Genomic DNA, 248,219 nt, shown 5'->3' with positions numbered 1-248,219 from the left:
CCCTCACCCCTTCAGTCACCCTCACACACACAAATGGTATGAGACGACCAGAGTATTGGCATCAGAATAACTCAAATGAGCTTCTGCTGTAAAAGGAAGTAAAGTTTTATCTCACGGTACAAGACCGGAAGATAACTGCCAATGACAGTGAAGTATCCAGTAGCAGTACGGGGATAGTGTTTCCCTAAGGCTGTCTGCCACTAGAGGGAATGTGTTTGAGTACTCTTACCTTGGCTTATCCTTTTCTGTGGCAGTTTGGGGAATACGGAAAGACATTTTCTGTGTTCCCATGTTGATGCACTTAAGAGTAGTGAGAGAGAAATGGGACGGATCCTGAGGTAACATGTCTACGCATCAGCTTCTGTTATCAGGGAAACTCTTGACTGTTCATACCAAGCTGGAGCCTTCTACTCAAAAGTAATGATTAGTTGTTTCCTCAGCTGTGTGTCTGTAGTTCTTACGTCTTTTGGCTAGCTGATGTGGTTCAGCCTTCTTCAGCTCATTGTCCTGTACTTTGGACAACTATGCAGTGTATTTTATTAATGAGCTTTGCTGAATTCCTTGCTGTATGGTTCAGGTTCCCATGTGCTAGTGGCTGCCAAAGAGTAGTCCTGAACCGAAAGTGCCAGGAGCTTTTTTCCCTACAGTAGGTGGGATTATTCAGCTGCATGCTGCAATTGGCAGTCTGTGTTTGTAGGCAGCAAAACTACTGAGATCTCTTCATTCTTAATGATCACTACAGTACGGAAAAATCGTAAAGATCCTTTTCCCCAAGGGACCAGCCCAGCAGAAAAAGGACCAGTGCTCAATTCTGTAAAAGCAAAGAAGCTAACATCCTATCGAACCAGTCATAACCAGTGCATGGTTTCCATCTGACACAGATTTTACAGCATATAGCATAGCAGTTTCAGTGAGATGCTGCCTGCATGTATAAAGAATATTTTTTGGCTGCTTGTTGATGCATGAACTGATTTACTGACAACTTGAGCTTTCCAACCAGCAGCAGTTCATCCCGGAGTATTTGCTTAGCTTCTTCAACCAGATAACCAAACTGCCATGGATTTGGGGATTAAAATTTTATCAAAAACACTCTGCAGCATGTGGCAGTAGCGTGAATGGAAACCTTGTGACTTCCTCATTGAAGTTAAAATTTCTCTTTTAAGAACCGTGAATAGCTAGTTTCACAAGACAGTGTTTTAAAATGTAGGTACTTAAATCTGTGACTGAGTATTTAGATAAATGTGGCCTAATTTATGAGAAGTGTAGAGTGCTCTTACCTGCTGTTGAGGTCTTGGAGACCTGTGGATGCTTGGTATCTCTGCAAAGAATGCCACTGTTAGCTGGATGCCTATACCCAGCGTGATAGTAGGTCACTGGCAGTGCACAGCTATGAATAGTGATAGTCTTTATGTTTGGACCAACAGAAAGTTGTCTGTGCAAATTAAGAAATAGCAATTTGTGCACCATTGCTACTAGTATATCAGCAGTGTTAGTAAGAGGGTGAGGGTACAGCTGCTCGCACCACAGAGCATAGTTTTGTGAAAGTGTTGTCCTTTGCACTTATCAGAGTCAAAATTAAGTGGGATCAGCAAGCTGGGAGTGTGGGTGCTAGCCTGAAAAGGGATTTGCCCTTGCTGTTCCATCTTCGTGATGAATTAACTTAAAAAAAGTTTTTTAATAGCCTGCTGTGGACTGCAGCACAAGGAAAGGATTTGGGTCATTCATGCTGAGGTTCTGCCTTAATTCTGTAATTCTGTTTATTTCTTTTCCTAATTAGAAACTTGCTCATGGCAGTGCTTTTCGTCTAAATCCACTTACAGAACATCAGAAAAACATAAGCAAGCCAAGCAGTTAAGGACGTGTTTCTCATAGGCTGGTGAAAAATACTCTGGGAATTAGAGCACGACTGCTCAGCACCCATGTTTTCTCCTGTTAGGAATGGCTTGTACGTAGGCATGGCTGCTGGATCCTGCAAAGCGAATTCACCTCTGCATCTGCACTGAGCTGGGAACAGCTGGGTCGAGTCAGCTTGGGTTCGGGAAGGAGGACAGAGGAGGTCTGCCAGGACGCAGCAGAGGTGAGGCCATTCAAGAAGAGAATTTTCTTCTGTGATTGAGGAGCAGTCTCTGTTTCTTCCTTCTTGTTTTTGTGTCCCTTTCTTTTATAGGGAAAGCTGCTAGGCTATTAATTAACGAGACAAGTTGCTTAGCTTCAGTAACTCTTAAGCCAAGGGAGAAGGCTTTGTGGAGCTGCTGGATCCATGCGCTGGGTTACTTGCCCTTCTGCAAGGCCTGAGCTCCCCTTCAGTTACGGTTGCTTTGGGCGCCTGCTCTGTAGGCAGAGGGCAGAAGACAGGCTTCTCTGACGTTTCCCTGGATCTGCACCTGCAGCACAGAAGGGATGGGAAACGGCTAGGACTTGCTCAGATCATATCCAAATGTCTCCCCTGCACAAAGGCGTCATCCTATCTTTATGAACACCAAATATTTGCAGGAGAAATGATGGCTAAGAAAGCCGAGAGTTTATATGGTAGTTTTAAGCAAGACATTGTAATCAGAAGGGTCCAGCAAACTAGCTGAACACAGCCAAATGCAGTATATGCTTCCAGTTGTGGTTAGCTTTAAAGTGGGTTTATCTCATTGCCTTTACTGATATGGCTCTGCATTCTCTTATAGTTCTCTGCTGGGAAAGTTTTCCTGGTATTCACCCCAACTTTCTTGCTGTACAGCTTATACTGTAGCAGGCTATACCTCCTTCATCCACCAATCTTAAGTAGCGCTCTCATTCCTCCCAAACTCATCTACCTTTCCAGCTTGATTCAGTTGCTCTCGAAGGACCATTTGGAAGAGTGAAGTGACAGGTAGCTTGCAATCACACAGCTCACTCTTTCCTATCTGCCCTTCACTTTTTTGATGTTGCCATGAATGATACTGGCAACTGTGCTGAATTTTTTAATGTGAGTTCCTGTGCTTTGGGACACATCCTGAGATCAGCAAACTCAGTACAAGTAACAGAGCCGGTACGTGTCTTCTGTTCCCCAGGATGAATGTGGGTGAGTAACCTCTTCCCTGTTTGTCACTAATCCCTCGCATCTCCCTGTTCCCTTGTAAAGCCGAAGCCAGATTTTCTGGCCCATTCCCCTGTGGCAGCACAGATGGAGCGGAAAGTAGTCATATTTCTCCACTGGGTATTTCCCTAAGATGGCATACTTCCCACAGGCACAGAGCCGTGGTAACCATCTCATAATGTCCACTCCTTTGCACGCAGAGAGAAAATCTGTCCAGTTTCTCTGATGCATTTTCGTTCTGGTCTGGCTAACATACAGGTTAGAATAGTTATTGCAAACTAATTGGTGGTACCGTAGAGACAGCCTGCAAAGTTGAGGGTAGTGCCTAAGCAGTCCTATTCTCTGCTGAAACGGAAGCTGGAGCTTTTGTAGAACTGGCCCTGAAGAAAAAAGTTACAGCTTTTTCCATAGCTGCACATGTGGAAGTTGTGTCCAGCTTCTGCATAGCCAAGGATGGTCCCTTCTAACTCCAGTGGAGTTAAAGAAAAAGAAAACCCCAAAATGTATTTAAGCCTCCCTCTACTGGGGCACACTTCTTCTTTTCGTTTTGGTCATGTCTAGTGGTACGATATACACATTTCTGTTTCCTGGTGATATGTCCTGGTTGCACACTTTTCTGCTCTTGCCAGGCATCAAATAGCAGCTCAAGAAGAGCTTTCAAATTAACTTAGCTTGTTTTGCAATTTTTGCATGAATAAATTATATGGATCTTTCAGTGCTGTAGCTTCTTTCCTTAAAAGGCCATATGCTTCATCTAAAACAAAAAATCTAATTGCATTTCCAGATGTTAGGAGGAAGAAGAGGTTTCGTGTCAGTGCTCCTGCCTGAGAATACTGGATGTGTAACGAACAAGTGCAATCAGGGAGAAAACCACATGGCAGAGCTTTGTTTTGATATTAAAAAGGAGAGGTCTGTAGGGGAAAAGATGGGCTGGTCTCAAATGCTCCTTTTCCTGGGATGCTCCACATCTTTCAAAGTGAATGAGCTATGCTTTGCAAAGGCATTTCACTACTGTCAAAACACTTCAGTTTCAATTTCAAAAATCAAGTGCTTGATTGATGTGTTTACCAAAGTGCTGTAACATGGATGAAAGTGAGTAATAGCTCATTAAAAATTACGTGTTCGGATGAAAAATGTCTGACCAGTTTCCCCGTAATGTTGGTTTTTAACCATCAGTCTTGGCAAGCTTGTGCCTTGCAAGGGCAGACAGTGGGAAAAGAGGCTCCCACCGCTCCCTGCCTTTGCCGACACTGGGCACGTTTGTGCCGTGCATTAGCTCAGGCTGTGCATCGAGCTGGGGAGTCAGCAGAGGCTCTGCAGGGCGGGAGGAAGGCCAGGGCATGAGCGATCTTTCCAGCCATACAGCACACAGCGCTATCCCCCCCCTTGCCCACGTGACAGCATATGCTTCAGTCTGGTGTAAAAGTGACTTGCTGATACCTATTGAGGTTAACGCGACAAACGTGGTGAGCCGCCCCTTTGATGAGTGAACAAGATTGCTGGTTGTAGTGTCTGGCATGGTGGGGCCTTCCGTAGCTGAATTTAAGGGGTTGCCCTGATTTAGAGGCAGAAGACCACCGCTGGTTAGAGTCCGGGCAAAGATGTATTGGCTTATGTAAATGGAGGAGGGGAGGATGGGGGGCGGGGTTTCCTTGTTTCTCGTGAGAAAGGAAGTGGAGTCAAGCTAAAGGATGGGAAGGGGTTAACAGTGAGGGCTGTTGGTGATCAAGTTCAATCAACAAGCAAGAGCCTAAAGACAGCTGATGCCAATGGAGTTGAGTTGCAGCAGAGACCTAGGTATAAGAGTGGGCAAGGGTCCCTCCTAAGAGAGAAGGGTGTTTATGCTTCAGGGCAGTTGAGAGGCAGGAGGAGCTGCAGACAAGGTGAGATACTGAATCCTTGTCTGTGTCATGAGTCTATTCAGGGTTGGTTTGAAGGGTTGTGAAACTTCAACCTGCAGGATGGTGGAGTCCAGGTTGAGAAGAGGAGGAAAGGCATCATACTATATTGAGTGTGTTGTGTTATTAATGCATACTAGGAAAAGGTGCTTCTAGGAGGGGCTTTGAGGAAATTAAATGGGTTGAGTTGCTGGGCTGGATTTGTGGTTTTCACTTTGCAGACTGAGAGCAAGGACAGGTAAAATTAGGCCCATATAAAAGAAGGATAGGAGAGCTAAGAGCTTGGCAGATATTTCTGTGCCCAGGGTGTGCAAAGTAGCACTTTTCTTTGGCCTTATCAGAAAGACACACCTAACTCTGGAGGGCTAGGACTTCCCCCAGGGGGTTTATTGTTTGCCTCTCTTCCTCTTGACAAGAGACAAATAGCTGCCAAAAAAAAAAAAAAGACTGAAGTTCCTAGTAGATTAAGTTGCTATAACTTTGCATTGATTTTTTTTTTTTTTTTTTTTTAACACTGTGAGGAAAAATATGTCAACCTGCTTTTTGGTATATGAAAAAGGCAGACTAAGTAACCTCCCAGAGTACTAGAGAGATACCAAACAAAAGCTCTTACATGTATAAATAGATAGTCAGCAGACTTTCTTTTCTTTTTTTTTTTTTTCTTCTTTTCCCCTTGAAACTCCACTGTAGAATGAAAAATGTGCTCTGCTAGCTTAGATGTTCTTGGTATGTTATATGGGGCTGCCACTTATCTTAAATGAAGTCTTTTTTTAAAGAGAGCTGTAATTACTGAGCCCTATATCTCATGGCTTTTATCCTAGCTTTGCCTGCTTTGTTTATGAGGGACCAAATATTGCCTGTAGCTGTGCACAGCACACTTCTTTAATGTCACACTGATACACTGTGCCAAACACCATAACAGTTGCTGCGAGCAGCCCCAGTCATGGTGTCACATGGATAATTAGCGCTTTGTTACCCACTGCCCATGTGCCTTTGGCATGCAGCCGGAAGTGATCTGGCCTTGCAAAGTCTCTATTTCTGTTTGGAAGGAGGACTGAGGTTTTAGTTCTCTGAGCTGCAAAGATTACCTTGAAATTGTGTCTTCAGTGTAATCGATGCAGCTGTATGCCTTAACCTGCAGGTAGCTCTAAACCATTTCTTACAGTGCAAATTAATATCTGATTGAAGAATCTATTTTAAAGCCCCAAAGGACTGTTGGCAATAATTGCACACAGAATTTGATCCTCTCCTGCTGTTAGCTATCGCACATACAAAGGAGCTGGGAAGAGTGGAGGTCGTTGTTGTCTTTGTTTAAGCAAAAGGGAAAGATTCTCTTTGCTTTGATTGTAAGCGAGGCGAATCTGTCTGTTCTTTATTTCATTCCTAACTTTTAATGAGCTGTCAAAGCTTGATTTAAAAATGAGAGGAAACAGCTGATCTTGGCAGGACTCTTGCATTGCAAGGCTAATTGCCCGGAAAGAGTGACCATTCTTATACAGCTATGTGACACGTGATTGCCAAGTCTGCATCCTCCTTAATAAACTATTTCAGTAAACTACTGACTAAACTGTACTTAAAGCCCAGAGGAACCAGAAGTGTCATATAATGCACAGCTTGCATGTTACAAACAGCAAAATATCACATCCTTTTAAAGGTGCTTAAAGCCAAGGAAATGTCCTCACACTTCTGAGTTCCTGCTGCCATTACTCAGAGCTAGGAGACTTAATGTCCAGGTTCCCCCTCATCCCAAGACATCTTCTCCAAAAGTTTTGCAAGTAGGTCACTCTATAATTAGGAAACCACTGAAACCCCAAAGCAGCACCAGCTGAGCATGACTTAGCTCATAGCAATGCGGTGCTTGAATACAGCCCCTTGCTCATAAGAAGGACAACTTTGCAGTAAGAGGGGCATCTTTCTTACTTAGAAGAGTCAAGCATGTATGTGTTGGTCCAGGGCTTACCCCTAACGTGCCTCGCTTCAGTGACACCCCCCACTGCCCCAGTAGTGCTCTGTGTGTCTACTGAACCAGAATGGGAATGGTTAGTCTTGGGACCACAGTCTTTCCTCAGTCTATCGCTTTATATAAACCAAGATAGCTGACAGAGGATAGCCCCACTCACTACTTCTTTTCTGCTGAAATTGCCATCAGAATGGCTAACTTGGCAATTGCAGAGGAAATCTTTTGTTCTTATCTACTTAGACACAGCTTTTAATATAGGTTATCCCAAAGCCATCAGGCAATAGGAAATTTTAGCCACTGCTGAATAGGTAGGTTTCAACATGTGAGCTGGACACCATGGGCTCTGTATCCTAGCACTGGGCTTCTAAGTCTTGGCCTTAATGTCTGAGAAAGGCTCTTTAATCTTATTACATACGATACATGCAATACAGTCTTTCCTTCTATGTCACTTGAACAAATATCTGCAACCTCTGTTATCTCAAGTCAAAGAGAACATTTTTCTCTATGATGCTCTGATAACAGATGAGCCAGAAAATGCCGAAGTTGCACAGAAATCACACTGCACAACATATTACATCTCTGCTGAGCCCAAGCATTTTAACCGTTTCCCTCAATGTGTGAAGTAGTCAGATACGGGTTTTGGTTTTTTGTTTTTTTTCTGAAGCCACTCAGCTGTTGATCAAAATCATGGCCTAGGCAGGATATGATGCATGAAGTCACAGCAAGACAAATCTGGGCTGGACATAAAGACCGCATACTGAACAGTGTCAGCACCAATGTCTAGGAATGTGATACCACTAAATTGTTTGGGCAGATTTCTCTGGCTTGTGTTAGGCAGATAGTTTGTTTGGGTGACCACTATGATCCCTCCTCATGATAAAACTTGCAGAAGACTTGTTCTTCACTGGAGTTTTCCATGCCTCAAAGGGTACAGCCTTGCAGAAAATGGTCCTCCCAGAAACTGAGCTCACTCATCTCCTGAGGCTTAATAGGCCCCAAGGCAAAGGCCTCTGGGCTGGGTCCCAAGTGAATGGAGGTAGGCAGACCTTGCATCCCTTTGCTATGCAGCCTCAATGAGCGGGGACCTTCTGCCAATTAAATGCTTTTAATAATGATGATGCTTCCTGGAAGAACTTTCTTAAAAAAAAAAAAAAAAAAAAAAAAAAAAGGGGGGGGGGGGGAAGGAGGTGGTCAGAGCTTTTCTTGGAGGAAGGCAGGGTTGCAGCAAGCCCACTGGATCTGGTCTTCACCAACTTCATGTTGCTTTGGGTCATGCTGTCCTTGTGCAAGGTGGAAACAGCCTGGCTGCTGAGCAGGAGCCGGCTCTGCCTGGGCCTGTCACCTCACCCAAGAAACCCCAGCTCCCTCCCTCTTGGGCCATGAGGGATGTTACATTAATGCTGTCTGTTTCTTAGAGTCACATGTGGGGATTGTGGAGCACAGATTTCCTTTCAGCTGAATCCCAACTATACTGTACCTTTTCGATAAAACTCCCCTCTGGAAGGGAGACTCCTTATCCTCTTCCATGAGTAGATGATCAGTTTAAAGAAATTCCTAAACTTTGGGAATGCCAGGAGACTCTCTGGCACTGGAGCATGGTAGTGCTGTTCAGCTGGGAAATTCTCACCCGGAAACAAAATGAAGTGCTTTAATTTCTTTCTGAAAGATGGAGGGGATGTGCTTCCTGCAATCACCTATTCCCCAGAATCCTGTTTGTCTCTTAGTTCAGCCGGCCCCTGCACCTCAGTCACCAGCCCTGAGCGTTGCAGTTGACTCAGACGACTGCTCTGTAATGTAGTGAGTGCAACCTATAAAGAATAATGCTACGCGTTATAGCCCTCAGCTGCACTGCGTTCTTCCTTATATGTAAGGACAGCGACTCTGCTTTATATAGCTTGCTCTAAAGAGACATACTGGGTTTGACTGGTGTTAGATTTGAAAACAGAAAACACGGCTGTTAAACATACAGGAAAAAATTGCCTCTTTCTTCCTGAGGTTGGGTGTATTGTGTTCTTATCAATGGGCTGTCCACAGATACATCTGCAGCTTCTCATGTTGCTGTTTAGTTGATTAAAGCTGTGTGTCTGAATCAACCCCCCTGGGCCAGATTATCAGCTGGTGTTAATGAACATAGCGCTGTCGACTGCAACAAAGCCATCAGTCACTTTATAGTGGCTGATGAATTGACTTTGATTCTGAATAACTCCACACACTAGTGCACTTCAGACCTGAATCTGTATTGCACAGCTGCTGTCCTATAGATAGTGCATGCTTTGGGGGTGGTTAGATTTATTACACTGCTTAAGATAACTGAGGCATTGCTGGAAAGTCTGTGTTCAAAGTCAGTGGAGCCCAGCTTATTCTCTGGTTTTTTACTTCCCTGTCCTGAATAGTTTTGTTCCACTGTTCTGTTTTGTCCTAATCCTTGACTGTAGACCTTCAGAGGCAGGCAAAACCCCTGCAGGGACTGTACAGCTCCTAGCATAAAGGGACTCTGTTTCTTGAGCAAGCTGCTTGCTGTTACTTGAACACAGAGAAGCTGGCTATTTCTCAGAAGCTGTTAGTGTTATCCATAGGGACATAATAGACACTGTCCCTCCACTCAAGTGCCTCTTCCTTTAATTAGTTATCCATTTGTCATAATGTTTCTATTGGGGAGTGATGGGGGAATTGTTTGCCGTAACTGTTTGAACATCTGGATGTGTCCTTCCAACCTGCAGCAGGAAGAACTGGCAGACCCAGAGCCTGGCCTCTGATCTTCCTCTGGTTCCTGAGGCCTCCTGGGGATTTCCTTCCCCCTGCGTGCAGGGCCCTGAAACGTTGCTGCAGCCACGTAGACGTGCTTTGCGGGCCTGTGCTCTCTCTGTTTTGAGGAAATGCTGCAGTCCCATTCACCTTACGGAATTTCTTGTACATAAAACTTACCTACCCACTGGGCTGACCATGATTTCATACCTAGTTAACGTATGCTGTCCTTCACGTAAGCCCAGCCCGTCGTTGTGGTCTCTGCCAGGAAGCCATAAGAAAGATCTCATGGCTCTTACACGTGGGGTTTCCAGCAACAGTAAACAGGAGGTCTGATGCAGTGCTGATCACCATTAAATGACCCTTTATTCCTATTCCTTCGCATGTGTATTAGCTGAATTTTTCAGGTGGCAGCGTGCAGCTATTGATGAGCACATTGCACCTCCAGCAATGCTGCAGGAGCAGCTTGGTCTCTTCGTTGTGTGTCGTCAGGTGGTTTACATGTGCCGCTGTAGTGAGAGTCAATGGCAATGAGCCATGTGGCATTCCAGATCTTATGGGTCCAGTCAGGCAGAGACAGTTTGGGAAGCAGAGAACACCTGCAAATTCAGGTTTCTCTCTGAAGATGCACTTGAGATAATGGTGATTAATAGCATTACAAGTAATAACAGCTTGAGGCAGCTGGACTGATAAGAACCAGCCCCATTGTGGAGGTGGAGCTGATGGAGTCTTTATAATCCCATGAGGTAGATGGGGAAATAGAGGAGTATTCAGTTTACATCACTGTGACTTGTGTTTATGTGCAGGTATCATGATCAGGAGATGCTGTGGCTCTGGTCTTGTCTCCTAGGTACTTTCTACACCCAAACTGCTGTGATAGGGAATAGCAGGACTCTGGTCTGTAACGCAGTCCTAAGTCCTCAGAAGATGAGACATCAAGATCTGTGTTTCAGCAATCAATATTTTTGTACGGGGAAGCAAGAGGTGCTAAAGCACTCAAAAAACAGGCTAAGTTGTACTTACTCCAAGGGCAAGTGTTCCTTTGGCGATACTTTCAGTATCTCCTACTTGCTGTCTATAGCGCATTCATATCTAAGGCAACGTAGAATGCTTAGATGAATGAACGTCCTTTATTTTAAAGCATTAATAGTGTATGATTAATTCCTTTGGTGTATCCAGACTCAGAGAAGAGTGATGACAATAGCAGGAAATTCAGTGGGTCTTCTCAGCTCACTGTGATTTCCTTTCAAAAATGGACAAGCTGTTGTTACTCTTTGGGCTTGAACATAAGCTCTGAGAGTCTCCTCTGCACCATTCCACACGGTGGATTAATGAAGTTAACCCAGTGCTTTAATATTCAGTCAGATCCTCATTTGCTGAATCTTTATAAAGAGTAATTGTCTTGCAGCGAATTTGTAGTATTGAAATACTGCAATTGAAATACTAAAGTATTGAAAACATTGAAATACTAAAGTAACAGCAAGCCCATCATTTTGCCAAGGCAGAATTTCGCTATGTTGTAACAAAAGTTGAAGGCCCAAGCAATCGTCTTTAGATTAATTTGTAGTATCATTGCTTCTGGTATATGGGTTTGGGAAGGAATGGGAAAGGATGCAAAGGAGGGTTGACCTGAAGTTTTTGCTTGGTAGCAATGTTTACATCCTTGGAGCACTGCAAAATCCTGGCCTTTTTGAAGTCACTGGCAAGATGCTCACTGATAACCAAAGAGAGAGGTTTTTTCCTTGGGGAGCGTGCTATCTTTCCATGTGAATTTCTGACAAAAAAGTCAGTAACAAGTTTGTGGCAGTTTAAAGCTCAGACGAAAGCGAGAGCGAGAGTCTTCAGGTTTCTGTCCTGTTGTGTCTGCAGGATGTACCTGTGGGTCGCAACACATTAATGTGGGTAACATGTTTCTCCAGCAGGAAGGTGACCCGCTGGCAGCCTTAGGCTCAAGTTTAAAATAACACTTGGGATCCAGAGCAAAAAACCATAACTGCAGTCCCCGACAGGCTCTCAGACAGCTCCCCCTCCGCCACAGAGCTCGCGGTGGAGCGAGAGCCCTGGTGACAACTAACAGATTCCTCGGGCAGCTGGATATGTTGCGAAGCGCTGGCCATAGATGTGCAACGCGGGCTTCTTGCTGCTGGCACGTTGCAGACCTTTGTGACTCAAAAAGGTCATCTGGTTTTCACTTCATTTTTCTTGACTGCAGTGCCCAGGATAACACCTGACAGATCCCGGTGAATTTTCCCTCCTTCACGTTAATGGCTTATAAGCATATTTTTAAAAACTGGGTATTTAGATGCCAGCTTTCATGCAGTATTTCTGATGAAGTAAGTGAATGGCATGCCAGGTTGATAACTATAGGGCTAAGCGAGCTGGGGCCAATATTTATGGGCTAGCCCTAAATTCAGCCTTGCCCCTTCATGCCTTCCCTGGCAGACATGCCTGTATACATCATTTCAATGGGGAGAGCATCCTTCCCATCATACAGATCTCCTTTCTGTTTGGTAAAACTTCTGTGGAGCAGTGAAAGAAGCTGTGTCTATGGGATATAAATAGACAACCATTCTGCATGAAAACGTGTTCTGTCATCTTTAAAACAGCAGCAGCAAGAAACAGCCCAGGGATATTTGTGACAGATGCCCTGTGATAGATGCTACAGGAGCCATCTATCAGCACATGTCAGTGGCTGTCCACTCCTGTATCCAGGGTGCCTTTGTAAAAAGATCAATTATTTTACTCTGATAAAGGAACCCAGAGAAAAAATAATTAAAAATCTCTTATCATCTGGATCAGATACATTTTGATCCCAGAGAGAGCTCAGACCTCATTTCATGATTGCAATATCTGACTCTTCACTGCTTCTTGACAGTTTCTCTTGCAGGTTTTTTTTGTGTGTGTGTTTTTGTTTTTTCTCCATTGACAGTGCTTTCCTTAATATTCCCATCAGTTTCCAGGTCTGGCTTCAGGAAGGATTTAAGAGCATAGCTCTAATGTTAATGCCAAGGTAGGCTCTGTAATCTGTTGATCCTTGGAGGTGCACTTGAGTGTATACCAGACAGTGAGCATGCGCTTGTGTGGTTTTGAAATTGAAATTCCTGTTTTGCTAATCTCGTCAAAACTGTTGTTCTCCGCAGGAACGCTTCTCTTTAGGGATCATCTTTCAAAAAGAATACAAAAGACACAAAAATTGAGGAAACACATTTGGATAGAATATGTGCTGCAATGTGTGTTATTAACTCATACTTTCAAAAATAGATCGTGTTAGCTACCCTCCTCTACTTTAACATCAAAGGACAACTTTAAAACATTGTCATCATCTTAGAAGCTGCAGGTGGCATGAAACCATTATGGTCAGCAATGTCCTGATGAATCGTTTTACTTCCGTTTGAATTAAACCATATACTTTGGCAATAGCATCGCTTACGTAAACTAACTAGAAATTTCTTGGTTTCTTACTGGAAAAAGAAGGAGGCATGATTTGGCTAGAGAGCACAAATGCCACCAAAGCAGTGAGTCCAGGAAAATGATGAACAGCTAGTAAGCGTTTAAAGACTTAGTTCTAGCAACAGACAAACGTGTCATGGAAATGATATCAAGAACTGCTAAAATTCTGTAGATGTAGCCCCTTGTCATGCTTCAATTTTGTCTCCACTCATGCGAATAAGAGCTGTGCTATTTCAGCAGCATTTTGAGACAACATTTTCACTTCATTAAGTGCTGTCACTTCTTGCATGTGAATTTTAAGAGCTTTTATACTTGGCCTCTTCTTAGTTACCGTGCTACAGAGGCACTGGTGGCAGTGGACTCCGAGTGTAAACATCTTTTTTTATTTTCAGACATTTGATATTTAAAGTTTTGCAGTGACTGCAAAACCTCTACGAGGTCATTGAGGCTTTGTGTACTCCCCACACGTTGTCTAGTTCCCAAATGACACCAATACCTGACCACAGCAGTCCTGCCGTGGGAGGTCAGTGTCACTGTCCAAACTTGGTGTTTTGGGGATGTTCCCCTTGGCTGCGGAAGAGAAACAAACTACTGTGATATATTGTTTGGTTGTCGCTGTGTGCACATAAAAGCAAAGCTTCAGCGAATCAGCACTGATGAGAAAAAGCAGCTGTGTAGAGATCAACTTCATGGTTATGGGAAAGTGTCTCCAATAGGTATCTCGAGTAATAACCTTAATTATTCCTGTATTGTTTTCCACTGAATTACTTTGGGTCAGTACTCTCCACCCCAAGTCCTTAAAATCAGAAAATTTTGTAACATCTTCATGACAAGTGCAGATGAATGTTTTTTCTCTGTGTTCTAATTTTTGTGCCTCTAGGATTTGTATTTTCAAGATTTTTGCCTATAACTAAGTGATCCAGAAACTTGTAATTGGGAGGAGGCATTGGCAAAAAAGCTGGAATATGGGCCTCATGCTTTGAATACTGTTAAGTAGTGGTTCATGTTCTGTGAAGGGGCAATATTTGTCCTCTGTAATGCTTCTCTGAATCCGCCTTCTTTGGGTGTAGCAAACTGCTGGTCCTACTCTTCCTTCTGTAAAAGCCAGCAGCTGAAACTGAAGCAAAAAGTTTCTAAAACAAACTTTAACATGGGAAAGCAAACTCTGAACTTGCTTTTCATAGTGAGGAGAAACATAGCTGGTTTCATATCATTAGCTTCAGTGGCACTGCATTCATTCAGTGCCTGGAAGGTACTCTTTTCAGACTGCTGACTCAAATGTAGAGTTAGAAACTGGGATTTATTTTGCTGATCTGACTCCACATATGCCTATTACACAGAACCCAGGCTCTCTTCAGCTCAGCTGTGGACAGCAGAGTTGAGCTACAACACATTTGGTTAATCAGCATGTCCATGTGCTAACTGCAAGCGCAGTGGTTTGAGCAAGGCTCAGCCTAGCCCTTCCTTTGCTCTGGGTTGCTTCTTCTCTGTTCTCAGCGTAGACAGTGATAGAATGATTTGGCAGAAGCTGTCTCTAATTTTCACCCCTCTTCTGAACTAAATGGAAAATGGGGGCAGTGTTCAGCAGTCTTCATGAATATAAATATCCTTTAAAATGAAGAGTGACCTAAAACTGCAGGCCAAAATTTGACCTGTAAACTCCAGGCCTTGAGAAAGCCAAGTTTACTGACTTGCTTCTTAACAGTGTTTGAGGCTGTCAAATGAGGAAAAGGTTGGTGCTGGTGCCAGTAGAGGGAGCTTTCTTACTGACCAAATAAAATCTCCTTGTGCTTATTTTAGTAAGATCATCTGCATAGCAAAGGAATGAATGTTGCTGTTTGCAGCATCCAGTTTCTGTGCTGGTAGTATAGCAAAATCATGAGCAACTTCACGGTAAGTATTGGTGGGGCATCCCTGTGTTAGGTCCCGATGTAAAAATGAAGATCAGCTTGAAGGCTGCTTGTCTGGTTACCTCATGATTGGCCTTTCTGTAGGCCCGTTAGCCACGTTTCCTAGTATTCCTTTGCCTGCAGAAGATCCTACATTTGATTCCTATAGAACTTAATCTAGCTGCAAATGTAGCTGTTTGTTGCTAACACAGGATTCGATGATTCTGTTGCTGGAGGTTTGGGGTGAACTTCAGCATTCATGAAAATAGCGTATATGCACACTTTGTGTTCTGGAGATGTTAGAATTATGGACTAAACTGGACTGGTCCTGGGTATGAGTGGCATATATCTGAAATGACAGATTTGATGGCTACCCTCAAACTCAAATAGTAACACTCAGTTTTTTTCCGTAGCAGCTTTCCTTTCTTTCTCTACTGAGATTCGGGGCAGCTCCACCAGTTTAACCCTTCCTCTGGATGGCAAGTGATACTAGGGAATCCCCTAGGACTTCAGAAACTCAATGATTAGCCAGCCCTGGAGAACTAAGTTTTTGATCCACCAACGGAGACAGTATTTCTGAGTGTGTTTCAGGCTTCCCAGCATTTTGGTTCTAATATGACTCAGCCTATAGTGGGGGGACCAAAAGTACTCCAGGAGTTTCACTGGTGTTTCCTGCAAGTTTAAAATGCATCTGCTGCCTTTGTGACAAGAGGAAGCTGCAGAGCAGCTGCCTGTAGTGCAGTTGTCAAGAGAAGGGACTTTTGCACAAGAGCAGGTGTGCTTTTGAAGGATCCCCTTAACTTAGCAGACAGAAGCTAAAGGGAAAAGAAATTGGATGTGACTGGGTTGTGTTGGGTTGTAACTTTCTGACAGATAACTTTAAAACTGGATTTTCTGTCCCATGTGCAAAGTGAAAATAGTTACTGTCCATTTAGATAGCAATACAAGCACAGTAGCACTGGCTGCAGTGGAGAAGAAAATGATAGTAACTCGTGGGTGCATGTGCCACTTGTGGGATATTTGGTTTTTAGTGGCTTCAGCTTGAGTGTAATGCAATGACTATTAGTTCATGGCTGAGCTAAATTAAGTAGTTATACTGCTATGCTTTAAAAATTATACTTTTCCCTCTAGGAAAAGTAATGTGAAAATGCTTATTGTAAATCTGAATTCAGCATGGGATATGTGGCAGCTGCTTTTGGAGTAACTGGTGATAACAAATGGTATTAGGCACCCCTGGTCAAAATGGTGATTTATCACAAGGTTCAAAATCACTTGGCAATGGGGAGATTTATTTGCGTGGATCTGTCTTTTACCCTGTCAGAACCAACAAACAATACAAAATAGGGCTATCAGAATTTTATCTCTTTTTGTATATATGATTAAGAATGAACTTTAGAAATAGTGGAGGCTGAAATTAGGCAAATCTCTTTCATTTTAGTAAGGCTGCCTCCCAACTCTTATGAGTTGCTCAGTCAATCATAATCAAATACTTTATCTAATTTTATTAAAGAGCTTCCTGTTCATACTTAGTGAGAATGATTTCTTCTCGACAGATGCAGTTCACAGGTGCACAGAATGGCTGAGGTTGGAAGGTACCTCTGGAGATGATGTAGTCCAACCCCCCAGCTCAAAAGAGGGTCAGCTAGAGCAGGTTCCCCAGGGTTGTGTCCAGACAGATTTTGAATATCTCGAAGAATGGAGACTCTGCATCCTCTCTGGGCAACCTGTTCCAGCACTGGATCACCCTTAGAGTTAGAAAAACAAACAAAAAAAAAATTCTTATGATTAGATGGGATTTCTTGTATTTTGGTTTGGGCCCATTGCCTTGTCCTTTCAGTGGGCACCAGTGAGAAGACTCTGGCTCTCTTTTCTTTACTCCTCCCCATCAAGTATTTATGCACATTAATAAGATCCCCTTGAGCCTGCTGCTCTTGATGCTGAACAGTGCCAGCTCTCTCAGCCTCTCCTCGAATGAGAGACGCTCCAATCCCGTAATCATCTTCATGGCCCTTCACTGGACTTGTTCTACTATGTCGATGTCTCCCTTGTGCTGGGATGCCCAGAGCTGGGCATGTTCCCCCAGATGTGGCCTCACCAGTGCTGAGCCAAGGGAAAGGATCACCTCCCCCAGTGTGCTGGCGACTCTCTGCTTCATGCAGCCCAGGAGGCTGTTGGCCTTCTTTGCCGTAAAGGCACGTTGCTGGCTTGTGATCAGCTTGTTGTCCACAAAGACATGCGTGGCCTTCTTTGCAAAGCTACTTTCCAGCTTTTTGGTCTCCAGCCTGTGCTGGTGCATGAGATTGTTCCTCCCCAGGGCCAGGACTTTGCATTTCCCTTTGTTGAACTTCATGAGGTTCTTTTCTATCTGGAAATGGTTTCCAGGATTATTTGCTCCATCGCTTTCCCAGGGATCGAGATGAGACTGACTAGTTTGTTCCCCAGATCTTCATGAAGATAAAGGTGACACTTGCTTTCTTCCAGTCCTCAGGAACCTGTCCTGATCACCAAGAACTTTGAAAGGTAATTGAAAGTGTCCTCCCCATGACCTCAGCTGGCTTCTTCACCACTTGTGTGCATCCCATCAGGTCCCACGGACTTATTTATCTCCATGTTTGTTCAAATGTTCCCTAACCTGATCTTCCTCCACTGAGGGTGAGTCTTTTCTGCTTCAGACTTCCCGTCTGGTCTGAGAGGCCTGGGGTTCGTGAAGGCCGGTCTTCACAGTAAAGACCAAGGCAAAGGACATTGAGTACCTCAGTGTTTTCTGTGTCCTTTGTCACCAAGTCTCCTGCACCTTGATTTGAAAAGAGCGTGCCCAACCGATATCCCTCCTGTAGATTTATCTTTAAGAAAATATATAGAATAACCCCATGAATCTCACTTAAGCAAGTTGTATTGTCTGTACAGCTGTTATGCAGCAGTACAGCAAAGCACATGAATTATCCGTTTGTCGTCAGTAGCATTACTCATGTGCCCAAAGTTAAGCACATACTTAAAAGCTTTGGGAAATGGGCCTTTAATTTCCATCACTGTGAAATGCTTGAAACACAATCTGCTGCTATTTAAATCTTGTTCTGAGACATCTACAGAGTACAAAATTGTCCGCATTCAAAGATCGATTTAAAGAATTGCTGGCTGGAAAAGGAAAATGATAGAAAATAAGAGAAGAACAGCTAAGTGGTGATTTTTAGGGAGGATTCTAGGAGCTGGACCAAACTGACCAGCTCATGCTTCGTTTACAGTTTGCAATGTGAAAAGGAGCTGTATGAAGCCTGAGACCTTAATTTAAAAGGCAGCGGGTATGCAGATAAACTTAGACTCAACTCAGGTGCCACTTTCCTTCCGATAAGGAGTTGCCTTGTCTGTGTATGCATTTTCAGCTAGTGAAAATGGAATCTCAGTTTTATGAGGCCTCCAGTGTTTTCCTGTAAGCCCGATAGCATGAAATGCATTGGCGAGTGTCTTGGTGCTTTCTGTGCCAGCTCCAGGGCCCTCAGGGGCATGTCTCTGTGTGCATCTTGCCCCATTCCTTCGTTAGCCTCTCTGCTAGAACACAGTTCTTGATTGCAATGGCAATTGCGGACAGGGTAGAGAGCGACTTCAGCTGGTTACTGCAAAAAGTTTCAAGCTGGAAGTCAGAAATGAGTGTTTTTAGCTTTGCGATGCTTTTGGTGTCCTTTCACTTCTCGGTTCTTTTTTTGCCTTTGTAAATTGTTTCCGGCAAAAGCTGTGTCTTTGCACAGTCCCTGCCCCTCTGGAGACCTGCTCCCAACCAAGACTTTTGCATACTCTGCAAGTAATAATCATCAATTATTGTGATGGCACCAAGACCACAAATCTCATTCTTGAAATGCAGCAGAGCAGTTATCATGTGGCAGCAGTGTAATCAGTGCTGTCTTCTGAGAATGGCACTTCGCGGGAGATTATGGAGACGATATCCTGACCTCAAGTCTTTAAGGGCTCTCGTAAAACTGAGAGATTAGTTTTGCTTAGATTAACCCTGCCAGATTCCGATTTGGCTATTTGCATCCTGCTTACTGAAATTATCCTTGAAGCCTCAGCAAGACTCAGGGTTACAAGGCTCTCTGCTGCTTAGCATCAGTCTGGTATCTTCCACCATTTTCTCTGTGGAACAGGTCTGCGGGGACATGCACGATAGCAGCTGCACCAAGGTTGAATATGACCTGGTACAAAAATGCAGTTTTTTTAATTTGTGCAAGTACCCTGAGGTTCCTTGGGATGAAAGATACCAGGAAAATGTGAGCATTTAGTGTTGTTCATCTAGGTATACTTTAATTCAATTACTATATGCATTAATAGTGCTATCAATAGCACCATCTACTGACTCCAGGAGAGTGGCATGCAAGCTCTGCACTGTGATGGTGGAGCTGACTAATGACAGTGATAAGAGGGCAGCTGAAGGGGCTGTCCCTCCTCACCCTGCACCTCTCCTCTGGGCGATGGGAACCAGTCAGCCTGCTGGGAGCTGGGATGGCAGGTCTCTGTCAGTGCTCCCAAATCCCATTTCCAAGCTGTTGTGACCCTCCTCTCATATACGTGTCACTAAATAATCCCATCTGAAATCGGTAACAAATGCTGGGAATATTATTTTCTTCAGCACTTAGGCCAGTCTTCTCCATTTGCCCGTGTCCTCGCTGCGGTCTGCCACGTCTGCCTGTCTGCGAGGCCATCACAACAGGATGTCCTCTCTGCCCACCCCAAGATGTGAGCTGTGGATGCTCTTGTACCTTTGTTCAGAAGCTGAGCAAGCCAGGCAAGGCGATACAGATAACAAAACGTATAGCTGTGGCCCTGTCCAAGTTAAATCATGAGTGCAGGATCTCTGCAGTCAGCTGATACAAGCCATTGCATGTTTTAGTAACTGTACAAAGCACTTTTTTGAAAAGGAGACCATGATGTAGGATGCCATCTGAACAGCTGCCTGAGCGTCGGGGTGACACAGTCCCCATTCTTTGCCTTTACATTGGAGTAAAAGTGATGCATATGTGATGCCATCTTTCATTCCTTTTTCCCCATGATCCCATGAGGGCTCAGACCTCCCTCTACTCTGCAGAGCCATAATCCCTTCTCTAATACCTTTGGGGAGCTCTACCCCAAAGCAAGTGCTACAGAGCTTTCCAGATCCTCCAGCCCAGCACCTGGGATTTGTTCATGGGAAGCAACCATCTTACTATTTGCTCCAAATTTATCCCATTGTCAAAAGATACAAACTCTGTCCTTTTTTTTTTTTTTTTGTTGTTGTTCCAGGACAGGATGTATCACTTAGAAATCTAATTTTTCAAAGAGGAATTCAGTTTCTCACACTGCTGCCATGTGCTTTCTAGCATTCACAGAGCCATTGCTCTGCCCCAGGGAACTGAAAGAAAAAAAATTATAGACAAGGAAACAAAATAATCAAGAGGAGATGGCCTCAATGTGGGAATGAGGAGTACCAGGAAAGAAGCGTGTGTTTCCAGCGCTGCAGAGCCAATGACCCTGGGGCTACAGACGTGGCTTTTCCAGGGGCAGTCTCTAATGTCTGAGAAGGGGTGAGCACACATGCTTGCTGTTCCCTCAGGGGGGCATTGAAAATACCCTTTTTCCCCTCCCCAGCCAACTGCAGGAACCTAATTTCTTTAATCGAGACCTCTGATCATCTCCGGACTCTCGTATAAACCAACAAAAGGGTTCAGAAGTGACTGCGGCTGGGGGCGAGGGCAGGGATGGGACAAACAGAGAGGTGTCCCCTCAGGCTCCTCCGACTGAAACCTGCGCAGCAAAGAAGTCAGTCTGATTGCCCGAGGTAAGGCTCTGGGTCAGACGCGCAGTAACGAGAATGGAAACAGTCCTCCTTGTGTGGTAAATTACCCAGGGGCTCTCTGGAGAAAAGTAGTATGTGATCATGTCATTAAGGGCTGTATAATGAAGCTTCTGCCTTTGGGGGCAAGTTCAAGCTGTACAGAGAGCCCTTATTATAGCTCCTCCTCACTTCTGAGTGTTTGGCTATGCAGATTAAATAGTACTCTTTGGCTGCAGGGTTTGAGGACGTTGTATGCCATGAGAAAGTCAATAAATGATAGCAGTTTAAAGATCTCCTCAACAGAAAGGTTAAAAAAGAATTCAGCTGAAAAACACACGAGTCCTGTCTGTATTGAAAGATTAAATAGCTCCACAGCTAACATCAAACAGGAGAAAAAAGTCCAAGTGCTTACAAGACACTTAATCCTATGTCTGAATGTTAATTATGAAGCTGAGTTAAAAATTGAGAACGCTGGGCCAGCCCTGATAAATTGGCGTTGCTCATTTGACTTTAGTGTGGCTATGGTGATTTGTATGAGGTAGAGATGTGATTTCTCTTACAGTGAGATTTGTGTAGGTCAGCAGCACAAATCAGCTGTGTCCAGCTATGTACTTATTTCTTATCGCACCGATTTTTGGGTTTACCTCAGTACAGCACCTCTCTGTTCACAGTAAGAGACTGTCTGTATTTATTTAGTATTTCCTAGTGGCTTTGGGGTTTGTTTTTTGCAGATGTGTCTAGAGGTGTGAACTTCACATCAGACAGTTCAATGCTGAAAAGTCACCAACTGTCTGCCGCATTGCGTGATCATTGCTGTCTGAGCAAAATGGGCTTCTTGTACCGGGCTGGCTGTGCTTGCAGCTCCAACAGTTCACCCAGCGGCAAAGGCAAAGCGTGAGTCAATGGGAGAGCTGGGCCGTTCTTGGCAATTTCCATATGGGGAAAGCTTCAGTTTTGTTGCATGCGATAGCTGTGGAAAAGATTGTAACCGTCTCCTCTGTGAGCAGAGAGACAAAATAATTGCAAGTTTTGAGAACAAAAGAGCACCTTGGAGAGCCACTTCTTTGCAAGCATGCTTGCAGCTGTGTGGTGCCCCAGCCCTGATAAATGTTGCACTAAGACAAAAGCAATCGGGAAAGTTTCTAAGTTTCAATAATTACATGCTCCATACTGCTGAATCATGGCAAAACATTGCCAACCCGGTATTTTAGAGGCTCAGATGTGATTTCTTCTTCTATTTTTTCATCCACTTCAATTAGAAAGGAAGGCTTTTTGTGTATGTAGAACCTATTCTTTGAGATGCTTTACCTTTCTGTTTTATTGTCAGTTAGCAGTTATGGAGATACCTGAGGAAACTACGTGCTTATTAGATGAGGAGGTTCACCACACAAAGTAGTGGTTTTGAGCAGCTGTGAAGCAGTGGAGTGGAGGATTCAGGAATTAGTCAGTGTCCTGGCTCTGAGTGCGAGCAGCGAGTCACGGTGCGCTTCACAGAAATGTGTTTTGGGAAGGCAAGTGCACTCGTTTAAATAGAAAGGGCCAAACCATTTTCTGTCATTAAGCAATGTAGCTCTACATTTTTTTTAAATTAAGGAGGGCCTCATAGTTAAATCTACAAAGATATCACTTATTGAATGGCTGTAATAAATATTTCTACATAGAATTTCTCCCCAGAAGTTGCATAAATAAAGACTTGGGAAAGAAAAATCTCTTTGCTTTCCTGCCTTTTAGGTGGGAGAGGCTTCTGTTTGCTTAAATTGGAGTAATAATCTCATGGGGCAGCAGAGATGCTGCAGATGAGTGCATTAATTTCCAGGAAGGTCAGGGTCCCTATTTGTACTAGTCAATTAATTGGCTAACTTATGCTTTGACTCCTCTAAAACACTGGAAAGTGCTCGTGGAGCATTTCAGCATTGCCAATCACTGCTGAAGCACTCGGGCATTCACTGCAGGCAACAGGAGGCAATTTTACCATTGAGTAATTCCTGGGCTTGATGAGACATTGCCTCCCCTGCCCCCATGCTGCACCTCCCTTTCCTCCCTGTCTGCGTTCACAGCAGATCTTTCAGCTTGGTGCCTTTCTTCAGCCCCCCTACTGCTGTCTTGCCAAGTGGTTAATCACAAACGCATTTAATTGGAGTTCTCCTGGCAGGCATTAGCCCTTATGCCATTAATTTGGCTAGCCATGAATCAGAGTGACTTTAAATGAGGGATTCCCCCCCTGCAGCCCTCAGCTGGCAGAGGCAGGCCCAGGACCCCACTTCTCAAAAGAGGGTTTACGCTCAGTGCCCTGATGCTACGGCGAATTTCTGTCCATTGCCAATCTTGGGGTTTTTTGGTTTTTTTGTTTTTTGTTTTTGTTTTTTTTTTTTTAAAAAAGCAATTGCCTGCAAAGACCAACCTGATTTCTCCAAGGCAAACTCTAGGCCCCTTCTCCATACACTTGGTCTTCAACCCATTGGTAATGATCAGTAAATTTTCTCGGAGAGTCTCTGTGCTGCCTGTAAGGCAGGATCATTTCTCCATACCATTCTGAATAGGGGAAAGAAAAGAAGCTGCGTGGGGAGGGAGAGAGTATAGAGCAGGTTGGGGAAACCTGTGAGGTGAATAGATGAGAAGGGCATGAGCTGTTATGTGTTGGGTTCTTTAATCCAGCAGGGAAACAGTTATTAGCAAGCACACTTAGCAGGCAGCAGGCCACAGAGACCTATCAAGATGACCCTGTTTATGCTTTTTCCTCTTCTGAACCCTGGCCTTGCTCTAAAAGCACTCATGGAGACAGGACCTGGGGAGCTGAGTACACAGTCATGAGTATAGCTTGTAAGTGCCACAGCTGTGGGCTGGTTAATGCATACCTCTGCATGTGCTGCTGACTTTTTGGTGTTGGCTTAGCATTCACAATGCCAGAGCTGTCGTGTTACTGTATGCATCTGTGGGGTACTTGAATTCATGTCTGAGACAGGCCTGGGAGGCAGCAGGGTACCCTCACTGGAAGGATATTGCAGGACCAGTCTATACCTTCACCGTACAGTGGGGATTATGCTGCTTACCCATCATGGTGAATATGTCGAGATCTAGTTGAAGAAAGTGGGCTTTATAATTGTGGTGCCATGGGGCACCGATTGTCTGGTGCCTGTGTGACCTTCAGCATCCCTGTGGGCTGTGAAACATAAGCAGGATTATCTGTGCCTGGAGATTTCCCTGTCTCTGCTGAGGACAGGCACAGCAAGTGTCAATGATTCCCACTGCTTTATGTTCCCTTTTAAAGGCAAGGGTGCTGCAATTCCAAATCATCAGGCGCTGTGTGGGAGAGATACAGTAAAAATGACCTTATAGCCTCTCTGAACCAGCACGGACCACTAAATCAGCTGGCAGCCACAGCAGGAAAGGAAGGCTGTGGGGAAAAAAAAAAAAAGAGGGTGAATGAGAGCAATCAATCACGTATGTGTCAGATCTGCCCGTGGCCTTTCCATTCAGCCAGGCTCTGACAAGTGGGGACACGCTGGAGGAGACTTGCTGCCTCCGCTGCTTCTCCCAGAAGCTCCCAGGTGTGAAGAATCCTGTTTCTGTTCTTGGAAGGAAGCTCATTGTTTGTGTGTGCGTATGCACATGTGCATGCTTTTTTAGACTAGCTGATGTTATATAGAAGCTGGGTTGCAATTCAAAATAGCATATTTGGAACAATTCCTGAGCTGTGAGCAGCATGACATGATGAATGGAATTTGAATTTTGTGGTCAGCTCCCTACCCCCACCCCAGTACCCAGTGTTTTAAAAAGTTGCATGAAAAAGCAAAGCCAAATTATTTGCTAACTCAGGTCTGTTGAACTACATTACACTTCTGGGTGGCAAAAATGTGGAAGATTTGTCAAAGAATGCATTTTATCCAGGGAGAAAATGTGTTATTCCAGATGCATGAGATGTGCAGAGCTCGGTCTGACTCAGAGGATGAGTGAGCAGGGGTTGGGAGGGGGGTAGGAAAGAATGAATATACTGGGGTGGATAAAACTACTTTTTTTTTTTTTTTTTTTTAATATTCCTGAAACAACACTTTGGTAATGGAGATAATGGAAAGACAGTAGAAACAGGCCCTTTGACCCTATTTTGACCCTATTTCCCTCTTCTTGGGGTAGGATTACTTTTCAAATAATTACTTGCTTTTCACTGCAGCTTCAAGACCTGAAATACCTCCCATCTGGTCTGATGTGACCTTTGGCTAATCTGTCAAAAATGCACACAATAATCTATTGAACTGCTCTTCTTTTACCCTTTCCTTCAGCCTTGTTCCTTTAAGAGTTTGCAGGTTACAAAATCCTTTTGGTCAGGTTGAGTGTGTAGTTTTCTTTGCTGCAGACTTCCCCTCTCCAGCCCTGGCCACTGTCGGAGTGAGTAGGGCTCTCTCTCTTGCTGTCCTCTCCCCTCACAGACAGACCATGGGAAGGAGAGCTCGCCCAAGTTGGATGGACTCTCTGCTTCCCTCTCCCAGTCATCCTTTAGTCGTCTGTCTCAACGAGGGTGTTTTGTGCTGAAGAAACAAGGAGACGAGGTCATCGCCCGAGGGGTTTGCAGCCCAAACAGATGTTAGCACTAGGAGTGCTCGAAAAATTCCCATATGAACTACTTTTCAGTGGAAAACAGTTTCTTGACTAAATGAGCGTGTTCATGGAAAGTGTCTGCATCCCATGGAAAATTCCACTTTTGCTGAAAAAGAGAAAGTCCCAAACTCAAAAATTTTCAATCTAGAAACTCCATTCCCATAAAGGACTGTGACCTGGGGCTGCCACACCATGTGGCTTCCCCTACAGAGCCTCCCCTTGGACCTGGGACAGGAAGAAATCTGCTGGGTCCCCAGGGCTGCTTCCCTGCTGTTACAGCAACCCCATCACATAATCCACCTTCCAAGCAATTAAGTTTCTTGCCTTTACTCCTCCATGCAGAAAGCTGCTCCAGAGCTTTGCTTTTCTAATAGTTTAAAATCTTTTTACTGTTTCTTGTCTAAATTTATTCATGAGCCACGTGCTCCAGTTTAATTTTTTGTTAGTGTTGTTCTGTACATTACAGGTCTCTCTTCTCTCTGATGTTTACCTCCATTATGTTGTGACAGTGAGAAATCATACTTCTTTTCATTTTGCAATGTCAAATTGGGCTCTCTCCTCTCCATTTCATCTTGCTAGTTCTTTTCTGCACTTGCTGCACTTTAAATTAATCTTTTGTACGCAGTATTGCAGATGCAGTTGGGCCAGTATCTCAAACACTAGAATCAGTATTTCTTACATTCTGCTGGAAGCATGTCACATCACACATCTCAGGTTTTTTAGCATGGTTCATTATCATGCTGCAGCCAAAGCAGGTCTTGGACTTCAGTCTAAAGCAAAGAATAGGAGCATGAGTTGTCTGGGCAGAATGCCAATAAGACATGGTGGGGGAATTTCAGAGTGAAATAATCAATTTTCAGCCACAATAATATGTCATTTCACTATTAACATTTTACCCCCCAAAAAATCCCACATTTTCTTCTAGGAAAAAGTCTTTTCCCCTTACCACCTTTGCTCAGCTCCAGATTTCTCCTTGGTTCTCACCTTCAGGGCAGTGAGCAAGCCCAGTAAAGAAGTCTGTAAATCTTGGTCAAAATCAGGGTTACAAAGCCTGCCTCTGGCATGTCTCTGAGTTTTGCTTGACTCTAGGGAGCAGAATTTCTGACCTGATCAGTTAATCGATGGTTTTGTTACAGGTGCTGTTTTGAAGGCCATTTGAGTTGTTTTCAGCTGGGACACTGACTTTTATAGTACGTTAGCTTGTCAAATGCTATTCACGATCAAAGTGCTAATTTGACACACCTGGTAAATGCCTAAAAATGATAAACTCCTAGGGCAGTGACAGCCAAGGGAAGATCATCTTCCTTCTTATCCTGGGAATATCTCTGTGGAGCAGCTGTGTGCCCACAATAGAGGCCTCTGGCTTTACCAGGAAGGAAATTGACCGATTAACTGATTTTTGCTGTCTTTGTGGGCAGTGACAAACTCCTACCAGGCACCATGATACAAACCTATAACCCTTGCATTAAATCTGACCTTATTTTAGGAATCTTTGATCCAAGTCTAAATGCCCTAAAGAGTAGTTTCCATTTCTGATGCCCATATGGCTTGTGGGCCTCTCTGTTCATACAGGTTAATGGATAAGGTGCTTCTTTATCAGTGTTGGATGTGGCTGTCTCTACAGTCTGGTACTCGGGGACCCTTTTGTTATTCTATAGCATGGACTTGTAATTTCAACACAACGGCAGAAACCACAAAGCATGTACAAGTTTGATTATAGGCTCAATCGACGCGTTTCTCTCCCACTGATCATACTTCAGTTGGCCCTGTGGCAAGGGACATGTGATTTCTGTTGCCTCTTTGGCTTGGCCCTGTGATTCACAGCCTCTTCTGAGGCAGCAGCCGCTGGTGACATACCTTTTGTAATGCTCAAGGCCAGAGAAAAGAATCTTTTTTTTCTGACAAGCTAATGTGGGCTCATCATCACAGTCCACCTTGTGGGAACCACTTGCAGGTGCTTTTCCCCCCGGTTGCCCTCGGAAGGGGCCGGATGGCTCGGATCATAAGCCGCCAGCTGTTGCCTCGTCTCCAAAGTCACCATGTTCCACGAGGACAGTCGGGGCGACGGACTGGGTTTCGTGGCTCCCTCCTCTGCATTGCAACATCCTCCCCCCCAAAAAATGAACAATTCCAGTCGCTTCAGAGGGTTTTTGGAGTGCTGGCTGTGTCAGCAAAATCAGGCAAGTCTGCAAGGATGCTGGGGAATAGCTGCTCTGGAGGGAGCATTTGCAGTGCACAGAAGTGCAGTGCACAACGAAGAACAGAAAGCTGCTGAAGAGCAGGGAATCTGGAGTGCGGGTGAGCGGCCAGCCCTGCCACCTTGTGTCGCCTTTGCTACTAGGGAAGGCAGCAGCAAGGACACAGCTGCCGGCTTTGCCTGAGGAAGGACTGTGAGATTAAGCTCTTGCACATCAAGAATGCAATTTCTAGGCAAAGGAACTAACTTTGTCTGTTGCATGTAACTAGTCGCTAAAAGAGGAATGTTTTTTACATGATATGTTGAAGGTATTTCCCTTATCATCTTCGCCTTGTTTAGAGGCATATAGGCCAAAATATGATAGCAAAAGCATTTTTTTTGCTCTCCTGTTTTTCTTCCCTTCCTGTTCATCTCCCTGGGTATTCTTGGAAACTCCTCCCCTCCTTTCTGACATTTGCTTGGAGTGATTGCTGCTCTCTAATTATCAGCAGCCCACACAAGGGAGTGTGTTGCAACTTTTTCACAAAGTCCAGTCCTGATACGAAGGCTCTGACTCTCCTTTCGGTTAACTTAAGTTTCAGTCTTCACTTATGACTAAGGCTACGTCTACACCAAGGTAGAGCCTGAGCTAACAAGATATTGCCTAATTCACAGCTGGACTCTAGTGAAATCTTCATCCCTCTAAACCAGGCCTCCTCCCCTGTACCAGTCACGGAGGTGTAGCCAGACATAGACACTGGGTTATGCTGGGTTTCCAGGTCAGGAAATAGAGGGTGAATTTCTTGAGGGTTTTGGAATAAGGTCAGCATCCCTGTTAATATCCCCAGAGTGTATCTCAAGAGCAGTACAAGCTCCTATGTTCACCACCATTCCCACTTTCCCACATGGGTCCTATAAGTCTTTAAGCATGCTACAGTCCTGCCAGGTGTTGCCTGGATGTGCCTGGTTTTAAAAACGAGTGTAAGCTTCATTTTTATATCAAGCAACATTTTTAGGGCCATGTAGTTTGTTGCAGGTTAGGACAGTAATGCCACACTCTGCCCTTGTATGTCTGCTGATCTTGAGCAGGCCAGTTGCTAAGGTTGACCTTCAGGGGCTGAGGAGAGGGGACAGACATTGTTCATCTCAGCATGGGTTTCTAGCAAAGTATTATTATCCTGCTGTAGGCTTGTTACATTATTTGATGCTCTAATCTCCTCCTGCCTTCATATTTCTATCACTTTCATTGCTCCTTGGTTCTTTATGCCATGTCCTGGCAGCTGACGAAGGGTAAAAAGCATACAACTCTCTGTAACGCTTGAGACACAACATACTGCATTTCCCTGCTCTGGGGAGGCATGACCACCTGTATCACCTGGTGCAATCACTACGCACTCTAAAATCATAGCTGTCATTGCTGCTCTCCTGGAGGTGGAACAAATCCGTGCCGTGGGGTGTTAAAATGTGTATGCTGGAAATGAGACACCCAGAAACAAAGGGTGCGTTCAGACCACTGTGGCAGTGGTGTCCCTATGACTGTTGGCAGTGCTTGGCTGGTTTCTTGATCTTTTTTTCAGCCCCATCTGAGATTTGCCTGTCCCTTCCCCAACAGACAGGTACATTTAAAGGTCTGTCTTACAGATCAGACTTGGAAAAAACAGGAGGAGAGAACTTTGGCAAAAGCAAGTGAAAAAAAGTGTATGACTGCAGACAGAAAATAGCTTCCCTAAAAGCCAAGGACAAAAGAAGGATGGGAACAGCTAAGTAGCCCTGCATCCGAAGTAATGCTGGATGCTTTTGATGTTACTGTGCACTAGGCAAATGTGACAGCATAATCGCCAGTGCTGGTTCTCAGCATTACTTCTAATAACTAGTAACTGTCTTAAGAGAGAGTTAGAGAGCGTGCACAGAAACTTCTTGATGAGAGTATTTGTGCGGCCAGAGCATGCAGGCCCAAGACAAGATGGCTTTGCTATGCAAACATATAGCGCCAGCCTGTCAGGAAAGTGCCTTCTGGAAAAAAATGGACCAATTCCCTCTTCTAACCTTCACGGCAGTCCACACCTTTCACCTCCTGTTTTCCTTGTAGGTTTGATCCAAAACTTACCAATGTCAGCAGAGTCTATGAAATTACTGGGCTGTAGATCAGGTCTCCCTTGCAGAGATAGGATTGGGAAGGGGATGTTGTCCTTATGGTGCGGTGAATAGATTTCCCAGATCATTTGGGACAGTGCTGGTGTAGAGACCCTTCCTCCATCATCCCGGAGAAAGTCTTCGGAATGCAATTTTCTTGAGATTTTGGAAACAAGTAATTTTTTTTTCTTTGGGTTCTTCTGTCATGACACAGCTGCGGGAGCTTATGCACTGCTGTTACTGTGGCAGGAGAACTGGAGACAGGGGACCTAGTGAGATTACACACACTGTGTCACAGCAGATTACTCAGCCCAGAGGACATGTCTTATGCATCCCTGTCGGTTGGTTGCCACACCACAGTCACCCTGTAACGCAGAGTCTAAACTTTTTGCTGCCTTGTAACTACTTCCTTTGCCACAAGATGGGGATGTGAGCAGCAGTTTAGTCCCAGCTGCTATGATCTGTGCTCCAAACTTGGGACACGCTGCTTGACAATTGTACAGCATGAGTGGATTGGTATGATGCTCAAAAAGTGTCTCAATGGTCTTGTGTAGATTAACCGATCTTGGCACAGAAGGGTTTGTGGTACACATTAAGTTAGTTGGCTAGATTGGCCTATGAGAAAACTGAAACAAAGTTGCCTTGGTGGTAATTGATGAAATGACGTGGTTACTGTGTTAGTGTTTTGTTTCCTCATTCTGCCAGGCAGGCTGTTTAGAAAGGATAGGCAAATATTATTCTCAGTTCTACCTTTTGTATTTTGAACAATCCCTGTAAAAATGAGGCACCAAGCAGTGTTTTGATTTATCGTATTGCTTCTCACAGAGGTTTGAAAATACAGCTTAATGTGTGGACTGCTTCCATGGCATAAGGCCTCCAATGAAGTATGCTGTCTCTGTGAACTAGTTGGCCAGGATAAACATGTAGCCTTAATTCAAAATTCTATATCAAGACCCTACTTTTTTTGTTGTTTTCTGACAGTGAAAAAACCTTGGGAAAGACCAGACTTGATGGGAGATAGGAAGTCTATTCAAAACACCATTAGCAGAAGGATAGAACTGCAAAATTGCAGTACACTCTTGAATATTATCCTCCTGATTAAGTTATTTATCAGTATAGGGAAATACATCAACTTTGCCTTTTCTGCAAGAAGGACAAGATAACAGGGTGAAGTTAAATGAAGAAGAGCTGGTGAATTTGGCCTTGCTTCAAAGCTTTCATGGAATTGCTTATAAAGCTCTTACAGTCTATAAATTCCATCACTGGAAATTGTTTGTCTTAATACAGTGATATTATTGCCCAGGTGCAGGCATGGTCAGCACTGCTTTGGAAGTGGAAAGTGTGAAAAAAGTTGCCTGATGGGAATGTGGAAATACTATTATTCTTGTTTGCGAGCTGGATTTGCTCATTCAGGCTGGCAGGTTATGTAAAGAGGACAGCCAGATGAGGTCCAGAAGTTTCTTATTGTTGATCTACTGCTGCGGTACAAATGGGATGTGTAAAGAACTGTATTGTGCATGGTTGGAGTTATTTCTGGAACACCTACCATTGTACAAGTACAGCTCTGTTTGTGTAGTTTGGCATATCCAGCTTCATGGCCGTATTTTTTTCGGGGACATCAGAATAGGTGCCGTAATAATACCCTTCGAGTTGACCAAGGACAAACTGGACTTCCTGTATTTAAATGAACACGTTTTTCCACATCACTTAGAATCAGGGGCATTATTTCTGAAAAACTTTGGCCAAGCACCTGCATAAATTTGGCAAACTTGCAGAAGCACTGAACATGAAAACTCCTTAGAGTCACTCATTTCTTGACACAATATCCTTTCTTTGGGCCTATGCTTACTCTTTCCATGGAGATGACATAGCCGAGGTATTTCATAGCTGTTTGATGAAAATCCAGTTGCTGTGTATCTTTTCTTGGCAAATATGGTTGAGCTACTGTAGAAGACCTTCACAACAGATGAAGATGGAAATTCCTTAAAATTGTATCAACTAGTCAGTTATGTATTTTTATGTTTCATTGGTTATGTATATATTTAAATGAGTGAGATAATGCTTTCATTTCTCTATAGAGAAAGTGAATTAGCCAAAATCCAAATACCATAAACCCTGGGTATGGAAAGGTTTCTTCCCCTGCAGAAATGAATTTCCATGGTCCTTGCCCACTCAGGAGCTCCATTTTGTAGCCATTATTTCGAGTGTGCATACTGGCAAGACACACACATTCATAAATAGCAGCTGGTTGTCTGCTTTGTTATTATTTAGGGATGCTTACATCTGAAACAATTCCTTTTCTTACCTTTGTCAAAGTTAAAACATCTGTGTGATGTGATGAGCCATACACCGTTTGAGCTCATTGCAACTCAATGTCAAATTTAAAACCATTGCAGCAGTGGCAAGAGACAGTCCTCTCTGAAAAATATGTATCATCTTAGGTCACTGAGTGGAGATTAACATCCTCCTTACAATCAGCTAAATAAATTCTAGACTTACATGAGCTGCTTTATTTTCTGTTTCCAACTTCAAGAGGCAGCATACACCCACAACTGCTCTGTCCAGTGGCCAAGGTGAGCAATCCAGGCTAAACCCTGGATGAGACAGATCCTTATCCCACAGATCTGATGTTTAAAGGATAGCGCTCTGCAGAGGATCTTTTTGCTGTCTTACTAAAATGATAATTTCTTGTTATCAGCAAGAAATTCAGGAAGTGCATAAAACAGAGAAGCTGGAAGTGGCTGGCAGCTGGGCTGGAATGAGTAACTAGCATAGTTTCATAACATGCCTGTGGGCAGTCCCTAATAGCTTTTGGCTGAAATCTTTTCCAGTGTATGTATTTCTTTTTTTTTTAATGTTTCTATAATGAATGCTCCCATTCCTGCTAGGTAAAGGCAGGTGTTTAGCATACTCAGCCATTCGTTTGGTCAGCATTTTGGTAGGTCTTACCACCACTTACATGCATGCAAAGGGCTAAAAGTGGATGTGAGCACCTGGCAATCCCATTTTGCATCATCTATTTTATGAGGTGATACATCCTCCCTTCACCGGTTTGTAGCCACTAATATCTTCGTTAATGGCTTTAATCACTCCTGTAGGTCTGCTCCAGGATGTGTAAATCTCAGTGAGAGCCCTACAGAGATAATTCATAGTAGCACATCAATAAAAGTGTGTATAGTTATGGGGGAGTGGGAGGAGGGAGGGCGGGAGGGAAGAAAACTTCAAATTTGCCAGAAGTTCTAAACTGTAAGAAATCTGCCCCTAAACAAACACTATATTGGTGTATTTGTATTGGATACTCCTCACTGTTTATCTGCAAGCAAAAATAGTCTTATTTATAAATGCTTTTCCTATCTACCACCACTGATTGGATCTATGTTTTCTTTTACTTTCCTCTGTGTTTTCCATTTATCTGATGAAGTGTTAGGGTTATTCAGTTTTGCATGGAGAGTAGCGACATGCAGTAATGTCTGCCTCCAACAAATATTAACCTTAGCTAAAGGCATTCTATGAAAAGTCAAGTGGGATATCATAGATAAAAAGGAAATGTTGAACTGCAGAACAACATTATTCAGGGTTGATTAAACTGTAAATTGTGTTTCAAGAACAAGAACTTGGTTTTTACATTATGATCATAGCTTTAATACCAGATTTCTCCTTCTCCCTGTACTTTCCCCTGTCTCGAAGAGATTGTGAAGGCATGCAAAATTCATCCTGCTGGTTTTGTGGGATTTACATTGGAAATGAACTGCAGAACAAAGCCATGCATCTTCTTTTGGTGAAAGAGTTCTCAAAATCTTTTTTTTTTTTTTCCTCCCTCCTAAGACGCACAGCAGCTTTCTGCATTTCTCAGTTTGGACAATGAAATAAGTTCACCAATGTCCATTGCAACCTAAAAACGAGGTAATTTCTATTCCCCTTCATCTTCTGGTTTTCATACAGAATGAAAAGTTAACACTGTGTATTTGGTATTAAAAACAACAACAACAACAAAAAAGCATTTACATTAGTTTTAGATATTTTAAAATATCTATTTTGTTTACAAGAACAACATTGGGGGAAAGTCATCCTTAATTTGACTCTCAAATCCAGTATATCTTGATCTATGGAGTGTTAAGGGCATATGCTTACATTAACAAGTGAAGATATGTTGAAGGCTGATTAAACTGGATCGGGGTGGGGGGGGTAGGCAGTGTTTTGCCAGGCTTCTCGGAGAACTTTATTTTTCCTTTAATTTGCGCCTATGCTGACGCTGTCCCAGGCAGAGCATGAAGGGTCAAGGGGGACGCCAGGCCTTGCCAGCATGGGTGGCAAGGCAGGCCACAGGCACAGACGCCAGCTGACAGCGTCACCGACCTCTGCCGTTTTGTTTTTTGTTTTTTTAAATACAGAGGCACGCACTTCAAAATCTGTGGTTGAAAAATCCTCTCTCATGATGGGCTGGGCGGGGGACAGCGTTTTTCTTTCTTTCTTTTTTTTTTTCTTCAAATTTTTGCTTCTGAATTTTGACCTCTTCCAAGAAAAACCAACCGAACAAACAAAAAACAAACCAAAAAAAACAAGCCCTGGGGCGCCCTGCTGCCGCTGCGATAATGGCCGCCAGGGGGCGCCGCCGCCGCCGCCATGTGAGGAGAAACGCGAGGACGGCGCGCGCGCGGAGCCGTTAACGGCCGCGGCGCGCGCGGAGCCGTTAACGGCCGCGGCGCGCGCGGAGCCGTTAACGGCCGCGGCGCGCGCGGAGCCGTTAACGGCCGCGGCGCGCGCGGAGCCGTTAACGGCCGCGGCGCGCGCGGAGCCGTTAACGGCCGCGGCGCGCGCGGAGCCGTTAACGGCCGCGGCGCGCGGCTCCGCCATGTACAGGACGGGGGACTGTGGCCGCCTTCCCTTCAGTTTGCCTAAAAGCCTCTAATGGAGACCGGGCTGAGAGGGGGGTTTCAAATTCATATTTGTTCTGCTGCTGAAGCTGGACTTTATTCTCTGGAGGAGCTAGTGCCAATTGGTGTGAGCAGCTGGCTGTGCCCACGGGTGGGTTGGTTTGTCAGTGGAAACCGCCCTCACCCGCGGTGTGCCGGCACCTGGGATCCCCGGAGGGGACAGCCTTTGGAGACCCCAGCGTGCACCCCTGCCGAGGTCGGTGCTACGTGGGGCCCCTCATGTTTAGCAGGGTCAGTATAAGTCCTCTTGCTGGCCTGGGCTATGTGCACCCCTTCCTGCAGCAGGGAAGGGGGAAAAGGCATATGCTCCATATACCATGCTCAGCAGTTAATATTGAGGCTGATTACCTAACCCCCACTCTGGTCAGGACTGCAAGGAATGAATGTGAACACCAACAGCTGTGGGTTTGGTCTGCGCTCGTACCTGCTGCCATCATGAGGAGTAAGGCAGCTTTTGGCAGGCAAGTAAGGTAGGTCTCTGTGGGATGTGACCTTTTGAAACCACCCCTGCTAAATCTCACAGAGCCCATCTGCCATGAGTCTGGGGAAATGGCTGCCCTCATAGGCTCTCAGGCCTGTGGTTGCTTCAGGCAGACTTTAACTTAGCAGCTTTTCTAGGTGATTTGTTTTTTTCCTCTTGGCTATTGCTTAAGAGTTGGATTCCTGGGAAGACAGTTAGGCTACAGGGTAACTTGTGCAGCATTTAGGTGGGAATTGTGCAATGTGCTTCATGCTTTTGGTCCCCTGTATTCTTCTACAGCTGCCTTAATTTTAGCATGACTTCAAACAGGTATAGTGATTTGTCCAGGCAAAACCCCTTGCTGTGATATGGTTTCAGTTGGAGGAGGTGGGAGGTGGTTCTTTTATATTGAAGTAGTCATCACTTACTGTAACAAAAGGCAAGTGCAACAGCCTGATTGGTTTTGTATTTTTTCATGTTTTGGTTTGGTGGTTGTGATACTGATTGAGACCAGTGTATCCAGATAAAGTTACTAGGGTTTTATATGTGTACATTTTCAGTGTGTTTTTTTTCTGTGGAAGACTTGCTGTTTGAGATACACATGTGATCTGTGCAACAGCTGTTGTAAATGATGGCACTGAACTTCAAACAAACATCCAAAAGTTTTCGTTCGTTTGCTTCTTTTCTACCATGACCCTTGCAGTTTAGCCCATGTTAATGTGTTATGAACCTGGAGCTAATGTGGTACTAGCAGCACTCTTGCGGTTGGCATTGTGTTACTGTTTTAAAACCCTATCTTTTGATCGTAACCTAAATTATGGTAGTTCTGCAATGATAGTGTTCCTTTGCACAGGAAAATTATTTGGATTACCAAATCCTCAGATGCCAAGCAATTTTGCACTGACATGTTTAACTTTGACACTTATTCAGGCTTACCTAACTACATATTGTTTTTAATAATTTGTAATTATTATTTATGTCTCTGTTTCATTGATTTGGTAGGCTGGTAACCCAGCTGCTTAAGTGTACATTAATTTTGTGCATAGTTATTTGATATCTATGTTCTTGCTTAGCTCGTTATCCTTAGACTTAATACGTTATTGAGCCAGACTATGTCAGTAATACTTTATACAGCTGTCTTGAGATGGATGATATATATTTTAAGAAAAGCTTTCTTGTTACTGCTGTTTGGATGAGAAGTTCTAGGTAGTTATATGGTTGTAGGGAAACTTGTCAACCAAATGTTGGTGTGGAAATTTCCAGCTGCTCTTGCATGCTTCTTGATCTGTCTCCCTGTCTCTTCTCCAACTGCCAGCTCTTACACAGTGCCAACCGCTCAAGTATGTCCCGTTACATCTTTATGCACAGCCTTGGCGAGGGCACCAAGGGTACACCTCTGTTCCCTTTGGGCCTCTACAGTTGAGTTAGCCATGAAAGGATGGAGTTATGTTCAAGGATACTAGAGCTGCCTGTAGTCATTTATTTCACAGCAGCTTGTTTTTATGCGGGCTGTTATGAAATAAATGCTGAATTCTGATGTCACAGTGGAAACAATGAATAATAGGTTGAAGCAATATATTGCATAGTAGAGATAATGGGGTTTGTTCACAGCAGTGGCATGAGGAAATTTCTTTGAACTTCTAACACTACCCCAGCTGTTCTTCCCCTCTGGGAATGTCGTTTCAACATCTGAGGTTAAACTTCTTATTTGTAAACAAGTGGGAGTGAAAATACGGATTTTTTTCCTTGTTTTATTCATAGCATGATTTATTAGTGCTTTACAGTGTTTTTGCATGAGCTTCTGTCTATTACATGGAATTGGAGAGTAGATGATGTAGGTCTGTATCTCAGCCAGACAAAGTATTCTCTTGGCACTCCTTAAAAGATAGGTATTTTAAAAAGCCATCAAGCATTTCTTGCACACAGATGATAACAGTATAGCTGAGAACTATAGGAAACATCTGTGTTGGCTTGTAAACATCTGTGTGACTGAAGCTAGATAGGCATGATACGTCGTATAAACCTTTGTTAGTGATACTCAACTGGTAGCTCTCACAAGCTTTCAGTTGTCTCTAGCAACATGCATGCTCTGATTTGAGCCCTTGTGGCTCTAGATGCATTTATGATAGTTGCATAAATATTCCGCACGTAGTAGTGCTGTCCATGCAGTACAAAATGTCTTGGAGGTAGCAAATGGAGGAGACAGCAGAAGGCAATGTTGTCTTTGTCAGCAACATGGAAAAACACAAAATTATTCTGGTGGAACTTGCTATTGCTGCTTGAGTGTGGGACTTTGACATGTGGTGGTTTGATATGACACCTGAGCCAGACAACATGAAATAGCATGATGGGAGTCTTTCATACAAAGTTTTTTTGTTGGGTTTTTGGAGATTTTTCCTTCTTAATGATAAGCATGACTGTTTGCTTGGGTTTTTTTGGTTTTTTTTTCTTCCCTCTTTCTTTTTTCTGAGGGCTTTTGTAAATTGCTTACAGGAAAACAGTGAAGGTTCCCTGGATAGGGAGCATCTTGCAGTCAAATACCACAGCATGTCTCACCTCATTTCTGCGGTACCAGAAGTAGTAGTGCTCCCCATGCAACACACCTTTCTTGTAACCACAGTCATGGTGAAAGCTGGTGGTTCAGTGGGAGGAGTGGGAGTGGGGAGAGATCAGGATGTATAGAAACATGCCTCTGCAGGAAGGGTGGAAGGTGCAGGAAAGAATGTGCTTACTTCTAGGCTGATGTTAAGGAAAAGTTTAGGTGAATGTTAGTGTGCCCTATACAAGTGAGACAGGGATTGCATGGTGCCGAGTAGGAAATGCTGGGGGGGGACAAAGGCATTTAGGAAGATTCAGTTCAGTTTTCATTTCTCTTCCACCCAGGACACAAGTATCCTGGCCTTCAGCTCCTTTAAGACTTTAAGCAAGTACGGAAGTTTCTTTATGAACACACAAGTTATGAATATGCCGTATCCCCAAGTATTCCAGTGACTTAACAGAAGCATGGATTTTCTGACTCGGGTAGATAGCATCCTGCAGCTGTGGTAGCAAAAAAACCCCTCTACTTCAGCTGGAATGTCTCCATTTTATGAACCAACACTGCTGCCTGTGGTGCTTTTTTCCTGGTATTGTATTTTATAGAATGAAAATGTGCATTCTGTTTCTGTAACTACATTTATAAAAGCCTTAGCATTGTGGCTGCTCTTCACTATGGATTTGTGTCTGAACTCTTCACTCCCAAAGTCTCCAGAGAATATCAGTTTCTCATAATTCACTGTCCAGATTACAGTTTGAAGCATGTCATTGGGTTTTACTGTGAAACTGCAGTGAGGACTAAGAAGAACTGAGCTCTCTGATTTATGTGAAAAGCACATTAGTGGCTTACAGTAAGAGGGGGATGGAGTAGAAGGATGTTACATCAATTCACCTTGCAAGTCCCATAGTGTACTTGAAATAAGAAACTAAGAAACGTTAGGGCTGTAAACTTACAAAGTGGGAAAGTAATAGTTTTGGATTAGACTGGCTGAAGTGTGCTTAGAGGAAACCAGAAACTGAGTATGGAGAAAGTTCTGATCACAATACCCTATAAAAAAGAAATTATGAATGAAAATTCCAATCTGCATGCAATGTTTTCCCCTTTGATGAATAGCTCAGTCTCTCCTCATCTGCCTCCGGAAGAATGTTCTTTTTGCTCCTTTTTTCTCTAGCTGGATGGACTTTCTTTTGTTCCTGTACCTGATGTACATATTTCTGAGAGACAGACTTTCCAAAGACCTTAACTCCCACTCGGGTGTTAAGGCCCTGGTTTGGAAAAACAGCTCTGTCCAGAATAATGCTGGCATCTGAGTAGATGCAGAAACAAGCCTATATGTATGTGGGGTTTTTTTTTTCCAGAAAAAGGGTCATATTTGAAGCACCATAACTGCACAGTGCTTTTTAGAAACTTGCTTTAAATTTCTAGTACAAACTCTGCTTCTAGCCTGAGATGACAGGGAATGGGGCACTAGGGAAATCTTTGTTTCTCTTCCTAGTGCTGGCTTGCGGACTCTTGTACGTCATGACTGCTGGCAGTCACTAGCAATGTTTTTTTTTTTTTCTTTTTTTTCACCCCTTTTTGCTTTAGCCACTCTGTCCTTTCCATTATTTCACTAATGTATCACTAGATGGAAAATCACAGGGTGACTATTTATACCATTTAACACTTTTTAAATTCAGGCCAAATACTGTACCACATAGTGCTGTGCTCTTCCCCGGGCACTTCTGTTGCGTTATTAGATTCCTCTGTGGTGAATAATATGTTTTGCATGGCAGATTTAATTCTGCACTGTGCTGGTGAAGCCTGTGGCTTTGTTTTACCTTCAAGTGTGTGAGGACATGGTCATGATTTTCAGTATACACGTACTCTATTGTTGCAAAGGCCTAGGTAACTTTAGTCCACGGAAAAGGGGCTTGTGGCTACTTCTTAGTATCTGCTCAGTTTTTAAGTTGCTGAAAGTTTAAGAAGTGGAAGGGCTGCTCTTCCCGGCCGCCCTGAGCGCGGCTGCAGCGTGCGGGCCAGGCTGCCGGGGGTCGCAGCCGCGGGGCCGCCGTGCGTTGCGAAGCCCCCCTCGCCTCGCACAGCCGCGCCGCCGCGGCCTTTCCGCCCGAGTCTCGCGGGCCACGCTGCCGGCTGCGGAGGGGAGGGGAGGAGAGTGGAGGCAGGCGGCTGTCGGGGGCAGGCCCCGCTCCCGGGGGCGGGCCAGGCTCCCCGCGGTGGGGGGGCTCCTCGCCCGGCGGAGGCGGGTGTCCGCGGCCCGCCGAGCGGCGAGCATGGGGGCCGGGGCGCTGGCCGTCCGCGTGAGTAGGGGCTGCCGCGGGGCCTGCGGGGAGGGGAGCGGAGCGGAGCGACTGCCGCGGGGCTGCGCCGGTTCCCCGGGTGGGGCTGCCCCGGCGCGGCGGCGTGCCTGGCTGCAGGGCGGGTAGCCGGCCGCTGCCTTCCTCTCCGCCGGGTTAGGCTACGTGGGGCTTCTTGTTTTCTTTTCTTTTCTTTTCGTTCTCCTCGTCTCTGGTATCTCTTATTTTTCCTCACTTAAGCGTTTTCTTTCTCTTGTCTCAGCCTTCGCCACTTTGAGGCAGAGTCTAGGAAGGACGAAGTTCAGAAAGGCAATGGGGGGCTTTTGTTAGCCAGTGATACGTAGCGCCGTGGATGGGCGCTATGCATATTTCTGCAGCATTTACTTTTTTTTTACAACTCCCAGTGCTGCTTTTGGTTGCTCTCTATGGCATGGTCGTGCAGAGATGATGAAGTTACTTTTCTAAGTCTTGGTTATCAGAAGCAATTCCAATAATACTACAGTAATAGCTCTTCCTCATATAAAATCAAACCTTCCTTGTATAAGATCATATAAATTGAACTCTTTGTTTTAGAGCTGTCTTGAGGGGATGATCTCATTTTGATTTTTGTTAGGGATGCATTTTAGATAACTGTGAATAAATTTCTGTTTCTAGTTAAAGTATCCTTTCTAGTTTCTGAAACAAGTTTAGCAACTTTCTATTCCTGAGAAAGGACAGGATATGGGAAATTTCTCCTCTTAATTCTGTTAAAAATTTAAATTATGAGATGAATCAAGTAACTTCAGCTCTCCCTGACTTAGTTTTTTGAATGCTAAATTGGAAATGGCCTGGAAACCTATAACCTGGTAACATTGCAAGCCTAATTTGAGGCCTTAATTAGAAAAGTTGTCTGAGCATCAGGACTGCTCAGAAACTGCTCAAAGAATATTTGCTGTACTCTTGTAGTGCCTGAAGCAAAAATTATATAATATTCATTTGATCCTGAATGGAAATATTTCTTTGGAAGTATATTTTAGTAAGTCAAACTTGAGTTCCAACACTGACTTCAGTTACATAATGCTGTTTTTGCTTACATATTATACTGTTGTTTCACAAATAATAGAACATATTTGTAACATTTATACAAGCAGCATTATTTGTAAAGGTCAAATAAGTGTTGCTTAGAATGTAGGACTGTAGAACATAAATGTCCTCCAAGTAGTTGTATTTAGTGAGAAAGATGCAGCAGAGTAAGTGAAATGAACTGCCAGGTCTTTGACTGTCCTTTCTTTCAGATATAAAACAGGCTTAATAGCAGCACCAAGGCACGTGTTCAAGTTGCTTATGAACCAGAATAAGAATACCACCTTGCGAATGAAGTGATTTCAAATGTTTGTTTAAAATAACAAAAAAGGTGTGCACCTTGCTAAAATCTGTCTGTACGCAGTCAAGTGCTGAAGACCTAGGCAATAATCGGAGGACTTCTGTATGTTAAGAGTAGAGAATATTGTAACTTACAGTAAGGTTTCCGCTACCTGTTTGTTAATAAAATACTGTAGCAATCAGCTGATGTTTAAGAAGCCCACAAGTGTGATACTTAGAAAGCAGATTGAAGAATCATAGAACCAGGGGCCCCTGATACCATCAGTGTTGTGCTAGAAATATGAGGAAACTCATCAACAGAAAAACTTCTTTTGAATGAGGTTTACTGAATTTTATTCTGTGCACCTGTATTAGTGAAATGCTTAGGTGTGTATGGATATCATGGTTATGGTGGATTACACTGCTGCTCTATCTTGACCTGTCTTTCCAAACATGCCATACTATATGTAGATTTAGATTTCTGCTTTGAGAAAATAATCCTGTATGATGTTATTTCCTTAGGTTTTACTGGATATGCTGTCACGTGCTCTCTGTCACTACAAATCAAAACTTACAAGATTGTCTACATTTGAATATTATACCTTAAGGAGAAGTTATGGGATGGATGCAGCTTAGGGTTTACTGTGGTGTGGGTTTTCTTTTTCCTGTGTTATATAAAGTTAAAACGGGAGTAAATCATAAAATCTATGTAGCTAAGCTTCAGACTTAGCTGATACTGAACATAACATCAAATCATCCGTATAGGTCCATCTCACCTGACAGTGGCCAAAATGAATCACTAGGGAGTAGTATTTAAAACATGTAGTGAGCCTTCCTCAAAATACTCTCCCAGACTGTGATAGGCATCTGAGGGACATTCTGAGCTGATGGTGCTGTGTTGGATTTTTCTTCTATGTATTTGTCCACTTGCTTTTGTAACACATGTGAACTGAATATAGTCTCTTGCGAGTCCCAGTTACTGTTTACTGTAGTGCTAGTGCTTGCATACAACAGCATGTCTTTCTCTGTTATGTCTTAACTACAGACAGGGTACTGCTTACACTATTTTCCTGTTTGTTACTCTTGTAGTTTTTGCTTTGCTCATTTATATTTTTCTATTTCATGGAGATTTTCCTGCGGATTAAAAGGAAGTAAGACCAAAATCTTATTCCAGATTATAAAAGCCAGTTTTGATGGATATGCTCATGTTGTAACCGTGCAACATCTTGTTGTAAATATCTAATTGTACTTTTTCTCTTATGCTCCTTTAAGCAAAGCAAATCAGCTGTGAGATTGAAAGAAGACATGAAAAAGATAGCTGCACTTCCACTGACCAAGCAGAGGGACTCAACCTGTCCGAAAGTGTTTGGTGTGAGTCTTCTGGAACTCCAGCGGCAGGGGCTTAGCAAGAACGGCATCCCAATAGTTGTGTGTAATATAGTCGAGTATCTGACCCAGCATGGTAAGCTTAATGCGGTCACTTTTGCTTAGTAGCACTATTTATATAAGGCTCTTCAGAGGGAGGGATCCTAGTTTGTTTGTGGTACAGAGACTGAATAAAGTTATAGCACTAACCACATGCAAAGACTATTATTGTATGTGATTTGTTTCCTTTTTTCCCTGCCTTAATGCTGCAGTTACCATTTAATAGGATGTTTATTAAGGTAATCTACTGTGTTAAGAAGCAGCACATTTTCATAAATAAGCTGTTCAGTTAGGGTATGGAATGTATATTTTGTGTAGCTCTATGTCATTTTCTAGTTGCAAAATTTTGGATGTCGATGGCTAGGAGATATTTACATCTATAGAGAGATACTCACGTGTGCACACATGCCATCAGAGTACCATACTGTGTTAGGAATGCATGTTCTTACAGGTTTTTGGTAAGATTCCAGTTATTAATTTAGTCTGGGAGATAGGTCTCCAATTCTTAGCTCTTTTTTGCATTCCTTTAATAAGCTTTAGTGCCTCTGGATGAAATGCATCTTTTTGAAAAAATCTAGAGCATTGTTGGTGCACAAATATACCCTATGGCAGCTGTTCAGCTATGGAAGAGATTTTGAGGAGGTAATTTCTTAAGAAACTGCATCTGTTTTTACTGTAAGGTTATTCTTCTGGCTGCTCAGCAATGATAATCCAATTGCAGAGTCTCAGATTCCACGTCTGTCTTGTCAGACCTTAGAAGCTGCTAAATGCAAGCATGGCTTGAAAGTTAGCTTGGATTAAGGTACGGTGCAAATGTAAAACATGATCCTGCCTTTTCCTTTATCTGTCCTTGTGTGAACACGTACTCCACAGCAAGAGCATCTTTGATTTACTTCAACTCATTTTGATTCATCTGCCAGAACAGTAAAAGAGCAAGGATGGGAAAAATTCTTGCATTGTTTAGGTTTAATCAAAACCAGAAACTGGCAAACACTCCTAATTGCAAGCTGTAGGCTGTGTACTATGTTCCCTAAAAAATCTGAATCCCAAGCGACTGTTTCCCAAATATGAACTAAACAAGCTAAGTCCTCTGCTCTCCTGCAAGATTAGCTGGGCTTCTAAATGCCAAGGTGGATTAGCCAGCTCTGATAAAGATGTAATCCAGTCTCTTTTTCAAAAGTGCAGGCAAGATCTCAAAGATATACCCTCTTACATGAGATCTTGTTGAAACAGGCATTCTGTGCTTGCTTAGGGTTTGTTCTCTGAATTAATGGTGAAGTTAATTGGGAAAACATTTCTAACAGAGGCCCGAGTGTGAATTCAAACTATTTGGAGGCACAGTTTGCTGTCAACCGTGATTACTGTTTTTTCAGTAGTGTCGTACAATTCCTGTTCCACAAAGATGCATTAACAGACCTGGAAGACTTTTTCTTTTTTTTTTTTTTCTTTTTTTTTTTTTTTAAAAGAGCATTTCAGAGTCTCCCTTCTTGCTCATGGGGCACTGACTATTTGAAAAACGTGAGCTGACTATTGGTCAGCTACATCCTTGAACTAGGTTTCTGTGAAGCTGCCAACTTTTCTAATTTATTGTTGACGCCAAGTTTCCTTGTACTGAATTTAGTAATATCCCATTACTTTTTTCTAGCATGTTATAGCCCCTCTTATTTCCATAAATGACTGTTTGGGGAAGGTCAAGAAAGTTTTGTCTATATGGGGAATATGTTCTTTGCCCGACTCATGCTGCATGAATGAAAATCATTACTGAGATGCAGTGTTTTCTATCACCCTGAAGATGGCAGTACAGCATGTCACAGGAATGATTTTTGTTGTGAAAGGGCAAGAACACAAACAAGCAAAGATTTGTAAGCATTATCTTGAAAGTTTGTCCATTTTTTTCTCAGTTTGTATTGTATCAGTTTGTCTAGTGCAGTAAAAGATATTATTTCTCCCTACAAACTGTGCTGCTTCAGTATTGATTTCATGGACTGGAAGTGTTCTGCCAAACTGCTGTTCAGTGACGTCCACTCTGATCTAATGAAAACCATACGTTGTATACTTTGACTCTCTTAATATTATGATTTTAAGGAAGAACAAGCAACTCCATAGATACAGTAGTAAGAAGACAGATTTTTTTTGTTATCGAAGGGTTTTAGAGGGTTTCAATTTATTGACTTCAGTTTAGCAGTTGTTTACTGAAGCTTATGAATCTCATCACATGCCTGGAAAGAGAGGTTTAATACAGTGCGAATCATCTGGCTTCCTTCTGTGGAAATCTCCCTCTTATTGCATCTCCTTCACGGAGAGGGGGGAGGTAATCTGGCCTGAAGTGATTGGTATCCTCTTTTTTTCATTGTGAAATACTATGGGCTTAATGCTGTCCAAAAAATGCATTCACTCATTGAGAATTTCTGCACTGTTGGTTATACAAATGGTGAAGTTTCACATCACACTGACTGCAGCAGTAACTCTGTATATTCAGATGTTTCTGCTTTGTGAAGGCCATAGGTAAGAAACTGTTGTGCTAAAATGTGAAGCAGCTAGTATTTACTTGGCTGAATAGTGTTACTCTTTGGCAGAGTCCCACTGAAGGTAATGAGACTACTTATAAAAGTGAAACTATGTAACTGTTTTGTGGAATCTGGATCCTTTTATGTTGAAATGTACTAATGCAAAAAAACTGATTTTTGCATGGTGTTAGGTATTTTGTAGGTTACAGCAACGTCACTGAACTTCATGGTTTCTTATAGGGTATCATACATCTCAAGATCTGTTTGTTAATATCTGTTAATTATTATAATCCACGTACATGATCAATGGGGTATCTGGGGAAAAATAGGTGTTTTGTTTTGTTCCTTTTTTAACTGTGTTGTATTAATAATGTCCTCTGTGTTATTAATAATACACTAATGTGTATAACTCACACTAGAATATCTGTTTCATCATATGAGCAGGATGTGTTAGTCCAAACCAATCTCATATGTGATATATAATTACAGGCATGAGCCAGGAAGGCCTTTTCAGGGTAAATGGCAGCATGAAAATGGTGGAACAGTTGCGACTGCAATATGAGCGTGGAGAAGAGGTGGAACTTGTTAAAGATGGAGATGTATACTCAGCAGCCAGTCTGCTGAAATTATTTTTGAGAGAGCTGCCAGATGGAATTATCACCTCTGCTTTGCATCCCAGGTTCATTCAGCTTTACCAGGGTAAGTAAGAGGTAAAGATCTCCATCCTTCTTTGTACTTTCTTTCTGGAAAATTGTATGCAGAGAGAGCATAACTCTAAAGAACAGTACTTTTTGTGTCTTAATATACTTGTTTACTCCATTTCCTTTAACATTAGCTCTCACATGATCCCAGAATGCTCACAGATGTGCAATTCTGACAATCTCAGTAGAAATCACAGTGGTGTTACAAGAGATAGCAACTGATTTTCTATGTGTTTGGTAAAATCTGGACTGTATAGGCTTTTCTAATCTGGTTATCTGCTGAATACAAGCTGAAATGATCTGTTGTTTTCTTTGAGCAAGCTTTGTAGGCCATAACCTCACTCTTTAAGAACACAGATTTGCTTCTGTTTTGCTAGGGCAGCTTCTGCCCTAGCAGAATTTCATTCTAGCGGGCTCTTAAAAAGTCCACTGTTAGAAGAATATATATAATTTTATATGTATATTATCAGCTGTTACAGTAATTCAAATTATATATGCTTTGGGCCCAAAGCATGTGTTGTCTAAATATCCATTTAGTGCCAAGTGATTGCCCATCAAAATGAGACACTTTGCAAGTAACTGCAGAGTTTTCACTTTATTCCCAGTCATAGCACACAACTTCCCTCCCACCCTCACCCCCTCAAGTGATGGATCTGCTTAAGAAAGAACATCACTTCTGATTTAGAAAGTTGAGCAACTGAAACTTGCACAACTGTCTGTCAAATGATTTGTTGATCCAGTCCAGCTGTGTTAGACAGTCTGTATTGTTATGCAGAATGGATGATGATTGGCCCTATTCCTCAAGCCTCATGTTTAGCGGCAGCTGTCTTCTCTTGCTGCTGGAGGTTGATGCCTCTTCTTGCTGTCCCTCTAAGAAGAGGCAAAATAAGTGTGTAAATGTTGCTAGAGATGTGCTCTTCACAGTAAAGCAGGCTTGATACACGTAAAGGAGGAATGTGCAGTGTGACACTCCTCCCCAGTGGAACATGTGCAAAGTTCTTATGCTTCTGTCCTTTTTCCTCTCTGGCATTTTTCTTGCCTGCAGGAAAAGTGAAATTTAGCTGTTGCCTTGAGGAGGGAGAACACAGCCCTGAGTGTCTCCTCTTCGTTTCCTGTTTGGGGCTGTACTTTCTCTTCAAGGTGCACTGGAGAAGCATTCTGTGCCTTCCCTTGAGTGCAGGCATTGTAGCTATAACAAGGCCTTGTGCGGGTTGTTTAAAAATCACTTTCCCAATGGGAAAGTTGTTTGAGGTCCAGGGGGACAGGGTAGTAGAAGTGTTGGGTAAGAAGGTGCCATTTTACCAGAAAATCGCTTTTTTCTAGTCATGGCTGTGCTTTCTCTGTTTGGTTTTATTATTTTTCTTTATTTCATCAGATCTGACTGATGAGCTGTATTTAGTTAAGTATGTTCTTTCTCTCAAGTCAATGTTTAAGTGGAAAAAAAATTTTTTTTAAGTCCCACCCTCCCTGTTCTATGTCCCTCTCCCCACAAAGGTCATGCTGGTGTATTTGCACGAGCAACTATTGATGTGCTTAACAAACAGTGCTGGCTCGTTCATGGAAAGCTTCATTCATTTCTGGTAATCTTAATCTGTTTCCTATAGGAAATGGAGAGTTCCTCCAGTGCTTTGTATGGACATGAGATATGTATCCTTACTTAACAGGTTTACCTAATAAGCTTTTCTGTTTTTTTAAAAAAAAGTGCAACTTAAAATCCTATTCTGCAAAAGACAATAAAACTGAGTCAGTACAGAAGTGCCTTTATATTTATCTATATTGCACAATGAGTTCTAGTTATAGTCCCCTTACAATTTTGATTAGGAAACAAAAATCTTGTTTGAAAAATGCTAGATTGATCGTTATGGCAAAGGGGAGGCTTTTAGTAAAATTTGAAGAAAAGTGAGGGTTTTTTTTTCCCGCTCTCTCCACCAAGCTCTAGACGATATAGCATAAATAAGTTGCTCTGAAAGGCACTGATGGCTTTAACAGGGCTCAGATTAGCTTGAGTGGTAGATGGGCCTATGCTTACGGTTAAATGATCAACCAGCTATGCAAGATTAGAGGAATTATCTATTCACTTATCAAAGTATGCACAAGAGTATCTATTGCAAAATGGCACCCAACAGCGAACGTGCCTGAGTGGTTTTTGCAAACTATAAAGTAAGTAGGTCAAGCTGTTCCTGAGCCAACAGGTTATTAAAAAATAACCTTGAACCCAGAGTCACTTCGCTGCTTGTCTGTGGTGAATGGCTGTTACAAGCTCTGTTATAACTGCTGTATTCCCTTCTGTTGAACGTTTGCATGGGAGATGGTGTTTTTGTGCTTGTATTAGAATTCCTTTGGAAAGTTTTCAGGGATTGGTACCAACCGAAAGCTTCGTTTGCAAATAACACAAAATTACTTCTTTTTTTTTTTTTAATAAAAATTGTTAGGGAGTGGTGGTTCTAGTTAAAAATAGCTGGACTGAAAAAATAAAAATTTACCTGTAGCTGTAATCCTTTTTAAGTCAGGATGTAGTCTTTATTACCAACCCAAAAAATAAATGATCCCCCATTTTATTAAAGAGAGAGCCTGATCCATTTGTACTTCATGAAGTCCATTCAGCTGGCCTGGTATGCTATCTGAAGCCTATGCAACAAAATCCGAAACAAGTTCTGCCTGCTGTTCCCGTATCCTGGTGTGTTGCTGTTTATATAAACATTCAGAACAACTCCCAGACTAAGTAGCTCCAGAAAATACCACATAGCATTTTCTGAAGGTGTTTTGGTGTGTCCTGATGTTTTTTCTCTGTCCTCAGAGAAAGGTAGTGACAGTGGGAGTTGAGGGGGGCCTTCCTCAGTAGATGCGTGCAGTGAATGCAGGCAAGGGATATGCTGATTGTGGTTTCTCTGTCGGCTGCTCTCTGCAAGCACCTGACAAACAAAAACGCTGCTCCCTGTAGGGAGTCCTGGAGGGAGAAGTGTCCATCATGGTCTGTCCCGTGACAGGGACTTTGCATGGTTAGGCCCAGCTCCCTGCTCCAGCAGCATGTGCCCTGCTCACAGACTTGCATGCTTGAAAGATAACTTCTCTGAGCAACCTCAGTTGGAAGTGATCAGCAGCTCACGTAAAACAATCCCTGTTTGAGCTTGTTTATTCCGTCTGGCTTTTCATTCCTTATCTTTTGTATCATGATCGCTGCCTCGTAAGACTTTTGTACATACTAGGAACGAGGAGCTCTGTATGCACAGCTCTTATCCCCTTTCACAGGTCGCTAGCCTTTAGCAAGGCAAGTTGTTGTTGTACTTTTCCTTTTTAGCATACATAAAGCTTTTTCCTTTTGTAAATCTCTCTCCCCCCCCCTTCCTCCAGCAGGGGTACAGCAAAATGCAGGCCCCTATCTTTATTTGGCATTCACTCTAATTAAATTGAATGCTGCCTGATCATTTTGCCCTCTTGACGTTGTTCCATCCTAGAGAGTTTACATTTTTGAATATGCGGGAGCAAGATGTGAGTTCGGTCTCATGTACTCCTCCCTCTTGCAGCCTACTGTGGCTGGCAAGTTTTCACAAGGTGCCAGTGAATGACCCCGCTAATTTGAAGGAGAGGGATGGGAGTTGGTGGAAGGGGGAGGTGGAGTTCCACTTTGGATGGGCAGGTCAGTTCAGGGAATGCTTGGTAGCCAGTGCTGTTTGAATTACATGGACAGGCAGAACCAAAAGTACAGCTTGTGCTGGGGGATTTAGGGGTCAAACTTCAACCTGAACAGTAGTTGTGAAAATGAATAAACGGGACCTTTTACCATGATTATTGCAGCAGTGCAGCAAGTGAGATTGGGTAATTGTCTATGGTTCTACAGGCTATTGTGGCATGATTTTAACTTTTTAACTTTGGCTTTTATTGTCATTTTGATGTTATCATGAGTAGTTTCAAACTAGGAGAATAACTTCTGTTCTCCACAGGATCTTCTCTTCTGGGGCAGGGTCTGTCTTAAGCAGATTGCTTACCTGGCAGAGAACGGGAGTCCACTTCCCATAGATTGTGCAGGATGAAAGAAAGGCTTTGATTCCTCCAGCAACTCTCTGGGGGTAGTGGTGACTATAATATACAACCTGTTGCCTGTGTGCTGAAGATTAATTTGTTAGGGTGCATTGATAGCTACAGACAGATGCATGGTCTTCTGTCCCCCTTTCAAGCTGGTAGTATGCAAGGCAGCTGAAAGCTATGTGGACATGATAGCATTACACTGAACCCAAGCCTCTCTTCCTCGCCTGACAGCAGAGGTAATTAGCTAAAGCATGGCACCATGCTAATATGGTTTCAGTGCTTCCAGGCTGGAGATTTTTAGGGTCAGACCATTTGAGACATGAGCAAAGCAAATACACACACCTGTCTGCAGGCATCTGTACCTCTAGTGATGTTCAGATAGCATGCTGTGTAGGGGGAAGGAGCAGTGTGAAAAAGGATTGAATTGGGGAATTAGTGTTTGTAGCATGTCAGAGAAACCCAATATGTACAGAAATAGGCTACACCATTGGAAAATATGTCCCTCTTGTGCTCTCTGGGTGGATACTGAAATTAAATGAGACTAAAAACACCCTTGCAAATGTGTCTGAAGACCTGCCTCCTACACTGCTGAGGCTCCTGTTTCTAGTTAATTAAAATTTTTGTCTTCTCCTTTTGCTGTGAAAGTGCCTGCCCTTTTCAGTTACTTCCTTGACTTTTCCTCTCCCCCTGTAGCCTGTCCCTACCTCAGCTCTGAGGTGCCATGCTGCTTTTGCTGCCTTCCTTGGCCTGCTGCCAGTCACTCTGTGTTCTGCCGTCCTCCAGCTGGTGAGTCTAGACATGGCTTGAGGCTGCCTGTTTTCTTTGAAAGAATTTCCCCCTTCCTCAGCCCAGAACACACTGTCTCATCTCCTGCTTCAAGCCCTTCCTTGTCACTTATCTAGCAGGGCGTATTTTCCTGATTTCTGCTGGGGTGCCATCTGTCTAGTGTGACTGCTGTCAGGCTTCCAAAATAAAAAAGTGAACGCTTTAACTTTGCTTGAGAGCAGCTTTCCCTTTCCTTCAACCTTCATTCTTCTGCTACTCCTTTCTTCTTCTTTCCACCTTACTGGGCAAGACTTTCAAAAGAGTTCAGTGTACTGGATGGAATACTGTGATAGCTAAGTGTATTCGGAAACTGGCTTAAATACAGGTTCCTGAACTGGAGGAGGATGCCTTTGAAAATCTGGCGCTCTGGTGTTTCCATTATGTTGACAAGCTCATTTGTCTCATCTCAAGATGCTGTAGAGGGTAAAGCACGTGCTTAACTTCATGCTACCCTGTTTAACCGTATTTAGTAAGTGAGACTACACAGGGTAGTCCTGACTTCCATGGGACAGCTTGTACCACACAAAATTTGGCATATGCATAAACTTAGGGCTTTGATACACTCAGTGCTTGTCTTTATAATAGCGTCAGCAACATTGGTGCTCTAATGTGTCTCTGATAGTACCAGCTGAGTAATCCTCAGTGATTGACTTTTAACCAAATAGAAAAATTGTCTAGCAGGTGGACAGAAGAATGAGAAATTCTCCAAGCAATTGGTTGTCACGACTCAAGAATATTCATGCTCCCTTGCAAGTTAGAAAGCTGTTTTATTTGAAGTAATATGGTCATGGATAGCTAAGGTACGTTTGCCCTGATAAACATTCAGAGTGCATGGAGTGTTGCATGCACATTACTTTCCTCTAAACTTCCTATGAATCATAGTAAGTGATGGTAAAAATAAAGCTGAAGTCAGTGGAAAAAAGTGTCGGCAGCAGGAAAATTCAGAAATGAATTTTTATTTTTTAGAATTGTATTTGGAGGAAGGTTTGACTTCATTCTCTTGCCTTTCAGCTGGAGAAGGGGGAGAGAAGACATCCATGTTTTTTTGTTCCCCTTTCAGCAGGGCAAGGAATTTCAGGGCTCAGTAAATAGGGTTTTCTGCTTCATGTTATTCAGTGGCTCTGGGCCCTTCAATTAGGGTAATTTCTGAAGACCTTTATTATGATACCTGACTCTGTTCTTAAAAGTACTAGAAATAAAGGCATAACACACCTAATGCTGATGTATTGCTGAGTAAGGAACAAAGATTTGGGTGTGTCCAGTGATAAATGTCTTTGATATTGATCCATACCACATGATACATCATGCTTAATAAACAGGGACATCCAATTCCTTAAATACAACTGATGACATGAAGCCAATAGCTTTGTTTGTAGTCAGAGTGCAAGCCTGTGTTCAGAATGTCTCGTGGTGGTTATTAGCATCTTGCTAATTTTGAGGTGTTGGGAAATCATTCAGTAAATGGAAAAGTACCTGACCATCTAAAGCCTCAGTGGGAGGTGCAGAGAAGCAGTAGTTCTGTAGGGCATTCTGTAATTAGGTGATGGTGATGGTAGAGATGTGTCCTTTTCTGAGTAAAGGCTTTGGCTTTCCTGATCATAACTGCAAACAGTTAATAGTAAAAAACGATGTGTGCTAGTTTGTTTGCTATCTAAAGAGAAGTATGTTACTAGGTGAATTTTAATGTTCTGGCTCTATGGAAATTAGTTGTGTTTTTGACTTTAAGCTTCGTGAAAAGGTAATTAGTAATCAAGTCAGAGACTGTCCTGTCCATTTCGATCAGTTCAGATATAAATCCAATTAAATTCCTTATTGTTATTCAATTTAATACAGCCTTCTGGAAGAGTCCTGAAATTTTGCTGCGGAAATAAAAATAATAAATCAGATTTCTTATTGTTAGTAAGCTGATTCATAGCAGTGAAGTCATGATGTTTTTTCCCTGTATAACTTTTTTTTAAAAAGAAAACAGAAATACTTATCATAAATAAACAAGTATTCTTTCTCGTCTGCTTAATGCATGTTTGATATTTCCTCTTTCTGAAGGAGCTAACTTTTTGACTGTAGAAGAAAATGATACAATAATTAGTTAATTTAAATGTTTGGTCAATCAATTTGGTTTGCATTTAAATTTTGGCCTGCTGTCGTGAAAGAAATTGTGTTAGCCCTGTGGTACCAAAAAGATAGGTTAAAATGAATTCTTCAGTTGAAATCCCAGAAGTTAAGTTGTATGAAGTGATAAGTACAAACATACAAAACTCGTTTGTTTCCCAAGCTATATGCAGGATAAATCTTTTTTTATTAGCCACAAAAAATGTCTGACTGTAAAACAGAAATCATTGCAACTTAATGATTGAGTTCTCAGAAGTAACTCTCAGTTATTCCTACCCAGGCTGCTAATTTACACAGTTAACCACTTAGCGGAGGCCCTACCCCTGGAATGCGATGCAATCCAACCCTGAAAGTTTTCTGGGAAATGGAAAGAAGAAATGGAGATGAAATTTCTGAAGCTTACCTTAAACATATCTCACAACGTATTCACAGCTTTTTTTCAAGCAAAAATTTTGGGGAAATGTAAAATGTCACTTTCTCCAAAGTATTTGTGCCTGACACACAGGGCAGGCACATAGTTTTCCCCCGGCCCAGTCTTCTACTCTGCATGCTCGTACCAGGATGTGCAGCAGAGGCAGTAGCTGGCTGTTGACCTGCTTCAGATACAGCCTGTTTGTTCGTTTGTTTATTTTTTGTCTCCTTGCCTGAAAACAAGTCTTGAAGCCTGACCAAGGTTTGGTTTTTGACTGAATGCTGGGTAAATCTCCTTGCTGAGGATCATAATGTCCTCTGAACTAAAGAATTCCTTATTGCCCTTAAGTTTGTAGAGGAGTTGTATATTCTTATGGCAAGTCAGCAGCTACTTTGGGACAGGGCAGTCTCTTGGAGAGAATGTAGAGGGTCAGCATTTAATGTGAGCTTGCTGTGGCGTTGTGGAGCAAAGACGTCTCTCCAAAACCACTAGAACTGTTGTTAAACTTTGAAGTCCATCTCTACAGAAAAAGCAATTACCCAACAACAGTTTTACAATGTTAAAATTGCCAGTCTGTAAAACTGATAACTTTTTCAAAAACAAACAAACAACCCCCACCCCCCCAACCTAAAACTAGAAATGCACAGCTGCACTCCTGCAGATGGATATTGCTTAAAATAGAGCAGTGAGGAAAACCTTTGATGTCAGCAGTCTTCTATCTGAAAGTCCAGTTACACAAAAACCCCAAAGCTTTGCAATTGTGGGAGTTTGAGAGAACTTTTGTTTTGGTGGGGAGAGGAAATAAATATTTCCAGGCTTTAAGGCATCCTATTTTGGCATAAGAGGAAGGATTTTCCCCCCCCCCCCCCCAAAGCCTTGGATTTCTTTAGATATAAAACTAAGGTTCTGAGGGGTTCAAAATACTTTTGAATTTTTTTTTTTAGGAGGTGGAGGGGGGAAGCAAAAAACTTTCCTTTTTTTGAATTGAATTCCAAAAGCGGAACAAAATTAAGAATTAAGTAGAAACTATGTGTGATCTGTACGTGAACCTTAGAAGATTGTATAGTGTGTCAGTGTTATTTCCCTAACTTTAGACCTAATTTTGGCTCCTTACGCTGTGTAACACTTCTCTAAATAGCCCTTTTGCCTTAAACAATGCCTCTCACATAAGATTTAGTATGGAGTCAGGTATGGAGTTGTCACTGTGAGGAAAGCTCTTCATAAAACAGATCCTCGGAAGGTACTGCAGTGCTATATTGCAACAACATTGCATTTCAGGAGCCTGCATGTGTTACTGTTCTTTATTCTTTTTGGAGTTCTGAAAAGCAGAGTATGAGACAGGGCTTGGGAAGCAGAGACAGCATCTGCAGGAAGCCAGGAAGCAAAAGATCTGGTAGAGCTGGACTTGCAACAAATGTAGCGGTGTACTGGAAAGGAATGAACGTGCTCTAATGCTGTTAGCTGTGACCACTGCTGCTTCTGCTCAGGGAAAGCAGTTGAAACACAAGGGTGAGCGCGAAATGGTGACAAAAGTGGCGAAGGTGAGCCTTGGGAGAAAAGTACAGGTTCCCTGAGGAAAGTTAAGGGGCTTGGAGGATTCTTTATCTTTGAATAGAACTAGACTAAATTTTAGATCCTACTGTTTGCTCGCCTGCATATGTGAACTGGTAGCAATGTAGAAAACCATACATAGATTTTTTTTTTCTCCTCTTGTTTTTCCTAGACACTAGGAATGATATGCAGAAGGAAAATAATTTGAAAGAACTCCTTAAAGAATTGCCTGATGCTCATTATTGCCTGCTGAAGTATCTGTGCCGGTTCCTGACAAGAGTTGCTGAACATCATGTAGAGAACAGGATGAATCTTTGCAATCTTGCCACTGTTTTTGGACCAAACTGCTTTCAGTAAGTTGACAGCGTTTTCACTTTTCCTCTCATGTTGGCTGAGCATATTGTAGAGCAGATCTCCAGAAAGGTAGCTCAGAACCCTAGCTGTTCAGGATAATTAAGCAAAGGCAATGACAGGGCTTTTGTGGTAACTTTTAGGGCTAGGTTTATTGTTTGAGCTGAATGGGAGGTAAGTTGCTCTCCCCTCTCCTCTTTTAATACTGCTAAATGGTTTCTATTGCTGTGTTGATAGCAGAGCAGGAATACACAATGAAGGAGACTGAAACTGTATGAGGGCAAGGAGACTTGTGCTTACATGACTTTCTTCCTTGGCTATCAGATTATATGCATGCTTCTTTACAGAAGGCTTTGAGAAAGGGTTTTGGGGGGCTTAAGGACTAAGGTGCAACACCCAGATGCTGTATAACTTCCAGAGATGATGCTGTATACTCCATGTAGATTCAGCCTCTCATGATCCAAGGCTTGTCCTCAAGATATCAATGATTCTGGGCTTTTTATCTTTCTACCATATTTATAAACTGGTCTGGAGGTTTTGGGGTTCAGTTGGCCTTAGGAGACTTCCTACTAAATTTGTTAGTTTTATTAGCTTTTTTCTTCTGGCCCGGTTCCTTGCTTCTTGTGGTGAAAGAAAACACACTGTTCATGCTGCTGGGTGTTGTAGCAATAGTGAGGAGAGTTAGTTCCGGAAGCAAGAATGCTCTCATGCAAGAATGTTCCTTTTGAGTCAGTTCTGTGAGGCGGTGCACTGTTAGCATCTTCATCCCCATCTTGCCTGTAATTCACCCTCTGGCAAGCGTTCAAGGTGCAAGACAATAATAGGGGAGACATGTAGGGGAGTTTAGCTCACGGTCATCCGTCTTGATAGATACATGCTACCACTAAAAAGAGAGAAGTTAGTTCCTTGTAGCAAATGTCCGATTTGTATTGGTCCTTGTAAAATTTCTCTGTGGAATAATAGTGATTGCTGTGTTGCTTAATGAGACTTAGAGTAGATTAACTGCCTAATGAGACTGTCTCCCTCGGCTTCTTCTACAGCCAGTGGAAAGAAATACGCTTCTTTAAAGAGAGAGAAAACAGAAGCTGAACTTAGCTTCCTTGTAATGCATTGAGCCTGTCCCACATACCTAACTTAGATGCTGCTTGCTCCCTTTCTTAAAGGGGCATATCTTTTTCAATTCATTAAGGAGAGAACATGCAGAGATGAGACATGCAAACCAAAGCTAGTCCTTGTGACTATACCACAGCTTCCTGTTTGGATGTTGCTCATGGATGGTGAAGGTGAATATGTCAAGATGTAAGCATTAAAACATTTGCTGTGTTTATACAAAAACATAAAAAGTACTGTATAGAAAAGTTTTTCTTCCCTTCCAAGAGAAAGAAAACTCAAAAGACAGCAGTATGTGCAGGAGCATGTGAATAAGAGTGTGCAAACACAGTACTGCAAATTCCTGATACAGAAAAGCAAAACAATTTTCAAAGATTACATTTGCGTGAGCAGTATTATTTAAATGGTGAGGTTTTAAAGTTTGGGAGTTGCTGTCTCTTAGTGGAATTGAGAACAAACAAATTAAATTATGGGAATTTGAGATACAATGGCTTAATCTTTGTGTTTCTAACTCCCAAGTGGCTATTTGAATAATTTTAGTTTACTCATCACTTGGTCCAGGAAAGTTTTGGAAGTGAGCTCTGCATATATTTTTGGTGTAGATTGCAGAGGGCTGCAGTTTGGAAATGCAAATGGGATTAAATCAAAGCATAGTCCGCATAGTTGTCTCAACTGATCTCTTCTCATAAGATGGCATAGAAAACAGTTAACAGGTTGTATAACCTATAGGGCCTTTGGGTAAGAGGGGAAGAATCACGTCGTTCCGTCATGGAAGACTAAGAAAGGCTGAGTTCACTGCATATGAAGACGCAAGGCTTCTTGTGGTTGTATATGAATGCAGGTATCCCTGCAGTTGTGACAGACATTTAAAACTTCTTGTAGCAGAAGAGGCAATGAAAGCAAGACTTGATATTTAACAAATGGCTATTTTTTTTTATGAGACCCAAATATGTCCGAGTGATATATGTAGATTTTTGTTTAAGTTAAGTTTCACGCCGTGAGCTTTTCAAGGTAATCTAGGATTATTATCTAGACAAAAAAATTGAGAGCAACAGTTTAAATACCCTTTTCTTCGGTGTAGATGCATGCAGTCTTAAACGGGTGGAACTGTGACTGTGTATATTGGCAAAGATTTGACAGGAGGAGGAAAGAACTTGCAGCACCTACCTTTAGTCATTGGGCTTAGCCAACTGGTTAGCCAAGCAGCCCGAGAAAGATCTTCTTCAGAATGCAATTTGGAACTCCAGAGTAAGGCTGTCTGAAGCCTCCTTTGGCGAGGACTGTCCTTCAGCTGACTACAGGCAGCTCCTAGACCAAACATTTCTCTTGCTTTCCATTGTTAGTTTGGAGCAGCGGATGGAGTGTTGCTCCAGGACAAGGAAAGGAGGCTTAGCAGTCAGCTTGTCAGCAATTATGCTGAAATAGGAAACTCTGAGGGGTTTTTTTCCGTCAAAAATTCACACTGACATCCAAAATCAATGTCTGTGTAATGTGTACAGGGAAAGGAGATAAAGCCCATCCCCTGATACTGAAGGATTGTTTTCTACAAGGTGCTTTTAGTGGCATTTTAGCTATTTAAACATTATCTCCTACTCCATCACTAAAGCTGGTTTAGAATTGAATAAATGTCTCTGGGCAACTTTCCAGACATTTAGACTTAATTTTAATTTTCTTCATCTCATTCCATTTCTCTACCTTCTATTCTCAGTAATTTGTCTCATTTTCCAACCTCTAAACCCTTATTACTTTTATCTTGTCCATTACTTCCCCTACTTCCTTACTTGCTGTTTGTCAAATCACACTGGTGCTCTTCCAGTGAAAGAGGTTACCGTGTGCTTTCTATTTTTATAATGAACAGGAGAGAAGAGAAAAATGGCTGTTTGCACTCCTTGTAATGAAGTGTGATGTGAGATGTAGGAAAACGTACAGGACAAGGGAAAACAGCTCAAAAAAAAAAAAAAGGAAAATATGATGATTTGACATTTGGTGCAGTTTCCTTCCAACTTGGATTTGTTAAGACTTATTGTGATGGAAGCCAAAGGTCAAGTGTACAGAGAAATACAGCCCTTGAGAAACAACAGACTTGGAGTTATCAAATAATGTTTGGCTTTTCTATCAGTGCGCTAATGTGCGTGGAGGATTAACACTTGCTCTATTATTTTTTTTCTTGGAAAAAGTTATTGTCCATTGATCTGAATTTCAGCTTCTGGGGAGCTGTATCCTTAGTCATGGCCTGCTGTGCATCTCCGTTCAGCTCTCAGCTTGTGTTGAAGAGGAAACATAGGACCAGTGTCTTCTCTCTCTCCTCCTTTCTGCTCTCTTGGAGCTGTGTGTCAGAGGGGCTGCTGGTTTCTTCCTGTCCTGGCTGGGATGATAAGAGATGTGAGATCCACCAGTTTCAAAGTAAGCAGAGGATCTCTTTGCACTCTTTTTTTACAGCTCTCTCTCTAAGGTTGATCCGTCTGTGTGTGCCTGCCATGGTTTGAGCCCTCACTAACCTGACTGTGTTTCATTCCAGGGGAGATTAACCGTGTTGTGAGATTTTGTTGTTTACTCCCAAAAGGAGCTGGCAAATATAAGTGTCCAGTTAAAATGCTGCTGTTTGCTGCCCTGCAGTTCCAGTTAAATTAGTGTGAAAAGGCCCAGAAGGCCTTGCTAGTTTGGGATACAAAGAGAGAAGCAGGTTTAACAATCAGAGGGTTTTCCCTGAGCTCTTCCTGTGGAGTTAAATTTTTTTTTTTCTGGCCAGTTGTCCTCCAGGCCCCATGCCCTGATCAGGGAGGGAGGAGGATCACCCAGCACAGCTTGTGGAGCTGCTGCAAGAGTGACAGTGCTGGGGAACAACAGTCCTTTGTGGGGTGCTTCTCTCTGCAGGAGGATTAACGCCAGAGTCTGTGAGGGGAAGAACAAAGGGAAGATCTTTATAAATCTACCTGAGTCTTTTGTGTGCGTCTTACAGGTGTTTACTACAGCCAGCTGCTTTCTGGCCTGGCACAGGTCTTATTTTTATTGTTGGGGGCCATCAAGCTCCTTTGTGCCACTGAGGAACAAATTGCAGTGTAAACAGCAGGTTGCTCACTCTTTTCCAATTCCTGTTTGGGAGCCGCTTTGGAGAAGCGGATGCTGTAGCTGGGATGCTGAAGGCGAGTTGAAGAATAAATCAAGTTTTGCAATGTGGTGGTAATTGAATTTTATCTCCTTGGATGAATAAGGCCAAATTCCTGTTGGTGCCAACCATTGAATGCCTTTTTCTGTATTTAAAAGGTCAGCACTGGTGTGGCTGTGTCCGTGATTGAATAAGGTTGGACCAGGCCTGCAAGTTGTAGCAATGTGGATTTTATTCCCTGATCAGCAGAACTGAAAGGGGAAGCCAGACAGGTAAAGCCAAACAACTCATTAAAATTTAGTATTGCAAAGCAAATATTTAGAAAGGATGTATTTTGAATTAGGGTAATATGGGATTTATTTTAGCAGCACTGATTTGAATGCTCAGCTGTTTGTGATGCATCTTTAAATTTTCACTCATCTCCATATATTTAACTAGTCTCGGAAAATTTGTACAATGCAGCAGTGGCTTGAACTCATTAGGCTTAGCAGACCCAACTCCAGCTTCCTCGAGTGATATAAATAGAAGTGCTAGCTTACAGAAAGTTATTTTCCCAGCCTCTTATGCCTTAAAAACAAAATTTTGTTCTGATACTGCGTGGAAAACCAAAACCAGGAAGAGAATCATGTGATTCTGCAAAACTGCACCAAAGTTCAAGCTGCTTCAGAAAAGTAAAAAAATAAATAGGGATTATGATCATGCAGTTGTTGGATACTGAACATAAGCCTAGCACATGGTTGCTTTACGTGATGGGTAACAATTTCTCCTTCCCATTTCATCGTTGTTGTTGCTACAGTTGAGGCTTGCTGGCTGACATTTTTCATATGTCCTGTTAACTGCTATGCTTGTGATTTTCCAGTATTGGCCAGGATAGAGGTCACTGGTTGCTGAAGTCATTGCTAATGGTATTAATTTTTGTGTGTCAGAACATGTTCATGAATTAATAATGTAAAAACTTGATTGTTTTATGAGTTATTGAATAAAAACAACTCCTGATTGGGTTATGATTGCTTAGAAAGTAAACCCTGATTTAAGAGTCTAGTGAGAATTTCTCCTTCCTCTTTAAACAAAGATATAAAACAATGTTTCAGGCCTCATGTTGACAGCATGACACTTAGTTCGATTTGTGCATTAAATGCTGGCAAAATATTCCATCAGAACAAAGTAACCTGCTCACAGGGCACCCTCTTTCTGTTGCTATGGAGCTAATCACTGTGTGAAGCAGTATAAAATGTTGCACAGTTAGATCACCTGTGGTAGTGGTGCAAAATAAGACCTTAGAAAGGTCTATCTAGCCAAAATAAAGCGGCCTTGCTTAGCAAATGCAGCATTTCTTTCTAAATTGGGAGACAGCTAATAGCAGCATCCTGCCTCACTGCTAGAATCAGTGGCAATTTGGTACCCTGTGCAGTAGTTCAGGACACGAATGGAAGAATAATATTTGAACTAGTTGAAAGTGCTGGAGAAATCCAGAGAAGCAGCCAGGGCCTCATCCAAAATGCTTTGAAGCTGACAGGTGTCTTTGGGAGTGCAGCCCAGTGGGACTGCTGGCAGTGGTGTTTGGCTGAGATGCTGGGATTAACGCTCCTTCCTCTGCAGAAGTTGCCTTAGGATGCATTGTAATCACTTGTGATCATGACTTTGTATTTTCGTGAAAAACTCAGGTTTCTCCTGGAAAAACTCAGGATTGTTGACACCATTGATATATTTTGTTTTTGAAACTTACATGTTAGTCTCCTAAAGACTACTTAATCCAAATGTACCTTAACTAATTATAGGGTGTTTACTGACATCAGAGCAGTAGTAGCTACAAAAGAACTCTCAGTAAAAGGGATACTGCAATATTGCATTAGCCTTGGGTAGAAGTCTCTATTTTGAAGTTGCTTGGTTCTGAGGTGTTTTTCAATATTCACTTCCAGCTGATTTTACCATGTGGGATGTCCAGACTCCAACACTGCAATCAGCATTTGCTGTCACCCCCTTTTTTTTAAACCTCAGTATTTATCTCCCCAAATTTGAATGTGATGGATGGAATTGCAGTTGTCCAGAATGTCAAAATTTTGGCTAGAAGGGCCTGTTACTTCCTCTTGAGCCTGTACAAATGTGGGTATCTGCAGAAACAGTATTGGTTTTTGCATAAATAATGTAATTGGCTTTTTTTAAACAATATAATTTTTTCTTAAAAGTTCCTGGAAATGTGTGCTGGTTTTCTGGCTAAGTTTAGAGTAATACATAGTGGTATTTCTTCTGACCGTAGAATCTGTTTGCTTTTTTCCTGGATCAGAACACTTGTGCTAGATGCTGTACAAACTTGCATGGGTAGTGTGGCATAATAATTCTAAATTTTTTTTTGTACGACTCCTAAGAAATCTTTCTGTAGTTAATATCGTGAAATTTTTTTCGACATAAGCTTTGATTCTTTTTTTAATCTCCTTTTTTCCACCTGAAATTTGGTTCATATGTTCTCCTCTGCCAAGCAAAACATATTTGGAAAGTTTGATGAAAACCACATGCTTCAGAGAACTCATATGCTCAAAACTATCTGTTAACCGTCAAAGTTCCCTACATAGTTTTAGGCTCCAGAATAGCTATTCTGGGTATTATGGAAAGTAACTAAACTGAAGGAACTTATGAATTCAAGTCTTTTAGTTTATAAAGGACTAAATAGTTTTTGCAGAGTTTTTAAAATCTGTGTAGTTTTATAGAGTTAAACATTTTTTCTTTTTTACAGGAAATGATTTTAAGAATTGATAAACTATATTTTACGTAGAACAGTACATTAGTGATAATAAAGACTTTCTTTGGCTGAATTGTACATACTAGTGCTTTGTGCAGTTTAAGCAGCTGCAACTTGCAGATTATCATCTTCTTACAGAAGGCTGCAGGTACGGACTCTGCTGGCAGTGGAAAGCCTTTTCAATGGACTTCTCAATGAGGCAAATTCCACTGCATGAACAAACTAGCCTGGATGTTGACAGATACCTTACTAGGAACAGGGCTGAAGACGTGATAGAACCTTTTAGTTTTTCCTGCCATCTCTTAAAATAAAGGTCTGTACAGAAGTGTACAGAAGCAAAGATACTGCTTGCACACTGGGATTATGAAGGTTTTTTGTGCAGGTGGTTGGATTTAGCCTGAGGTGTGATTTTATGTTTAGATTAATGACACTGATATGTACAGCAAAGTTTTGTCACTAGGGTTTTGCTCATAAAATATTTGTGTCACATCCCTAATGGATGTAATTAACCTGTACAGAATCTGGTTGTGGTCAGGTCTTAGAAATCTATGAATGAAACACTGGAGTGCCAGTCTTAGTAGAGTTAGATGCAATTATGTCTACATGATAACCACATAATAGAAGTTATCTGGGGGTTTTACCAGAGATCAGCCCTGACTTGATAATGCTTCCTGTTTGCACTGCCAACAACAGGCATGCACTCTACATTTTTAACTTACTTGTCTTCAGATTATTCTCATTGTTCTCTGCTTAGAAAACTCAAATGAGGAAAAAAGCCTTTAAGTTTGGAGGGAGACAAGGTAAATCAGCTGTTGGGTAGCTGTAGGCATTTCAGAGATTCAAGGCTTCTATTTCCAATGTGTTGCTGAATTTGTGAGAATTAAAATCTGATCTAAATGTTTGTATGGATGTCTTACCGTGGTTTCTAGCAACCTTGGAACCTGTACAGATTGGGCATGTGGAGCTGAAGTGAAAGCAAAGAGCCTAAACTAGAACTCTTCAGTGAGTAATATTAGCCTTTGAAGCATTATGTGAATGGATTTTGGTTTTGGACAGTGTAGCCCCAATCTTGCATCAGTCTTAAAAACAAGTCCAGGATCAGTGTTCAAAAATGTGTACTCAAAGTTGTTGTTCTAACATTCATTATTGCAAATTGGAGCATGCAACATAACCTTTCTTACAGGGTTTGCATAGATTTAAATACTGCATTTGCCAGCAGAGTGAGAGGATTTGATTTGAATAAGAACACAATATTTTACAGCCTATAATGCAAGTTTAAAAATGTCAAGCCTAATATAGGAAGGCCAGAAATGTTCCTACCTAGAATCATACGAAATATTCATGCGTGTTGGTCTTCACTTTGAAAGTTTATGGATTACTATATTACATGAAAATATTTTACTGAAAATCTAGGCTTTCTTCTGTTCATTTTCTGTTACTCAGTTAGCTTTGTCATCTGGAATCCATTGGATGGCCTATATGTAAAATGGACAATTGCTAAAGATTGTATGGCCTTCTTTATAAACAGAGAGGTGTTCTGGCCAAGTATCAACTTGATTGTTCTGTTCTGCTAACTGAAATCTCCCTTGAAGTTTAAGTTGAGACAGGTTTTTTTTTTTTTTATGATCTGTCCAATGTTAGGTGTTGTGATAATCGCTGTTTGGTCCAACAGATGAAATAGGAGAAGCCATTATTTCCGTTTTATTTTTATGTTTTCCTAAATCTTTTGGTATTTTGTTGCTTGAAAAACCTGCATGAAAATAAATTACTGCTCTGGGTTGAAAATTTTCTTTCTGCAGATCCTGATTCAGGAATGGCAATAAAGCATATGCTCAAAATTTAAGCGGAGGAGCAGTTTCACAGGAGAAGTAACTCCAGTGTTTGTGCACTTTGTCCAGTTGTGGCCTTGGTCTAGTTCCTGTTAAAATTCATGCTGTACTAAGCTGTCTTTATCCCATTCTAGCATGGTTTGTAGTTGGAATTTCTGTACAGAGACAAGTCTGGAAATAAAATTCATGATTTCTCCAGCACTCGTATCTTGGTCTCTTGGAGCGTAGGTAGAGGAGCACATCCACTCATGAGACAGTGGACCATTTCAAAAGCCACTTCTGTCATTCACTGCCAACCTGGCCCTCCATGCAAAACAAAATGATGTTTGAGCTTCAATAACCATGTACAGACATAATCACAAGGCATGTTTTTTAGCAATGGGAGTGAAGTACTTTGCATGGGAGGTAGGCAATGGATTGCCCTTTGCCTCAGTGCAGGGGAACAAAGTTGCCTACTATCAGTGTAATTTCCTGATGGAAAATGGAACTCTTACTGGAACAAAAGACTTTGAAGAAACTTGAAGCCTCTATATAATGAAGACTTTATGTAATAAAGACCTTGCAGCAGCATCACTCTAGCTGTTCTGCATTACCTCCACATCTACTACAGGTAGAATTGCTGAGTTGACTTAGGCTCCGAAGTTACCGGTACAGAAAGTAATCTGGCTCAGATTTTAAACGTTAGTTAGATGCCTTGTGGCGTGCTCCAGTGTCTGAGAAGCTTAGACACTTCTGACAAATCTCAGTAGCAACTTAGGTCATTGTGTTTGGCCTCAAACTGGTGAGATGGCAGTTTGTAAATGACACAGAGCCTGTAGCTGAAACAAATACCTGCCACAGCTTACTCTGTTGCTGTGCTTTTAGCTGCTTGCTGGCCTCTGATGTTGCCGCAGGGTCAACAGAAGCGAATGCACGCCTATTCTCAGCTGCACCAGTTTGTAGCCCAGATTGTTAAAACAGACCACCTTCATCAACCATTATCTTACTAGACTGAAGTATAGGGCTGAGTTGTGTAACATGAGGTCATGTCTGCTACAAGCATAGTAACATTTGTTTAGAGGGACAGATCAGACAGCTAGGAGTTGTAATCTCTTAAACTACTGCAGCTCTGCTTTCAAAAGCTTCAGTCCTGTGTGCTGAAGAGTTCATGGGCCTCTGAGGTACTAATGAAAATGCTACATGAGGGCTGGAGAGACAAAAATCCTTTATAGTGTTCCCTGTCCTTTGAGTCCCTTCATTTCCTGAGAGAGCTCCCAAAAGATGGGTAAGTTTGCTTTGCCATCCTTCTCCACAAAAAGTTCTGTCCAACTAGCAAAAGTAGCAATCAGAGAAGACAGACCCCTCAATGGTTTGCACACTACGAGTACAGTGCCGTCATTCCACACAAGCCACTTCTGCAAAGCCACTTGAGGAAGTAGTAATATGCATTTCTCAGCTCAGACAGGGTGGGATACGACACCTCCAGAAATTCATAATGAGATGGAGCATTTCACATGGAAGTTGCCAGTTCTCAGTTATGACTGGGAGCTGTCAGCAGTTGCTGTCTGGGGAATCAATTCAGTGATCTCAGTCCAGCTCACTACGGACAGATGACTGCATCAGGAATCCTATGGCCCTCCTTTCGACTTCAAGGTTTCTCATGTGTGGTAGGCTTTGACAAAGCCTTCGAGTGATGCCATCTCATGCTGGACTATGTCATACTTGGATGTGTTACTGCAGTCATCTGAGTGAATTCTGGAGATTTACTCTCTCATAAGCCTACTATGCATTTAACGATTTACAGCTTGTTTATGGGAACCCTGAGGTAAATTCATTTAATAACTAAAGGCATGAAATTTAAGTAATTCTTTCACAATGAGTGAGCTGAACAGACTTAAGGTCACTTCAGTTCCGAATAAGAGTTACAATACAGGGCTTTAGTGTGGTTTAACTAATTGAGTTTGAGACTTTCTTGAGTATCCCCGTGAAAACAGACATACTACATTTCTTTGGCTTAAAATGGTCTGGAAGACCTCAAAGAACAAGTGAACACTAGACAGCACGGACATGAGTGTCTTCGAGCCTCGCAGCCTGGGCCAGGTGCCAGGCAGGCTGGCAGGGCATTGTGCAGAAATGTGAAATATTGCTGGCTGTAATACTATGAAATAAAGGGCGAACAACTTGGTCCATTTCCCAAGTAGCATTTTATCTTTGAGAAGTACTGCTTTTTCTGCTTGAAATTGGCTCCACCAATGTTTTTAATCTTCACATGCTGCAACATTTTTGGTACTAATGCAGCTTTGCTATTGACCCTGCTTAACTACATTGCATATTGTTAATGCTAATATCTAGTTTAGATAAAGCAATTCTTTTTTTTCAACTGTTTAATATGGAGCAGCTACACTGTGTGCATAAGAAATTACCCTGAGCATTTCTTTGGGAAATGCAGGATGTTCTAGGACATGGAGAAGGAACGCTGGAGGTTTTGCTTCTGTTGCTGTCTATGCTATGTACCTGTTTTATGACCTTGGGCAAATCACTGGAAGTACTTGGTGGGAGTTTAACAGCTCAAACCTGACAGACAGACATGAATTCATCAACATTTGTGCTTTACAACTGACCACAGAAATTACAGGTTTATGGCTCCCTTCTAGAAAATGTGTTTAACTCATAGTGAAGTAGTTTGTATTTAAATGGCTATGAGTTGATTAAGTCCAGCCATTGATGGTTTTCAAAGCAAATTGAGCTTCTAGCTCTGTAAGCAACAAGGTTATCATATGTAGGTAACACACAAATCAGGCATAAAAGAATTGTGACCGTGAACACTGTTTTGCTAAAATGTTTAACAATGTTTTCACAAAAGAACATGCAAAGAATTTCCAAGGAATAGTGTGTGGATCATGAAAGAGAGAGAATTTCTCATTCGGCTGGGTTTTTCTAGTAATCTGAAGTGCAATTTGTAGGTGTCACAACTTTTCAATCTAGAAAAAAACAAGTAGGATTTTCTTTTTATACATGTATTTTCAGAAAGGTCTAGTCAGGCTGGTTGATCATGCAGTGTGGTGACAGATGGGTTTTAACCTGTGTAAGTATGCAAGGTGATGCGTACTCATAATCTAAACTTCCCAATGCATGCTGAGCTGCACATTTGTTATAAGGAAAAGGTCACTGTGGACCGCTCAAAGAATGTAATAGTCCTTGCTATGATGGAGGTCTAATTGCAGCAATTAAAAGAAGGAAAAAAAGAAACTTCATAGAATATTTAGGTCTGGTCAAGTGGCTGAGAAATGGCAATGGATAATATATGATATGCGCCGTTAAAATAAAACAAAAATCATGCTGCCCAGCTGGGTGCCCTACTGATGACTGCATCATCAGAAGTTCAGAGAGGACTGGTAAAAAGAGACTGAAGCCATGGGCCTAGGTGGCTTTTTATGTTATTTAAAAAAAAAAAAAAAAAAAAGTGTTCTGCATATGACCAAATGTACATTAGATTGTTCAGAATAAGATACTGGACTTTTCACAGCTTTAGTTTAATAGGGTTTAACTGAGGAGGTAATGTGGGGAAAGGAAGTCAAGAAAGCACAGAACTGTGCAGAAATAAAATAGTGTTTGTGTGCTTTGTGGCGACTTTCTGTTCTGGACCGTTTTTCAAACAGGAAGCATTTTTTGGTGTTAGTTGTTGCCAGTAGGCTATAGTTCCCAGCAGGTCTGGTTTAGGTCAAGGTTCTGCTCTAAAACTTTTTCAGAACATCTTAAGTCTTCATTTTGACTTGAAATCACTCTAGCACGTGGTCAGGCCCTTTGCTAGGAATGAGGTTTGTTGGGGTACCAGCTACAATTCAGTGATGCCCTGTTTGGGGGAAATATATTGGGAAGCTGACAGTCAGGAGCTGCCTAAATTAGCAGACAGCTCTACAGTAGGCCTACTCTGGAGCACATCATTTAGCTTGGGAAGAGGAGTTTCCTTATATCAGGATGGTTACACAGGTCCCTTGTATCCATACACTTTCTTTTATTTAGACCAGCCATCATCTTTAGTAAATATGTGACATTCTGTAATGTCAGTGGGCCCCCATTAGACACATACCCAGCAATAAAAATTGTCCCATTTCTGCTGTATTTAGTCTGAAGCTAGGTTTGATACTAGTGAAATCAATTGATTTAAGGTAGCTGAGACCGACCCATTTTACATTTGACAATGTAGAGGTGCTTCTGCAGTGTAAAATAATTTCTTTAACATCAGGTCCTGTGACTCCATAGCATGTATTGAGCATTGAAATGACAGTGTTAAAGATTCTCTTCTTGTGTTTACGCAGCTGCACTCTGCTGTGTTGGGTCCTCTTCCCTCTTGATGGGTAGATGCACTGCAGAGAGCAAAATATTGAAAGAGATCAGTAGTATGCACGTCCTACAGGAAGGCATTTTTTGATGGCAGGTTTCTGGGGGCAGCTGCTTTCAGAGCTGAGTTGTTTAAACTTAGGTCTGGCCCCAATAAACATTAGTCACAACACTTTTACAGTAGCCAGTTATTCGTAAATTGTTTTGCTGTTTGTATTAAACAGTGGTTTATTTTCGAGTTACATCCGTGTAAAATAGCTCAGATAGTACTGATGGGATTTTTTGATTGTGTTGTTTTTTTCTGTTGTACAAACTTAGCCAAAAAATACTTGAATTTTTTTTCTTACTTTTGGTTTTTGCTTCTCTGCTCCCTTTCTTTAAGTCTTTCCCATGTTTTCTGTACGTCCTGATCTGCTGTCTCTACCATTCTTTGTAAGGTCTTTAGAGGATTCGCATCCATGCAGCTACTTTGTGGATGATTTAGATGAGAATGGGTCTACTGGAAATACTGTACTATGTAGGAAAAATATTTTAAATGCTGAAGGAGATTTTCCAGAAAGTCTACTTTTGCATTTAAAACAGGACTTAAGTCACTGTTGGGCACCAAAGTCCAATAATACATGCAGAAAAGCCTACATTCCAAAAAATGTTCCTTAGATGTTTATATTAATTGCGTGTCCTGGTGGGTGTATGTTTATATATATACATATATATGTATGTATATATAAACTTACATATGTGTATATATATGTATATACATACATATTAACCAGATGGCAGCGTGGTGTGAAACATAAGGAATGCAATAGAGCATGGACTGGAACACAGTACTTTTTCCAAATCAATATCTTGCCTTTTCTTCTGTGTGTGCCTTCAAGCTCTGTGACAAGCATTCCTGGCTGCACAGGGGCTCCTTTTAGGAGGGCAAGAAGTTGCATCTTCTCACCCTCTTCTGCAGCCAAGTAGTTGGGCTATCCTCCCAGGAAGTGGACGTTGGAAACCATCTCTCTCTTTTCAGATGAATCTTTTAGGGTGTTCTGCAGAGAGCAGCCTCCATTTCTGTGTTTTGAAAAGCTCTGTAAGTTATAAGCCTACTTTAAAGAGAAAGGCAAACTCACAAAGTAGATGAACAGACGTGGTGTACTGCCTGGGGTCACCTTAAGCTGCAGAGATCTTCCTTAACATTTCCTTTTACTGTCCTGCTCAGCATGCGAGTTTCTTTTGTTGTTGTTGTTGTTCTTTGTTTGTTTTGGTTTTTGACTCATTCTTCTCATGTATTTTTGAGGTCATCATTAATCATTTTTTGGAGGTACCTGACTTTTCCCATTGACTGTTTGGAGAGTTTAAGTGCCTCATGCTGTCTGTACTGCAGTCATGAACCCAACTTTTAGATACATGTATAGGGAAGTTGGTGGTGTCCCATTTGGTAGTTGTCTCAACTGGATCTCTACCTTGATTCTGTGGAGTAGATAGTTTGACTAGCAGATACAATTTTAATATCAGTAGGAAAAACTGCAGAAAACTGCAATAGTTGTAACCAACATAGATATAATCCTTCTTTCCCAGCCAGAGTTTTTCATGTGCCTGCTAGCCAGCCTGTATCTGCACTGAAATGTTACAGGGACTTTATACAGGAACATTCATCTTCTGAGTACTTACAACACTGTGCTTCATGTTCCATCCAATTTCAGTGTGCCTTCCGGATTTGAAGGGATAAAGGAACAAGAGATCTGCAACAAGATAATGACTAAAATGCTGGAAAACTACAGTACTTTGTTTGAATTGGAGGGTTTGAAAAAGGATGAAGAAAAGCCTGCATGCGAAGAGCTAGCAAGAATTATTTTGGTCAAAGTGAGTATCTCTAATATTTCATTTTCTTACAACAAATCAATAAGGCAGGCTCATTCCAGGCTTCAATTCAGAAATCTTTTAGGTAAGTGGGAGGCAGGCTCTGTCGTAATAATGTTCTCTGGTATTGATTGGGATGTTATTTCACAAGTCAGTTCTGTTCATAGGCTAATTTTTTGTCACTAGTCTGGAAGTTGATTCTTTTCAACAACTTTATTTTTTATTAGTTAGGGTGTTCACTGTTATTGATAAAGGAAATACATCTGCTAAAAATTAAACATTTTCAAATGAGGAGGAATGATTCCAGGAGGCATCCAAGCTTTCCCACATAGTGATCATTTATTCTCTGCACATCAGTGATTGATGGACTGTCATACTTTAAGACAGTATGAAGTCTTTAGCTTTTGCCACTCTGATGCCTGCTTGTTTCTCATACCTTCCTGAGTCTAAAAACCACCTGTTCTGACTCAGAACAGCTGATTTTGATGCACTCTAGAAGCCGCCATTTGTGAGTGCACTAGAAGAGAAACATTAATTAGCAATTACTATTTAAAGAAGAAAATATATTGGAGCCATTAAATAAAAAGCACTATGATATAATTAAAATACAGTATCTTTGGTGGGAAGAAGGCATGTACATAATATCAAAGGATGCTAAAGTTCAGAAAAAGTCACCAAAAATAAGTAAGATGGCCAAAATTTTTATAACCAAATTCTGGCTTATGGCATCTCCACTGCAGGAAGCAGCCTCAAGTTTGTGTGGAAAATGGTCAGTGAGGATGGTTTGCAGTAGCCTCATTTCCTCTTGTGTATTAGCTATGCAGATGATTACTGTCTTCCAAGGCACAAACTCCTGTGTTCAAGAAAGTTGTACCCAGCAAGGGGTTTTGCAAACACCCTCACTGGTAAAGTCAGCATAACCTTCACTGGCTAGAATGGAAGTGGTCAGATAATGAAGTGATTATAAAAACCTGGTGTCTTTGACCTTGGCAGAGGTGAGAAGTTTGGTGTGAGCTGGAGTTCTGCCAGTCAAGTGAAAGCATCTGACAGCATCTCTGTCTTTGCAATGACCTATTAGAGGGTTGTTTAATCTGAACTGCAGGGCAATCTGTATGAGTCAGACTAACGTGTCTTGAGAAGGGTTGGTTGTTTAAGTGTTTACTTAAGTAAGTAAAGGAAAACCCTTTAATCTTATAGCTGTTACTAACATTCACCTAAAATTCTTACATGGAAGGAGACAGTACTATTGATGACTCTTTTGCAGGGTCCTCTCTAATCTATATTACTGAAGTCACAGTAACTTCTGGGCAATGGAAGTGACCTATCTGGCAGAGGAGAGTGATGTTTAGCAGCTGGTGGTCACTTATGTATCAAAAACAGATTAAGAAGAACGTAATTTTAAAAAGCCACAGTACTTTAAAGAGCCCAGCAGAAAGTTTTCAGGTATGTCTCCTTCCCCTTCAAGCCTGAGTCAATTGCAAAAGCCAAAATAGTCTTTCACATCTAGGGACTTATATGTGATTGGGAATGCACGAAGATGGGAACCTGGGAGATTTCCCATGTTAGTTTGCAGATCTGAGCTGTCAAAATCCATGGTGACAACCAGAATTACTCCAACAAACTAGCCTGAAAGATTTAGTTACGCAAGTGAGATGAGAAATGTCGTCCATCTCTTCACCTCAGGAGACAGATGACTGCCTGGGAGGAATGAGGTATGCCCAAACAGAAGGGCTCACATTGTCTTTAGGTCTCATTGACAGCTTCCAAATTCTGCTGGCAGTCTGCTACAAACATTTGACCTTGTTCAGTGTTCCTCTAACTTAAGCAAGCCAAATGCTCCAATGCAAGAAATGCAAGCATCTAGCTTTATGTAGCAAAGCTACATAAGAAAAGTGTGTTGCAATTTGCCCGATAGCCCTTTGAAAGAATGCTTTTTGCCATTCCCAAAGGTTACTTTTCTTGTATCCTAGCAGATATCCCCTAACCTAGCCAATTTATATAATAATTTAGAGATGGTGCAGTAAAACGGAAAAACAAATGGTAATAAATGAAGTTCAGCAGAGGAAAGTGATTGCTAGTTTGCAATGCATGAACTGTTGTACACAGTAGGAGCTAGCTGATCCTTGTCATAAAAGAACAAATGCCTCAGAGATTTATTGACGTGACCTGGATTACAGTGTCCAGCAAAGAGCAAGTAATTTGTGAACAAAGTCACTGCTTCTTGAAAAGCCATTGGTGAATTCATATCTGCAGATGGTTAGAGAGAGATTTGTCAAGTACAGGAACTGCTGAAAGGAGTGCAAAACATAGGATGCCCAGGATGACGCTTTTGTAAACTAAGACCCTAGTGATTTTGAGGGTGTTAAATACAAGCATGAACCATGATGGACTGGGGGAGCAGGCACCATGGAAGGGGAAGAAAATGAGGACCTTACACCTGCTTGCCCTTTACTGAAGTCAGGGGAACTTAATGGCTTTTTCAGCCCCATTTTACACTGTGAGGAGGGGAAGGCTAGGAGAGTCTTGGTGATCTTGTTCACTCCCTTCTGACATTTAGACCTGGGGTATTTCTGTTGTCCCCTCCCCCAAGTCACTTGCTGTATTGCTACAGTTTCACTCCATATCACTACACTGCTGCCTTTCCTGTGACAGCCTTCACTCTCCTCCTTCCTCTCTTTTCAGTGTTTACATTTTTCTCCTGTATTCCCACAATCCCTGCCCACTATTTTTCCTGTATTCAAAGCCCATTTGCCCTTCTTTCTTACTCCAAAGAAAAGGCTGGTATAAGGCATTCTAAAGTGAAGTGTAAGAGCTCTAGCACTCGTGATACATGGCCTTTCCTCCGCTCTAGTCTCTGTGCACACATGCTGTAGCTTATTCTTAGTTTGTATTTCTTTGTCATCCTATCTTTCATATTCTTGAAGGTGGAGATAGTTTTTCTTCTAGGTTAGTAAAGCGCTGCTTGTAATGTGATCTGCCTTATGGCTCCTTGTGAATGTGCAGTATGGGGAGCAATATGAGCTTATGCAGTATGGGCTTACTGAGATGCTTTTCTATGACAAGCGTTATTGCCTCCTTTTGTTTGAAATGCTGCTGTTAGTCTTGCCTGAAAAGCTCCCAGAATGAAGGTGGTGGTGTTTAAAGGAAGTTAGTTTTTGCATGGTATTAAGAGCTTAACCTAGTGATGATCAAAGCAGTCAGCGATGTTCCAGGTGCCTCCTTGATTGAGAGTTTGGAAAGAGCAGCTGTAAACTTGAACATTTTTATACAGGGAGAAGAATACCACACATTTACAGAAGGACTGAAATCAAAATATGAAACCCCAAAATAGTGGTTTACAAAGAATAAAGATTAAAAAAATACAACTTCAAACAATCTACTTCTAGTGCTAGAATACACCTTTCCAAGTTGTCCATCACAAACTAGCCCTGCTTTTTCTTATCTTTTGCATGGCTGTAAGCTCTTAATTTGGTGCAGAAATCTCAACTGGAAGAACAGAAGCCTACCTGTGGTTGGTATCTTTGTACTGGGGTAATACTATTTCTCCCTGCAATCTCTGGTCATTCTGGAGTTGGCTTAGGTGCATGTTCTCCTTATGTCATCCACTCATAAGAGTCTTCTTCTGAAGCCAACATCAGCATTACATCATGTGTTTGGAGCAAAAACTCAGAAAGAGGGGAGTAGTGGCTCATGCCATCTCATCATGGTATGGGAATGTACCTCTTCTCATACACCCTGTCATGTTCACCACCTTTCTGAACTCATGTGACTCCTGATGCCTCATGATCTGAGTATCTTAAGATCTTTCTACACTTTGGCAATAAAATTGATGGATTTTTAAAAGGAGGAAATACTGCTCTCTTAAAATGAAAATAAGAACGTGTGGATCATTCAGACAAAGTCATGAAAGCATGACACTTCTCTTTGAGCAATGTTATTGGAGAGGAAAAATTGCTCTTGAGGGGAGCAAGTTGCGTCTCGTCCACCATGTTGGACATAGCTAAGGGAGGCTGCAATGCTGCAGACTTCTAGAAGGAGGAAGAGCATTTCAGTCAGGTACAGATTGCAAGGGCTCAGAGAATCTGTAGTAGGGGAACCAAAAGTAAATTAATTCCAGAGATGGGAAGAAGAGATGTGATTCCACAGGGCTGTTGTTAGATGAATTGTTTTTCTTGCTACACATGTTCAGTGAGGGGGTTTAGGAATACCTTCACCCTGATTATACTTCCTCTTTCAAAGATTACTCAGTCATGGGGAAAGACAACTAAGTTGCTCCAGGCAAAGAGATTTCTTGGCTTGTTTTCTCAATGGGTGATAGTTGGGAAAGTAAAGGAGCAGGAAATCTCTGCAAGCCACATTCCATCTCTGCTTTGTTCCCAATTCTGTAAAGCCTCCTCTTGTTCATTGCTCAGGCGTATCATAAAATTATAGTTGGAAGTGGTGGGGAATTTTTCTCGATAAAACTCTATGTAAAAAAAAAAAAGTGTGATTTTCACAAAATGGAAGCTTTCTCTTTAAAACAGTTTCCATTTCACTGGGGAATTGAGCTTTCAGATCCCTGATGCCTTGCCTAGAAGGTCCTCAGTAGTTTCTCACTCCACCTGATCAAATGAGATACACAAAATCTTCTAGGCAGGTAGCCAGCAGGTGGAAGCATAACACGTGCTTTCTTTGGAAATATAAATTTTTTAGAAATTCCTTTCCATGAAAGAATTAAAAATTTTGACTTTTTGTTCCAAAATAGTTTGGCTTTTTGCTTTTTGATTTTTGTAATGTAAGAGGTTCCATTTGCAGCCAGCTATTATTATAATCCCTAAGACTTTTGTCTAAGCTTTGATTTAATTTCCTGACATTGTGAAGGTCTGGGCAAGCCTTAGTTCTATTGATTGATAGGCTCAGCTAGTTAGAGAGAAATGAGTGGAAGAGCAGGTTGAGTGTTCTGATTAGCTATCAGCTCTGTGTGGTATATTTCAGATTTTGAAGGTTCATAAATAACTATTTCTTTTCTTGTTGGACAGTGTCACTTGTGAACTATTTATCCTCTGGCAGTATATCTGAACTGCTATGCATTTATCACATTGTAAGTATACGTGTGTTATAAGACAATGTTATTTATGTTCTGTTTTGAAGCAGAATTCCCAGTGTGTTAAAGTATAGTCCTGATTGATTTTTGGGGCAATAAGCTCAGTGATAACTCATGTATTTAAAGATTAATCAGTCTGAGTTGCAGTATTGTCAATTTTATGATCTGTCTGAATAAACTGGTTTAAGAAATCTACAGTAATAACAATAATAATGCTTTTGATCTAGGGCCTTTCATGTCCAAAGATCTTAAAAGTGCTATTCACATAGTCCTGTGTTGTACAGTCAGCCACTGCTGTACGGTTACAACAGTAGTGAAATGAGATCTTTGAAAAACAGTGAAGAAGGTGGTTTTTCCAATGATCAAAGATAGGCAGCAAAGAGGATTTTTATTTAGTCTGAATGGCCAGGGGAATCTGGACAGGCAAAATATTATGAGACTTGTCCTTGGAATTAACTCTTTCACTGATTTCAGGTAAACATGTCAACTTCTGTGGTATGATGCTTTTTAGGTTGCTATTGTCTTAGAAGAAAACACACTAAGTATTACATAGCCATGCAAGCTTGTTTTTTGCTTTTGGTTTTTTTTTTCTTTCTTTCACCTTTTTCCTCTAATGCCTTCTTGACAGAGCACTTTTCATTTTAAGCACCAGTCAGCTGAGAGCAGAGAAATGTTTACCCTGGAGTGCAAGCACTGGTGTGATGAGGGTGTAATGCTGCTCCTTGCTTGATTACATATTTTGGAAAGGAATGCAAAAGGCCTTTCCCTTCCTTCCCCTTTAGGTGGTAGAGCAGATAGTCCTGTTCCCCTGATGCAGAAGAGAAAGCAAGCCAAGTTATAAAATTAAAATTATAAAATTAACATTAATTTAAAATTGAAATGAAAAAGTCTAGTAAAAAAAAAAAAGCTCAATTTCAAAGTTCTAAATGTTGTGAAGGTGCATTCTGATGACCTCTGGGCAGGAGGATTTCACTCTCTTAAGAGCTATGGGAACTGGTCTCTTGGTGGCTTTTGCAAAAAAGAATAGTTTCAAAACAACCCATTTATTTTAGATGGTATTAACTTCTTGCAGTTTTTATCTAGTTTATTCCCAGTCCACTAACAAAAGCTGCTACTTCAGTTGGGAGGATTAGCTGGCAAAATAGATTTTTGTACTTAAAATGTCAACAAAAATGTATGTGCTGTGTTCTGCAAGCCTGCAGTTAGATTTTTGAGGGGGAAAACAAGACCATCACATGCAACTGCATCTGTAACCAAGTGGCTGGTGCTTAGTCAATGCCCAACTCAGCTGCACAAGCCCCCAAGTCTGGGTTTTAAATGAAGGAGAATGACTTCAGCAGCACCGTTTTAAAGTTGAGTGTTCGCTTGTGCATTCAGTCAAACACCCAGACCGCATTGTTCAGCTGTTGGCAGAGTTTGAGCCTTTCATCCCTAGAAAGGACTAGGAAAGGTATGATGGTCAGAAGATTCTCCACACTGGCTTAACTTTGCTCACTTTGCAGTCCGTGATAAAACTCTATTACCACAGAGTACTTTTGAAAATCAGAGTGTTTCTGATAACTTCATTAGGTGCAAAAGCAAGATCTTTACTAATAAATGTTTCCTTCCCCTTCCTCAGTTGTTTCAGCTTAGATATCTTAGCATGAGGGTCTAACCCCTTGATAAAACGAAGAAGCTGCTGAGAACTCACTGACTCCACAGTTGAGTGGGCTCCCCTACACTCCTATTCTGAATAGTTAATCTTCTCTGCCACCTCAAGACTCTGGCCCCTCTGATGATACGTGCAAAGGACACAACAGCAATTCCTATTTGCGTCAGGAAAAAAAGCACCCACTTCTAATCCATGTTATGCTGCTCCGGCTAAGCTTGCAGGGTCTGGATAGTTTCCTTTATGCTTCTTTCATGCCTGGGACCATTCTGGCATGGTGTTAATGATTGGGTTTCAGTATTGGATTAATTCTTTCCCCACAGAAGTCAATGGGAACTGATCCCTTTTGAAAATCCTTTCTAAAGGTCTCAACCAGGGTTTCTATTTCATTCAGTATTCCCTCATTTGGGCAGGTCATGCTAGTTCCCTCCCATCTGGGCCAGAGAGCATCAGAGCATAGGAGCAGGTTCAAATAAGAGGAAAATAGGTGGAAAGTTCGGGGGTTGAGAAAGAGCACCTGTGGAAGTCTGTCTCTGGTTTTCTGTTTAATATTTCCGCAGCTAGTATTTACTTCACAGCTGTCCACCAGTGAGCAGATGGGCATGTTTATAATAAGGGTATATAGTGATTCAGCCAGAATGACATTTTAAGATGTGAGCTGACAGGAAATCAGCAATATGAGATTTGTAGGGGAAAGTTTATAAGCCTCCAAACCCTTCACCTATAGTAGACTGTTGAATCTCAAGTAGGGAGGACTGTTATGTTTAGGCTGTGATTCAGGAAGGCAAGAGAAAGATCAGATGAGCCTCAAACAATTCCTTGTATAATTTTGAAAAAGCTTTGTAATGCTCCTAGCTCAGCCGTTTTTGACAACTCCGTATATGTAGTGTTAAAACAGAATACTTCTGCTCTTGAAAGTCAGTAAAGCACTCACTAGATTATAAACTCGTGGTGTTACTAAATACAATCCTGAATATTTACACAGATATGTTAAAGCTGAAGTATATAAACTAAAAAACAGTTTTGGTGATATTTCTTTAGCTAGAATTTCAGTACAGCAGTATTTTCATTTTAGCACATTATGGGAATAAAATAGCTAAGATTTAGCACATTTAAAGGGAATAGAGGCCTATAACAAACTTTACTTTCTATGCTGCTCTCCATATTTCTAGTATGCTATTACTCCTTTGAACACAGTTGGCAAATTTTGCAGTTGAGATGCTTAGTAACTTTGCTTCTACTGTCTGGCAATTTTTTTTATAAAGAAATGACCAGTGGTAATATCATTGCCCATCACCAAGTACCATGAATGTAGAGAAAATAAAATCCATATGTGTCGTTGTGTCCCCATCTGTATTTGCATGTTTCATTCATTGTCAGTTTGTGGTTTTTTGTTTTGTTTTTTATTTTTTTTGGGGGGTCACATCGTGGTTTAGGAACCCACTTGGGAGAAGTCCCTGTCAGTCAGTACGACAACATCTTTAGAAAGGGAAGCATCAAAGTCAGCACCAAGAAACAAGGTACAGTAAAATGAGCATGTAAGCCTCTGCTCTAGCCGGCTCTTTCTTAGCATCCTTGCTGTACCCATGGGGAAGAAAGGGGTTTGGTAGGAGGGTGAAATTTTTCTACTAACACATCTCTCAATTCCTCCTCTTCAGATTTTCCCATGTTTATTCTGTGTCTCATTAATCACTAAATTAATCGAGTTACACAAAATAATAGGCATTGTTCCCAATAAGTTGGCAGTGTCAGTGCTATCTTTGTAACAATGGCATATTGCAAGCAGTCAGAATTGTTTCAAAGTGACAAGGTGTAAGACATTTTTCAGCCTGTGGGGCTTTAATTCATACTGGCCTCTGCCATTAACTTCGTCTGTAATACTTTTAAGGTGCGATCTTCAGAAAGTCTCATCGCTGAATGAATTCTTCTTCCCATTATAACTGAGTAGTGAGGTGCTCATTGACTGCAGTAGAAGTACTATGCATTCTTGAAAAGCCCTCCTTTAAATACTGTTAAGGTCACAGTATGTCCAGTAGTTGTCTGGTTGGTACATTTTGGTGCAACTGTAATAGCCATTGCTTTGCAGAATTTCCAGGTGCCCCAAGGCTTGTAGTAAGCAGGGCTGAGGGCAACTGATGAGCAACAGAGCTTACTGTGCAAGGTACACAAGGGGACAGGCATGCTGTATGTGTCTGACTATGTAGGTTCTTGAAAATCTGATCTATCCTGTAAATCCCAGCACCATTTGACTTTGATTGCCGGCAGTGAACATCTCAGTTTCCATATTAAGAAAGAGTTCTCTTCTCTGTGTGCTGGAAATCTTACAGTGGTAACTAAAACAATATAGCGACACTGAAGACTCTATAATTTACTGCAGCATCATATACTCCTTTTAAAAGTAACGTTGCTGAATTCTGTGTATGAAAAAGTCTTCTCCGTGTGAGTATTTTGATTTTTAGATCAGAAATGCAACCTAGCTATTCCAAGGCTGATTTAGAGCTGTTGTAACATGAGATGCATGTCCAGAGAGGCTGAATTTCTCCCACAGTTAGGTCATGTTTTTCCTTTAGATCATGCTTTTTCTAATTATGGATAACTTTACAGTAAATAGATAAATCAGACTCCTGCTTTCAGAATTGCAGGGAGAATAAAATGTTCCTCTACTACTGATCTCAGCTCTGTTGTCAAAGGGCACACACACACATTATGTGAACCCAGCAAGGAGGACAGTGTTGCTGTGTCACTTCGTCAATGTTTGATTTGTTTTTTTATCTAAAGCTCTGCTTCAGGCTTCTTACTGGTACTTCAGCCATGAGAAGCTGAATTGTGGTCATTAACTGATTATATGGCACATAAGCCCTGCCAGCTGATATATGACAGGTACTTACAAGTTGTGGGGATGGGTTTGGAAGATGAATGTCTTTGCTCACTGAACTCCTCATCAATGTCAGGAGAGGTTACATCCCCTACAGACAGAAAGATACCTGTTACTTGGGTTTTAAGTCCTAGAGGAGAAAACAGCCAATTACCTAAAATATAGTCTTTATAACCTTTTACAAATTGTGGAATTATTTCTGCTCGCAATATCACCTGTTAAACTTTATCAGTATTGAGTAACTGGTCCCCTTGGACTGCTAGAAACATGTTTTTGTTTTTCTCCTGGAAAATACCGTATTACATAGCCATAGTTGCCAACATTCAGGCATACCACAGGGTTATTACTATGTTTGTCATTTCCTTTTTTACACTGCATAATGTTTTTCCACATCTATCTGTTGCTTTTGTATCACAATTCATGACCTTCGTATGTGTTTTGTGGCAATCTCTACAATAATTGGAAGTAGGTTAAGGTTGTACTGAAGTGAAGCAAAGTGACCTTTAGCTGTTTATTAAGAGGTACGGTCTCAGGTAAGAGGTCACATATATAAATAGCCTTGAGAGAACAAAAGCAAATGAAAGGGGAACTGAATAGGTTATTAGTTTAATGGTTGAAAAGCAGTGATGCGTTTTTTGCAAACTTAAGATCTTGCTTTTTATTACTCCTGTCTGGAAGAACTCTGCTGAATTCCGATTACTAAAAGTGTAAATGATAGCAAGGTAGGAGAGCAGATAGGTACCAATTTGGCTTTATTCTTCTGGCTTTATTTCAATAGCAACTGAGGTGAAAATTTCCTACATTAATACTAGATGTTTCATCCTTCATTATGTGGTTTGTTTAGATAAAAGAAAGTTTAATGGCTTTGCTAGCATTGTTTCCCCTTCTAACAAGCATGTTTTCACCGTTTCCTGAGTACAATATACTCAGGGTAGTTAATTAGTTAATTAAGGAAAGGGTAATTAATGCCTACTAAAGAGAGATTTTTTTAAATTTGCATTCATATTAAATCATTGTCTGTATTTTTCCTGAAGACATCCATGTCCCTGAACAACGACGGTATGAACTGACACCTGAATAAAAATGAGTTATTCCATCAGGTTAACATTCATGAAATATACTGTGGCCACATGAATTAGAAAATGCCTTTAAAATTCTACACAATTTTAGTCTTTAAACATAGATTTTTTTGGTATTTTGCGTGGCTTATGGAGTCTTAATCAACCATGAGCTATTTTCCATGCTCACAGAGAGAAAGAGATTCCTTATTTTCTTACATTGTGAGTAGGAGGAAGAGCAGCTCTGTAATTGCTGTTGCCCTTTTGCTTGTGAACAGGCACCCTTGATAGCACTGCAGACTGTCTCATCTGAGCTGCCATGCTCTGGTGGAACCTTGTGCAAGGGGCATCACTGGGATGGGTAATATTCCCTCATCCAACATTAAACAAAGAGAGAGTCAGAAACTCTGAAATTCGTTGTGTTTTCTGGACTGCCACATGGACAACACTGTTATGCACTTTTCTTATAGCTTATGGCAAAATTGCAAATGTGACCCTGCTGACACCTACCTCAATCAAAGGCTGCATAGCTTTGGTCTATGGGATGCTGCTGAGAGAAATAGAATATTGCCACTGTACAGCTGCTAACCCAGTACAGAAGCAGCTGCTACAGGCTGTCCCGGTGTGATCAGCTATTGCATCTGTTTTGTGATCATTTTCAGCACTGAATTCACTGGATGATGCTATTAATAGCAGGTCATCCTACGTAAGAATGCCTGTCCCAGCTCAGATTTGAGATCCATCTAGCCTAGCGTCCTGCTTCCAGCAGTGGCCATAAGCACATGACCAGGAAGGAGTTAAGAGCAGAGCAAGGCATGTCTGATATTTCCTTCAATTGCTCTTCTGACCAGCTTCTGACTAGTCTCGAGGCTTTCCCGGCCTTGATGTGGTTTGTGTATTTAATAATGTCCAAGGTACTTGTCCTATCACCTTTTGCACCCATGTAAACTTTTTGTTTCCACTATGTCATCTGGCAAGGAGTTCCACAAATTACTCCCTGTTATGTTAAGAACTAATTCATTTTGTTTTAAACATGACTTCTACTAGAGTCATTTGAGGACCACTTTTTTTTTTTAATTGAAGGAGACAGAGAGCAGTCCATCCTCTCTCCACCACTCATGATTTTGTAAATCTCTGTTGTATCCTCCCTACAAGCTACCATGACTTTTCCTTTTTAATGAAAGATTAGTACTGACATTTGCAGGTTTAATCTCTACATTGTCAACAACTGGTTCCTCTATCAGGACCCTTGCGTAGGAGTCTGTCATTAAGCAAACAAGCATGTGTAATAACACTTCTATTTTGGGACACAGGGCCAAATGTTCTTATGGTGTATATTGGATGACATTTTGCTGAAGTTCAGGGAGCTGCACTGCACCTTCTTTATATCGGAAGAGAATGTGACTCCATGTTTCTGTGAAAAACTAGTTTGTAGCCCAGTTAACTAAAAGCTTCACAGTGACAGAAGTTTGCATTTTTTTTAAATAAGGCCTTCTTTTATGTGTTAACAGGTTTTAAATTAGACCTGATGCCCTTTCTAGCAGCCTTTAAAGCTTGAACTGAAAATTCAGTGGGTCAGTTCCCTTTGATTGTACAGTTTTTGAGGCCAAAGAGAGATTAATTAACAATCCAAATAGGGAAGAAAGGATGAACACAGTACTGATAATGAGTTTGTTTCAAAGATACCTTGGAATGCCAAGTTATCAGCACAATAAGTTTGTCTGCATCATTAAAATAGAGCACATTGTATAATCATTGTTCTTACTAACTCTTTTTTCCTAATTCCCTCCTAAGCTAATTGTAATCAAATGCATTTAAACTCTTGTGCTCAAATGCTTTTAAATTCTGGTTTTAGAGTGTAGTGGTGTGCTACAAATACAAAAGAATATAAATTCCCTTCATTGTGCAGTTTATCTCTGAGACTGCACTTCACTGAGGTTGAAACTTAACAATTTTTATGTCCATTCAACATTTTGTTGAAAATGGTAAAAGCACGGGTTGTATTTTCTTCAGTTTGAACTCTGCATTCCAGCCAGATAACAGTGCAAGATGCAAATATGCTGTATGTATTCCTCTTAAAAACAGAGGAGCCAGCACAGTTTATTCTGCTTCAAAGAAGAAAAAGTATACTGAATAAACAAAGGCTAGCTATAATAATAGCTATTTTCTCATTCTGTTGTAATTTACCAAGATTTTTTGAAAGGTTCTCATCCTAGAGCCAGTAGTATAATTATTTGTGATGCGGGAGATCAGGTTCTGTTTGTGCCAGGGTGAGCGTTTCTTAGTCTCTTCTGGTGATGTTAGTCATCTCACTAAAATTAATTTAAATACATAATTGTAGGTAGTTGGTCACCATCACCATTCCATCAGTCCTGGTCTGTCTATGTAGGTAAACATAAAGTGGAATAAATGCAGCAGTAGTTGCTGAGAAAGATGCATTGCCAAACAGCTTATAGCCTGGCTGTGATTCCATCTCTCCTTTAAGGATGCCCTTGACCTACTGTGTTTCTTCATTCAGGTGGGTGGAAGGTAGAAGCTGGTGTACTCTACCACCTATCTTTATTAGCATCAGCTAATAAAAGGATTATTCTCTTGAAGAATAAATAGGGCAAAGAGTATTCTAAGGATGCTCTAATCTTTTCTAATCATTCAGATCTCTATAGTTAATTGGTTTAAAGCTTATATTGAGGTGGAGTCTCATGCATTTAAAACCTGCATTTTGTATGACTTGCAAAGAATCTGCCAGAGGGAAAAAATTGTTTTGCTAGTAAGTTATCCTTACGGAGGAAAAGGGCCTACTGCTTGGGTCAGTATAATGTATGTGTTCTGGGTGCAAGAGCTCGGGGCTGGGTTCACTTGAATGAAGTGAGTTCTTTTCCTAGCTTTGGGGTTATGGACAAGTCATCTGTGCTCTATACTGATTCTTGACAATTATTAACATTTATAGCAGTATTACTGAAGAATCTTATTCTCAGGTCAACAGCCACTGCTGTATAAACCCAGAGCTAAAAAATGGTCTCAGGCATGCCTGAGAGAGCTAATGGATTTGTTGAGCTGTTTGAGCAATATAAAGTACTGTGGAGTTTTGGTAATGATAGTAATGCAGCTTGCAAAAAATAACAGTCCATGATCCAGAATGGGCCAATGAAAGCTGTTGTTATATGGTAAGGTTAGGAAGGTATGAAAGCGTCTAAATTCACTAGCAGATGTAGATGACTAGAAGCTTTGCTTTATGCTGATATGTTTCTGACAGGGCCATTTGTCAGCAAACATTGCTTATCAAAGATAGAAAGTCACTTGGATACTCTCTAAGTTTCCCTCAATCTTCTCCCTTCTTGCTTAGAAGAAAAGAGGTTAGAGAAACTTAGTCCAAAACCTTGTTTTTGACAGTGTCCTGTACAGATTCTGACTATTTACTTAGGTTCAAATACTCTTTTTAGTGGAAAGTTTTCCTAAGTAATAGGATGGCATGGTGGGGCTTGATGCTGTGGTCAAAACCTGCCCGAACTAGAGGACTTGCTGGAGAGACTCTGTTGCTTCATTCAGAATTGACAGATGGGAGGTGACGGTTTTCCCAAGTGGGATTGTCTTTTTGGGGTGTGGGGAATAAAGGTGGTTGGTGGCAGCTGCTCAAAGTGAACAGGAATTCAGATTATTTTCCGGATGGCAACAGTTAGGTTACACTGATGAGTGAGCATGCACAGGTGAGCAAAACAGTGAAGGCCTCTACTGCCTTCCAGAAAGAAGAGGCATGAGCTTGGTTAGTGTCACATATGGTGTCCCTGAGGGTTTTTTTTGTTTGTTTGTTTTGTTTTTTTGTTTTTTAACAAGGGAAGGGAAAGGTGGTAACTGAGAATCAGACATACTCTTCATGGCATTCTCTGGAGGTCCCTAATGGTTTCGAAGAATGATGCTCTGGTACTACTTCTGTTTGAGACACAGGCTTGTCATTTTATGGCTCCATGTTGATTTCTCCCAGGTGGATGGTAACTGGGTCATTGCTTTTAAAGGAAATCAGGCTTTAAAGCAGAAAGGATTTCACTCCACAGTTTAACAAATTTCACAAGCTAAAAACGTATGAATAGAAATCTCAGAAATTTCTGAACTGAATTTGCAAATTTAAGTAGTTCAGAGGTGCACAGAAATGTATATAGCTAATTATGTAATAATTATTTTTTATGCAAACACAGAAGTTGATGCAACTGCATAATTTTTATCATCAGAAACCCAGACAGACATCTGTTCTTTAAGTCTTCCCAAATATGACTTAATTTGACTAGCGTTTGACATTTTTAGTACTCCATGTGGATTGCAGGTGCCTAACTTTATATACACATGTTTGAAAGTTATGACTTATGTTTATTATTTGAATCCCAATAGCAGAAAGTGCTCTAAAAGAGGTAGGGTCAGATTTCTAAAGATGTACAGTTTTTTAACCTCTGATAGTAAAGTTAGAAGTGGATGTAGCTATACTCAAATATATCTTAAAAGACTTAATATTTTTGAGCTGCAAGTTTGCAGGAGATTTAAAGACAAAATATCCTCCAAAATGTACTTTGTCACTGAAGTGTGTCATAATATTAGAAATGAGCACATGTTCTTTCTGCCTTCTGGGATTTAAAGGGTAACATCAAACTGACTGCCAGTCACTTAGGAGCTAATATGTAAGAATGAAACATTGCTAACAGCAGGTTCTCAACTTCAGTCATGTTGGAGGTTCTGGTTTTGCTTTGTTTGTTACAAGCTTACACAGTGGTTTGTGAACCTATACAGCCTAAAAATGTGACTTTTAGGCTTGCCTGGTTCCTTCTGGCAGCTTTTATCTTTCACCTTACATCTTTTGTTTTAGCAGTGGAAAGTCCTTCCCCTTCTCTTATTTAATGTATAAATATGTTTTATAGTTCAAATAAGAGAAAACAGCCAGTTTATAGGTGGAGTCATTATAATCCTGGCTAATTATTGCCTTGTAAGAGCCACCATGGGTTGAAGGCTGGTAGGGAGAGGACAGGGAATTTGCAAGTATTGGAATAAACTGTAACTATGATCTTTTTAGAGAACTGTAGGAATATGTTTGTGTACACTCGGTCTAGTACAAATACAGGCTCTTGCCACAGTCAGTATTGAGCAGACTTGTACAGGTTAATGTTTAACATGTTTCTAGCTAGAGCTTCATGCTGAATTTTCAGCATGCATCTCTCCTGTTCCCTTGGAAGCATTTTTTCTGCATAAACAAAATGCATTTTTATACTGAAACACATCTGTCTGTATGTGCTGTTATAGAATCCATGAAAAATTATTTAATCAAAGGATTATCTGCTTTTAGGCTCACACATTCTTGTTCTCATTTTTCATCTCCGTTCAACTTAATTAAAGCAATTATTGTACTGCTTGATTCCTGCAATCACTGACTGCTACGTGCTCATCTTAATAGAGTTCAGCCTGCGATAAGCCTGATTCTACACTATCTGCAGGAATGCTGATTTCTAACTTCTTCTAGAAACACTGAAAGAGGAATTTGATCTAACACACCTACGTGACTCACTTCTCTGTTGAGTCATTTGTCTGCAATGACTTGAAGTTAAAATTAGAGGTCTACTTACAATGAAGACATAGTGACATGAAAATGGGGGGTAGAAAAGACCTATAAAATCACCTTGAAGATCATATTACAGTATAGAAGGTATTTTCTGATTCTTTTTCTAGTTCAGAGGCAAATGTTGCAGGAACAGGCAGCTTACAAGTCTTTCTAGATAGATTATTACACAGTCTAATGGAATTTCTAGTGGAGTCTTAATTCATTTGTTTTATCATTCTGTATGTAATATCGTATAGCTTGCTGCTTTGGCAACAGGAGGAAAAGTATTTTGGAGATCTTTCAGTGAAACGCATACATGTCATGTCACTTTTTAATTGCCTGCTGTTGATTAGAGGGCCATAAGAAAATGTACAAGTTGAGCTCAGGTATATGTAATACCACTTTACTGGTGTGCTTGGAAGTGCTGTTTCCCTCTTCAAAATCTCTAAGGCCTGAGTCTACTCTTTTTACACAGTTTGCAAACAGCATTCTTCATTGCTGGGAAACAAAAGTGCTTGAAGGTTGGGTAGCTGGAGTGAACCTTTGTGGTCATTATTTCAGCTCTTCAGATTCCTTTGTTAGTTAGCTATACAGTATTGTGGAGCAGGAGAAATATATATGTAAAACTAATTTATTTTCCTTGACAGATCTGTCTACACTTCATGGTTTATTGTGCAGTACACCCTACTGCCACTGCTGTCTGTTAGGCAGCAAATTCTTTCATTACTCTGTAATACTTTGTCATGCTGTGAAGAGGAGGAATACCATACATGGAGAAAGACAGGTTTCTCAACAATTCGTTTGAGTCTTTCCGACCTACTTACATGGTCTTCGGTGGAGCAGATCTGAATTTTGGCATAGCTTCACACTTTCTAATGCAGAAATCCTTTGGCAAACACAAATGTGTTTACACCTAAAACTTTTAACCAACAGGAAGGATCGAGGAATGTAGTGGGCACTGTGCTGACTTACCGCTGTTCCCTGGCTTTTGATGGTCTCATTGCTGTTTGCTCTTTAACACCACAACTGATATCTGCAGAGCATTTACTTTAAGATTCCTTTACTGGAGATGGCATTTTTATTCTAAGGATCTATTGAAATATCAAGTGATACCCATTGCAACTACAGTAACCTACTGTAATTTCACTGTTGCTATTGTTCCAAATGGTCTGCTGCATACAGAGATGAGCAGACAGTCTGCCCTGTAAAAAACTGAAAACAGAAATCACCAGTCGTAGTCAGCATAGTAAGTTCATTCCTGTGTCTCTCTTCTTCCTGCGATCACCTGGGCATGTTTGTGCTTCTTACCCTTAATTCTTACTTTTCTTATTTTTGCAGAATATTCTTATTCTTGGTTCTCTTATTTTTCTTTCAAAGTGAGGAGAGTTCAAAGAAACCAAGTAAATGAAAGGCAGAAGTTACAGCCAGAGGAGTACTTGTTTCTTTAGACAGGTGACCATGCTAAGAGTTGGTTTTAAATATTTATATCATCCTTGCTGTCTGTTGGGGATGGGTTGCTCTGAGTCTACATTCAGAGTGGCAACCGAGGTTTGGATTATCTTTCTCTCAAGAGGCCATAAGCTTTGCTGCTGCACAGAGGTACTCTGGCTGTGGGCTAGATATGTCCATGCAAGGAGCTGGTATGGACTAACCGTTTGGTAGCAATTGCTCCGCCTGTATTGCTGTCCCCATCTAAGCGTGCCCTGAAGAGGGTTCAGTTGGTTCTTGACACTTAATAGCATCCATTTGCCTCTGTCTGAGCCAGTGGCAGAATTGCTATTGATGCAAGGTGTCTGCTGTATGAGAGCAATGTTGGGACTGGTCAGCAAAGCTTCAATAGGTAATTTGAGATAGCAGAATGTCTGGTATTTCATCACCATTTCCACTGTGCTTGATGCTACTTAAAAATACTTAAGCTGAAAGGTAGCCACCAGTATGAAGCAAAGGTCATAACAAAGACTGAGTTATCTGCTGTATCCAAGCAATAGTCCATCCATTTTTCCTGTGTCTGTGTGTGAAACACAAGTGCAGGGGAAAAGAAAGCAAAACGTGTTTACAGTCCAGTAACTGCTTTTAGCTCTGGGACCAATTCACCCCTGTTTTGTACTTGATGGTGGTGTTCACACGTGCATAGACTGAATTCCAAAGCTAAGGGAAAACACAGACATCCTGTTGTATTAGTGCTTTGCCTAGGCGTGCAGACACAGCAGTTGTGAGGCAGGGGAATTTGAGGTCTGTGGAGTTCAAAGATGAATCTGTGAGTGAATTTGCAGGAGTATGTGGGGTCATACATGGGGAAGAATTAGGCTGCCACCAGTTAGCGTGCTAAAGCACTTAGATGAATTTAGAAGGGAGGAACTGAAAAAACTGCCAAAGGCTAGAATCTTTTTCAGTGCATTGAGATCATCTGTGACACAAAAATGGTATTTGCCAAATCATTAGCCCATGGAAATCTTTGGGTTGGGAGGAGAGTGCAAGAGAGGATAATTTCATACTGTCTACAAAAACATAAGGAATTCAGTATTATCTCCAGAAGAAGAAGGAGGTATTTTTGTTGTTACATAATTGTACATGTACACTACTTAGAAATAAGCAATATATCTCCCCTAAGGTGAATGCACTCCTGCTTACTTTGCTTTTGAGCTTTTTTTAGTCCACCAGTGAGTCCTCAACATACCTTTCTCTGAGATTCCTGTTTGATGAGAGTGGATCCCAAATTAGAGATTTAGACACTGCATTTCAGTTTGCAGTGGATTGGCTTCATACTCTGCTGTGGGCGGCTATTCTCTGCCCTCCCACAGACCCGTGACTTGTGAGATCTGTAGATCTCGTTCTTTCCTCTCCACGTGAAGGAAAGTCTCTCCACCTAACCCAGGATGTTACCTGTTCTGGGTTTCTCTCTGTAAACAGATCCCACGTGGCAGTCAGTGATCGCTCTGAGCATGTTGTATCTTCTGGCCTGAGACCCATACCTTTTGTAACATTTGGGCCTCAGTCCCATATATGCTGTACACTTGCAGCATTTTGACAGAACTCAGTAGAGCTGCACAGAGTAGAAGGCTGAAAGGGATCCCTTAAGCAACCTAGTCTGGTCTCCTGTATAAAACAGGCTTTAAGTTCTTGCCCGATTCACTCCAACAATTTTCTGTTGCATAATATGGAGAATCCCAGGCTAGGAGATAGCCTTACTGCTACGTTTCTTGGATTTGAACATTTTTAGGACAGCATATCTGTTGTGTTCAAGTTATATCTTTCTGGAGTGTATTATTTTTATGTTTAGTCTTGGAGAGAATTTGGAATTCGTTCATTGAGTCAGGCCCAACAGAAGCGTCTCCAGTGTTGCTTTTTCCACTGTTCACCCAAACTTTACTTGAGCTCGAGTGCCAGTTATTTTTGATAACACATTTAATCAAGAGCTTTGATATTTAGACATGCTAATTGCACAGGGAAAATGGGCAAATTATGGTTTTCTTAAGTATCAGTATTGCGAGTGTTGTCCCAATTCATTGTAAATGGCCACTTTGCTAGTGCAGTCGAAGTATTTTGTATTAAATTTATTTTTCCTACATATCATACAGCAACGTATTTGTAGTAAGAGTCCATTTTTGCTTGAATGGCTTGATAAGTTATGTGATATGGATTAAAGAATAGAGCTAATGGGAAAAAACGGGGTCAGCACTGAAGTCTTACAGTGAGTTTATACTTGTCATTAAGTCTGGCCTTCTCAGTCATATAAGGAACAGTTCAAACCAGGACAATGACTGCCCAAACAAATAAGTATGGGGATACAAGTAGCCTGAGTAAACCCTGGACAGTGAAGATACAATGAGCATGAGGATGGGACTCTCCCTTCCTGTGCCTCACTATATTACGAGTTTCACTCAGTAGGCTGGTTTAACCCAGCTTTTGAGAAGCAAGACTGGGATGAGGATGAATTTGATCAAAGATTTGCCAGTGAATGCAGCTGAAGGCAGGGGCAGCACTGTGTGGCCCACAGGATAAATACCACAACACTGTTGTTTGTTGATGCTTAAAACAGTGCTGGGATTTGAATTATGTAGCCAAAGCATGCAGCTTCCAGGATACCCCATTTCTGTAGACATCTTTACAAATGAGGGTAGCTGTAACTGATTCCTTTATGTATCTCTGTTTTATCTTGCTGTTATGAAGAACAATGAGTAGCAAGCTCAGATACGTTCACTGAGATGTCATCATTTAAAAGCTCTGATAAACCACAGGGGTGGTTTCCTAAAGGAGTATCATGTGTTTTTAGACCAGAATCAGCCTTATTGTACAGATTTCTTTTTTCTTCAGACTGTTCCATTTGCAACATTTCAGAAGCTTTAATGACTTTGTTGTAGTACAGAAGTAACTGAGGAAAATTGTTACTGTATCTAAGAATCTCCTCAGTCTATATTCCAGATGCTGTCTGTTAAATAAGAGAAGTAAGTGTTTACTCTTCTTCATTCAGATTAGTTCTGTGGAGCTGGTGCAGTTCAAGACAGTGATTTACTTTGATTTGCATATCTGCAATACCATTATTAACTAAACTGCTGTTACAATATGAATTTAAAACTTCAGTGAAGATGGACAGAATTTGGTACAGCAGTCACAAGCAGGTAAATGGTCCTAAGTCTGACAGAAGTAATTCCTGTACAGTTTTAAGTACATAGGTTTTGACAGGTGTAACAGAAGCCAATGAGAAAGTTGTTTGAAGCCGAATTGTGGGATTCCCAGCCAGTGACAAGTGAACTAACTGCAGCTAGAAATGTGGTAGCAGCATAGCTGTACCTGTATTTCTTGGGCTTTCTGAGAGTATTTTCTAGCTTCCAGCCTCTACAGTCATGCAATGTTAATAGAGCTCTTAGATGTCTGTTCACTTTTAAGCATTTAAGCAGTTTTGCTGTTAGCAGTTGGGTCTTTCACATACAGAGGCTGTGGTGAGGTGCTTTGAAGGATTAGGCCCCAAAATATTGTACAGCTTTTTGAAACCAGAAAGAGTCTTGTCCTCATTAAGAGTAAGGTGCAGAAATTCACTTAAAACATCAGAAGTTGGTTAAGCTTTCAAGCACTTCAGAATAGTACCAAATTAAAAGCTTTGATATCTGAGTAGGGCAGAGTACAGAGGAGCTGTTCTAGTGTTCTAATGCCTAAAAATACAAGTAGAGTCAAAGAAATCCAAATGTGGCAGCTGCATAGATTGTAAGGATGACTGAATTCAGTGGAACTTTATAATTTCAGTGTGGCAGTTTAAAAAAGGCAGGGTTTGAGTTTTGGTGCTGGGTATGGAAGAGGATTAGTGACTATATCTTGCAAGTATGCATTATTGCTTATGTTATCTGTGCTGACTCTGTGCTAAACCTGGTAGGAATTACAGAGCTATTGATCTTTGTCTCCCATCGCCAGTAATTTAGGTCATGTGGCATTTTTTCTTTGAGAAAGTGGCTTTTATTAGACTTGCCTTGCAGTAGGTTTTTAAAAATAATGTTGTAGATGTTAGGTGATGTGACTCATCAAGGTGTTAATTTTATTGCTTTCTGTATTCAGTCCATGCTTCAAGAAGTATTTGAGTACAAGCCCATTTTTAGTATGTACAGCAGCCTTACTGAAGTCCACTGTTTGCCTGCTTAAAGTTCAGTCCAGGCTTAAGGACTTAAGTTCTGCTATTATGGAAGAAAATGCCTCTGTAGTTCTGGTATATTTAGACGATGTTGTTCCACAGCCAGTCCAGCATCTTTGTCCCTACTAGTGTGATGTGTATGTCATTCAGACTGTGACTTGGCACGTGTTTCCTCATACTCAGAAATTCTGTGCCATGCTCAGTAGTGTAATGAACCAGGCCCTCATTTGGTGTATAGCAACAGAAAGTGAGAGAAGATCATAAGAAGTGTGCGGAGAATGTCACTGAAAAATCTAATTGCACAATTATCCCTGCATTTAAAAACCCTTTGGGCCTGGCAGAGGTACACTTTTTATAGCTGCAGGAGATCCATCCCAACTGCAAACCCCAGTCTAGGCTCTATCTGTGACAAAATGGTGGTAAAGCCGTGTAGTGTGAGGGCTGGCTGTGCTGTGTAGCCTTTGAGAACCATGCAGGTGCAGCAGAAATACTTTACTCTTGGCTGACTGACTTGAAGGGAGTTGGCCAGCCCAGAAGGAATTTCTTCCTGATTCTCTGGGGCAATTAAGGACAACCTAAAGCCTCCAGCAAAAGTCTGCATTTTCAAGCAAGGCCTAATGTAAAATATAATTCATTGTCGCCTTGGGTAACCCTGGTAGAAAGCTTGCAGCTCTGTGTATGTGTGATTAAAAATCTCATTGAAACAGTTGATATTTTAAATAGAGTGAAGATAATATGCTTGGTTCAAGAGATACTGGTGGCCAAATATGAAACATGGCTGTGGCAGATGGCTCGTTCTCTAGTTATTTGACTTGACAGAACTGGGTAAATCTGGTTCAATGGGAGCTAGTTAGCTGTCAGACAAGAGGTACCTCTGGCTGATAGTCTCCATTTCTCTGTTCTTCATGAAGCAGAAGTAATGACAACAAATTAGTAGATTAAAATACAGGGTTTATGCTGATAGCTAGCTATGATGACATAACCAAAATTTAGACTAGAGTGAAAAAGAAAATGCCTAAATATGAAGTCCTTAAAAGGGTGACATAGATCCTCTTGTTTTGGTACAGAACTCTCTTTTTAAGAGTACCATTTATTTAGTAAGAAATCTTTTTGAATGGGGTTTGTCTGTTATGATTTCATAATTATTTACTTAAATTACTTATACATTGCCCTATTTACATGTTCATGTATAGCTTGGTATAGTGGGAAGTTTTTCTTTTTCTTTCTTGAGATGAGTGAGGTACTTGGAAGAAGCTGCTGATCTGCATCTTCACACCATGTCAATGCGCTTGCACCTAGCTCCCCTTACTAATCTTGGTGTGGAGCAGAGTTGGTCCCTACTCTTCAGGAGCAGAGAAAGATTAGAGTCACCATACCAAATCAGATCTTTAGAGTATATGGTGTATTTATCTTTGAACCTAGTAACTCCTGACACCTCACAGGGAGATGAAACAACCATATAATGCACTTAGTCAATTGTGAAAAATATTCCCAGTGGTTTGTGTGCGACGATGCCACCCTGACTGGTCAGTTTATGCCTACAGGGGAGAGGTTTTATCGCACTTTCTTTAACACCCATCATGACAAATATTTATACTGGTCATAAGTAACTAGCCTCTGTTAAAACTGCAAACAGAATTCCTTGCGTCTGAATGTTCTGAGACAGCGAATCTTGAAAATAAAATGTGGAATGTGGGGTGTAATAACCCCTTGTAGTCCTTTGCTGGTTGGTGTTCTGATTGTTTTTTGTTAGGGTGGTCTGCCCCATCCTCTGTAGGATTAAGATGAATTCGAAATGAAGATGTATTTGAAATTACAAAGTAGCAGACTTCAGAATTGGCATATTCCTTGGTTGGCGCCCCCTTGTTAGGCATTAGCCCATCCTTTCAGAGGCCACAGCCTGTAACTATAACGTAACAGGCCATAACGTGTGTGGCTCAGGCTGAATCTGATCTTTGTCAAGTGTAGTCTGAGGTTAAGCTTCACCAGAGAAAAAGTGAATAAATACTAGATGATTTACTTTTCACCCAAATAAAACTGTGTTCTTTAGGATTGTCCTTGGATTTATCAGTGCCATCTTCTAAATTGAAGGGTTTTATTTATTTACAAAGGTTTACAGATTTCTCTTCTGCAAACCAGTTTAATGTGAGGCTTCTCCATCACACTGTGCAGCTCAGTATGCAGCAGCTGATACCTTCAGTTGGTTTCCTGGGCAGATGGAAGTGTAGAAGAGACGATAAGCAACACAGGTTAACTTTGCATAGTGACGCGGTGTTAAATCTGAAGGGAAAAGATGAAGAGCATTATAAACAAAATGTGAAAGGCTGTGAGCAAAAAGAAAAAGCACAATATTGTTTCCAAAAGTCATTCTGAGGAAAGCAAAATATATGCTTTAGAAGATGTAGGCACAAATAGGTAATGGCTTTCTTTTTGTTTATTAATATTTTTAAGAATACGATAAGCTGAAAACAATTGCCATGTAGACAGGGGTAGCTCTTACCTGTGCTGTAGCGGGATTGGGTCCCTCCCCACTCTAACTTGGTAAAACTTGCTCAAATCTTTGTCATTCTGTCATTTGTCTGCCATGGATACAAAATGCAAAAGAGAGTGTGCAGCAAAGACAACTACAAACCTCCTACAAACTTGTTGAAGTGTAACAAGTTAAAACCTGTAATAGTATGTTACAACATGTAACAAGTTTCCAAATTTGTTTTTAAACGAATACATAACATGTTACAGAGTTCTTGTGTGTTTGTTGTGCTTTTGTAGTAGCCCTCATCAGGGATTTCACAGATTATCTCCAACCTCTCCCAGACGGAATGTTGCAACTCAGGCTGATCACAAGAAGGGGTGATTGGAGAAAATTACAAGATCCTTTACAAAGTATTGGTCGTTTTTTCTCTTTCACATCATAACAATGAAATATGCTTGTCTTCCTAATACTATCTTGATAATACTACATACACTGTTGTTGTTTTGTAAGGTATTGTTCTCTCAAACTTTGTTGCATGATATGCATGCATGTGCACGCAAATCTACTGCAAAATTTTCTCTTGAGAACCACGGGAGCCAAAAAGCATTTGAGCTGTCACTGCCTGTAATTCTTTATTTAATCTGCTTTGTAAAGAATTCAAATTACAGGAAATCTTTGTCCAGGGGCAAATCTTCATCTCAGTGGAAATCCAGTGAAGCACTACTATTATTATAATTGTGCAGGTGGCTTTTTCATGGGATCATTAAAAGCTGTAGTGTGAGATAATGAACATTGTTCTTTCCCATTGTTAATATGGATTAAAGAAATACTACTTAAATGGAAAAGTGTATTTATCTCTTAGGTACAAAGGTAGAATAACTGAGTTCAAAGGATACATTTTTACACGCGCACTTTTTTACTGATGCAACTGAAAACAGAGTTTTGCTCAGAAAGTAAGTAAATGTAAGTTTAATTTAGATTTAAGTAGGGTTGCTGTCACTTGTACGTTATATTGCTAGAGAAGTAACTACAATGCTATGATGTTGTGTTCCAAGGCTATCAATATACTAGGTTATAGATCATCTGGAAAAGAGAATGGAGAGCACTTTGTTTCCTTCCACGTCTTGATAATTTTGAAGTGCTCTAAAAATGTAGTAGTAATCCTAAAATTGACCTTTCAAACAGAATTTTCCCACAGAGCTTGTACGTGATTGACATGCCTTTTGTTGGAACCGCCTGCATCCAAGTGATCTTTTATTGCTAGGAAAAGAGAAGAATTGAAGGAACTACCAAAGCTTTTTTTTCTTCTTTTACAGCATGACAATAGTAAAACTTTTTGTGTATGTGTATATGGAATTTCTCAGTATAAGGAGCTTCCGTAAATCACAGTGAACAATTCAAAAGTAGTAAACAATTTGCAAATGAGGAGACTGATGCATATTGTTCTGCAGATGTTACCTGTTTCCTAGCACTTCTGGTTGGGTGAGGCAGATTCTACAGATGCAGTGTCTGGTAACAAGATTATTTAGCTTCATTAACTGTGGTCTTAAATTAGTATGCATACAGTATGTTAACGGTAGAAAGGCTGGCTTCCTGCTACTTGCCAGTCTTAAATCACTGCTGTCATATGTAGTACATCATACAAGTTGTCTATTTTGCCTAGACCTACATGTGTTTATTGCAGTGTACTAACAGGACAGCATAGAATCTGTTTTAGTTTAGAATCAAGCTTTCTGCTGTTTCAGTAGGGAATTGTGTTTACAGACACAGTTGAGCCTTTTATTTTAACCAGAGTTTTAAGTTTGTGCACATATATATTTACCATTTCTTGTTACTCTTTTAGAGAGCTTTTCTGGTGTGAAGGATGTCAGTTCTAGGATGCAGTGGTAACACCAAAAGGCCCCAGTGAGAGTTGTCCCACTGTCCAGTGCTCTGTGCAAACACAAAAATGTTGGCCCCCCTCCAGCTTCAAAAAGCTAAGTGAGTGACGACAAGTTTTCAGTTCAGAAAAGAGGCTTGAAAACCATTTGTCGGACCCTTTGCAGCCCCACTCGCAGTGTGGCACAACCCTCTGTTCTCCAGGGGCTGCTTCTCTTCCCAACCACTGCAATGGGGGATCTCTCCCTGCCCTGCACCCCTGTCCATGCCCCAGCACCCCAGCCACCTTTGTGCTACTGCCTCCCAGTAGCCTGGGACAGGCAAACCAGGAGGCTGCATGTAGCCATCTGCAGTGAGCAGACTCACTCCACCAGCCTGTCCCATCAGCTCGGAGCAGAGGGTGCGTCAGGGGACTGTCTCGTTTATTGCCTGACTCCTCATTTTCATTCTGATTTTCCACATATCCTTTGAAATCACTGTTGTACAGCTGTCAGGTGCCCTGAGCAGTAGGCCTACAACACACAGAAAAAGTGGACTGTTAGAATAACAGTAAATTTGCATTTACAACAGCTCCAGGATCTGCTCCTTTTGTTCTTGGACAAATAGCCAAGAGCAAATTCCATTCGGTGCAGGATATACAAAATGGCACTCCATATATTCATCGTCAACATTAGCAGCTTTAATAGCAGTATAACCAACACAGTGACACCTGTACTTCCCCATGTATGTCCATCTCAGTATACGCTATAATAGTGTGAGGGGTGTCTTGTTAAATGAGGTAAGAAAACCTTGTCAGAAAAACTATCTAGCAAATTCAGGGAGTTGGTACCCTCATGTCCCAGGGCTTGCTGTTTCCTGTAGTGCTTGCCTCCCTTAATGCTAGAAATAGATAGCTCCCTACCTTCCTTCTCGTTATGTACTGCAGACACTGTCTTCTACTTTTAAATCACAGTACTGATATCCTCTTGTGACAGCTGAGAGCCATAGCCTGATACCTGTATTCTGTGTGCACAGTTCCATTGATGCCAACAGTAAGCAACCACTACAGGAAACAGGATAACAGAATATTGCTGTAAGTGAATAATATTCCAAAGGTGAAATCTTGACTCCAGCGTAATCGCTGGCAAAATGCCCATTGACGTCAGTGAAGGCAGGATTTTACCCAGAGCGTGTGGTCCAGAGGCTGAAACCAGGGGCAGCAGGCAGAAGCTGTCTCAATATATGTCTGGTTTCCCTTTGCCTCAGATATATGTAACATTTATTCTCTTCAAAGCTCAATAAGAAACAGTTTTCTGTCCCATGAAGCTTTTTAGCACACATACATGCGCTTGCACATGCACACATAATGCATTCCAAAACTGTGTTCTACAGAAAGATGAAACCAAAAATATTACAAAAATCTTGCAGAAAGACACTTATAAAAAAAATTTCAGAAGTGATTCCAGAAAGTCTGACTTGCTGTCCAGCAGGTTTGTAGAAACTATACTAAGCAGCAGAATTAATAGGCAAATGAATAATTACAGTCAATGGGAGGCATCAACCTGACTTTGGAGAAAAATAGTATGTCACAGAGGAGCCAGTGAGCACATGTAGAAGTATAGTCAATATAATGCACTTGAATTTTCAGAATGTTTTGTAGGATTATCAAAGGCAATTAAAGAAACAAGGCTGTCATATGATTAGAGGGAAGCTCACTTTATGGATTAATAACTAGAAGGTAATAAAATAAATGGTCAACTTATCAGTGGAGAAAGGTTGCCTGTGAAGTCCCTAGGGATCTGTTCTGGAATCTATGCTTTCAACATCTTCAAGATTGCCCTGCAAAGATGCTGAATAGTGAGGCACAAAGTTTGCTGATAATAGAAGTTCATTAAAGGTAGGAAAAACTGAGAGCTGGCTACAGGGAATTACAGAAGGCCATTAAGATGCTTAGTATCGGGTGAAAAAGTGGTAGGTGAAGTTCTGTCACTAGATGCTAGTTAATGTTCACAAAACAACACAAATTATGTAAATGTATATACTGATGAGCTCCAAATTAGCTGTTGCCTTTCAGAAAAGAGATGTTGATAGTAGCATAACTTGACGAAAGTGTCAGCTTAGTAAGCAGATGTGAAAGCAATTAAAAAGTTGGATTTTAACAAGAAGCCACCATTAAGTCTGAGATACGCCTGCATCTGTAATGCCTGCAGTTTTGGTTACCTCATTTCAAAAAGGATTTAATAGAACATGAAAAGGTGCAGAGAAAGGCAGCAAATGTGATCAAAGGCATCAGAATGACTTCCATAAAATGAGAGAAACTATATAAACTGGGACTTTTCAGTCTAATTAGAGAGTATTAGTCAAGTGGTGTTTATAAAGTCAAGACTATGGGGAAGGTGGGTAGGGAAAAATTATTCACAAATTCTCATAATGAAAAAAACAGGGAAAGATTATCAGTCACCATACCTAAAATGGAAGTACTTTTTTTCTGTCTTTCACAATTTTGTTACACATTGTTTAACCTTGTCCACAGGATCTTGGAAAGGCTAGAGATACAAGTGGACACAGAATGAAACTGAACACAGTCACAATGGATAGGGTTGGTGTTGACCATCAAACACAGAGAACCAGTTGCAACATCCAAATCAAAAAATCCCGAACTATCAGAATGCCAGAACGTGGAAGAGTGCAGTAGAGAGAGAGCAAACCTCTGAACTTGCTCTTCTTCCGTTAGTATCCATTATTTGCTGGACTACTGGACTAAAGGAAGTGGGTCTGATGCAGCAGTAGCAGTCTTAAGGTTTTGTGTGCTTGTATTCACAAGCCTACAAAACATAAGAGGTCAGAGGAAGAGACCTGACCATCCGGTAGATGTGCTCTTTGATGCTTAGAAATGGCATTTTGGATCTAGGAAGCCCAGATTCTAACTCCCTGTTTTGGCTGGATCAACAAAGGACCCTAACACAGATCCTCCATGGCTTGAGAAATTTCCCTCCAGGGCATGTGTTCACATCATCACCCTCATTAAAAGGAGAGGGAACAGGGTAGAGAAGAGTAGTAGTATTTCTTTTATCATCTGTTTCTCTAGCTGATACCAAGAAACAAAGGTTCAGTGGGTTTTTTTTAGTCTGTCTTCTATGATATAGAAAATAACTTTCGATTTGTTTTAATTACCTTTGTTAATTTCACTGTTGCCCCCGCTCTTTCAATGGACACATCTTCTTCTTAAATAGTCTACACACTATTTTAAGAAAATCTACTCTGCCAAGTAGAAGCTTTGATTTATACATATTTTTTATTGTTATTTTGTAGCTTGTAATATTGTTTGCAGTTTGCACACTAGTAAGGAATGTCATTCTGTTACAGATTACCTAGAAAGGCTGCTCTACCCTTTCTTCCTTTCACGTTTCATTTTTATTTTCTTTGCTTCTGTAGATGACAAAGTCCACAAGGGAAGGATCTATCCAGACATGCCTAGCGCCACAACCAGGTCTGTCAGATGGAATACCTCAGTTCAGCCTCCAATTAACAGGCAGTAGTTCGTGTTTGGAGGAGATGGATTTAACAGATGAAACCTCCTTCATTAACAGCGCTGCGTTTTTCTCCAGGTTAGTGCTCCATTTCTGTATTTGTCTCCTTATTTGTTTTTCTTACTTGGTACTTGGGCTGCAGTCCAGCTCTGAGCATTTTGAATACATTTTTTTCCATCAATGCTTATAAAGACAGCATGCTGTGGTGCAAGGCAAAATAATGGGTGTACCCCTGTTGAAGCCATGCATTCCAGTGTATGCCCAGCAAAACCAGATGTGTGCTTTAGTTTGCCTTTCAAGTGTGTGCCTTGCAAGTGTATGAAAGTGGCCTGCTTGGTGAAGGAGTGCAGATGGAAAGGACTGACCTAAAGTTAAGCACTAGAAATGACACTGAGCACGCAAAAGATGCAACCAAAATGTAGGTGTCTTCCCTGAGTATTTAAACGTATTTGATTTGCCTAGGTAGCTGATTTTATTCCCATTTTCAAACGAAGAAGGGAACCTGTCCCTGTGTTACAGGGTTTTTATCTTTCTGGCAGTATTGGTGAGACTACTACTGTTGTACTACTGTGTACTACTGTGGTTTTAATTGATGGCACTTTGCCAACAAGAAGGTGAACAGATCTTACATCAGTGATGGACAGTTTGGTTTCTTGTAAAATTTTTTCCTGAATTCTGAGCTGAACCACTATCTTTTCGTTGTTCTTATGGCAGTGAATTCTCTCGTTCCCTTTCTTGTCGCTCATGCAGATCATGAAAGGTTAAGGTTACTATGGGAAACTGCTGTATGCTACCGAAATATGAGGTTGGCCTAATGTGGGGAAATAGTGCTATTTGCATGTCATGAAACACCACACTGCAATGTCTGTGCATACCAGTGCAGAACACAAAGCAGAGGCAATGCTGCCAGACACATAACTGAGTGACTTCACTGTGTAAGCAGGAGATGGGTGCTATTCTCAGCACTAGCACAGACAGACACCACTCAGTTTACAAGATAGGTTACCAAATTATGCACTAACACCAGATTTCGAGTCATAGTAATGGTGGTGAAGCATAGATATGAAATTTGGTTTCTAGCCTTTGCAGGCACACATCCTTTTCAACTTCTAGCTGTGTCAGCTGTGCAGTTCACTGTCGCCTATCCTGCCCCCAAAACTCCTGCAGTCAGAAGCATCAGGTTAGTTTAGACATGTTTTTATTAATCCAGCTGCTTTTAACTGAGATGAGTTAGGAAGCAATTACCAAAGCACGTCAGTTGGCAAAATTGAGGAGGCAGTACATTTCCACTCACTAGACAGGGCCAAGCAGGTGGGGCTGGGCCAGGAGTTCTGGCCTCTTGCACTGATATGCTGGAGCTGGCAGAGAGTGTGTCCCTGCCTGTACTCTGTTATGTGTTGCAAGGTGTAAAGGAAAATCAAGTGCTCAAGAACTGAAACAAAGAACTGCTGAGTCTCATGTCTGGAAAGGTATGCATGACGAACATACTTAATGAGGTGTTCAAAAAATGTGATTCTTTTGAGAGAGTTTTACATGTTGCAATTGTCAATCTTTCAAAGAAGTATAAAGTAGTCACCGTTACTTTAGTAGAACGTTCCCCCAAAGAGGTAATTATTTGTTGCAGGTATTTATACTTTTCTGTCGGTGCGTAATTCCTCGGAAGAGTACTGCTGAAGTATGGGACAGTTGGGCTGATACCGGCTACAGGCCATTAAGCACCAAATGTGGTGTCTTTGTAGGAGCCTGTAGAGCCTGGCACAGGCCCATAGAAGCCTGTAGAGCCCAGCACAGGTCCATATGAGCCCACAGAGCCCAACATGAACACACATGAGCCTGTAGAGTGCAGCACAGGCCCATATGAGCCCGTTTAAGGAGAAGCAGTCAATCTCCATGCTCAGGCTTCAAGAAGAAAGATGTCTGCATCTCTAATTTTATCTTGGAAATGAATTAGCTGCAGAAACTAACAGTGATAATCTCATTTTGTTCAAGAATGCCTTAGCTTTCTGTCCCATACCACATTTGTGTACGTATTTACCTATTGCAGTTGAGTTTGTAGCTCTCCTGTTAGCTTCTGGTACTTTTCTGTCAGTGATCTTTTACTGCTACTGCTGAAAGAGGAGCAGGCAGGGTTTGCTGTTTTCTGCCCAGCTCGGGGATGGCAGGTTGTGGGGCAGGATGGGGTGGAGAAGAGGAGCCCTTGAACAACACTAAGAGGAAGAGGGTCTCTAGAGGACAAGGTGGGTAGGGTAGACTAGTGCTCTGAATGTTGAGAGAAAAGGGGAGAGGAAGAGTGAAAGACCTGCAGCTATTTAATGGGCTTCTTTGTACCCCAGAACAGCATATGGAGGTCATTCCTGACCACACTGGGGATAAGAGGCCTCTCAGAGTCTCCCCAGAAATAAACCTGGGAAGGGGACACAGTAACAACTGGGCAGGGAGTCGCTGGTTGTGCAGTGTAGGGTTATGAAGCTCCCCGTAACACACGTCGGGGGCAGCTGTCTGTGAAACAATCAGAAACCCTGATTCTCTGCATTAATGTAGCCCTGCAATATATCCAAAGTGTTTTAGACATCCTTTTGATAGTCTCGTGTCACTTCTGTGGAAGCTCACAGTGAGGTATTATCTCAGTGCAAGGGTACATTAGGAGTTTTCACCTTTCTGAGCAGAAGGACTCTGGCATCTGATCTAGACTGTAACGTACTTTGCAAACAGACTGCTATTATTGTTGAGATTTTTTCTGTCACAAGGTACTAGCAGTTCGTATCATTGTTTAATTACATGTAATTATCAGATATGTTTTAGTGAAATGACTGTATCTGCTCAGCTATCATATGATCTTGTTAGAATAAAAGTTGTTCTTGGCAATGATAATCCTTTGCTGTTTCATGAAAATGCTTGTGGTTTACTCCCTTTCCATGCTCAGATACCATGATAGGGGTGGATTAGAAGAGGATAAAGGGCTACACATTTGATCTGGTTACTGATAGATGCAGAACTCCACATTAGCAGACTCACAAGTGTAATTGTGAAGAAATAAGCACACAAACTAAGCCTCTAAGAGTCCCCAGCAAGGACTGTAATCCTTCATACAGATCAGTCATTTTCAGTTGTTTTCCTTTGACATTAGAGAAAAGGTTTGCAGGAGAAAATACAAGATTTCTGGTTGTCTAGTAGTTTTTGATACTACTTAAAATAACTCTGAGTAAGTGTCTTTATACAGTAAACCTTAAAATGAAGATCCACGTATTAAGTACCAGGTGCAATTATGACTCTGTCTTATAGAATGGCTTGCTATTTTTTTAATATTGAAAGATACATATTATGCCTCTTTAACAGTTATGATATTCCTCATTGCAGGAATCTTTTGAAGGTGCTGCTGTCATTTGAAGTATGTGAAATACCAGTTGTAGTCAAAACATATTGCAGAGCGTATCTGTATTGCCTGTTGTCCCTACCTTACTCCTTCTGTTCATGACTGTTGATTTTAAGAAAGTCATATTGTAAAGTTGATATGTTTTTTCTGACCAAAATAGATGGAGCGGTTGTATATACCCATAATCTCTGCCAGTACATAATGTGTGTGTTCTCTTGAGAATTACCTCATTATTATAGGTGTGTGCCAAGGGCAAACTACTTAGTATGCAGTAGCAGAAAAACATGCCTGTAATTCTTTGAGCAAATCCCAGAACACTGAAAAAAAAAAAGGAAGGAAGGAAGTGGTGGTGGTGGGGAGTTTGAAGGATCGAAGATTGTATTCAGTAAGCAGACTTTTACATATTTCTTTGTGACTTCTGTCATTTTTGCAAGAGTATGCTCCTGTGCAGAGCTTTAGAGCAGAGCAGCCAAACTTCTGGACTGTGGGAACCACATACTCTGTATCTTTACCTGGCTGAGAGCAGCAGGACCCACACTGCACACCCCAGGAGTTGTGGGAGGCAGCAGCGTTGGGACTAGTGTATAGGCAGGAGAGGATGAGGCTCCCTGGGGGCCTTACCAGGCAGGCCCTCAGTGAGATGGGGCTAGGCTGAGCTTGCAGCTGTGTGAAGCTGAGAGCCCCAGATTTGATCCCTCTGCTCAAAGCTCTGGTTCAGCAGGCACATGCATAACTTTTAACTGGGATTTGGAGTTTGCCTAGAGGTGCTCAAACTTGCATGCTTTGAATCAGAGGCTCAGATGAATTTTATTTGAGGGACAGGGTGTACTAAGCTTCTAAACGGCTGCAAAAGTAGGAAGGCCTCTTAGAAGCAATGTTCTTAGCCTTTCATGCTAGACTTTATATAATCTGAATAAAACAAGCAAAGAAAAGGGGAAGCCTTCAGGTGGGAAGGAAAATGCTTCTTGCAGCCAGAATGTGAGGCAGGAGACTGTTGATAGTGAGGCAAAATTCATTCCCTGGTGCTGTGGGCACTCCTCTGAGGTACCGGATGCTCACTGCTTGCAGACTTTCATTGTCACCATCCTGACTCTTTTGCCCTTGGAAAGGGCACTGAAGTAGGCTTTACTGTATATTGCCGTTTTAATACTTGCTGAAGCTTCATCTCTTTGCCATCCTGGTACTGTTTTCAAGAAAGATGCTTCTGTGGGAGGACATGCTGTTGTTTGCCCTGTTTTTAGGCTCTGTGCATGTTCCCTATGTGAAACTATCGATGTAAGGAGTGTTACCAGGCACCTTCCTTGTTTGTAACGATGAAGTGCTGGGGAATGGGGGTGTGCATGGCAGCTAGTGCTCAGCAGCCAAACTTTTCAAAAAGCATTGTGCAGTTCCTGAGAGCTGAAGTGTTAGAGCAACCATGGTAATCATTCCCTGAGTAAGCAGACTTCTCCAGTGCTTTCTAGCCATCTCTTTGCGTGCCAAAGATCATAAATTCCTGTTGTGGCCGGACTTGCAGCTGCAATGAGATTTGCCAGTGCAGCTACCCTGTGGCGGCATCCTAGCATGTGCATATTTTCAAAGAGAAGGTTTGTTTATTTCAACCTTTTGTTCACAAAGATCCTTATTTCTGGCCTACCTCCTGCCAGTGTAGGGATCACATGCTGTAATGGCCTCCCTAAAAGAAGGGGTGGGTTTGTGTACCCTGCTGCACCCTGTTCTTAAGGACAGTGTTTGCATGTTCTAGCTGTTGATTGCTGAGGTATGAAAACATATATATTTGTACACTGAGAAGTTTGTGCTTACTATAAACACTCTCTCTATTTGTTGGCATTCCTTTTAGCAGCTGTGGTTTAAAACCAAAACAAGCCAAAACTTACCATTATTCTCTTCTGTGATAAGAACTTGGGTGCCTGTTGTTGCCAGAACAAATCAAGCTGGTGGGGGGGGAGAAGGGATTTGCTTAGCTGACGGTTTTTGTTTAGGTTTGGGGGTTATTTGTTTTTGAAGTCTCTCGTGGCAGTACATTCAGTCCCCATCCGAAGTAATAGTTTGCCTTATCACTTAGGAGCCTTGCTGCCAGGTTTACTGAAGGGATTACAGCCAAACAGCAATCCCTGTCCTCAAACAGCCCGGGATTCTTCAAGCAAACTGCTCAGTGAAGGGACAAAGGTCTTAGGCGTGGTGTGTTGGAAGCTGGTGAAGAACATTCCCTTCTGCATCATTCAGTAGCAGGCTCTGGTGGGCACTGCCCTGAGCACTCAGAGATGACTTTTTTTTATGTAACATATTTTTATTGTTTGTCTCATTCCTTTTCTCTTTAGGTTGTGTTGAGTTAGTTTTTCCAAGCTGACTCATTTAACTTTGAGAGTACATTTGTCTCCACCCTCCTGTGCAATCAATTCCCTTCTTTCTTGCATTGTGAGATGCTGGCGCTAGGAACTACGTTACATAATGAGTTGTTAAGAAAAGCCTTCAGTTTTCTAAAAACTCTCTCATGAGCCACAGAGACGTGATTTATGTTTCTCTCCAAGGTGGGTGACTTTGAATGGTGAGTCAAGGTGTGGTCTCAGCTCTTGCTCAGTACTTCTTGGCTGTCCATAATCAAAATATAATGACAGTCGCAATAACATGTAATTATGTAGATTTTTTTCCATGCAAGTCACCTGGGTGGATTTCAGTTTACTTTTTCTAGCATTTTCCCTCTCTCATCTGCCCCATACAGGTAACTGTTTTAGATAAGGCTTTGTCCGTTAGACTAACTTTCATATTTGCCTCTTACTTCAAGTCATCCTATTTTTTGCCTCTCTGTGCAAAATTTACCTGGTGACAAGTGATTGCATCTGAGCTGGAGAACATTTTGAATATGATGCCCAGACCTGTGCCATGGAAATGGAGATTCATCTTGGAAGCAGCAAAAATCATAAATAAAACAAAGACCTGACCACACTTACATGTAGAAAGCAGCATTTTAATGCCAGAATGTCTATAGGGAAGCAAAAGTTCTTCCTTCATGAGCAAAGTAGATTTGCTTTTCCTGTTTCCTGGGACAGTATTCAGCAGCCTTAGAAACCGGAAAGGGACTACAGTAAACTCATAGCAATTGAGTAACAAACATGAATCCCAGAGGAGAAAAACCTGACTCCCTTTCTCTGTCTCAGGCATTGCCCTTTCAACTAGAAAGATTATTTGTTTTGTCATCTTGTTTGTTTTTCCTTATCTGCTTTTGCTGTGAGGAGAAAGTCCCTTCATCTCATGAGGCTGGTGGCACACTGGTGCCACCTGAGTCAGATAATATTTTGCTGCAGGAAAGAAGGTGCAAACGTCTGACAATTTTGAGGACCTTTTCATACGAAAGGATTGGTGACCTTTTAAGGGAGAACACAGTGTGGACGATAAGAAATTGGCATCTGTGTTTCACAGGGAAGAGCTGGAACCAGCAGTTCTCTGCACTGTGGCTTTACTTATTTTTTATTGCAGTAAATGAGCAGTTCCCTTTCCCACAGCTTCTTAGCCTGTCTCCTGATGTGCCTGTTGCATTGCTTAGCTAAGAAGGATCAGCATAGTTGATCTTGTTTCCGGTAGCTTTGCAGAGCAAGCAGTTTTCTGTCATCTGAAGCTCTGAGGCATTCCTTCCTGTGCTACTTCCCAAAAGAGACCTCAGCCTGCTTCCTGTAGGCAGTCTGCAGGAAAATCAGCATACAGAGGTCACCAAGTTCTCAGCCAGACTTGTTTGCTGCTGTGATTTCCTGGTTCAGCTGCAAGAACCATGTATTTGGACGTTGTGTTCAGCACGTTGTGGTGTGGGCTGATGGAGTTCAGCTGTGACTTCCCATGACACCCATTTTTAATCAAAATGGTCAGCTGTCTAATAAGAGACTGGGGTTGCAGGGTAAGGTTGTCACTCTGTGCTGTTTTCCCTTTGCTTGCATCTGTTTGTCCCTGAGCAGTTTCAGTGTTATAGAATCCTCCTCTATCATGGTCAGTGGCAAAAAGAGATTTCCTCTCATTTTATCTGTTGTAGGGAATTTGGTTCCTAAATGACTGCTTATCTACAAATTACGCTTTCTCATACTGGCTTGGTGCCTTCCTCCCAGCCTGAAAGGGTTGCAGTTAGAAAGTGTGAAGATAGTCCTGTCTCTGAAGCAAAGTTTTCCATTCAGTTCTGCCCAAGATGGAGGCAGTGTATTTGCAGTACAGATGACTGAAAAGAAAGGCCACTGGGCCATTGCAAAGAAATTACTAAAGGCTGCTTGGATGTTAATAACTTCCAGTCATTAGCAGTTTGACGGAATTCCCTTCTGAAGACAGCAGATTCCATCACCAATTCATCAAGGCCTTTCACAGTCTCCAGGCTGTCTCAATTCAGAAATTTGGGGTCATGTGGGGAAGGATTAACATCTAATAAAGGTAATATTTTTATTTTCTTGCATTATAGTTAGGAACCACCCAATCACCGTGAAGTAATTACTGTTGGAAGCACTGCTAATGTGCTGTATGTTTTATAAAATTTATAAATGCTTCCCTCCAAAAAAAACTTCAGAACTCCAGAATGTGTCAAATTGCACAAAATCAAGTGTCTACCATCCTGAGCGTCTAACTATTACTGAGTGTCTTAGAAAATAAAGAAAGTTTCCTCTAAGATCTCATTAGTTTTTGCTGGCTTTATTCACCCCAAGTAGGAGAGCTTAGATTTTTCTAGGACTACAGAGGAGGACTGGGAAACTGCAAGCTTTTAGTCCCTTCTCTTGTCATTCTGGATGTCTCTGGTAACTAAAGGTAGGCTAATGCTGAACTTCTGTTTGTCTCCAAGAACAGTGTGTGGCACTCCTAGCAAATTGTCAGGCTGACCTCTGGCAGAAAAGGAGTGTGTTTGCACAGCCTGGATAGATACTGGGTGTAAGGCTCACATTCAGTTTTGCAAATAAGGGGTGCAGCAGTGAGCTGCACTGCTTATAACACTGCCTAAGCCCAGCATCATTGTATTTGGCTGCCCATAAACAACAATTAATATTTCTTGGTGTAAGCACAGCTAGGTACAGGAAATAGCCCCCAGTATTGGACTGAGAGGGCTGTGCTCCAGGCAATTGCTGTCAGGTTTTAATAGATCTAGTGAGAGTTGTCTTTTAGCCAGGGTCTCCCTTGCTTCCATGGGGGGTGAGCAGAGAGATCGAGTTATTCTCACCCAGCTTACTCTTCTCTTAGTACCTCCCAACTGGAGTCAGCCTCTGCAGCCAAGTCTGAGCCCAGTCATCTTTTCCCACCACCTGTCTCATGAGCCAGAAGAGCTGTTGGATCACTTCTGCTAAGGGAGGATTCCTTTCTGTTATGTCATTTTCTGAAGAAGAGCTATTTCTAGAAGATTGTTCTGGAGGGTAATTCTGCCAGACAACCCTTGCCAACAAGGAAGGAAATTTATCTCTTGGTGAAGCCAAGTTCACTGAACATGAATCCCGTGGCCTTCTCCACCTGCCACTCCTGCCTTTTGCACAGCCTCAGCAGTTTGAAGCACCACAAAAGTCTGCAGACCCATAACCCCTTTCCCTTCTTTCCAGTGTTATCCTGGCTGTTTTTTGGTCCTCAATCTTGTGCTTATCGTCTGGCAAGAAATCAGCAGCCCCTTTGAGACGTAAAGGGGACCCATTCCCCAACAGATGCAATTACAGGGTATTCAGACCCCAATGAGAAGACACACCTCTGTGTCCCACCACTAACAACCATCCAGCTTCTGGTGGTGATTGTTATTTTTGTAAGGACAAGGGTGAGCTATAAAGCATTTCACTTGAAGATACTTGAGAAAGCAGGAAGCATAATGGGTGCAGAAGTGTGGAGTTCCAAGGATGGTAGGGTTGTTAAGGGTTTGAAGGATGTTTTTTAAGAGACAGGAGCATGTGAAACCAATGACATTTTTGGTAGGGAAAATAAATAACTTGGGGAATACCAATGGGTCAGTTTAAAATTTTAGAATCTTCTCCCAGACGAATGCTTTTTTTGAGTGCTTTTTATTACAAACCTTTTAGTTGGTTTCAAACAGCTGAATTGTTACAGGGGTTTTTGTGCACACTGTTTTATTGAAATAACAGTTTAGAGGAGTGGGAGAAATTTGTTAAGTATTAATGTTTAGGAATTCCATGAGATTAGCAGAGCTTTGGGAAAAAACTGCTTTGAAAACAACTTGTATGAGATCAGGCTTCTGCTTGTTTGCTTGCTGTCCTCTGTTCTGGCACTTAAACTAACTGGTGCAAGTGAAGAACCTAGTGACCTGTTATACAGCATGCTTTACCCTGTTCCCACAGCAGATTAGCTGGCAAAACCATTCATCACTTGACACTTTCCCAGAAAACCCTTTAAGAACCTACTCCCAATCCTCTTCCTCCTCCAGGAGGGAGGCCAAGAAATAATTTCTGTGCCATCCCATGGGGTGAGAGTCCTTTGCAACAAGTTGAAGCGGCTGATGGCGGGTGTGGCAGGGCTTGCAAAGGACACTGCTTCTTTATGAAGAGCAGCCACAGCAGCTAATCCAGGGAGTTTGGGGTGGCCCACTCTGGGGGAAATGTACCTACATGCTTATCTGTTGGCTGGGATCAGAAACACTGAGAACCTTTTAGCTTAGTGTTTACTTTTTCCTGTCCCAGCAAGTTTAAGGAACAATTCTGCAAGATGTTTCCTCCTTAATAGATTTTAATTAGCTGTGTTTAAAGGTAATCTGGCCCTCCAAGTTACAGTAGGGAACAGAAGAGCTGTAGTGCAAAAAACAGTCAGTATTCCCCATGGTTGTGCCGGCAATAGTTATATGCCAGTGCAGAACATAAAAGGGGTAAAATGTAATCAGCTTAGATGAAGAGTGACCTGCTTCTCGTTTGGACAAGAGGAATATTAGTTAAGAAAATGTACAAGATAGTTCTGCAAATTGTATCTGGGCAGTTTGTCTAAGGTTTAACATTATTCTACAAAGGCAACCGTAAAAAAGCATCTGTTGCAGACAAGTTATAACAATTAGAATACCCCTGCATTGCTAAAAACACAGCAGTTGTAATACGAATATGGAGGTATCATCCTTGAATGACTGATCTTTTCTTTGTCAAAGTTAAAAGCACCTTTTCGTTACAAGTTTCCCAACAAAGCCTTTTTATGCTAGTGTGTGTTTGAGCTTGTGAAAACTTTTTATGATCATGTTTTTTCCTGTTCATTTGCTTACTGTAACAGCAAGTCTAGCACATAACTCACTGATATATATGTTCTGTACTCATTACATGAATATCTTTAATAGAAATCTTCCATTTTTTTGAAGTTTCATTTTCCTGAGCAATTTACGAAATGAGTAATTTTGACCATTTAGGAGAACATCCCCAGTTCTGTAACTAAGGACAGAACTATCTCACTTCCTCAGTAACTATGCGTATGAAGTCATATATTGTACAGAGAACTTTAGCCAGCATGATGAGACCTAAGGTGATTTCTTTTACTGCTATAGGGGACAAAATTGTCTGCCATATTCCCCCTTTTTTTTTTCTTCCCTTATAAATCATGGCTCAGTAACTCCCTGCAATCTATTGCTGATTTTGAGTTAATGTTCCCTGATCCTGGCTTAACTGATTAGAGATCCCAAAGGAGGATCCAGAGGAGCCACAGTACCGAATGATTATGTATTAAAATTTGCAAGAAGGTACTATCAATCATGTGTCCCATTTGAAGAAAATTAATTTGAGCAGAATCTGCAGATTGATATGGTTTTAAGGTCAAAAGAAACCATTATTATAATTTAATGATTCCCTGCATATGACAGGACCACAATTAATTCCAGGATTAATTGCTACTTAATTCAGCAGCTGTGATTGCAATTTAGCATACAAAATTCTGCAGATAGAGCTGGGTGGTCTCAGTCCCATGTTTGACTTATGTATGGCTGCATTGAAACATGTAGTTCTTGCTTGCACACAGCATATAAAAAGAACCAGATTATTTTGTATTCCTTTTTCCATTTCTTTCTCCCTCCTCCCTCTTTGGATCATCTGCTTACTTGGCCAGTATTATTTTACATTTCCTTTCACATCATTCATAAAATTATTAAGTGAACACCAACCTTAGAAAGTCTCTGTTAGGATGCTCAGCCACTTTCTGAGGATTACTAAATTACTTTACTTAATTACATTTTTGATACATCAGTTGTTCTTTCTACCTATTCTGTTCTTTTGAACCGGGCCTATGTAATCTTCGCTTTGCGTTATTTGGACGTTAAGGGCTACAGTTTCCAAATACGGTTTTTGTTTACATGTGCCTTGCTTATTTGCACACAAATCTTCTGGCCTGCAGGAAGTTTTTACAGTGTATTTTTCATTTGTAATTGCAGCTGTTTACATGCACAAATACTCTTAAGAGAAAAAAAATGCATGTATCGAATGTGTACATAAGTCGTGGTATTTTCTAATGTGTATTAGCGGTATTTTGAAAAGTACATTAAGCTTTAATTTTCAGTGTGACTAAGGTGTGCTGATATCTTTGCTTTACATTTCGTGGTTCTACAAAGGGGAAGTTATTACATAACTTAATATATAGTAAAGGAATAGATTGATGACATTGAGCAGAACTCCAGCATTTTAAATAACCTCAGATTTTATCAAATGAGGCAAGATCTTTTTTTCTTAAAAAAAAAAAAAAATCTGATTTGTGTTTGACAGTGCAGGGAGGCAAGGCACTACTGCTTTTAAAGACACAGTCACAGCCACATCCTCATAAAATCCATTAACTAGATCAGTTATAAACTCTACCCTCTGGTGCTGTGCTGTTCACAGATGATCTTCTCTTATTGCTTTATACTCTGAGAAAGGTACTTACTCTGCAGCTTAGTGTGAAAAGGAAAGGAGAGAAAGCAGTCCTGTAATGATGATTGACAGGACACTTCCTTTCCAAATGTGTGTTCATTCTTTAAACATTGGTGGTGGAGGGGAGAAGCAGTGTGATTGTTCATACTTAGCTCCAGCCAGTGCCTTTTTTTGTCTTTGCTGAATCTCAGTAATAAATTTGCAGATCAACACCTTTGGACCCGGGGGCAGAGGCGTAGCTGCAAGTGTTGATATTTCGGGGGAGGCTTAATAATTTTTACCATTATTTGTTGTTTGTTTTCCTGTAATATTCAGAATACACTAGGGAGTGTGCAGTTATCAGTGAAGATGCTGTGCCTGTCCTGAAGGAGGGGTTTTTTTCTTTTCCCATTGTGCTTATAACTTTTTATGGTGTGTGCATATCTTCTGTAGTAGTGTGAGGACTATGCATAGCATGATTGTGGTTCGTTCATTGCACTCTAAGCATTTTTTGATACATGGCTGGGATGAACGGAAGTTTAAAGCTCTCCAATAAGAATGGAGGGAGAAGGATATGTGGGTGTATCCTGTAGATGTATGTTTGGTGGTAGCATAAATAGCCGCTGCAGTGTATTGTTGCAGCCAACAAATAAATTTGGCTGTTCTGAGCAATAGGAATGTGAGAGCTGTATAAAACTTGCATAAGAGGTTTTGTTTTCCCTAAACGTGGGAAAATAGATTTAACAAGTACAACCAAATCCAAAACAAAATACTGTAATAATGCCAGATTTTATATGTGATAATCCATCCTGAATTATGCAAGTTAAAGAAGGATGCAAGAGTGTAGGAGGAAGGGTAGGAATTTCTGCCTCGCTCAAGTAGCAAAGTGGCATCAGTGAGAAGAAAGGAAAATTGTTTGGAGATGAGCCTTCAGTTTTCTGGTAATTTTTGTCTGCCTAGGTTGTGACTCAAATACATTGCTTATGGTCTGTACCCATGAACAGGGGAGATGAAGAATTAGTAAGTTTTGTGCTGATTTAGCAGGGTGACAGGTTCAAAAGGTGCATTCAGATGATGCATCTAAAGTAAGGTGACATGCACTGTGGGATGGTTTCCTGCTGTTTGAGTAGCAGGTAGTACTGCTCTCACAGAGGGTTGGCCTCTGTGCCCTAAAGTACTTATTTTGATTTCACTCTCTTTGACATTTCCCTGTGTTAAAATCTTTTATTGCCATATCTGCAGCTACTCCGGAAATAATTAAAACCTTGGGAAACCAGCACTGCTAGCAAAAGGCCAGCAGCTGCATTTTTTCATCTTTGATCTCCCTGCTTTTAATGGGCATTACAGTTACATGCCAGTGGGTGTGCTGGGAAACATAAGCTAGGATACATTCTCTCAGTTGTGATGTTTTTGGCACTGTCAAAGATGCAGATGAGGAAGGGCAGGTGAAAACTGACAGCCCATTGAGGGAACTCCAGAAGAAGAGAACAGGAGCAGGAGAAGGTGAGTCTGAAGGTGTTGATGGCATAGGGGGCACTGGGCAACTTTAATCGATCTGGTTGATTTTAGTACAGTGCCAGGAAGTGACCTTCTTTACTGATGCTAATTCGTAAATTAATCTTTCTGGTAATTTCAGCTTCTCTTGTCAGCAAATTCTTTGTCATGGATCTTAGTACTTTCAAGCCCATTTATGTGGGGAAGTCACATGGAAGTTATGACAAAATACCTAGGGTATAAATTTAGAGCACAGAAGTTATTTGAGTTATTCCACTTCATTTGATTCAGCAAGCTGCTCTAGAAAACCCTGGCTCATTCCTGATGTAGACAGGTCCATAGTTAAATGTGGAAACTTTTTTTTTTATTGGTATCCTGGTGGTAACGCTCAGTTTATAGAAGTGTAATAAAGTATGAATAATTGTGTGTGTATAAAAGAAGACTGGGCAAGAAGAGGCAATTTTATTTAATGTCGACTTGTGAAGCAGTACAAAGTGGTTTTGTCTTATACTGAAGAGCAGTTTTGTATATCAGAGTAAAATCTTTTTGTGTGGTTTTGGTTGTTTAGGAGCACATATAACATGTTTAATCTAACAGGAAGTCACCAAGATAATCACTTAATTGACACAGATAGCAGCAGCCCAGATCCGTGATGGCAGAGTGCTTTATCAGCGTTGCTGACTTTGATAAAAAAGGGCCCTGTGCAGCGCCTAGCGTGACCGGGGCACAGCAGAGCAGGCTTGTACTCTGCGGCAATTGGCAGAGGCATTACTAATGCACAATGCACTTCTTCCAGTGAGCCTGCCCACAGCAGCAAATATGAAACAGGTCAGCACACTGAAGCAGAACCCCTCTTCAATTGACCTCTGTGTTTGTACTCCGTGCCACTGCTTTCTGGGACTGCATCTGACCACTAGCCCACTGTTTTTGTGTTTAAAGCACAAGTGCTCCTGCTTCCTGTTGAGAGATGTCAAGACAAGCATCTTTGAGGCATCCCTGTGAGATGTCTGGTATCCTTCTGCCAACCTGTGAGTGTCTCCTGCTTCTCCAGAAAGCTAACTTGGCTAATGACTAATTCACATGACCTACACTTGTATGGAAGTCTTAAATACACAGTTACTAGGCTCGGGCCACAGCTTCCCCCAAACCAGTGCCAGTCCTCTCTGGAACTGAAGGAGGATTGTGCTAGTAGTTTGGACTTTAATTTTACAAGATTAGCCATTAGGCTTTCTCCTCCTAAAATGTTGAAAGGCTCTAAAGGCTCTGTTCTCTTATGCCCTCCATCCGTTTGAGATTCTCCCCTTGTCTGTTGCAAAAAGTGTGCGATGCAGTGACATTGTCATCTTGCAAGACAGTGGCAGAAGTGTTTCTGTCTAATGTCGGTGGAAGTTGAAGATGATTCCTTAGCAATTCCAAGGGGAGGAGGTGCAAAGGTAAAACTTATATAGAGTATGCTCCTTCAGCAGCCATCAAATGTTTCAGTGTAGGACCTTCTTACAGATTTTGTACTTTGTTTTCCAGAACTACCGTGTCATGGAAAAACTGGAAAGTAGCACAAGCATTCTTTTGTTATGTCTCTACCCATCCCCAAATCTCCACCAAATAAAAGGGTGCGATTCATTGTTTCAGAGCAGTATTTGGTCAGCAGGCACAGACGGAGAGGCAGTAGTTGTTGAGACTGGCCCAGTGGGAACATCAGTAAAAATAAATTCTGCTTCTGCAACACCGTCTCTTCATTTCGAACGGTAAATGAAGAGTCCTTGTATGCTGCTCTTCCCTGTGTGTCTGGATTGACTGGCTGATGACGGGCATAAACCTTGTGAACTACAATAGCACCTACTGAAATGCAAAGGGATGATGAGTAAGAGCAAAGGTCCTGTTGTGCCAGGCCCTAGAGACCAACCAGGTGAAGGTGTGTGTATATGTGTGTATACAGCAGCGTGGCACAGTGCGGCTTGCGTGTCAGGAGTAGCCCAGCGACGGTACCGTAGAGCTCTGGGTGGGCTCTCTGGGCACCCTATGACGTGCCTGGAGGCGTCCCACCCCAGCGAACACCCAGCTCTGCTGGGGCCGTGGGTGGGTGCCGGGCACTGCCTGTTGCCTGTGCTTAGTCATTCCATGATATGACATTTCCAAAGCACAAAGGGCTTTTTGGTCATAGTTAAATTGATAAAAAACACTTTATCTAGTGTTTTTGTTAAAAGCTATCCAGCTGTATGTACTTGGATTAGGCCTCGCTTTCTGGCCTTTCTTGTGTATCTAGGATGAGCTCAACATTAGAAACCTCTCTTGATTAATATATGTATGATTTTGTTTTTCTTCACAGTAATTCCGTGTTGACAAAATCTGTAATGTGGATTTGGGCACACCAGCTTAAGAAGGTGATTGCTAGTACAGTTTATATCATTTGGAGAACTGACAAGATGCACTTTTTGATCTGTGAGAGCCATTTCTACTTTAGGATAACTTGTTTGTAAAGTCCCAACTATTGGCAAAAGTTTTCGCCTGTGGACCGGGCCTAAAATCACGTATTGAGCAAAAATGTATCCAACAGCAATTTGCAGTAATTAGCAGCCTTATTGTAGCGTGCTTGGTTCACTTTGCAGCCTGAGGGGCAGTCCCCCATTGAGCAAGCTGAAAGGGGGAGGCCGTGCAGGAGGAAGCCCTGGATGGTGAAGCCACCTTTGGGCCAGGGGCTGTCACTTTGGTACGTGCATTTATTCAGTGCACGGGGCACCCCCGTCTTACCGGACGCTGTGTGGCGCCTGGATGCGGCACTCGGTGCTCCGGGGGGTTCCGGGCCAGGCGCGGCGCGGCGCTGCAGGAGCGGGCCGGGCCGCGGGGGCCGAGCCCGGCCGCTCCGCAGCAGGGCGGGCCGGTGTGAGCGCCACCCCGGGGCCGGCCGCCCCTTCGCCCCTCCCCGGGGCCGCCCGCCCGCCCGCCCGCCCGCCCGGCGAGGCTCGGCGCGGCGCTGGCGGGGCTGCAGGCGTTGCGCGGGGAGCTGCCGCGGGGCGAGGCGGCGCGGCGGGCGGCTGCCGCGGGGCCCATGACCAGCATGGCCTGCGAGATCATGCCCCTGCAGAGGTACGTGTCCGCCGGTCGGCCGGCGCCGCAGGCCACCAGCACGGCGTCCGGGGGCAGCTGGGGGCTTGTGGGGTTGCGTTTGGGGGTCCCTTCGGGGGAAGGCGCAGAGGCGTGGATGCTGCTCGCCAGGACCCGTGCGGTGCCTTCATTCCCGACGAGCTCGCTGCAAACCGCTGTGCTCGCCCGGCTGCCTCTGCCCCTCGGGAGCCGATGTGGCAGGGTGAAAGCTGCCGGGGAGCTGGGCCTTGCCGGGAAGGGGCACCACCGCTCCGGGCGGGCTGCCTTGGCCCCCGGCCACCCTGGGAAAGTGCAGTAAGTCGATTTATTGAGGAGGCTTTGGAGGATATCTATAGTTTCTTTGTATGGATCGATGGGGCGGGTGCAGTGCTCTCTAGTCACTGCAGCCCTTTCCTTGAGGGGAGCCGGCTGTGGGGTTAAAGCACTTCTGAGGGCTCTAGGGAAGTAGGTGCTCCAGTGCCATTGCCTGTCCGTGGGAGCTGGGTGTTGAGTGCTCAGTGCACCTTGCAAACCTTTGCCTCCCTGAGAGCAGGCAGGGCCCTGTTCCCCATCACTTCACTGCAGCAGAGGGCTGTAATGCAGTAAAGGACGTGGACTAGCTGGCCCGGCAGATCCTAGCCAGATATGTTCCTATACATACCTTACAGATATTTGTGCACTTAAATAGTGAGTGTGGTCTTATTTTTGCAGTTGCCTGAAAAGCATGGAAGAGAGGTTTAGTTTTCAGAAGAAAAGGGCTGGTTTGTTTCCGCAGTGCTGAGACACACCTCTCTTCAGCACCAGCTATGAATATATACCTGTGTTGATGTGTACTCATTCCAGAACATCATAGGGATAACTGCAAGGAGGCTTTTCAAATGGCAGTGCACAGCCCACCTTGTGGGGAGGGGAGAGTATGCATTCCTTTTACTGTGCCATTAAATATTTTTACTGGTTGCTCTGTCAGTTCTCAAAATTACACATTCCCTTCCTTCTTAACCTTATGAAAACAGGGTGAATATTGATCCTTATGTAATCTACAAAACCGTAAATAAGTGATTTAGTATGCTTTTACAGTACCATGGTGGTGCTGTGTTGCCAGAAGCTATGAAGTTGCTGTTCACTTCGACAGGATAAAATAATAACTAAAATTGCTGTCCAAACTGTTATTGTCTTGATAAAACACACTGTCATCTGCAGATAGCTGTGGAGGAAGTCTGTTCTGTAGTAATGCAGTCATGAGGCTTCCATATTGGTGACTGCAGAGAAACGGGAATACTGCTTGAATGTCTTAAAGAAGTAGTCATAGTGCACTGTACCTATTTGAAGGGCCAGTCTCACCTTTTTTTTTTTTCTTTTTTTTTTTTTTAAAAAAAAGCCTTTTTGCGTTCCAGGGAATCTGGCTTGTAGCTGCTGTCAGAACAAGTGGTTGTTATTGTGCTTTTGACTAAATGTATTCACCCCAGGGGAAGATAGATTTCACAGGGTAGCCTTAATTAGATTCTTTGTTTTTGTTGTTGAAAGGATTAACTCTCCATCAGTTAGAAATGCACTCAGTCCTTGAAGATTTTTCTGAAACTTGCATGAAAATTTGAATATGGTGCAGAATTATGTTAACTTTGCAGTTACAAAAAAAGTAATTTACAAAATTCTGGCTTCTTTTCCATCTCCTTGATTTATTTTTAATATGTGTATGCTATACTTTTAGCACCTAATCTTCTTTTGACCTAGGGGCAGACAAGTGCAGGCTCCCAGATTCCTTTACAGCAGCATTCTTCAGATTGCACCTTTTTTTCTATTTTCCTCCTTAGAACATTGTCTCTTCCCTTCTTAGGGTTTGTTTTTTCTGCTGAGGAAGGTCTTCTTGGCTTTGTGTTTTGTGGTTTTTGTTTTTTGTTTTTTTTCGCTTTAGAAGGCATGATCCGTGGTAATGGTTAGTCATACCCCTGTAGTATCAGGAGTGGATAGCAATTGCTTGTGGTTACTGTGAGGTAGAGAGGCTGATGCTGTAATTCCAGCGCAGGGTATCCTTGTCAAGTTAGTCTGCCACAGCAAGGCATGGCCTGGCCTCCCCTAGAGATTTCCAGACAACTCGCACGGCACAGGTCCTATTGGCAGGATCTAAGGAAGACCAGCGGCAACCTCCAGGTGCTGCTTCTCAGGGCAACTTTCTAAACTGTGGGTGTCCCTTTTCCCCTGTCAAGAAAGGGCATACGCTGCCAGCAGTAATCACTCTGAGTTCCACTCCTGTGCAGCTAAACCCCATCCCATCTGTCTTGCATGGGCACCACACGCTGTATGTACTCCATTTGGGCCACAAGCTGGCTGTGCTGGGTCTGCTGTAGGAGCCCTCATGTGCTGAAGCGATAGGAACGTATGTCTGCGTGGTCATTGCATAAAACTCGGGAGAGGGAGAAATGCTCCTGTTTAAGTAACTGTGACATTTAAATAGCATTTATCATGAGAATAGTGAAGTATGCTATCTACCATGGTATCTGTAAGCTGTGAGTCTGTCTTCCTGACAATCATATGATGTGCTTGAATAGAGCTGTATGTACTATACATTGTCATTTCATTCTATATATAGAGGTCTGTGGAATGGCACATGGTGGGATACAGTGGCCTGCTGTGAGGGAGCTACAATAGGGACTTCAGGGTTATGTTTCATTGCAGGGCAAGAGGTGGGAGGTTGACTCTGTTGAACCCTCTACTGCAATATGGACCGTCTTGCCCAAACGCTGTAAAAAGCACAATGGTTGCATTCCTGGTTTTCAAACAGCCTATCCATCAGTGATTGTGTCTTTTATTACTAATAGGCTAATAGGTTTTCTGAATAGCATCAGCCCAGTTTAATAACTTGGATTCCTAGTTACAGTCTTGCTAGTACTGTTAATTTGTATTTTAGCTTGTTTATTCTAGCTTAATGCATTGTAGATCTAATGAAACTGTGTGAAGCTGAAACCTGTGGCTGCCTTTGCAAATCGCATCTGTCAGTTTCTGTAGGAGATAAGAAGGCCAGGTACATGCTTAGGCCTCCTTTGTGACCAGTGGCTGCTACTGCTTTGCGCTTTGCTGAAACAAATCAACTGTGAGGAAAAAATGAAACCATCACAAATATTTTCAGAATGTGCATCTGACAGAAGTAGAGAGTACGACTGATCTGTTTCTAATCTGTGCAGCAGCAGTTGTCTGCATGGACTGTCTCGTTTGCAGTCATCATTGGGATTGTTTAATTTACCTTACTGGTTTATTTGTTTGGGTCCTTTATGATGACCGAATATTTTAGCTGAGAACACCGTTTCTATTCCACTATGTTTTCTTCTTTTTGGAACTGGGAGTGTGCTCTCTTCAAGAGATTAGTGAACACTCGTGTGTGTAAAGTTATATTGTAAATAATTCCGATCCTTTGGACTTTGTTATCACTTTCTATCTAAAGTACTCAGAGAGCTTTACAAATGTTAATGAAGTATGTTCTAGAATATCCCCCTCTGAGAGGGAGACAACTTGTATAAATTTTGTTTTCTGGTGGAGAAATTAAGAGAAATTCATACTTGTGGTCCTGGTCTTGCCGAAGTCCTAATCATATCGTACTACAAAATGCTATACAAACTTTTGGTCTTCTAGGCTCAGATTTGGTCAGATAGGTAGTCTGTCTTCTAGCAGCTGCATCTTGATGCCCGTAAAAGCCAGTGGAAGCTTTCCATGGGTGCCATTGGGTGGGCGTCTCTGACTATAGGAGGCAACTGATGTGGAATTTTTCTGTGGTGTTTGCCTCCATGGTGTCCATCTGATTAAGCAAGAAAATCTGAACATTGTACTGAGAAATTGGGCTCCTAGATATCTTTATTTGGAGCCTGCAAGCTTGTAACAAACAATCCTGAAACCAAAATCACTGGTTACCTAGTAACAGTTCTTCACTATTATAATGCAACAGGTATCTGTTACGCAACTTCACACTATTAAATTCTGAGAAAAGGTGAGACTTTGGCTCCTACATTCCTTCCGCCTCTTTCTGACCCATTTTCTAGTTTTATCCTAGGGAGAACTGTTGCCAAACCACAAGCAGAAGAAAAGACACTGCCCTGTCTTTCGTCATAAGCCCCAACTAGTTTAAGAAGTAGAACAACAAAAGCAAACTGTTTAACACTGACGTCATTTTAAAAGAGATAAACCTATTTGTAATCCAGGAGGAAAGTGAGTAGAAAATAATTATACAAAATTATACTGTCAGAGGTTCCCACAGATTCAGATATATTAATATAAATGTAAAATCAGCTTGTTGCTTGCAGTGGCATTTATCAGGGAGAATTTCCACTCATTTCATTGTGCCATGGCATTGCCTGTACTTCGCTAATGTTGCTTCGAAATAGGAGGACATAAGCAAAATGTCTTTCCACAGAACTCTCTGGCCATGACAGAAGTGTATTTTTTCATTTAAGATTACATGCCTAAACTGCTCCCTCACGCACAGACTAAATAGTTATGCGTGTGGATAATGTAATGTAGTCCCAATTTGTATAGCTGTACTGTATGCTAGCTTTTCCTAGAATTAGAAGGCTCCCACTCTAGACTTAGGTGCTCATGCCTTAACCTTTGCTGTGGAAACTAGAATAATAAATAATGCACACTCCTCAGATGTGTGACAGAGTGATCCTTCACATCCACTTCAACCTGTCTTTATAAAAGAGTAACATTGGCATTTTGAGGTGAAACAGGACATAGAAGCTCATGCTTTTGGAAAGGCTTAACAGGGAGTTCTCCCTTGAACAGGTCATTTTCTACTGCCCTGCAGTCATATTGCCACACGCTGTGATCTCACAGGCTTAAGACATAACGTCATCTAAGTTATGTTTAGGGAAAACATTCCTTAATGTTTTTCAGGAAAAACATTGATGAAGAAACTGGTGTAGGGAAGACAGAAGGATTCTTTGGAGATTAATATTTAAACCAATACTAATCCACCCCTGCCCACATTATTGGAGATGTTTTGCACAGTATGTCGGGGGTAAGTTCAAAATAAAGAAGCCTGATTGTCAGCCTAATATTTTGACATATGGCTCAGTTGGTGAGTAGGTTAAGTAGCTACTTAAGCATGAGCTTAACTTGATTTCAGTGGTAAATATGATCAGGCATAAGTGTAACTACAGAGAAGACTGGAGATAACATAACGTGCTCTTTCTGATATTTCTTGAATATAAAAGTTGTTCTTCAGGGTAAATTAAAATGTTTGCATGGAAATAAATTGTCTCACAGAGAAGAGAATGTTAAACTGTTAAACACTTGTTTGCTCTGCAACGGTTACTCTAGTGCATTCCTCCTCCCTTCCTCTCTGATTAAGGGTATAGAACAAGGGTGGCATTGCTCAACAGTTGGTGGTAAGTGCTGAATTTTAATGATGACCATTGTAGTAATCACAGTGTTATCATGTTAGATTAAATTTATGGTTGCTCTTGCATTAAGGGTGTTATTTTCTTTCTTCTTTTGCATAACGTACCTCAGCACTGTTGCTTTATTTGGAGGAAGAACTGTATATTGTCTGCTGTTTCTCGTTTGCAAAAACGTTACCTTTTACCCACTAAACATAAAGTATGATTAAATAATTATATTGAGAAATTAAATATGCAGTAAATCTTCATGGGCAGTTTCAATCTTGTACTTGTCACTTAAAACGTAAAAGTATACTTTTCCCTAAGTCTGCTCAGGGAAAAAAAGAAATGCTGAAAAATTGGCATTAAGGCATTCAGCAAAAAAGTACCACTGTGCGCTCAAAGTCATGGCTTCCTTGAATTTGTTTTTGGTGTTGTTAATATTGAATATCAAAATAAGCAAATAAATAAGTACTGTTAAAATCCATTGCAAATGCAAAAATGATGCTGCTTGTTAAACAGAGATGGCATGGTTGTGCTGCATGGTGAGAAGAAAACGAGAGCGAGATATCTTTGAAGTCTTAACAAATAACTCAAACTTACCCTTCCTTCTCCATCCCCAGAAAGTTTCATTAACTTTTGATATCATTAGTAACCTGATTAACACATTGATTTCAATGGCTTTTTGTTTGTACTAAAATTAGAAACAACAGTCTCATTGCATGAAAACAGTATTGTCACTAAAAAATAATTAGTCTCTTTTAAAGTCCCCAATAGCTGTGGTTGAATAGAAAGAGAGCCATTGCTCTGTCTAGCTTTTGAGGACAGAACACACAGAGCCTATGGCAAGGCAGTAGGAAAACATGACCTTGACTGAGCAGCATGACCCTGCCAGCATGTAGGCCCTTCATCTCCGGTGCAAAATGTTGACATTTGAGTCAAAGTACATTTTCATGATTGTAAAAAATACCTATTTTTTAATTTAAGCGAGTAAATCTTCTGTTTAACTTTTCAAAAGAGACGTGCAGTGGGAAAGCGATGTTAATTTTACAATAGATATTCCAGTGCCAGGAAACTGGGAAGGAAGAACTCGTGATAATTAAGCGCAAATAAAATAGGCCTATTAGCACCTAAAAAAAAAAAAAAAAGTAGTTTATAAAAAGTCAAGAAGGTCCTCTGCAAACTCTGTACTTTTGTAAAGCTGCTTACGTGACAAAAGGAAGAAAGTCCTTTGGCATCTCTGGTCCAGAGACTGGCAGGTGGCCCTAAGTCTTTGAGGTTTGGCTGTCTGCAGGTCGAAGTGCCACGTTAAATGGGACGGAGCACCGAGGGAAGGGCCACCCGCTGATCCAGGGTGAGAGCTCAGGGAAGCCCCAAGCCAGCTGGCAAGGGGGCTGGGAGCAGAGAGCAGGGCTAGGATATGCCACAATGCATGTGAGTAAATTGGGAACTCTCAGTCTAAATGGGTGTTTTATAGCTTCAGCTCCGAACTGGCTTACCAGCTCCGTTATTCATGCTGAAGGGCAATTTTAGACATCCAAAAAAGGGGAAGGGGGACCATCACTACTTACTTGAGAACATGATGGGACAAATGGTTGCCTGCAACATTCCTGTTGCAAAAGGGAAGGCAAAAAGCTGTTACTGTGTGGTTCTGAGATGCAAGCGTGTCGTTTAACAGTTAGACTTCATCATAGCTTGAAGCACTTTCCTATTTCCTTTTTAGACACAAACAGGATGCCTTGCATACGTGCTGTAAAATACGCATGGCTAAAAATGCCTAAAAATCAGCAGCGTAAGATGTACTACACTAACCAGGGCAGTGATACTGGCATTCTTCCCAGTCTGACCGATTTTTTTGTTAGCTGAGTGGAGGTTAAAACACAACAATATTCTTTCTTTAGCAATAAAGTAAGCTTAAAGAGAACCAGAGTTTTTTATTTGTTTTTCATTCTGCTTTTTCAGCATGAAGGAAATGATGAGATTTTTAAGTTTCCTTAGCGTAAGAAATTGCTCTCCCAGGTATTGCATCGAAGAGCCATTCATTTCTACTTAAACCTTTTGCTATGTGCGTGTTTGAGAAGAATGCAACAGCTGTATTTTGCTTTCACCTGTCCGGCCAGGTCATCAGTGGTAGCTGAATAAATACCTGATTTATTTAAATTGTCTCATCCCTGCTCAGGTATATGCAGTGCCTTCTGGCCATAAAGCGTGTATAGAACTGGACAAAGCTCTGAAGGTTTAAAAATCGTACTGCTAAACCTGCTTGCCTGATGGGCAAGTTCTTTGCTAGGCAAGGCAGAAATTTAGACTGAATAGGAAATGAGCTTCAGAGTGACTTGTCTCCTCCCTGCTGTGGACAAGCAACTTAGTTTGCCAAGTCACTGTGCCAAGTATTAAGCATTCGTTTCTTTTTGTAAAGGTCATATATCCCTTTAACCAAAGAGGAATTGCACAACCCAAGAACAGGACAGTTAAATGTTAAATATTTCTTAATGACTTCTAGCATTTTCTTTTGGAAGGGCACATGATACATGGCAAGAAGGCTTCCTAGCAATACTAATAAAAGCCTTCAGTACAAGGTGTTTTTAAAACCAGCAAGCAGTTGTTTTTCAGTAAGCGCCATTAGCGTGAGTTTTAGTGGAGCAGAGTCACATATGGAAGATTTTAAGCCAATTTCTAGCATATGTTTTTTGTGTAATATCAGCTGATGATCTTTATGATTCGTGTCTTGTACATTTTTTTTCCGTCCTTCCTTGTCTCAATTCTGTATCTCAGAGCATGTAATTAGGTATCCACAGGTTTAAAACCCTTTGCACAGAATTCTCATTTCTCTCCATGAACTAAATTGTGCTCGTGTGTGAAATAAATACAACTCTTTATTATCTTACAAAGTTAATACTAAATTATTTCATAAAATATTTTCATCAAAATAGAATCCTAGTGTGCTAAGGATTGCAGGACGGCTCAGTGGCCTAACATCTGAGGAAAACTAAATTATTGTGGAGCAGCTGGTTTAAATGTGGTCGTAATTTACACAACTCTCATATTTTCCAGCCTGCACAGATGAGTTCACTGAGGTGCATGTAGTTAGGGAAAGATGTTAGGGGTTCTTTGTTGTTAATGATTAGGAAAGAATGGAGTAACCTGCTTGGTTAACCTGCTTTGTTCTGCTAAAGTTAAAAGATTTTATAGTTTTCTCAAAAGATTGGATTTTGTGCTTAGTTAGCTGGGAGCTCTTCATCACAGATGCAGCTATGTATCAGCTGCATGTGTGAATTTATAAAACACTATTAGATAAGACATATTATGCACAGGTACAATTTTTATCGATCACATGAAATTTTGAAACTCAGTGAACTAAATGAAATTAGTATCCGGTTTCATTTTGTTTTCTCTAAGGTTTCTGTTTCCCCGCTCCCAGTTCCCAGCTAATATTCTTAAAATACTTAGTGTTCATGAGTTACTTTGTATGGGTAGATAAGGCCTTTTGTACAGATATAACATTTTCTTAATCCAACTTGTGGAGCAGTGATCATACTTGCTGTAGAAGGAGCATGAATATAAGACAGTTGTTTGGGCTTTTACAGTATCATTGTGTTTTCTGTAACTTGGAAGTTCAGTGAAACCCCGAGGTAAGGAAGATTTTTTTTTTATTATAGGAAAGATGCTTGCTGTAGATTCGACAACTAACACTTCTATACAGAGGAGCATTTTATGTTATTTGAAGTTGCATTGATGCACAGAAATCTTGATAGCACTGTGGACTTCTTTCCACATGGGGTTTATTTTTCACTTTTTCTGTGTGCCATTGGGACTTGCTTGCATTCGGGTTACAAGTAATGCTATTACATAATGAACAGAACATAGCAAACAAGGTTACCAGTAGCTTTGTGAGTTTAAAGTAGTTTCCTTATTGCTTTTTTTAAAAAAAGAATATTCTGCAAATGAGAATAAAAGAGAAAAACTTGCAGGCACTAAGACTAAACTAAGAAACTGTGTATGCCATCAAGGGGCGCCTGTACCTGAGAAAGTGTCTTACCTGGGTGTTTGTTGGAGGGCGGCTTCTGGAAAGCAGCAGTAATGGGCACTTGCATGTTTCTCTCCACTTTTCTAAGCTGTCTCAGAGCAGTAATTGCTTCCCACAACAACCCTAAGGGTTGCATACCTTGCTGCAGGCAACAGCTTTTAACCAGCTTTGCAAAGCACGCTCAGTGTGCTTCTTTGCACGCTGCTCCATCAGCGTGAGCCAGCTGCGAGCATGGGAGGAGGGCTGCTGCGGCACTGCTGCAGCACTCCTTCCTCCCGCCGCCTCACTTGTGCAGCAACGTCCACGACGACTTGCTCGAGCAGCTCAAGACTGACTTGTGGAAGTGGCAGCAAAGTTCCCAGTGGCAGCTATACTTGTGGTCTGTTTAGGGAGCTGCTGAAAACTGCACTGTCACTGTTGCATTACAAAGGAGTTTCAAGTTTTGGCAGACCGCACTGATTTCAGAAGCAGTTTCTCTTCCTTCCGGTGTGGTATTTTGTGTTACCCTTGAATCTGTATTTCAGGCTTCCAGTGGGCCTGAAAATATACCTGCAGTCACAGTGAATGGGAAGTGTTTTACATAGATGTCACTTGTCATCCATACACATATCTGTGCACTGTAGCGAGGAGTCAAAATGATGCAGGAATAACACTTGCGATTTCCCTGATGTGCTCATTTGGTTCTAGTCCGTTTCTCTCTACCAGAGAGAAGTCTTTCTTCTTCCCTACATCTTCCCTCCCCCTTTTCTCCCAATTTATAGATAAATTTGGCATTCATATTTGTGGATCTTGTGCAAAATTGGCTGGATTCAAAGTAAGCCACAGTAAAATCTGCCTCTGGCTATACTCACTATAAGAGCACAGAGTTTTCCTGGCCTTGGGCCAGTTTCAGCTTGTCTTGCTTAGACAGCTTCCTTTTGACTCCAGTGGAAGCTGCAAAATATGTATGACTGAGTATTTGATCTCCTAGCTACTAAACACACAATGGCATTCCTTTTGCATTTATTCTGTATTTAGAAAAGCTGTATTGCTTGCATTCTGTATTTAGTAAAGTAATCAATTATTTTAAATTCAAAAGAGTAATGGATTCAGGCTGAATTTTGAAAAAGAATTCCAAGTTTGATCTAGTTCAGATCCCTGTTGAAGTTTGTCAGTGTTTCATGGCAATCAGAGCTCCCAAATGATTCGAGTATGAAGCGGATTTGGGCTTACCTATAGTGTCCTTGATAAATCTCTCATCCTCTGTACAAACTTAAGAATGATCAGTGCCTTCACATCGTGTCAATTCCCCTTTGACCTGTCTAACAAAATCAGAAGCTGAATATCTGTGGTAAATTGCACTGCTGAGCACTGGTAGAGACTTTTGAATGGTGGGAAAACAGTAGGGAAATGCTTCATTTCCAGTGCATGTGAAATGTTATCCTTTCTGCTTCTGCTTAAGATAATTCATGCAGCTTCCCATCTTTTTTTCTGCCTTTCTCCCAAAGTTACTGCACTCTTTGACAGGCCCAATTAAAGTCCTCTGGGGACAAATTGATTTCAGTGGCATTTCCTATGGGCTTGGAGGAAGGCAAGTTCCCTGCTCTGAAGAACTACAAGGCCTGAATGCCCTGCAAGTGCAACCATTTACTTGAGTGGAATGACTGATGAAGTTTGTGTTGGAATCCCTTTTTAGCAGAGGGGTTTAAATTGACTGAAACAATCGGTTCAACCACACCTTTAAACTTTAGCACCCCAACAACTCATTCTTATCCTTATGCCAACACAAACTGCATGGTGAACTGGATCAGGGAATTGATCTCTGGGCAAACTGACCTGGCCACATGCAAAATAGTTATTTTTCAGCCAGGTCGGTTCACTGAAACACCTGTTAGAGGAGCTCCGTGCCAACCAAATGCACCCCCTGATCTCAAGCCTTGGGGGGAAATGCTTCCTCAAGTCCGTGAGAAACACACTTTTCTCTTCAGATACACTCAGTTTTATACAGACTTCACTCATCACTGTCAGACCTGCGTTTCTGTTGTTTTGTCTCTGTAGTTTGGCTGGGTTTCAGCGTAGTCAAATCAGCTTTCAACCAGGACAATAAAACTCAGACATGGAATTCTCAGCTGCGTGCATATGCACATAGCTACTTCTTTTTGGTCTCTCAAAATGTCATTTGTTTTTTCTTCACTTTCACTTTTATGGGCAGGTTGTTAATTCTGGAACAACAGACAGCAAAAGGCCCTTGTGGTTCTGCTGGCAGAAATGTGATATTGTTGCTATGGGAATAGTCTCTGAACTGCTACAGAGCTGGAGTGACTCCTGACTGTCTAGCAGTGGATCTGTTCTACATTTGTGAACGTTGAAAAATGAGTTGGATTCCCAGGATTTAAGGAATGCAATTTAAAGCTCTCTTCCATGATTTTCAGTACAAGCATAAGACAAAATAGGCTTAAATACTACTTCTCTGATAGACATATCGTTTCACTTTTATTATCTCTGCTTTTTAAGAGTGAATATCTTGCTATAACTGAACTGCAAATGCAAGTCAGAACTGTACACTAACCTTAAAAAATATGTTTTGTTTTTAGTTCCCAAGAAGATGAGCGGCCTATGTCACCCTTCTACTTGAGGTATTTACTCATTTGTTTTAATTTGTTTCTCCACGTGGGGTTGACTTGTTATTAGAATTAACTGGAGGGGATGATGCCAGAAAGTCTGAACAGACTGTAATCAAATGGAAGATTACTGTTACCTTCATAATCATTGCTCAGCTGGTGGGATGAATGAGTCTTCAGAGATACAGAAAGATTTCAACAAGGAGTTTGTGTCTAGAAACAAGGCTCAGGGTTTAATGCTAGTCTTGTAAATTCTTAATTAGAGGATGGACTTTCTTTTTCTCTTTTCTTCAGTTCATTATGTAGTTTAGATGCTCATCGTAAGTAGCTTATAATCTGTGGGCACAAGAGAGATTTTTGCCACAAGCTTTGAGGAACTGGCAGCGTGTGCTGTTCAGAGAAAAGCGAGGAACCAGATGGTGAGTCAGCAGCCCAACAGCAACTGCTCTCCTGCTGCAGCCGAGCCAACGCAGAAAAGCAGGAGAATGCCTCAGTCCACAGTATGCTTGCCTGCCCAGAGGGAATGGCAGTCTGGCTGCATTTGAACAAATTGTGTTTCTTGTTTTGCCAATTGGAAGGCCAAAGTCACTGCTTTTAAAACTGGCCTAATTCTGTTGACTTCAGTGGAAGTTTGCTCTGCTTGCTTCAGTAGCAGGCTTCATTCCAGTGCTTTCATTTATACTTAGTAGAAGAGCGGTAGCCAGGGCAATTAATAGTGAAAGGATGCAGAGGAGGGAGGGCTAAATACTATAATTGAGTTTTTGATCTCTCCAGAGTTTAAAGAAATTAAAAGAAATCCCTATGGTCCTTTTTGTGAGAGCAGTGATATTTGGAACTCTTACAGTGTTCACCTGTATTTGTTAGTTCTCTTGCATATATTCCTATTTATCCCTGTAGGTCTTTTTTTTTTTTTTCTCCTTACAAAATTTTCCTGACAAAGACTTCAGAAAGTATGCATTTCATACATGCTGTTAATATGGAAACTTCCATTAAGACTGTGCAGAAATGTGCATCTGTGAACTGTTTATGGACCAGCCTGGTTGCATGGTCTTGTCCACCTTCCTGTTGATGCAGTGTATTTGTGCAGATGTTGCTTAATCTGTGCTTCAGAAACTGCAAGCTGTCCAAGGAGATTCCATCTTTACCTTTGGGCGATTATTATATTGCTGCAGAGATTCCACTGTCACAAGTTTTTCCCAACCTAAATCCTCATCCTATATCTTTCCACTGAAAATAATCCCCCTCTTTCTTTTTCTTGCAGATAATTGTAAGCTTCCGTTAGATTTCTGTCTTGTCTTTTGATTAAAACTGTCTCTCCAAGCTCTCTGTCAGAATTACTGGTTGATTGCTTTCTGCTTTCAATTTTATGTATGTTTTTGTATGATCCTTTTCCCTTTCGTGGTTTCCTTTTTTTGCATTTTTCCATGCCGACTCTTATAGCTGTTCTGTCTATACCCAAACTGGTGTTTGAAATGTCTTCAGATTTTACTGGTGTGCTGCTAGTAACTTTTTCAGTTCATCAACAGAAGATCAACGTCTCAAATGCCAGTAATAATCTCATTTATTCTACATCACACATACATCTCACTGCATTGACATTGATGTATTTTACACAAAAAGAATGGTTTCTTGGAGCCATTAGTATAACGATCATTAAAAATAGAAGCTCATCCTTTAAAGAGAATGAATGCTAATGCTTACAATAGTGGATCACTTTGGGGAGTGCAAAAGAACAGAACTGACTTTCTAGGCTTTAATTTTTCAATAGGGCTGCATTAAACATAAAGATATGAATGCTTTCCTGATGTGGGACTGTGCTGAGGCCTGATACATCCCTAGAGCACAAATGAATCCAGGTCTGTGTTGAACTGGAAAAATGATCCAGAAGGGGATCTGCTCAGCTGGCCACATCAGGATTGGCTTGGAGTTAGGGAGCAAGGTGTGGAGTTGGGGAAACTGGTTGCAAAACCAGGAAATTTCTGAGAGGGAGGGGACACGTTAGGAAACTTTAACTAGAGGTGTGGCCATAATAGGACGATGAAGGAGGATGAATGCACCCATTGGAACGAAGGGATGGCCTTCTGTGGGAATGTGTCTTGCAAATAGGACGGGAACAGCTGAGAATAAACACATATCTGGGAAGTGAAGAAATGGCTAATATGAGCAGAGAGGGAGCAGCACACCTTGTGACATAAGGCTTCATGCCAAGCTTGTGTCTTTTGTAACATTGCTGAGACACAATTGCTTGCAAATAAAACTAACAGCTTGTAAGTCTTGCTGCTATTTATCACACATCAGAAGTGTGTACTTTTGAGGTTGGTTGCCAAGTGAAGTTAATTTGGCAAGAGAGCTAGTGCTGGCTGGGCGATTCGTGGTGCTTCAACAACTGAGAACTCTAGTGTGTGGCACATATTTTCTGTGCAACTTTGAACATTTTTATTGTTGCCCCAGAGTACTACATGACATATATAGGTATCGCATTTCACACTGTGGAAAAGGAAAGGGGGGCCCCTTTGAATGTCCATTTTCACTAATGACTAAATCTAGTTGTATTGCTGCCAGCCACGCTTACATAGTCTGAATACTATTCAAGTAATATCGCGAGTGAATCATGAATGTATATGTACAGAGGGGTAGGTTGCTGCTGCATTTATACAGTACTTTCACATAGACAATTATGCGATATGCTAATTAGATGGAAACAAGAGCTGTTTAGCTTCCAAACTCTGCTAATGCTTGGCTTTTGCCAGTCTGAAGGAACATTGTGTCTGTCCATAGACCAGCTTTGTCAGCATCAAACCAGAGGCTTGGTTCTTTAGTAGTGTACCATAGCAGCTAGGAATGGTGATGTTTCCCTTGATTTTATTTTCAGCAATAAGGCAAATGCTTGAAGTGTTAACTTGAAATCAGAACTGTTAGAAACCCACTGATATACTAGTTTTTAAAATTGCACTGATTTAGGGTGGCGCTGCCATTGTTTTAAGAAATTGAGGAAGGTATCACCAAGTATAGAAATAATCACCACTGTTGCTCTGTAAGGAAGTAAGCACTAATTAAAGACATGAGGGTAAGTGGAAAATGCACAATAGGTTTGTCAAGAGAGATGATACCAGTACAACCAAATATTTTTAATCAGATTTTCAAGAGAGAGGAAGAACAGGAGTATACCTGATCTGTCCGATTTTGGCAAAATGTTTCATGTGATGCCCTCTGTAGATTTGGAATTCCAGTGGTGTAAATGGAGATTAGTGCAAGAGCTTAAAGATGGATAAAGAAGGGGTGAGATCCTATAGGAAAGGAAGGAGATTGCTGGTGAAGCTCCTTAAGGATCAAGGCCTTTTTTCATTCCCCCCCCCCCCCTTAAAAGCCATTGGCATAAAAAGCACAACTGTGCTCATGAATTTGGCTTATAGCATAAATTTAGGAGACCCTACATATACCAGGGGGATGGGGGTGTCCTCTGGGAGAAACTATATGACTGTGGGGTACAATAAGAAATAAGACGAGATATAATAACATAGGCAACAAAGTCCTACATCTCAGGAGTAATAATGAAAAGCTCCGACATGAAAGGGGAATTCCCCTTCTGGAGATGCTGGGGAAGAGAAGGACATAGCCATAACTTGTTTATAAGGGGATGGAAATGAGGCTGGGGGATGTAAATATCCAAGGTGAAGTAACTGTGTGACAGAGGACATGTAAAGCAAATTATTTTCAGTAGACAAAGGGGAAGAAGTATGGATGCTCTTGTACAAGGCCCAGATGAGGCCTCACACAGTTTCAGTAGCTCATGTTCAAATGGCACTGGGTGCAAAGCAGGTTTGCAAAGATGATTGGAGAAGTAGGCAGATCTCTTAGAAGAGGGGGAAAAGCAGTCAGAAGTCTTATTTAGCATAAGAAATGGAGCAGGGTACATGTATTTACCCTGGGTGTTGAGACAGAGGGAAACAATTGTTTATGTTAAATAACAATATTGGTGTGAGGAAAAAATGGATACCAACAGGCTATCAATAAATTTAGGCAGAACGTTAGAAAGTTTGTAGCTGGAGCCTTCTTTTGTTAGGAGTTGTGAGGATGAGATGGGCTTGATCAGTTAGTGAAAAGGTTTTCTGTGATATTTGCTTGGTTTGAATCCTGTCACATGCTGCTGACTAGGGTTATCCTTCCCCATTCTGTATTCCTTGGAAGACAATTTATTTACTCAGCTGTGCTCAGTACCAGGCAAGGAGATTTCTGCACTGTTAAAAGAAGAGGGAAACCTTACTGGATGATTGATTGTTCTAGAGAGCCATGCCTGAAGGGCATTTATGTTCCAAAACCTTTGAAAATGAAAGGCATTAGGACAAGAGAGGTGAGATTGTTATATAAGGAGCAATCCTACAGATTTCTTAATTATGTAAGTAGGAATGTGAGTGCTAGCCATATTGAGTAATCTGGTTTCAGGTAATTAAGTAGCATCTGGCAAAGTCAGTTCCCTGTTAGCACACTTCTCCTCAACGTGTGCAATGAGTTTTCAGAAGATGGGGAATCTACAGGCATGCTTGGTGCGGAGTACCTGCTTTAGATTTGACAGTGGTCACATAGACAGTTTCAGAGGAGTTTCCTAATGAGTAGACCCTGGGATAAACCAGAATGATACTAAAGGGGAAGAAAAGCAACAGCTTTGTAGTGTGGAGCCTCCTTGTTAATATGCAGAGCATTAAACTGACATTGAGATGAGAGCCGTCATCACAAGCAGTGCCAAAAGCTGCATAAGATACCCCTGAGTGCAGGGCAAGGTCTGCACTGGACAGTTTCGCTTGTTTTAGTACTTCTTTCCTCTGTAAATCCTGATATCCTGTTGGCAGTATTTAACACAGCTGACTCTGTTTCCCCATTTAGCAGTTGTTACATGAGATGACTTCTCTATATAATGCAAGTCAGGCATTCTTAGCCTGTAGTACGTTGAGTAAGAGATTTTACTGTATTTGTTCTTATGTCTGTTTTCTGGAGAGATTGAAAAATCTAGTCAAAGCTTACTGCCTGCTTAGAAAGATGCTCGGCTGCCTTCCCGTTGAGTACTTCCTTGCCAGTGAGACATGGAATAAGAGCTACTAAGGTTCATAGGATGTTGGGCCCTTTTAAAACATGTGTTGCATGTTTTTTGTGCTTTGTTATATCAGCACCGGCTGAAAAGAGAAGGAAGGCTGTTTAGGTGCCCCTATTTTTCCTGCCTGGCTACAGTGCAGATCTTGGGCCAAGATCTTGGCCTGGTCATTTGGGACAGTTGTGGGAAATCTGGAACCTCGATTCCATACCATTAATTAGTAGGCTTGTCTCACTAAGCACCTTTTATCAGCGGAGGAAGGCAGTCAGTTCCAGTTCAAATCACGAGCTTAATTTGGAGGCTCTGAATGGCCCCCAAAGGAACATTTCAACTGCCAGTAGAGGAGCCTGCGGAGAGACAACCGCCTAAATTCACAGAGCTAAATTGATTGATAGGTGTGAACCCCCTCCAGGCCGGTCTCTGCTTCAAACAGTAGGTGTCAGTGTGCGCTCATCATAAAAGGTGATCGCAGTACAAGAAAGAATGGCAGGGATGCAGAAGAAAAACAAGACAATTAATGGTATTAATTTTCTGATAATAAGGTAGTGTCAAACATAATGTACTACATTTGAAGGAAGGTTAAATGGATGATTTGAGCTTGTGAAAGTGTAAAACTACTGAGAAAACATTGAAAGTGTGTCTGCTGTGTGATGGGACATCCCAGTAACTTAGAGCACATTTCTCTATTTTTAACCCATTATTTTCACATTTTATATGTAGACATAATCCTTCTCCTTGTGGAATGTGTGTTGGGTTAAATAGTTTTCTTAAAATAGAGCCCATACAAATCAGCAACTTTGGATGTCACAGACTGTAAAGGAGCAAGTCTGATGGAACAGTAGTAGAGGATGAGCAGTTTTTAGACTATTTCAGTACCTATGGAAGAAGGATTTCTTGGGTCAAGTGTTGGAATCGTATATTAACAGGGCTTTAGAAACTTCCTGTTTAAAATATAAAAGCTATTTAAACAAATATTCTCTGCATTGCTGGGATGACAAGATGTTAAAAGTTTTGCATATATTGTCGTTTTCTTACTGGAGTGCTTGGCCTTTCTGAAAACAAGAACAGAAAAAAGCCTTTTGCTTCCTGCATAAAGCAGATGGATTACAAATAAATTTCAGCAATGAGTGGCCTTCGCTCCAAACTGGAAGTATAGTTTATGGTTTAGGCTGTTAATTATGGCTGATGACAGTGTATCACCTGAATTTATTCAGCGACTTCCTAGATGAAACCCCAATGCGGGAAAACTATCATATACCAGTCAGCCGGTTTGTTCTGCTTGATTCTTATTATGGCCTTTTAATACCAAGATGCTCATACAATTTGCTCAATAGGGCCTGAGTAGAAAAAGAGGAGAGCGGTTTGATATCCAACTGCTCATTGTTTAGTTTCTATAACAAGATACCCCGTACAGTGCAGGAAGAGTACAGGTATTGCATGACAGTTCTCAGTCAGATGCATACCTTTAAGCTCACAAGTTACTAATGGAGGCAAGGGGGGATTAATGTGCTTAATGCTGATAGAAAATATCACCTTCACATGCTTGAGGCTGAAAGGGAATGCAAGAAGAAGCCATGAAGTAAGAGTTTACCTTATACATGACAACATTATCCAGAGCTGATAGGGCACCTCTGGAAGAGTGTGAGAGGTGCAAAAGACTTGAGTAAACAAGGTTAGAAAACACTGCGAAGTGCTAGAGATCAAACTTCCCAAAAGGAAATGCATGAGGGTCATAAGAAGCCAGTTCAAAAGTGTGTGGCGCTTAAAACAGCTATGTGCCCTGATCCAGATTTTGTGTCTTGCTCTCTGCAAGCGTAAGTCCCCTGCGCTGGAAAACTTTCCTGCTGCTGCCTGTTTTAAGTAGAAGAAAGAGAACCTTTAATTTATATTAGAAAGTTTTCTTTATATTAGAAAGTATTTCTCAGTGTGTTCTGCAGCAGCTGCGTAATTTAATAAAAATAATCTGGCTGTGGAAATAATTGACCGTACATATCAGTGAATCGAGCACCCAGGAGGAGAAAATAATTAACGGAAGCAGAACATGAGCTTTCATCGGGCAGATGATTTAATAAACAAAGTTGCCATTCTGAGGCAGCTCACTGCACTGTAGGGCATGACAGCGAGGGCTCTTCTGGGCCCCGCTTGCCCTTGTGTGCTTTGGGCAGCATGACCCTGACGATGGAGCGACTTTTGCCAACCAAGAGCTCTGGAAAACCCCTCAGAAAGCTTCACCTATGTCCGGTTGGTGTTATAGGCCGTAAAATCCTGACAGAGCTGTGCCTTTTCCTGAGTTTGCTAATACACTCAAACACCTCCTGCTCCATTCCCAGGCAGGCTGGACTTGTAAAGCTATTGTACCAGGAGGTGGTTGGGTTTGGGGTTTTTTTTTCTTTTTTTTTAGTGAGCTTCCTGAATGTGCAAAAGGTCAATGCAGAGTACATTTTAGTCTTCAAAGTTAAATAGTGTGAAAAGCCAATTATTGTGGAATTAAAAGAAATTTAGTATATCTGGAAAACCTCTGCTTCAGAATTGAGAGAGGGCTAATAAAGAGCATTAAAATTTCACAGGACTAAGAATAAAGTAAATCCTATTTGTCTTATATGGTCGTGTTCAGTATATAAGGAAGCAGTATCTAGAAGAGAAGAAAGCAGTGTTAAAACTTCTGTTGTCATCGATTCAGCTGGCATGTAGCTGTGTGCACACATTTTTCTTATTTATTGGTAGTTTCAAAATCACTATATTATTAGCTATCTGACAAAATCTATATTGTTTGAGTAGGACTTTTATAGATACCACAAAGTAATTGTTAAAATTATATGTGACATTATGAGTTAGCAAGGTTAATGGGTTAAAACAGAGCTGGTGTTAGAAAAGCACAGTGTTAAGTGAGAATTAGACAATTACAGAAGGTATTTGGGCATTATGAAAATATTCGGCATTTTATTTAGTTATTTTTGCAGCTTTATCTTTTATTTCCTCTTTTTACTACTTATTGCGTAAAAGAAACTGCTTTGTGTTTTCGGTAATGATGCAAACGAGTGGTTTGTAGATAGCGACTGTTGCCCTTGAACACCCCAGATGGGGTTAACAGCATGAACTCTCACTCACATGCGGTTTCTAGCCTTTCACGAGTTTTTTTAATAGGAAACAAGAGTTTGCATTTTTGCACAGTATTTTGTTGGAAATAGAGGAAAGAGCTTTTGCTTGACATTTTCTCTCTCATCTGCTGGGCAGGTATGCCTGCATCCCAGAAATGTTTTAAATAAATAAAATCTAAACAGTCCCATCTCCACCTCCACTATCACTTTCTTGACATGGAAATAAATTGAGAAAAAAGGTGTGATATGAAAGACAGCCCCATTCCGTATGAATTGCATGTAAATATTATAGAAGGTTGATACAATATAAACATGTAGGAGCAGTAGTGTTGGGATGAATTGCATTTTGTAATGTGGTTTAGCGTGGCACAGTATTATCTTATTTGCTAATCCATCTCCAATGGGAGATCAGCTTTAAAAAAACAGTTTGGGGTTTGGAAGAGGACAGGTAGTTTATATAAGTCAACTGGAATGCAAGCAGGATACTTGAAGTATGTACTTGGAAAAGCAAAGCCATGTCATAGTTAATAACCAAGATGTTGCATATGAAGAGAGGGATCTTGCAATTGTTATTTTCTATATGTAGGTTGCATGCCCATAGTAGTAAGCACAGTAATTTGATACTTGTTTGTATGTCTTCTATTCGTGAAGTCATCTGAATGACATAGCTTCTTGGGTGTTGCATAGATAATGTGGAATATACTGGCAAATACGTGACTGCTTTCATGCTATCAGCAGCTCCAGGGAACTGTATGTGGGCTAGAGATCAGTGTGGAATGAAGTATACTGGAAGGGATGAGCATGTGGTTGGGGTACACTGGTTTATCCAAACTGAGGTGGATGTACTGGCTCACTGAAGTAACCAGGAGCATATGAGAGACACTGATCTGCAGTTGGGCATCTGTGGGTTTTTACTTTACTACAGGCAGACCTGAAAAGGGAGTTAGGCTGTTTTGTGGTTTTTGTCAAACTGGCTGCAGTGGCCCTTCACTTACCCTTCTCGACCTTCATTTGCCTGCCATCCACCACAAGAGACACTTAAAAACAATGGAGCCACAGAGTAGTTAGCATCAGAGTGTTGCAGCTTCTTAACCAGCATTAGATCTATATGGTAAAGTATTTGGCAAGTGAAATATTCAACAGAAGCAGAGAAGAGACATTTGGTTAGTTAAGGGATGCCGTTGTTGGACATTCTGCATTGAAGCAGTTTGTGAGAAACTCCTGGAGACTGAAAGAATTAATGGCTATTTTGGCAAAAAACGCATTGTGCATTCAGCCTGTCTCATAACCTGTCTACGCAGTATCATTTTAGTGGAGTATATGAGCCAGTCATACGACTAATTCTTCTGCTGATACGGGGATAAATCCAAATGAAACTTGTAAGCCTGTAACTTATTTGGCTTAATGAAGATCATAGGGGTGATGAATACGTGTAAAGTATCACGTGTTCCCTTATCTGCAAAGCTGAGTCAGCGTGGGGGAGGAGGGGGCAGAATGGGATTTGGCTTGGCCAAATAGAATCTGGCCCTGGGCAGAGGGAGAAAAGCAGTGACAGCTGTGCGTGATGGCATGTCAGCTTATTCAAAAGGGCTTTAAATGGCAAGCAATGGCACCTAGAATTATGTTAGCTCTTCCTGAGCTCAAAAACAAACTGAGAGGGAAAGAAGAGAGCATATATTCTTTTTTTTTTCTTTTTCTTTTTTTTTTTAAGCTATGAAGCAAAAAACATGATATCAGAGAGCTGCAAGAGGAGAACAGTGAAAGGCCATGTGTTTTGCTTTTTTCCCCCCCATTAATATTTAAAGGTTCTTAAATATTAAGTTCCCTTTCACAGTGTGTACATTTTCAAAGCAGCCTCAGAAGACAAGAGCTTTTCTGAGGAGGCTAAAGCAACCTGCAGCTGAAGAAAACTCAGAAGGAAGCAAAAAATCTGCAACGTGCTCAAGTTGAAATACTTTCCGTTAGATCTTGGCCTACTGCAAGGGAATGACAGACAAATTAATTCTTGAGGATATTGGCATTGTCAAAATGTGCCACGTCACTGTGGGAGTAAAAATTCCTGAAGGGGAAAAGCTTGTGGCATGCGCATGCAATTGCTGTTGAGACAGCTCAGACCTTTAAGTCCTTTCTTAATGCTCAGAGAACAAGTGTTTTAAGACATTATTGTGATAATCAGTTCTAACTTTCTCCTGTTTTTCTTTTACACAGTGCCCATGTGTCACAAGTCAGTAGTAACATTCCTGCTACAGGAGAGTAAGTGTCTCTTTCACAATTTTGTAGCTACCTTTTTTGTATATTGGAGCTTTTTAGAGTATTACTGGTTATTCTTTGATTTCTCTCTAAGGGCTGTTCTTGCACAAACAAAAAAGACATTGTTTCCCAAATCAAAGCATCTGCAATGATAATAAATCATTTCTTCCTGAAAAATTCTCAGGTCTGAAGGTTCCTTGGTTCTTTCCCACATGGTGCCTGTGATATTTCAGTTAGAGGGAACTTGCATATTTAGAGAAGCACGTTCTTACCGCACAATTCTTTCACTCATGTTTGTTCCTGCTCCCACCCCAGGAATGGACAGGGCCTGATCCCATTGCAGTAACTGCTGTGCTGACACAAACAGCAGAGCTAACAAGTTGGCTCCCCTGCCTGAATTAGAAGTTTCAAATGGTTGGTGGATTTGCCAGGCTGATTCTTGTCAATATGGGAAACACAGACACATTTGCCAAGTTAAACCATGTGTTTTTATGCAGTTGCTAAGATCTTTGACTTTTTCAGGAATTGCAGTCTCAGCAGACTACCGCTATAGTCCACACTTAGGAACAAGTGTTGTAAATTCTCTGGAGGCATCAGCCCAGGTACAGGTTCACATACTCATAGCTAGTTAGTTGAAAATGAACCATCAAATCCTACAAACAACTTTTGGGGAAGTGCTGCTTACTAAGAAAAAAGGGATGGACACTATGTCAGTCAGGCATGTTTTAAAAACTTGTTCTAGAGAACTTCAGCAGACTTCTAAAAGTGTGCAAGAAACAGGGTTAGGGCAGGGGTGTGTAAAAATATGTTTCCAAACAATGTTTTGGTAAAAGAAAAAAGAAATAATGAAAGAAATCAATTTTAGATTTTGCCCATAAAATCTTCCTCTGGCTCAAGGAAGGAAGGAAGGAAGGAAATACTGCAAGAAAATGTCAGTAGCAAAATGTAGGAGAGTTGGGTTGAAAGTTCAAGTGGTCTCACAGCTTTAACTGATGTAACTGCAGAAAATCCCTTGCACAGCTGGTGTGGAAGCCCTCTTACTGCCAGTGGGCACGACAGTGATCTCATAGCAAAGTCAGTTAGGAGTGGCTGCGTGTGCATTAATGGAGCAGGAAAACAGCATGAGGTCAGAACCAGATCCGTGTCTGGTCACCAATTTAAGTATATGAAGAGTTTACAATGAGGTACTGTTGCATGTTCTCATCCCCCTGTGAGACAGCAATGAATCACCTTCTTGCAGATGATCCATTGTCTTCCTGAGTTTGGATTGCACAAGGGACCTAACTAGTGTGAGCATGGTTGGGTTGCCCACATGTCATTGTCCTTTGAATTGTAGTCTTCATCCTCAAAGTGTCATTTCCTGACAGTATTTTCCTTACACCCTCCTCCACCCCCAACCAGTGACCTTTAACAAAAGCTGGGAGCACATGAGACTGAGTTTCCAGTTGCTGCAGTCTTTAGAACTGGATTTCAAATAGGGTTTTGTTAGGGTTGTTGAAGTGGAGGGTGAAAATTAGGCACTTACGTTTGTAGTTGCAGAGATAAATAAAAGTAGCTAGTTTACAGAAGATTCAAGCAGCCCCAGAAACGAGCAAGTGCAGGGTGAACTGGGAAAGCTCAGCTCTTCTGAGGGACCCGAACATCAAAGTGTCTGAAGATACTGGCTTAGCTCTTTGCAGATGTCTGTGGTCCCTAGTACACTTTATACTGCCTTGCCATCGTGATAAAATAAGCCCTTCTAGAACACATGCGTTATTTAATGTTGCAGAGAAGGAGCTCCAGCAAGTGTTTGAGCTCAATTGACCTTATTTTTCGGCTTGACAGGTATTTAGAGAAGACAATCCGCTCAGCCGTGGAGCAGCATCTCTTTGATGTTCATGGCTCAGGCGGCCAGAGTTCAGAGGACTCTGAATCGGGAACATCATCAGCCTCTTCTAATGTGTCTGCCAGGCAGAGGAGGCGACATCACAAAGAGCAGGAGGAAGCCCGGAGAAACAGAGACATGTACGATCCTGATTTATTTTGTTTTGGAAAGTATATTTGATTAAGTGTATCTTAGTCATGTCTGCTGTCTAGGCAATGCTTGGTAGTTCGGTTATGAAACATGCCATCAGTTGAAAGCACAGAGCAGACTGTTGTGCCCGTACAGAGCTCCATCACATCAGTTATAGCTGTGAAATGTAGAGCTTATTAGAGGTAATCGAGTGGGCCAAAACATGATAAGAAGCCAGTTCTTTAAAGATAAATAGTGGAGTTCTTTAATGACAGTATCTGGAATTCTTTAATTGCAGTATTTTTTTATCTTTTTTTTTAGCAAAAACCCCAAACAGTTGGTGCTAGTGCCTGCAACCTTCTACTAGATAAAAACATTGCTTTCAGATGCTTTTCTGAATATAAATGTCTACAAAACTGACACCAAGTTCTCCTTTTTTATGTGGAGGCACAGCTTATGTTCAGGCTTATTGAGAAGCCCTGGAAGTTCATCTGAACATAGAAGTCTTCCTTTTGATTAACCAGCATTTTAAGTATTTTTATCCACCCTGTTACACAAAGGTTTCAGGTGATTTAGTGGCAATTTTCATTAAATGTCTGCCAAAGAGTAAAAATAATACCTGTTTCTCCTTTCTTACTGCTCTAGTTGCGGCATGCATTGTGTGGTACAAATAAATTACCACCACAGCCTTAACAAACACACATCCAAGGCATAGCTGTCTTTGAGGAATTGTAACTGAGCAGTATGATTTTGTAAGGCGCTGATCTAATCAGTGCTTATACGCATGTCTAGCTTTAAGCACAGGGCTAGTCCCTGCAAGGAGTGTGTATGGTTGATTGTAGTATTGGATTGCTAGGATTTCAAGTTAGATTCCAAAAGATATGTCTAGGCTCTCTTTGTTTTTTCCTGGATGCTGAATTCCCTAATCTTATTGACACTGCACCTTCCTGTATGAAGCTGCTTTTATGTATGTACATAACCTTTGGTACCTCATGTGAATATTGCAGGCTATGCTGCTTCCCAAAATATGTCAATGCTACTATAGTAAAAAATCATAAGTATGAAATATGAAGGCATTTCTATAGAGGATGAAAATATTTTGCAAAGATGGACTGGGAGATTGGACCTTGCAAGTCACCAAAGTATCTGGCAGCAGATCTGAAGTAGTTTTTCTTGTTTAGTAGCACTGCTGACAGGCTTCTCAGGTAAGTAGGTCAGAGACTGGCTAGCGTACGTGTTTGGAAGCATACAGTACTGCAGGGCTTTTTTTCCACATTGCATTGCAGAGCTGCCTTTAGAGCATTCTAGCCTATCTTGATGCTGCTTCTTCAGGTTCAGTCCCTGAAGCCTGAGCCAAAGAGTTAATGCAGATAGCGAGTATTGAATGCTGGCTAGGATTCAGGTTGTTTTCCCTGATTTCCTTAGGCCAGATTACTGGAACTTCTGTGAGTGAATTGTCAAAATTCACAATTCCTTTCAAAACTACTTTTTCTTTTGATTCTCAGTGACTTCATCTCCTTGCCTTGTGATGGATCACAAGAGGATTTGTAATGTCACAAGATGGGACTGCAGTGTTACTACAACTGGGAAGAGTGTTCATGGCAAAAATGCATATGTGGACTCTCATGCTTTGCAGACTACATGATCTGTAGGCTATATATATGTAATTGGTCACCTCAGGGGATTGTAAAAACTTGCATAAAGACAAATGGATTATTCTATAAGTTTGATCACAGATTTATAATGCCTCTTTGTATCTCTCTTTCAGCCACAAAATCTAGAGACTCGTGACCTAGAAAATCACTGGAACTTTTTGTTTGTTTTTAATCTGAATACTTTGTCATGCTGGCACTTCCCAGATACTATAGAGTAACTGTTCTTTTATCACGCTAGTGCAAGTCTAGAGAAACTCTGCTGCTGTTCATGAAAGCAGGCTTTGGAGTTGCACTGCATTGTATAAATTAGCTGCAGGGCCATTAATGCATAAAACAGTTAGCAAACATTCCAGTTTCAATGTCAAGTATGAGTAGCTTGCCTTTAGCCTCTGGCAGGATAGGACTGGTAAAGAATGAGATGCATTGTATTTCTTGTATTTTCATAATGTAGTGATGTGTATGTATATGTGTCTTCATTATTGCACAAACTAGAGAGAAGCCTACTTAACAGGTTGTGAAGGGAAAACTGCATGCCAAGGGATCCAGTAGGGTAATTGTGCAGGGAAAGGTAAGCATAAGGCAAGCTCCTGGAAAACGCACATAAACCCAGCTGGGTCCAAGAGCGTCCCACTGGCGTATCGTGTGGTGACTTGAAGCTAGCTGTCCCATTCACTTCCCAGCACAGCAGAGCAGTCCTCTGTCCTAGCAGTTGTGTTGCTGTTGCAGAGATGCATTCATTCTTATTCCCTTTTCTGTTTTGTGTAATTCCCACGTAAGAATGAAGCATTTGGCTGAAGCACCACAATCTTGCTCTTGTCTTTTAGAGTATGAGTAAGAGGGCTGTTGATACAGTGTCGTGCACCGAAGGAGATCCTTGGACCACAGTTGCGAATCACTTTTCTAAAATACAAGCACATGTCTCAAAGGAAAAAATGGTGTATATTCTCTGTAAAAATACCACAGACAGCCAGGAGCTAGTCCAGATTCCATATGAACTCAACAAGATTCTCCCTCTTGGCTTTAGTGGAAAGCAAATCAAGTCTCATGTTGATCCTGGCAGTTTTCTCACCTGAGGTGCATACACCTGGCTTTCACTCCTCAATGAGATTTAGTATTTCACAGTGTGTGTTGTTTGCTGCAGTACGAAGAACCAGAGATACTGGTTTCATAGGGCGTAGAAGATGCTGCCGGAACTGCACCAATCAGCATAATGCATTTCTCTATCACTACCATAAATGTAGCGGGAGAGCGTTTTAAACAACATCTTGTTGCAATGTCCCTTTTCTCTTTAGGGAAGTCATCAACAAAGAAAACATTCCCTCTGGATTCAGCGGTCTTGAAGACTGTATTCTGTCTGCTCAAGAGGTAGAAAAATTACCAGACAACAACTCCTCGTATCTTGGTGAAAGGAATAAACCAAAACGGCAGAAATCCAGCACCAAGCTTTCAGAGCTTAATGACAACCAGGACAGTCCTGTGGTAAGTTGGCGTGCTTTACTATTTGATGCCTAGTACCAGGGTGGAAAAACTCATTCTGCTCCAGTGAACGTCAGGTCCTCTTGGGTAGCCATTTATACCTATAGGTATAGGTAGCTATTTTGGATTATGGGGAAAACTAGATTGCATACTTGTAACCTTTGTAATGAAAAAACTGAGAAGCTTTATCTGCTATGATCCTCTTACTCCATCCTTAGCCATTCTCTTTCCACAACTTTTTACTTATTTCTTTTGTCTCCAATAAAGTATTTTGGAAGGAGAGAAAGGAAATAATTCTGTATCCCAGTCTTTCAGAACTCTTGCAAGGAGGTTGGAACCTCAAATGTAGGATCACATGTTTAGCTGGACTTTTATTTTTAAACTCATGCTAAGCTATGAAACCACAGATCACAAGTGGCTTGTTGATAATGAGATGACAAAGGTGTTTTATACCTTTCCCCCGGAGACTATATGTGTTACGGTGGTGCAAAGCACGTGCAGTATGCAAAACACTTTTGAGTCTGTTGGTCTAAAAGATGATCCCTCTAGCTATCTTTTACTGGAGAGGTAAATGACACAGACATGCTAAAATCAGGAATGCTGTGGAATTTGCCCAGCAAATTCTTGTGTGACCCTCACAGTAGAAGGCAGTTTGCCAACTTTAACAAGCGATAGAAAAAAATGATGCATCCTCCTTCCCTCTCAACCAAGCCAGACACTGATTTTAGTGTTGGCAGTTGAGGAACTACACTTAGTTTCAATGTAAGGTCTGTTTACAGTGGCAGATGTACTGTGCATCCTCTGTGCCAGGCACCAGCTGCGCTTTCACTGTTATTAGTAACCATGTAATGCCGTGTGAAAAGACTAGCCTTCCCAGCTGTAGAGCATTTCCTTCAGTCACATTTGATTGAGTTTCAGAGTCTGCTCTAGGTGAGTTCCCTCTTAATGTGACATTGCGTTGTGGCTCATTTTGTTTAGATTACAAAATTGCCGTGATGTGATGCTCTACCCTGTGCAAAGATTCTACAGACAGGCAGATTTGGCTTCTCTGTGTGATAGAAGGAAGGCAAGGTGCCAAGAATTGTAAGCTGTGCTTCTTAGATTTAGTGCTCAATATCAATAAACTACTCATGTGATACTTCGTGAAAGACTACATCTGAGAGACACACTCACACTTTGCATCTTTGCTTGTAGCAATGGAAAGGGACTTCAAGACAGGCAAATGTGAAGTGCTTATATTCTTTTCTGGGCCTCTTCGCTCTACTTGTGGAGTGTAAAGCAGCTTAAATGTAAATGAGAATTTGACTCAGGATTTGGGGAAGGAAAGATTGTCAGAAGTGTACACCTAAGAGGCTGTGTTGGGTACCTGAAAGAAGTTGGTGAAGTCTTGAAACATCCTTATAGGAAATGTTCTCAAACTTATCCGTCTCCCTTGGACTTTGCCCTGCCCCTCGCTTTTGCATCTCTTGAGGAGCAAAGGCTAAAAGGAAGAAAAACTGAACGGACCATGCATGAAGTGCACTTTCACCAAGGTGACTATCCTAGTCAAGGTGGTCCTTGCTTGCTTTGCCAGAGGAAGTGTTCCAGTGTGATTGTCAAATGGGAGCATCCTTATAAAACACCTTGCAAAGAGCATGATGTTACTCTTCATGAAGAGGAAAGTTTGCTTCTTAAGTTTCCATGAGTGCACGTATTTCATTCTTGTAGATCAGAGAGTTTTGTCGGGATGTAGTGTGTGTGATGGTCTTGGCTACATCTTTACTCAAGCAGTAGAAGATATGCTTCAGAGAATAACCCAAGTTACTAACTTGGGGTATCAATGGACAGAACTTAAACCTTAGATTTTTCTAGTAGTGCTTTCTCATGTAAACAAATTTTGTGACAGGAGTCCTAATGTTACATCTTCTTCCCCATCTTTCTTGAGTCTTCCTACTTTATCAACAAAGCTTGAAAGAGCATGTAGGGCAGTGTGTGGAAACTCTCCTCTTAGATGTCTAATTGTATCTGACTCAAAGCATAAGTCAGCAGTGGAAAAATTGTCAGTTCTGCTTACTCTCCTGAGCAGAACCAACCACTAAGCATTAAAAGCATAAAACTGCATTTCAGAGACAAGGTAGCTAGGTACAAGTAGGACCTGAAGAATCACATTAGGCAAGGCTGGAGTGACTGAACTGCATAACCTTAGACGGCAGTGAGGTCTGGTTGCTGGATGTGCAACAGGTGAGAGAGGGCTGTGACTGCCCTGGGAGTTGTGTGTGGTTGGCTCCCGTGGCCCAGGCCAGGAACCCCACTCTGCTCTGCTCACTTCCTTCCTCCTATTTAGAAGAGACTTACCCAAATACCAGAGTAAGAAAGACTCCTAGCTGTGTGCCCAGAGTGGCAACGTTTGATTTCCTAATTTCTAGATCTGGTGTAGCGTGTGCTTTGTTTTACTACTTAATCACTGCAATGGTGTGCTCTATAGTAATAGTGTCAAGGCAATTTTGAAACATGCTTCCGATAGGAAAAAACTCAGCACCTACCCAAGCAGGTGAAGGCATTGTTCACCTCTGCCTGCTTTTCCTTGTGTGTAGATGCTAGATGATTGAGTCACTGTCAGCAGAAGGAAAGTGAACAAGAGGTGTTACTTATAAGTATAGAGTGTGTGACTTTGAGTGACAGAAGGTTTTTATAAAAGCATTCTGACTAATTCAAATTAAGGGTTGGATTTTCCCATGAGTTTCACCTACAGAAAGCCACAATGAATGTTACTCCCTGTGTGATGCACACCATTTAGTTCATATGCCAGGGTGGATAGTTCTGCGTCTCCATTCTTCAGCACCTTAAAAATATCAAAATGAAACAAAAAAACCCACCTCCTAGCGCAGAGACCAAGCAATCCAAGCAGACAGTATGTTTCATTGTTGAGATAATGAAGAAAATCATTCCTATAAAGGCTGAAACCAGAGACCTTAGTCTATTCTGTAGCAAACAAGGGTGTATCAGTTTGGTTTGTTTTCACAATACTTTCTCAGGCTCTTAGAGAACAACAGCATTAGTTGGTAGCCAGGAAAATTTCGAACAAGTTGTCATAATCAGTAAAATTTCTTGTCCTGCATTCATGTTAGCGTAGTTTACGTTGCCTTTGTGCATATAGCAGTCTCCTTGTACTCCTAATGTCTTCTGCCCTTTTGAGAAGAGACTAGGGAATGGTTTGGTCGAGGAGGGGAGTATTTCTAAGATCAGCATAAAGAGTGCTGCTGGGAAGATGCTCTGGATTGGGTACCTGCTCTTACAGGACTTGTACACATCACAGAATTGCCGTATTGCTCAGAGTGTCAGTCTGTAAAATGTGAACTGTAGAGATATCATGCTGTGGTATTCTGTCAGGCATTTCAAGGTCATCTGATGAAAGAGACAAAGACGGTGTGCAGTTATTTTTATTGCAGGTTGTGGACAAGTTTGGGCAAGTTTTCTTTTGTTATGAATGTATAAAAGGCAGTAGTCTCATTGTCTTGTTTCTAGGAGTCTGGTTGGGTACTTCTGTATTTGATCTGTTTAATGGCCTGCAGTATGAACCAGTTTCTTTTATGTATCTTACTGTTTTAACATTTACTGTATTACAGACAATGGAAAGCTTTAGCTCATCCAGACCTATAGACAGAACAGGACCTGATGACATGGAAATTTTATCTGAAGAAAGGTGATTTTTTTAAATATGTATATGTTTTATTTTCCCTGTGGTTATGGTACAGCCTAAGAGATCTTCCACCACAGACCATGAGGGTAACAGCTGTGCTACAGAACAGCTTTACCCACTATGTTAACTTCAAAGTAGAGCAGTATAGAGGTGCTGGATATGTTGTCTGGGCTGTGAGAACACCATACACCATAAGGTCTCTTCTCCTGACCTATTAGGAGCATCACTGAAGATGGTGATGGTATAGACTTGAAAAGAAGTTGTCTCTAAGCACCTGAACAGGGATACAGTGCACACATGTGCACAGAGCAACAGGTGCCCATCTCACATGGTCTTCGGGTTGGGAGCCAGCCCTTTTCTCTGCACTTCGCTCCTTTGCAAGAGCTCTGCAGCTCCACTCTGCTTGCCGGAGATGAGGATTTCTCTCCACAGTAATGATGGTTGCTGGGAGAGTTGAATCGGTTTGGAATAAGGGCACTGGAATTAAATTCCCTTATATTTTCCACAAATAGGTCCTGAGAGGAACAAAATAGATAGTATAGCAGCTTGAAGTTCTGTTACCCAGAATGTCCCCTCATTTACTCAGTGTACTAGCAAGTGTGCAATGGCAGCCACAACATAAAAACCTGCGTGTGCAGAGTCCTGTTTGTTTTTGTTACAAGACAATCTGTTTTTATATTTGTAATATGTTTCTTTTTTTGTAGCAAAGAAAGTGAAAACGATGAGGTTTTTTTCAGGCACTCACAGGTTGGTATTCCTTTTTTTTTTTTTTTCTTTTTTTTTTTTTTTGAGTTTCGGTTTCGTGGGCTCCAAATGGGCTGTTTATTCTCTAGAGACAGGTAGTTAGGCATGTAGTTCTGTACTTAAAATGAAATTGTGCCACTCCTAGAGAAATGGTGTTTGCGTTTGCTTTTTCTTTCTCTCCCTCCCTCCCCTCTCCATTTTGATAATTCAAAGACTCTCTCAAACATGGAGAGGTCTGAAAGCATCTACTTCAGTCCCTTCGATTCCTCCTTGCCAAAAAAGAAAAAGTCACTGAAGTCAGCACTTTGGTTTAAGTGGCGCTGAGTTCTCTTATACTCATTGCTAACAGGGTGTGTGACTGATTATCTCATGGTGTAGTGAGATTAACTTGTCTCTCTTGATTTTTCTAAAATAATTTTGGTCTTTTATGTATGATTTCTTAGTGTGCCCTGTCAGCATTGAGCATTCTTGTCTGTGATCATTTGTCTTACAAAACTGGATCATCTCCTGCTTCTCTCTAAGGGTTGGTAGTTGGAGTGGCTGTCAGGAGGGGAGAGAAGGAAGATTTGGTATTTATAGTGACTGCTTCTTCCCTGTACTTCCCATTTTTATTCTACACCTGCCTTCTGCATTCTCTTCATGGGGTTTTTCACCTGACCAGCCATCAAAGGAAGGTTGGGTTGGGTTGGGTGACCACCTTTGCAGTCACCAGTTCATTTGGTTCTGTTGGAAATAGTTCTAGACAACACAGCATTTAAAATATTAGGAAGAGTTACCTGCACCACTTCTCCTTCAATTGCTGCACCATTTTTAGAAGAGGACAGCTGTGGACAAAGTCTGTCTGGCTTCTCTGACCATTTGGAGTTAACTGGGGGCTGACAGTGTTTTTAAACTAGCCTCCTCACACAGTTTTAAAAAAAAAGCCACTATGCATTGCCTTTGTAAGACTCTATTGCTGGTAGGTATTACTTTCAACTAGCAGGAAAGGTAGAAGAGATTATTTGGTAATTTTTGAGCTCAGCCCAGCTGTGTTGTAGCAGTATAACCTTGTGGGGGTTGCTCAGCAGTGGCTTTGATCACTGCTCTGACTGAGTTTAGCCAGATCTCCTGCTTTACTCCCAGAGGGTCAGTAATCCCCAATAGCCCTGCACTTGGCAGCGCTAATACCTGGCGGATCAGGCGTGTGGGCTGTTGCATTTTCCGAAGCACAGCTTCTATAGCAACTTGTCCCTCACATACCTGCTTAAATTTGGAGAAGATGCTGTCACTCCCACACCACAGAAAACTCCTATTCAGTTTTTAAATTAGTTGAGGCAGGGGGGAGTATGCTTGAATATTGAATTATGATTTTAAAGCAAACTTCTCCTTAGGAAGAGTTTAAAATTCAATAGGAAGTTTTACTGCAGAAAAAGGCATAGCCTTAACTTAGAGATCATATTATATAGGAATTACAAGGTCAAGAAAATGCTACATTCCTGCAGGGTAGTTCTACATTCCTTGTCCCTTATAAGCCTTTTGCTTAGGGCAGCTTAGAAGCATACCTTTTGTAACAAACAGCTCATTCAGAATGAGCAAAGGACTTTCTTACTCCTTTCTCCTTCTCACTCGTTCCCCAGTCTGAAAATATTAGGGAAGGTATTTGGAATTTGTACCATGGCTATTGGCCCTGTAGACTCAGCTTTCCATGAGGCAGTAAAAATACCTCAAAACATGTGTCCTGAATGAATTTTCAGTGCTTTTGTAGCCTTCACAATCTTCCTTTTGAAGTAGCTAAGCTGCAAGATATAGACTGTGATTTGGTAAAGAGGTTTCTAGTACCCAAGATTTATGTTTTTTAAGAAAACTATCCCAAACAAGAACCAAGTGTGGCTGATAGAGTGTAAGTCTGCATGCAGTGTGATGAGACAGTCACTCCAAGAGGTATCAACAGCTCCATTCACCACAGTGGTATGTTTACTTTCAATATAATAATGAGGAAATATTGGTCAAATTATTAATTGTTATCACATTAACATTCAAGTGAAATATTCTGTCCAGAAACCAGAACAACTGCTTTTATCTCCTTGTCTAGTGGCAAAGCAAAAACAGAACTGCAAAATTTTTCCATCTGATAACTGGCCACATAAGGCACGTTTGGTACCAAACTCTTCTGCAGACAAAAATATCAACTGTTGAGAGTTAAACTGAGTTACGTTTCATTTCAGAAGGTTACTTGAAGGTTGTTCTTTTTCTTTGTTAATGCAGCAGAGTACTTGATTTTTAAGATTCACACCAACGTTGCAGCAGGCATAGAAGGGGGTTGGCATGACTCAGGAGTAAAGCAGCAGAATGACTGGGTTCTTGCATCTGATTGTATTATCAAGAAGTGCTTAAGGACGCTTCCTGCTTGTGGTTATAGTGGATTATCAGAGGTAGGGGAAGTAAGCCTTTTAAAAAGAATTTATTTGGATCCACGTTTAGTCGAACAGAATACAATTTCCTGATCTGAATTCAGAGGTCTTTGTGTTTCCATTTATTTCTAGCTGTTTGAGCTACTCCTATTGCTGAATCTCCCTTGGAGCAGCGATACTGAGGGCAGCTGACTTACCCTCAAGTTATTTCAATCTGTAGTTATTGATACCCGCAAACCGTGGCTCCAAAAGCAGTTTCTAAAAAGCGTAATTGAAGAGCCTAATTTTAAGATTTTTTGTGGTCATTTATGTAATATCAGCAATGCACTATGACTGCCAACTAATGAGATCATCAACTCGCTGCCCCTTTGGTTTGTAAGAAACAATAGCACATTTGTACCTAAAGCACGATAGTTCTCTCTTACTTAATTTTGATCTGGAGGTTGGCAACTGGTGGCATCAGGAAATCAAATGGCTAAAATAAGTCCTGAGAATACTCTGGACTCTTATTTCACAGAATACTCTGTGAAAATATGGGTTTGGAGTGCTAATGCAAACAAGCTTAAACATCTGCCGCCTTATGTCTCCTGGGTTTGCACCACCATTATTTTTCAGAATGCCTAATGATTTATTCATTGTATTAGAGACACTACATCGGTAAGCAAGTGAGCAAAGAATGGAGAGTAGCTGGCTGCAGGCACAGCACAGGCCTGTTTTTAAACAGATTTTAAATATTTCCAACAACTGAAGTAACTTTAGAAGTAAAAAGACATTGATAGCTGTGTAATAAATTGTGATGGAAATGTTTGCCCATCTGGAATGTGGATTTATATCTGCTGCAGATATGTTTTAAGAGTCTTGGTAAGTCAGGAGACTGTACAGTCCTTGTAGGAAAACATTTAACTCTATAATAAGACCAGTGATGGTGACAAGACATGGTATTTGCAGGTTGCTACCTTTGAAATTGTTAAAATCTAGGTATGTTCCTCTTTTCACGCTCCTGCAGTGCTATTTTTAACAACATAATTTTCAAACTCATTGCCTGATTTTTTCAGTCTTAAAGCACTGTGCTGCAATTTTAATGCAGTTGATAAAATGGTACACTTTGTTCTTTACAAGTATATAAGACTGCCTGTTTCTGCCTGCTGACCAGTCTTTTTGTTTATAGTGTACACTGGGTATTTAGATCCTGGCAGGGATGGAAAAATGTTCTACTAAACCTTAAAGAAATATTTAAGTACTCCCAACCTAGAAGCAGCTTAAAAGATATTGAGTGCTGAATTATTATTTTTGTTCCAGCAGCTCTCATGGTAACACGCTTAGGTTTGTAGTCAGATTCAGTGTCAAGCTGTAAGAATTATTAGTGCTCAGCAAACTGTCATGTCACTACATGACAGCTGAAGTTGAAGTTTTAAAAAGTTGATTTATTGAAATGAAAAGGAAATACAAACCTTTTATAAAATGCAGAGCAGAACACTCTTTACTAAGTTGTTCATCATCCAGGTTTTTGATGGAGTAGAATCCAGCAAATAACATTATTTTTTATGATACATGTTCTGAGTAGGGTTTTTTCCCCTCTACATGAAGATTCCTTGTTTTTTGCAGCTCAGAGAAAAAGTTGGATCATTAGCTTTTGTAAGGGAGATAAAAAAGTGACATGTGCCTTAGTGATGTGTACCAAGGATATTGATTTAGTATAGTTTGGCCAGGCTTCTGGATTCACCAAAAAAAAATGTCCAAATGTACTGATTATTTTCTTCAGAGCCATTTCCTTCACACAGCAGCATAAGCAGATATTGCTGCAGCCTAGATTACCAAAATACCTATGGGGGGGGAGAGTCTGCATGTTGTTTACCTGCTAGACTGTTTCAGAGAGCTTTGCCTAGACTGTTCTTACAGAAATCAAATACTTCATGTGATAATGTAACGCCGTCTATTTAGATGGCTCTGTGTTTATTGGACTTGAACATATCACATTGTATGTTTATGTACATGCTTTACACTTCCCCTTCTCTACCGCCCTCTATGAAACATTACAGTTAGTTCATTTTATAGTGAGAAAAGTATTTGTGGGGTCAGAAAGGACTATTACAGACACACATGCACGCACGCACTCTGTACCTGGATTGCGAGAACGCCAGCGATTTCTGCATAAATGCACACAGCATGTGGTATGTGCAGGGGTGAATAGTGGTGAGACAAACAGCAGTGGATTCTAGGTAGCACTAAATTATGGATCATTTACTTGACAGCGTTCTGCCGGGTTTCCCCCCCACCCCCCGCCCCGGTCACTGGCTGGCTGTGTGCATTTTTTGGCTTTTTCCCAGAGTCCACACCGCTTCCAGCTGAGATGCCAAACCCCACTGCCGTTTGGATTTGCGCAACACTGCTTTAATACCCAGAGCTCCTCCATAAATAGTTCTGCTCTCCCCACGCCCAGCTAGAAAACAACCACAGGAAATCAGGGAATGTGCAGCCAGCACAGCTTAGCTGGCACTAATTGATCTGAGCCAGCCCAGCCTGCATGAGAGTATTCGTGTACGTAGCCTGCACGGCTTGCTGTCTACGGCTGCTACCTCAGGAACTCCAGTGCCTGCTTTTTAGAAGACACCATATTGCTACAGCCTTACAACAACAGCAGCGTTTTTGTTGTTCTTCCAAAGAGTTGCACTCCTGTGGGAACTGTACGCACCCTCCTTTTCTCTCCCTTTCTCCCTGCCTTCCTCCCTCCCTTTTCATCCCAATTGATAACTGGAGGCTTTTTTGGCTGCATGCAATTGTCAGGGCACACAGTCTCGGGAACTTGCTGTGGCTTTCTAAACAAGGAAAAGTTCAAGGAAAGCGGATGGACGGATGTTTTTACCAGTGTGAGTGACCAATTAGCATGTAGGGGTCGCTGAGCAGGGAATTTGGATTTGAAGCAGGAAACATCAGGGTCTGTTTATTTGGATTTTTTTAGCTGAAGGCTTGAGCTTACTGCTGCTGTGACTGCACCTTTTTTTTCCCCCATCTTCCTCCTGAAACGTTTTTTTTTCTTCCCCTCTCTCTCTTATCTGTGTGGGTGTCTGGGAATAAAGCAGACTTCAAGTATGAAGATTCAAGAGCATCCAAGCATTCCTGAAACCAAGTTGCAAAGAAATCAAGATGCTGATGAACAGGAAAACAGCTTTGTGTCAGAAGTGCCTCAGCTGGATTTGACAGCACTGTGTGATGACAACAACTGGGAAGGTAGGATTGTGTGATGGCTGTTGGTATGAGTGAAAACAGAGAGGGAAACCTGAGTGGGCTGGATATATCTTTATGTGCTCACGTTCCTTTGCCAAAAACAACAGGAAAGCTGTTTTGGCCTGAATATGGAACTGAAAGTTTGGAGAAACTGGAAGTGAAATACTGGACTGGTACCAATTCCAATTGTCATTTAGAGAAAGAAAAGAGATGGTGTTATTCTTGAAGTTATTTTCATGTGCTCCTAGTGCTGTTCGTCCCTGTGTGTTTCAGGATAACTTATTTCTTGGTGGTTGGTTACTTAGGTATTAAGAAGTTAGAGTGCCCTGTACTTCACTGAAACTGGATATTTGCAAGCTAAAAGCAACTTCCTTCTGTCTCCCTTTGCTTCCACTCCCTCAAAACTCTCTACAGATCTGAAAAGCATAGTTGGAAAAAGGCTATTAAATATTCTGTCTTTTCATGGCTATTGTGGACTTTTCCTTTTTAATGTATGCTGTGGAAAAAAACTGTTCACAGCTCAAAACGCAACATTAAATTGCTTGTGGTTTGAATTATTTTAATACTGTTTCTTAGCTCTCTTTTCCAGAGTGTATGTTTGGTTGGCTGTTTGCGCTGACTTATTTAACCAGTTAGAGGTTTCTGGAGATGCAGAAACTGACCTTTTCAGGTTGCAGCTCTGTGACGATGAGTGCTGTGTGATTAGTCATTTATTACTTCACCCCTTATCCTTCGAAGTCTTTGGAGGCAAAATCGGTATGAAAAAGCTCTTAATTTTTGGAAGATACCATGAATGGGAAATCTGAGGGGAAATCTGTGAGCATCATGAACCTCAGTTTCCTTTGAAATGGAGCGGGACCGAAGGTATCCTGCATCTCTAGGATCAGATCCTTTTCCAGTTACTAAGTATGTGTGTCTCCTGTGTACAGACAAGGATTCTTTTGTTAGGTTGTGATTCAGGAGTAAAGGAGAGGCTTCAACAGGGAGAAGAACAGGAAGATAAAGTGTTATACGTAATAAACAAAGCAAGAGAGCAGAAATAGTGTTACTTTAATTTATTGCTCTAAAAAACAAATCTGTGAGACACACTGAGAAGTCAAGTTCTCTGCTCCTGGTTCCACAGTGTACGTGACCTGGTATATTTTGCCTTTCCCTCTAGGAGGGGAATAGTTGCAACATCTTGAGCATGAGTAAAGAAAACCAGCAGTTTTAGCTGCCTTTGATTCGGCTGGGCAACTAGTCACCATGGATGGAAGAGGATTCTCCCCTTCCTTGTTAGGCAGGGATCCCTGGGATGATGATGCAGCATGGTGATCAAAGCTCTGTGGAAGGGCTCCCGAGAGGCCTTGGCTTGCTTATGTGTTTGCCGAGATGCTAATTAGTACTGCCCCGAAGAGTCTCGAGCCAGGGTGAGCGTGTCTGTGTGCTCAGAGGTGATGTGTGGCTTCAGCTGTCACGGGAACCTTTTGAAATAATGGTTCTTTTTTTCTTCCTGGTGCATGCCTATCACTTCCAGTATTACTAATGGGAGTCATATGAACACATGAAGGGAGAACACAGCCCCTTGCCTGTCTGCCAAAAGCTGTCCCATCATATGAAATCGGCAGCACCTCTGATACAAATCCCTCGTCCCAGTCATGCTCTTGTGTTTGGATTCTAGGTTTTTGCACTGTAAATATGAAACAGGCCTATAAGCACACGATTGTTTCTGAAGAGCGCTTTTTTCAGATTCTTCCTTCTTCCATTCTGTTAAAATGTATTTGACAAGAGGAAGAGGTGGGCAGTTGCAAAAGGAGCAGCTGTTTAGGATGAGAGAGATGTTGTCTTCTAAAATACTTGCCTTCCAGAATCACCATTTTGTTGGTACAGTTAGAAGTGCAGCAAAATGGTGGTTTCTGTGTCTGAGACTGATTCTTTCCTTGTTGTGGATATGAAATCAAGCTGGCAGCAGCCAAAAAGGGGAAGATGCTAACCTCAACTGTCAGATCTCTTCCATAGCTAAAGGCAGAATCTGTCAGTGAGATTAGCTGTGCAAGGCTGGGATTTACCACCCATCCCCAACTCCAGCAGCTGGGGTGTCCTCCCTTCCCATGCCAGCCTATGTTGCTGAAACCTTCACACATCTTTTTGGGCTCCATGCTGCCACTCTGGTCACCTCCCCAGTGAGGAGGAAAAAGACTGAGCCTCCAAATGCAGTAACACAGAGAGTTATTAATTGCTTTGCTCCAGAAAATCTGAATGGTCCATTCCTCAGGAAATAGCCCATTCCTCCAGACACAGTTGAGCTGACTTCTGGAAGGAATCCTCTGTATCATACTGCAGGACATGCAGACATCTAGCAACCAGAGAGGGCAAAGGGCATCTGCTGGGGCCTTTTACTAGTGGCTTGTGAAAACAGTTACGGGTTGGGGGGTTGCCTTCAGCTGTAGCTGTTACTGCCCTCAGTCAAATGTGAAGAAAGGGCTTTGGAGAATGGGCACAAAAAACAATTATACAGGATAACTCCATCCATTGACTAGCTTTGATTCGTCACCCAAGCAAACTCTGCATGTTTAGACCAGAGTTGCCTTAAAACCCTCTTCTTCAGGACACGGGAGTGTGGTAACTATTACCAGATAAGCTGATGTAAGCAGGGGTGGGGAAGAAATGTTCTCAACTTCAGGGCCCCCTGCCTTTTATGTTACTTTCTCTGCTGGAAATGATTTTTTCCTGTTTTTTTTTTTTTTTTTTTAATTTTACCATGTGGTCAAATCTGTACACAAGAAGAGAGATTGACTGTACTTCTGCAGGATGTGTTCCCCTGCCCTAAAGCCGTGCAGGGAGAGCTTGGACATAGAAATTTGCTTCCGCTTCCTCAAAGCAGTAGGCTCACACAGTGTTACATGCTTGGGCTGAGGTATAGCAACCTGTTGTGCTGCTTGGCCCACCCCTTACACTGACCTTCTGCAGCAGCTTTGCATGTGCTGCGTGTTGGGGTGTATATAGGGGTGTTGTAACCACATAGCTAATGATGTCGTACATACAGTGCAAGTAGTATCTTGGCCAAATTCAAGGACCAGACATGTAATCTGGGTGTATTTCCTGGGATCTGAAAGAAGTGTTTTACTTGTGTGCCTTCAGTGGATGCAGATCGAACAGTGTTTATTCTCAGGCTGCATGTGAACAGAGCTGTCTCCATAATAAATGCGAAAGTGAAGCCCATGCCAGAGGCATTTCATGAGCAGTCACCTTGACCCTGCAGCTTCCCTCTTTCACTGGCAAATGGAGAGTGAACTGGGCTGTCTGACTGCTAGGTCTGCCTGCAAAGCCAGTAAGTCAGCCCGGGCTGTGACTGCTTGTAAAGCAGTGTTTTCGGAGCTACTTCCGTAGCAAAGGTTTTTAATCTAGTTGTGGGCTATTTTTGAATCATATGCCCTGAGTGAAGAGGACATAGTGTTCTTTCATAGTCCAATGCTATTGTGTAGAATTCTTATGACATGTTACTGATTCAGGCCCAAAATTTGCTATTCTGCCCTCAAGGAAATTCTGAAAAGCACTAGAAGTATGTAGCTCTTCATAAAAGTGAGTAACCCTGCAAGTGATTGGAAGCTGAATAGACAGTTCAGTAAATTGATGTGTTCAGTAAATTGATGTGATGCATGTGATTGCTGCCTACTTTGCCTTATTACTCTAATAAAAAAAAAATCTATAGATGACATTTCAAGCAGAGTTTGCAGTAACAAACACTTAAAAAACAAACAGACTGTTTTGCACACTTTCAAACTTGAAAAAAATAGAATGAAAACAGAAGTTTTAAATGAATAAACATTCTCTTCAGTGTTGACAACCCAGGTATCGCAGTGCTAAGACTTTGAGGGTGACGCTCATTTACAAATAGTTTTGAGACTGACTTAATCAATACTTTCCCATGCAAAGAAACAAAGAGTATGGCAACAGGGAAAAACGTGTTAGAATTTTTTTGACATTTCAGTCTTAGATATATCTGTGTATTTGTGTACAACAGACTTTCTTTAACATGAGAAATCAAAAGGCGATAAAACACATTGCATTTTTCTTTTTTACTGTGTAGAAATTAATTCTCTTAACTAATGTCCTTTTATATCATCCATATTTTAACAAATATGTATTTTTTAATTTCTAATGTTACATAATTTCTAATGTTACATTATTAACAGAATATTAAGTTGGCTTGTTAGTTAAATGAATGATGTTTCATCCAGCTAGCTGAAAAAGTAGTAGAGCTTTATTTGAACTGTCCTTTTTGATACACTACTATGCTAAGGAAGAATACTGAGGGTACTGTTTAAGGATATTTTCAACAATTCTGTGTAAGATTTGTGAAAGATAGGGCATTAGTGAGCTAGTGAGTGTTTTAGGGTTTTAAATTCTTTTATTCCCTTTGTTACGAGAGGTCTTTTTTTCCTGGGGTCTTTCAAATGGGATTTAATCCCAGGACCTCAGGTGTTGTAATTAGTTTAGACTTGTCAATCCCTCTAGACATACATCAGTTTGCAGCAGCTAAGACTTCGGCCTCCTTTGTTTGCCAGACTGATGTGCTCGAAAGCAGTGTTAGCAGCATACATCAGTTATGGTGGCTGCAGAGAGGAGACCAGGAGATCCTTGCCAGCCACACCTCTGCGGGAAGGTGTGTACAAGCATCCCAGCTTGTGTGAAGTTCTTGCCTGCAGCCACCCCCAGCAACTGTGTGACAAACAAACAATAACAGTAAAAAAAGAGTCGGTTATAAAAGAGAGCAAGATGGCTTGGAGCTGACCAGTAATAACCACTGTAGAATATGCTATGATTTGTCTTTCTGCATTCTTGCTTAAAATTGGTTTCTTGACATCTCAAGTCATCCATACAGTTGTTTGGCAGAGAGGTTGTACTGTAACAAACATATGTATGCCTTCAGAGTATTGCAGAACGCCTGCCAGTGGCTGGCAGCTTTGGTGGCAGATTAGCTACCTGTGGAATTTTGAAAGGTAAGGCAGCACTTCTGAAAGACTGCAAGCTCAATACTGGCCTATTTCACTCCTAGCCAGCTTAGAAAATGAGTACTTGAAAGCGTTGCATTGAGAGTCTCACTGAAAAATAGAAGATTCTTTCATCCTTTCTCTACCCTGGTACAGCCATGGCAGTTTGTTATTCCCAGATAATTTTTTTCATGCAAAGTTTTCATTATGGAAAAATGAAAAAATATATAGTAAATAGAAAGAATGCAGATATGGCTAGAGAAACTGAACTTTTTCTCTCTGCAAGGGAGTTCTGTTCAAGATAGAAGATGAGTAAGGATAATGCTGCTCTGTCACGTCAGTGGCATAGAAAAGATAAAGCATTTATATTCTTCACTGAGTTTCATATTATTCAATTAGCAGAAAGGGTGACAACACTGAAACTGATAGCAGATATTTCAAACCTGAAACATAAAGTCCAGGAATTTAGCAGCCTTCAGAAAGGGCTTTACACTTTGATATCTCTAAGGTAAATAAACAATGAAAGATATTACAGATTGCATTAGACAAGATTTGATTGATCATGCAATGACAGATTAGGAAGAAATTTACCTTTGGTCAGTTACTATATGCACAATCCAGCAATTCCAGTGCTGCAAGCTGAAGCATCTGGCACATAGCCAGCGTGAGAAACAAGGTAGTTGGAGATGATAGCTCTGATCCAGTTTATCATATGATGTAGATATGATCCATAGCTCTGATCATCTGAATATGTTCCTTTATTATTTGCTCTGTTACTTTTTTGGGAGGGACAGCAATTTTGTGTTCAGATGAGATTTTTCTTCTAAATACTTATAACTGTCAAGGGAAGTGATTTACCCATAGAGTCAGGCCTTCCAGGAATGAGGGTTAAAAACAGCTGATTTTCTGCAGTAGCCATTTCTTCTGTCTGAGTCTCAAATTTGATTTTTCCTTTTAGGACATATTTCCTTCCCCTTTTGACCCCTCCTCTGGAACATGAGTTTCTATTTTTTGGCAGTATTTTGAAAACAAAAAAGTAGAAGCTACACATACCTCAGTCTCTGCTAACTTGCGTTAAGCTGGGGTTTGATCAGAGTCCTTTTGAGCCTTGCAGTACTCTGAATGTTGCATGCTATCTGGTACGTAAATCCACCTTGGGAGAAAGTCACATGCATCATGTGTGGTTAGTAATGGCTTTGTTAGCAGGTGTGGTAGAAGCTTAATTTGCTAAATATGCTATTGATTTCTTCTAACTTTATTCCATCTAAATTCCATGGGGGTGTGGTCTAACAACTTCCAAGATCAACTTCTGTATGGAGGTGGGAGTTTCCACAAATTGGAAATGAGAGATGTCTGGAAGAATCACATACATCACTTTGATTTGACCAGCAAGAGTGAGGTATCAAATTAGTTCCTTTTGCATTATCAGCCTTTTATTTTGCTTCAAGCAACCCTGTAAAGACTTTCCTGAAATTATTGTTGATCGAAGATTCAGGGAAGGGTGTTGCACTGAAGTGTCGCAATTTGGCTCAAAGATTTGCTCTTCATTTTACTTGCTTACATACTTGCTTATGACTGGATTCCTTGAGCAAAATATTTCAGGTATTAAGAACTGTCAAGGTGAAGCTTAGAAAAACTTCATATTCCAGAAATTAACAGCAAAGTGTAGGCTGCATAAGCTTTCCAGCCCATGGTAATATAGCCTACATGCATCTGGGATTTGCATACCTCACCAGAGTGACTTCTGCAAGCTGGGCTTGTATGTGCAGCGTATGTGTTTCCCTTATCACAACACCTGAGAGGGGCTCTGATGCAGAAACCTCCAACCATGCCTTTCAGAATAGCTTACCAGTTTGCACGCAGCATCAGCAGAGGCGTGCAATTTATATTCGTGTGTTGAGGAAGAAGGGAAGAGGAGGAAAGTAACATTTGATGCAAGGCTATATGCAGAATACCTCCAAGCCTGTCATTACTGAATTGTGGATGATCCTGTACTGCCCGACTTGGAGGTAGGAGAATACTGAACAACCTGGTGATTCTGTAAGGGAATCCTCATGTGATCCATTGTGAGCTATGGAAATGTTAATGTTGTTCAGCCAATAGAAATACTGCTTTTTGTTAAATACTGATAACTTATAAAGCCCAGGTTCTTAGTGGAGTAAGATTAGTCCCACTCTGTGACTTATCTGTGAGCTTTCTCTAGTGTTTTTGTTTTGTTATTTGACTCTAGAACTATTTGTTAGATTTGTAAGTTGAAAGCCTGGCTCTTAAACTATCTAATCCTATGGTGCTAAGTAGGAGCATGCAAATCAGCTTAGTAAACTATCTGAACACAGAACATTAGACCCCTTATGGCATCTAGAGGGAGTGATCACAAGACTGAGGCGATTGCTTTGTGTGGGCTCCTGTATGCTAATCAGCAACGCTAAATCAGGTTTCCCTTTCTCTCCCACCCCACCATCTCCATATACAGGGTTGTTTTTACTTCCAGCTGGTTAGATCACCCAGGGAATTGACCATTTCTTTGCTTCTCTACCATGCTACTAAGCAGTTGTACAGTTTCTAGTATGGTCTGAGTTTGCTTGTGAGAGAGAAAAGAGGAAAACTCAGACCATATTACCATCACTGGTAATATGGTAACACAGTAATATGGTAACATCACTGTTGTCATTTTACAGGCTAGGTACTCTGTGGAACAGGTAGTAATGTGAGACTCCCTTTCCCTACAGACTAGAAAAATGCACGCTTACTGCCAGTCTTTGAATTTGTACTAGCTGGCAGCCGAGTCGTGTTGGAGTGCAGGAGTCTGAGGACTGCAGGAGTACAGTGGCTTTGTTACTCATTTATAGCATTTGCTCATCCTGAAAATTGAACAAATTCCTCCTGCAGTCCAGAGTTGCCTCCTTTTTGCTGCCATCTGTCAATAATTCTGTTTTATCCAGCATAACCTTTTCCACAAAGGTGCTGGCTGGTGATAATATTGCTTGATGTCAGTCCGTGATAATTACTGGCCAGGTTTTGGGCACAGTTCTCTGTTGCACCTAGGTGATTGTTTATGCTTGTGCAAAGCACCCGCTCTGACAAGCGTTTTGTATTGCTTTGCACCCTGGGCAGATGTGAATAATGACCCAGAGATTGCCTGACAACAAAGAATCAAGGACAGGTTACCTCTACATGAAAGTTGCCTTGAGGATGTAGTACATGTGAAACAAAAGTGATAAAAACAGCTTTTGTCTTACTGTTTCCAGAGCCCATTCCTGCTCTTTCCTCATGGCAGCGAGACAGCTTAGATACAGACGAGGCTCGCCTTTCTCCGCAGGCCGGCCGTTTAATTCGCCAGCTTCTGGATGAGGACAGTGATCCTATGCTGTCCCCTCGCTTCTATGCCTATGGACAGAGCCAACAGTATCTGGATGATCCAGAAGTGCCTCCTTCCCCTCCCAATTCCCATTCATTCATGAGGTGAGTTGTATTGGGATCCTGTTCCTACCAACAGGGAACTTAGAGTTTTTATAAAAGTTCTTGGTAACTCTGCTGGTTTCTGGTTTTGTGAATTAATATCTAGGGAGTTTCTGTCATCAAAATAAGGCTATTGTAGCATCCTGTTGTGCTACCTGTCATTACAGAGTAGCAACATAGCTTTCTCACTTGGATGGGATTTGCCCTTTATTTACCTAAAGTGTAACTGGCCTTCTGTGCATGAAGAGGAACTGAATAAGCTCTTACTGCAATCTCTGCTCTTGCTAGGAGGCGGAGTTCTTCCTTGGGATCTTATGAAGATGACAGAGAGGACCTGACCCCTGCACAGTTGACCCGGAGGATTCAGGGACTGAAGAAAAAGATCAGGAAGTTTGAGGACAAATTTGAAGAGGAGAGGAAATACAGAGTGAGTCTCTAGGAGTTAAGCATTGGTGTGGAGAAGTGTGTGTTAGCAACAAAGGGAAAGGACATCAGGGGACTCTGTCAAACATATATACAGAGCTGGAAAGTTAAAAATAAATAAATAAATAAAAAGGTTGCTGTCCAACAAATGAAAAGCCTGCATCCATACTAAGCAAATCCCCTTCCCAAGTATTGTGTGCTGTCAGTGCAGCATGATGAATAGCCTAATGAACTTCTAAAATTTTGTTCACCACTTTAGATAGTGTTCTAAGAGCCAGTAACTCACCGTGTGGGAACAGCTATGCTAAACTTCTCATTTATTTGATATTGGAAGTTTGGCTGCTGGGAAGAACAATTTCGGGTCTCATTTGCATAAGCCTCCCTGACAGTAATCCCAGGACACCGGTGCATTGCGAAGTAAGAGAGGAGAGCAGGTGCCTTTGCTCCTGTGTGAGGAACCATAGTCAAGTGCTGCTGAGCAGCAGCAGTGTACTGTACTCTAATTATTCCTAACATGCCCTTCTGATGCACAGAAAGCTTTTTAAGGAACTAAAACTTCACATCTGTGCATGTTTGCTGGTGATCTAAACCACAAAGGATAGTACTGAACAGATCTTGCCTGCAGTTGAGAAAGGCTGAATGAGATGTACAGAGCTCTCTGTAGCCTTGGCATTTGGATTATTTCAGTGTCCTTGGGTGGTAGACAACCTTCATATGAATACATACATCTTAGCTCTCCTCACACCATTTGTTCAAGATTTCCCCAGTTTGGGGGTGCCTACCTGGTAGGAAACAGTAGACCAAGGACTCCAGTGTAAATCTGGTTGATAATAGTTGTGCAGGTAGCAGTCAGAAGGCAATGCCTTTGCTCTGTCCTGGGTCCAAATTCTACTATACATCTTTGTGACAGGCATGTATTTCAGTGGATCTCTGCTGACGGTTTAGCACAGATTCATCATAACTGTTCTTTCCTCGCAGCCTTCCCACAGTGATAAAGCAGCCAACCCTGAAGTGCTCAAATGGACAAATGACTTAGCCAAATTCCGAAAGCAACTTAAAGGTGAGCAGCCACCGTTGGTGTACCTGTACTGGGCTGGAGCTGGCCTCACTTAAATGTGATGTTAGGCAGTGACCCTGTCACTGAAAGCACATTTTAAAAGAGAAAAATAATTCCTTTTCCACCAAACTCTCCCCTTTAGAGTCAAAACTGAAGATATCGGAGGAAGACCTTGCCCCTGTGGTGCGTCAGCGGAGCAACACGCTCCCCAAGAGCTTTGGTTCTCAGCTCGAAAAGGAAGATGACAAGAAGCAAGACCTGTCAGATAAATCTGCCAAGCCTGCCGTGGAAGTGACTCTTGAGTCTATCCAGAAGAAGCTTCAGGAAAAACGAGCAGAGACGAACCGACCTGAGGATATTAAGGTACAATGCCTGCGGATCAGATTTTGGCTTTTAAGTACAAGTGTGGAACACATGGCTGCGCAGTCGCTTGTGAAAGCTTTGTAGCCTTCTAGGTTTTGTCACAAAGTCTACAACCTTTATTCCTTCCTGAGTTGCCTTAGTTTCTTTCCCTCTGTCTTTAATATATGTGATTTTTTTTTCCTAGAGCTCTGTTTCTATGGAATGTCATTGTGCTTGCTTTCTCTGATTCTCACAGATTGCAAGTAACATTTCTGGATGCCTGCACCTTGTGTTTAGGTTTGGATATTTCTGTTACGTCCAAAGGCTTTGGCAAATTCTGAGTCTTCCAGTCATTCTGGAGATCAGGCCATCTATTTTCTTTTGGTTCACTCCAAAACTGAGTGCTCTTGTCTCAGGGCGTATTATCACTGCTCTTCTGAGTTTCATATTGAGTCCTGTTAGCTTCTGTAATCTCTGAGGGTTAGCAGCAAAGACATCTTTGTGTCTGATGTTGCTAGTTCCTGAGTTGTTGGTAGCCTTGTAAATGAAGTCCTTGAGCCTGCTGACATGTAAATTGTGCAGTGCTTTGTAAGAGAGGAGCAGACAGAATTATCTTTGTTTACTAGGTTTGCAGAACGAGAAGATACACACACAGTGTGTTTGGCAGTTTTGTGGCAGCAGCAAGAATCCACAGCCTGGCCTTTTAAAGACTGCCTGTGATAATATTTGGTGCAGTGATAGGGAGACAGTGTTCAGTATCAAGCAAGTTCCATGGAGGAGCTCTGGCAAACTTAGTTATGGAAGTCTCCTGCATCAATCTGCCCTTTTTTTGGCTTGGTCTCCCCAGCCTGTCTGCCAGAGCTTATCATTCCATAGCAGAATTGGCAGGAGATGGTCTGACTGCACTTCAGTTCTCAGTTAAGTGTGTTTATGGCAGTCGAAGTAAAGAGAGCAAGGTTTGCAAGAGGTACCAGAGCCTGTCTCGAATTTGGAGGACAAGAAAGAACATGCATTTTGTTGCAGGACTTAAACTGCAGGCCTTCTTAAGTGAAAAACAACCACCACAATTAAAAGTTGCATGGCACTGTTTTTTCAAAGCATGCTGAAAATCGATAAATCCCCTTGTGTACATACAACATTTTTCTGTCCTGTCCAAAGGTTATTTGGTTTTAATCTGCCTCCACTATGCAAAATGGGTCACTCATGATAACAGTCTCTGCAGCCATGTAACTGAGAAACAGGGACTGGGAAGCAGTGATGAGTCTTCAAGACATTAATGAGAAAATAACATGACTTTGGTAAGACCACAGATCAGTACTGTCTGAGCCTAGGAATCTGACTTTTTTCCTCCTCCTCTCTCTATGTTCCACTTTTTATAGGACATGACAAGAGATCAGATAGCAGCTGAGAAAGTGGCACTTCAAAAAGCCCTGCTGTATTACGAAAGCATTCATGGCAGACCGGTATGTACAGCAGCATTTTTTCAAAGTGTTTCTTTATATGTCTTTGTCTGTGGTAAATGATCCCCATAATACTCCTTTTCCCACTCTCTCCTCCCAAATTACTCAGCCATTCCTACTTTCTCTACTCGAGCAAGGAAGGAGCAACACTAGAAGACACCCAGCCGTATTGCTTGGTGCATGTTTCAGAACGCTTGACTGGGGAAAAGCAGGATTTCTAGCCCTGAGCTGGCTACTAGTTTTACAGTGTTTCAGTTTGACTGGGATGGGTTTGCTTGAAATCTCATGGTGGCCTAGTCTATCTGGTTACTAAGACTGGGGAGAGCAGAAGAGCTTGTTTTTTGCTACTGAGGAGTCTGTTCTCAGCAAGATGGTGTCTGCACACAGTGCAGGACTTAGCAGATACTTAGCAGGTAGGACTCAGCTGAGGTCAAAGGTGCATTATTTTGGCATCATGTTCACCAGGATCTGCAGACAGTCAGCATGTGGTCCAGCTGACTCACCAGCTTTGCCAGGGGTACAGTCTGCACAGGAATAGTTGTGTCCCCCATCCAGCTAGGAATTTTGCAATTTGGCAATGTTAATGGCTAATTGAAAGATGTGTGTGCATGCACTGCCTTATCTCAGAGGAGCTGCAAAGTGTTTCCCACAGCACCTTGTCATTTGCAGGGAGGGCATCTTATGCCAGAGGTTTCATGGCACAGTGTAGTCTCTGAATGTCACAGCATAAGTTGAAATGAGATGTCATTCTTCCCTGAGAAATGCATACTTGTTTCCCTATGCCAGCAGAAGGGCAGGAGGTTTCTTTGCATTTGATCTTAACAAAGGAACATAATTTGTAAAGATGGAGAATTAGGTAGTGTGTTCTGTTGATCTCTGCTGTGACAGAAACACGGTGGCTTTTCAGTTCCTAGCCACCATGCACTGTGGTTGACTTTGTGTGAATCTCCCCTCCTCTTTCACTCAAGACATTATAATCTTTGCTACCAGCTGTGTAGGTAAAGTAATTCATTTCAGAGTGGTGGTAATACCTTGAGTAGTGGCCTAGGAGCAGCCATTTACTGCTTATGAGGAGCACTTAATTAGTACAGCTGACAAATGTGTTATTCTTCTGCTGCATGGAAGTCCCAATCTCTTCCTTCCTTTTGCTCCCGAGTTATTTCCTCCTTTGTCCATTGGCTTAAAAAAGTCCTCACAAATCTATGTAAAATCCTTCATAGAGTACTAGTATGTATACATACACATATACCAGCAGGTGAAAACAGCATGGCTGTCTGAGAGGACATGCAGTTTTATTACTGTGTAAAACAGCAAAAGGCCAATACAAGAGAATCCACTTAATATTCCCTGTCTTCTCCAGAAGAGAGTCTAAGTCTGCTTATGCTGCTTTTACAGTGACGTAAAGCAGGAGGTGGCATCGCATTGAAGTGAACGCACTTAAATCTGTTTAAAAAGAGAGCAAGCCCAGAGCCCAGCTTATCAGCATAGCTTTTTTTATTTTTTTACTTTCCTTTCAGATGCTCTATTTCTACAACTGCTTTTTAACATATATGTTTTCAAGTAAGTCTGTACCTAGCAACACTGACCCAGGGAAGGCTGCAGCTGATCAGCTTTTGCTGCTTCCAGCTCCTGGCATTGCAGCAGCGGAAAAGTACTGAGAACTTGAGGAAAACGGGGATAGTTCAGCCAAGTATTTTTTTAAGATATTTAACTAAACAAGAAAAATAATGGAGCTCAGATTTATTGTGCAACTGGGTCTTTCTGCACCAGTGATAGATGAACCCGCAGAGGTGGAACTGAACCATTTTAGTTAAGTCAAAAGATCTGTCTCTGTGGAAATTCTCAAGCTGCTCTAACAATGCAAGCAATGGTCTCTTCCTTGGCTGCTGCTGTTTGCCATATGGAGTGTGCCCCAGAGTTGTGTCAAAGGCTCCATTATTCTAACAGGTTTTTTGCGTTTTGATGATCTCCCAAAATATACTCAGGTTTCACTGGTATTATTTATGTTTACCTAATGAGACAGTTTGCCCATGTGCAAAATGTTTTCCTTCAGAGTCTGCTTTCTGTTTAAATGTGCTGGTGTAAGTCTGTGTGGCTGATTCAGGCCCCATAAACTTACCTTCGATGCCTAAATTAATTCTTTGTGTTGTTGCTCCATAGTGATATTCAGACTCTGAAGCATGTCATGTATTTTTCCATTCCCCAACACACCTAAGGATTTTTTGCCCATTCCAAGGCTTATGTGTTTTTTTTTTTTCTCTGTACAGAACAGGGGTATTTATCTACTTTGAAGTGTCATTAAGTAAAGGTTTGGTTCTCAGCCTCAGCATAAACCTTTTCATAGTTTTTTTCTAAGTAACAGAGACTGCCTGAGCCGACAGTAATGCTATGCCTCGCGTTATACTAACTCCTAACATAGCAAAGCTAGGAATGATACAAGCCCAACAGGCCAGCAGATTTCTCCAGTTTTATGCCTGATGAAGATCAAATGGTTGCAGAAAAATTTTCAAAGTTTGAGACAGCTTGCTAGTCAGTATAATTGAATATAGACACATCAGCACATAACTCAGTGCAGAGAGTGCTGAATGAATTGTGCGCTTCTGGTCGTACCCCTCTCATCAACACGAGTTGCCTGCTCTTTGGGGGTCTGGGACATGTGGGCTCTAGAGCTTAGATTGCCCATCCAAATACCCCATCTCAGACTTGGAGATGTTTGCATTGAATCCAAACAGGAGTAAAAGGTCTTCCTTCTGTTCCCCCCCCATTCATCTCTCCCTGAAGTAAGAAGTAGAGTTGGGTATCACAATGAAGATGCTACCTCCAAATCTGTGCCAGTCTGACTCCTGGCAACACCTAGAGCATATCTTTTGCCCCTCACAGACCAACACCCTCTCCTGCTCCACAGAGATTATGTGAAAACTTTAAAAAGCCTAGCTCAGTGAAAGTTAGTTGCAGACAAAATAAGAAAATGATTGCAGTGTTCCTTGCAAAGTTTCTGCCCTGTCTCAAGCTGCTTTCCCTCTCCTCATATTTCTGTTGCAGAAAGGGAGACTGTACAAGCTCAGTAGGGGTTGCACTCGTGATGTTGATTTTTATGTGGCAGCTTTTCAAATGCTCTGGTGATTAGCAGCAGTGAAAAGCCTTGAGGAAGGTAGGAATTTCATCAGAATCAGTTAACGCTTCCTCTCTTAAGAGCTTTATAATCTCAAGTTGGACAAAAGATCTAATGGAAGGACAGTCATAAGATGTATGTCAGACAATACTGAATACAAAGAAAGATGATGATCAGTTTGCTTCTGCTGAATATTTTGTTTGTTTTCCAGCCCTGCTAGCAAAATAGACCCCCACTTCCTAACAACTAGTACTTGGTTGGACAGACCTTTGCTTTCCCAAACTGGCTGTTGTCTGCTTTGGGATTAGGTCTTCCTTTCTGCATTTTCAGTACCACTGAGGTTTTCTTCTTAGCTTGGATCTCAAAGAAAACTAGAGTAAAATGCATACCAGAAGCTTGGACAGCAATTCTCAAACTGAGGAGGGGAGTGCAACATGCAGCTAGGAGGAGTGGAGTTAGGGACAGAGTAATGCAACGAAGGTTCAAGGTGGGCAGCATAGTGCTATCCTGTCTCCTCTTTGCCACACAACCCTGATACCTTCATCCTGTCTCAGCTCTGTCGTAGTTGTTCTTCCCAGCAAAGTTGCTTGGGGGAAGGGTGGAGGGAAAAGGTAAGGAGTTAAAAAGAACTGCTGGCTTTGAGAGGAAATTAAAAGGAAGAGCAAAGTAGGAAGGTCAGATTTTGTGACTTTTGTGAAGCTGGCAGGTTAACCTAGCCTAGGAAAGCCTCCTTGGGAGACAGACGTTCATTGCAGCTCCTTTCTCTTATCCTGGGCCGTAAACGCTGCCTCTGAGGTCTCTGCCACAAGATTGAGTGTGGGAAACCTCATGTTGTGCCTGACAATGATAGACATGATTACAAGCGCAGACTGGTGGCTCCATGGGTGGTTTTGTGCTGTGGACATATGATACCTAAGCTGGTTTTTTGAATTTCCTGTCTCACACAGCCGCATTACAAGACACCCACAGCATGGGCGTTGCTTAACCTGGAGACTGGGGCACATCTAGGTGAAGAGCACTCACGTTTTCAATTTCCATGCTATTGCTACTGGACTATTGTCCTTGTAAAATGCCCTTCAGGCCCCTTCTGACTAAGAGTGATTACAGGAACATGCATTAGAAGTGGAGTATCTGCTGCAGGCTTGCTTCATGGATCTCATTTCTTTTTCCTTTTCAGGTTACCAAAAATGAACGACAAGTGATGAAGCCATTGTATGACAGATATCGCTTGGTCAAACAGATCCTCTCCAGGGCCAACACCATTCCTATTATTGTGAGTAGAACATTCTTTTAGGGGCTATTTATTTGATTTCGAGTTGAGAAAACAGGGGAATCACCACACCTTTGCGTACAACACAGTCATAGAGGCCAAATCCCAATCTCCCTTATCACGCAATGACCAAGTAAATAAGAGTGAACCATTGACATTCAAGATACTGAAGTGGGCAAAGTTGGTCAAGGGACTCTAGTGCCTACCCATGAGTTGTGGGGCACATCTCACCTCATATTGTTTCTCCTCTTTCCATTTGGCTGCTGCTGTTATTTCATCACCTTGTGTTTGGCTACAGCCTTCCTTCCCTTTCCTTACCAATCCACCCTCAAAGCTGTAGGTCTTCATGTTGGTTGGTTACACACGATAAAATGTTGTATTATTATAGACTTGTGTGGGTCCTACAGCAGGTGTGATTCCACTCGGCTGAAAGAAAGTGCCAGCAGCCTCCCAACACTCAACTTGTATTAAAGAGATGCTGCAGGTGCAGGTATTCCCTCAGTCAGGATGATGTTTTGGCACTGACACTAGTGTGGAATCCAATGCATCCCTCCTGTGAGCAAACAATCTCAAATTTTAGAGAACTTATGTGCGCCACTTTTTTAAAAAAATATTTGACCTAAAAACTACATCCAGAATCCTTTCAGCCTGTCTGTAGAAAGATAATTGTTTTATCTTGGTTGCTGCTTGCTCTGGTTGTCATATATGATCCCTTATTCTTTTGCTATTACCAGGCAGCACTTGTGACCTGGCTGCTGGTTTTTGTAGATTGCCTGCTGAAGTGAATGGACTGGCACAGCATTACTCAATGCAGTCAGACACACTGAGAACTGCATTTTTCTGCACATAGTGGGAGCTGGTCCTGCATTTAAAACAAAACAAAAAGCTGTTCTTCTTTGAGTATGCAAAATATTCCCCAGGGTGTGCTGTGAAGACAGCGTTGGCAATCAGAAGGAAGAAACCCTCTAGCTCTGCACAGGCGGTTTAAGGTAGAGCTATCAAGAGTGAGCTCAGGTCCTGTTTAGATACAAAATTGAAATCTCACGGTGGCTAGCAGAGGAGAGAGGAGATGGTTTTCCCTAGCCCCTCTAATGAGAACTATGAGAGGTTCCTGCTGAGGCAGGAGACATTTGAAAATCCATATATACGTCCTTACGTACTTCAGTGGGAAAGCAGGCTTCTGGAAAGCAGGCCTGGAGAGTTTAGCTGGGCTTACACCATAGATCTGCGGAGCCAATCAAATGTTGTGTGTGTGCATGGGCCTCGGGCTGGGGGTTATTTTCTTGCAGCCTTTACTTTGTAGTTCCTGCCCAGCTAGTATTCCAGCATCCAGGCATTTTGGTTACACATGTTTGGCACTGATGTCCCTTGCTAAGCAACATCTTGAGAGAAAAGAGTCCAAGCTTCAAGGGATTTGCCAAGCATATTTTTTTTCTTTAAGAAATAGATTCCTCCTGATGGTCTGGCGATGAGCTGAGAGAGAGTGAATGAGTGAGCGAGAATGAGCTGAGAGCAGGAGAGCAGGTTGTGGAGGAGAAAGGGGTTCATAATATAACGTACTTGTTAACACCTGTCACAGGGTTCCCCCTCCAGCAAGCGGAGAAGCCCTTTGCTGCAGCCAATTATCGAGGGCGAAACAGCTTCCTTCTTCAAGGAGATAAAGGTGAAGACCTCCAGCTGCTAACTAATTGCTCAGTTTGCATCAGTTCTCCCCTCCTACCAATGAAAGAGAATGATTGATTGATTTTTTCCATCAGTGTTGATTTTTTGCAGTGTCTTCCTGAAAAATCAGTAGCTGCTTTAAGCCTCGCCAGTTCTGAATAAATTCTTCCCTCTGTTGTTGTAGATAAGACTACAGTATTTCCGTGGCTTTGCATTCTTACCCTTCCTTCTCCTTCCCCCCCCCCGCACATAATATATTTTATTTTGCCAAAAACTCACAATTATCTGTTGCACCTTGGCGTTTTTTGTTTTTTCTCCTTTTCTTTTCAATAATGCTAACTTGTTTTGTGGTAGTTTCTCTCACTCCAAAGCTCTGTGGCTTGCACACAGCACCGTGGCTGGAATGAGCTCTCACAGAACTAACACTCGCGCGTGGAGCCAACCGGCGAACTCACGGGATCTGTACCTACTCCCATTCACGTGCTTATCTTATCCAGGGCTCTTTTCTCCCACCTTGTAAATGATATTTCTAACCAAGGCAACATTAGGACAAAAGTAAGAGCAACTCAGTTATGTTAGTTAACACTTGGTCAGATTTGGTTGACAGGATCTTTCTTTCGCCCCTGTGGGGTGGTAGTTCTTAGTGGTGAAGACTGCTGTGACAATATTGGGCCTTCTTCCTCTGAGAAGGAAAGTCCAACTGTTGAACAGGAAGAGTAGCATGCAACTGGGCCCTGGCTTGCTTTGGTTGTAAAGGGAAAGAAGGTGCTTCAGCATGCTTGGGTCATTTATCTGTTATCCAGCCAGAGCTTGGTTAGTGGTGTTACTGCAAACCTAGACATCCAAGATAATTTGATTATAAGGCAATTATGGTAGATTTTATATTAATGGACTATTCCAGGCACATATTCTTTAAAACCAAGTTGCAGACTGAAGCGTGTTAAACCGCTTTTTGGACACTGTTAATCATCACCGAGCTCTCTTCAATATTTTCTAGGTGATTGGTGCATCAGATCTGTAATGAAGGTCTTTTTTTCAGTGTGTCCTCTATTTTTCTTCTGTGTTTGCACCCAGTGTCAGAACTTAGAGCCGCCGTTTGTGGTGGTCGCTGGTGTCTAGCCTGGCTGGTGCTGTGCCCATGCGGTGCCCTGGCAGCCTCTCACTGGCTCAGGGGTGTCATGCAGCGAGCATAGACCTTCTCAAGAGCCATGGTGGTTCTGACTGCAGGTCAGGGTGACAACCCTAAGCCTATTAAACCTTAAATGAGACCCTGTGAAGCTCCACAAGGCTGCTTTGCACTGAATGAAACCCTCAGAATTAAACAAAAGTTTGTCCCCTGAGTAGGCACAACATGGGCAGAGTGCTACCTATCTTGGCAGACCCTAGCCACCATTTATTATTTAAGCATTCACAACAGTTGAGAGATGAAAGCTTGAAGCATGATTTGAGGCAAAGCCTTACAAAACATTTGGGTACAATATCTTGAATATTATCTGTGTTTAAAAAATCATCGGGAAGCTTGCTTGCTGGAAACAGTGATGACAGGGATAATCTGGAGATTTTATATTTGAGGCTCTGGAAAGTTTAAATGCCTCATGATTGCCTAGAGATCCAAGCAGATGCCAGCCAAATGGGTCTAATCAATGAAGATCGTTTTGGATCTGAAATGCAGGTTTAAAATCAGACTCCCATTTGGGACTTCTTTAAAGCAATGGTCTTAGATGGCCATTCCCATTAGAAATACTAGTAAAAAATTTTTTAATTTGCCCCTTTCATTTCAAACAGCAAAATGCTTTAGGAGGTCTCGTGACAGCCAGATGTAGTGTTTTGGCACTGAGGTCTGAATGAGTGAAATTTCTACGCTGTCTTTTCCTCCCATGGGCTCTCTTTGGCAGGAGGCTCATTCCTGAGTTCTGGGCCACAGAAGTGCTGGCTCAGTCAGCCTGTGCATGTGGCACGCTGGAGCCAGGCAAGTGAGCGACCTGCCATGCCGGCCCTCGCTAGCTGCCTCAGGCTCGTGGGTGTCTGCAGGGAGGAGGCCTTTGCCAGATTTACAGATTCAAGTTGCACGGAGACTTTGCTTCTGTCTTTGTGAGCAGCTCGTTACACCGCTCATGAGAACTGCACTTTTCTTTTCCCTCCAGGAGTCGAATCCAGAAACTCCTCCTTCTCCTAGACAGGGGAACAGGAGCTTCTGCTTTGGTGCCCAAGAGATTTCCCTAAAAATAAAAGTGTACAATTTTTACCAGTCAAGACAACTAGCAAATCCTCCCCCACGCCCAAGCAGGAGTGGCTGTCTCCCGCTTTTGGTCCTTGCTGCCATTACCAGCGGTGCAGGGCAGCATGTGTGGAGTGCTGGAAACAGCTGCGAGCAGCGGTCTCCCTCCCCTCCCCCAGCCCAACCTGACATTGTCTGCAGGGTTTTAAAATAGTACGTGACTGCAGTCACAGCACCGGTTGTTCTCTTGAAAGGCTTCAGTTTTATGCCTTCTGCTTAAGCAGTATGGTTCACTTCTGGAGAAATGGTCTCATCTAATCATATGCTAAATATTGCTTTAACTCTCACCAGTTCCCTGCAGATTTTCCTAAGATGTTTTCAGACTTCTTTGTATCTTGTTGTTGTTGTTGTTGTTGTTACTATTCAGAGATTCTCTCTTTCCAACTAATCTTTTCCTCATCCTCAAGCCTCCATCTCAGCTGTAATTCTCAGCCTGTGGCTTTGCATTCCATTTCCATGGCCTAGAGCTCTATCACAAGAAGAAAACTCTGGGCAAACTCTGATCTCATGCTAATGTGTGCACTTATAAATCATTGACTTTGAGGATGTAATGGGACTGCCATTAAATGCCACCAACTCCCAATGTTCCTCTCTCCCTTTGGGCTTTAAATATGGGAGAAATCTCTTAGGAATAATTGAACTATTAGCAAAGAATCTGCAGGAGAAAAGTAAAGAAAATTGCTTCTTTTGATCCCCATGTAACAATATATTTTGGCATACACTTGAAGATTTCAGTGATATTAGCCCTCAAAAGCTTTTAAAGCTATGTATATGCTTAGATCCTTCCCCGTTAGAATTACATGGATGTAAAAATCTTTTTTAAGAGACTTCTTGTCCATGATAGCATTTATTATCTTTCTCTAATGTTCATGCCTCATTCTTGATATTAAGGTTGAAAACTGCCTTCAAGAAATGTCTCTGTACGTAAGAGAAAACTGGGCACTGTTCCCTGAAAATCCAAATGATTTCTGGACAGCGTCCCAGGACAAGTTCTAGGCTGAGAACACTGTGAATTAGCAAGTACCAAGTGCTGCAGAGACACTTCCAAATGTTGTGCCTGAAAATTTTGGAAAACATTTAAATATGGCCAATTCATCAATGTACTTTGGGGAAATTGCACTAGACCGTTTTTCCACTCCAGTCTTTAGTGTATTCCAGGTAGATGGCTGATCTCAGGATCAAGTGAGCAACAGCAGTGCTTTTACAGTCAACCATCTCCTGCGTTTGGCCATTGAAACAGTGATCTGAGCTCATTGGTATCACTGTATGAGCATCTGAGGCCTTGAACTCACCCATTAGAGAGAGCTGTTGGGCAGCATTTGTTGAAAATGCATCATATTTTGACCTGACAACTTGTATGCTATCATGACTACATTGCTGATAAGTGTATTTGCAGGGAAAGGTAGAGGACACAGGTCTGCTTTAGATTTTGTGCATAATGGTTGTTGATCTAGAAGTGTTTTTACGTGCATCAGAATACATAGATTAAACAAAGCAATAGGTTGCTAAGAACTGCAGATTTTTTTTCACTCAGTGTTGTTGCATTGTGTCTCCTTAATCTGAGCTGGTGGTCACAGCTTTTCCAATAGATGCTTTGGGTACAGGGAGTCTTACCAGTGATATTTTAGTGTACTGTATTGCTTAGCAATTAAAGTGCTTGCTTTTCCTATCCACTTCTTTTCATATCTGTTCCCCAGTGCATGTGGTGAAAGAAGGTACCCGTTTCTGACAAGGGAAGGAGTAACCTGTTCTGTTATGGGGCTGCTCTGTCCCTCTCTGTAGGAAGAAGAGGAGGGATCCGAGGAGGACAGCAATGTGAAGCCAGATTTCACAATTACCATGAAAACAGATTTCAATGTGCGTAGCTTCTTGGATCAACTAGAAGATGATGCTGATGGCTTTGTTTCCCCAGTGGATGATAAGATGCCATCAAAAAGCAACCAGGATATGGGGCTTTCGAATCTTCATGAAGCATCTATGTATGTTGAATTTTTGGGCAAATTTGAAAAAGTTACTTCTTGATAAGATAGTATTTTGTTTGTCAGAAAAGCGTGTAGACTTTGACTTTTGCATTTATGTTCTGAGTCAGTATTTTTTGCACTTTACTTTTAAATGCAATAGCCCTCATGACACATTTTGGGATGACTTCCTACCCTGTCCTGATACTGATATTTGACTTCATATATTTGGGTTCTAGTGCTAACTAGTAGCTCCTACTTCACCCATGGCAAGTCTTTAGCATGAAAATGACCATGTACTCTGCAAGGTTTTTCAGTCTTTGGAGAGGTCAAGCTGAACGAGCATTGTTAGTTTTAAGCGCTTACTGCGTGGGTCTGATGCAAACACAGACAGGTGGTAGCCTTAATTCCTGACTCTTAAATCTTCATCCTATAAACGTCACCAAATACAGAACCATCTTCAGCGAGCTGTAAGTTTCATAGGAGCTAGTGGTGGATTATGAAATGCATGCCTGACCACCTTAGGGAAGGGGCCAGTCACAGTCTTCAGCTTATTTATGTGGTCATTTTGCTGAATTAAATCCAGAGGACTTTCTGTTGTAAGTAACATCAGGACGCCATGGCTGCTTGCAGGAGCAGCTCCTTTGCTTGGAGTCCATACAACCATATTTGCATAGATTTACTCTGTGTTTCCAGTTATAATTGTGTAGATATGTATAATCTTGTTTATTTAAACCCAACAGCCCTGAACTGTTAGAGCAGCTCCAAGAAGTCAGGGAAGAGAAAAAGCGAATCAGAAAAAAATTGAGAGAGTTTGAAGATAATTTTTTCCGACAAAATGGAAGGTAATAATTTCTTAACTATCACTCTGTCCTTCAGCTACTCTTAATCTGTTTGGCATCTACAGAGGGCTCCAAATATGGAAAGCTATCTGAATTCAGTCTTACATATTTCAACAACGTCATTATTGTTTTACTCGCATTCATTACAGTTGCCCATTACAGTAATTTTTTTCCAAAGACTTTAAGGGATTACAGCTTTTTGTAAACGTCTTAGGACAAGCATTGGGAAGCACAGGTATAAATTGTGAAAATCCAGCTGCCTCTTGCACAATTGATCAGAATGATGGAAGAGTTGCTCTGTGGTAGAAAAATTCTTTTTTTCCCTAAGGATATAGTATGTTTAGATCTCTGTCGTATTCTTGCTATTCAGACACAGGTTTAACATGTATCTCTGTTTAACTGTGGCTGTGTGTATCTGTTTTGAATTTTAAAATTGCCCCTTGTGAATGACCTGATAAAATGCTTTAAGATATTTATGTTCTTTTGATTATCTTGATAGCTTCTTGCCACCAGCCATCATCCTTAGAGGTTCTTGTAAAATCATTGAAAACTTGAGAAAGTTTCACATCAGCTAAGAGAAATCTGATCAGATATCTTCCTCCCTTTCACAGATGTGTCTATTCATTAAAGTGGTGTGGTTCCAAGCGGGAAGAAGCTGTATTTTATTTTGCTCTGCTAGCAGAATAACCTTCTGCTGGCTCCTGAATTGGAAAGAGCTGGGTTTTTTTTTCCTTTACTCTTGTGTAGAGGCTGGTAATTTCAGTGAAGTAGGGCATGTTTCAAGTAAGATTTTGCACTTTGAACTGTGAGATTGTGCTCAGCCTCAATATGCAAGTATCCTACATTTCATTGCAGTAGCTTGTGTGCCCCTCTCTTTTTTTTTTTTTTTTTTTCTCTCAAAATATAAAAATATTCTGACTTTGTCCCATGTTGGGGAGCGGAGGAAGGGGAGCTGTTCTGTAGGGCTGTCCCCCAGTGTTGGTGGGGGCAGAGGGAGGCAGCTGAGAGGAGCTGGACTGGTGCAGGAAGCCTCATGGCCTGCTTTCTCTCCCACTAGGAACGTGCAGAAAGAAGACCGCACTCCTATGGCAGAAGAATACAATGAATACAAGCAGGTTAAGGCCAAGCTGAGGCTGCTGGAGGTCCTGATCAGTAAAAGAGATATTAGCTCCAAGATCATGTAAAGAAGGGGATTGTTTTCGCCAGTAAACTGAAAAGAGACCGCACCAAACGGATGAATGCATGAAGCAAATGCAGCAGGAGCCTGGCTGGGGAGGGCTGAGGACCTACCTGGGAACTGAAAGGCCATTTCCAGAGGTGGGAGGGGGAGGAAGGGTGGCTTTCCATCACTCTTGGGACTTGCTATTGTCCTCTCTGTCTGCAGGCCAGATGCCCAAAATGGAGTTTGCAAGTGTAGGAGATGTGATGCTGCACTCAGTGACTGCACTGAAGGGATCCTTCCGTTTTGATTTGCTTACAGGTCCTGTAATATTTAGAATATCAAAACCAGACTTGCTTTTCTTCCCCCCCCCCCCCCCCCCCCAGGATATCACAGCAAGAGGCAAAATAGGATGAATAGTGATTAAATCATCAAATACCTTCCACTTTAGTTTATCAAACAAGTGCCCTGACTGATCTGATGTGAAGGCGGAGGTCAGATGGCACCAAGACTGTTTTCTCATAGCTACATTAAAGGCTAGCTCATATTTCTGACCTGACCATTTGGAGTCCAGCCTCTTCTGTTGTCCCATATAAATGCTGGAAGACTGTCCTGGTCAGAGCCCAGGGCTGGCTTGAGTTACAGTCTTGCCCAGGCTTGAATTGGGTTTTCTTCCCGCTTTTTTGACTGCTAATTCAATTGGAGTAGAATGAAGTACCTACATTTGATCAGAATAGCAAAGGAAATTAGCTGTTCAGCAGTGTACTCGCCTGCTTGTTCCACTTGGAAGGTGATACTGTGACATTATGACTATGTTTGGGGGACTGGGAAGAAAAGAAGTTTTAACAGCTGCAAGTCAAAATCCCCTGGGATTTTGGTAGCTGCTCAAATAAATCTCCAGGGTCAAGTATCTGGAAGCCAGACTCCATTAATACATGTGCTTCATCATCTGATGCTAACAGAAGATCCTGAGCTGAACAGCCCATGTGCACGTCACACGTACTTGCCAGCCTAGATTTTGTTCTTTTATGAATGCAGTCAGTCCGACTGTGTGGACTGCAGCACTGACGTTGTGATTGTGGGAATCAGAGGAGGGTCTTTTCTTCCCAGTGGTTTTGGCTTATATTAATATATTAGAGCAGAGGATACTGCAGGGAACTGAAAGCTGAGAACCATGTTCTGCCTATGTAGGGGTCAGTGGGTCAGGTGCAGAATTTGACTATTACCTATTTTCAAATTTGTTTAGGACCTTCAGAAAAGAAAGTCTTGGGATAGCTGTAAACACTTGATTCAGGTCCTCATGTCAGACAGTTGTTGCATGAAGGAGTAAAAGGTAGTAAGTTCAAAAATACGTGAAGTAGCTGAGAGCTCCCAGGTCTGTCAGGCCATCTGGGCTCTGTCTTGCGCTCCAGAGGCTTGCATGCACAAATTCACGCTGCCCAGAGCCAGGGCTGGGAATTAGGGCAAGAATCGCAACTCCCGGGAGCAGGGCTCCACCCTGGTGTTGCAGGGAATATTTCTGTGCGTACTGTCTTTTGTGTCGATCCCCTGGCGAGCTAATGTGCTACAGCGGGACAGCTGCGATCAAATGCAGTGCCAGTTGTCATAGCCGGGCCTTGCGTACGTCAGGCTGCAGGAGGCAAGAGGTGAGCTCCCAGAACTTCTCCCCCTCTTTCCTTTTATGGGCAAGCTGGCCCACAAATGCATCTGTTTCGGTTGTGCTTAGAATCATTTCCCTCTACTTGGTGTACTGTGTTAATTCTTGCAAAGACTGATGCTGAGGGTGTTTTGGTCTCTTAAGACCCCATAAACACTTCAAAAGGCAACCTTTTCCTTTTGCTTTTACACGTGCCCATTGATAGTCTGAATGGGTGCACACAGTGATGTGCATTTGTTAGGGACAGCAGTCAAAGCACTTAGGAGAGGGACTCTCTGTGGTGTTTTCTACTGATTGCAGAATTGCTCCTTGTATATAAGATCAGTGAAGGCTGAATTTTATATTTCTGAAGAGTCTGGAGCACTTGTGTGCTGACCTAGGGCTTGGCTTTGCAGAGACGCCAAGTTTCCGTTGCTTGGGAGATGCCTCTGCAAATCTGATCTTATTAGCTGGGCTCACAAATGTGGGAAACTGCTTTTGAAGATGATTGACTGATTGGAAAGGAAGCCTGGCCAGGGCAAATTGCCTTTCTGAATGCAGGACAATGCAGAAAATCAGTGCTGTGCCTTTGTCCTTCAGCCTGGTCTTACTTGTGTTGAGAGTCCATGGTCAGCTCACTTCAGCTATGTTAGGTTTAACTGCTGAGCCAACATGGCTGCTGTGTTACTCTACTAGTAGAAGAGTGGGATGAGAAAGGATGTTGGATTACCAAAATGTCATTACTGGTGGCTCAGTTTTCTATCGGTTAGGCCCAGTTCAGCAAAGTGCTTCAGAGTGTATGTGGTGAGCACATGCCTCAAGCTGATCTCCGTTTGGGTTTCATTTGAACAACGAGGGACTAAATCTTGAGCGCTTTGCTGAATCTGTGCCTAGACATCTTTATATAGGATGAGAGTAGCAGTTCTGGCCTTTTTCTTCCTAGTCATGTTTTCCAGTAGGCCAAGATTTCCCAGGAGTATGTTTTCTCTACTTATTTTTTAAAAGCCTGTTTGCACTGTGTACTGATAAATTAACTGTTTTGGTGGGGTTTGCCCCTGACAAATCTTGATAAATGATATGTAGTGAACAGTCCATTTTATTTTTAAACTGGTGAGATTGTAGCATTTTCTGGATGCTTAGTTACCGCTGTTTACATGGCATATTACTAGAATTTCAGATAGTTTATATGAAATGTAAGTACAATTATGCACTTTAGAGAGTTTATATTTTTGAAGTTTGAAAGCTAAAAGTAACAAAACCTATTATGTGAAATTGTACATTTTTTTAAAAAAAGCACGCTTAGCCATCTCTTGTTAAAACTGTTCTTTTAAACAGTCTTCCCCCTTGGCAAAAATTCATCACCTGCCTAGTTGCAAGGGAGACTGCCAGGAAGGAACATCATAGACAATGAGTGAATTTTAAAATCCCAGTCCTGGAAAGGCACGTACAAGTACTCAACTTTCTGTCCTGGGCTTTAAGATACTGTGACTCCCCTCGTCCAGGGACAAGGAAGGATGAGGGCTGCGCAGGATGAGGGCTAAAAGCTAAGCTAAAGGCTTAGCTAAAGGCTAAGCACTAAAATATGATGGTGTCTTTGTATCTCCCACAAATGACTGGAAAAATCAGTCAGTCAATGGGGTTTCCCGCTAATCACAAAATAGCAGCAAATGGTGTTTGCCCCACCACACTCCTCTAAACCAATCCAAGCAACAGCTGTATCTTTTGTTTTATAATTTCAGTTTTCCTGTGTGATTTCACCTGTAGGCTTTAGAGTGTACATGCCAACTTCAATTACGTTTGACTGGAGAACATGTTAAATACAAGACAGTGTGTGTTTTTATAAGGTGTGAAGTACTGTACAAAAATCGACTTTGTGATATAAATAAGCTGTAAGTATAAGACAACCTGTTTCCGTGTCACTAGCACGTACTGCCTGCTGTAGGACAGCACTATGGTCTGTTGGGTCACTGGCTTCCCAGGAGTTGGGGCTATTTCAGACACGCCTGTTTGTGTATTACCATGTGCTGGTGTAATAAATGGTTGCGGTTTAAATGAGATGAACTGGGTGTGGACAAAATAAGATTGCAAGAGTTAAAGATGGAGAAAAACTTGTCATTCTCACAGGTTGCATTTGCTTTTATTCTGTTTACTTCAGAGTAAACAGTCAAATAATGGATGTTTATGTTAAAGGTAGTGTAATTAAAGCATCTTATCTCCTAATCATTCTGCTAAGACATCAGTTGTTATTACTGGTATATGCAAGTTTCAGATGGTAAGTGCTGCCAGACGGCCTCCAGGCGGAGATGCTGCCAGAGTCCTCTTCGGAGATGTTTGCAAAACGGTGATTCAGGGCGCTTGAAAGGAGCCAAGCTGGGAGCTGGTCTGTGGTCTAAGACTGTTTGTCCAAACAGTGTCCTGAGGCGCAGCTTGCCCTGTCTGTGGGGCTGCGTCTGCTCTGGGCCAGTGCCATGTTGACGTGGTAGCAGCTGGTTAGTGGGGCTGTGCCCAGGGCGGCTGCACTGTTGCCGTTGCTACAAAGGGTGTTGTTAAATGTGCGGAAGTGCAGCCGTCCGAGGCCGTGCAGGTCGCCTGGGCTTTCTCGCGCAAGAGACCGGCTAGTGCTTGGTGTGTAGGGTGTAGGGCTCTACTTACTCACGTGTTCCATCTCTCAGGGATGGGATCCAAGGATTTCTGACTGTTGGGGGAGGGAATTTGGGTCCAGGCCTGTTTCTCTAAGCCAAGGCATAAAAGGGGGGGTTGCACGTTCATTTGCAGATGGGGAAGTTAACTTCGCATTTGGAAATTAAAACAGTGATACATTCATTGACACGCTGTAATGAAGGATCACTCAGTGATCAGTGGATCAGCAGTGGATCACTTCTTCCTTTCTCTGCATATTGACATATTCCTGAAGGGCAAAATCACCCTTATCACAGTGGGTATACTTAAAAAGCACGTCCTGTTTTGGCAGAGGTTACTGGTTTGAATACTCTAACTGGAGTTACTGGAACAAATTTCTTAATATTTGTTACAAAAACAGCTGTTAGAGCCAGGATCATCAAGAGAACCAGAGTGAAACCTGGGACGCGTGCCTGCTGCGTGCCTGCACGGGCTGAGCAGCTCCGTTTCATAGCTGTGCATTTGGAAGTGATTTTGTTCATTTGCCTGTGGGGAACAGTCAGTGATTCACATGCTCGGACCGTGCTGGAGCCTGGCCCTGCTGCTACTAGAGGTAATATCCATCTCCCTGCTGGCTCCAGCGGCAGGAGGCCCCTTGGTAGGAAATGCGCACTTGTGTATGTACCAGCACTTGACAGTGCGGGCGCTGCTCCTCAGAGCCCTTGTTGTGCATTTTGAGATACAGGTCTGACTGCAAAATTCGCTTGTACAGGGACAGACAAATCCCTCCTTACTTCTGAATGGCCAAAATCCTGCTCTTACTGTTCTGGAGAGGAGCTGCTGTTCGTATTTGCTGCCTCAGTGGTCCCTTCTTAGAAGGGGATAGGCTCTATTAATGTTAAATATGACATTCAGGTAAATGTGGTCTTTGAGGGTTCGAGAACAGAGGAGATGTGCTTCTGCAAAGGATTTATATTGCAAACATTTAAACAATCCATGAGTCTTTTGGTCGGCAATGCAGAGTCTAAGATTTGGCACTGATTATATATGCTTTTATTTTAAATACCTGCCTGTGCATTGAAGGTTGTGTTCTCAAAGAGTCGACAGGCATTTTGCATTTATTTCCCTGGTCTTTTTAATGCCATGCCAGTCACTAAAATGGGCAATACGGATTTCTGGTACCCTCATTTTTAAAAACATAGGCTAAATATGCAAGCTGCACAAATGTTATAGGCTGGATTGTATCTAATCTTTATTTAAAAAAAAATGCATTTCAACCTATTTCTGTTTCAGTACAAGCCTTCCATAGAAGTGCTAATCATCACGGCCTAGAGCAGGACTTGTGCTCTTGTGCTGTTCCTCTTTATGGGCAAGGGGGCAGCTGCCTTACACTATAAGGAATTAAAAGGCGGAAAGGCCGTTTTTTAAGGCAGCTGAGTTTTTGGCTTTGACCATCACAACCTGCAGCATCTAAGGCCTTTGTGCTTGGGAGGTGATGCACACACATTCGCTCTGGGATTCCAACCATAAAACCTACCACCTCCGTGTTTCTTGGTGTCCCAGGCTGAAACGACTCATGGAAAACTTGCAAAAAGCTCTTGGGCTTGTAGATATGAGTGAGTGGACCTACATCTCCGGCTATTTAGGAGGCAGTCAAGTCTGTCCAGTGTGTATATTCACTGACAACACGGGGTGTTTGTTTAACACGGGCTGGAACGTGTGTGTTCCACGTGGTCAGTGCGCCTCTCCTGGACACCTGCATGCGTTGGTGACCCATCTTCTGTTACGTGGACATGTACGTACATCAAACAATATATGTATTTACGCAAATGACTCTGTATATAGTATATGTGATTTGGTTGGAGTGCAGAAGGCAGTACCAGAGGGTGTTTCTGTGCCTGGCTGGATTAAAGAAACAAACAAAAAAAAAAATCACCTTTGCAGATTTCATTTGCTGTCTGAAAGCAACTACATAACTCTCATGCAACCAGTGTATTCAACAACTAATGAAACCTTAGCAAATATGGGCTTGGGTCTATGTTTACATGATTTATGTAAGCAAATTTAATTTGAATCTATGGTGTCTTTTTTAATGTAAATGGATTGACAAATGTTATGTGTACATTTTCGTACATGATTGTATTTTGTACAAAACAAGAAAATAAAACTATTTTGACTGCAGGTGTTTGGTGGCAGTTTTTATCAAATGTGTGACGCAGCTAATGTTTGCTCAGCCCTGGAAGCAGGCAGCTGCCTGGCGGCCTTGAACTGGCTCCCACGCTTGGCTTTGGTATCATCCACAGGGGAACAAGGAGAGCTGAGGTCTGACCAGCCCGTGGGATAAATACCACGTTACCTCAAGTCGACATCTGTCACATACGGTCCCGAGCTACTGGAGCTCCTGGGAAACCAGCAACCGTTTTTCATGCGTTGCCCAGACCAGAAAATAGTGTTCCCTTGAGCCTGCCTGGGGACGCCTGGAAGAAAACCAGGGACCGGGGCGCCCTGCGGAGAGCAGCAGCGCCCCGTCCTCCGCCTCCCCGCCAGCGGGCCAGGAGTGGCGCCCGCCGGAGGAGTGCACCTGCGTGTAGCTACGTACGTGCGTGGGTATGTGCTCACACACACACACACAGTGTGTACTGTGGGTAAGTAGATACGCAAAATATATATGTACATACATATACCCAGATATATTTATATGTACAATGCACACATGTATCTACACACATATGCGTGTTTATACATGTACTTATACACAAGACACTATGCGTGAGCACAGAAAATATATACATACATAAACATATAATATACACAATACCCACATCTGTATGTACCTACATATACATGCATACTTATACACAATACAGACGTGTGAATGTGCACACACTATATATGTACATATACACACCTGTATATAATACATATTTTATATGTACAGTACATACATGTATCTGCATCTTTGTGTATATCTATACATAATACAGTGTGTGAACAGACACACACTGCATATTTACATGCCTGTACCTATAGAGAATATATAATACATATATTTATATTATATACACACACCTGTAGCTATGTATGTACTTCTACACAATAGACACAAAATACAAACACAAGCAAAACAGATATGTACGTACACATACCTATATATTATACCATATATAATACATAAAATGCACACATGTATCCCTTATATACACATATGCATAATATACAGTGCTTGTATATATAGTGTATTATGTATAAGTATACACAGAGACATGTACATAGATACATACGTATATATACAATGTATGTAGGTATGTGTATGTACATACGTGTGTGTGTTCACACAAATGTGTATTGTGTATAAATATACTATATATACATACACATACCTATAAATCATACATTTATATGATATACATTATTACATGCATTATATACAATACAAACATGGCACATATCTACATATATATGTGCATATATACTTATATACAAGACTACATGCATACACATGCATGCATACCATATATTTATCTACAATATACATGTCTATATATAGTATATCTACACATACATAATACACAGTATCTATAGTATACATATAATGTATGTGTATATGTATATATACATGTGTATATACACATTTAACTATGTCTATATAGTATATGTATAATATATACGTGTGTATATGTATAATACCCCAAAATGGGTGTTGTGTTTATATATGCACACACTATATATGTGTACATACACAGACCTACATCATACATATATATATACGTGTATTATGTATGTGTATGTACAGATAGTATATGTATGTGTATACATAAACGTGCATATGAATATATATACAGAATGCACTGTTAAAATACACACTATATCTTTACACACTATATCTTTACACACATAAACTATATATGCAATATATGTGTGTGTATACATATATACTTATGGCCATATGCCGTGCATAAGTATATACACATATATACATATATATTTACACATACATACAGTGTGTACTGTGCGTAAGTATACACACAAGATGTATGTATATCATGTATGCAGATACACAGGTACATGAGTACATATATATTGTGCAGAAGTATATACACACAAATACATACACATACCTATATTTCATATGTTATATATACAATACAAACATGCCTGTATCTACATATGTATGGAGGGGTGTATATACTCAAGGCACACTGTGTGTACACACACACACATATATGTACACATACCTATATAATACATAAAACATGCACATGTATCTACATATATTGCATGACCACACACACCCCCCATATGTGTATGCAAATATACCTATGCATCTACCATATATATTTATATTATGCATACAATACACATCTGTCTGCATACACATGTGCATATGAATATTTATGCAGAATACACATGGTGTTAAAATGCACGCTATATACTTTATGTATGCATACACACTCTTACATGCACACATCTATAGTACATCTGCAATATATATATGTGTACATATATACACACACACACACAATGCAGTGGGCACACATATACAGTGTATTGTGTATAAGTATACACACAGTCCTATATGCATGTAGATATATGTATATAAGACGTGATATATATTTAATATAGGTATGTGTATCTACATACATATTTATGTGTGTTCACACAAATATGGATTGTGTACAAGTATTACAATTTATGTGTACATACACATACCTATATATAAAATACATCATATAAACAATATAAACGTGCACATATCTACATAGATGTATATGTGCATATATACTTATACACAAGACATACTGTGTATACACACACACAAATATATATACACACACCTATATAACATCATATACAAAACACATACCTGTATCTACATACGTTGTGTGACCATACGCATAACATATATTTGCATATACATACCTATGTCTCTACCATATATAAATTATAAATACACATCTGCATAAACCATGTGTGCATACATAAATATTTATACAGAATAGTTAAAAATACACACTATATGAATACATATACACACACATATATGCCTAGTATATATGCAATATACGTGTCTATATATACATACACAATATGCAGTGTGTATACATATATTTGGTGTGTATTGTGTATAAGTATACATACACCCATGTGTGTGTAGATACATGTATTGTATATATAACATGATATATATAATATATAGGTATGTGTATGTACATACATGTGTGTGTGTGTGTGTGTTCACAAAAATGGGTATTGTGTGCGTGTGTTTATATATGCACACACTATATGTGTGTACATACACAGACCTGTATCATACATATATACACAAACATGGCACCTATCTACATATGTATGTGCATACACACTGTGTGTACACACACACACACAAATATATGTACACATATCTATATAATATATAAAACACGCACATGTATCTACATACATTGTGTGTGACCACACACACAACATATATTGGCATACACATACCTATGTATCTACCATATATATTTATATTATATACACAATATACTTGTCTATCTGCATACACCTGTGCGCATACATATGAATATTTATACAGAATATAATGTTAAAAATAGACACTATAAGTATACATGTACATATATATACACATATATGTATAGCATATATGTATAGTATAACATATACATATATACACACATTTGTAAAATATGCAATATATATGTCTATATATACATTATGCACAATATGCTGCATACATACATATAGTGTGTACTGTGTATAAGTATACACACACATGTACAGAGATACATGTGTATGTAACATTTATGATATATATAATATAGCTATGTGTATGTACATATTTTTGAGTTCAAACATGTAAGTATATACACACACTATATATATATGTACATACACATACCTATATCATGCACATATTATATATAAAATACATGTGCACGAATCCACATATATATGTGCATATATAAGTTATATACAAGACACAATATAAGTGTATACACACAAAAAATATATGTACACATACCTATATAATATATATAAAATACACACATAGATCTACATAGTGCCACCACAAACACATATTTGCACATGCATACCTATATATCTACCATATATATATTTACATGTACAATACCCATGTCTATCTGCATACACATATATGCATATGAATATTTATACAGAATACACACAAAATACACACTGTATGTATACATGCACATACTTATATATATTTATACTATCTATGCAATATACATGTCTGTATATACACTTATGCACAATATGCAGTGTGAACACATATATAGTATATTGTGTAAAAGTTTACGCACACATGTACACACACTTATATATATTTATATTATATATACACAATACAAATGTGCACGTATCTACATAAACTTCTACACAAGACACTGTGTAGATACACACAAATATATGTACATATACCTATATAATACATAGTATGACATGCACATGAATCTACATACATTGTATGCGACCACACACACCACATATATTTGCATACACATACCTATGTATCTACCATATTTATAGTATAAAATACACATTTATCTGCATACACATGTGCATATGAATATTTATACAGAATAGTGTTAAAAACACACACTGTATGTATACACATACTTTAACAGATATATTTTAGCATGTCTGTGATATACATGTGCATATATATACACACATATGCACTTAAACACAATATGCAGTGCACAGTGTACTAAGTATACACAGAATATATATATGTACATACACATAATATATAATATATACCATATATTTATATTATATATGGTGCACATGTGTATCTATGTGAGAGAGAGAGAGAGAGAGAGAGAGAGTGTGTTTGTGTGCGTGCATGTGTGTGTGTGTGTGTGTGTGTACACAATACACACTATTTAAGTACCTACACATACCAATATATAACATGTATCCCATACCTATTTATATACAGAATACATACAGGTATATGTATCTTCATACATTTATATGTGTTTACATATATATACTTATACACAATACACTGTATATGTGTGAGCACACAAAATACATAAAAGTACATACACATATCGATATCATAAATATAGTTTATACAGACAATACACACATGTATCTACATATGTGTGTACTTATACAGTATGTGAACATGCACACAATATGTATTTACATATATTTACCTACATTTCTAGCAAATATACACTGTGTACGTGTATCTGCAGATACGTGTATCTGCATGCATTTGTATTTATATACAATACACGTGTTTAAAAACACACACACACCCCTGTACAAACACACAAAATGTACCTACAGCTACTTACATATAATATATACTCTATATGTACTTATACTAGCTATATAATGCATACCTACGTGTACCTACACACACACACACACACGCAATGCAATGTGTGTAAGTAAGTTTATATACACACATGTATGTAGCTGCCCATGTATTTGTAGTGTGCACATATATATTCTGGGGTGTGTGTGTGTGTGTGTGTGTATGTGCGCACACACGCGTGCATACATATATTTGTGTGTGTGTGTGTTCTCACACACACACATCGTGTATATTGTGCATGTGTATGCATACCCATATGCATATACAGGTGTATAGTACATATAATCTAAATTCATGTATATTATATAGGTATGTTTATATATATATCGTATGTGTATTTTTAATACAGGCCCCCCCCCACACACACACAGCCACACTTCATGCCCCCCCCCCAGGCCCTCACCAGCTGCTGCCCCTGGGCTCACCCCCCCCCCCCCCCCGGCTGTCCCCCTCTGTCCCCTCCATTCACACCCAAAGTCATGGCCAGCAGTGCCAGTGGCACCACTGTCCTGTCCCCAACCCCTGCACGTGCCAGCTGTGCAGCAGCACATCTGGGGCTACCTAGTGCAGGCACCACCCCCCCCCCCCCAAGCCATGAGGTGGTCACAGACCCTGGAAGGCCTCAAGTGGCAAACTCCTTCCCCCCCCCCCCCAAAAAAAAAAAAAAAAAAAAAAAACAATTAAGGTTTTATTTCCTGTTGGCTTCAGCAGCACATTTTAAGCACCAGACTGGCTAGGCTGGGGGCAAAGGCCACGCTGCAGTAGCAGAAAACATCAGTAAGGGGGCGGGGGGGACCCAAAAACAAAAACAAAGCTAGCATAAGATAAAGTTACCTCTCATGAGCCAGGGTCACAGCTGGGCCAATTTGTGGCTTCGCAGATCCAACTGGAAAAGGCTGAATGGGAAATCCTGGCCCTAAGGAGCTCAGAAAGGCACAGGCAGATTTGGGTTTTTTTTCAGTTTGGTTGGTGGGTTTTTTTGTTTTGGTTTTTTTTTTGGGGGGGGGGTTTATTTTTACAGTTTTGGATATCTGCCATTTCCTGCGCTGCTGCTGCACTGCAGGGGTTGCACGTGTCTGCCTCGGGGTCCCCCAAAGCACCAGGCGCACCGGGGCAAATGGGGACCTGGCTGGGGAACCCCAAAACCCTCCAAACCTATTTGGGGGGGGGCGGCGCTAGATTCTGCTTTGGTTTGAAATTAACTTTCTGATCGAAAACTCTTGACCCTGTCTGGCATTTAACCAGTGCCACCAAGGTCATCACTCCAGTGGCTGCCATTTTTCCCAGCATCCTGCCTGACTTTGAGCAAAGTATTTCCATCTCACTTCTCATTTCCAATCTTGTTCATATAACACAAAAATTTTAAATACATATTTTTAACACAATCTATATATTGACTATATTTGTATATTATAAATATAATATATGCTATATTATAAATAACATTAATTACAAATTATGAATTGAAAACACATGTAACCCGGAAAATCAGATATATATGCACATACTGTCTCCTCATTAACCGTACCTGCACACTATGTATTTACAAGCACTGCTAAAGGAAAGATCAGCAGAGCCACTCTTCCAGATGCTCAGGAGACTCGAAGCCTTACGACTGTATTACGGAAATCATGTATTAACACAGTATGTTAACATTAACATTAATAACAAATCAATGCCATCCCACTGCGATGTTGACCTGGGCATGCACCGCCAGGCCAACCAACTTACTGGGTGGCTTTTTTTGGATCCACACACGCGGCAATTCACACGACCTGCCAAGGGGGCACCGACTGCCCCGTCCCCCTCCGCTTCGGGATCAGTTTGTCGGGTTTCCCGACGCAACCGGGGCGACGCGCCCTGGCCGAAAGGCCCGGTTTTGGCCCAGCGCTGGCAGCCGGGTCTGTGCTCAGAACTGCCTGGCGGACAGACAGACAGACGGACACACGCACAGACATTTTGCAAGCGCCCAGCGCGGTGGCTTACCCACTGCGTTGCTGGCGGGGCTCCCGCAGGTATCAGCGCCGGACTGCTGGTTAACGACGCGCCGTCCGTCAGCGAGTAAGCGACTCCGGTGACCCTGGGTGCACGCGGGACACCCGGGGCAGCGACCAGCGCGACAGCCTGAACTTGGGGGACAGCAGCAACAGGCAGACGGGTCCCAGGCAGGGCACCAGGAGAGCGCGCGGAGCCCTTGGCGCGGGTGCCGGCAGCTGCACCGCAGCGCGCCGGGGAGGCAGAGGGACCAAACCCCGCGCCGGGAGCTGCTCAAACCTCACTGCAGCCCCTCCTTTGCCTTCGACACAAAGGCAGCCATTCTGTCTGAATTAGACATCAAATTTATTGCATAATACTGAACTATGTACACACACATAGAAAATAAACATTTGATATAATTGTATATTTGTCTTTAATGCTGCATTATAAAGAGGCTGGAGGGCTCTCAGTGTAGCCACCAGCTTGTCTTTAAAAAAAAAAAAACCCAGAAGCTGAAAACCTTTTGTTACGAGGTGCAAAGTTCAATATTATATATTGAACATGGTGCATAAATACTGTATGTCGTAATAACAAGTCCATTCCAAAACCACCATAGGCTTAAAATGAGATTTACACCAAGACTTGAAAAATGGGGGATCATTCAAACTTCATTTAATGAGGGATGGGATTGGGGTGAAGAGGATAAAGGCTCTCTTATCTTGTAGAATATATTTAGTTCATGCTTTTGCCTACTCAACTCTTAATGTACATTTCCAACCTAATTCATACAGATTGTCCTTTAGGGGCCCCCAGCACTTACTGGGCAAAATAGCTGACAAGTGAAAGGGCTTCTCTCAAACAGCTTAAACCCCAGAAAATAATCCCAACTTGAAAAATAAAACCAATCTCCAAAGAGAGGGTTAATACATGAACGTAGGTTTCATGCTTATTTCTTCTTCTCTGACCTCATGAGATTGGAGAGCTTGCAAACACACACACACACGCACACACACACACGCACACACACACGCACACGCACGCACGACTTCTGGAAAAAGGCAGCAGCAGTAAAAGCAGCCACCCCACCTTGTATTGGAACAACACGTCTGCTCAGATGGAAAAACAGGGCCCAGTTAAGCCCACCCTGTCTATCTTGTAGACTTACCAACATAGAAACACAATACAAGAGAGATGCAATTTGAGAAACCCATTATTATAGGTACGGTTTGTTCTTCCAAAAGCCTGAACACAACCCCCGCTCCAGAGGAGTCTGAGGCTTTTTTAAGAAGACATTGCTTGGGAACAAAATTTGAGACAAAAGAAGAAAAACAAGCCAACCCCACAAACCACTGTACTCACCGTGAGACAGCCTGGTGCAAGAAGGCAGAGCATGTACCATAACAAATACACTGTACTGGGAGGTCACAAATGACACCCCAGCCCAGTACCCGCCTGCCCGGACCGAGGGGCAGAGGGGACATACCCATTCAAAGCAAGCAAGAACCAGCTTGCATTAAAAAGGGAGGGAAAAAGGGTAGGGAAAAATCACAGCTTTTCAAAAAGAAGATTACTATTTCATCCTGAATTTCCACCATAGCCTAAAATGCAAAAAACATCAACATATTTAAACTGGACTAAAAGGAGAGGTAAGTCTGTGTGGGCAGGGGCAGTAAAAGCAAACTACAAGGAGTTGCTGGGAGGGCAGTGGTGCAAAGTGAGAAAGGAAACAACAAAAAATCCCACTGAACTGATTTCCTTCAGTGGATTAGAAAAAATTCAAAGGAATAGTCTCTCCCTGCTGAAATCCCAGAAAATGCTGACAGCATCAGGCTGAGATTCTGCATCATCTGTATCTATTATTACTATTAATTATATTTTTCCCCAAAACGTTCTGATCCATTCCCTTACAAAAATAAAGCCAACCCCACTGTTTCTTTCCTCGGTACCCAAGCGTCTGTGTCTCTTCCCTACCGGTCAAGCTAAGCTAAAGCCCTCATAGTGATCGATGGCTTGGATGAGCCGGGCGCTGAGGACCTCCTTGCTGCTGTACTGGGGCAGGTCCAGAAGGTTGTAGCAGGTGTGAGCCACGGGCAGGTACTGCTCACCGCTGGCAGTGGACTGGATCACGATGCGCAGGCTCGACATGCCGTAGATGGGGATGCGGTCGCTGCCCGTCAGAAACACTGGAAAAGCAGAGGGAAGGCAGGTGGGTTAGGGCGGGCGAGCTGGTGCCCGGGGCAGACCCCATCGCTGCACAGCCGCTGGCCTCACTGTGCATGTTTTGGCCAGTTTGCCCAGCTCGAGCACGCAGGACAACTGCTTTGCTGCTCATTTTTTTGGGAAAAAAACTAACTGGAACATGTGTGCCTCTTCGGCAGTCGTCCGCCAGTGCGTCTGTTAAAGGTGGCAGCTCGCCCCGGGGAGCAGAGCTGTGCAGGGGGGCACCACGTGGCCCTGGAGACCACAAATGACTCGAGCACTGCCCTGATCCTCATCCAGAGGAAAGGACCGGCGCCGTGACCACTCGCTTGCAGCTGCCCAGGCTCACACGAACGTGCTCAGCTCCTCCCTGTCCACCTCGCATTAGAAGGAAAGGTCACGAGCCACCACCAGGCTGGTGGTTCAGCCTACACTTCCCTGAAGCCATGTTATTTTTTTGCAAGGGCAATAAAAATTGGGTTTTATCCTACAGCCTTTGCCAAAGCAACATCTTCCTTGAAGCGTGTGCTGATATGAAAGATAGCTGCAGGCAGGGGAGCTGCACCAGCAAAAATTTGGCCACGTGTTGCTGGGTTTGTTGTTAGAAGGACGAGGGCTGTTCCCTAGGACTGGCACGGGTAAGTGAACAGGAAAGGACTCTGCAAGGGTCAGTTTAAAGAAGGTCTGAGAACTGAACGGTTGATTAAACATCACTTCTGGGAGCTAAGTTCATCTAGAACATTTAAAGCTGAAAAATCCATCAACAGTATCAAGAGAAAAGTGCTTTCCTCAGCACGCCTCCGTCTCTGTGGTTGGGACCAAATGTTTCTGAACATATATAGATTAGCGGGTACAAGAACAGGAAACAAAACCAGGCCAAAATAAAGATGGGCTCTTTTCAGCGGTTTCCCAGGTTAATGCTATCCCCAAGGGAACAAAAGCTGTCAGCTGTAGCAACAAACTCAGAACCATCTGCCCTTAAAACCACGTATTTCTATTCCCCTCCCACTTTGTCCCCAAGTAAAGTGAGCCCCCCAGCAGCTCAGATCTGCGGGTGGCTGGGACACTCAAAGGAAAACACAGCCACGCACTGTGTCCGTGTGTCCTGCTGAATGCAGAGCACACCCTCCCTGAGGCCGTTTTTTCAGGGGGTTTCCTCTCCTCCTCAGCACAGCACCATCCTAGCACAGGGACACCAACGGGAGGGAGGGCAGCCATCTGTGACCTGCTCACTCCCATGCGCGGCCCCGTTTTCCTGCTACATGATACATGAGCTTCTCCACTTGCCACCCCACAACTGCCCTGTTGCCCCCCGTAGGAGTGTGGCAACGCCTGCAAACAGCCCGCAGAAGAGGCAACCAGACTGCAGAAGGGCACTGGGGTTGCTACGAATTCACCACGTGGCGACATGTGTGCACGCTCCCTGCGAGAGAGACTGCACTGGATCGCGCGCTGCAGAGATCAGCTGTGATGCCACGTGCTTCTAAAGACAGAAACGCAGGGATTTTGAGGGTGAGAATGAACCCAGAAGAGAAAACCAATAGAGGGAGAAAGCAGGAGATTATCTGACTAGTAGAAAACTCGGGGGCTAGCCATTCAGTTTGGATCATCTTCCAGCCATTAATGCAGGAACCTGGGAGCTGGGCTGACACACACATCCAATTTTCCAATTTCAGGAGACAGCCTGCATCACTGCAAGATACTTACAGAGAAATTTCTTCTTCTTTTCCAAGGGAAATGCATGAAAGGTTTCCCAAAACATTCTCACAGTTGGGTGGGTCGCAGTGTAGTCTCCTTTATAGACAGCACTCTGTTAAAACCAAAAAGTCGCATCATTTCACCTGGCAGTAGAAAGCAGAAACAAGCAGAAACCAGAGCTGATCTCTCCTGGTATCTGATGTCAGGTCCATGTCTGACAGTCATGAAACACAGCACAAGATGTGTCACGGGCAACACCACAGCTCTAAGAACCAGAAAAGGGCTCTCCTAGCAATACGCAGAAGGAAGGTGCTACGCTTCCAGCTACTTGACTAATTAACAAGTGTAATGAGGAATCCTGCGGTGCCTGTTCACAGGCTGGACTCACGGACGGGATCACACATTCTGCATTGCAAAGCCAATTCCACTGCTGAGGCTGAGGCAGAACAAGTAACTTGCTGATCTATGCATTTTGAGAGGATACAGCTCTTGCTCTGAGTCCAGGTTCCCCTCTGAGCCCTTGGCTCTCTACTTTTTCCCCTTCTGCACTGGAGTAAGTTTCACTCTGGGTAAAGACCCCAATATTGTCTCTTCCCTTCAGTCTTAGGCTTCATCCCTAAACGGAACAGATGGAAAGCCTTCTGTCCTGTCCCTTCTCGTCCCCACTGCCCTTCCTGAGCTTTATCAGTAGCAGCAGAGCCCGGTAAGATAGGAGCTTTCATGTGAGTGACGGCAGGGTGTACAAGGAATACAGAAAAAGACATCTGCGGTTTATCACATCTCATGTTCCAGGCTAGTGCCCATCTCACCCAACTGCCCCATCCTGGTACTCGTGAAAAAGAAGAAACATAAGGCAAGAGGGAAGGTTTACCTCCTCCAGTTCCTCCCAGTTGTAGTTACTGTTTCCAACTATCATGGCCCTGAGCTCTGTGGGCTGGAAGAGTTCCAGGACTTTCCCACCACACACTTTCAGGAAGCCAGAGGAAAAGGCCGTGTACCACTCGTGGATGGACAGGTTGAAGATGTAATTCACATAGGCTTCAACAAATTCTTCCCTAGCGCATTGAGAGAGAGCAGGCAAAGGAAAGCACTTTTATTCATACGGCTGAGCAGCGGCACGGCTCGTCTTCCTGCAGAGCAATTGTGGGCCAGGGGCACGCTTGACAGGGATTAAAGAAGAAATCTCCTAAGTATTCAAAATAAAACAGCCAAACTGTTCAGCAGGCCAGAATCAAACGTTTCTGCCTATAATGTATCTTGCATACATCAGTCTCCAGCAGGTTCACCCCACTGCCATCCTCCCACTGAGCTGAGTCACTGTAACAGGGAATTAGGCAACAAGTGCTGCCACGCGTCTGCTCAACGCTTGGCAACGGCAGCAAGGGAGGTCCCCTGGCAGCCCAGGCTGCGCGTTACCAATATACCACACAGTGGCCTCCCATCCAGGTGCCAGCAGGGCCAGGAGTGAGCCAGGGTGACTCCAAGCACTGGGGAGCTGTCAGGAACAGAGCCTTTTTCTCTGTGGAGCCCACGCCTCCGCTGAGATTGCGTTAAGTAAATATCAGGATTCAGTCACCAGTTGAACACGTCCACCCTCTGGCTCAGGTCTTGCAATCCTACGTTTAGGACGTGCAAGAAATGACCTATGGCTCTTCTCGGCCCACAGGCGCCGGGGTTACTCAGCACAGGGCTGCCTGCCCATCTGCAATGACCTCCAACTGCCGGATGCCATGAGCCAGCACTCCACCAGGGAGCAAGAGCCAAACCAAACAGACGGTGCCCAGAAGACTGCCAGGTCCAAAACCAAGAGCCTCATAAAGCCCTAGCTGGTACCCTGTGATTTTTAGAGGCAGCTGCAGCTGACTCAGTCCTCGCTGAAAGTCCTGCCAGGGGTTCAATGCTTTTGAAACCAAAGCAGTAGCTTAGGGGCAAGACTGAGGAAATCCTATTCTGAAGTCTTGGTCTGAAACTGTAGGGCCGATTCTCTCTCTCCTGCCCCCGAAGGGAAATGCACCAAGAAATCAGGTTAATTCTCAAGGAATTCCCCTCGCTACAGAGCAAGAAAAGTAGTCTCAGCAAGCTATGGGGACAGAAACTGCCTCTTCACCTTCAAACTCTGGTTAAACAAATCCAGGATGTGCGCTGATCAGCATTTGGAGTACGTGGCAAAGAGAATGACTTCTCTCAGAATGATGACCCTCTTTTGCTTCAAGGGCTCCCAAGAATAGCATTAAAATAAAAACGACGTCCTGTAATCATTGGCCAGAAACTTGTGGCAGGCCTCAGCCAAACTCGTCTCTAGATTTTGTTAGGAAATTAAGCATCTTTATTATACTCTCTCTTTCCTTTTCTTATGGCATCATAATTTGAGTGCAACACTAGAATTTTATTCGTGCAATGACTTAAAATATTTCCCCTTTGTTTACACCTGATGATAAAGCATCAGCCTGCATAATGTGGCAAACTCAGACATGAAACTAGCCTGCGTGGGTGGAGCAGTTTTTGCCTGACATTTGAGAAAAGCTCACACTTGCGATCAGAAGCTAAGCAGGTCAGGGAAAAATGCAGAGTCCAATATCTCAACCTCCAGCTGAGGAGGCCACAATCGAAAGAAACATTTTGACCTTTTGGTAGAGGAATTCTCACAGCATATGCTGTGTAAAAGCAGCAAGGGATGGGTGAGAAACCTTAAGACAAAGATGCAAACTGACAAATCTGAAAACTTGGAATAAGAAGCCATATAGCAAAGGGGGATTTACTGTCCACTGCATTTGTTTTATTGCCATTTTCCCGGTAGTCACCTGAGCATAAGGGAAATTCAAGCTGATCTAGCACTTAACTGTTGCTTAACACCTCTCTGACTGTTATGGTCACAAACCTTCTATCAAGAACATTTTCTGTTGCAACACCCCGTATGAACTCTAAAGGAGAAAGGGAAAATGCAGGCAATTCCTACTTGGCATTTTTCAGTGAGAGCAACTCCGTGAATTTTTCAGTTCCTGGTGAACCTTCTTCAAATAGGAAGGGCAGTGCCCAAGAATGTACATGCAGCACACTATTGAGGCCAGGAGGGCAGCAAATTGGTCCCCTGACCTCCAAACACAGGGGTGGAGGAAGTCATTAAGCACTGCAAGGTGGATGAAATGACAGCTGTGTCTAGACTTGGATTTAGAGGTTAGCTTGAGTTCAAAACTCTGGTCAAGACAAAGCAATTACATTCTGGAATGTGTTAAGCTGGTGCAGCTGCAAACTAGCCTTTCTCCCCGTGCACTTCTCTTGTTGTCCATCCTGACTTAAAAGTTGCAGGAGCTAATGTGGATGCTCTTCCCAAACATTTGCTCTGAGCTAAAATCTTTGTTCCTCTCCCTAGGCCAATCTGGCACACAGTAGAAAAATGGCCTTTTTCTTTAGAGTGAACGTGGCCAACCTAAAAGCCTAAAGGAGACTATCACTGGCATTTTCATTTTTACCTCACTGTACCAAGTGCAGATCAAATTCTCCTCTAGTTACCTGAAGCCCACCTTCTCTTTGCAGGGAGAGAGACTTAGGCTGCTCCATCTCCACTTGGATTTTGCATGGAGGCAGCTATCTAGCTGTAGACATGCACCCTTTTGCACAGTAGTGAAGTAGCTAAGAAGGTAATAGACAATACTTTTGTTACAGCAATGGCTTTAGACACAATCTGAACCTTTTTAAATAATCAGATTAATAGGAAATGACTTCATCTCCAGGCTTGCCAGCAAGGTCTTCAGCAGCCCCAGTATAAGCCCCTAACCATGCTGCTGACTAATCACTAGATCACATTGTTTTGCCAGCAGAGAAAGAATGTGAATGCTGCTTCAAGTAAGAAAGGCATTTGTAGAAATCCAATTACAGGATTACGAGAAGAAAACAGTTTAGCAGCTGGAAAAAAAAAGGGGGGGGGGAACGGTAGCTGTGCTGGTAATAACTCTCAGGGGGTCAGTCAAAAGGAAAGGAGTCTATTTATGTACAACAGTGCCTTGCAGCTCTAACCAGGGATGGTGGTCCTTTCTTCTATCAGGCACACACAAGGGAATGGGCTTTCTGTTCCAGAGGTAATAGTCTAAACAAGTTTGCCAGTCTCAGTTTTGTTTTTTGGTCACGTACAGTTCCTGTACACACAATCAGGGAGATTAACTTTCAAGGGCCCACACCATGCTGCAATCTCTATTTAGCATGTGCAAGCTGTGCTAAGGGTGCATGCGAAGGTCTTTTACAGGGAAGATATACATCCAAAAGGGTGGGGGACATTTTCCAAATGTGGGTGGAAAGATGCTGAAAACCTTCTTGTTTATGTAAGGGCCATGGATGTCTAATAATTTTGAACAACTAGTCCTAGAATTTGCTCACAGTAATTTCTAATGCTCTGTTCAAATTTCATCTCAGCCAAACTTTCTGCGGCATTGCGTCTGACTTCACCATAAATCTGAGTGCATCCCCACATATGCCCCACTTACTTATTATCCTTCTGCACCAGAATTTTGTCTCCATCTTCAATCAGGTTCTTCTGCTCTGTCACACCATAGCTTTCCCGACAGATCTATACAAAACCAGAAAACTAGTTTTATCAAAAGTACTTCCCAGGCCATGAGCCTGCAAAAAGATACAAGGTTCTCTTTCATAGCTGATTACTGGTATGTGAAGGGTGCAGTAGAGAGGCCAGAGAAGAGGGCATATGCAAAGCAATTTTTTTCTGCTGCAAATGCCCTGTATGTTTCACCATTTTTTATCATTTATGTTCGCTGTATGACTTCTTATTAAGCCTAAATGCAAACTTGGAAGGGAACAAAGTTACCCTTTTAGGTATGGTATTTTTCTAAATTTTCTAAAAGGTATTTTAGGTGTTTGGATATCAATTTCTTGCAGGGGAAAAAAAGGGTTTGATCACTACGAAAACTATATTTAAATAAGACCACATGCTCTGGCAATAAAAAGGACTCCCTTTTTTTTAATGGAAGGTCAGTACGTTAATTCATCTGTTCTCACTACAAGATGGCACAACCACAGACAATTTGCTGCTTTTGCCTGGCCTAGAATGGCACCAGCACAAATATACTCAGTATACACACAATTGGTCATGTGGAGAAAATGCAAAAGGGTCAATTTTCAAGTTGCTGTACACAAAAGAGCCACAGATTTTGACAAGCATGGAGATCAGTTATTTATTCATTTCAAGGCTTTAGCATATGTGTCTGCATGTGGGTATGTATTATGTGATAGGAAGTGCAAGAAAAAGAGACTGAGAATGCCCTTTTATGTGAAAAGAGAACTTGGAGAAAATTCTACCAGGTTACTTTAAAGGTATACTTTTAAAACAGTTTGTATTATCACTGTCACCATCATTATGGTTTCATTACCTCACCCTGAACTGCAGCTCTGACCTGCATGAGACATAGTCAGACTCAGGTCTGAATGACTCCAGACGCTAGTCTGATACAAGACACTTCATTTTATGTGCTGTCCTTCATTAAACAACGCAGGGGACAACATTCTCCCAGCTCAGCAAGTATTTTCTCCACAGTGTGTAGTAGAGCTTTCTGGTACCTTGCTATTACCTCAGGCCGGCTCCAGACAGACAGCCACAAACCCAGACCAGGCCTGAGATTAACCCATCAGAGCCTGTTAGAGCATCAGGACTTTGAAACCAATAAAGATGCTGTATTTCTTTGCAAGGTTCTACATGTTCGCATGTGATGAGGGACCTATCTAATATTTTAATGTACATAAAGATTTGGCTTTTAATTTGGGGGAATCAACACTCCATTATAGAAACTATTGTCTCTAGGCTACTAGCTAGAAACGAACTTTTTACCAGCCTAGTAGCACAGGAATACAACTACCTCAGTCTGTCTCCTAGCAATAGGCTCCAGCATTTTGTTTCTTAGAAAGTCTGATCAAGCACATTCACTACAACCTTTTAAGTTAAAAAATATTAATACTATGACAGAAAGGAAAATTCTAAACTGTGTTAACATTTCAGCAATCAACGCAGTGATATCAAAGCCTAACTTACATTTCAAGGGGGACTTAGGAATCTACTTCTCATTGTCTTGTGGCCGAGAAGTCGGCCATTGGCATTTAAGTCATGTGCCAGTGACAACAAGGCTATTTTGAAAACCACCCGGCTTACCGACTTACTACCTGAGTTTTCATGGCCACATAAACAAGAAAAAGGGAGTTGCCAGAAAAGAATTGTAACATTTCTGAAATGTATGGGATATGTGTTATAGGCATGCTTAGGAATAAACTACAATACACATGAATAACATGAATAAGTAGATGGGCTTCAACTGTACCATGACAATCACAGCGCTGACATGTTAAATGTGTCTTACTGTAAAATTCAAGCAGAATGTCTCTTCTACATCTTCCCCAGGGTAATCTAAAAGCTGCTGAAGACTCCTACAAGGGAGGTAGGAGAAGAAGAGCAAAAATCAGAGATTCAGAAAACCATACATTTAAAGGGGAAAAGAAAATCAGCAAAAGTAAACATCATCATACATCTGGGTAATAGATTACAAGAGAGAGAAACTCTGAGTCACTTGAAGGAGCAAGAAAGAAATATGCCCCAAACACAGAGATGTTTTGTTAGAAGCAGGATAAATGACACTCTGCAGAAATTATCAATATAATCCATACCTACCTCATATAAGGATCCCCATTACTGATTCTGGCCTCAGAACAGACTTACACTTCTAGTTCTTACGGGCTGCTAGATAGTATAAACACCACACAAAGGTCTGAGAAAGTAAGGGTGGTGGGAAGTTATAGATATATCCCCATTATGTTCAAATTATTCTTCTCCTATTCCTCTGAATCCTGCTGCTGTCTTCTTGGCGTTTTACCTCATTATTGTTAAATGCAGCTGCAGCTTTGCGCTGATAAATCAGACAGCAGCTCAGAAGGAAAAAGGAAACAGCAGTCAGACAATGTGACCTTAACCTCTAGTGTCAGAGGGAACAAAAGTCCCCATGCGATTATGCAGAAAACATCCAAAACCCTGTTTAGAAAAAGCCATTCCTTTGTCCCATTCAACTTCCTTTCCAGCATGGGACCGTGTCAGAGTTATGGTGGTCCAAGTAGAGGACAAGAGAGGAGCAGTTGCCCACAGGGACACACACATCCCACACAGAGCTCCCATCCTGGGCTACATCATGAGACGCACATCAGACTTGCTCGCTAATCCAAGCCTGGAAGAGGCTGAGGCCACGATCTGGGATCCAGCGTGCAATCACACTGTGGAGTGATAGGCCTCCACACCCTGCTTTCTAAGGCGTGTGGTAGGTATCTTTTGGACATTTTGATACCCAATTTTGGGGGGTCAGGAAGGTGGGTGCAGGGGTTACAGTCTGAGTACACAGACCTGACAACCTGTGGGAGAAGAGACATCTCCTGTGAAACTCCTCACATGCCTAAGTACTTTCCTTGGATCATGACCCCCAAATTAATCAGTCACTGAAATGGATCAGGAGGTGGCTTACTGAACAGCTATTATCCAGTTTGACATTTCTTGTTCCCAAATGGATGGTTTCCATTCCCAGAAAGGCTGCCCTTTTGTTTTTCGTACCTTCCTTCTGTAGGGGACAGCTCCTTCAAATCCTCTAGGCACGGCTTCACATTCAAGAGCTTTTTGTACAGAGCCAAGGGAAAGTGCAGGTCTACCACGGTGAAGTTGTATATTGCAAGACCGCATATGATGCCAATCAAGTGAAACCAGTTGTGTTCTACAAAACACTTCAAAACCACGCACAGAAATCCTGATGAGACACACTGTAACTGGCGCAGGGCACAGTACCCCTTATCCCCATGAGGCGATGACATTAAGAAGCTGGCCCCTACTTTCTCAGCTGGGGCAAAAGCAAAGTGCTCCCATCAGGTCCCAGTTTGGTCCTGAATTCCTTGATCCTGGCCCTGCTGGACTGTGGCACAGGATTGAGGCTTCAGAAAACAAGACCTATTACCTTTGCAAGCCATGATTAGCTGTAGAAACAGCTTCAAACAGCTACTGCTGCTTTCCATCTTTTCTGTCTTTTATTTCCTTATTAAATTTTTCTGGATTTAGACATCAATGAGGCCTTCAACATTTGCCATCTATGTACTGCAAGAAAATATGCAACACCTCTATCCCCTCCCCTCATCCTGTTTTCTATTAAAAACTTAAGCATAACCATAGTGGTACCTAAGCAAATACAGGTACGTGTTGGTATACTGGTCTTCATTCCTTCCCACATTTACTCTCACACTGAGATGTCAGTCACAATCGGTCTGCCTATATTTGTTAAATGTTGCAAGTAAGTGATTCTGGTATTTTCAGTGCTTACACTGTCATTATTCTTAGTGTCAAAAGACACTGCTATTTTTACATCATGAACATGAAGAGTAATTGCTCTGTAATACTGTTTACAAGTTATAAAAGGTACCATGTCATTTCCTTCTTTGTAAAATATAATTAATGCATTAAAAGAACCCCCACCAGAGCAGCTACACCTTAAGGAGAGACTGACAACATAGTTTTCCATTTTACTAGCAAGAAAGGGCAAGAAAAAAGGACATAAACCATCACCTCCAGCATAATGCTGTCTGACATGCAGAGAGCTTACACTTCACACCCTTCCAAAACCAACCAACTTTTGCTACAAACCACGTTTCTTGCCTTTTAAGAGCTCCCTGACATAAAGCATTAACAAGTTTAGACCCTGAAGCTGATAGTGATGCATGAATAAGTGGATTGATTGCAATTATGTGAATAGCAGGGGAAGCACAGAACTCTAATGTCATTACAACTTAAGCCTCTGGTCCTGTAAACCAGCATATGATTATCACATTCATGATAATGAGAGTTCTATTAACCCTTCCATTATAAACTGTCATCTGATACTTAATACATGTTTTATTATGGATACGAATAAAGAGAAAGAGCCAACTCCTTAACAGGCGTAATCATCACAGTTCTATTAAAGTTAATGGACCTATACTAATTTATGCTGACTGGAAATAGAGCTCACATTGTGTCGTGGGTGGAAAATGGGAGGAAGATCATTACTTTCCCACTGTTGCCGCTAACTTTCTTGTCACTCAAATGGAGCATATTCATTCACGCAGTGTGTATACAGGGCAAGGGCTCACCGTGTCTGAAAACCACAGCAGGTTTGACTCTGGGTAGTAAGTGAACATGCCATAGATGGGGTTGAGCAGTTCTTTTAGTAATAGGAGGAAAAATTCCTTTGTCACCCCTCCAGCGTCAACAGCTTCCTCACCATCAAAGATGACCTGCAGGAAAGGCTGGTCAGTAACAAGCACGCAGAGATGAGACTACTGAGTCAATCAGATGCCTTTCTAATTGGAAGCTATGCAAAGTAGTTCATCTGACATACCCAAATCCACCTCAACCCATGAGCCTGCTTCAGTGCTTTGTTTGCAGAAAAGGAAACGGAACAGAAACTAGCAAATCTGATATTTTGAAAAACGTTTAATTCCTCATTTTTCTCATGTTGGATGGTAATTAAATCATAAATAGTCACTCGTTCTCCCTACAAAAGCAGCAGCAACATGACTCTTCTCTTCTGCAAGCAATTGTTACCACAGCTGCTTCTAGCAGCCGTGAATTTTGTAGCAACCTCTAAGGAGTAAAAGACATCCTATTGTGAGTGGCCCATTCCTGTAGAATGGCAAGAAAGACACTGCATCATAACACCGAAATGTTCTTCCCCCTCTCCCTTACATAGGGGACGCACCAGGAAAACTTCCCCAAAACAGAAAGCAAACTCCACATGCTTTGTAAACTGACCATTGCCAAAACATCCCAGAGGTCAGGGAGGGGAAAGACTCAACCCTCTATTGACTAGATGAAGTCTTCCTGTGTGTTCTAGACATGGTAGCCAATGTACACTGGTGAAGTGGTAGCGTGAAGGGCAGAAGGGCTGCAGAAACATCAGCTGGATGAGAGAGTGCTGAAGGAGTGGTGAAAACTTACTTTAAGAGGCTTTTTCAAATCAATGTCTGAATGGATGCTCAACTCCCTCAAAGCATCACCGACCAAGTTACTCCTGCGGACATGAAGTACCAAGAAAGGGCTTCTGACCAGCAGAGGCTCCAGGGTGAGAAGCATGAAGACATTCTGCAAATTTGCACCATTTATTGCCACCTGAAAACAAGAGAGGTGTGAAAAAACAGCTGCTGTTCTGCTCCTTTCTTCTTCCGAAAGGAAAACAGTTAGTAATCATATGCCTGGTGTTCCTTTCCTCCTTACTCTCTTAGTCTGTTTTTGCAGGAGTGCAAGGATTCTGTGCCCACCCTGGACATGCATGTATGCCTAATTTCCCCCCCTTTTCCCACATGCACACCTTCTGAGTCCACTTTTTTCAATCAAATTTGAGCCAAGGAATTATTAAATTCCTCAACACCATGTGACATAAGGCAGATAGGTGGAGGAAAGAGACCTGTTCACACTCTTAACTGAGCAAAGAAACTCAGTGTGAAAACAACCCTGAAAACATGTCAGAGAGTCCATGAGGGACAGCAGTATTACTAACATACCAGGCGAGGAGCCGGCTGACAACTGCAACTTGCAGGGCACCAGGGAACCCACCCCACACAATCCAAAGTTCTCACCTACATGGGTTTCCTGGTGTTGGGTAAGGTACAAATTCTAGTCAAAGCTTTGACCACACATAGAGTGTTTATTCTCACTCACAGATTCTTGTAAGTGACAAACACACACTGTATAATTCACTTACACAGTTAATTGACCGTGAGACAGAAATCCACTGGAAGCCAGGCTTCCTTTGTTCCAGCACTCACAAAACTACTTGTTTCTGTGACCTCTTAGTGGCTGTCTTTATTAAGATCCTGTCTCTCAGGACAACAAAACCTATGCCAGACTGCTGTCCTGCCAAGGCAAGGCAGATACTCTCCTCACAGCAATGCACTGCTCACATCACATTCTGGGGAGGTGGAAACATGGGAGAGGGTTGCAAAAATGACACATCAGAAGCCAACCCCATGCTGCTGAGTGAGTGTGGGCCCAGCCTTCTCTTCCTTGCCAGGGACCATGTGTTCTAATGGCCACAGAAAACCTAAGAGATGGATCTTACATGAGACCAGCACCATAGCCATGAGTAACTAAGGACAGTTTTCTACTCTGAAGGAACCTGACAACCAAGGACCTTGCCAAACTCCTTTCTCAGAGGACTGGACTAGTCCCTGACTCCACCTGCACTGGATGCAGGACCTGTGACCACTGCTCTGCCCCTCTCAGGGGCCACCTGCATGAGCAATGCCAGCCAGCACTGAGCAGTTTACACTGGCACAGAGGGCAGGCCAGCTGTCCTTGTCACAGCCCGGCTGGGACACAGCTTGGCTGGGACACAGCTTGGCTGCCACCTACAGGGTACGGGCATCGGAGCCGACCAGCTGCTGTGACCCCACTCCTGGATCACCCAGGTTCTGTGCCTTTCACTGCAGACAGCCGCTGCTTGCAACCGTGAACGGGGTCGTGAGTTGGACCTCAAGCCTCAGTTTCTGACCATCACACCCTCTGTGTCAGGCAGAAACTTCAAAAAGGAGACCACTTACCTGAAAGCCTATCTGCTTTGCCAGCCTTACAGCTCCTTTAGTAGAGACCTCACCTTACTTCTACCCTTAGACAACCACAAATACAGAGTATTCTGTTTAAATTTCCACCACATCTGGCAGTTCTGATGTTACCAAGCTTACTGAAGTGAAAGACACCAGGAACTGCCTCTGCAATATCCAGGGCAAAGAGGTTCTCCAGCTACTTTGTTCTCCCTTGTCACAGAAACAATGAAATGCTGCACACTAACTCCCAGTGAATCCTTTGTAGGCGCTGATGGGAAAGGTGGGAAAAAAGAAATGGGACAGGAAAACTGGAAGAGAGAAACGTTACCTGCATCTGTAGTTCAGCATCTGTCTGTAACATCTTGGTCTTGGCCTGAGCATCGAAGATGAAAGGATAAGAACAGAGTGTCACAGCATCCTGCAAGAAAGGCAGACAGATTGGTTCCCAATTTGAAGCTTTGATAAGCACTTCTTCAAATAAGAAACATGAAGAACAATTTTCTTACCTGCATGATAGAAGGTCTTACTTTCTGTGAAGGCAAAAAAGAGAAAAATAAAAACCTTTCATTCTTTCAAATTTGTGTCTTGTATTTTTTAGGATGGACTAGTTCAAAGGCGACCCAAAGAAACCTCATCTCCTCTGGGACCAACCACCCAGTTTTTTCTCCTTAAAGAGAAGCACAGGAAATTCCTTCTCAAGGAAATGAACAAGTTCTAATTCAAAATTTGTGCATTAAATATTACTAAGAGGACTAACTGGCATAGAAGCCTGCGTTAGCCTGCCATAGGTGAAATTCACTCTTCTGAAGAAAAACAAGAAAAATATCCCCAAGGTAGAGACCATGTGAAACAACAGGAGAGAATGTAAGGCCACAACATGACAACATAAGATCACTCCAGCAACGCAACTTACTCCTCTTATTAGGCATATTGATGCATTTTTATCTATTACTGTTACATAAAATTGAGTCAATATTATATTGCTCCACTCACTGAAAGCAAGCACAGAGCAGCACTACTTATATGATGGAAGGCAGGGACAGGGGGCACAGCATACACGACATTTACAAAGTCCATAAAAACACACACAAAAATTCTTGCTACAGTTAGGTTTTATTCTTGCAGCATCCCTTGATGGATGTTTTTGCTGTTTTCTCACATTTGGGATTTCTTTCCTTCCTATAATTAAATATTCTTATTGCACTCCTACACAGCATTTTCCAGCCCTCAGTTTAGTCATCTCCATTCTTACAGATGGGAAAGTGAGGCATAAAAGAGGTGAAGGGTCTTACCCAAGATCACCCAGCAGGTTACTGGAAGAGCCAGGAATAGAACCCACATCTCTTGAGTCTTGGTTCAGTCCCCTAGCCAGTACGCCACACTGCCTCCTCTTACAGAGCAACATTTTAAGATCACTGGCTACATTATTCACAATACCTGCCTAAACAGCAGAAGTAAAGGGTAAAAATTATAATTTTAGAATACAGGATTTGGCTCCTGAGGTGTTGATTACATTAAAAGGATCCAGCGACTGAATTAATCCCCCTGTGCAAGGATTCAATGGGCCTCGCATGAATAATCACAGAGACCATTACAAGCATTAGTTACATATTGTTAGCTTTAGCTTTTCGAACAGCCTTATTTTAAGGCAACTTTGTCAAGCTACTGAGTATCCAAAATCTGAGAGAGCTTACAAACAGATGCTCCTATACTGTATACATTATACTCTTATTAAAGATATTAAAAATGCAGATCTCTTTAGACCAGAGAGACAAACATGGACAGCTATTTCATGACTACACATAAAACCTCTTACCATTCCAGCCTGATGCAAGAACCACATGAGATAATCCTCCTGAATGTCCACCAAGCTGGAAATCTCAGGGATATAAAACTTATCATATTCTACGTGTTTAACCTTTTGATTTACCTAGTGAAGAAAACAGAAGGTTTTAAAAATATGGATGTATTCAGCATTTTTCTTTGAAGAGGCAGGCTTGCTCTCTTCAAAAAGACTTCCCCTCACAGCGCCCGTGCAACCAAATACAGCAGCTTGCAATACTAGGCCTCAGAAAGCCTTGTAAATAACTGAAGTGCCTTATTATTTTACCGTGAACTTATCAAGATAAAGAATGATGCAAAACACAGTCAAGAAACACTTCTTTCCCACTGCTTCTTTTAGTTCTCTCTCCTCCTCAACCAGAGTAAACAGCACCAAGGCAGTGGGAGCAGAAAGGACGATGAAACAGGTATTTGTGATGGAGCAATGGCACACAGTCTGGTGGCTCAGCAGTGGCGCTCTCCACGGTAATTTTTTCCTAGTGTTTGAGACAGGACTGGACAGTCTTCAAGCACCTTGAATTCAGGTGAGCCACTAACATCTTCCCTCTTGTGGTATCTCAGTGGGCAATGACACAGTTGTCAAGCCAGGGCTGTGACCACTCTGCCCCTGCTGACTGGTGAAGGGCAGAGATGAGACTGTGAATCACCTGGAGCCAACTCACACCCAGGTTTCCCTCTTACCTTGTGGAGTTTCTCCAGAAGTCTGAGAGCAGCTGTAATATAGCTACTGAACAGGACTGGGATCAACAGTGTCTTTCTTCCACTGAGGAGGTATACCACTGCCCCTTTATAGAGGTCCACTAGCCTCAGGAAATACCTTGGGCACACTTGAGACCACCAGTTATCTGGAAAGGAGAGGAACATCAATATAAATATTAAATTGAAGGCCACAGAGTATTCTTCTAAATACGAAGTACAGCTGAAAATAGGGAAATACACCTAAGAACAGTTTCAGAAAACCTCCCTACTTCTCTCCTAACTGCAGCAATAGGAAAGTAAGACAAGTCAGCTGCAGACACCAGAAGTCTCAAAGCTCTTCCCTTCCCCTCTCATATAACCATCCCGCTCACCACCCAGCCCCCAAGCCAATTAGCGCTAGAACACTAATTCAAGATTTTTGCAAGATACTGTGTTCTTGCAGAGAACCTCTGACTTTAATCTCTCCATCACTCACTATCTCTCAAGAAATGATATGAAAATAGTTGCATGGTCCATTCTCCATCAGTACCACATACTTTTCTAGCAGGTGTCAAGAGGGCATCCCTGGCACATCTGTGCTAAAGGTCTGAACTCCTCCTCTTTAAGAAGGCTGATTTATTGCTTGCCAACAACAATAAGCCTTGTCTCTCCTCTGAAGGGACCCTGGTCTATTAGTGTCTTCTCTAGACCCAATCTGCCTGCAAAGTAGAAGTAGAAGCTTGGCAAATCATCACGTCTACTGATAGAAACAAACACCAATTTATTCCTTCAGGTGTCAGCATAATAATAAATTCTGGCAGGCAAAAGCATGAGAATCCTTTACATTTCTGTATGCTAACAATCACAGTGGTCTAGGAACTCTGAGCACAGGAGGCAACTTGGTTCCAAACCTTCTCTGAATAAGGAAAAAAATCACTGAATTTCACTGGAGCAAAGCTCCTGAAGGCCTGAACACATTACATAGTATTATACACGATAATATGAGAATTAGTATAAGATAATATTAAGCAACACAAAAAATAACAAAAAAGTAACAGCTTTGAAAACATGAGTAACAACTGTAAGCAGCGTATGCTCTACTTAGCTTAAGCTAAGCTAATAGGAAATAATACAAGCAGAAATTAGAAGATTCGGAAGCAGGAGAAGAGCTGGGATGCTCAGCTTGATGAGAAAGCAATCAGTAGTTTTTTCTGTACCTTATATAGGACAAGATAATTTTGTATCAGCAGTACATTCATTAATTTACTTCATACAAAACAGGATATTTTAATGTGGATAATATCCGGTTAAACTTAAGAGAGTACAATCTTTAATCTTCACAATATACAAAACTTACATTCATGCAGTGGCCTTAAAAATTTCTGAATCTCTGAATGTAGGTAAATTAGATAAGGCTCTTCCCTAGTAAGTGTGGTATTTTATTTCTAAATTAAGATGATTCTTAACCTGAATTTTATCTCTCATTTATTATCCACACTACTGTGCATTTTATATGTTTCGTATTACTGTAACTGATGAACTTCCCGCATTTTACCTGTATGGCAAGTTCTTTATTTCCTCATATTTTAAACCTAAAATTCAGAGCACACTCAGAAAGCTTTTACATGGGAACTTCCGTTGGGGGGTGGGGGTAGCTTCCTTGACTACTTTTGGTTCCCCACTCCTTTTTGGAGGTGAATCCTTCCTAACAACACTATATCACAAATAACACTAATTATCATTGCAGCTGTGGTAACAAAATAAAAGGTTAAGCCAACACAAAATATGACTGAAAAATCTGAAGTCAACACCTTGTGTCCCAGCAGGATGCTTAGAGCAGGATGTGTCTGAAATGGCTCAAAGGCAGAAAATGAATTATCTCTTACCAAGAACTTTGCTGGGGTTGGTATCAAGGCGCAGAATAGCCATTGCTAGAGGAAGTGTTAATGTTATATAATACTTTGAGTCTTGGAAGAGTGGGAATTCCGGTAGAATCAAATAGATCCTCATCGCCTCAACATCTGGTGGTGAGCTGGACAGCTGAGGAATCAAAAAGCTTTCAAAGCTCTTTAATATCTAGAAGGAAACAAGAGAAAAGAAGACAACTCATCCCGGGTAACAGGGCATCTACTATCTAGGTCCCACTATGCCTAAAATAAGGATTCGATGTGCTGTGTCACCCACAGAACTATTCAATATGCCAAGTCATCTCTGCTTTAAGGGAGACAGGGAGGTTGAAAATAATGATTAGCTATGGTCAATGAATAAACAACAGAAAGGAAATGCAGTGATTCTGGAGAGCTGTGGGGAAAAACCTGCTTTGAATGAATCAGACATACAGAGGTCTTACATTCCCAATTCAAAAAAGTTCATTTTTTAGTTTTCAGCTTTTTACCACGATTAATATTTGGCTTAAAATAAAATTCCCTTTTTTTATTCCTTCAATAATTCACTCAGGCATCTGAAAACAGGCCAGAAAGATTTTTTTCACTGAGGTCCTCCTTCTGTCATCATAATAGCTGGAAGACCCTGCCAACACATTCTATGCCCCTCATGGCCTGAGAAACATGTAATTACAAGGGACTATAAAAAGGATTATATACTAGAACATCAACTTTAAAGAACAAAGCCATTCATCATTAGCCTATGCCACACTACAGAAATCAACTGCCACTACATTTACCTTCACGTACTGTAGGTGTTATTGTGCATCTTGTTTAGAACCAAATGATGAGGAATTATTGGCATTAAAGTCAAAAGAGTGACTGAGATTTTTAGCACCAAAGCCATATACTTAATAGCCAGAGTGACTTATCTGCTCAGCAAGCAAACCTAACTTCATTACTTATTTCATGAGAACAGACTTCACTAGCTAAGAACTGCTATTACTCTGTGACTTTTAAAGTCTTACAAAATCCACTGAAGTTACTGGTTCTACCCAGCGCACGTTCAGAAACCATTTAAAATATTGAGGGCTGAGTCTTCAAGTGGTTGTCACTCTAAATCCACTGAAACCATTATATCAGCTGAAGATCAAATGCACGTGGAAAAAAAATCTAAAAATTAGAGTTAAAAAAACAGCACAGAGAACATACACAATCGTGTCTCACAGCTCTTGCACTCATGAGAGATACACTCGGAGTCAGAATAAACTGTTAGTATAAACAGTGCTTGAGCTGGTATAAAACCATCAAGTACTTAACATGCAAGAAATGAACATATATTCATTGTTTACAAGTATAACAGATGCGGACTTAATTTCAGGAGCTATTTCAAGTATTCGATGCCATGGGACAAAACTTTTAAAAACAAGCTTTTGGGCCAGATTCTCAGAAGGCAGCAATTAGCTCAGGTCAATGAAGATGTAGGCTCTAGCCTGCGAATATGAAATACAACCTGCCCCCCAAAAAGCTACTGTTACTTCGATGTTACAGGGGGACAAAGTCTTTACTCTCCCTCTGAATACCCACAAATCCAGAAGTGCAATACCTGGTCTAGGAGAATGGAGTGCTGAGAGTTCATCAGCTTCTCAAACAACACTCTGGTGGAGTTCAAATCAATCCCCGGGATCTTCGGACTGGTCTTAAAATGTTCATCAATTCTTTAAAAAAAACACGGACAGGCTGGCATAAATTTAAGAAAGAGTCTGGACTACCCTGTGTATTGGCATGGCCTGAGAGCAAGCAACAGAGAAAACAATCTCATCAGTCTAGAAACAAAGCAGAACTTGGAATCTTTTTGCTAAACACAAGACGGACAAGTCACCCTTCTGTACTCCTCTGGGCCTTGATTAGGGTTGGGATTCTTGCAGAGAAACACTTTACCAAATTCCTTGATTTCCCCAGCACACCTTAATGACCTAAGAGCCTGCCTGGACAGGTCTGACTGCTTAAAACCCTATAAAAAACAAACCTATCATATGCATCAGGATTCTCGGTGTTGCCTGATATACACATTATGTATTTTTAATAGAAAAATCTATTTATGCACACACCACAAGAAAGGGAAGGGTGATGTGCAAGAAGACGCTGCCTGTTACACAAGGGAACATCAGATGAGAGATTTCAAAAAGAAACCGGGTGAGACTTTCAAAGCAGTTCTTTCAGCAACTCCATGCTCATATCTTCTATCCCTAAAACTAAACCAGGACCACAACCAAACCACAGTGCAGTTGAGAGGAGTCTTCACATGGTCTTTAGTTGTAACAAACATGTGCTGTCCTCTCTGCTATACTTGAAAGGGTGTAATTTACCCAGGATGCCTGTGTAAGTGAGATAACGAAGGCAAGCCTACAGAGGACAATAATCTGACAACTTGATCTAGCAACGCTAAAATCCTATGTCCTGCAATGCAGCAGGTAAGTTACCCATCTCAGCATCTAGAGCATGTTCAACATCTGTAGCAGTGGCTGTCAGCAACCACCAGATGTTTTATCTGCAGATGACAGTAAAAAAAGGTCATTACTACAATTCCACTCAAGGATTTCCCAAGGGCCATATGTCATGAGTCACCTTGAGCATGTGCCATATCAGACACTCCCTGAAGGAAAAGGTACCTACTAAACATAAGATGCATCTGTCAGTTTGCTGATGTGGCTCTAATGATATGAGAAGCTAAACTTAGCCTGCGGTAGTAGAAGAGTTATTTTCATAACTACACAAGCACCAGGCTGGAAATAGCTCCTCAGAGTCACACTGTGGCGCAGAAAGCTCCAGGCTGTGATGTGCAGAAGCAGCACTGGAGCGTGCCCAGTCGCACAGGCACAGAAAAGCTGCTCTTCCATCTAACCCCGTGTACCACAGTGTCGTACTGCAAACAGGCCTATATGGCATTAGGACGCTGAAAGGATGTACTAGGGTATTTCTACCAGGTGCACTGTGACATTATGTTTCACATATAAAGATGCATGTTTAAATACCGCCTCACCTCAGGGTACGGTGGCTTCAGATTTTATGCTTCATTTGGTCACAGATCTTCTGTAAAAAGTTAAATCCTGCACTAGCCAAGATATCATTAAAGTGGAAAGACAACCGCATTGGGGTGATCAAAGTCATGTACTCCCCTCATATCCACAATCAAAGGAGATGTGGGACTATTTACTGTGACTCAACAACTTGGAAATCTCATAGAGTGTTTTAAACCAACATGACACAACTCCCCTGATGTGGCAACATGATGCCTTCTCACAAGGTTGGAGAAGAAACCATTGCACCAGTGGAAAAAAGCAGGAATAATGAGTAAATTGCTTTCTTTTTCAAGTTGTTCTTGGAAAAGACTAGTCACAGATTACTCAAAGTAACTAGGTTCTTCTTCACCTAGCTACAGGTCATTACTCATCGCATCACCATAAAAATTCCTCCTCCTCTTCATCTTATGCTGTTACCTCCCCACCATTTATAGACAGCCATCACAGTCCTTTCCAGCCCACGGCCTTTCACTGAATTACGCGTATTACTTCCTTGTCACCACCCATTGTTAGTTACACCCATTAATCCTTTACCAGTACAGTCACCCTCTCCTTGAAATTCTTGCTTTCGTAAGCATGAGTACAAAACTTTCCACAACTGACGTCACCTAAAAGAAAAGTGCTGTCATGTTGCTCATATGCACATATTTTTTAAAAGCACACCAGCCCTCACCAGCTAGCTCAGCTGGGTATGAGACTGTTCAGATAGCCAGGATCACTCATTTCCCTTAATGTCAGTACTCCTATCCCTCTCTTTTAAAGAAAAGTTTATATGCATTTGGTAAGAAAAAATAACAATTGTGACAACTCCAGGGATTCTGTGGCACTTACAGTACACTCACCATTCACTTTCTTAGACTATTTGCCTTCCTTATCCAGCTCTGACCACCCATCTCCTTAGTTGCCGCTCTCTGCCCCAGTCTCCTGCCCGATCACAAAAATCAAAGCCCATTGCAACAGTGAACGAAGTAAAGAGATTCCAGTTTGTCTCAAGGGAAAGCCACACTTCTGGACTCGGTTTGCCACTTACTTCTTCTCCAGGAAGCTTCCATTCCAGCAGGCAGCCGAGGACACTATCTGAACTACATTACTGTTTGCAGCAAGAAGACAAAAGAAAATACAGATAGAGTATGAACACATGTCCCAGCAAATCTCCTCAGCTCTCTTCCCTTCCTTCCTTGGACAGCAATCTCAGAATCATCCCTTCATTCAGAGGCACAGCAGTAAGTGGCCCGCTCGGGATCATGTAACATCCCTCTTTAAAAGGATGTGGGCAGTGGCTCCTTTCCACCTACTCTGCTTTTCGCAGGGCAGGCACACAGGGGAAGGGAAAAGAATTTAAATCAACCTGTATAAAGCCTCTTGCTCCTTTTCATGAACTCTAAGCACATAATAGAGGACAACTTAAATCCAGTTCCCACCCACCACCATTTCAGCCACGTTCTGAGGCAGCCTCAAATTTCTCTGGTCTTGCTAGAGAGCTCTAAACTATCATCCTCATGACTGGCAACTGTCTCCCCTGCTTGGGTCTGACCAAAAAACACACTAGGAAAAGGCTGCTAAGTTTCAAGTGAAAACATGGCATGGTAGCCAACAAAATTCTTTAAATAAAACTTTCAACAAAAGGCTTGTCCAGTGCCCCAATACCTACTTGACAGAATTAGAACTGTTCTTTTCTAAAAGCTTTTGCCTCCAGACATCTATAGTTTCATCATTTATTATACAGGTGTAACGTGCTTCATTTATGGTCCGGAAATCATCGGCAGGCAAGGAATTCTGTGAGAAGATACAGATTTCAGCAAAGGCAAGGCTTGTAAAACAATTCCTTCTTATTCATAATCTCTGTTTTCTATATAAAAATGATTGCTTTCTCAGTGTGTTTTCTGCACAGGCTTGATGAGGAAGCTGTGGCTCAACTAATGAACCCAAATGGGTATGGAAAAAAACAGGACCATCACCAAATACAATTTTAAAAAGAGGACAAAAAAAAGAAAAAATCATTCTTAAAGGTACCAAAGCCCTTTTAAATATGCCTCAAAAAGGTATGTCAAACACCTCTTGAAAAAAATAAGGAGACAGAAACAGAAAAAACAATTGAGCATTCAGCCCTCCATACAGCCTGCCTTCAGAGAACCTCAGTGTGTGTGTTCCACAACCTAATGCTCTAATCATCCAGACCCCTATAGGGAAAGCAGCCCCTTTCTTACAACCTGCAAAACAAATAATTCCCCTCCCTGTCGATCAAACTGAAACCAACGTCTTCCCAACTGCTCTTTGACATGACCCTGAAAGAATGCATCTATGCTCTTTCAGCCACTGCTAATCAGTTGGAAATCCCTGTAACAGTTTTTGTCATTGGTAAGGTTTGCAAGGTAGAAGGGACTCCAAAAAAACAATGCTCTTTCAGGGAGACATGACTGAAAAAGAAAAAGAAAAAGAAAAAGAAAAAGAAAAAGAAAAAGAAAAAGAAAAAGAAAAAGAAAAAGAAGCATTGTGAAAGCTGGGACTGAGGCACAGACTTAAGATGTTTGATTTGTTTTACCTCATATTTGGAGCAAAGCACAAATGTTTGGTCTCCTCCAGAGAAGATATGTTTAACAATGTGATATTTACAAGCATCTGTTAAAGAAAGAGATGTAGTTGTGTTAGAGGTTGATGAATTTAAGTTACAGCTTTGCTTTTCCCCCACATATGCACTGCCAGTGTCTCAGGCCTTACACTACAAGGAGCAGCTGGGTTCCTTGAAGGCCAGGCTGAATTTTAGCACTTCCTGGAGAGACACTCTTGGCCTGGCAGGAGGGAAAGGTTGTAATTTTTAAACTGCAGTGGGTAAGCCCTCCAAAATCAGTACTAGAACAATTTCGTGAAGGCTCAAGATCACCAAATGCTGAGTTCTGCCATGAAAAGGGAAAGGGAGAGAGTACACAGATTAATTGAGAGAGTAAGAGGTTACCCAGTACTTTCCATAGTGCCTTTGGACTAAGGGTCTGGGATCATTCTACTATTTCCAGCAGTTTCATTCTAACTCACAGACCAATGTCAAGGTGTCTTTAGATCACCATGGATGAAATGAAATGATCTACATCCATTTGCCACTCCAAATTGAGCACAGCACGTACCAGGTTTCCCTGAGAGTTGCCCATTGTGAGCTGCCCAGTGACCCTTCACCGGAGAGGGACACTTAACATTGCACGTGTGCCCAGTTCCTAGCTGGCCTCTTGTTCCACAGCCAAATGCATAGATCATTCCTGAAGAAGGCACAAAGGCTAAAGTGTGATGTCTGCAACAGAGACGGGTACAAAGTTTGGGCCACGTTTAACAATTGAAGGAAAAAAAACAAACACAGCCTGAAACTTCTTTTCTGTTCTGCTAGGCCAGAAGCTAGTGCAAAGCAGCATCTTTCCACTGACACCAGTGATCAGTTTTTGCCACCTGATGGCACCAGTTTATGGAGTACAGCTCATTAGGTGGAAGGGACAAAGAGCAGTCTGTGCCAGCATGCAGCCAGTATCAGGCTCACAGATGAAATTAGCTTAGTCATTTGCCAAGTCTGTACATATCAAGAAACAGCATCACAGCACAGTATTACTAACTCTCTTTTCAGGAAAGAGGCAGGAAACTTGTGACCAAAGGGGCTGCAGTTTTAGAGTCCATCTGGAATATTAAGATGGAAGAAGATCTTTCACTACGTCACAGTATAGGCAACAGCCCCAATTAAAAACCAACCTCATTCAGAGGGCCTTAAAACTCTCATGCAAAGTAAAATTTAAATTAACTTAATTTTGACATGTAGGATGCAGAAGCAAACTACCCTGTGAATTTACTAGAGCCAGCGTCAGCACTAACCTCCACTGAAGGAAAACTTCTACTTGCACGCAGGCACTCACCTGCCACAAGCGATCTGGGATACTTCGCTGCCCATTAGCTCGAGAACTCTTCGGGGGTTCACTTCGTCATTCATGGAGTCATGTCCCAGCTGCCCACAGGAACCTGCACCGAACGTGAACACCCCTCCACTCTGTTAGCAAATCAGACAGCATATTCTCTGTTTAGGGACCCATATCCTAGCAGCATCTCTCTGACTCCAGTTTCACTACCAGCCCAAGCTTAAGCAGAGGCAAGAAATGAGCAGTGATCTCCTAAGACCCAGCCCTGTCCTCTATCCACTAAACTACACCCTACTTGGAAAGTGCAGGAGGTATAGAACTGAAAACCTCTTTTGTAAATGTTGTGAGTGAATGACGTTTGTTTTACACATTCCTTCCTTTTGCCCTGTTCTTTCTTCTGATGCACAACAGCTCTTTTTACCTTCCAGTGAAATGCTGTTTTCAGCCCTTTGCACGTTTGTTAAATTTCCTGATCAAAGTCTATTTCTTTGAGAGAGTCACCTGAGTTTTGCTTTTCATTGTCATGAATTGTCTTCAATTTCAAAAATGACAATGGATCACACTGACAATGAATCTCAAAATAAATTAAAACAAGACTTTACTTTCCATTTAGTTCATTTTACTGGGGTCAGATGGAAGGTGGTAAGTCAACCTGCTTTTTCCTGTCATTACACAGGAAACTAACTGAACCCACCAGGCAGGTGAGATGGCAGCCAATGTTCCCAGTTTGGCACTTTTACCTTTGTCAGAACTGCTGTATGTTCTTCTCCACAGCTGATGTAAACAACCTTCTGAGACCGCAACAGCTTCACATGGCAAGGAGATTCTCGGTCTGCATTGTATACAATGAAAATAAAAGGACTTGTTTCATAAACACAAACCTAAATGTCTGGAAAAAACACTAGCAGTCTGATTTTCAGATGTCACCTGCAACTCTGACGAGATACAATGGAAGCTTTAGCAAATGTGGAAAAAACAACATGCCTTTCAACATGTCACTGTTGTTTTCCTCTCCAACTCTTAAAAGATTTGTGCCAGGCACAAAGGAAGGTGTTCAGAGCAAGAACAGAAACATTGAGCATGCTGTATAAACTCAGTTTGCACGTGCGGGTTGGGACACATGACTAGTGCAGCCTAGCTACACTCACCTTCAGCCTCATGCTCCATTCCAGACCTCTCACAGACTGCTGCACACATTTGTTTTCAAAACCTTTCTCAGAACCTCTTTGAACCCAACAATCCTGACACTTGGGAGACACCAGTGCAAGGCACACAACAAGCTGGATCCCAAGGTGTATTTAAATGCCTGGCCTTCCTTCTTTCGTCATCTTTTAAGAAGATCCTCCTATTTGCAAAGGCTAATCTCAGGCACAGTTTAATGATACTTTTCCTCTTCATGCTAATGTCTTAAATCATTAAAAGTGGGTCTCCCCAAGATGAATACACCAAGCCAGATTTCATGTTACACTGATGTGGCAGCTAGGCATTTCAAAGAGCAGGAGGCACCCCAAAACTGCTTACTTTGCACCAATGAAAATTCAAGTTTCTAGCTAGAGAGTCGTCCATTTTTTAAGATTCTCACCAAAGGATTTGATAGGTGCTTTTTCTGGGTAGTGAAAGGAAAATGGTCACATTTCCACCGATTTAGAAATGAGAGTAGATTCTTTATTTACTTTGTTCTGTATTTTCACCTACTGATCTTTATTTTGACAGGAATGATGCTTCTTAACTCTACGGCGTAACTGTTTAAATAACAGTGCTAAAAAATACTCATGTTTGTAGACTTTGCTGTTCATGTTCACTAAGTATAATTCAAACTGTCTTACCACGATTCATTCACCAAAAATATCAAATATCTACTACAGACACCTGCCAGCTGTGCCACATACTGAGGGTAAGCACACTGTCATCCCTGGCCAACACAGCCCCACAAGCAGAGGCCAGTTATACATTTAAGATAGCCCATGAACAAAGCAAGCCTCTCACATATAAACTGCAGCTTTTCTACTAGCACTGCATCAAAATTAGAAGCATCTATCTGCTAGTCTATACGGGAAGAACATAGCTGCTCTTCTACTAGATCAGCGCTTTAGCTTACATACAGTACAAGAAAGCAGCCCTAAAACATTTCTGAGAGAATATATGTTACACGTTTTCCAAGCGCGTTTCATATTCTTAAAAATGCAAAGCAAGAGGAAAGGATACATACAACATTTCAGCCTCCTGTGCTAAACTGCAGGCTGTTTTTGAGTAATAGCTTTAAATATATGTTTCGGTTGGTAGAGTGGGTTTCAAAATGCACCCCTGTGTTATAGGTGCACAAAATATAAGTGAGTTAATGCTTTTCTTTAGCAATACATAGTGTTTATATGCTACTACACAGGCAACCTAACATTTACAAATATATCCAATCCCAAGTGTACTTACCCATGCAAAATAAATAATCCATGCATGCTGGGCATCACATCCACACTCAATAACTTGCCTAGGTATTTAGTGTACATTTAAAGCTACTTCGAAACTGTGTTGAAAACAAAGAGTTTGATTTGCAGCTGCAAAAAATTTCTTCCTCCCCTCACTTGCTTTTTCAAAGGGTTAAGAACATGTTAACAACAAGCAGAGGAGTTCTGGGTTTGCAGAGTAATGGTAATGTCATACTCACTCTTCAGCCTCATTTATAAAACTATTTTCAACTCTGTTGATGGCTAGGCTGTACTGAACATGGTCACCTGAAAACGTTTGTAAAATTATGCAACCAATAAACTAGACAGCATTTTTCAATACTGAAACAGTCTGTGTTGCCATTTCGTAGCAAACAGACGCTCTCCAGTCAAGAACACATTGGCAAACTAGCAGACCGCTGTTCCACAGGGACAGCCATTGCTCCACACCAACTTCAAACAAAACCATGGACACAGCATTTTGAGAGGAAGAAGAAAGAATCCTAGCCCTTCCTTGGGTGCCCGCATGTTGACACTTGCATTTGAAAGATCTTATTTTTTTGACCTTCTTCTCTCCCGCTAACATCCACAACAGAAGAAAATGTTTCTATTCCTACCAACTATGAAAAGCCTGAAGAGCCTTTTAGAGAATGTTTCTCTGCCCTCTCTTCCCAAGAGCAGTGGCTAAGGTTTACATATCTGCTCAATAAAAGTACACTGTAAATGTGAAAAGAAAAGCTGCACTCAGCCAAAAAAGCCCATTCCTTCTTTCATCTAGGAGTGGGATTTTAATACCTCGTTCATCACTTAATCCCAGCTGCCCTGAGCTGTTCTTCCCCCAGCCAAACACTGCTCCTGAGAGAGACAGGGCGAAGCTGTGGGCTCCGCCTGCAGCAACCTGAGCCAAAGGGATCCCATCAAGAGATTTGACACGTTGTGGGCTGGCTTGGGAGGGACATTCTTTACCCAAGCCCAGCTGACCATAGCTGTTCTGCCCCCATGTGAAGAACTGGCCATCTGAAACAAGGAAAGAGAAAGAGTCGTCGAGTAAAAGCTGTTTAATAGGAAAACAAAGTTTGTCAAAATGAACATGAACCAGTACTGGGAGCTTCCTTTCCACTCATCCTTACAATGGAAAAATCAACAAGACATCCTTTGCTAAAATAAAAGCACAGTCTGAAGCCACCAGGTAAATACACAGATGTGTGACTAAGTGCAAAATACAACACTGGACTACTGTAACTTAAACAGCACAATGAAGAACGGTCCACATGTTGCATACCACAGAGTAATAGCCAAGGATAACTTCCACATAAAGACGTTAATTATACAGATTTTTCTACATCAGGATGGAAAGGTTTTAAGTGCTTCTGGCCATCATACAATAGCGAGGCAGTGGGTGGCCTGTGCATGATGTTTCATTTCTTGACAGTACTGGCAAAGGTTTTTTGGGGGCTCCTTCAATATTCATGGTATCTGACCGATTGTATACTCTCCCATTCAGATTGAAAGCAGTTGAGACAGGGATACCCTTGGTTTGTCATGTGGAAATATGCAATCTTGGACACTGTGCAAAATAACAGTACAAATCTTGGTAATAAATAATGAATATTACAGTACCTGCTGCCAAAGCCAGGCAATGCCAATTTCCACAGGAAACCTGCAGTATCGTCTGTTGGTTCAATTTCTTTATCAACCTAAAGAAGGAGATGCTATTTTAGAATAAGCGTCTACATATACAGTATCACCTAAGGTCAACACTATCATTTCCATTCAAGTATTTTTGCTACACAAACACATAACCTGCAGTTTTGAAACTGAGGTATACAGTCTTGAAGGAAATACAGATCCATGCATAAGAGCTGCAAAACTGTGAAGAGCTCTAGACACTTGACTACCAACTCCAACTAAGCTACTGCTATAAAGCTGAATCCAAACATCTGGAAAATGGTGGAGCCAGCCTGGTTTTAGCGTCTTTCTTGCTGTTCTCTTTCAGGCATCAAAATTTTTCATATTCTGAGGGGGCAGAGAGGTTCCTATGAGCTACAGCACCAAAACCTCCTCAGTGCTTTGTATATAGAACAGCAAGCATTAAAGGGTCGTGTTATTTCACAAAAAAGTAATTTTTAAAATGGCACTATCACATTAGCATGTGAGCCTCTCTCTCTTTGTTATAGCAGATCTACCTGCCTGCAAGTAAAGGGCTGCCTTCCCACATAGCCAGCCCTCCAGCTCCAAAGTAATGTTTTGTAACTGAAATTCTTTTCTTTTAAACACTGTTTGCACAATGACGCCCACCCGACATCGGTGTCCAAAACTTCCTCTACTTGCTCTGCACTGGCTCTGCAGGGGTAGCAGGACTAAGAGACAGAATTCATCTGTTATGAATGCAATGTGATACAATACCATTAAGTACAAAGAGACTGGGTATCTTTGTTATGGCGATAAGCTGAGACCTCTCATCTGTGACCTGCTTTGCATCAAGGAACCTTGGTATCTGCCACTGGCCTCTGCACCATCTACGTGTGCTTCCATTTAACCCTTATCAGTGCTCTGACACAGGTAAGTTATATTTAATAAGTAAGTGAATGAAGAAAACAAACACCATCCTAAAGTTTCTGAGTAACATTGACTATTCACAATTGCAATAGGCTGGTTTAGTGGCTTTGGTGCTAAGTAAAAGGTGCTAATGGGCAACACAGCACAACAGTTTCAGAGCTGAGATGCTGGTTCACTCAGCTGTAGTTTTTTTTCCTATTCCTACCTCAGAGGACTTCCCAGGGAGTCGAGTATAGAGAGGCATCACACAGCATTTCCATTTTTAGGTTTTCCCTCATGTACCTCTTTGAAAAATGCTGGCACTTTTTCCAATGAGGAAAGTCAAAACACCCTCTGATTTTCTTCTGCAGGCCCTGAGCACCCAAGAGCAGATCTGCCCTGCCTGACCTTTCTGAGAACTCATCCAAATCCCAAGGAGGCTCAGGGACTGCCAGTGCAGAGAAGGAGGAGAGGAGGAGGCCTCATGCTCATATTCATATATAAGAAGTGCCTTGTTACCAGTCCTTTTAGTTAATGCAACACTGCTGCTGACTCCACGCTGGGAGAACAACCCCTCAGGCTGCACCTCCTAGAAGCTGCCTTAAGAAAACCTGAACCTGTTAAAAATTTACCTTGGTACTGTCACTGCATCTTCTATAGTAGTGAGGCCCAACTGTCCATCGCTGCCCGCGCCCCAGGAGAAGAGCTGGCCCTGGTCGCTGAGTGCCACACTGTGAGACTCTCCACAGGCCACGTGCACGATGTGCTGCCCTGCCAGTGCTCCAATTTGTTCTGAGGAAAACAGAAAACCTCTCCTGTAATAGGATTCGTCTCATATTTACACGCAGACATTAAGTTTATACAAATCTGGACATAAAGCCACTCAGATGGGTGCATTGATGCCCAGTTCCATTTTGAAACTCCTTCCCTAGGAGGAAAGCACCAGACCCTACTGAAAACACAGAGGGGTTGTAGCTACTGAGCCCTTCTGAAAGCCTTGTCTGTAAACCCCAGAATAAAAGCAGGTACATGTTCCCAGGGGTAATGACAGTCTACAAGCAAACAGTCCCACAGCTCCAGATATAAGGAGGAAACCCAAGCCAGAGTTCCCAGATTTGATAGTTTCTCACTCAGTTTTGATGTGGGGATCAGCAAGGACTCAGACCTCAGCAGACTCTGTAAAACTCTCCTGCCTTTCCACACCTCTTATACCCAATGAAGATGGGTTATCCATAGAGCTAATCGACTCATTTGTCTCTCAGTTCACTGCTTGATGTATGAAAGCAGATGTGTTATAATATTCCCAGTGCTAAGCTTGGAACAGGCTTGAACCAATCAACCAATTACTAGTGGTGTTTCTCTCACTGTCAGACATACATCAAACAAATTCTATAAAATGGGAGCAATGGGGCCTTACAGTGGAATAAAAGGGAAAAAAATCACTCAGTCCTTTGGAAGATTACCTATAATTAATTTCTCATTATTATGTCACTGCATGCAGCTGAAATAGCTTTGACAACTCTCTCAAGACATCAGCAACCAAGCCTTACTCATTATGTAAAGTTTTTATAAATGGACATGAAAAATCCTTGTCATGCAATAAAATGGGGGAAATGCCATACATCTGGTGGAAAAATTCCCCACGAACCAGACAGAAGCAAGGTTAGTTTTATTTTTTCTTTTTTTTCTCTGAATAAATATAAACGTTTGAAGGTGGATGAAAAAAGGTTCACTCTGTATGCTATAGGCCACTCATTAGTTTTAATAAAACAAAAGCCACTTGGCTGGGACACAAGAGGGAAGGGTAGTTACAAGTCATTCTATGAAAATGACACTCCACATCAAAGGCACCTAGAAATCATTAACATGTTAGCACCAAAAACTGCATACCAATCAATCTAGGTGTCTTAAATGATTTAAAAGTAAGGCACCCCTATGTGGGCTTACCTTCTAAGTCTAGGAGTCAGGAATTGAGAAGGAAAATAATCCCCAATACCTGTTACGGAAATCATGTTATGAATTCTTTAAATATATTTTCTCATAGGGGAAAATTCTATCTGTCCATGTGTTTCCTTTCAGTCAAAATAATTAATAGCAGTGGAGGGACAGTTTATATGCAACAAGCACACAGAAATCTAGGAGGTGTTGGGGATGGGTCCTGCCTGCCCTCCAGTCATCCTTTAGCCCTGCCGTCTACGCCTTTTGCCCTGCACCTTTTTCCAGCAGACCTAATTTCACCCTGCCCCACTACTAACCCTATGCAAGGACACAACCAGTTTTCAAGTGCAATTACCCAACTTACACATGCAATTTCTATGTTGAGGCCCATAAGTGTCCATAAGTGTACTATCGCTTGGCGGCCTGTTTTATGCTCATTTACATATATAATTAAGGAAGCCTATTTTTATACATGGACTCTAAACAACCAGCAGCTGCACAGGCTGGTCAAGGTCAATGACAAACAAGAGACTACACATCTCAGGAGCAAACATGGCTCTGGTCTCTTCTCAATGGTCAGAGGGACAAAAAAATCCTACCCACTGCAATGCGCCTGATACACTGCCTAAACTCAGTTGAACACGTTTCTGTACTAGGACCTGAAGGTCCCCAAACAAAGCTCCTGCTGGAGGGGATGAAGCGTCTATAGAGGAAATCCTTTTGATTCACGAGCAGTTCACTTTGTTACCTTCCTAGCTGGGATCTGCAGCGTGTCTCGTGTAGCTGTAAGTTTGCCTGCCAGGATGTACTGAGCCCATCCGCTATCCAGAGTGCCTGAGCTCTTACACCAGTCACAAACCCACCAACCTTCCCCTCTTCTAAGGTGCTCTCTGCGCACTGCCAAACACTCTAGGGGACAACACGCATTTGACAGGAAGACAAATGTGGACAATATGGGAGGCTAGGGCATCAATAACAGAAAATGTGTGCTGCTACCTGCAGGCATAAAGGAATTAATTTCTTCCTTGAGAAAGCAATATTTGGTATAAATATATGTGTCTAGTTTGCTGCAGGAGGACTATTACGAGCTGCCCCTGAGGAATCAGAGCACCCTGGGGAGATGACAAGAGACTCCACTGACTGAATACCAGCATCAGCAGCTCAAGAAGGCAGGATGCTGAGGACAGCAATACTGCAGCTGGAGAAAAAGTGTCATGAGGTATCAGGAGCCTGGGGTAAGAACCACATAGCTAGGGCTTCACACAGGGAGGAGAAGAGGATGTCCAGGAGGTTTAGAAATCCAGAGCTGCTGCTTCAGTCCCCCCGGACTCTATTTTAAGTCTAATTTGGCAACACAAACCTGACATTGCTCTGTGTGCCATCCCAGGGGATTAATAAAAACTGACTTGTTTTGAAAGGCTGCCCTGTGTCACTGAAAGCCTTCAGTGAGTGCACTGCTCACCCAAGAGGCACAGCACAGCCTCATGTGCACTCACTACATAACCACAGAGAGAAAAAGTATCCATGTCTTGGAGCGGAAGAGCTTTGCTCTTAGAAATGTAAGCCTATGGCCTGTCTCAGCATAGCAGGCTCCGAAGTCCCTGTCGCTTGCACCTTGCCTGCAAAGTCATGAAGAAATGTAAGCTCCAAACACTTTACTTTTATCAGCACACATCTCTCCTTCCAGGGATGGAACAAGCTGACCTCCCCTCGGGGCACAGAGACCACCCAGGGAGTCCAACAAGGGTCCCAGTCCACTGCCAGGCTGCTGCACTGAGCCAGGGAGTGTATTACCTTGCTGCTAACACGGGTGATGTAACAAACATCTGGCAAATACTTCTTAGTTGACCTCTCACCCTTTCCTCATTTTAAAATACAAGGTGTCTCAGCACTTGATATATTTGTGTTAATTCCCAAAACATCACCACACCATTACTTATTCCTTAGAAAAGAAGCACCAGTACACAAAGGAGACGAAGGGTTCAAAGGATGAAGTTTAGTCTTAGTACTATGTGTTCAGTAACTGCTCATTAAGTCCAAGCAAATGGAGTTTGTTTAATAAGCACATTACACAAAGTTAAGCAGAACAGAACCCTGAAAACAGAGAAGTGTTGAAGGAGATATGTAACAGTGCTTTAACATGTCGTGAAACTTCAAAAAAAAAAAAAAATACATAAGCCCCAAATTCCACAAAGTACACATTGACTCAATCTTTTATTTCTGAAGTCATCAGCTGTCTAAGAACAGCACCAGTACTCAGAATATCTGATGGAGTTTTGATTTCCACCCTTCTTTTCTGTTCATTTTACCTCACAGATCTTCGTTCACCATTCTGATGTAAACAGGTGTATCAAAGTTTGACTTCCTTTGCTCTTGTTAGATCTTTTTATAAAATACACATTGGCTCAAAGAATGAGGTCCAGGCAAAATGCATTCAGGATAGCACTTCTCTGAAGCAAGACAGGCTTGGTTCCCAGAGCTGCTCCAGTGTTTTCCTGCCTGTCCTTCCTGTTCCCAAGGGCATTTCAGCAAAAGTTGCAGACAGGTGCTATTATTTTCCATGCAGTAGCTTCCCTTAGCTGTCTCTGTAACTCAGCTCTGACAGTCAAGGTACTTAGCTCAGTCCTGGACTCTAAGGACTCAGAAACTGCAGTAGTGTGGGGCCAGAATGAAAAATCCTGAAAACCTCACCTTCAACACCTAGCCTCCCGGTTTATAAAACAGGGCTTGTACTTACTCCCTACAGCATTGAAAAGCTGTAATAAAAAGATCTTCAGTGCCTGAGACTGCCGGAAGCACAAAGCACTCAGTTATACTGCGCTGTTAAGGATGAACAGGACAATGAATGATTAATCAGATTTTCTACTCTCACTAAGTTTACCAGATAGCTGTCACGCCCCTTCTATGCATAGCTTCTGGCTGCTTGCAAGAGATGCTTTCACCACAGGATGTGGCAGAATCCTTTGACTGTATGTGTACTATGATATATATGGACAGCATCGGATGGAGAGAAAACACTGACCATCTGAGCTTGCACCTTCAGTGGCAAAAACTGGGTTTCTTCTCTGGTGAGAAGAGTCTGTGGCTTGGAAAAGTTTCAAGTGATTTCACCCTGCTTTGACACCTGGCCAAGACTCCTCATGGCCTCCCCAGTTGGACAAGTCGGAATATTTGCTTAGTTGTTGTTTTCTGCTAGAAGAAGGCTCACAGACTCACTAAGACAGGTGCTTTATTAGCTTGCCTGGCTAAGAAAGAACTGGTAGAACACACACAGAGAAGGGAGAAACAACTGTAGACTGAAAGTCCTCTGGGTAAAATGCTAGTAGCTGGCAAGTCTGAGGACAGAAAAGACAACTTTTTTGTGTTGCCCTGCTTGTTAATATAGCCCAGGTCCAAGCAGAGGATGTCTAAGCATCATGCAACTAAGATTAAAAATAAGTGTGAGATATAATATTTTAATGCATAAGGCAGTTGAACATTTAATCAGACACCAACAGCAACCTAAACTTCACCCATCCGGTCTTTCTGTTCTCTGGCTGATGACTGAAGAGAGGTCACATGAAAGGAGCTGAGCTCTTCCCTTTTAGAAGATGAATTACAGTAACACCTTAAACCATCTAGCAAGGTGACACTGACAATGTTAGCACTTATGGAAGCCTGACGCAACAGCCATTAACTCTATGAAAAACCTGGTACTGTATTCAACAGGTGCTACATGAAAATGAAAAAAAGGCTGCACGGCCCAAATGCATCGGTCATCAGCATTTCATTAAAGCACTTTACAAAAGGCAAGTCAACAACAGTGGATTACGTAACTCTCCAACAAGAGTTTGATGCATTAAGTAGAAACCTTCAGCTGACTCCCAATTTCCCCAGCCTCCACCGGCACACCCCAGAGAGGTTTCTGCACATGGATATCCTGGCTGTATTTCTAGGCTGTGATGAGCTTCATGCTTTCAGTCCCAATGAAATCAGCTGAGCATTAGAACATGTACGAACATTTTAATGAAACTGGAAAAAGAGAAAAACTTGCAGCAACCGTAATGCCTGCAAGTGCACAAAAGGAAAACTACACCAAAGATTTCTCCCTTCCCTTATGAGGGTTTCTCTTTATTTTGTCAGTACTACTACAACCTTAGCTATTCAATGCTTTTATCAGTATTATCACTATGAGCACATTCCTCAGCTTTTCCAAGAAATGTCATCACCAGTGAAGGATGCTTCTACCATTTGGAAACTGGTAATCGAGGAGGGAAAATCATGCTGTCTGTGAGAGGTCTTTGCCTCTCCCTCTCCCCTTTAAAGGCCCCACAAATCATCCCTGATCTACCTCCATTTCAGCTGTACTTTCAACCTGGACCATCTAGGTGCCTCATGCTCACAGCTGCCATGGACAACATCTGGAGGCTAGGACAGGGGAGGAAGAAATTGGACTCTAGACAGCTTAAGGCAGGCAAACATACAGATTGTCCTAAACTATGAGGTGCTTTTCAAAATAAAAACCAATGCAGCCAGTACATAAGAAACCATGGGAACTAAGACTATGGCTCCATTCTGACCATCTCTGCAAGCTGTGTTTTGGCAGCAGTAACATCAGAGGAAGGCTCACAGAAAGGAGCAAAGGACTACAGGACAGTTCCAGGAACACACCCTTGTGATTACAGACAGCGTCTGGTAAGATTAGGTGGCTACACAGGACAGGTGAAAGACACACACGACACGTAGGCAGCTGGAAACACCCTGCCTGACACCAGCCCCACGGTATTGCTGCCACTATCTTCCTCCTCCCTGCGAGGTTTCTCCAAGGACGTTACACACTTGTCATGTCTTGCCTTCACACTACAAGAGCTTTGGAGTGTGGAAGCATCCTGCTCTGTGACTGCACAGCCCAGTAGAAGAGCAACCCCACCAGGAGCCTCTGTCTCCGTGGTAATACGGCTACCTTTTTTTCTGGCTGCCGCTCTCACAGATGGATGACAGTCCATCTATTTTCAAAGTTCTCTCAATACAGGATGAAACCCTTGAAATAGGGTTTCTATAGAATGGTAACACTGAAGCTGATCAGGCTCTTGTTTTGACTACTGAGGAAGAAATGTAAAGATAGAATTGATTCATTGAATAAAAATGGGGGGGGGGGGGGGGGAGACAGTAAAGCACAAATCAAAGCAGGTGACACTCCCAGGAATGCTGCTGGTCACAGGGGTAGGAGCACTGTCCGTAGAACAAGGCTGAGAAGCTCCAGGTAAAACAGTTCTGCAGTTTGCTTTCATCCACAGATGCTAATAAAGCTTACCTAATGCCTGCTTTCCTGCACAGCATGTATATTACTGCTTGTTAATTTAGTATCGCTACTTACAGGCTTAAATCAGAGCAAGGCTGGTTTAGTTGTAAGCAACATCATCACTTTATAAAGCTGCCTGTGATCACATCAAGGAAGGAACATAAGTGCAAGAAGCAACAGCTTCTCATGCCATCTTGACATCCAAGCAGCCCTGCATGACCCCACGGTGTCACCTTCTGTCTGCTTTGCCAGCTACCCTCCCCTCGCAACTGTGAAAGAAGACACCTATCCTGAGAAAGCAATCCTCTTCCTCAGACATAGTCATACATGGCCTTTCACTTCCCCACATTGTTGCCTTTTACTAGGGACATGGCCTTGAAAAACATTACAAGCTCTATGAATGCCTCTCTGACAACCTGTATGCAGGCTAGTACAGGCACAGCTGACAGGCAGCAAGAAAAGCTCTTGAAATGGCTAGGCATGCAGGGGAAGCTCCAGTCCAACAAACATCAGCTGGGAGAGGGAAGATTCCACGTGCTGCCTTCAGACCCTGGAGGTAAGAAAATACAGGCACCTCTTTCAATTAGGGAAGACACCAAGACTTGTGAAAGAAACACACAGGAAAAATGTATGTTTCAGAAACAGAGATGTAACCTGCTTTCCTCCTCAGAAAGTTCATTGAAGAGGGGAGATGTAAAACGTGGCCATTTGGCCAGGACTGCCAGCTCCCGGCAGCCTGTCAGAGCAGTAGTTGTGGCTGGTTTGCAACTGCTGAGAAACCCCAAAGGCCCACCATACACACCCTGGTGACCACCACAGCACCAGGGCCGGGCACAACTCCAATGTGCACAGGACACACCAGACCTCAGGGCCATATGCTGAGCAGGGACATGCATAGTGGAAGGTGAAATTAGGTGTGCATATACTGGATTTGAAGAGCTTGTATTAATTACACTGTGCAAAGACTTATTTCTCCCTGAGTGTTAAAGAATAGTGAACTGAAACTGTCTAGAGGTAGCCGCTTAGCACAATTTATATAAAACTTGCTTAGCATGAGTAGCTAAATTTGCTGAAGCCTCAGGCCACACTCAGATAACATGAGGAACTTTCATCTAGTTCAGTAACAAAGGGCCCCAGAGCCGGTTCCAGCTGGAACGATAAGGGAGTTACAAGCAGTCTGTGTTCCTGTGTCTCACATTCTGAAAGGGAGGATGTCAAGACTTTGAAATAAGGCCAGCGCAGGGCATCAGGACCCTGAGGGACAAAGCCTGCTCTCGCTGCTGGGGCAGTGTTAATTGTTGTGGTCTGGAATTATCTCCTCCTCATCAGGACCTTGAGAGACAACGGTGGGACCCAACAAGGAACAAAGGCACATCCCTCAGCAGAAACTGCAACAGTAAAGATAAGGAAAGAAACAGCCTGCCTAGGGACAGCCATGAGACCCAATAAGGAGCAGGAGACCCCAGACCTGAATATTACTAGTGGTCTCGGCTACCGCATGAGGAGTGGAGAACTTAGATTGAAAGGTTATAATTGCCCAGGGATTTCTTTGTTCAGGGTCCCTCTTCGGAGGCACCCAGCTTGAGCTATAATTACTGCATGTACATCATTAAAATTTAATTATTTAATTTGCTTTGATTTGGCTCTGAACTTTTCTGCAGGAACCTAGGGTCAGGCCCTGCTTTGGTGGCCGACAAGCCTAATTTCCGTAACACTGAGAAATCCCAAGCAGAGCCACAGCAACACTAAGAGCAGGGACAGGAGTCCAGGAAAAGGGAAGAACAAGCCCTTCACTACAGCCCCTAATACTCACACACAAGAGTCAACGTAGCCCGGTGGCGAGTACCAAGAATCCTATAAAAGCAAAAGAAAAGGCAACCAATATATGATCAGTAGCTCCACTTAATAAAATGGCATCCTTCACTTCCTAGCACAGCAAGAAAGAGAAATCTGTTCATTTCTTTCCTGCAGTTCTTCCCCAAACGCAATACTACATCATTCCCAGATGCCTTATCACAGCCCCTTGCAGGATACCTGCTGGCGAATCAAAGCAGATTTAGGTCTCAAAGACCCAGGAATGTCTACAGCCTGTCCTTGGGGCTCAGTCAGTTGCTCTTGGCTGCAAATTGCTGGCCCAGGAGGTAAATTGGAGGTTATTACTGTCCACCTGCTGTGCTCAATCTGACAGATCACCACTGCACAAGTGTCCTTCCCTGGCACGTGATCACATCTGAGCTGAAAGAACGAAGCAAAGCATCTCCAAGTCCCTGCAGGACAAACAGCATTATTGTATACTATACATACTGCAAGCAAACCACACAGGGTTTGTCCCCCTTTTTGCCTCTGGACATGGGCTCTTTAGCCATTTTTTCCACATTATTAGTAGGCGACTCACATACTGCAGCAGTTTTGCACAATAGGAAGCCTTTAGCTTTCATAGGTGTCTGAACTAGACAGAAGCTCACTTGTGACAGTCTCAGACTTCGATCAGGAAGCATGGGGACTTTCAAGAGGGCTTCATGTGCTCCTCACTGTTCTTGTTGAATTCAATCCTGCAGTGATTTGCATGGAAGCAGAACAAAGCCACACATTCCTGAAAAGCTGCACCTGCACAGTGTGGAGTCAGTAGAGCATATTTGTCCTTGCTTTCAACGACATTCCAATCAGTTTCACAAGTACTGCTTGAAAATATGCTACTGCAAAGAAGCCCTGTGATCGGCAAAGAGAGGAGATTTATGCAGTGTATCAAACATTCACAACATTTTCAGAACCACTTTCTTTTTTTTTTTTTTAAATAAAATTCAGTAACTTACGATCGCAGTCTGGCAAGATTTAAACACACTGCTTTTGGAATAGCAAAGAGCTTTACAGAGTGCGCACAGAGATCTGGCACATAAATCAAATGGCCAGCTTCTGGAGAAAGCTCTTCCTGAAACCATACACTCTAGCAACAACACTTGAGAAATAAAATGGAAGATGTTAACTGAAGGTCTAATTTCATAGCTCTCTGCTGGATACAAAATAAAAGCAGTCTGTGATCTTTGGATGTACCTCATTGTTTTCTTCAGAAGAAACACTGCTCTTGTAGATATACAGATGTTGCCAAAGGAAAACACGGAAAGCATTGTTGCGTACCATTACCGTGGAGCTAAAGTACAAGTGATTCATACAAACACCCAAGTAAGACACAGGTATTAATGCAAATCTCAGGAAAACTTGAAAGATTTTATTATGTTTCTGCAGTAAAGGCATTCAAGGATATATGATTTAGTCATTTAACAGAGGTTATTCTGTATAAGAGGCAAGTTGAAGTCCAAAGAATTACACAGCTAACAAGCAGAAGCAAGAAATCTGTAGTGATGTTACACTGAAGAGCTGCACAGAATTACTTTTTTACTGTAAAATTTGAAGGACATTATGAGAAAGGGAGAGATGAGCATCTGTACATCTCTTCTTCAGTTTATACAGACAGTCAACTGTTTGAATGGCATGTCAGATGTTGAGAGTGAGCAGCTCTCAACCTGTCACATTACCTAACAGGAGTAGCTGTTTTCTGCTAGCAGCTTTAAGTGTCTGAAATAGATGATTACTGAGAAGAAAATGAATTTACACAAAGATCTTAGAGATAAATTCTTCTTTTGAGTACAGCTTGAGGGAGTCTGTCAAACTGTTTAATGCTGACTGAGTCAAACTTACAGTCATAACAGACATAATTCTGGGTCTTCTGGAAGATTTAAGTCTGTCCAGAAAAGAGAATGCAGTAAGCATATGCCAGGAGTCAGAATCAAACTCACTCTTCCCATCTAACAGTTACATATGAAAACAAACCAACCAATCCCTTTTCCATCAGGAAAGCAGAAGGAAGTTCATCACATAACATCTTGAAAACAGAACAAGGAACCTGGAGCATCAACAGCCACCAAGCCATTGAAGCCTCTCCTAGAAGCTAGGACTTGGCCCTACTTACACATTCAGCTTCATGAAATCACAGGTTCTCTCCAGTCTGGACAGCTATTTCGAGTACAAAAAGGCTGGCGCATCCAGAAAAATTATGTCGATTACCTCCGGGTTCTTTCCAGCCCTGGCCCTTGATGTCACCACACATATACCTACCACCCATTTTATCCTCAGCCCATCTTTCAGCTTCGGCATGGCTGAAAGTGAGGACCGTCATTATTGCCATGCACTGTGCTAACGCCAGAGTTTCACGCTCCTTCCAAACCAGGCTTGGGGGCAACCTTGTTTCTCTTGCATCTCCCTGATTAGTACACATGACCAACATGGGAATAACAACGATGACCAAGATAAATGCATATTTAGGTTGCTTAACAGCCCTACAAATCCTAGTTATAGGACAAAATCTGATCATTCCTACTGCAACTTTGTCATTTAAAGATACGAGACATTAAAATGGTTCCTCACATCCACAGTAAGATAGGCTGTATGATCCTTAAAAAACAGTATGTAGCTTCTTGGGCTCACTGTTATTTTCATTCTTCAGCAAAGTAGTAAAATGCGTGGTGGAATCAAGAGATCACAGTTTCTGATGGCTGAAATAAAACGCGCTTTTAGGGACAGCACTTCAGAGTTAAATCCAAGAACAGACTACAGCCATCTTAGACTCTAGAGTGTAAATTTCTTACTTAAAAGAAACAGAACTCAGACTTTCCAGGGGGAATTCTCATGCTCTCCTAATCCTGCAGTCCCAGAGAGGGACCTTGTATTGGTAGAAGTCAGTGTTCATGAGCCAGACCATACAAATTTAAGAACAGCCTGCTCTGAATATGTCATTCGGAACCCTCGCCTGACCATTTCACCACAATGTATGCATATTTAAGATGGCTAAGAGCACGCACTTCCACTGATTTTATCTCTAATTTGATCAGGCACATATTGTTTCCAAACGATTTCATGTGCCATTTTTAAATCCGGTCTTTTAAAATTAAAACCTAAAATTGTCCCAGAGCCTGATTTGCACTGATTCATCCAAGAAGGACACTCCATAATGCAATTCCACATTGCTAGATGCTGCTGCAGTCACTAGTTAAGGCATAGCAACTCCAGAGAGCTTGATTAGATCCGTGAGTTATCAGTGAAGGAAAAGGGATGATTGCAAATGAACATATCCAACTCCGCAAGAGGTGACCAGTTTAAAAATATGTTTCAGCACCTACTGCAGACATTGTCTGGTAAAAGGAGTCAGAAGTTATATCTTAATCCTTTGTTTACTATTTTCCAGGTTTAAAACCAGCTGCTGCAAACTAGCATGGAAGGCCTGACTTTGCCATGGCCCATCTGTCCCCCAGATGGCTCCATCTCTCCCACCCAGCAGATTCCTCAGCCTGCTTGTTTCCAGGCACATCATCCCAGGCTCTGGCAGGACTGACACTTACACACACAGCTGCCGTGTCCCTGTTCCACCTTTTATAACATGAGGGGGGATACAGAGGAAGCATGACAGATGAAGCTGGACTCTCCTGAACCACAGCACTTGGAAAGTGTTGATACAGCTGCACACTGAGCCTCAGCTCCATGCCTAGACCAGGGGACAACACTGTCTCAAATCCTTTGTGAAAAGCCTGGTTAGTCAGGGTGTGCACGAAGAAGTGGCAGCTCCTGGGATTACTGGAGTTGAGGTCCCTTTTTCTTGCTTCTCTCCTACAGCAAAGGAAAGAAAGGGAGGGGGAACAGGACTGCAAACTAAACATCCTCCTACCACTGTGACCCTGCCCGTAAGTGGCTCCTGACCTCACCTATTCCATGCAGCAGCTATGTCTCCTCATCTGTGACTTGCTCACTTCTGCAAGCACTGACACCTCTCCTCCTATTCGTGAGCAACCTGGGCCTCCCAGCTAACTCCTCACCCACCAGGAAGAGGTTAAGAGAGGAACAGCCATGCAGGCTGTCCTTCCAGGCAGGTGCTGCATCTGAATTCCCAGCTGTTGCAGGGTTTATGATTAACAGGCATGCCAAAGTAAGCATCAAGATTTCTGGTCACTGTAACCCCACGCTGGACTTCAAGGCAAGTGTATTTACATTTGAGAAGCAAGGCTGCTTTGTTCAGAAAAATCCAGCAGATCTGGATCATTTAGAAGATTCCTTTTTTTTTTTTTTTTTTTTTTTTTTGAGATTGAATTCAGTTATTTCCAGCCTGTGACTATGAACTGATAGGTTCCACAGTGCAAACTGAGGCATTGCTACCCTGCACATCCACATCCAGACAAGGAATTTGGTAATAATAAAAAAAATGAAATAATTAAAAAGCAAGCATGGTTTTGCCTGTTCTGTGTTACCAGAGGAAAGGTTGCAAAGCAGATTTTGTGGCAGATACTCTTCTGTAAATCTCTTGGGACAGGAATTACTAACGCCTAAGATTCCCTAGCAGCACAATTCAAATGAAGCCTGAATGAGCTGCAGAGAGCAAATCTCTAGACCAGACAGCAGGTTCCACATCTCAAAGACTTGAGCATGTTTTTAGAGCGTTACCCATTCGTAAAAACCAGCTAGTTACTTCACACTCCTGTACAGTTCAGCATAAACCCCACGAGAGCCTTTACCTTGGATCCCTGGGCCTGTCTTTTGCTCCCCGGCATATGCACTCATATTCACATAAAACACACTTTTCATCAGCTAAGAGCCATCACAAGGATTCAAGACATCAGGTCAGACCTGAAGAAAAACAATCCCGGCATAATTTCAGAGCTGAAGAACTGGAAATTTGGCTACAGTTAGGAAAAATATGTCTTCTTTCCTAGAACTAATGCAGTACAAAGTTACCACTTCCCTTTAGGGACATAATCTATGCTAACACCTGATGTTGCCCAGGAAATTAATGCAAACTCAGACTAATTTTGCAAGACAGAGGATTCTTAGCTCTTATTGTCACCACTCAGATTTCTGACCTGCTTCTCCCAAGAGGTAAATTACAGTGCAGGGCACTTGCAGAAAAGCTGCCTCTGTTGACTAATACCTTTCATTCAGTGGAATGCACTTCCCCAGTAATTTCTGTTCTCAGAAGAGGGGCACAGCCACCCTGACAGTCGCCATCCTATCTCTGCATTACATCCACAAGCTCAGCTGATGCGATAATAAACACAGCTTTTTAATTAGCAAGCTTCTTTCATTCAAAAGGACTCTCTAAAGGACTCCTCTAAGAGGAATTACCCAAACAGAGTTCTGGGCCATCGTTTGATGTTTTTGTGAGCAGCATGAATGAGAAGCAAGATTTAAATAGTATCCTCCCACTATAGATATCTGTAACAGAAGACAGAACAAAAACTGAAAAGCAAATTATTTGGAATTTGTAGTAAGCAAAGAAAGGGAGGCGAAATCTTCAATGGTGCTTAGTGAGAATATAACAACTCTTCTGCCACTGAAGTCATTAGTAAAACCCTTGAAGCTTTTCAAGAATACTGTTAGATTAATGCCGAGTGCATTGCAAAGTCCCAGAGTTTTACTCATAAGAAGACATCATGGGAAATAACCATCTCTGATTAAACAACACAATCACATATTCTGAAAACACTAATGGAAGCTTTTAGGATGTTGGCAGCATAACTTTCACCAAAAAACAAAAAAAATTATGAGAGAGAAAAGGAAGTTTATTTTTTGCAAACACAGGCTTGGGCAGCAAGAAGGAGACCATTCCTCTGAAGTCACCAAGCATTTTGCCACTGTTTCAAAAAGGTTCAGACTCCCTGAATATTTTCCTGTCTCGATGTTACTCTCGAATGCAACCAAGCCATGCCACGTGCCACAGTAAGCATTTCTAGAGTACAGATGGGGGTCTCCATGTACTTTGCCAGCAGAGGCTGCCTGGAAGGAACAAGGAGTCTCACGCTCCCAGCCTTCCCACAAGGAGATCCAGCTCACTCCCAGTGCTGGGCAAAGATAGGTGACTCTCGGCTGTCCTCACAGGCTTGGCAGGATCAAGTCATAGGGCAGCAAAATCAATGGGCCTCAGGCCCACACTGCCCTGTCCTTCAAAGGTTGAACAGAGGTAGTAACAGGACCCCCAACTCTCTGTATTTCTCCTGTTCTCATCATCATGCACACTGGTAGTCTCTGTCATCTTCACCTTTAACAGCTCAGGACCTGACACACCCCACACCCTCTCCAATATGGCTTCAGTCACAGGTTCACAAGAACTTCGTACTTCACTCGCCTGATCTCAGACTGCCCCTTTTCTACAGTCCTACCTAAAAGGCAGAATTACCTAACAGCTAGAGGCCTGTTTCAGGACTCATGGGTTCCATTTCCAGCCTGGATCCTTGACTCACTGTGTGGCCTCCATTTTCTTTACCATCATGTGCTTGTTTTGTTTTATGGCAGCCTAACCCAAAGATATTGCTCAGAGTATAGGTCTTTCTGAATTTCTGGGGCCCCACTGCATTAAAGCCATGCAGCTAGTTAGTGCACTTGCAGGGGAAAATATTTGTGTCAGGTAGGGTAGAATATCCGCTAAGCTTGGATTCCTTTTGCTAAGCATCTCATTAATTCCAGTGCCTAAATTTACAAGTGAAGGTGAACTGCAGTTGTGCACAGAGGAGACTTAAGCACTCCTGATAATCTCAACTTCTCTCAGTAGTTGTCTGGAAATAATTTGCAGGAAAAGCAAGAAAGGTCAGAACCAACGTCAGCTCCTCTAATCCAGCATCACAGCTGCAAAATCTATCCAGTGCTTGAGAGAAAGGGGCAAAAGACCCTCAGACAGAGAAAAGGAGCCATGGAGTCAGCCAGCTCACGCATACACATACTATATAGGGAACTGTGGATATTTTGCATATGTCTCTTAAGTCTGTCATGCAACATTAGGCAAGCCAGAAGAGCCCCCAGCCCTACAGAGGGACAGCCGACAAACTGAGGAAAGACGATGCCTATTGTTCTAATTACCCGTGAAGGGTTTTTTTTTTTTTTATTACCCGTATAAAAATCACTGGACGCAGTGTTCCAGCTGTACTGAGAACACGAAGTTCAGAAACAGAAGCAAGAGCTGAATCTCCACCCTGGACTGGGCCTGGGGATGTATTTGGGAGGAAGGTTAAGAATTTAACCCATCCAGTTCTGTTTCTCACTGAAACATGCAACTGAGAAATCAGTATCTTTACCACATGCCAAAAACAAGACACAAATAGAAAGTGAACCGGAAGGCCAACATTCAAAAGCAAAGCTATAGGAAAGGCTCCTCAAAATAAAAATATACAGTCAAACCACTCCTTGCAAACTCTGGGCAGGAGAGGCATTAGCTGCCTGCAGTTTTGCACACACAGGTTTTGCCCATTGGAACACAATTATAAAAATGCTATTTGAGACAGGGGAAGACAAGGCTACAATGACCTTCTTCCAGAGTTAAGATGACACGAGAGGGAGAAGTGGAGAGGGCACAAGTGGACAAAAGCTTTTCAAGAGGGGAAAAACAAAACATCTGTAAGCCCTCTTGGCCAGAGAGAGCTTGTTCTCCACAACTGTGCTTAACACAGGCCTGTTCTCTTCAGTACAAATGACAAACTCTGAGCAATAACTGAAAGAGAGCAGATATAGGAATGCAACACAGTTGGAAAAGCACAGCAGAAGACAGTGTGACTCACAGCCCTCTCTTCCCCTTTATAATAAGGCACACTAATGCCAAATAACAAAATCTGCCTTGATACCATCTGCACTCCCCTTTATTTTGGTGCATTTCCCAGAAAAACTGAGCAGACCTGTCTCCCCACCCATGCTCAGATTTAGCTTTCAAGAACCAGCAAATATTATTCAGCATCATCTCTGTGTTATCACACATGATCTTCAGCTCTGTTAGCTGCTTCAGTTCCACAGCACTCAACACAGAACAGCTACCATAATCTTCTCAGCTGCTTTGAAGCCTTATATAAAAAGCAGACATACCTGGCTTGCTTCCTTCACTCTCATGCCCCAGTTGGCCTTTGGTGTTCAAGCCGCAGGTATACACTTCCCCATCTTCCAGCAGGAAGATAGAATGGTTTCCTCCACAGGCCACCTCCTTGACATTTCTGTCATGAATGAATCCATACACCTGCGGTTCAGGAATGATGACCTGGAAGTTGCTACCTATCCCAGGCTGTCCAAAAGATGAGTATCCCCAGCATAGCATCTTCTCTCTTTTCAGCAAGTCATGTAGCTTTATCCTTCCTGGGGAAAAAAGAAAAAGGGGGAGGAGAGCAGATGAAGCAAATATTCAGCAAGTGATCCTTTAGAGAAGAGCTGCTCTGAGCAGAAGGCAGAACCAGCCAAAAAAAATACTTCCTGACCAAATTGGTCAGGCTTGTGGACTGGCAGAAAAAAATTTTTATCACTACACAACAGACATTACACTAACAGGAACCAAGGCAGCTCAGAACCCAGGTACTAAGTGCCTTCACGCCCTGGACACCTCCATTTGTAAGGCAGTGAAAGTGTTCTGAAACCCAGTAGCCTCGGGTTTTCATTTTAAAAAAAGCACTCTACCTCGAAAGCAAAACCCAACCTCCTCCCCAACTGAACTGCAATTTATTTTTTAAATAATGGCTCCAAATCTTAACTTTTAGTCCACTAATGTCATATTTGGGGCCATTACTTAAAAATGGCTTTAAAAACTATCTTGAAGTTGGTCAAACTAGTCCTGAGCAGACTGACAGGGGTATTTATAGTATGCTGGCCAACACACAACTGTATCTGATACATATATCAGTATAACTGTATATCTGATAAAGCCACGTTAAGAGGGATTTTGCAAAACTCTACACATTCCTCCAAACCAATTATGTGCACATGCATGAATTTTCCAAGAAAAAGCAGTTTACATGGAACAGCACACTGACTGCTTGGCCCCTGACAGCAACAGACAGATAAAACCCTAATGCTGATATAACTTGGCAGAACTCAGGTGTTACCTTTTCTACCACACTCAATGAAAGTCAGGGTTTTCAGAGAACATACCAACATGGGAAGGAAAAACAAAGCAATATAAAAAGACTAAGGAATTACATAGTCTGAATTTGGTAATGACAACAGCATTCTTAAGAGCAAGGGAAAAAGGTGTGCGTGTGTGTATATATGTGTATATATATACACACATATCTCGTGTATATATCTAGATATATACACATGTGTGTATATATATAGATAGATATATATCAGCTTTCATTCCAGAATAAACACCTGAAAGATTTAGTAATGCTCCCTTGTCACCCCTAATCACACAGTGTTTGGGTTCTTTGTTAAACGTGGTGTATTAATAAGACACCAAGAACTCCTCTGCTTGAGCTAGAAGCTGGTTAAAGCTCTTCTGTAAGTGGAAGAAGAAATAAGAGAAAGAACAGAGAAAAATGAAAGCTCCTAGACATCAGGTCTTACAAATTCATCACCGCAAGTTTCCAACTAAGGCGATTTACAGCAGCGGTATTTACTATCTCAGCACAAGATCTAAAGCCAAAGGTAACCCCTGAAGTATCACAGATTCCTCAAGAAAATAAGGTTCATTTTACCATTCTGAGTGGATAGGAAATGCGTACATTCAGTTTGCATCTAAAGCTTGGTCCTAATTCAAGCTCTAGGTATTAGCAGTAAAGCCTTTCATAATCTAAGCCCTAAGCAATGGGTGTTCATCTATCACCCGTTATCCTTGCCTGTCAGTTGTGGTCATGTAGTCAGCTGTACTCACTTCCACTGAGACAGGACTGAGCTGCATGAGGGAGAGAGAGGATTTTCTAGCTGCAATTCATCAGCAGTACAATTTTCTACTGCAAACAGTTTACCAGGAACTCTTGTTGGGGTGCTTTAAAGCATGCTATGAATCCCATTTATTTCCATCAGCCTTTCCTCCTTTTTAACACCATTCATATACATCCACACGTATGCTTGTTACTGACCAACTCCAAAGCATTCATGGGGAAAAAGCAGAAGGTTGCAGGGCTCTGTCCAGTTTTCAAATCGGTTGCTGTGTATATTCTGGTATTTGGTTGTTCTCAGCACAAAAGCCTGATGAAAGATATCCTGCTGGTTAATCTATTTCCTATGCTAAGAATAGAAATGCTGTGGACATAGTAAAATTGAAGTGAATGCGTGTGCTTATCCTTTAAATGACACATCTGCTATATTTGTAGTGAACTTCATACTCTGTCTCAAAAAAAAAAAAAAAAAAAAAAAAAAAAAAAAAAAAAAGCGCCAGCATAAGCAACTTCCTGAAGGTGACAACACCAAGGGACAAAATCATTACAAACTTGACATCTGAAACGGGAGTAACCTAGGTCCATCATTTCTCTCAGCCTGGGGAATTACCTTATTACAAAGATATAAGTAGCTTCACAATAAGAGCAAACCTAAGGATACAAAGATTACATTCCCTGAAGGTATAAATGGAGGTTATCTCCAAGATGAAAAGATTTCATGATTAAATGGGATGAACTACTATGACATTGTACAACATGAGCTAAATATTAATTTAATACATTTTTCTAAAAAGGTTCCTAGAAAGTCTGATCCCCATAGATTATTCTTTCCATTTTTCTTCTTTCATTTAAGAAGGCTAAAAATATTTTAATTACTTTCCTTTTGTTCATATTCCTCACAAGAATTTGCTGTAATGGGCAGGAGGATATGATATGAATGGTAACAGGAGAGAAAAACATCTATTACTATACAATTTAAAACAGCAAGAGTTCAAACTCCCAGTAATTCATATGCACACTAGGGTCATATTTCAAGAGAGCTCAGCTCCCATTCATGCTGGTGGGCAGATTTTCTGACGCATCCAGAAATTTAATAGTCCCTACAACAGATGATGGGGACTTTGGGGCACTGAATGCTTTAGAAAAATCCATGATCTGGTCTTAAGAACTAGATTTTTTGAATAGTCTTAAAGCACCTCCCTTAAATGCCCATTGCCCCCTCCTTCCATACCTGCTGGTCATTTTGCTGATAAATTCACATTTAGCTTTACTCTAAAGGGACCAAGCAACACTTTCCACTCAAGAGTGGAAACCCACATAGCCACTTTCCATTTGAGAGCATGGGCACTGAAACATACTTACTTTCTAATGCCCTGGTGAGCCACATTTTTAATTTATTTATTTTGAAGACACTGCACATTTTAAAAGCCAGGACTGTTTTTAATGTTTTTTTCCTTCCTCCCAGATGCAGCATGCAAAGCTGCTGCAAGTCTCAATGCAAGCAGGAGCCATGGCTTCCTGTGTCATGAAACACAGCAAGGCTTCAAACGAAAACTTCACACTCCATTTTCAATACTAGTTAAGGCAGTTATTCCTCCTTGACATTAACAAACAACTAAAAACGCAAGTAACATTGTAAAGTACATCTAGCAGCTGCATTACCCACTTCAGGATGAAACAATTACATTAAAAGCTTCTGAGGCAGGCAGTATATACATTGTATATACACATACATACTTTATATTTGCATATCTGAATTTTAAGAAGTGACCAATCATTCCTAATGCTCAGGTTGATGCACCTTAAACAAGCTGAATTTTTATCTTTGGACAACACACCCTTAGGAAAGGGCTTTTAAGATGTGTAAGTTAGGGCATTAAAGTTCCCGGTCCCTTTTAAAAATTAGACTGCAACAAGAGAAAGGAGCTGTAGCACCCAACCACAGTATATATCCCTGCTCTTTACAGATCACAGTGCAGCTGGTTTGGTACTCATGTTTTAGAAGATAAGAACAGATGCAATGCAGCAAAACTGCTCATCTGAAGAGATTCCCTATTTCTAACAAAAGATTAAAAAAAAAACAAACAAAAAAGAGGGACAACATGCAAACATCCTTAAACACCAACATGCAAGGAATAATTCACCACTGAAGGATGTGCACAGCACAGCCAGAGAAAAGAAAATCTCACACTGCAGGGAATATTTTGAGGAAGATAACAGTGGGTGGAAGATCCACCCTCTGCTATAATAAGCCTCAGCTGACATATTAAGTATATATCCTTTGGTGAGAAACAACCCTGGTGATTTATAGGATTATTCTAAAATAATAATGCTGCTTTTAACATCATGACAGGTCTATTTTGTTTTTTTCTTTTTAATAACTATCACAGCACACACAGTCTCTTCACGTGACCAACCGTACTCAAAAGCCATGGCTGTGACAGCAACTGCATGCTTTCTGGGAAAGTTAGTTAAGTAAATATTGTGCTCGCAACAAGCAACGCTCAAAGCTGAATGCTCTCTAAACAAAGCGATCTGCCAACTGGCAGGGCATGAATAAACAACCCTTTTCCTCCCCTGTTGTTCGTGGGACTTCAGCTAGCAAACGTGCTCCTTTTATCAGCACTGCCCAATAACGAAGGAATTTGCTGCTTGTTTCTGTCACAAGCGGGCCTCCAAGCCCGCTTTTCTCCCTCCTTTTTGCCTTCGCTTCACTCCAACTCGGTGACCAGGTCACAGAGCGAGAGAATGCGAGGTTCAACCAGCTACACTACAAACACAGTATTTCCACCGCATACCCAAGCGCCCACCGAGAAAGTACTTTCAACCAGACCCCCGCCCCCGTAACCCCCGCTCTGCACGGAGAGGAGGGGAAGGAAGGGCTTCACCAACCACCCCCAGCCCCCGCTGGCACCCCGCCTCCTTTCGGGCGCACCGCCGCAGCCAGGCCCGCCGGCACCCGCTCAGGGGGCACAAGCGGCCGCGCCTCGGCCCCTCGCGCCGCCTCACGCGCCTTCCCCTCCCCCCCGCGCCGGGCGGCTCTGGCGCAGCGGGGGGCCGAAAGGCGCCGCCCGCGACGTGACACAGCCCCGGCTCCGACCGCTGCTGCTACCGCGGCCGGGCCTCCCCTGCTCCTCACCGGGCGCGGCGGCGCCTCCAGAGCCCCCCAGGGCCCGGCTCAATCCCCATGAGAAGCCGCCGAAACCCCGCCGCCGCCGCCGCTGCCCACCTGCCGCCGCCGCTGCCTCACCAGCCCCGCCGCCGCCGCCACGGCAACGAAGAAGTCCCGCCCCCCCGCCAGCGGGAGTGACGGCGCGACGAGACCAATGGGCAGCGCGGGGCCGGCCCGGACGCGCCAATCAGCGGTGGCGGACGGAGCTGCGGCGGTTGGGCCGGCCTCGCGCGGGCAGCCGTTGGCGGTTGGCGGTTGGCGGTTGGCGGTTGGCAGTTGGCGGTAGGCGGAGGCTCGTGACTGAGGCGTGGGGGCGGGGCGGGGCGGGGCGGTGCTTGGCGTTTCTGTCACGGGCCGGGGCGGCTGTGCGGGGACTGGGCTTCCTCTGCAGCGAGGGAACGGCTTGAGGTCAGAGCTCCTCTTGGTTTGATAAGCATGAAATATAGCTTCTTAATAACGTTGGTCAGCTGCTTCCCCCGTTCCTTTTTTTATCTTCCATTTTGCTTGGCCTTTGGGCACCTGACGGGCTTGTTTGTTTTGGAACTCATGTTTTACATCAGATTTCAAGCTAGGACAAATATTTGTGGTCAAAGGGTAAATCTTTGGAGAAAAAAAAGGCCAATCAGTCAAATGAGTATGCAGTTATAACTCCTGAGTATGCATTTTCTGATTTTAATGCCATCCAGTTAGAAAAAGGCTGCCCCATGCCACCCAAGAAATGGCTGCGTTTCAGTAGTCATGTAAAAATAATCAAGGTAACATGACAGTCATCTGTGGACGAAGGACCAGCACCTGAGCAATGCACAAGCTGGATCCCACTCAGACCATCAAAATGGCAGTCAATATTTGTGCAAACCACATAGAGATGTTTGTATGGGCTCCAAAAAAATAAAAGAGGTCCTTAAACCATGTCCAGTGCCCACAGTATTCATCTCCCCTGTGCTACATCTCTGGCAACTTTCAGTGTTTGTGTGCATATTGCTAGCATGCAATATGTCACGTATCAGGAAAAATGTGACCTTCTGTATTGGCATGGATCATGCAAATTTTGCATAAAATGAACTTTATTGTAAAATTACATCACTGACATAATAGCTTTTATCTACTAGTGGTGCAAGCAGTTTCAGGAATAACTGTAAGCATGTAGAGGAAAAAATAGTTCCTTCTTTGCTTGTTTTTGTTTTGTTTATTTTGTCATTTGGAAGCCCTTTGTATACAGTCAGTGTTTCCTTTACGCTCAGTTTCCTCTGTTTGTTTGGGTCCCTGATTGAGCAATCGAGGAGGCGAAGACATGCAAAAAATAAGAAAACAAACTAGTGAAGCCCAGGATTTGTCAGAGGGAACCGGGAATCACTTGCTGAAAGCAATTGCTAATTGGCTCTATTTCAAGCTCAAGGAGGACTTTCAGGGCTGGTACTTTATAAATGTGTAAAATAATAAAGAGACCAAAATAAAATAATTCTGTATCCGTTTCCATGCACTTTACTGTGTGCTGCTCCCTCTGGAGGCTGCTACTGGTGCTAATTTCTTCCTAAGAACTCACCTCAGGTTTCATTGCAGTATGGGTTTTCTTCATTGCACTATGGATTTTCCTCATCTGTTTTTTTTCAGGCTGAATCAAACTGGCAAGTGTGGAGTCAACCTCTCCCTGCTGACTAGCGGCTACTCCAGAAGGGCCTGTGGCAAGGTTAGGCCTTTTCCAGAACAGCATTTAGCTCACCATTTCCTTAATGGGTTATCTCCACTTGTTGAGAAAGAGAAGCCCCTTCAAAGTGATATAAAAGCCCCCCAGAGACCAAGTCTGAAGATGTCCAGAGACTGCAGAATATGCAGCTCATTGGGATTTTCAAAGTGGCTCTCTTCTCCCCTGCTGGAATAAACAGCTGCCCAGTGTGAAGAGCCACATTGGCCAGCATGGAGGAAGTCTCCACAATTATGAACATTGTGGTAATACGAATTATTATTCACTGGAGTTATCTCCACAAAGAGCGGTGGGGTAGCAGCTGCCCTGTGAACCCTCTTCTGGTAGGTATCTCTCCCCAGAGCCTTTCGATATGTGCCATTGGTAGCCTTTTGTCATAGTAGTCCATGGTACAGATGTTTCATAGGGGGATATGTGGAGGTAGTGATGCTTTACACCTATTTAGCCCTACTCGTTGTCAGTTTGTCACCAATACTACACTAAATAGTCCTCAAGCCACCCCTGAGACCAACATGTGACAGATGTTACAGCCACTGAATAGTGGGAGGGAGATTTCAAGAGCTTCACCATCTCTGGCTACCAGTTTCTCATGTTGGGCTCTGAATCTAATAATGGAAAGCCCTAACAGGTCCAGGACTTTAACTGGATTGTTTCTTGCTCCTGTTACAGACCACCAAGTCCTAAATCATGCCCGGCTTTCTGCAGCAGGTCTACTACAATGCAGGATCCTCAGGAATCACACACATCAAGTAAGAGTAAGTACTGTTTATGTTTTGAAAGACACCAGTGAAAGAGTGTTCCCCAGATCCAAACTGTGAAGCAGGCTAGGGCAGCCCATT

General features: G+C 42.0%; 2 protein-coding genes across 16 annotated transcripts; one reads left to right on the top strand and one right to left on the bottom strand.

Moving 5' to 3' along the window:
- The first annotated feature begins 34,927 nt into the window (after window positions 1-34,927).
- Window positions 34,928-184,621, top strand: FAM13A (family with sequence similarity 13 member A). 11 transcript variants are annotated; one of them, XM_064510460.1, is made up of 23 exons: window positions 34,928-35,115; window positions 42,552-42,741; window positions 45,701-45,910; window positions 55,008-55,188; window positions 69,980-70,139; window positions 99,761-99,933; window positions 128,568-128,609; window positions 138,987-139,031; window positions 140,853-141,032; window positions 143,969-144,155; window positions 147,758-147,834; window positions 148,536-148,578; window positions 154,043-154,193; window positions 162,412-162,625; window positions 162,911-163,049; window positions 164,024-164,105; window positions 164,245-164,465; window positions 165,824-165,907; window positions 170,194-170,289; window positions 171,866-171,949; window positions 176,009-176,205; window positions 176,928-177,029; window positions 178,084-184,621. In XM_064510460.1, exons 2-23 carry the CDS (start codon window positions 42,585-42,587, stop codon window positions 178,208-178,210), a joined length of 2,952 nt encoding a protein of 983 aa, XP_064366530.1. In that variant the 5' UTR covers window positions 34,928-35,115; window positions 42,552-42,584; the 3' UTR covers window positions 178,211-184,621. The 11 variants fall into 11 exon arrangements, with proteins under 11 accessions (XP_064366530.1, XP_064366529.1, XP_064366528.1 ...); XM_064510459.1 differs by lacking the exon at window positions 34,928-35,115 and adding an exon at window positions 39,813-39,941 and having other exon boundaries at window positions 154,046-154,193; XM_064510458.1 differs by lacking the exon at window positions 34,928-35,115 and adding an exon at window positions 39,813-39,941.
- Window positions 184,622-192,190: 7,569 nt separating this feature from the next.
- HERC3 (HECT and RLD domain containing E3 ubiquitin protein ligase 3) lies at window positions 192,191-245,814 on the bottom strand. Of its 5 annotated transcripts, none has more exons than XM_026117867.2 (25): window positions 245,736-245,814; window positions 240,726-240,989; window positions 224,254-224,413; window positions 222,704-222,780; window positions 221,879-222,100; window positions 219,383-219,474; window positions 218,643-218,773; window positions 217,875-218,035; window positions 217,298-217,374; window positions 216,407-216,531; window positions 215,786-215,845; window positions 213,279-213,390; window positions 211,676-211,865; window positions 209,793-209,956; window positions 209,086-209,199; window positions 207,776-207,799; window positions 207,598-207,687; window positions 205,666-205,836; window positions 204,819-204,962; window positions 203,260-203,426; window positions 202,028-202,094; window positions 200,150-200,232; window positions 196,543-196,726; window positions 195,681-195,783; window positions 192,191-193,957 (listed from the first exon to the last, which is right to left on the bottom strand). In XM_026117867.2, the coding sequence occupies exons 2-25, from the start codon at window positions 240,949-240,951 to the stop codon at window positions 193,749-193,751; spliced, it is 3,153 nt and encodes a 1,050-aa protein (XP_025973652.1). In that variant the 5' UTR covers window positions 240,952-240,989; window positions 245,736-245,814; the 3' UTR covers window positions 192,191-193,748. The 5 variants fall into 5 exon arrangements, 4 of the variants coding, with proteins under 4 accessions (XP_025973652.1, XP_025973651.1, XP_064366525.1 ...); XM_026117866.2 differs by having other exon boundaries at window positions 245,646-245,807; XM_064510455.1 differs by lacking the exon at window positions 221,879-222,100.
- Window positions 245,815-248,219: the final 2,405 nt, after the last annotated feature.

The sequence above is a fragment of the Dromaius novaehollandiae genome, chromosome 4, assembly GCF_036370855.1.
Source record: "Dromaius novaehollandiae isolate bDroNov1 chromosome 4, bDroNov1.hap1, whole genome shotgun sequence".
Lineage (NCBI taxonomy): Eukaryota > Metazoa > Chordata > Aves > Casuariiformes > Dromaiidae > Dromaius > Dromaius novaehollandiae.
The sequence above is the reverse complement of the archived record's forward strand: the minus strand, read 5'-3'. Positions and strand labels throughout refer to the sequence as shown.

Excerpts from the sequence above, each read along its gene's own strand:
- FAM13A (XM_064510458.1), top strand. The coding sequence starts at position 39,915 with ATGGGGGCCGGGGCGCTGGCCGTCCGC. Across the intron at positions 42,742-45,700 it reads CGAGTATCTGACCCAGCATG|GCATGAGCCAGGAAGGCCTT; the intron begins GTAAGCTTAATG and ends ATATAATTACAG. Across the intron at positions 45,911-55,007 it reads GTTCATTCAGCTTTACCAGG|ACACTAGGAATGATATGCAG; the intron begins GTAAGTAAGAGG and ends TGTTTTTCCTAG.
- HERC3 (XM_026117867.2), bottom strand. The coding sequence starts at position 240,951 with ATGCTATGCTGGGGATACTCATCTTTTGGACAGCCTGGGATAGGTAGC. Across the intron at positions 204,963-205,665 it reads ATTTGAAAAAGCCTCTTAAA|GTCATCTTTGATGGTGAGGA; the intron begins GTAAGTTTTCAC and ends CCTTTCCTGCAG. Across the intron at positions 200,233-202,027 it reads CATTCTGCTTGAATTTTACA|ATCTGTCGGGAAAGCTATGG; the intron begins GTAAGACACATT and ends GGTTTTGTATAG.